This window comes from Apodemus sylvaticus, chromosome 20 (assembly GCF_947179515.1).
Source record: "Apodemus sylvaticus chromosome 20, mApoSyl1.1, whole genome shotgun sequence".
Taxonomy (NCBI): Eukaryota; Metazoa; Chordata; class Mammalia; order Rodentia; family Muridae; genus Apodemus; species Apodemus sylvaticus.
Window position 1 is genome coordinate 50,449,843 of NC_067491.1, and position 260,687 is coordinate 50,710,529.

At 46.6% G+C, this 260,687-nt stretch overlaps 3 protein-coding genes, 3 long non-coding RNA genes and 1 pseudogene across 7 annotated transcripts; 3 read left to right on the forward strand and 4 right to left on the reverse strand.

Moving 5' to 3' along the window:
- The first annotated feature begins 7,680 nt into the window (after positions 1-7,680).
- On the forward strand, positions 7,681-10,610 carry LOC127671029 (uncharacterized). Its single transcript, XR_007974659.1, has 3 exons — positions 7,681-7,967; positions 8,529-8,833; positions 10,211-10,610. It is a non-coding gene; the product is annotated as an uncharacterized LOC127671029 (long non-coding RNA).
- A 9,773-nt stretch (positions 10,611-20,383) lies between these two features.
- Ckap4 (cytoskeleton associated protein 4) lies at positions 20,384-27,977 on the reverse strand. The gene is made up of 2 exons (XM_052165240.1): positions 27,366-27,977; positions 20,384-22,126 (listed from the first exon to the last, which is right to left on the reverse strand). Exons 1-2 carry the CDS (start codon positions 27,786-27,788, stop codon positions 20,810-20,812), a joined length of 1,740 nt encoding a protein of 579 aa, XP_052021200.1. The 5' UTR covers positions 27,789-27,977; the 3' UTR covers positions 20,384-20,809.
- A 42,607-nt stretch (positions 27,978-70,584) lies between these two features.
- On the reverse strand, positions 70,585-73,940 carry LOC127671328 (uncharacterized). Its single transcript, XR_007974715.1, has 3 exons — positions 73,767-73,940; positions 73,221-73,596; positions 70,585-72,728 (listed from the first exon to the last, which is right to left on the reverse strand). It is a non-coding gene; the product is annotated as an uncharacterized LOC127671328 (long non-coding RNA).
- Positions 73,941-74,046: 106 nt separating this feature from the next.
- Tcp11l2 (t-complex 11 like 2) lies at positions 74,047-110,860 on the forward strand. Of its 2 annotated transcripts, none has more exons than XM_052166036.1 (9): positions 74,047-74,145; positions 84,985-85,120; positions 87,672-87,792; positions 88,975-89,195; positions 92,292-92,428; positions 101,020-101,201; positions 101,397-101,578; positions 104,703-104,875; positions 109,945-110,860. In XM_052166036.1, the coding sequence occupies exons 2-9, from the start codon at positions 85,008-85,010 to the stop codon at positions 110,187-110,189; spliced, it is 1,374 nt and encodes a 457-aa protein (XP_052021996.1). In that variant the 5' UTR covers positions 74,047-74,145; positions 84,985-85,007; the 3' UTR covers positions 110,190-110,860. The 2 variants fall into 2 exon arrangements, with proteins under 2 accessions (XP_052021996.1, XP_052021995.1); XM_052166035.1 differs by lacking the exon at positions 74,047-74,145 and adding an exon at positions 82,537-82,916.
- An 8,163-nt stretch (positions 110,861-119,023) lies between these two features.
- On the forward strand, positions 119,024-216,697 carry Polr3b (RNA polymerase III subunit B). The gene is made up of 28 exons (XM_052164780.1): positions 119,024-119,251; positions 124,576-124,608; positions 124,807-124,863; positions 124,951-125,015; positions 128,363-128,438; positions 129,017-129,117; positions 131,175-131,266; positions 133,705-133,822; positions 135,389-135,497; positions 142,328-142,450; positions 147,977-148,096; positions 149,794-149,928; positions 159,171-159,332; positions 162,293-162,493; positions 163,570-163,732; positions 165,918-166,071; positions 169,100-169,174; positions 169,715-169,813; positions 173,267-173,394; positions 181,988-182,197; positions 184,337-184,495; positions 185,642-185,759; positions 188,115-188,257; positions 201,758-201,861; positions 202,340-202,506; positions 206,165-206,278; positions 208,147-208,320; positions 213,298-216,697. Exons 1-28 carry the CDS (start codon positions 119,180-119,182, stop codon positions 213,425-213,427), a joined length of 3,402 nt encoding a protein of 1,133 aa, XP_052020740.1. The 5' UTR covers positions 119,024-119,179; the 3' UTR covers positions 213,428-216,697.
- LOC127670413 (uncharacterized) lies at positions 196,501-196,937 on the reverse strand. The gene is made up of 3 exons (XR_007974570.1): positions 196,862-196,937; positions 196,606-196,669; positions 196,501-196,573 (listed from the first exon to the last, which is right to left on the reverse strand). It is a non-coding gene; the product is annotated as an uncharacterized LOC127670413 (long non-coding RNA).
- On the reverse strand, positions 214,704-241,944 carry LOC127670543 (transforming acidic coiled-coil-containing protein 3-like; annotated as a pseudogene).
- Between the last annotated feature and the right edge of the window lie 18,743 nt (positions 241,945-260,687).

A 260,687-nucleotide genomic window follows, 5' to 3' on the forward strand; every position in this document is an offset into this window, starting at 1 on the left:
TGTAAATTAGGAAAGTCTGAGAGTGACAGCACACCCTTTGCTCACCATTCTGTGCAGGCTCTGGCCATCCAAGGCCCATGTGAGCCCCCCCTTACCTTCCTCAGTATCTCCTCTGCTGTATCTCCATTGCTACCACAGTGACATCCTATTATAATGACCTCACCAGCCCTGTTCTCTCAAAACCACATGGCTTGGCAGATGCTATTCTCCCCACGGTGAGTCCTAGAGAGCCTCTCCTCCATCTTTATCCACCTAGGAAATGCTTGCTCACACAACAAATATTTGTTCAGGTTATGCTATGCACTGGGCCGTGGGAGACATAGTTGTGAATAGTCAGACCAGGATCCTCTGCCCTTGGAGACGATTCCTAGGATCTAGGGGGTAGAAAATAAAAGCAAATGGATAAGACAAATTGTGACTGCAAAGAAACACAAACCACAGTGTTATTGGGCAGAGTAGTTATTACAGATGAGAAGCTCTAGAGGGATTTTGGTTGGGTAGTCAGGGAGACCGCCTAAAATGGTGTGTGGGATGTCTGAACTAAAGGGCAAGAGATAGTCAGCAAGAGGCAGAGAGCACCTTCTAGGCAAGTGTGTAGCGTATGCAAAGGCAGTTGGATAGGAAGCAAGACCAGTACAGACCTAGTTCAAGGAAAGATGTCTCGAAGGCAGGAACCATGTCATCATAGAAAACCTATGGCCATAGGCAGTGTCTTAGTCAGGGTTCTATTCCTGCACAAACATCACGACCAAGAAGCAAGTTGGGGAGGAAAGGGTTTATTCAGCTTACACTTCCACATTGCTGTTCATCACTAAAGGAAGTCAGGACTGGAACTCAAGCAGGTCAGGAAGCAGGAGCTGATGCAGAGGCCATGGAGGGATGTTACTTGCTGGCTTGCTTCCCCTGGCTTGCTCAGCCTGCTCTCTTATAGAACCCAAGAATACCAACACAGGGATGGTACCACCTACAAGGGGCCCTCCCCACTTGATCACTAATTGAGAAAATGCCCCACAGCTGGATCTCATGGAGGCACTTCCCCAACTGAAGCTCCTTTCTCTGTGATGACTCCAGCCTGTGTCAAGTTGACACACAACACCAGCCAGTACAGGCAGGATGCTGGACTTGAACATGCCATCTTCAGTTCATTTGACACCTCTGACCTCTGCATAAGAAAGAGGGTGGTCCCCTAGAATCCTTTTCTTGTCCCAATGGTTGGCTTTCCTTCAGGAGCCCATCTTTGCCCTTGATGCTGTCTGATTCTGTGGCATATCCTCAAGAGTATTATTAACCTCGCAGCTAAACTGAGCAAAACAGCCAAACTTCCTTCTATCAGGGTATATACAGAACATGTACAATTTTTTTCTCTTGTGCCACAATCATGAAGAACACGGGTTTTGAAGTCAGACATTGTGCAACCTGCAGACAACTGTCATGGGTAAACTATTTCCTCTCCCTTAGCCCAGTTCATCTTTGTCCTTACTACACAGGATTCTGGGAATCATTTTGCAAAGGCTTTGATCATTTTCTTTCCACAAAGTAGAGCTTGAATGTATAGCTTCTGCAGGGTTTGAGTCAGTCCTTCTAGCACTCTGTGGGCACAAGCCTGTCTCATTGCTTCCACTATACAAACCCATGATTTACATGACAAGGATCCCAGCCACCCCCCAAAGCTTACCCTCAAATCCTAACACAGCAGGACAGAGGGTCCTAACCCAGAATTGAGATTCCCATCTCATCAGTGACTGTCTTTCCCATTTAAAACAAGTCTCTCCTCTCCTCTTTTCTCCTGGTCTATGGTTTCCAGAACTCCTCAGGGAACAAACTCATATCATTCTTTGGCATTGAGTGTGTGGTAATTAGTAACAACAGCCAAGGAAATTGATTGTTAACCTGCTTTAAATATTTGGTCTGGTCTGGGTATAGTGGTACATGCTGCTCTTGATCATAGCATTTGGGGAGGCAGGCAGAGGGTTCTCTGCGAGTTCAAGGCCAGCTTGGTCAACATATTGAGTTCTAGGACAGCCATGACTGCATAGAAAGATTCTGTCTCTCTCTCTCTCTCTCTCTCTCTCTCTCTATATATATATATATATATATATACATATATGTGTGTGAAAAGTATATTTTCATATATATATGAAAAATATATATAAAATATTCATATTCATATAAATAAAAATATATACAAAGGACCCAAGAGGAGGCTATATAACACCTCTTAACTCCTTCTCTGAGTCAGACTTAATGGTGGGCAGCACCATGGATCTATCAAGAGCATTGCCTGAAGTGTAGGTGGCATGGGCAGTTTCAGGACAGGAAGGTACTGGAAGGCCTTAGGGGTGGAGTCAGGACCTGGGATGTCAACTAGGGTTCAAGTGTGGTAGACAAGTACTGTCTCACCTGATGCCAGTGACCTTGCTGCTGGTGGTAACACGTGGGGTTCTCCAGGTGGATCTGAACCTGTGAGATAAAAGATAAGAGGGAAGGAGACACAAAAGAACTCAGAGGGGATAACTCTGAACCCCAGCCTGACCCTGAAGCCCTAGCTCTGTTGATAGAATACTTGCCTAGCACAGAGGAATCACTGGCTTGGAACACCAGCACCACATAATCCAGGCATGGGTGATGCATGACTATAATCTAAGCATGGGGCAGGTGGATTCAAGGGAATTCCAAGTTCAAGGCCATCCTCGGCTACATAGCTGCTTTTGAGGCCAACCTAGCTAAAATGACTGTCTCAACAACAACAGCAAAAAAACTCACTTGACTCCAAGCCACCCCTACACACATGCATACACCCATGATTGTGTCAGAATAGTGGCTCTCAGCTAGACATGCCACACCAGCGTCAAAGCAGGCCAAAAAGGTTTATTGGAGACAAAGAGGGGAAAGAGAGAAAGACAAAGGGGGAGAGGGTCTAAGGTGGGACAGTCTGTCTTTTATTTAGACTGAGGTAACCTGTTCGCAGGTAAGTGTGGGAAGTGGACTCTGGGAAGGTATGCGGTTGTCATCGCAACAGGTGTCACCTATGTGTGACATTCCTGAGTTTGGAGTCAATCTGCCAAACTGATTCTTAATACCAACACACTGGCACATACACACACAGGTCTTATCGGCCCTGCTAGCGTTTAAGGGCCGGAAGTCCCACGTTCTGAGATTAGAAGGGCTTTGTTACCCTGGAACCAAGGGTCCTAAACCTTCATTAGACTAGAGCCAAATGTCACAGAAGCTGATAGTCACAGCTTCCCCCGGGAGACCCAGAACCTAAAGAAGGTCAAGGAATTCATTATCCTCTGGACAAACAGTATGTTTTCCACCTTAGTAAGAACCAAAAGATTTTGTTCCAACCGAGTACAAAAGAGGCTCATCTGCAGGAATGCAGCATCCTTGGGAATTATCTTGCCTCCGGCATGAAGAATACTAAGGAAAAACACCAAACCAATAACCTCCTCCCATTCATGGCCCGCAACACCTTTCCCCCCTCCCCTGTAATTACCCTGTGTACTACCCCAACCTTCAAGCACTTTGCCTTTGCACTTAGGGATGTCTTTTGAAGCAAGCACAAAAGAAGTAGCTTTGTTGCTTTGCAGAACCCATGCCCACAGTGTCCAGCCCCTGGTCTCCAGCTTTGCACAGAAAAAAAAAAAAAAAAAGCAAATCCCCTAAACACTGTACTGTGCCGGGGTCTCTCCTGGTACTGGGAGGGGTATTCCTGGCAGTCATAGGGAGAGCAGAGGCACACCTGCTAAAGGCAGCCTCTTGTGCCCACCCAGGCTGGTGCCAGGGCAAACATGCAGGCATAAAGGAGAGCCAGGAGGCAGGTCTTAATGAGCCCCACCTGTCGGAAACAAACCAGGCAGCTGGGTTCTTCATAAGACCATGACTGTGTTATTAAAGCACAGACCAAACATGGTGATCATGAAGAAAGGAGGGTCTGGTGTGAGGAGGAGGGAAAAGGGAGGGAAGGGTCTGAAGAACAAAGAGGACAGAGGAAGGAGGGGCCAAGGGGGAACATTCTCCATAAATGGCACTTAAATACTTTCTTTGTTACTTCGTTTTTTTGGTTGGAGAGAGGGGAGGTTTTAGGGCCTTCTTTGAGATATGCTCTTGCTATAGAACCCAGTATGGACTTGACTCAAGATCTTCCTGCCTCAGCCTCCCAAAGGCCAGGATGACAGGTATGTGCTACCACACCCAGTTCCACATTTTGTAAAATTATATTTACTTATGTATTTATTTATTGGTGGGGGCTCAATGGTCATAACTTAAAAAAGTCAGGGGACAAGTTAATGACATTAAGTTCTCATCATCTACCTTGTAGGTTCCAGGGTCAAACACAGGCTATCACGCATGTCAGAAGCGCCCTCTGGGCTGTACTGTTGGCCCTAATATTGCTTTTTGAATGTGTGGCTAAGAAAAAGATATACACATGCAAGTACACACACACACACACACACAAGTACAGATTCATACACACATGCACATGCATGCACACACACACATCCACAGACATACACGCACACCCAAGTATACATGCACAAACACACATATACACACACACACATGCTTGTATGATGACCCAGAATATCTCAAGAGGTCAGTAGTTCAAGGTCATCTCTCTCCGGAGACTCTGGAGACATCACAGAGGAGAAGAAAACAGTCTCCCTGGTTGACGGGAGAAGGTGGAGAGATGTTCCAGTGAGGAGAAGTTCCTTGCATTGTGCATTTCACTCTGCAGGACCTGCCTCGGGCCGGGCTTGGGAAGCAGGCAGTAGAAACACGAAAGGTTGAAGGCTCAGAAGCCCCCGAGGACCATGTTGTACCTCCTGGAACAGGCTCAGGAGACCCCGTGTAGGAAAATCAACACCTAGGGAAAGAGTCCAGGCCTCAGCAACACTTCCGGTGATGGAAAGCCAGGAAGAGATGTGGGGAAGGGCGGAGTCAGAGTAACGACATCCGTGCTGCTCAGTTGAGAGGAAGAAAGAGAGAAAAGGAAGAGTACAGAGAACGCAATGTTCATGGTTTTTTGTAAAGGATTTATCTTATTTAAGTTTCTATTGTGTCTTACTTTGGTTTTTGGATTGGTTTATGTTTCAGTTATGGAAAGTGAAGATAGGGTTTCGAGTGTGTGGGGAAAGCATTTTGCCACTGAGTCACAGCGACTGCCCATAGAGCCCTTCTTACCCCACACTGACAGCCCTCAGAGTCCTTCCTACTCCCTCAGAGTTCTTCTTACCCCTACAGTGACAGACCCTGGAGTCCTTTCTAACCCCAATCCCCTTCTCTCTTAGCTTATTAACTATAATATCACCGTACTGGCTGGTTTTGTGTGTGAACTTGACACAGGGTGGAGTTATCACAGAGAAAGGAGCTTCAATTGGGGAAGTGCCTCCATGAGGTCCAGCTGTGGGGCATTTTCTCAATTAGTGATCAAGGGGGGAGGTCCCCTTGTGGGTGGTACCACCTCTGGGCTGGTGCTCTTGGGTTCTATAAGAGAGCAAGCTGAGCAAGCCAGGGGAGGCAAGCCAGTAAGAAACATCCCTCCATGGCCTCTGCATCAGCTCCTGCTTCCTGATCTGCTTGAGTTCCAGTCCTGACTTCCTTTGGTGATGAACAGCAATGTGGAAGTGTAAGCTGAATAAACCCTTTCCTCCCCAGCTTGCTTCTTGGTCGTGATGTTTGTGCAGGAATAAAAACCCTGACTAAGGCAATCACTTTTTGTTGTTTTGTAACTTTAGTGGACAGTTAGGATTGCTAAGAACCTTTCTCTTCGTCTCTGTCTCTGTCTCTGTCTCTCTCTCTCTCTCTCTCTGTGTGTGTGTGTGTGTGTGTGTGTGTGTGTGTCTTTAGACAGAGCTTTACTATGTAGCCCTTGGGTGGCCTAGAATTCACTGTGTAGACCAGGCTAGCCTCAGAGTCACAGAGACCCACCGGCCTCCTGAGTACCGAGGTTAAAGGTACGTGCTATAGTGCCCACCTACTCGGAAACATTGTCAACGCGCAGGCTCCGTTCCAGCGCGTGAGGCTCCTTCACAGTAGAGTCTCACAGCAGAGTCCTTCCTCCTTTTGGCCTTCCTGGAGATTGTCAGGTACTTCACTCCACGCTGTGAACCCCACGATCCACTGTGGGTTTAAGCAAGGGCCTTGCATGACATAAGATGTGCCTTGTTAAAAGCCACCGTGGCTCTGCGTATATCTCAGGCTGGGGTAAGTGAAACCACCGTTTAGGGGCCAAAAGCCCAGGCAAGACAAGTCGCTCATAGACCAGAGGCAGCTCTCAGGAAACAGTTGCCACTGGGATTTGATCACGGGCTGTAGGCAGTGACAGCGAGGAAGGTTTCAGATGTGGGATGCTGACAGCTAGGAAAGCTATTTGTTCCCACATGGTTTGCTGGGTAAGAAGGCTTTGGCGGGATAAATAATGGGTTCACACGGAGCACGGTGGCTTGCTCCATGCGTCAGTCTTAGTGGCAATCTATACAGAACAGCCAGAGAGTGGAGAGCCAGGTCTGATGGAAGAGGACTCCCGAGGGGGTGTGGCCTAGGAAGTAAGCCAGGTTGGGATGGATGAGAGAGGGGCGTAGGCACCTGGAGCAGAAGAGTAAGAAGGGAGAGGGTGAAGGGGGCGGAGGAGGGGCTGTGGGAAGGGGAGCACTGGGAAAAGGGCGCTAGGAGAGGGAAGAAAAGGGAATGAATGACTGACTGAATGAATGAATGAATGGGTGACTGGATGGAAAACCCAACACAGCTGGCTGGGGAGGAAGTGGGGGTGGGAGAAGTCGGAAGAGTAGGATATGATCAAAGAGCACTCTAGGAAATTCTAAAAGAATTCATAAAAATATTAAAAATAAAGAGAGAGATGAGGATGGGAAGAGCCCAGGCCTTTGGGAATGCTGATTCCTTTGGGAAACCATCTTGGTCACAGAGAAGGGGAGCTGAGAATAGAAGAGTCTGCTGGGTGAACAGGAAACCTGCAGAGGCAACACCTTTGAGGTAGGCACTGGAGGTTCTTTTAAACGCCTGCTTTCCCCCAGCAATGAGAGAGAGGAGGGAGGGAGGGGGAGGGAGGGAAGGAGAGAGGGAGAGCCAGATGTTTGAAGTGGGTAAGACAGAGCCTGGAAGAGGAGGGAGATGTCTCCATCTCCCTAGTGAATGGGGTTATTTCTCAGCAGCACAGTCTTCAGAATAGTACCTCTCACTGTACTCTGAACTCAGGAGACAGCTGGGCAGTGGTGGCGCATGCCTTTAATTCCAGCATTCAGGAAGCAGAGGCTGGGGGCTGATCTCTGAGTTTGATGCCAGCCTGGTCTACAGAGTGAGTTCCAGGACAACCAGAGCTACAGAGAAACCCTGTCTTAGAAAACCAAAATAATAAATAAATAACAAACAAATGAACGAACGAACGAACTCAAGAGACAGGTAGGAGGATGTACCAGAAGGATGTCTAAGATATCAAGATTCTGTCTTAACAAACAGCAACAAAATATAAACAGAGAAAAAGGAGATGTCCAGATCTTTATCTCTAACTTGCTAAGTGACCTTTCTGAGTTACATAAACCTCCCTAAGTCTTGACTTGAATTTCTTTGAAATTCTGTTTCTATTTTGTTTCTGTCAGAATGGCTTAGATCAAAACCTCAAGCTGATGAGGAGGTGAATCAGGGGAACATTGCTGGTGGGAGTGCAAACTTGTACAGCTACTTTGGACATCAGTGTGGTGGTTTCCCAGAAAATTGGGAATAAAATCTACCTCAAGACTCAGCTGTACAACTCCTGGGCAAATACCTCAAAGATGCTCTACCAAACCACAAGGACGCTTGCTCAACTGTGTTCATAGCAGCTTTATTCGTAATAGCCAGAAACTGGAAACAACCCAGATGTCCCTCAGCCCAAGAACGGAAGATGTGGTACAGCTGCACAATGAAATATTACTCCTCTATTAAAAACAATGACAACGTGGAATTTGCAGGTAAATAGATGGAACTAGAAAAGATCATCCTGAGTGAGGGAACCCAGACCCAGAAAGACACACACGATATGTACTCACTCACAAGAGGATATTGGCCATAAAGTACAGGATAACCATGTTACAATCCACAGACCCAAAGGTGCTAAGTAACAAGGAGGGCTCAAAGGGACTCATGAATCTCACTGAGGCGGAGAAATGGATTAGACATCCACCGTGGGTGGATAAGGGGTGGGAGGAAGAGGACTGGGCAGGGAGGGGAGATGTGAACAGGAGGGATCAGGTTGGGGAGGGCAGAGGGAGAAAATACTGGGAGAGACAGAGGGGGTATCTCTGGGATTAGCCATAAACCTAGGGTAATGGGATATCCCAGGAATCATATGGGGGTGACCCTAGCTAAGACTCCTAGCCATGGGGACAGTCACATCCTGATCGGACCATCTCCTGTAACCAGGCAAGCCTTCTTGCTGGAATAGCCAACCAATGCCTGGCCCAGCTTGAGACCCATACCCTAAGAGAGAGTCCACCCCCGACACTATTAATGCTATTCTGCTATCCTTGCAGACACGAGCCTAGCGTAACTATCAACCGAGAGGCTTCACCCAGCAGCTGATGGAAACAGATGCAGAGACCAACAACCAAAGATTTAGCTTGGGGAATCCTGTTTTGGAGGGGAGGGAAGGATTGTAGGAGCCAGAGGGGTCAAAGATACCACAAGAAAACCTATAAAATCAACCAACCTGAGTCCATAGGGACTCATAGAGACTGAATTGCCAACCAGAAAGCATGCAGGGTACGGCCTTACTGGCTTCAGCTAGCTTCCTGCAATAGTCCGCACAAGACCGGGCCTGCTGACAGTCAATCATAAGGTAAGGTCGAGGAGGGAGGAGCGGGGGAGGGGAGGGAAGGACTCAGAGGGCCCTGCTCCTTTCTACTTCGTGGACTATTGTCTACTAAAAGGTTCTGTGGGGAAGAGTGGTGTGGTGGTTTAAATAATAACGGTCCTCATAGAACCATAGATTTGGAAGGCTTGGTCACCAGGGAGTGGTGATATCAGGAAGAGTGGCCTTTTTCGGGTGGGTGTGGCCTTGCTGGGAGTGGGTGTGGTCTTCTTGTGAGTGGGTGTGGCTTTGTTGGGAGTGGGTGTGGCTTTGTTGTGGTGGGCATGGCCTTGTTGAGGTGGGTGTGGCCTTGGTGTAGGAAGTTTATCAGTGGTAGTGGGTTTTGAGACTTCAAATGCTCAAGCCAAGCCCAGTCTCTCTCTGTCTCTCTGTCTCTGTCTCTCTCTCTTTATCCCTCCCTTCCTCTGTCCCTCCCTTCCTCCATCCCTCCTTCCCTCCTTCCTTCCCTCCCCGCTGACTGCTAATCCAGATGCAGAACTCTCAGCTACCTCTCCAGCACATCTGCCCACAGATGTGCTGCCGTCCTTCCCACCATGACCATAACGGACTAAACCTCTGACCCTGTAAACCAGCCCCAAGTTAAATGCTGTCCTTTATACGAGTTGCCATGGTGTCTCTGCACAGCAAAAGAAACCCTAAGACTGGTAGACACCATCTTCAGTTGTGTACCCCCTGATGAGCCCAGGAGGGTTCAGTACAGCCACAGATCACCCTGGTTAAAAGCTCAGCAGGTCACGAAACAAAGCAAAAGGACATGGAGGGAGGAAAGAGACGAGGAAAAGACGAGAGAAAAGGGCAGCAGGCGCGAACGGATTGTACACGTGTATGAAGCTGTCCAAGAACAAGGTTAACGAGGGTTTCCCAAGCAGAGGCAGGCCCGTGCTGGGGCCGGCTAGGCCTAGACTGCTGACTTCACATTCGATCTCTGCCAAGGGACACCCCAAAGCCACCACAGGCTCAGCATCAATCCGCTTCTGGAAGGAATTTCCATCTCCAAAGAAAGCCACCCCTACTATTACAAACTGCAGAGACGGGGAACCACCAGCGTGCAGTGTTGGCATCTTTAACGTTGTCTTTGGGCTTAAGCTTTAACCCCAAGAAAGGCGAGGTCACACCCTTGTGCTGAACTCTCAACAACTTGGGGTGCCTTTGATACCCTCCTAGCTCAAACATGTGATTCTGGGGGAGGCCACTCGAGGGGGTTTTCTCCTTTGTTGGGCTCACTTAAGGAAATTTGAGCCCCCACAAATAAATTTCCTAGCCATGCCTACCTCCTGGCCTTGTTTCTTATTTCCTTGGAACTCTTGACTGACTCCTCTTTGTCCTCTCCTGTCTGGATTACAGAATTCTCCTCTAGAAGAGATCAAGAGAAAATTGGGGCCAAGCTTCATATCTTACAGTTCACAAAGATTTCCCAACAAGATGATCTCGAACTGCCTGACCCCACCCTGAATCTGCACCACACTGCCCTCTCCTGGACACACATGGAAACAGCCACTGGGAGGCTTTTGATTTGTAGGAGTCTTGCCGAGCAAAGGCTTCTGGGGCACTGTGAGAGTTGTCTGCAAGCTGTCTCTCTGCAGACTTCCCTCCCTGTACTTCTTCTTGCTTACTGGAGCCACAGTTTCCCTCTTTGAAGTATGAGAAGAAGATGAAAGATGCTGGAAAATGGTAAGAAAGAACACAGAGGCCAGGTTGGGCTGAGGGAGGACCTGCCCGGTCTTGAACTCTTAGCTAGTAGATGCCAGCCCCTGGGCCCCCGCGCTCCCCCCGCTGCCTGCCCCGACATTGGCAAGAGAAACACACTGGCAAGAGAAACAACATTCATCGCAACAAGAAAACCCAAAGCTCTTTGATGTACCAAGCTGTGACATCACAAGCCTTAAACAAGTCCCACTCAAAGCTTCCATTCCTCAGGGTAACAATTTCCATGTATTCATCTCCGAAACTGCAAGGATTAAAAAAAAAAAAAAACTCCAAGTGCTTTCAGGACCTAAATGGGTTAAGAGGTCGGTGAGAGCGGGTGGGTGGGAGCCATGGGACTCTAGAGGCCTCAAGTGGACAGTTTCAAAACTCTAAACACAATCTTGAGGACCTGTATGAATTTTATGTTCCCAGGTCCCTCCGCCGCGGCGGTTGTTAATCACTATCGACTGAGTCCTTTAGTATGTCCCAAGTGAAGAGATTTAGGAAGTACTTCAAACCTTACACCAGCGCCATGGAGTAAGCGGGTGCTGCAGGCTTCACGTGCATTTGTAACTGGGAAGACCCAGGCGCAGAATACAAGAAGTGTTCCCATTGGCAGACAGATGGGTAGGGGTATGGCTAGCGTTTGAACTGAGAACCCAATATCTTAACTACCAATATGGGGTACACAGGATGAGCCTGCAGGCTTGGATCCTGGGTGCATTTAGGAAACAGATTTTTATCAGAGACAACCCAGTCTCCTGCCCAATCCCCTGAGCTGTGCAACATGTGTCCCACCAGGGTGTGACATTTAACACATTCAGAACTTGGGAGGTTATAACCAAAGACTAATATCCCAATTTGACTTACCTGGTCTAAAAGCCTCTCTGCATGACCTTCTGGATGTAGGAAGAAGAAAGCTCCTTAGAGCCAATGTTCCAAAGAGTTACATGAACAGACCTCGGTATCGTTAGGTTCCCAAGGGGAACTAATGGGGGGGGGGGAGGGTAGGAGTGTATATGTGTTGTAAAGGTGTATATGTCACAGAAAAGTGCACGTATAGGTTTCTTCAAATAGTAGACTTGGGCTGTATGTAATGGTACCCGAGCTGACACCAGAGTTTAAAATCATCATACCATTCAAAAAAAAAAAAAAAAAAAAAAAAAAAAAAAAAAAAATTCATACCATTCCTGTGATCCCAGGATCAGACACTAGATGGCGCCACATTCTCCCCGAAGCTGAACAGGAAAAATTCAAGAACTCCAGTAGCCTTAGATTTTTTTTTCCTGGTGTATCCATACCATCCCAAGGAAAAGAGTCTTCACCCACTCCACCGCAATAAGTAAGAGGTTGCTGTGTTTCTGTCTCCGGTGGGAACGGAACCTTGGTTCAGACAACAGCCACTTAGTCCCCTAGGGATAGGGTCAATCTGTACCCTTCCTCCTCTCCTCCCAGCCCTCCTCCATCCTCCCCAGACCTTCAACCTCTCTTCCCCAACCCTCCTCCATCCTCCCCAAGCTCTCCAGTCCTCCTGATACCCTCACGAAGCTCCCCCAAGAACTAGGACAGGCTACAGAGTCAAGGAGAGTTGGAGCTGAGACTGTGGGGCCCAGAAAGGGGTCGAGCTCCCCAGAGCAGCACGGCCTGGCAGAGCCGCATCCTTATCCAGTGTCCTCCATCCTGACCTTATAATTCTACCTTGGAACTCCCCTCCCCCATGAGAGCCACTCAAGAAAAGGAGAGGCTGGAAAGTTCTTAATGTCGGTGTTTCTAAGACTGACCCCATGAATGCACCTGTCCTAAGACCGGGGAAGCTACAGCCATCAGTTTCCACAGCACATGACCACGTACCCAGCACAGGTGGCTCTGCCCTTGCCACAGGCCCATTGCCCAATGGGTCTTGCCCAGGGTGTCAGGAACCAACATTCTAGTCTTGTGCAGCCTGGAGGAAATGCCACGCCTTTTGCAGCGGCTCTGATATTCCGCTTGTTGCCAGGCGTTTCCAATGGTTACTTAGGCTGGCACGGAGGCCAAGAAAAGTAACCAGGAAGGAACGAGGCTCTAACTCCTGAACCAGTTGGTTTGAGCTGTTTGGGTGAACAACTTCCTCTCTCTGAGGCTATCCCCCAACCTGGAAGAAAGGGGGGGGGGAGTTAAGTTTGAGCCCTTTCAATCTTAACTGTGCAAGGCCTGTGCATTGTCTGTCCCTATCAGAATTATTCAGATTGATTCATCATGATTACAGCCCCTCAGGGACTGGCGTGAGAAGGTTATCAGAGGTTTCTGATCTAGCCTTTAATATATTACGTATGAGTTTTCTCTCTGTGTTTCTTCTCCTTAGGGGGAAAAACGTGACTAGAGAGCCAATTGTCTTGACATGCAGCTGAATCCTAGCACCAGTCTGAGGCAGGAGACAACTGTTAGTTCAAGACCAGCCTGAGGCTACACAGTAAGATCCTGCAACACCCCCCCACACACACACACACACAACCTTTAACTGGGAAATTTCCCTCACATACAAAGGATAGCTCAGCTATTAGGAGCACTTGCTACTTTTACAGAGGACCCAGGTTCCGTTGTCATCACCCACGTAGGGACACAATCACAATCATCCATGACTCCAACCCCAGGGACTCTGACAGCTTATTCCAACCTCTGAAGGCACCTGGACGTGTGTCAGACGCACACAGACACACGTCGAGTTCTAAGTAAATACGAGTGCTCTTTATTTAGCGTGGTCTGGTTGGACATTGATGCGAGCGCTAACCGATGAGTACCTATGAGAGCGAAGTTTTGTTTTCAGGCTTCCGCTTTTGTAATAATACAACATCGAGGGAGGAACCTCGGTTTACCACTTCCTATGACCAGGAAGTGTTTTGAACAAATTACTTAACCTCTTTGGAGCCTTCATCTATCAAAAACGGGGCGGGGTGGGTTACTAAACATAGTGCTTCCCTGTGCGGCTGTTGTAAAGCCTTTAGAAGAGTGACAGTGCACAATCAGTACTCAGGAAGTGTTAGTTACTTGGTACTCCGTCTGCTACCAAGACCTCTGCACACAGAGATGACAGACCCAAACATGGAGGTAGCATTCAGCAAGAAAGCAACCATGCAAGCTATTGTATCACAGAGGGGAGAGGCTTCCTGACCAGCAGCCTGGACTGTGGGATCCTAGGTGGAGCGTTCCAGTCAGCTTAGGGTTCAGGTTCAGAGGTGGAGCAGTCTGACTGGGAAAGGAGGAAGATGTGGGAAACAGCCTCAAGCTGAAATCCCCAGAGCAGGCTGATGGCAGGGGCCTGCTAGGGGGAAACTTGCTTTTAAGCCACACAGGAGTCTGGGTAACGCATGCAGCCAGAGACAGGCATGGAAGATTTAGTGGGGAAAGGACCCAGACAGACAGAAATACACCTGTCCCTGCAGCACAAGCACCTGTCTTCATTTCTATCCAGCCATTTCCTGTCTCCCCACTGGACTAGGATTCCTTCCAGTGAAGGCAGGAATCCATCTGTCTTGCTGTCTGTCTCCCGAGTGTCTCCTTCGTGTGAAGCAGAGTGGTGTTCCCCGGTATCATGAGCCATGAACCAAGTTGCTCGAGGTTAGCCCTCCATCCTCGGTTAAGGGGATAAAGAGGAGGCTGGGAAAAGAGGATGGTGGTGTGTTGGCTCTTTAACCCTAGCAATGCAGAAAGGGAGCGTGTCCTAGTTAGGGTTAGCATTGCTGTGATTAAACACTGTGATCAAAAGCAACATAGGCAGGAAAGGGTTTATTTCACTCACAGTTCCATATCACTGTGCATCTTCAAAAGTCGTGAGGGCAGGAAGTCACACAGGGCAGGAACCTGGAGCAGGGACCGTGGAGGGAGGGGTACTGCTTACTGGCTTGCTCTTTATAGCTCGCTCTGCCTGCTCTTTTGTAGAACCCAGGGCTATTGGGCCAGGAACGATCCCACCCACAAAGAGCTGGTCCTTTCCCCATCCATCACCAAGAAAATGTCCTAAGGATATGCCTAAGGTCTGATCTTGGGGAAGCATTTTCTCAAGTTAGGCTCCCTCCTTTCTGATGACTCTAGCTTGTGTCCAGTTGACATAAAACTACCCAGCCCAGGAAGGAAAGAGGTGGGAATCTTGTACTTCCTAAACTTTGCTTTAAGGGTTGCGAGGATTTAGGCTTCCCCATTTACACGTGGGGGGATGAGAACTTGTATCTGCAAACCAGTGAGATGAATGGAAGGAGGGCCTCTGGGTATGAGTAGAAAGTGAGAGATCAGCCTCGTAGAGATCTGGCCTGCCCAGAGACTTGGGAAGGAAGGCTATGCAGATAGCAAATGGGCAGACACTTATGCATAACACAGGGCTGGAGACACAGCTCAGCAGGGAAGAGCACATTTGCTCGGGCTGAGGATCTTAGGTTCCATTCCCAGCAGGAACACAGCAGCCCACAGTCACCCCTGATTCTGGATCCCGGTTATCCAGAACCTTCTTAATACTTCCGTTGGCACCAGGCACCCGTGTGATCTACATAAATGTATGCAGGCAAATGATTCATAGACGTAAGATTTAAAAGTATAAATAAATCTCTATAAAAAGCAGAAAATGACTTTGCACCAGGTATGTTAGCTTAGTGTATTTGTTCATCATAATTGTTTTTTAAAAAAGATTATATGTATTACTACTACTAATAATAATAAATAATAATAATAAATATTATTTATTTTATGTAAGTACACTGTAGCTGTCTTCATACACTCCAGAAGAAGGCATCAGATCTCTTTACTGATGGTTGTGAGCCACCATGTGGTGACTGGGATTTGAACTCAGGACCTTCGGAAGAGCAGTCAGCTCTTAACTGCTGAGCCATCTCTCTAGCCCCATAATTCTTGTAAAAACAATACTGAGTTTTTACAATTCTGAGTTTTTACAATTTACAAGAATTTCATAATTCTTGTAAAAACAATACTAACTATAAATTTTATGTCCTTTAGCCTATCGCTGCCTCTTTCCATACTTGTTCCCCCATCGGTGGAAATGCATGCCTGGCACCATACGGGTTTAGTTTTGTCCTCAGATTTGCAACTTAGGAATCATCTAGTCCAGTGCTTTTCAAAACAGAGAGCCCCAAGCCGTCGTCAGTAGAACAGATGACAGAGACTGATTAGAAATGGAGGCCTGTGATGCTCACCCCTCTCTACCCCATCACATGCAGACCTATAAGACCAGAATCTCCAAAAGAAGAGTCTAGCAACCAAAATTGGGGGAGGGGGGAAAGGAGTGCGCGTGCACACGCACGCGTGCGCAAGTGTGAATGCACTCACACATATGAACAGAGGCATGTGCACATGTGCTAGAGGCTAGGAGATGATGCCTGGTGTCCTCACTTCCTCCCACTTTATTTTTTTGCGACAGGGTCTCTCGTAAACCTGGAGCTCAAAGATTCAGCTAGTAGTCTGATTGGCTAGTGAGCCTCGGACAGGCACACGCTGCCACGCCCAGCTCCCTTATGCAGGTGCTGGAGATCCAGGTCCTCGTGCATGGGCAGCGAGCTGTTTACCGACTGAGCCATCTCTCCGGCTGTGTCATCTGTGTAAGCATGGTTTCCCGGTGACCCCGATCCACACTCACAATGGGAGAGCCACTGGTCTGCACTGCGTTATCTTTTGCCGATGAAGAAAATGGGATCCAGAGAAAATAAAAGATGGGCTTACCTTAAGGCATCGCTGTCACGGTGTTGTGGCAGCAGGACCAGATCCAGACATCTGAAGGAGATGCTAGGCAGCCGGGACCGAACTGAGACCCCAGCTGCTGTGACCCCAACTGTTTTCCCAGATATCCTCACCATTAACATCCCCAGAGTTACCCTGTTCTTCCGTCTCTGATTTTGCGCATGCCTTTCCTTCACATCTCCTTTACGGTCTCTGACAACGTGTTTCCTTAATTCAATAGTAAATATGGATGAGTCACACAGAAAACAGGCGGCTTGACTGAGCTCCAGACTGGGTGTCTCGGTGTGCCAACCTGAATGCCAGCGGCCGCTCTTATATCCTCTCCTGTTGTCAGAGATGGCTGTTACCTTAAAGCCCCGCCCCTCTTCACTCCCACCCCAACCTACGCCCTCAGCATGCACTGTGAGTTGACTCTGGAACCTCTCCGGGCAACTCTCCTGCTGGCTCCTTGTCTGGACCTTCAGAAGGCCAAGCTGTTTGCTGGATCGCCTTCCACCGCTTCCTGCTTGCCTTGCTCTCCTTCAGTCCTGCAAGGGGGGGGGGGGAGGGGGTGGCTTGAATTCAGTATTGCAACTCCTCGCCCTGCCTGAGTGAGACCCTTCGTTGGTTCCCATCAGTAAGATTCAGATTCACAGAAGAACTTGGTTCCAGACAAAATCCTCCAGCCTCAGCCTCACTCCACAGCGCCTCCTAAAAGCAAGATAGGAGAAAAGCAAGAGGAGAGTGGGTGGTCCTGAGGACCAGTGTCCAGCCTGGTTCTCTGTTCCTGCCACTGCGCTCAACTTCACTGTCTTGGCCACTCTGAAACCCAGGATCTATCGCCTGCTGACTGGCAGAAGGCGCACACCCCTGCCAACGCTGGACTCCATTGCCTCCTTATATAGCTACCCACTTAAATCACACCCCCACAGCCATGCACACACCTGGAAGTGTTTAAATATCATTTTCCCCATTCCCCACCACCAGGATCTCACTCTGTAGCTAGACCGGCTTGGACCTAATGGCCCTCCCCTCTCTGTCTCCAGAGTGTTGGGATCTACAGTCGTGTGCTGCAAGGTCCGTCTTATTTCTATGGTGTTATTTCTGATAGGGTTGTGCATGCATGGGCTCTGGCTTATATGCCAGATGTCATATTAAGCTGTGTCTGCCTAAAATACCACTCAACCCTCACAACCGTCATGAGAGAGAGAGAGAGAGAGAGAGAGAGAGAGAGAGAGAGAGAGAGAGAGAGAGATTCCACCATCAGCCTCTCCATCAGCACCAGGGGGTGGACAGCCTCCTCACTGGCATGCTGAGAGTCCTGCCTCCATCTCACTGTGACCTCTTTTCTATTCTATTCTATTCTTTTCTATTCTATTCTATTCTATTCTATTCTATTCTATTCTATTCTATTCTATTCTATTCTATTCTATTCTATTCTTTCTATTCTATTCTATTCTATTCTTTCTATTCTACTCTACTCTATTCTATTCTACTCTACTCTACTCTACTCTATTCTATTCTATTCTATTCTATTCTATTCTATTCTACTCTACTCTATTCTTCCCTTCCCCTCCCCTCTACTCCACTCCTCTCCTCTCCTCTTGCTGCTTCTGCAGTCTACTCTCCATCTTCAGCATCTGATTGCTATTCTTATCCAAAGAATGAACTAACCTGATATTTCCTGAAGATTCCCACTTCTCCTCACCGGGCTTTGTAAACCTCTTCCAACCATCTCAAGTACAATCCCAGCAGAAATAGTCACTACGCCACCAGCAACACTGTCTTTCCTGGGGATAGCACTTGCAGTTCCTCAGGACAGCAGTTTAGGAGGTAATTACCTCAAATGGGCTGTGGAACCTAGGATCACAGTCCTATCCCAGGCCTTTACCTCACTGATGTTTACCACAATGTCTGATGGTGGGGCCAATAAACATTGAATGAATAATGAATGAATGAATGAATGAATGAATGACTAGCCAGCTAGAAATGCAGGTATGACACATGCACATGCACCAGTAACCTGGCTCCCCCTATTCCATGGGTTGGAGACCCTGCTTCTGAAGGCTCTGGAGCAGACCAGTGGAGACCTGTACTGCCCTGACAGATGGCAGAAAAGGGGGACACACTCAGAGCTGGCAGTGGGTGTTGAGGTTTGGTCTTGTTGTGTATTGCAATGTTAAGTGTGGGTCCCCCAGATTTAGGATTTGCATGTAGATCCTAGTGACCCCATCCCCATGTTATTTTTGATTGGTTGATAAAGATGTCAACAGCGGATAGGTGGGCAGAAGAGACGTAGGTGGGGTTTAGGTTTTGGGGGCTTGGGGTCAGAGGGACCAGGAGGGGAAGAAGGTGAAAGAAAAGAAGCTACCACGGGATAGATGACTCATAAAAACATGGCCCTGAGCTGGGCAGTGGTGGCGCATGCCTTTAATCCCAGCAGTTGGGAGGCAGAGGCAGGCGGATTTCTGAGTTCAAGGTCAGCCTAGTCTGCATAGTGAGTTCCAGGACAGACAGGGTACACAGAGAAACCTTGTCTCGAAAAACCAAAAGGAAAAAAAAAAATCCATGGCCCTGAGGACTGGCCAATTGGAGTTAAAAGAATCCCAGATAAAACATAGTAAATAGAAAGTAGTAACTCAGGCTATCTATAGGAAAATAGATTTAGTAGTAAAGAAGACAGCTATCTGGCCAGCTCTTGTGCTGTTTAAGGTTTATTGTAAATAGAAAGGTTGTGGGTGTCTTTTATCTGGGAACTAAATGGTCAAAGGTGGAGTGGAAACCCCAGGTCAGGATTAAAATTTTCTACGAGTGGCTTCAAGTCTCATCTCATGATCCGCACTTCTTGGGTTGCCGCCCATTTGGAACCGGACATGGTGCTCGCACAGTGCTCCGCCCAGGCCTGTGCACAGGTACAAAGTCAGCAGTACGTGTTTGACTGGGAGGTGATAGGCACCCAGGGAGGTACAGGAAATACCCAAGGGAGACATGGCCAAATCGGAAGTTCTCAAGGCAGCTGTGCACCCTGACCACAAGCTAGAACCAGGTAGGAAGTCTTTCAAAGGCTGATGCCAGCCTCTCAGACCCTCGCCCAAACCCCTGAGGAAGATCCTACTGGGTGGTCAGGCGGAGATCTTAAGGAACTACCAGGAACTGATAACTGTTCCAATAATAAGCCAACAAAAGTGTGTGCCTGCAGGAGTGGAGCCTGAAAACCTGAGTTAGATCCCTGTGCACGCGCATGCATGACCACCCCGCCCCAGAAGAAAAAATCATTTAAAAAAATTGTATGTTGTTAAAAAAAAAAGTCTTGAGATGGAAAAGTTACCAGTTTTCTAATCCCGAACACTTTGTGCTGATAAAATGCACCATCACTAAGCTCTCGGAATCCATTGACTGAGGCTCAGGAAATGACAAAGCTCGAGTGTTTATTAAGAATTAAAAATACTGTAAATAAGCCATACAGTTCATTTCACAGTAAACTAACAAACCTTGTTTTTCTTTTCAGCTTTTTCTGTTTTTTTTTTCCTTTCCTTTTTTTGGGGGGGGGGAGGAGGAGGGGGAGGGGAGGGGGAAGGGCAGGGCAGCGATTAAAGATAACACATCTCAAAGGGCGAGGGTACCGAAGAGAACGATTACAGAAACGCAGCACACGTGATCCTCACTGACAGACTGGGCCAGGCGACGGGAGACCTCTCCAGCGATACTGTGATATAACAAAAAAGACCACCGGGCCTACGTCTTCCAGAGAGATGCCCGAATCCTTTGTGGAAAAGTCAGATTCTCTCACATCAGAGCCCAAAGGACACCCCTCCCAACTTGCCTGGCGACCCCTCCTAGCCTGGACACGCAGGTGGGCACTGGGCCTCAAGGGCGCTGCCTTCAGGATCTACTGAATTTGCATAGTTACCTTAGGACTAGATTAGGGAATAGAGAGAGACCACCACGCCTCTGAAGGTGACCCTCAGGCAGGTTGGGGGCAGAGGTGAGGTCATCTTTCGCCCATTCAGAGCTGACCTCTAGGAGTTTTTATCAGTTCTAAATGGAAGACAAGTAAGAGACAGCTCATAAAAACCCTGGCCAGGAGTATAAAAAAAAAATTCATTTTCCATAAAGATAATTTTTTTTTTTAAAAAAAAGTGCCCCCCACCTGTTCTTTGTTGTTTTTCTATTTTACTATAAATCTGTCAGCCTGACAGGATCTTTCTTTTTAGGTTAATCTGCTTCCTGATAAGCCCCAGTTAAAGCCGCGGTCATCTTTCTAAATAGGAGACACATCCTGTTCTGCACAGGGCTGGCTGGGCCTTCAGGAAGCCAAACCAAGCAGAAAAGGGACTTAAGAAACCAAAGGCCGTGTGGTAATACACTGCAAATAAATTAACTGGGCACAGGACACCAGGGTGGTGTTCAACTGGGGTCTGCTGCTTTTGGTGGGGTGGGGGAGGGGCGAGGTGGCGGTGGGCGGGCACCTGGGAGAAAACAGTGGGAATTTTTTGTTTTTTTTGTTTTTTTTCCTGTTTTGTTTTTGGTGGTAAGAAACTGTGCCCATGGGCAGTTCCCTCAGATCTTTTCGTGGATCTTCTCCACTTTGACAAACAACCTATCCAGATCATTCCGCAGGTCGTCTAGCAAGCCCTTGGCGGACTCTAAGTTATTCTCATTTGTTTCAATCTTGACGGAGTAGGCGACCAGGCTGTCCACGGCAGTCCTGAGCATTCTCAAGTCTGACTCGACTTGGCTCACTGAGGATTTCAGGTTGTCGAGGGAGGAGAGTCTGTCCAGAAAGTCCTGAGAAGGCAAGCCAACGGTGGCGGCGGCCTGGGCGTGGTCCCGACTGAGCAGGGAGAGCACTTGCTCTTGCAGGGAAGCCACGGTACCGGGCAGCTCACCCAGGCTTTGCTTCAGCCCCTCCACGTCGCTGGCCAGCGTCAGCTGGGCCTCCCCCAGGCTCCTCACGGCGCCGGCCAGCTCCGAGGAGGAGCCGGGGTTCTCCAAGTGTCCCTGCAGCATGGCCAGGCGCTGCTCATCCTCCTGGCTCTTGGACAGCAGTGACTCCAGGCTCTCCGTGTGGCGCGCAGAAGCCACCTGCATGGAGTAGACTCCGTCCTCCACATACTGGAGCCTGGCCCCGAGGCCCTCCAGCTGCCGCTGCAGATCCTCGAGGACTTTCGAGTCTTTGAGGACGGCGGCCTCCTCCGAGCCACCGGTCCCCGCCTTCAGCTGCTGCAGCTCTGCCTCCAGCCTCCTGATGTCCTCCGGGAGGCGAGAGGAGGACTCCTCGGACTGCAGGAGCTTCTCGGTGAGGGCCTGCAGAGCCAGGCGCTCCGAGTCGGCCGCCTGCTTGAAGGCCTGCTGCTCCTGCTTGAGGCTCACCAGCTCCCGGACCTCTGTGTAGACATCGGACTCCATGGTCTGAAGGGAACTCTTCAGGGCCTCGATGTCCCTCTCCTTAGACTTCATGGAGGCCTGCACCTCCTTCATGGCGTCCTTCAGGTTCCTCACGTCCTGGCTGCGATCCCCCTTGGCCTCTTCCAGGGAGGCGACCTTCGTCTTGACCTCGTTGATCTCCATCTGGCTCCTCTTCTGCACGTCGGTGAAGATGGCGATGTTGTCATTGATGGACTTGGTGAGCTCCGTCAGGCGCTCCTCCACCGTGTTCTCCAGGGACGTGAAGTCGCGCTCGCGGGCGTCCCTCACCACGTGGATCCCGTCCGACAGGTCCTTGAGAATCTCGTTCTGCAGCTTCTGTAGAACTTCGCTGATACGGTTGAGCTCACTCTCGCCTTCCTTCACGGCTTTCTCGGTGAGATCCTGTTTATGCTGGGAGCTCCTCAGGATAGACTCGAAAGTCCCAAAGGTGGCTTGCAGGGATTGGACCTACGATCAAAATCCAGATGTTAGCCACCGAGAGCAAACAGCTGTGTTCGTTTACGCTACCGCTATTTTCCGCATTGCCTGTCCCAGGAGCCTCCGGATCATCGGAGCTCTCCTTCCAAAGGTGGCCGCGTGCGTGCTGCCTGTGATCACCAGCGGCACTGCAGAGTCGGCTCACTACCCACGCCTGGCCAGTCAGCACGGTCCATACGCCTCTGCTGACCCTTACCTCTCAGCAAACAGACGAGCCATGGACAGCCAAGCGCCGGGCAGGCCAATGGGGTGGCCAACAGCTTTTCCCCCTGAGATTGCTGGCTGCAGGATGAGGGAAGCCTGGGGCAGCACATGACATTCATCAATCGAGACAGCACACGGAAACAGAGTCGCAACAGCAAGATGACATTCTGAAGCCACAACTCAATCCCTCAATACGGCTGCGTCTGAGGGAGGTTACACTTGAACTGTTGGGCCAATCAAAGCAGTCTACACTCTTCCCTCCTTTCCTCCCTCCCGCCCTCTGCTGGCTTTCTAGCGTGTAGAGCTGAGCATCACAAATTTTCTTAGCGAAGAGCCTGAGACACTAGGCACAGAGCTAAGAGATCAAGTCAAGGTCTGTCTGTATGTATCATTTCCACGTGTGTGGCCTCAGGCAAGCCACGGTACGTCCTAGACTTCAGTGTCTCATTTAAAAATCCAAGCAGTGGGCCAGGTGATTTCTTAGGACGCTCTGGCCTTTGAGAACACACCGTGACGTTCTTCGGTGCTCCCCATTCATTTGGCATAAACAGCACTCTTAACTAGGCTTAGCACGACAACTCCAATCAAGCTGGGCTGACCCACTGACGCAGAGGCCCTGCTGCTCAGGAACCTAGGCCTTATCTGGATGTGACACCTGTAACATATGGTGACAAAGCAATAATAATAATAATAATAATAATAAAGGAAAGAAAAAAAGAATCCCAGGGTATAGTAAGTCCCTAGGTTTAACTACGTATTTCTGGAATATGTAAGAGACACCCGCTATGACAACCATGAGGTTGTTACCAGCTAAAGCCAGTGTGGAGAGCTCTGTAGGATAAGTGATGTCATTAAGAGTCAACAATTGAACATATTTCATAAAAGGAGGAAGACCGTCATTCTAGATCAAACTAAGTTTAAGTTTTTCAGGGGGTGGAGAGATGCTTAAGAGGTTAAGAGAACTGACGGCTCTTCCTGAGGTCGTGGTTTCAGCTCCCAGCATCCACATGGCTGCCCGCCTCGTCTGTGGCTCTGGTTCCATAGGACCTAATGACCCCCTTTGGCTTCCTCAGGTACCAAGCACGGATAATACAAACATGTAGGCTCAATGCCCACACACATACAATAAAAATAAATCGGGGTAGGGGAGGCTCTCACTGCTTAAAAAAACAGCACAAGGGGAGAAACAGGCTGCTTGCCTGGCATTCACAAGATCCTAGGTTTGAGCCCAAGCACTTAATACATCGGGTCTTGGCATATTCCTGTAACCTCAACACTTTGGAGGGAGAAGTAGAAAGATCAGAAGTTCAAGGTCATCCTAGGCTACACAGTGAGTCTGAGGCTAGCCTGGACTATCTTACAAAAACAAAAAAACAAACAAACAAACAAACAAAACAGATTAAGCAACAAGGCTCTGAAGCCAGACTGGGTAGGCAAATCTTAGCTCAACACTTCATTGCTGTTTGGTCCTGGACGAGTTACACACTGTCTGTGTCTTGGTTACCTCAGCTACAAGGTGGGACAAAAATAGTACCTGACTCACCGAGAGTCACCAGTCACTGTGAGAACTGAAAGAGTCTAAACAGAGTGCTTAACCGTGCCTCACACTCGATGGCTGCCCAGCTGAGTGTGTCTTCCTCAGGGCTGAGCTCTGTCCTAAGTTCCTCAGAGGCTCGCGGATTCCTGGCAGCATCTTCCACTCAACACGAAGGGAGAAACTGAGAGCGGATTCCGACCGGATACCCTGGCCGCAGCGCGCGCCCACCCACCGACTGCTCTACGAACTCAAAACCATATTTACTTCCCAAGTCCCAGGTTAGTTTAGAATGGGGTTCTCGGGGCCTCCAGAAAGCAGACAATTTCCCTCCCCACGCAAACACAACCTGAGCCATGAAAGAATACTCGGAGAAGGCACTAGAGAGAGGTGACCTCTAAAACTGGGTTAGTAAATCACAAAGCCTTTCTGTTCTAAGTGCAGCACTTAAAATAGAAGCACGCGGGTGAGCCCGGCACCTGCGACAAGGCAGGCTGCCTTCAGCGCTTCCTCAATGGGCTGAAGAATAGAGGAATTTAGAGCAATGCTTGATAAAGCCTGGGTAGGCCGAGCTCCTATTGAGTCCCAGGTTGGCTCTTCACAAATGGTTAGGAAGTGGATCAGACCAGAGACCATTACCAATCCCCAAAGGAGCCCAGTGTCTCCCCCTCGGAGGCCGAGGAAGGTTGTGCGTTTTTATGCATGAAGAGCTCAGAACAATTAATACGCACTGGATGGATGTCTGTCCTTCTGGATGGATGTCTGTCCTTCTGGTATGTGGGGTAAGTCTGCTGTGCGGTACGTGAATGCCACACTGGCATAGTGGCTACCACTCCATCCCTGACCACCTGGAGCCCTGCTGGGGTGAGGATGGACAGACTGGTGCTGCTAATGGCTGCCAGTCAATTGGAGCTCTTGCACAGAGTGGGCGCTGTGGAGCCAGGCATCCCAGAATGCCTCATTTCAGGACCTGAACTCATCTGAAGGCTGCTCAGAGAAGAGGTTGCCAACCACCCAAAGAAAGCCCTGGTTCCTCTTCACAGAACACAGATGAGAGACAAGGCAAGAGAACTAAGACCCTACAAAGAGCTGGTCCTCTCACAAGCTGCCCCTACCAGCCTTGGCTACTTCCTGCTACCGCCTTAAGCAGCCTTGGCATGGACCGTGGCAAGAGGGGCTGACCTAGGGGCCGACAGATGAACTGCCTCCCCGCCCCCATCCGTTAATGAAGCCCTGGACTTGAAAACATCATTAAATCTTTTCGAGGGTGGTCACTATTTCAACAGCTTTAAAGCCATGAGGATTCTTAGAAAACTTGTTCATGTGTGTACACAGTACGTTTGTGTGGAAGTGTTGTGTGGCGGGGAGCCTTGCTGGGGAACATGGACAGGCTGGTGCTAGTACTACTAATGGCTGACAGTCAATGGGGCTCTCACATACATACATGTGAGGGCCAGACATTGACTGTTCTCCTCCTTCATTTAGTTGTTTGTTTGACACAAACAAATCAGCTGGAGCACTCTGATTTGGCTAGACCGGCTGCGTAGATATCTCCTGTCTGTGGTTCCCTAACACTGATATTCCAAGAGTGGACTACCAGGGCCAACTTTTTACACATGCCGGAGAAATCTGAACTCACTCGTGTCCTAATGTCTTCCTAGGAAGCGATCCCCGTCTAGCTCCAATTCTTACAAATCTTGACGGTTCCTTCCTCTAGCCTGGAGAATGGGGAACAGGCTCAAAGAGGAAAGTGATCTGCATACAGCTATGACAGGGAAGGGGTAACACCCAACAGAGAGACAGAAAGGCAACATAGAAAATAACACCCAAGTTCTTCAACCTGGATCCATCTACTTAGGGCCTCAGTTTCCAACTTCCCCTGTATTCTGTCACTGGAAGGCTAGGTACCTTCTGCCCTTCAGGCATGTTCGAGACTGTCCCTTACCTGTATGGGGACCTTCCTTCTCCTGATAGTTCTAATGGCTGGCCCTGTCCTAACTGCCCACATACAGACCCAGGGAGATGTCACAAGTCCTTCCTTCCCCAAGGGTGCGTAAGTTACCCACCACTGAAACCTACTTAGGGGGCTGCTGGCTTCACAATCTTGATCTGTCCCCTTTTTCTCCTCCATATGCTCCACAGGGCCCACGCACAGTCATGCAACTATCAGACTTCAATAAATATTATGACTGATTAGCAAGTGAGTGACTGGGAGAGGGGAAGCAGGCTGGCGATGAGATTGAGGTGGTCTGACAGCTCAGCAGGCAGAGCACACTCGCCTACTTCATTCCCTCGGAGAAGTCACCTCCCTTGGCCTACCCCACTTCACAGGCTGACTCACTCCAGTGGCTCTTCCAGTCTTGAGAGGAAATTCCTAGTGCTGCACACTCAACAAAACGTAGAGACTTGGCAGAGCAAGCGGCATGCTGGGAAAAGGAGGTCGGTCGTGGTTCCGGGCTCAGAAGTGGCGGGATTTTTTGTTTCCGTCCAGCAACTGAGTTTCATTGAGCAAGGATGGGGGTGGAGAGTGGAGAAGGCACCGGGAGGGAAGGGGAGGGAAGGGGGCTACGCTTGGGCTGGAAGGGTGGAAACTGAGCAGTCTGCCTTGAGAGCTGCCTTCCTTCAGTCCTGTCAGTCCTCAAACAGCTCCCTGGGGAATCCTTCCTCATGAATGGCCCACGCTTTCTGATACAGTCTGCAACCCAAGCCAGCTGAGGTCTGCATCAACTCACTCTGTGCCTCTAAACCTCCATATTCTGGTCTGGAAAATGGAGTCAAATTTATCAGCCCTCTCTTCCTCCCTCCAGTGAACTCTTCGGGTTAGGAAATAAAACCCTTGAGTAGTACACTCGCCATCTACACACCACAGAAATGTGACCTAATACTTCTGGCCTGTGTTTCCCCTAAAGCTGGAGTAGGCTACTTTAAAGGCCCACATGGGCTCTTTGACCCAGCTAAGTAAGGACAAGGGACCTAAAGATAGACACCATTTCATCTGAACTTAGCAAATGACTAGCTCTCCACCCGCACCCCACCCCCACCCCCAAAGCTCTGGGTTTATTAAAAATTGGCTCAGATGACTCCTACTGGCATAGCCAAGGTGAAGTCTTGGACAGAGGCTTCCAGGGATGAGCTGATCTCCCTTCCAGTCTCCTTTCAGGGCAACTCTGCCCATTCAGCAGTTCCTAATGCAAAAAGAATGGGCTACGTAGAGCCTGCCCGCTTCCTTACAGGTCACAGCTAATGTCCTGTGACAGGCCCTCGGCCCACCCTCCCCGGATGGTCTGACCATAATCAGAGTCCGCTCCATCCCTCTCTGAGACCATTAACAAAGCAGTCTGGGATCACCCTGGCAGTGACTAGGGAGCTGGCGTCCCAGCTCTCGCCACACAGGGCCTGGGCAGGACCAGGGCCCCTTCGGGGAGGACAGGAGTGGGGTCCCGACCCCACCGCCAAAGCTGGAGTACCCACCTTCTGCTCGACGCCCTGCAAGCCCTGGCCCAGCTCATCCCTCTGCCGGGAGAAGTCCTGGTGGCCACGCCGGACCTGCTGGACCTCCTCCAGGACGTGATGGACATACCAGCCCGAGAAGGCGGCCGCCGCCACCAGGGAGAGGTAGAAGAGAAAGTTGAGCAGCCGGCCGAGCCTGCGCGAGCAGGACGCGGAGGACGCGGCAGCGGCGGCGGCGGCCGAGGACTTGCCGCGGTGGCCGCCCCGATGCGCCTGGTTCTGCGGGTGCTGCGGCGGGTGCGGCGCGGGCGGCTGCGGCTGCTGCGGCGCCGGCGGCGGCTTCTTGGCCACGTCATCCGCGCCGCCCGACGGGTGGGCGCCCTTGTCCGAGGGGCTCGCGGCGCCGTGGCCGCCCTTGGAGCCCCTTTGTTTGGCCGAGGGCATGGCGGCGGCGGCGGCTGCGCGGCGGGATGGGCGAGCGGGGCGCGCGGCCCGGGACGCTGGCTCCGGCTCCCACGGGGGACTGCGCGGGCGGCACGCGGGCGCGGCGTCGGCGTCGGAGCGGCCGGGAACGTGGGGCGCCGAGGAAGGAGGCCGGCCGCGGAAGGAGGAGGGGGCCTGGCTCTGCCGCCGCCGCGGCGCCGACCCCGCCTCCCGGGAAGGGAGGCCGAGCCCAGCCCCAGCGCCTGCCACGCAAGCCGGCCGCCGCCCCTCCTCCCTTCACCGCGACCCCGCGGAGGGAGGGCGGGCGGGGCGAGGCTGGGCGCGGCTGCCCGGATGGCTGAGCCTCCCAGTGCCCGGGCTCCCCTCGAGTGGAGTCGGCGGGGTGGGGTACCCCGAGCCCTGTGCCGAGCGCGATCCACACCTGGGTGGAGGGGGAGTGCTAGGAGTGCGGAGAGCGCGGTTCTGGATGGTGGGGACAAGACCGGAGCCGGACACCCTTCTTGCCCACCGCTATCCCGGGAACACCCCTCCTCTAAGACCGCTCCGCAGCCGGGCCAGGCCTTGTCTCTTCCCGAGGATTTTTGGCCTCAAAGGACTCTGCTCCCAAACACCTTGGGTATGGACTACGACTTGTCCCACGGAGCTGAGTTACTGAGCTACTAAGCAGCCCTCTTTGCCTGGCCAGCAGGCTGTGTGTAATACCCCAAACCCCTTGGTTCTATTTTCTTTTGGGGTATCATACAGTCTCTCCAGCTCCAGTTTCTGGCAGGCTCTGGGTTGAGTGTAGGGAAGCCACCAGCACCCACACTTAGTACACAGGTCGAGGTTGTCACTTCCACATTTGTAAAAAAGAGATATAACAATGCCAGAGCCTGTGCTTATACGGGTGCATGGGCTCTAAAACCCTCACCAAAGCCTTAAAGGTTGGGATTACATTTGCCCTTTCATAGAAAACACACAGGCTGAGCCTCAGCCCCAGCAGAATGCCTCAAGGTCACACACAGCCGTGTTTTGAACCTTCTGAAACACGTGGGTGGGTCTTCACTTATGACTGGGAGAGAAATTAGGACCCACTATCAGCTCAGATCCATTGATAGTGGTGATCTGGGTCTTCCCCATGCACGTGGCTCCTGCAGTCCTAGTGTGTACTTCTGCCTGGCAGAAGTAGGGATGCAATTTTTTTCTGTCTGTAACTTCCTTCCAATCTGCTTAGAAGGGGGAGGGGGGGAATTAGAAACAAAACTGAAATCTTCCCATGTTCAAATACCACCACTGTCATGCTTTGGCTGTTATGTGCCTGGTAACCCTCTTGAGATAAGTATTTGCAAGGAGACACTGTAAGCGCAACTTTACAAGGGCAAAACTTTGCTGAAGGCCCACTGTGTGCCAGAGAGATGTCTGTCCAATGTGCCTGTGCTCATAGCACCTGTGCTATGGGGGAGGGGCCAGGGGTATGTTTTAATATTTAAAAGGCCAACGCCTAAGAACCAAGATGATAAATGTAAAAAGAACTTGGAAAGCAAACCTTGAGCTGTACACTGGGTAGAGAATGAGGAATAATTTGGAGGATGAATTTGCATAGTAGGAGAACAGGAAGGCTATTTCTGAGCAGGAAGTGGGGTAAGGCCAGAACACCTGTCTTGACTGGAAGGGCCTGTGCTGCAAGCATAGAGATGAGCTGGGCAGAAAGGCTGCCGATTGCCCACGGCCACAAAAGAAGGCATCAAAGCAATCAGGAGAGCCACTTCTGTTGTGGGGGAAACACAGAGTAAATTAAATGTGGGCCCGAATGTGCCCTAGTGAAATCATCTGCTCTAGACAGAAGAGAACGCCCCTCCATGGGCTGAATAGCAGGCTCTATAGTAGAAACCTCCTAGTTCAACAAAGCACAGGATTCCTCAGCCGGAAGGACAGAGACAGGTGGTGATTGTCCTAAGATGTCCAGGACTACCTTGCTTAAAAAAGAAAAAAATCTAAGGTCAAGGCGTGATTAAAATTACTGATGGGCAAATAGAGACCTTCTCCTCCATCATCTGTGTTAAAAAGACAGGCAGCAGGCTGGAATCCAGCCAAACTCTGGCCTGGAGGCAGGAGCCCTGTCTCTCCTTTGAGCTATGGCTTTGCAATCAAATTCCGTGACCTTGAGTAGTGGACTTAACCACCATCTCCTCCTCTCTCTGGATTTCATGGCCACCTTCTCTGTAAAGGACAATTCTAAAGCTCCTTTTTATTATGACATTAATCTGTTCCTTAGAGAAAACACTCCTTTTTTAGTGAAATAATCGTTGATGTTTACAGTTTTGTTTTGTTTTTGAGGAGTTACATTTGAGGGCTGAGATGGGAATGGGGGACTTCTCAGCTTTTCTCCTGTCAAGCATTGGGAGAATAGTGAGTAACAGGTTAAAGCAATGGCTCAGGTGATAAAACGCTTGTCTTACAAGCACTCGGACCTGCATTTGATCCCCAGAACCCATGTTCAAGGCCATTCCAAGAGTGGGAAGATGACTTGGTGGGTAAGAGCATTTGTTGCACAAGCATTCGGACTTATGTTCAATTCCCAGGACCAACATCAAGGGCAGGCATGGCTGCAGGAGAGTGTAAGCCCAGGCAGGCCGGGGCAGGGAGGAAGGGAAGGTGGTAAGGAACCCCTCTGATTGCTGGGCCTTGGTGACTTGACTGCCCAGCTCCAGGTTCATTGAGAGATGCTTGCCTCAGGAGATAAGGTGGTGAACAATAAGGCAGGACACCTGAAATCTCCCCTGCCTTCACATGAAAGCACATGAACTTGTGCACTACTATGCACACACGTACATATAACACACACACACACACACACACACACACATGCAGGCATGCACATACACGGAGGTGGAGGAAAACCAGCAGATATAACACAATGGTCAAGACTCTGGAATAAGCTGACCTGGGGGTCACATTTAGTTCTAGAACTGTCGGTTGAACATGATGTCCCTGAATTTCAGTGACTTCATCTATCAACTGGGATGTTGAGAGCTGGTTTCACCACACTGTGGAGACTGCAGGAGAGACACCATGTGACGCTGGTTTCATAGCAAGGCTCTGTGAAGAAAAGGTAGCTAACGCCATTTGCAGAGGCACCGGGGACACGCAGAACTCCATAGAGCTTCACAGAGCTCCTATGTCCACATTTCAAGGATTGCCTTTCACCGTCGTTTCTCGGAGCTCCTCACGCCTTATGTGGCTCCCAGACCGCAGGCTATGATGTGTTTAACTTTAAAAGGCAGTCAGTGTTCTCTGAAGTAAGCTGTTTGGTTACACCCACGGGAGGGGGGAGGACCTGCCCACAGCCAGCATGGAAGTAAACCTTGCAGAAACAGGGATTTCTAGAGATTTCCATCCTGCTGACTTTCTGTATGGGCACAGCATGCACCCAAGGGACATTCCCTCCATCCCTTCTTCCTGCTTTCCACCCTAAAGTGTGCAGAATGGGCGGGGAGTACAAAGAGATGGACACATCTCTCCCAGACGTCTGCAGCCCTTCCAGGATGCCTCCAGACACCCTCCTGTTGCATGGACTAAATTATAAGGTTGAGTTCTGAGAGCCTGTAGTCTTCTTGGCTTCCCACATCCCGGCCAGGATGCCTGAGGAAAGAGCCCCCAGGAATGCCCGTTGCTTCCCTCCTTTTCTGAGACGGTCCCCAGAAGTGAAGCCACAGGCCCCCAGTGCTTTACAGGATCATAATTCTCCTCCACAGACCTAGGAGGTCTCCACCCATCTCCCCAGGCGGTGTATTAGCAAGCCTCTTTCCTTCACAGGGTGCCCAGCATGTCCTGCATCCCCTGAGCTATTGTGGTCGAAGCTGTTTACACCTAGGTAACTGAAATGACTCCCAACCTGGCCTTTCTGTTTAAAGGTGTGACATCCTATTGTCTGCATTCGGGGTGAAAGTCAGCATATCTCCCTTAAAGTACAAGTCACAGGGTGTCACACTTCTGTCCCAGGCCCTCCTAGGACTTCATGCAGCCTCATGGCCTCCTCAGTATGCCAGGTATCAATCCTACCTAGGGACCTTTTGTTTCCTGGTTCCCTTCTTCTTGCCTGGTTAACCTCATCTCCTTGACTGCCTTCTTTGATTTATTTCTTAAGATTTACTTATTTTTATGTGCGTTGGTGTTCTGCCTGCATGTCTGTGTGAGGGCATCAGAGCCTCTGGAACTGGAGCTACAGACAGTGGTGAGCTGCCACGTGGGTGGGTGCTGGGAATTGAACTCAAGTCCTCTGGAAGAGTAGATGGTGCTCATAGCCTCTGAGCTGTCTCTCCAGCCCTGACTGTTTTTATTTTAAAGGTCTCTTTGTTCTATATAAACTCTCTCTCTCTCTCTCTCTCTCTCTCTCTCTCTCTCTCTCTCTCTGTGTGTGTGTGTGTGTGTGTGTGTGTGTGTATCTATATCTCTGTCTCTGTGTCTGTCTCTGTGTCTCTGTGTCTCTCATTTTGTTCTTATCTGTTTCTTCTCACAAATTTAAGCTCTGAGTTCCAGGAGTAAAACTGTGACTTAACTCATTTATGTATCCCCAGTGCCTAGAATGATGCCTGGCATATACTAGATGCTCAATAAACTAATGTGATTATCACATTAGTAAAACTCCTCTCTATAAGAGCCAAAGGATGGGGAGGCTGTGGTAAAAAATGGTATCTGCAGAACATGCCATGTCCTTTGCACTCATGAACCCACAGCAGCTATGGGTGCCCGCACAAGATCAAGCTAGCCCAAATATGGGCAAGGATAGGGGAGGTGCAAGTCCTTGATGAGAAACTATTGGCAGTTGAGAGCTGGTTGGGGATGTTCCCAGGTTCTGGATGGCCCCACCCCTGTGCACATACAGACAACACTTATTTAACTCAGTGGGTTTCTTAAAAAGACATGAAATTTCGATGGGGGGATCTATGGGGAGCTGGAGGGCATAAAATCAAAACACTTTGCATACCTGTATTAAATTCTCAAAGAATAAATAAATATGTTTTCTTAAAGTGCTCCATGAGCACCAAAATTGATTTCTCTCTGTTTTCTGATGGTGGGTACAACGTGGCGAACTGCCAGCATGACTTCTTCAACTATCCAAACCCTTCCGACCTCGGGGTGTCCCTGACAGATATGTGACCTCTGTAACAACACTGACAACAAACCTAATTAAGGCGAAGGGATTCCCCTGGGAAATGCTGGGCTAAATAACTAAACACACGAGGTACAAGATCAATATGTACATATCTGGGGATTGCAGAGATGACTTGGCAGTAAGAGCACGTTCTGCTCTTACCGAGGACCTGAGCTCAGTTCCAGGCACCACGTTGGGTGACTCATAACTGTACCGCCAGCTCCAAGGACAGCCAACTGCCTCTAACCCCAGCGAGCACCTGCGGACATTTGCACACACCTTCGCAGAGATACATATAACTTAAAATAATTTTTTAACAATCTTTAAGGGACTGGCAAGATGGCTCAGTGGTGAGGAGCACTTGTTGCACTTTCAGAGGACCCAGGGTTGGCATCCACGTGAAGCTTTCAACCAGCTGTAACACCGTGGGATCCAACAACCTCTTCTGCCGCTCTTCAGGCACCAGGTACATATATACATCCGCACCTACATGCCAAACACCCAAATACAGACAATAAATAAATCTAAATTTAAAAATAAATTTTTAATCAACCATATTTTTATATATTGGCAGTGAAGAATAACCTTACAAAACAAAATCCATCGAGGGTCTTCCCTTTGAAAATATATGATGTCATGCAAATCCATCTATGTAAGGTCTTTGCCTTCACAGGACAACCACAGGGACAAACAGTGGGCACAAAGAAGCCAGCACAGGCAGCCTCCCAGACCTTCCACGTGATGATGGGGAGACAGGCCAGAGTGCTGGTGGGAGTGGGGCAGGTGTCCGTGGTGCTGATGGGAGTGGGGCCCAGTGGTGCTGGTGGGAGTGGGGCGGGTGACCGTGGTGGGATGGGAGCCGGGTGGGTGACCGTGATGGGTATGAGTATCGGATGAGTCGCTGCTGCTCATGCCAGCCACCATGGCTGTGACAGCGAGCGGTGGAGGGCTAACACCTCAGGGCTGAAAGGAAGCTGTAGTGACTAGCCCGTGCCTTTGTAACCGGTCACGCTTCCTGGTTGCTTACCGCATGACAACCTCCGTGGCAGACACTGGGCCTGCAGAACCTCCTTTTGGACTCAGTGAATCTCCGAGGAAAGTACCACAGTACTGATACAGCTTACGGATGGGTGTGAACAACTCACCCAGGGTGATATAGCATGAGACACCGTGGTGGACAGCTAGAATCCTGGTCACTGAGCCTACAGTTATAATAGCACACGAATGTAGAGACCTGTGTGTTAATAGCTGACCCAAAGACATTTGGCTCTCAGATAAGGTCCTGAGTGCTGCCAAGTGTCTCACCCTGGGAAAGGTAGGGAAGAGAAAGGAAGAGGAGAGGAGGGGAGGGAAGGGAAGGGGAGGGAGAGGGGAAAGGAAGAGAAGGGAGGGGGTAGGAGAGAGGGGAGGGGTGGGATGGGGGAGGGGTGAAGGGAAGGGAGGGGGAGGAGAGGGAGGAGAGAAGGGGTGGGGAAGTGGAGAAGGAAAGAGAGGGGAGGGGAGAAGGAGGGGAAAGGGAAGGAGGAGGAGGAGAGGGGGGAGGGGAGGGGAGAAGGAGGGGAAAGGGAAGGAAGGGGGAGGAGAAGGGGAGGGGAGGGGGAAGGGAGTGGGAGGGGAGGGGGAAGGGGGGAGGGGAGAGGAGGGGAGGGGAGGCCAGTGGTAATTCACTTCTGTTTCTCCTTCTAAGACACTGTAGTGGGTGTGTCATATGCAAAGGTTATTCTGAGAACCACTGGTTGAGGATGGCCCTTCATCCTTCACATCTAATTCCTCCTTTTCTTTCTCAATGTGTTTCTTCTGTTAACCCCTTTCTACCCTTTGTAGAACCAACTATGTTTCCCCAGAGTTGCCCTGCTTTGCCATCCTCTTAGGGATCCAGCTCACTGGTGTTTTTCCTTGCCCCCACTCCCAACCCTATTAAGAGTGTCCCTCAAACCACACTCCAGCTCCCAGGTACGACCTAGCCCTCATCATGGCCTGACACCACTCCTGTTTACTCACTGCTAGTCACTCCAGAATGAGCCTGTGGCCTCTTCTTTTTTTTTTTTTTTTCATCTCCAGAGCAAAGTGGCTGTCTCACATAGGGCTTCTATTGCTGCGACAAAACACTAAGACCAAAAAGGCAAGTTGGAGACAAAGGGTTTATTTGGCTTACACTTCCATATTAATGTTCATCACCAAAGGAAGTCAGGACAGGAACTCAAACACAACAGGAACCTGGAGGCAGGAGCTGATGCAGAGGCCATGGAGGGGGGCTGCTTACTGGCTTACTTCCCTTGGCTTGCTCAGTCTGCCTTCTTATAGAACCCAACCTGCCTGCAATGGGTTGGACCCTTCCTCATCAATCACTAACTAAGAAAATGACCCACAGGCTTGCCTACAGCCTAGTCTTATGGGAATACTTTCTTAATTTAGATTCTCTCCTCTGAGATGACTTTAGCTTGTGTTGACTTGACACAAAACTATCTATCACAGTGGCTCATCTGAATATGAGACACTCAACACAGGGTGGATAGAGGGATGGATGGATAAATGGATGGATGGATAGATAAATGGGTGAATGGATAGATGGATGGATGGATGGATGGATGGATGGGTGGATGGATGGATGGATGGATAAATGGGTAGATGGGTGGATGGGTAGATGGGTGGGTGAATCTATGGATGGATAGATAAATGGGTGAATGGATAGATGGATGGATGGATGGATGGATGGATGGATGGATAAATGGGTAGATGGGTGGATGGGTAGATGGTTGGGTGAATCTATGGATGGATAGATGGATGGATGAATGGATGCATAAATGGGTAGATGGGTGGATGGATGGGTGAATGGATGGTTGGGTGGCTGGCTGGCTGGCTGGCTGGATGGATGGATGGATAAATGGTAGATGGGTGGATGGGTAGATGGGTGAATGGATGGGTGGGTGAATCGATGGATGGATGGATGGATAGATAAATGGGTAGATGGATAAGTGGGTGGATAGGTGGATGGATGGGTGGATGAACCCATATAAGTTTGCCCAAGGCTCAATAAACCACACACCACAGAGTAACTTGAGTGATGAATATTTGTTTTCTCGGGGCTCTGGGGGGCTAGAAATAAAAAATGAAGGCACCAGATGGTTTGCTTTCTTCCGAGGCCCCTTTTCGTGTCAGGTAGATAGTGGCCGTGTCATCTTCTGATCTTTGCTTTGTGCACATTTGTGCCTTCTTTTGATAAGGACATTTGTCAGGTTAAATCATAACATACTCTAACAATCCCATTTTAAGTTAAACAGCCCCTTAAAGACTGTCTCCAATGCAAACACAGTGATGAACACTCTTTGTATAGTCATTAGGTACTAGATATACCAGACGGCTTCAATGTATGAATATAGGAAGACAACTCAGCCCACAACGGAGGGATAAACGGATGTAACAGTAGATGATCTAGAATACTAGCCCTGTTTTCAACATCCTCCATGGTCAGGGATTCCACCCTTTAGATGAAGAGAATATCAGGACTCTGAAAGTCTAGTGGAAGTGGGTATTATAAATAAATGCAATGATTTATAAGAGTTTAAAGCAACACATTTCAAACATGTATTGTTAATTTAATAAAAACCGAATAGAAGGGATACGTGGACCGGGTGGATTCCTAAGAAATTAAGGCAGAGAATTGACTATAAATCCTCCCTAAGCAGGATTTTTATCATGCCCTGCCTTGCTCAAGTACCTCCCACATCTTATTGTACTCAATCCACAATAGCAGGAATGATAGGGTTAGGGTGTGGGAACCTGGCCTCCCCACCCATCTAAGGTTCTAACCAGTCTCCCAGCCCTCCACCTCCAGCCATCTGCAAGCTCTCCTCCTTCAGACCCTTCTTCCCAACCCTCCAGCCTGGAAGTCCCACTGCCTCCTTCTCTGGAAAAATGCGGTCCCAGAATTCCCTTCTCGTTCCCTCCACCCCACCTCCCCAACCACAGGGGCCTGAGCAGAAGTGGTGACTGTGGCTGAGTCTGTCTGATCCTGTCTGGAAGACACTGTGCGCGTGGTTCTGGTTAGTTGTCAAACTTCTCTAAGCCTCAGTTTTCTTCATTTGTAAAGTTGCATGACTGTTTTCCAGGACCTGTGAAAAGTACTGACTATTAAAAAGCCCATTGTGGCCGGGCAGTGTAGACACACACATTATCTCTGTAGGTTCTGGGCTAGCCTGGTCTACAAAATGAGTTCCAGAACAGCCAAGGCCACACAGAGAAACCCTGTCTCAAAAAAACAAAAACAAACAAAAGCCCACACACACACACACACACACACACACTTGTGATATATGTAATATTTCATTGAGGTGTGCCAACTAAGTCCGGGTCTCTAGCATTCAGAAACTGCCTGAATATCTGTGTGTGTGTGTATATGTGTGTGTGTGTGTGTGTGTGTGCGCGCGTAGCCTCCCTACTCTGGGATTCACAGTCCCTTGGGTCTAGGGTCTTAGTGAAGTATTTGTGAAGTGGTCAGCATGCTTTGTTTCAGGGGAATGTGTCTTACCGTTCAGTCAGTCTCTTATCTTATCTCTCCCCCCAGCACAGCCTTCTGGAGCTCCTTGTTTGCAGAGCTATCTTGCCACTTATCACCGGGTACGCATTGGACACACTCAGGAAGCATTTCTTCCATTCAATTCGCATAGAGGCTGAGCAAATCTGGTTGTCTGACCCAGGATTACAAGAGTAAACAAAACAGTCCAAAGTCCCTGCTTTCTGGGGTTCTCGGGCTAGCAACTGAGCCTGAGCTATAGCACAGTCAGGACATAAGGGGTCCCAGGCAGCACCAAGCACTAACGGGGGAGGGGGGAGACCACGTGATGAAGGTGACATCTGAGAAAAAGGGAAAAAAAAGGAAGAAGTATGGGGTTCAGCCAAGAAATTATCAGGGAACTGAGATGCCAAAGCTTTTCTATTCAGACTCCATTTTAGAGAACTTGACCTAAGTCTGAACTCAGGTAGACTAACAGGCTGGTATCTAACAATAGTTTCCAAGTTCCCTCTCAACAAAACCAGAGCCTAGCTCCAGTCTGTAGAATAATTCCCAACAAAACCAGTGTCTCCGTGTTATTCCCCAACAAATCTGAATCCCAGGTTACAAGTCCACCCCTGCCTAACGGCTACCAGTGCAGAGGGGAGCAGAAGTTAAGTTTACGATCTGACTCCCAGCACCAGTCAATTATGTTAAAGGCCACAGGAGCTTTCCAATTAGATGCTTGCACACGTATTCCCTGCTTGCTGCTTACTATAAAGCCTGGCCCCGACAGACATCCGGGGCTCCCCCACCACCAAAACCATTCTGCGTGACAGTGGTGCATTAGGGGGGCCCGAGCCAGCTGGAATAGAATAAAGACCCTGCTGGGAGTTGCATCAGATTGGCTCCTGTGTGTGTTTTTGGGGATCACTAACATATCCCCAGCACAACAGAACAGGGGCTTATGGGTAGATAGGAGCAAATGCAAAGATCATGTGGTCTATCCAGGAAACCAAAAGGAGACCAGTCTAGCCAGTCTGTGTGGGCAATTCACTTCATAAATATTTACTGTTTATCAAATAGAAGGGAGCTGGGCCTGGCACACAGCTACTTGCACGTTGTTATCATTGTCTTTATGAATTACAGCCACCGCCTCTCTCGCAGAGCCACAGTACATTCCCCACAGCAATACTTGTTATTAAGGACAGAACCTGGGGAACTGGATCTCACAGGCTGAGGCCACCGTGCCCAACCACCCATGCCTGTTGCCTTGGAGTTCAGATGCCCTGGAGACTTCTGTGTCCTAACCTAGAAATCCTTAGCTCTTAATCCCAGAACTGTATATCAGTGCCGTATGAGGACCCCTCTGCTGAGTTTCTGTTCTCTCAGACAGGTAGAGGAGGTATAGGATGGAGGCTTCTAAATCCCTTCACAGGCGCATTGCATTCTGTGGCAGCTGTGATGGGCTGCCAGCCAGGAAGAGGAGTCTGCTGTCTGAGACTTGGATCCGCCTTCCAGAAGATTCCTCCATAGAAGGTGATTGACAAGGCAAGGAAACAGATCCCAGAAACTCTAATACGAATTATGGTAACTTGGGGACCTGTCTCCATAGAAGAGATGGAGAGTCACTTAAGGCTCTTGCACACTTGGTGAGTTGGGCTAAACCTCACTCTTTCCTCACAGTGAGGAGCCCACGTGATTAACTTAAGCCTCTTCAACAAGCCCTTATGCTTGCTTCAAAAGCATAGAATATCCTTCATCTTTCCATCTAGTTCTTTCAAAGCCCTGGGAAGGGGTATTAGACAGGAACTCTCGCATATATCCCCTGCAGTTCACGCCCACCCACCGACATCCAGGGATCTCTAAAGCCTCATCTACGGCTTTGGGATGTGACCAGAGTGACAGGCAGGAGGAGGGCACTTCTCCTACTGTCCCAGTGTCATCATCTTCCTAGTTTTCTAGAAGACCTCCCCACAGCAGGTCTCTCCCTTCCCTTCCCCCTGCCTCCTCCCCTCTTCCCTCTGCCTTATTTCTGGCACCTCACCAGCATCTGTCTCTACCCAACCAAAAGAGCTGCTGTCTGAGGAAGAAAACACAATTTAGAGGAAAAGCAGGTTGGGGGCCCACAGCTGGGTTCAATCAGGAGTCAAGGACCACATGTGTGTAATTTCCGGGCCCCTACTCCTCTCTGTCAGCCACAATGCCTCTCGAATGGATGATCTCTGAGGAATCCTGGTCTGCTATTAATCTCAACATCAATATTTGGTGTTAATGTAGAATGCCAAGCAGCAAGAAAAGTCATTTTAAAATTATTATTGTGTAGAGGTGAGTTCTCAAGTCCTTGCCAAACAGAAGGAATGTCGATAAATATTTGTCAAATTTCAGAATGAATATCGATGCCATAAGGTGAAGGCTGGTGGTTCCTGGGAGAAGGTCTTTTCCGTCCTTCAGAAATGAGTCTTGATTCTACAAACAGACTGAAGTGAGGAACTCTCCTCTGTCAGAATGACTTGAGCTGTGTTGCTTTCACAACAGCTGACCTTGGTTCACAGGCCGAGCTGCCTGGGGCTGAGATTATGTCTGCGACTGAGCTGAGGTGCCCTGTCAGAGTGCCAGGTTCAGCCTCAGCCAAGTATGAACCTGTGGAGCTATGAAGTCAAAGACTTATGAAGCTATGAAGCCGTGAAGCTGAGGCCTGCGTGGAGTTCTGATTTCTTTTTGGTTCTCTGAGGCAGAAGTGTATCTTCTCAAAAAGAAAGAGCCTCTGCAAAGGTATCTGAATTCTCTAGAACTACGGGCCTCCTCAAAAAAAGCCTTCTCTTGCTCATCGGAATGTGTGTTAACATGATGTCTTCTCTGGAAATACCTCGAATCTCTTCATCAGGAAGTTAGTAGCCAGGCCAGTCTAGCAAGGGTCAAAGGTCCAGCAGAGAGGAAGAAGAAAGAACGCATACAGCTGTCAAGAGCTTAGCCAGGTGTTTCATCTCTGTGTTCTCACTGACTCATCACAGGCCTGATAGGGAAATACATGTGTTTGTGGAGACAAAGGAAGAGACTGACAGAAAGATTCAGAGAGGGCCAGCAACCCACCGGCTAACAACAGGGCTTTGAGGTGTGAACTTTGGGCCAAGCCGGAGGGCTCTTTGTCTGCAGTCCTCACGCTCTCTCTAATGGTCCTAGACTCCCCTTCCCTTCCCATGTCGGGCAGGCTGTTTGCCTCCTAAATCTGTCCCTAAATTCAGCAATAACCTCAATCCCTCTTGCAACCCGCTGCCTACATGTTTGCCCAGTTTTTTCTCCCATAACTCCCTGTGTCAGTAAACAAGAAAAAAGTAGATGCACCCTATTGTGGTCTGACAACCGCAACGCCAGACCTATGAATGGCAGGGCCCCAGGTATAAGTATTTCTTCAAAGCTCCTTACCTGAAAAATATGTCAATGCTTGGTTATCAGTTACTGAGATACCAGCTCCTTGAAAGGCTGAAGCAGGATTGCAAGTTCAAGGGTACAGAGACAGTCCAAAGTTAGCCTGGTCAACAGGAAGACCCCCATCTTAAAATTTAAAAATAGTTAAGGATACAGCACAATGGTAGATAATTTGACTATAAAATGGAAGGCCCTGAATTCAATTACTGGTACTACAAAGGGAAAAAGGGGAAAAAATATTTACTGTTGGAATGAGAGAGATGTTTAGAAGCACTGGCTGTTCTTCCAGGGATCCTGGGTTTGGTTCTCCATGCCTACATGGTAGCTCAGAACTCTCTATAACTCTGATTCTAGGGCACGTGATGAGCTCTCCTGGCGTCTGTGGGTGCAGTACACACATACGGTACATAAATAGACACAGTCAAAACGTCTATGCACGTAAACCAAAACAACATTTTGTTTTGTTTTGTTTTGTTTTGTTTTGTTTTGTTTTGTTTAAGACAGGGTTTCCCTGTGTAGCCCTGGCTGTCCTGGAACTTACTTTGTAGACCAGGCTGGCCTTGAACTCAGAGATCCATGTGCTTCTGCCTCCTGAGTGCTGGGGTTAAAGGTGTGCACTACCACCACCCACGGACAAGAAAATATTTATAATTTTCCCTTTGTTCCAGATAAAAACCAATCCACACCATTTCCTACACCAAATTTCCTAAGATACACAGTGCCCCAAAAGCTCTACCTCACTGATCCACTGACCAAAATCCTGCCCATTGGCATGTCTATGGAGTGGCGGGGGAGGGAAGACTTTAGGCCGCATTGAATGCTTGATAAAATTGTCAGTTACAATCCTTGCTTCAACCCACACATAGAAAATAGAAATGAATTGGATGGTGAAGTATATAAAAGTGTTACACCTAGGAAAACCAGAAATAAATAAAATGAGTCATCTCTTAAAATTTTGTGTGATACCGAAATGTGTAAGCACGGATGAAATGATTTGGTCAAAACGGCAAATCAGCTCAGATTCCGCTACATAAAATGTAAGGTCAGAGTTTGGAATAAATGGGGAAAAGCATCTTGGAAATTTATATTTTAAATATGACAGCACAGAGGGGGAAATATTTGTTAACATGACATGCCACTAATGTGTTATGGTAAAAGGTTTTCTGGGGGTTAACAGAGATGGTTCAGTGGTTAAGAGGACTTTCTGTGCCTGCAGAGGACTAGAGTTTGGTTTCCAGCACCCACACTGGGTGGCCCATGAAAGCCTGCAACTCTAGTCAAGGAGATCTGATGCCCTCTTCTGGTCTCCTTGGGCACCTGCACTCATGTGCATACACACACACACACACACACACACACACACACACACACACAGATGCACACCCATGCGTATACACAATTGAAACTAAGTAAATCTTTCTTTAGTAAAAAGGGACACTGAAGGTAGGAGCCTCCCTAGTTTGATTGCTCTCTTATTTCTTCTGTCTAAAGATGCTTGACCTAAATAATGCAGATAAGTGTATTTTTATTGAAGAAATTAAAATCTAACTTAAAACTCCAGAAGTGAGCTAAAGCCATGAATGTAATTCACAAAAGATATGATTACTCAACACCTAGTGATCAGCAACCTACTTATGAGAAATGGAAACACTCAATGAAACAGAGGGTTATTAGTTTTGCCTACATAACTAGCTGAGGTAAAAAAAAAAAATCCTAACAATATACGATGTCTGTCTATGTAACAGGAAATGACTCCTTCATGCTGCCCTTGGTTCGAGCACTCTGGAGACAAGAAGAAATGGAAGAAAAGTTTTGGTGGTGTTAAGATGGTCACTAGGCGTGTGCTTTCTGAAAGGTTCCAGGATTGAAGGAGCAGACCCTGTCAAGAGGTGAGCAAGACATGAGGCTCTGACCTAATCAGTGGTTGCGTGGATAGACCAGTCATTGAACAGCACTGGTGGGAGGCGTTAGAAGCACAGAGATGCAGACTACCTGGAGAAGGCGGCCACAGAGAGCATGCTCCTGAGGAACATCCTTTCCTCCAGTCTCCCTGTTTCCTAGCTACCACAGCGACAGCAGCATCCTCTACTTCGTGGTCCAGGTGTCATGATGTTTAGCATCATCCTACACCTAAAAGCAATGGAACTAGCCAACCTTGACCCTCCTCCTTCAAGTCTGGTCTCCGGTGCTTTGTCACAGCGTCCAAAAGCTAACAAAGGGAAGTGCTGACTTTAGTCCTCAGTCTGTGACAAGAGAAGGACTGGTTAACCTTTCCGGGGATGTTTCAAGCCAGGGCTGTGGTTTCTTTGTCTCTAGCTATGACTCAGGGTGGAGGCAACTCCAAAAGCCGCCATGTCTGGACTCTGTGGAGAGTGGATCTGTGGCAACAAGGGGCTGGTTCGCAGAGAGAGACCTACAGGCTGTTCTCTCCTGGGTTCCCAACCTCAGTGAGGTTGTTTCTACTTCCTTCTTCTGCCACACCATGACAAAGTGAGAGAATCAGCCCCTGGTTTGCCGCCTTCACTTGGCTAGGGTGAGCCGCCTCTGCTTTGCAAGAACCTGTGGCTAACCTCTGATCAGGAACTGTGTACACTGTTTGTCCACTGCCTCTGAAATCAGCCTTGGCAGAATCTAAAATAGGAATCTGAAAACATTATAAACCAGATATTTTCTTCTCTCTCTCTCTCTCTCTCTCTCTCTCTCTCTCGGTTTTTAGAGACAAGGTTTCTCTGTGTAGCCCTGGCTGTCCTGGAACTCACTCTGGAGACCAGGCTGGCCTCGAACTCAGAAATCCACCTGCCTCTGCCTCCCAAGTGCTGGGATGAAAGGTGTATGTCACCACCGCCCCTCTCTCTCTCTTTCCTTCCTTTCTTTCTGAATAGTTAATTGTAACATAACCCAATTGTTAAACATCTCCCAACTTGGGGCTGGAGAGATGGCTCAGGACTTAAGAGCAGTCTCTTCCAGAGGTCCTGAGTTCAAATCCCAGCAACTACATGGTGGCTCACAACTATCTGTAATGGGATCCGATGCCCTCTTTTGGTGTGTCTGAGGGTTGGATAGTATACTCACATACATTAAATAATAAGTATATTAAATTTAAAAAACCCCGCAAACATCTCCCAACTTTGCTGAAGGAATCTCGGCCTGGATTTTTGTCTCTCACTGGGGACTTTCACACTGCATCAGCTTACAAATGAAGAGAGCCTCCTTCAGGCAACGTTGGGATTAAAGGGTTTTCAACCTCACTCTTGTTACAAATTCTGAGGCCTACTTGGAGTTGGACACTGTGGGGCAGCCTCCCCTGCAAAGCTCTGTCTGGGAGCCTTTTAGCAGGGAAGGACAGTCGTGTGTGTGTGTGTGTGTGTGTGTGTGTGTGTGTCTGTCTGTCTGTCTGTCTGTCTACACTGGATGAGACGGAGCTCAGCAGAAGGCACACTTGACTCTGACTCCCATCCAGACGTTCAGGTAGAAGCAAGAGGAAGCCCTGCAGAGCACATAGGAGAAGAAAGAGAAAAAGAAGCGCCACCCATGGTTTCCACAGATGTTCACGTTCCTGGCTAGCTCCTCTCTTGGGGTGCATTTGAAACTGGGCAGGAAGAAAGACAACATGGCCAGCTGAGTTCCTGCGCCATGACCCTGCCCACTGGCAGAGGGGACCCATGCGTGCCCAGGCTTCTGCGCCATCCCATCTCTTTTCTTCCTCCTCCTCTTCGGGGGAGACGGATGGGCAGAGTCTGAACACGGACGCCTCTTCAACTATCTTGGGAATTATTTTTTTGTGTCAATCAGGAGCACGAAGGCCATTCTCACTGACTGCGTCCGTGTTTTCATTTCTAAAGAAAAATGAAAGGTTTTCGAGCACACCTGTTTATTGCTGAGCTGTTTAGAATTGGAACAAATAGCTAGAACTCCTACAAAAGTCTAATGTGAAGGCATGGCAGGACAGAGGGGATTTAATTTAAATCGGCAAGTGGATTTAATACACTGCAGTGGTCATAAGACGGAAACCCGCCTACGCTATCCAACAGGAAACCTTAGACGTCAGGGCCTGTGAGATGGCTCGGCAGATAAAGGCCCTCACCACCAAGCCTGGCAATCTCAGTTCTATCCTCAGACTGACAAGGTGGGAGAAAGAAAACTAACAACTCCTGACAGCTGTCCCCTGGCCACCACCGGCACAGCCTGGCACGTGTGCCCCCTGCCTTTCCACCGCACCCCCCCCCCCTCCAGTAAATTGCTAAGTGAGTGAAATGTAATATAATGATGTTAATTTTATAATAAAAATGATGACAGTATAAAAAAGGCTGAAGCAAGCTAAGTCACACCTTGGCTAGAAACTGGAACGATACGCCAAAAGCCCACCGAGGCTTTCTTTGTGCGGTAAAGCTGTTATTGGTTTTACTTCTGTTTTTCTCTGTATTTTTTTCCACATTGTGGTCAATAAACTTAAACAAAAAATGGATATGATCTATTAAGCATTTCTCTATACCGGGCTTGTGTTAGGCACTTTCACAGGTTATTTGAGTTGAATTTCCCAGAACCCTTTAAGATGCATATATCCATATTACATGCTCCAATTTACCCCCATGACACTATACTCAGAGAGCTTATGTCGCCTGCCCAAAGTCACACAGCTGATACATCCAGAGGAGACAAGATTGGAACCCTGGTCTCTCCGATTTTAGAACCAAAGTCCCCTTTCATCCCAATTTTCCCACTAAGAAAGGAAATTAGATAAATCACTTATATAAAATTGTACATATAAAGAATTCCATATTAATAGAGGGGCTGGAGAGATGGCTCAGCGGTTAAGAGCACTGACTGCTCTTCCAGAGGTCCTGAGTTCAAATTCCAGCAACCACATGGTGGCTCACGACCATCTGTAGTAGCATCTGATGCCCTCTTCTGGTGTGTCTGAAGAGAGAGACAGTGCTCACATACATAAAATAAATAAATAAATCTTCAAACATTTACATATTGAAAGAAACAAAGCGTTTGGGTGGTAGACACCCCCCCCCAAGGCCAGCTCAAGGCGTAATTCATTTTCGGGACCGTCGTCACTTGTCTCTGAACCCTGGGCCGTATCTGCTCCATTTGTAGACTTTTATGCCGTTCCGTGTTGTCTACCCTTCCTCTCACATGCAGGGCTCACACGGACATACCTCAGCGGTTACAGACAAAAGCAATAAATTGCCTGTCACACTAAATCAAGAGTTACTGGGTTTGAGGGTCTGGTTCAGTGGTTTAGAGCACTTGTTGCTGAGGACCTGGGTTAAACTCCCAGCACCCACATTGGGATTCACAACATCTGTAACGACAGTTCCAGGAGTCCAACACCCTCTTCTGACATTTATGCACACCAGACACAGACCTGGCTTATGTTATACATGTGGGCTAAACATTCGTATAAAATTTAAAAATAAAAAAAAATCAATGAAGAATTACTACTCGGTCTTCCATGTCCACACAAGTTATGTGTACACCATGATGTAGCCCAGTAAGTGTGTGATCATACAGTGTGTGTACAGTAAGTATATAATCACACAGTGCCTGACAGTTCAAGTGTGCAATCACAGTGTGTGTATAGTAAGTGTGTGATCACACAGTGCCTGACAACCCAAGTGTGCAATCACACAGTGGGTGTACAGTAACTGTGTGATCACACAGTGCCTAACAACCCAAGTGTGCAATCACACAGTGTGTGTATAGTAAGTGTGTAATCGCACAGTGCCTGACAATTCAAGTATGCAATCACACAGTGTATATACAGTAAGTGTGTGATCACACAGTGTGTGTTTAGTGTGTGATCACACAGTGTGTGTTTAGTAAGTGTGTGATCACACAGTGCCTGACTATTCAAGTGTGCAGTCAGACAGTGTGTGTACAGTAAGTGTGTGTTCACACAGTGTCTGACAATTCAAGCAAATAAAATGATCACTATGAGTCACCAGAGCCTTGGTGTGTGCTAATTCTTTTTTGGGGGGGGCGGGGGGATTTGGTTTTTTCGAGACAGGGTTTCTCTGTGTAGCCCTGACTGTCCTGGAACTCACTCTGTAGACCAGGCCGGCCTCAAACTAAGAAATCTGCCTGCCTCTGCCTCCCAGAGTGCTGGGAATACAGGTGTGTGCCTCCACCGCCCGGCTAATTCTTTTTTTTTTAATTAATTAATTTATTTATTTTTATTTATATGAGTACACTGTAGCTGTCTTCAGACACACCCCAGAAGAGGGCATCAGATCCCATTACAGATGGTTGTGAGCCACCATGTGGATCCTGGGATCTGAACTTAAGACCTCTGGAAGACCAGCCGGTGCTCTTACAGGCTGAGCTGTCTCTCCAGCCGGACATGTGCTAATTCCTTGTTGGTGAGGAGCTTGACTTAATGTGGATGGCTAGTGTCTTATCAGGGTGGTGGCTGGCGAAGGCTGAGGTAGCTGTGGTAATTTCTTCAAATAACTTGTCAGTGGGATCCTGTTGCAGTGATAAAATATCTTACGACAGCAGCTTCATGAAGGGAGGGTTCATTTGGGCCAATAGTTTACAGCCAGTACTGTAAAAACGTCACAGCGCTTCTTCCTTTTCACAACAGACATTTCTGCAGCAGGCAATGGTGTTTTGTCGCTGTGAAGAGACACCATGACCAAGGCAACTCTTAAAAAGGCAAACATTTAATTAGGGCTGACTTACAGTTTCAGAGGTTCAGTTCATTATCATCACCGCAGGAAGCATGGCGGAGGTCCAGGCAGACATGGTGCTGGAGGAGACAAGAGTTCTGCATCTTGATCCAAAGGCAGTAACAGGAAACTCTTCCACAGGCAGCCAAGGGGAGGCCCTGATGTCCACACTGGGCGGAGCTTGAGCAAGCCAACCCCAAAGGCCACTCCCCCAATGACGCACTTCCTCCAACAAGGCCACACCTCCTAATAGTGCCCCTCCCTGTAGGCCAAGCATTCAAAGACGTGAGTCTACAGGGGCCAAACCTACTCAACCCACCACAGGGTTAGGGCAGGCTATCTCATAGAGTGTTACCCAGGCTGAAACGGCTTTCAAAATTAGTTCTCTGGGACTCTGTTTTAGCAACTAAGTTTATATGACACTCCACATCCTTTGATACTGACTGTACATCTTCTGAGCTCCTGTCAGTGTTGGTATTTCGACATTCGCAATACTGACTCCAAAGACTCTGATTACAGAGCCCCATAACACGCTAATGTTGATGAAAAAGGTTAAAGCACTGTGGAAACAACCAAAGAGTAACACAAAATAAAATGACTACGTGCCAACGGAAATGGCACTGGTAGACTTGCTTTATGATAATGGCGCTGATAAATCGCCTTACAGGAAATGGCGCTGGTAGGCCTGCCTTGGAAGATGCATGCTACCCAATCCTTTCACTTATAAAGTCATAGTTTTCGACCTGAAATCACATTTTCGACCTGACAACAAAAACCAGGTAACACTATTTCTAAATGTGCAAATTATCTGAACAGATACTTCTCAAAAGAAGAAATAAACATTGAGGACTAATAGAGGGAAAAAATACTTACCATCTCTAGCCATCGGGGAAATGCAAATACAATCCACAATGAAATTCCATTTTGTCTCAGAATGACTACTACCAAAACAAAAAACATAAAGGAGGTAAGTATGTAAAGAAGGAAGGCAAAGAAACCAACTAGAATGAATGTTCATTGCGCTTATTTTTAAAGATTCTTTAAAAATTATTATTTATTTAATCTATATTAGTATGCTGTAGCTGTCTTCAGACACACCAGAAGAGGGCATTGGATCCCACAACAGATGGTTGTGAACCACCATGTGGTTGCTGGGAATTGAACTCAGGACCTCTGGAAGAGCAGTCAGTGCTCTTAACCGCTGAGCCATCTCTCCAGGCCCATGTTGTGGCTTCTTAATATCCCCCCGCCTGATCTCTATATGACCTAGCTCTCCCACTTCTGATTATATATCCAAAGACAACTGAAACAGGGTATCAACAAGATGCCTGCATGCCATGTTTGTCATGACAGTGTTCATAATAGCTAAGACACAAAGTGACCCTAAGGGCCCGTCAATAGGTCAATTAGTAAAGGAAATGTGATCTATGTTCACAATGAAATATTGTCTAGCCATGAAGAAGAATGCCCATGGCAAGATCCTATTGCTGAAAACACCATACCTGGTGGTTGTAGGCATGAAGGAACCAAGCTGGGACTGAGCTGGAATGTCTCTCCTGGCTTGCTAGCTTCTGTAGTGCTAGAGTGTGATACAAACCGTATGACATACCTGTGTACACAATTTGCTATACTATTGATCCGCCAGGCAAGACAGGCCTATGTGGGCAACAGTAGCATGATGCTATGGAGGTAAACAACTGCTCTCTGACTGGACTTGAGGCCTGCACCACAGGAGGAAATTCATGTCTGCTACTGTGAACACGGTCAAGAGCCCGTGGCCTGGGGGGTCATAGGCCCCAGGGGAGAAGCTAAGACTGTTGTAGTAGATGGAACAGCAGTCTTTCTTCTGTCTCTATGGAAACACAGCCATGCTCACTTAGAAGGCAGTCTGAGTGTGTGAATATGGTCAGAGACATCGGAGAACTGAAGAGAAACTCAGACAACTTCAGAGTGAACTTAGACATCCTTGTGAAAATCAAACCAAAGCAAACCCTGGGGCATGGACACTAGGAAATATGTTCTCATTGGCTGTTCTGCTTGGTGGAGTGCCTCCCTGGACCCGCCCACTCCCTCCCCCTCATTGCTTTACACACACTCATGGATGCATGTGTGCAAGAACACCTCTGAGGCCTGTATCCTCGCTACCCTGGAATTCTTCAGCTCACACTGGTCCCAGTCTCCAGACTCAGCTGGTGCCCAGCTGGGCAAAAGGGTCACTCCCTGTGGCAGAGCTGTCTCCTCTTGCTCGGTTTATGGAGAACAAACATTTTTTTGCCTGTTTCTATTCACTAATGAAATACCCACAGCAACCAATTTAATAAAGGGGGGAGTTGTTTGCTTAGTTCATGATTTTGGGAATTTAACTCAAAAACCATTGGCTTGTGCCTCTGGTGAGGGTGCTGGGTAAGTGGCCACACCCCTAAGCCAGGAAGTAGAGAGTGAGAAGGAATGGGGAGGGCCCTCACCATCCCTTTTAACTGCGTATCCCAATGATCTAAAGACCTGCTGCGGGCTGGAGATATGGCTCAGCGGGTAAGAGCAGTGACTGCTCTTCCGAAGGTCCTGAGTTCAAATCCCAGCACCCACATGGTGGTTCACAACCATCTGTAATGAGATCTGATGCCCTCTTCTGGGGCATCTGCAGTGTCTGAAGACAGCTACAGGTACTTAGATATAATAAATAAATAAATCTTTAAAAAAAAAAAAAAAAAAAAAAAAAAGACCTGCTGCTAACTTTTACTAATTTGCACCTTCTGCCCAATAACACCACCCTGGGGACAAAGCCTTTATACATGAACCATTAGTAATTATTTGACATTCAAACTGCAGTACATTGAGAATTTTCTATGATGACAAACAGGAACCTAGACAAAAAAAAAAAAAAAAAAAAAAAAAAAAAAAAAAAAAAAAAAAAAAAAAAAAAGACGAAGTTCAATACCTCAGTCTTTAAGTGCCTTAAAAACTCACAGTATATGGAAGAAATGACCCACACAAAGGTAGAGACAAAAGACAATGAAGACACTAGGATTCAAGAAAATGGAGGAACCTATAGATTTGGGCTTTTTCTAGTGTCTGTGATAAAAAAAAAAAAAATGTTCTAGCCAAAAGGCAAGTGAGGAGAGAAACTCACAATTCCAGCTTGCAATCCATCACAGCGGAGAAGTCAAGGTGGTACAAACTTCAAACAGATTGTCACACAATATCCACAGTCAAGAGCAGAGAGAAATCAGTGCAGGTGTGCACACACACCTGCGTGCCTGCCTGCTGCCTGCTGCCTGCCTGCCTGCTGCCTGCCTGCCTGCTGCCTGCTGCCTGCTGCCTGCCTGCTGCCTGCTGCCTGCTGCCTGCTGCCTGCTGCCTGCTGCCTGCTGCCTGCTGCCTGCTGCCTGCTGCCAGCCTGCCTGCTGCCTGCCTGCTGCCTGCCGCCTGCTGCCTGCCTGCCTGCCTGCCTGCCTGCTGCCTGCTGCTTGCCTGCCTGCCTGCCTGCTGCCTGCTTGCTTGTGTTCAGTTCCATGCCTCTTACAGCTTTATAGCCTCTGCCTAGGGAATGGTGCTGCCCACAGTGGGCAGGATCTTCCCCCGTTTATTGGCTTAACCAAGACAATGCCCCACACACATACCCACTGGCCAACCCATTGTAGACCAGCCCTCATAGAAATCTCTCTCTAGGTGATTCTAGGTTTTTCTCACATTAACATCAGATGTCTCTTCGAAATCCAAAGGCTTGTCGTGCAGACATTAGAGTTATTAAAGCTGTCTGCTTATCTGACACCTCTCATATCTTCCTTCTAAAGCTTCTCCTTGGAGGCAGCTGCCAAGATGATTCTTGTTGCTTTGCATAATATACAGCATTTGTTGACTGGCACGAACCTCAGAACCCTAACTTGGCAGAAACCCCGATTTGAAAGATATAAGATATCACGTCTACGCTAACTCTGTACCAACCTTCAGGGGACCTTGCGTCTGCAAGCCTCAGCGGGTTGAGCAACAGAGGACACTGAGGGCTCTGCAGAGAAAGTGAGTCCGTGCTGAGGTGCAGCAAAGTCCATTTCAGCGCAAGTTTCCTGTTCCTGTTTGTTTTTTCTTCCTTTCAACATCAAATGTGAAGCAGAGTCCTTCTATCAGATTCTTTTAAAAGAAGGATCTGAGGCGGGGCTGCTGACCTCAGTCTTTGCAAAGAATGCTTTCATATCAGTTTCAACATTTTTTTTTATCAGAAGAAACTTGTGGCTCTTCTTGCTTGCTTGACTTAAGCTTGAATTTTGACCATGAAACCATTGGCTGGCAAGACAAACTCCTTCATGGCAGTTCTAATGTCTGTGGAGCACATGGTCCGTGCTAGTTATTGTAGTGACTGCTAAATGGATCTAGTTTGATTTAATGGGGAATGAAATATTATTTTTTTAAGTTTATTTCTAGTCATTGGTGGTTGAGTATTAAAAATAAAATACTTGGGTTGAAGAGATGGCTCAGCAGTTAAGAGCACTGACTGCTCTTCCAGAGGTCCGGAGTTCAAATCCCAGCAACCACATGGTGGCTCACAACCATCCGTAATGAGATCTGACTCCCTCTTCTGGTGTGTCTGAAGACAGCTACAGTGTACTTACATATAATAATAAAAATAAAATACTTCTTCTTTTTAAAAGGATATTATAGGAGTCTGCTTTTACCTTAGTGTAACATACTTATTTAAAGTTTAAAACGTAGTCGTTGTTTTTAAATGAGACTCAGACTACAGTTATTTTATTTGGCTTTGACAATTGCTGGGGGTCACCCCTAATCTGTCCTTCTAACTGCAGGCATGGCTTCCTCCCAGCAGCGTACCCCAGACACTTGCTGTTTCTCCTGTGCTCAGGGTTTCCCTCCCCTTGTGGCGACTCCCCCCCTCCTTCTTCATCTTTCCTTAAAATATAGTTATTATGAAGTCAAGATATTTTAAATCCACGGTTATTAATAACGAGAGATTCTCAGCGCAATGTTTTTAAAACTTGGTGGTAGTCTAAGGGGAACTATGAATGCCAGTGAGTCATGTCATAAACATTTTGCAGGGGATCGTTTCCAGATCTTGGCACATGTCACCCCAGCAAAGGTGCTCATCTTCAGCTACTAAAGAAATAAAAATGTGAGCCCCGTGTGGCTGCTGCTACCAAACTTGGGACCTGTGGAAGAGCAATCTGTGTTCCTAACCATCAACCATCTCTCCAGCTCCCCAAGGTTTTCTCTGTATAAGTGGACCGTCTCAGGATCTGTTACAGCAACGAGAAACAAATATGACGATCTTATTATAGAGGCTCAGACATAGAGCATGCCTCTTCTGCTAGGGACACACACACAGAAGGCATTGCTACAAACCAGAAAACAACCCTCACTGGGCACAAAATCTGCTAGCAGCTTGACTCCCCAAGATTTTGGACTCCCCAGATTCAAGAACTATGAGAAGTGAATTTCTGTTGTTTATAAGCTACCTAGCATCTCAGATGGACGGAAATGCATGTAATACAATCAACAGCCCCCAAGTCCTCCCTTACAGCTCCCATCAAAATATAATGTATCCACCTTTCTGGTCAGTTACACAGTAGGAGTCACAACATACAGATTATTCTACAACTTTCTTTTTCTTTTCTTTTTCTTTTTATTTATTTATTTTATTTATTTTACTTTTTTTTATTTTGTTTTGGTTTTTTGGATTTGGTTTTTTCGAGACAGGGTTTCTCTGTGTAGCCCTGGGTGTCCTAGAACTCACTCTGTAGACCAGGCTGGCCTCGAACTCAGAAATCCGCCTGCCTCTGCCTCCCAGAGTGCTGGGATTACAGGCGTGCGCCACCACGCCCAGCTTCTGTCTTCCTTTTCAACAATGCAGAGGTTATAAACACCTGCCTCTGTGCCCGGTTTTTGACATTCGCATGTCATTGACTGCTGTACCATCTGACACATTCCAGCCTTAGGTTCTGGAATGTTAAAAACCATCCGTTTCTTCCACTGCTTTGAATACCCATCTGTAGAGCTTTAGACTGGTGAAAAATGGTGGCTGGCTAGACTTTCCCCACCCTTTGCTGGCTCTACAAGCAGCCAGCAACCAAGCTGCCTTGGCACACTTGCTCCACCTGGTGGCCACTACGAGGTACTGCCTAGGCTCAGCATTTTCCAAGTAGAGGCCGTCTTGTCTCCATAATCCCTTTTCAACCAGCTGGTGGCATGGTAGAGCTATCAACACATCTCACTCTTGCGAAAACTCATCACTCAAGACAAAAGTGGACCTCTTACCAGACACGATTCTAGCTTCCAGGCTCGTCTTGTTAACTCCCTAACAGTATCTTTGTCTCTGTCACTGAACTGCCCCGTCACTCTAATGGTTCAGGTCAGGGTGAACATCTCAGGATCTGGAATCACCTGAGAGGAGACTGGGTCTGTGGAGGATTGCCTGGATTATGGTCACCGAAGTAGGCCGATTCACCTTTGCTGTGGGCAGGCCCATTCCCTGGCTGAGATCCTGGATCGTATAAAATGGACACAGGGGACTGGGCAGCAGGGTTCATCCAACTTTTAGTTCCTGACTGTGGAAGAGATGTGACCAGTTGCTTCAAGCCTCTTCTGCCTTGACTTCTCCACCATGATGGGATATATCTACCTTGAACCGGGAACCCAAAGAAGCCCTTTCTCCCTTAAGTTGTTCTTGTCAAAGGTGACTCTTTTTTCTTTCTTTTTTTTTAATCACAGCAACAGGAAAAGAAGCTGACATCCAGTGACCCTCCTCACTAAACTGAACAGCAATGTTGTCTTCCCATCATTATTTCTTCCCTGACGTCTTCCACAGGGCCCAGAAGGCCAGAAAACAAGAGCTAATGAGCAGACGTGAGGATACAGTGCCCAAGAAGCAGCCATAACCCCAAAGGGAGGTAGCCACAGGCTTCCTCTTTCTCCAGATAGGAAACAGGCGCCAGTGAGGACTGCTCTTGACTGAGAGTCCAGAGGCTGAAGCTAGTGTGTGGGAACACACAATCCCATGTCCAGCGGATGCACTGCGTGGTTAGGCCGAGGGATCGTTTGAATGTATGAACCTGCTGTTCGTCACTAAACAACAGAGGGACAAAGGATGCTAAGTCTTGGGTTGCAGCTCACAGCCACGCTCCATTGCGAAGGCAACCGTCTCAGCAAACAGAGACACTTCTTGCTTCCTACTTGTAGGGCTGGAAGACGCTACAGCTGGCCTCACTTTGAAAGGAAGATGTTATTGCTTTTAGCAAGTGCTTGCTGAGGAGCTGAGTAGGTCAGAGAGATCTTCTACAACGCTATTCAGTTACACTGTGTGAGCAAGCAGGAGGCCAAGGGACTTCCTGCTCTTTGCTGTGTCAGCTGGGGTAGGTTGGATATCTGTCTCTTGGGCCCAGAGCACCTGACTGCACTGAGGCAGCCATCTTGGCAGCCATCTTGGCACTCCTTCCTTCATCTCCTGGTACACTTGTTGACCTGGCAAGGAGTGGCAGTTCCAAGGATGCCAGCACCTCCAGTTCCATCCAGAGGTCTTCCTGGTGGCCTTTGATGACCCTGAGTTCTCCCTCCTGTACCAGTCAGTTCTGTCTAACCTTTTCAGCATCGAGCGTTGGAGGCAGAAAGTTCATCTGTAAACCGGGACAAAATGCAAAGAGGCAACACACAACTGATATCACAAGCATGCCCTGCCCTAAGGCACAGGGTCAATAGCATTGCCAGCAGCACAGCCCCCTTCACCCACAGCCTAGATGACTGTGACTGACCTTCCTTATTGATGCCTCCCCCGCCCATTGTGAGCCGATCCTCAAATGAGCAAGTTAGTCCTTTGAAATAGATCACCACCATTTGCCTCCCGCCACTATTGTAGTGCGTGATCTGGCCCCTGGTTGGCTCCAGCCTCTTCTTTCCCAGATCTCGTACTGTGTACCGCATGTGTGCTCGTGTGTGTGTGTGTGTGTGTGTGTGTGTGTGTGTCTATGTGTGGTGTGTGTGTATGTGTGTATGGCGTGTGTATGTATGTGATATGTGTGTCTATGTATGGTGTATATTTGTGCATGCAGTGTCTGTGTGTCTATGTAGTGTGTGTGTCTATCTGTGGCGTGTGTGCATGTGCTAGAGGCTGATGTTGGGTATCTTTTTCTCTCACTCCTCACCTTGTTCTTTGAGACAGAGCCTCTCACTAAGTCTGGAGCTCACCATAGGTTAGACTGTGTGCCCAGTGAGGTCCAGGGATCCACCTGTCTCAGTGCCCCTCCCCTTCAATGCTAGAGTTACAGATACACACGGCCCGTGCGCTTGGGTGTTGGGGATGACGTCAGGTCTGTATGCCGGCGTGGTAGTCCCTGGACTAGCTGAGCCATCCTGTTTGTCTCCTAAGCAGGCCAACCCTTCCACTCAAGCTCTTGACACTCGCTATCCTTGCTTACAGCGTGGGCATGATGTGGCTTCTGCTCTGGATTAAGTAATCCCTAAGCCAAGGCCTCACCCGGCCAGGATACCCAGAGAGCCGCCCACTCCCGCCTTCTCTGTGCCCTTGGCTTTTCACTATCGACTTGCTTGATGGACATAGCATCAGGATCTGGTTTGTTGGTCGGTCGGCTGTTCTCTACGCTGTGGACCTCTCCGCCTATCAAGAGCCGAACTTCCGAAGGCCAAGAGTTGGCCTTTCCCGTTCACTGTTGGATTCTCTGGATGCAAACCCCTCAAGATACCGAGCACCTAGGAGGTGTTGAGTAAACACTCTGACTCTCTGTCTCTGTCTCTCTCTGTCTCTCTGTCTCTCTGTCTCTCTCTCTCTCTCTGTGTGTGTGTGTGTGTGTGTGTGTGCATTTTGCTGGGATTGAATCCAGGGTTCTGCTCATGATAGGCCATGCTCTACCACTGAGTCACATCCCTAGGTACAAATGAATTATCAACAATAATTTGAATGATGATGTCTTGCTCCTCGGTCAAAAGAGGCACACACAAATCCCTTCATTTCATTTCTTTTCTTTCTTTTTTTTTTCTTTTGGTTTTTGAATTTGGTTTTTGAGACAGGGTTTCTCTGTCTAGCCCTGGCTGTCCTAGAACTCACCCTGTAGACCAGGCTGGCCTCGAACTCAGAAATCTGCCTGCCTCTGCCTCCCACAGTGCTGGGGTTACAAGCGTGTGCCACCACTGCCTGGCCCCTTCTTCATTTTTAATCCTCCTTTAAGACTCAAAGCATCTTTAGGAAAAACTTGCTTTTCATCTTCTTTTTTCAATTCCTTGAATTAAAAGTGTATATTCTTGTCAAAAAAAAGTGTATATGATTGTCAAAAAAAAGTGTATATGATTGTCTTAGTTGTGGTGGTCAAATCCATGCTTTGAACACACAAGGCGAATATTTGCCATTCCTCCAGTCTGTATATATGTGTGTGTGCCTGTATATGCGTGTATATGTGTATGTATACATGTGCATATGTATGTGTATATGTGTATGTGATTTTTCAAAGTCCTATCTGCTGTGACATAATTAGTATCAATACTACTGGACCAAGCATTGATGGAATTGATAGGTTATTTCTACATTGGTGAAATGAGCAAATTCAAGACAGATTAGATTATATTATTAAGGGCAGGTTTATTGGGAAGCAGCTCTCAGGTGGGTTCACTGGTCCCAAGGATTGAGGCAGGAGAGTTGCCATGGGGGTGAGGGGTGGGGTTGGGAAGAAAGAAAGAGAGAGAGAAGAGACGGAGGAGAGAAAGAGAGACAGATAGGGAGAGACAGACAGACAGTCACACACACAGAGGAGACAGACAGACAGACACACAGACACACAGACTCACACACAGAGAGAGAATGCAAAATGTCTGGATTATATAGGGAGGAGCCTCTGGAGGAAGGGCTAGAAAGTTCAGGGTTGGGGGCAGGGTGTGCCAGGTAGGTACTGAGGGATGCTGGGAGAACCTGGAGGCCAGGTCTGCTTTGGTCTATAAAATATGCACCCTGGTCCCTTGTCCCAGTCCGAAACCATACAGGAATGATGAAATTACCTCCAGGGGGTCCAAGCTGTATTAAAAGTAAGAGAAGAAGACCTCACGAGGCTGTCGCATGGGCTGACAGGAATGGCTGCAAGGCCAGGTTTGACACTTGGCTCCACACAAGACTTCGGGCATCCAGGGACGCTCTGACACAGACGATGACTGTTCTGTGGCTCATAACGGTGGAGGTGTCCCAGCATCTGTGAGCAGTCGCTCTGCACCTGACGAAGCTGTGCAGGGAAGAACAGACAGGCTAATACCAGGCGGTGTTCTGAGGCTAGGAGGCAGGCATGTGAGCTTGGCCATAGAAAGACACACTTGAAAAGGCTGGTTTTCTAAAAGCAGCTAGTAGCCAACCATGTCGGCATTATGATAACCATCTCTGCTTTCCAGTTCACCTGGACTAGAGGTGGTTGGTGTCCAATGTCCTGTTGTTCCAGCAAATTTCATTTCCTCCCTCTCCCTCCAACTCCACTCACTCAGAAAGCCTCTGAGCAGAAAAGGCTTAAAAAAAAAATGTCTGAGAGCTGGATCTTATGGAGACATTTCCTTCCTCTCTGATGACTCTACCTTGTGTCAAGTTGACCTAAAACAAGACAGTATACCTTCCATGTTGGAGAAGCTGTCTCTAACAACTCTATTCATACCAGGCAGGCCTGGGGTCTTACATCTGTAAGGGCAGAACTTGAGAGACTGAGACATGAGGGGGACAGCCATGAATCTGAGGCCAGCCTGGGCTACATAGTGAGTTATGGGCTACCTTAGTCTACAGAACAAGACTAAGACCACAACATAAATTTTTTTTTATAAAAATCATAAGTAAAGCTTATATTTATAGATTTTTGTTGTTGTTATTGTTGTCAATTGTCAGTACTGTATCATACTTTTTCATGACTATTTGGGATTTTAAAGACATTGGTGATTGAGTGGCACTTTAAGAGCCAATTAGGAGGCCTTATTTCCTTCTGTGTGGCCAGGTATGTTGCAAAGAATTCTGAAAAGCCATTTCATTCAAAGCCAGAAACTATTCAGCAGTGGGATGCTATTTTAACTTTTATTTATTTATTTAGTGTGTGTGTGTGCATGTACATACGTGTGGGTATAGTGAGTATGTGTGTGTCCATACCATGCACACCAAAGTCAGATGACAAGCTTTGAGAGTAGGTTCTTGCCTCCCATCTTATTAAAACACAGTCTCTCTTGTTTCTGCTGCACAACACATCCCAGGCTAGTGCCAGGATTACAGATGCAGGCCACCACATCCAGCTTTTCATGTGTCTCTGAGAACCAGACTTTAAAGTGCTTTTAACCCTGCCACACAAGTATTACAGGCATGGCCCTCATAGACATGTGGGTTTGCATCTCTAGCCCATGGGAAGTAGCACTATCAGGAGGTGTGACCTTGTTGGAGGAAGTGTGTCACTGTCGGAGTGGGCTTGGAGGTCTCATATGCTCAAGTTTCCGCCAGTGTAAAATCCAGTCTCCTCTTGACTGTCTTCCAATCAAGATGTAGAACTCTCAGCTCCTAATTCAGAACCGCGTCTGAACCTCTGAAACTGTAAGCCAGCCCCAATTAAATGTTTTCTTTGATAAGAGTTGCCTTGGTCATGGTGTCTCTTCACAGCAATGAAACCCTAACTAAGATACCCATTGAGCTCTCTGCTGGTTCAAACTGCTTTTTGTTGTTGCCAAAGCACTGATATTGACTAGGGTCAGAATGATCTGTGATGATCTGTTTGATGTGTCCTAGAAAGCAGAAGCGTACAGCAGGAAAGGGTGGGCCCAGAAAGGCTGGCGGAAGACTAACTCTTCATAGATATATGCGGACAAAGAACAACAGTCTTTATTCAACAACAACAACAACAACAACAACAACAACAACAACAAGAATAACCAAACCGCTGGCTAGTCAGAAAGTATGTTAGCCACCCTCTCATACCACAATGAAATACCAGAGACCATTAATTCTTAAAACAGAAGGTTTATTTTGATTATTTTGATTCATGATTTACAGGACTCTGCTCAAGGCCTCTGGTGAAGCAGGACTCTACAATAGAAGCTTACAGTAAGTTGAATTGTTCGTGTCATGGGCCAAGAAAGCAAAGAGGATGGGGTGGGGTGCAGAGTTGGCTCAGCAATTAAAGATGCTCGCTGCTCTTGCAGAAGACCTGGGTTCAAATCCCAGCACCCACACCAGGCAGCTCACAACCACCTGTAACTCTAGTTCCAATGTATCTGACACACTCTTCTGGTCTCCTTGAGTATCTGCAGGTGTGTTGTACACATACGACAGACACACACACACACACACAGAGACACACACACACACACAAAGAAAGAAAGAAATATATTTTTAAGAGAGAAAATGGCTTAGGTTTTCAACCAGTAGGTCATGAGACCCTTTTGGGGGTATCAAATGACCCCTTTGCAGAAGTTGCATATCAGATATCCAGCATATAACATATTTACATTATGATTCATAATAGTAGCAAAATAGTTATGAAGTAGCAATAAAAGTAATTTTATGGTTAGTGGGGCCCATTGCAACATGAGGAAATGTATTAAAGGGTTGAAATATTAGAAAAGTTGAGAATTACTGGTCTAAGATCTAGACTCTTCTTTGAGGACATATCTCACCGTGTCCTAAGGACTTTCCTCTAGGTTTCATCTCCTAAAGATTCACCTCCTCCCAACAGCAACCATACTACGGACAGAGCCATCAACACACGAATCTTGGGGAACATCTAACATCTAAACTGTGGCTGGGAACTGGTTAATCTCAAATGGCAACTTGCCTGGATTTGGAATATTATAGAAGATGATTCTAACACATCTGCAAGGGTGGTTTTAGAAAGTTGCAGGTAAAGGTCAGCCACCCAGTGTGGGCAGCACCACCTCACAGGCTGGGACCCTCGGTTGAATAAGCGTCAATATGCATCTCTGTATACTTCCCAACCACCATGCTCATGGTCCGGCTGTGGGAATTCCTCTCCACAACGAACTGTAACCCTTCAAAACCAGGAACAGGAAGAAATAGTCAAGTATTTCATCCCATTGATGCGAAAGGCAGCCAATGCCGATAGCTGACACAGTGACTTCACAGACCTGTGATTCTGACCTACGGCACCCGAGGGCTTAAGAAAGTCTCACATTCTTTCAGAATTTGGGAATTACGGTCCACAAACGTCTTGACCTACATCACATCAAGCATTACCTGATTAATTAAAGAAGCAACAATGTAGCATGTAGCTGTGTGTGTGTATGCTTGCGGGCATGTTGTGTGTATGTGTCTGTCTGTCTGTGTCTGTGTCTGTGTCTGTGTGCATGCACACACACGTATTAGGAAAAGCAGACTTGGTCATTTGACTGAAGTGAGCAGTGATGGAATTAGTAATGATGGACAGTTCAGGCGAGGGTCAGAGGTCAGAGGTCAGAGGTCAGATTTGGTTCCAGCCTTTCAGATGCTCCAAGTCCACCTGAGGAATGAAGACTAAATAGTAGTGAACAGAAATAAATGAACTCACAGAGGGAATTACTAAACAACACAAGGCCACTTCCACACCAGAGATTTTTATTGTTCTGGTCTACTTATCTGTTTGATAAATACACATTCAGGGCAGGAAAATTGAAGGCAGAGGTCTGTGGGGAATACAGAGAAGGGCAGAATTGCTCCTAAATGTGGGTCTCCAGAAGGTTATGGTATGAGCGGTTGTCTGGACTGAACCTTAAATGATGAGCAGAGATCTGGGGCTAGTGTCTGCACGTAGTACATCACAGTAAAGCCACAGTGTACGGCCTTAGAGCATAGCAGCAAAACTGGTGGGGTTACAATAGTTTTAACAGAGGTCTGCGTGTTCTTCAACATTCTTCCCACCCAAGATGGACACACATTCTTCTTGTGGATATGGACCCTAATGAGAGGCTCTAGTTATGAAATATGTTGGAAATAACAGTATGGATCCGGAAGCCAGATGGGAGTGGCAGTAATAATACCACCAGCTGGCTTTCTTTCTCAAGATGGGAATCCGCATGTGGTCAGCTATCCTGAAGCCACGGCTCTGCTGTGCTGCCCAGTCCACAGGCAGGGCCCACTCTCATGAGTGCTACAACCCGAAAGGGGCTGGGCCAGCCCTCCTGCTGTCACATCCTTGGGGCTGTCTCACCTGTGCCTTCGCCATCAGGGCCAGCTCTAATGTTTGGTCCAGGCGAGGTGCAGAGCCTGCTCTCCCAAATGTTGCAGCTAGTGAGGGGCCAGCTCTCCTGATCTCACGACCTTGGGGTCAGCTCTCCTGACTGCCTGGGGGGGGGGGGCAGGGCAAGGGCATTTCCCTCTTGCCCATGTCACTTCACAGCAGGCAAGAGGTGGTGCCAACTCTCCAGAATGCCACAGCCAGTGAGGGGCAGGGCCAGCACCAGCTCTGCACGGCCCTTGGACATCTACATGGTCCCAGATGGAGCTCAGACCAGGGATGTCTGCCCGGTCTTTATTGGTGATATGAGCCATGGACGTTGACACAGACCTAGACATGGTCCTCGGCAGCAGTGTGGGCTTGGACTTCACCATGACCCCAGGTGGCAGGGCTGGCTATGCCCATCAGGCTGTTCCTCCCCACCATCACGTCTCCAGTCCCACCTCTCTTCATACTGCTCAAGCTGTTCTGCCTCTCTTTCTCGCCCACCTGTCCACCACGTACTTACACATCGTAGTGGTTCCTGCTGTGAGCATGCCACGGGGCTGACAGGTTCCTGAGTGTCCTCCTCTGCCTGCAGCCATGTGGCATGGCAACAGGCAGGTCTCTGGGTGCCTTTCATTGCCTGCACTGCATTTTGTGGCTGCCACCAAACTTTTTAAGTCTAGCTTTCTCCCCCTAGGTATGCATGCTATTTCTTCCTCTGAACCTTCTGTCAAGCTGCCTTATTGAGAATGCTCTGATTCCTTCTCTTTTAGAAAATATAGTCCTCAAGGCAGTTTTAGCCACCTCATTCATTCATCCATGTATGGAATATGGATGAAAACTCAAATTGTACCAAATAGACAGCTGTGTAGAGGATGGATAGAAGCAGTCCCTACTGGACAAGTCCCTGGGAGACATGGATGTAACCAGATGTGCAGACAACACAGAAAAGGTATCGATTACATCTGCTGCCCTCAAGAAAGCAGGTAAAAATTGTTCCCAACGTCCGAAATCAGACTGTGTGGATAGACTCTTACGTGAAGTGATCAAAATTCAGGTTTCCCGCCTCTTGGCTCCTCTCCCACTCACAGGGAAAAAGAATTAAATTTGGAGAAGCAACCGCCACCTGGTCAGTGAGGCTTGTCTTTCCTCCTACGCCTTAGCAAAGGAGAAATACAAATAGCTGGGTCTTGGCCTCAGCAACACAGAGCAGAGCTTTGAAAGGTTGGCCAGTGTTACAATTCAATCAATTAACTGCCAGTTGACTGCTGAGAGATCTTCACACAGCCGACCTCTGTCACTGCCCTCCCTCCCTCTTCCCATAGCACCCAGCTGCCACCTAAAGTCATTGCATACATTCATTTATGAGTTTGCCTGTTTTCCCTCCCAGCCTGTCAAACTCCCTGGAGCCAACCTTGACTGTCCTAACCCCAGTGCCCAGGACAGTGCTCTTTGTTCATGGGAATTGTTCAATAAAAACACATTTTAGAGGGACTGGGAAATGCTCAGTGGGTGAAGTGCTTGCAAGCATGTGGACCTGAGTTCCCATCCCCAGCACCCTGAAGCAATCCAGGTATGACAGCATCTGCCTGCAGTCCCAGCACTGGGGAGGCAGATCCAGGAGGGTTCTTGGAACTCACTGGGGTCCAGGTTTCTTCCATCTCATGACCCTTATTCTCTGGGGTCACTATAGCCAGACCGCATGACATCCGAAGGACCAGATAGTGGCACCTGTTACCTCCTTCCCATTCATCTGGCCAGAATCCAGAAGTTCATATAAGTCATTAGCCATGGGGTTGTGTCAAGAGGAAAAAAAGGTAGTGCTTCTGACAACACATGCTCCTATGTGCATCACACACACACACACACACACACACACACACTCACACACGCGATTTAATTCCCAATTAAGCATCTGCCATCCAGCTTTCTAGATAGGTTAACTGACGCTTTGAAAGGTTAAGCAGCTCCCCGAAGCGCTGCCAGGCAGTGAAGTTGCAGTGCCAGCCCAGGTTCCTGTGAACGGATTCTCATTCTCGTTTTCTACTCAATCACACTCGCTCGCTTTCCTCGCTCCCCTGACCACCTCCCGAAGGAAATACTTAGACTGCTATGTGTTGTTACAAATAGTTATAACCATTCGAACGACGGCTTGATCAAGCCTAGGGCTTTGCTAGGTTCTGGGGATTTGTAATGAATCCTTCGTTTATTTCAGTTTGTCTGGCGTGTGTTGCAGCTTAGCCTGGCTCTGTAAGAGCCGTCTAGAGTTCCCTCATAAACCTTTGTTCTAAGCTTCTGGGTAGCCTGGGAATCCTTAAAAACAGTTGAGCAATTCCTCTGCCATTTGAAAAGACATAAAAGAATGAGTCTCCCTCTCCATCCTCGTGGCCAGTATTCTGGTCGCTGTGTGCATCTCCTGTTTTAAGACAAAAAGAAAGAAAGAGAAGGAAAAGAAACCTGGCTTCCCTTAATCCCCTCCCTGCCTATTGGCGCTCTATACTCCCAGCCAGTATTTGTAAGTTTCCCTTTAATTTCTTGTGGTCAGCCATACACTGACCACATAATCATAACATATAATTTGTACACACCCACACAATCCTTTCCTGTCTTAAAAAATCCCCTCTAGAGCACAGCTTCTGAAACTGTGGGCCACCGCCCCATATGGAGTCATATGGATGGGTGCTTGTACACACATGTATGCAGGTAGGTGTAGGTATGTAGGAGTCAAAAGTGGACATGTTGGTTGTCTTCCTCAGACACTGTCCCCTTTTTATTTCTTTAGAGAGAGAATGTCACTCTTACCGCTTCCTCAGTGCTGGGACTATAGGCATGTGCCACTGAGCTCGGCTTTTGCAAGGGTATTGGGGAGCCAAGTCCAGGTCCTCCCTGCTTTTACAGCAAGCCCTTTACCTACCGTGCCATCTCTCCAGCCTTTCATATAGCCTTCTTTAGAGAATGAAACAAAAAACAAAAAAAAAAAAAGAAAACAAACAAACAAAAAACCCTGCATGTGTTAGGCACAGGCATTTTTTTTTTTTAAATATTTTCAATGCCAGACTTTCAGATACCAAGGTTGCATCTACTGTGTCGAGGATTCCGTGTGTAAAGAATTCATTTAAGCGTGAAGATGGGTTGTCTGATAACAGGTTTGAGGCAAAACACCAGCCAACACTGCTTACCAGGCAGTACTACACAGTTGGAAAGAGCCTTGTCTTAGTTAGGGTTTCCATTGCCGTGAAGAGATAGCATGACCAAGGCCACTCTTAGAAAGGGCACCATTGAATTGAGGCTGGCTCACAGGTTCAGAGGTTCAGTCCATTATCATCATGGTGGGAAGCATGGCAGCATCCAGGCAGACATGGTGCTGGAGGAGATGAGAGTTCTAAGTCTTGATCTAAAGGCAACCAGGAGAAGACTGTCTTCCAGGCATTTAGGAGGAGGGTCTCAGAGTCCCGCCCCCACACACAGTGACATACTTCCTCCAACAAAACCATACCTACTCCAACAAGGCCACACCTCCTAATAGTGCCAAGCATATTCAAACCACAACAAGCGCGTATTGGAAGATGGTGGAGAGGGGGCATCTGAAGGAAGGCAAATGTATGGGCATCCAGGCTGTGGTGCAGGAGAACTCTCCCCTCTGGCTATCCCCCTTCAACATAGCAATCATGAGAGCAACTTTTCCTGCAGACCTGTGTACTCAAGTACCAGGCAGTTTTCAAGGAAGAGGCAGCTGTGTAGGGTAAACATGGAATTCTTGGACAACACCTGGAGTTATGAACACTGAAGAGAAGCTAAATTTTGGCGCTGCCCCTCCTGCTAAAGGAGAAGAAACTCTCCAAATCCATCAGCCTGAAGTTAAGCAACCTTATCTGAGACTTGGACCATCAAAGCATCTACCTCCATGGCCCTAGAGATGAATTAGTTCTCAAACCCAACGAACTCACAGCCTAATTGAGTAGCTTCCATGTAATTCCTACACCACAGGGCACGTGTGTTGTGTGCTACATATTTAACATCTGCCTTATTGTTATTGATCACTACAGTGTGCCTAGGACTCTGATCAACTTCTTACAAGCACCCATTTTTTTGAATTCTTTGACAAAATGTAGGCTATTTTTCTAGTCAATGTTTTTAATGCCATTTATAGACGTCTATTCAAATAGGCCAGAAGGATCTTTGTAGCTAACGGAATCGAAATCACCATCTATGTAGCTCACGGACATAGCTGTGTGAAGGTGACACCTTTGGAGCTTGAGGAGGGCAGGCATCACTGAGATCGCTGTGGACGCTATGGCTAGTGCCATCATTTGGGTTCCCTGTCCTTTGCAGACTCTGTGAGACTCATCCCTGCCTTCCTGTGATGGTCCCCACCTAATGGCACCTGCTTAAGAGTTTGTGCCCGTGTTGCAGTGCTCATGATGATTCTAAACCTCATGCGGTTTAGAATCACCATGGAAACAAATCTCTGGGCAAGTTTGTAAAGAGTTTTCTAGGTTATGTTCATTGAAGTGGAGAGATCCACCCTTAACATGAGTAGTACCATTCAGTGGCCTGGGCTGAATATAAAGGAGATCATCATATTCCAGCCAATATACCTTCCCTCTCATGGTAGACTGTATCCCCTAAAATTGTAAGCCAGAATAAATCCTTCATCAAATTACTCTTGTCAGATGTTTCGGCATAACACTGTGTGAAGTAACTATACACTTTGGGAAGATGGATAATTTCTCTGACTTGGATAGGATGTCAGCATATCCCCGAAAGGATAGAAGAGACCATTTTTTTAGATACTGATTTATTAATGTATCTGATGGTTTACTGCTTTGCTGCTCATTTCCAAGCATGACATCACCTGCTGCCTAGAACAGAATGGTCCAAAGAAATACCTGAACCGACAGGTTGTTGTCCTTGACAACCTGACCAGAAGAGCTTATACCTGTCAGCTTTAATCTATGCCTTTTAAAAAAGAAGGCTGGCCACCATATTTTGCTTCTGTAAAAACCTTGCTTTCTTGTCCACCCCACTGTGTAGTTTTAGAGTACAAACAGAATGCTAACTGGACCTGGGACCAATGCCTTTCAGGAGCTGTCCTGGATTCCACTCTCATCTGTTCTGGAATGATTACTTCAGAAAGATTCCGGCCACAACATTTTGTGTATGGGAATGTAATCCCAACTGTGATGCTTAAGATCACAGAAACATAATCAGATCAGGCGTTTAGGGCGCAAGCGTCTTTGGATGTTAATAAAGAGTAAAAGCGCCAGGGTGAAGCCTTTGTGAGTGAATTCATGTGGTAGAAAGACATCAGCGGGAACATTTTGAGTGTTTGACCTTGCCCTTGAAGAAACGTGAACTAAAATAAGCCTCCTTTGTAACCCATCCAGTCTGTGGTGTGATGTTACTGGAAACAGAAAATAGACTAAAGTAGCAAATTGTGCCCTAATGCCACCTGACACCTGTGAAGATAAGGACCCATGCACAGTGCGTGGCGAAACCTGCCTATGAGCTCGGAATGCAAAACCTCACCCTTTCCCTTCATACAGCACTGTCTCCTAAATGGTTTGTTCATTGAGAAAAAAACTGATTGCCTATGCTTATATGTTTTTAAAAAGTCATTCATAAATGTTACATGCATCCTTTCTTCCAGTAAAGAATCAAGCCTAAAGCCTAAAATGTGCTTATAACTGAGCCCCAGCACACAGGTTTATAACCCCATCTGCTCAGAGAAGCTAAGGCTGCAAGCGCCTGTCTGCATTCGTTGTGAAAACACTGACCAAAGCCAACTTGGGAAGACGAGGATTTATCTAGCTTACAAGCTTGGACCACAGTCCACCCTTGAGGGAGGTTAGGGCAGGAACTCAAGGCAGAAACCTGGAGGCAGAAACTGAAGCAGAAACGCACTGAAGAACGTGGTTTACTGTCTTGTTTTCTAGACCACTGTCAGGTACCTTCCTTATACCTCACAGGACACCTATTCAGGGACAGCACTGGCCCGGGCCCTCCCACATCAACCATCAATCAAGAAAATGTGTCCAGCATTTTCTCATGTGAGGTTCCCTCTTCTAAGATAAGTAACTCTATCTAGTCTGTGACTAGCAGACAAAAAGAAGAAGAAGAAGAAGAAGAAGAAGAAGAAGAAGAAGAAGAAGAAGAAGAAGAAGAAGAAGAAGAAGAAGAGGAGGAAGAGAAAAGAAAAGAAAAGAAAAGAAAAGGAAAAAAAAAGAAAAGAAAAGGAAAAAGAAAAAATTCATCTAGCCTGGGCACCAGAATGAGTCCAAAGGCAGTAAAGACAATTTGGTGACACCCTGTCTCAAAGTAGAAAGTGAAAAAGAGAGAGAGAGCTAGGTATTTACAGGTCAGATGTACAGCACAAGCAGATATGACGTCTTGATTCCAATCCCCACTACTGAAGAAAAAAGAAAAAAACAGAAAAACCATTTGTACAACTGTGTTATAGCCTGTTGTATAAAACATGCTAAGGCATAAAATCTTTGTCCAGGGACCATCCGGAAATGCCTGGTATGGTTCTTTAATTTCGAGTTTCTCAAAAGCAAGATTTAGCTCTTTTTCCTTTTTCTATTTCATATGTACACATACATGCATAATACATATGTACATACATATGTGCGTGGGTACATCATGTGTACATGTGTACATGTGAGAGAGTATAGATAGTTTCCTCTTGTGGGATGGCTAAGGGCCTTCCATTCTCCTTGCTTTCTTGGAAGGCATGACCACCAGGTACCAAGTGATGGAATGTGGTCATAAATATTTCAAGTACTTAGTTGGCATGGAGGCTGTGTGCTGTTTTCATGTTACTATGGAAACGTGACGGTCAAGAGGTAAAGCTCTCTGTATGTGACACCGCCCACATGTGTTTACGTGTGTGCGTCTGCGGAGGAGCCATGCGGTGAGTTCTTCTGGTTTCTATTTTTGGTGTGCCGGTTCGGTGAGTCACCACTGAGAATGTTTTTGTTCAGTCATAAGCCCTCACTGTCCTAGTGTGATGGATCCCCTAGGGGGTCAGGAGCTCTGGGAAGAACCGCTGTGAAAGGGGGCCGAAGGGTCAGGGCTCTTCAAAACTGATAGAATTACTGAAGTAGTGTAATAATTGAGCCATCTCTGGAAAACCTGCAATTGTGTTTCAAATGCTTTACACCCTTCTATGGGAAAGGGTACTTATCAAGTCTATCATCAAAGAAAAAGGGCAAAGGCGGCTTGAAATGAAAGAAAACATTATATAGTAAGATAGGCCTTCAAGTCAACATCCTAAAAGAGGATGGGTCAATGACCCCGCCCCCACACGCCTCCACCACGTATAAAGAATTTTTAACATGCCACACAGAGGGACCGTTTGTTATCATGACTTTCAGAAATGGGAAAGCCATCTTTTGTACCCTACGTCTCTAGTCAAGCTGTTTGGGAACTTGCAATGATAAGACTGGTATTGTACTCCTGTGTGAATGAACAGGAGCCCATGGGAAACAACATAAACTGTCTAGATGTGTAGATCAATCTGGAGCGCTCCCCGACCGCCTTGACCAAGGCACCTCCTCGTCCATGTTTCTTCTGGTTCTTTTGGCTGTATTTCAAAAGTTCTTGGGCAGGGTGGACCCGGGAGGAAACCCTCTCCCACTTAAATGGCAACACCTTGCAATTGCTGCTCTGTAACTTGTGTTTGGGAGTTGAATGCTATCTTGAGAGTCGCATTTCTCCATGTTTTCCTTCCGTTTTCCAGGTTTTATGTCTTATTTTTGAAGCTCTTTGGGCGCTGTTGGATATCTGATTTAAAAAGTGAGGGCCTATGTGTTGACTCACAAAAGCATTTAGAAAACAACTAACTACCTGGTGGGCCAGAGGTGTGCCAGAGAGGAATATCCGGGTGAGGAAACCGAGCCAAGCATCTCTCGCCCCTCCTATTGGTTTTCCTTGGCCCCGCCCACTTCCGACGCTGAGGCCCAAGGCTCTCTCTTGGCTTTGCTTCTCATTCTTTTGAGTCCCATAGAAGAGCTGCATTGTCCCGGTAAGTGGAGTGAGGGTGGAGGGGATGAACAACGCTCCGAAGCTGTTGGTGTTCTAAATATCTCTCAGGGTCGGATCGGGCAGTGTCTAAATGTAAGGGAAGATATATCTGAGATGAAGAGTGACTTTATGCACATTCAGTTCAGCGGAATCCAGAGAAAACTAGCTTTGATGAAAACCGATCAAGCTATTCAGTTCATAGTTATGTCTGGTTGGCAACCAATCTTCAAAGCCAAAGGGAACATACCAATATTTTGAGAAATGCACTAATAAGGTGAGGTTAATTATGTTTTTTAATAGACTTTATTTTTTATAGCAGTTTTAGGTTCATAACAAATTTGAGCAGAAGGCTGTGGTTTGAGCACTCAATGCCTTGTTCTCTAGTGTCTGTATAAGTCAGGCTGCCTGCAATAGCTTGTCCCCTCAGTTACTGACTTGTTCCCAGTGCCTTCTCCAGCGCCTTAAGATGGATAAGAAATCTGATTCCATTTAGCTTTTCTTCATCTCTCAATGGAATCATATCTTATATAAGTCTGTAAAAGTGAGGACTTAAGGGCAAGATAATATATTTTTTTCTTGTAAAAAATTTTCTTAGAAATTGCTGAAATGAGCTATTATAAAACCTGAGATGTGAATAGTTGTTGGGGGTTTGTTTATTTCATTTTCCCTCCAGTACTGAAATGGATTTTTTTTTTCAACTGACCACTGGGTGAAAGAATGAGTGAGCAGGTTCAAGGTCTTACTGGACCACAAAGCAGGTTCAAGACCAGCCTGGAAACCCTAGCAAGGCCCTAAATAAATAAGTAAACAAGTAAATGAATAAATAAATAAGAAAGGTCTGGGGTAGAGGTGAGAGGCAGAGTATGTGCCTAGCCTGTATGCAAGACCCTAAACTCAATCTGCAGTCCTGGAAAGCAAAACAAAACCTAGACTCAGATTCTTTGTGGTGAGACCGGGACCAGCTACGTAATTTGTGGGGTTCGGCTCAAAATGAGAATGCAAGAACCCCTTGTTCAGAAAGTATTAAGAAATGCCAAGACAAAAGCAATGGGACATGAAACCAGGCAGGGCTGCTGCTGCTTGTGGTGGTGGTGGCAGTGATCCTGGTATTCTTCAAGAATAGAGCCTTCTGTAAATGCTTAGCTTAGGTAGCAGTCTCAAGGAACTGAGAAAAGGAGTTGCTTTGAAGTCAGATCAACCCAGGAAGAAGAGCTTCCGAGCCCCAGCAGAGAAAGACAGAGGGCTGAATCACTGACAGTGTTTCCTCATTCTTTGGGGCTTCTACCTGCCCCCCCAGTCCCACCCCCACAAGCCGTGTGATACAGCTGTATTGGGGTTCCCTTTAATTAATCCAAGATGCAACTCCATCAGCAAATTGGTTGAGAGAGTTGTAGGTCTATCTATTACAAGGCTGGGTTTTTTGATTTTCTGATTTTTTTTTCCTCCGAGAATTCATTGTAAGTTAGGACTCAGATTCCAGAGGTTCTGGACTTAGTGTTATTCAGGAGCTTCCAGCTCTACCAGCGTTAAAAACAAAACAAAACAAAAAACCAAACTCACAAAGTGGACCCCACCACCACCAAAAAGGGTGTGGGGACCAAAACTTTTCAGAGGTATTAAAAAAAGGAAGTATGTGAATTCATGCAAAAATTTTGACCTTGTCTTAGCTAGTGTTTTGTTTGTTTTGCCAATAATATCAGATAAAATGTGTAATTTCTAAAACAAAGTGTACTTTGAGAGGAAACAAAGCTATGACTACTAGTCTCCCCAATGGTTCAAAGCAGGTAATTTACAAATATTAGGTGCGGAGCTGAGTGTAATGGCACCTGCTTGTAAACACAGAACTCCAGAAGCCCGAGGAAGGAAGATCACAAGTTTGTGGTCAGTCCAGGATACACAGTGAGGCCCCTGCCTCAAACGAATACAACCCCCAAATGCAATAATAAGATTTCTTCAAATAAAATTTTAATCTTACTAAAATGATTTCCTTTTCAGATCTTTGCCTCCTAGAAAGTCATAAACATTGCCTAAGCAGTGAGGACGTTATTTTATGTTTTGATCTGTGTGGTAAGGAGGTGAAACAAAGTGTTTGGGGGATAGGGTAAGAGAACTGCCTTCTATTTTGCAGCACAACCCAGGCAGAGAATAGTTGGTCAGAAATTCTCCAGAGGGATTTTGAATAAGAGGTTATGTAAATGAAAGCACTGGGAGACTTGGTTCCTTATCTTCTGTCTTCATAGTTTGGCTCTCTGAGGTTAGTTTCTGCCCTATTCCATTACACCTGGGGAATCTCACCCAACGAGCTACAAATGGACTCATCTGCTTTGAGGGAAATAGCTCCTTTGTGTTTGCAAGAGTTACATATTTTCTTCTTTTTAAAAGAAGTGTCAAAATGAGTTAGTCACCTATGGTGACTGGACAGCTGTCCTGACTTATGCTCACCTGCTCCTAGTCAATGACACAGCACAACAATACTCAGCAGGTAAACACGAAGCTTCGAGAAGCACATGCTGTTTTCATGTGTCATTGTTACCTGGCTACCAGGAATGTAGAAATATTTTTGATTAATCTCTTTGCTGTGGAAGTTTGTAGGGCTGTTGGGTGGTGGTGGTTATTTGGCAAGCCTTGAGACTGGAGGCTTCTGACATCTGTTTACCCCAAACAAGTGATATAAATAATGGTGGGTTTATGGGAAAGATCCCGGGTGAGGGAAGCACTTTCTCTTTAATCTCTTGACCTGCATCAGGTTGTATATCTTAACATTTTCTTCTAAGATTGATTTTATCATTGATGTATACGTCCCTCTTTGTGGGAGAGTATACACATGCTTATGAGTGTGTGTGCATTGTGTGTGTGGAGGAGTCCAGAAGACAGCATTGTGTCCCGTAGAGCTTGAGTTACAAGTTTTTGTGGGCCACCCAAGGTGGATGCTGAGGTCCAAATTACCTGGGGTCCTCACGATAGAGCAGCAAGGACTCTTAGCAGCCACGGCGCCAGCTTTAGGTTGTGTAATTTCTAGAGACAGACACAAATGGATACAAATGGCTAGGTAGGATTGTTCAGAATAACTTGCCAACTCGTTTCAGTAGCTAACACCGAGCATCAAAAACTGCGTTAGTTCCATTCCTATCTCACTGAACAAGATCTCTGGGTAGGCAAATGCTAGAGTCTAGGTTATAACCTCAGACTAGCCCACGTTGTACAAATATATTTCTAGCTTGCTTTTAACTATTGTCTGCTTTTGGTTTTCTTTTTTTCTAGAATGGTGGTGGACAATTTGCTTCCACAATTCGATATGATTTTAGTCTTAAACAGAAATATTTCAGCTTATATGACATTCACTTGCTTTTTTAGTATGACGCTACCCAGAAGTAAAACCAATTTGCACCTGGCAAAATATTGGATCTGTTTATGCCCAGACTGTTTCTTTATGCCCAGAAGCAAGCTCACAAGAAGTTATGCTTAGTAAGCCTGACCACACAAGCGCCCCTCCCAGCACTTATTTACCTTAACCCTGGTTGAAACCTCTCCTCAAGATAAGCACTGCCAAAGAACCCTCAGAAGAAGTAAAACCCTTTATCGTTGCGCACAGGCGAAGTCTTCAGAGAGCTTGGGTAGGTGTGGCTCCCAGAAGCCAATCATTCAATTCAAGGGGCAAATCAGGACCCGTGTTTACAAGAAAATGTTGACCCGTGTAGATGACGCGGGTTGGACGCCGATGTGCGATGTGCGTGGGACAGCCAGTTTGGAACAGTGTTGGCTCGCTTGGCCCGTGCTGTGTGGCCAGTGTGGGCATCTAGTGTTTTTATATTATTGCCGCGAGCAGGCACCAGAAGTTTGTCCGCTTGGTCCGAAGTGAGTCCTCTTCACCCTAGCTGGTAAACTGAAAGAAACAGGATTGGGGGCGTCACCCGCTGCACTTAGGCCCCGCCCCCGGGCCAGGCCCCGCCCCCGAACGCTTTCTGCCCCACAGCAGCCCAAGCGCTCCGGGCCGTAGGGTGGCCCCAATTCCGTGTTCGCTCCTCTCCCCGCCCCTGGCAGGCCGGACCGTACCACCACTGAGCATGGGGGAGCATATCTTCTCGTGTCCAAATGGCTCTCAGTCTGAGCCTTCTTCAGCCTTCGCGATAGAAGCCTGAGAAGAGACACTCTTTCTGTAGACAGACTCTGCAAGGGTTTACGGATCCCCGTCCTAACTCTGCCCTGGATCCTGGCGCCGCGGAGCCATAGTCCCCCTTCGGTTCCTTCCCGGATGGTCTCGCCCAGGGAGTACCTCTGGGCCCTTTAAATACCGCGTGGGGCTGCCGGAGGGTTCCAAAGTTGACAGTCGGCTGAGTCTCCCAGTGTCTGCGACGCTGGGTGAGGGGGGATACGCAGAGCCCCGTGACCCCGGCCACCTAGCCTTCCTCGAGTCTCTGCGCGGGATCCGGGGGTGCGTACTCATCCCAGGGGAGGGGCCGTGGGAGCTGAGAGGACTGCGACTCCTCAGGGTAGCGGGAGGGCTCCGTGTGCCCTCCGGGGTCCGGACATTTGACCTCCGAGTCAAGGCCTGAAGTGGGGCACGGTGGCGGGGTTAGCCCAGGCTCTGCCGGGGCCACTTGGCTGGGATGACATCCCTTTGGGTGCGTGCCAGCGACTGTGCCCGCCGGTGCGAGGCGCTCTGGGCTCCCCCTGTGGCCGGGTCCCCGATCCCTTGGCTCTGGAGGAGTGGGACTGAGCCGCGGTGGGACCCGGATGGGCCGCGGCCTGTGTTTGGGTTTTGTTGCCGGGTTTCTCGAGAGCTGGGTTCTGTCCCGGCAGTCCCCTCCCCCAAACGTTTGTTTTGACAGGAAACGTGGTGCTGCTGGAGGGAGGGGCGAGCGGAGAACGTGGGCGAGCGGGCGGGACTCCGGCGACTTCCGTTGGACTTGACTGTCAGGGAGGCCAGCTCAGGTCCCATCTGGGTCAGACCCTTGCCTTCTTGTCAAGGATGGCTTTCCGCTCAGGGTGGCGCCACAAAACATAGCAATGAGATTCGGTGGCTCTTGGGTGACACAGTTATGTGTTTACGTTAGTACGGGAGGAAAAAAAAAAAACTTCCATTAAATGAACGATTTCGCAATGTTTCCTTCCAAAATGCGTTTATTAGACTGAGAATGTAGTTTTGTGGTAGAGCACTTTACAGGACTGTAGGTTCTGTCCGCTCCCGACCACAAGAAGCCCAAATCATGTGTTTAAACAGAAGAATCCAGTCAACAAAGGAGCGTTTGTTAAAACTACCGTTACAAGCGGAGTAGAAACACTTGAGAGGTTCCAGGGAGAATGAAGTGAAATGCGCTCTCTTTCACCGTTGTCTTGGTACCTTAACGGTAAAGAAACCAGGAAACTTGGCCCTGCCCCTGGTGGGCTGCTCAGCACTAGGTGGTGTTCAGTTCTCGGATCTTAGTTCCCCCACCTTCCAACTGATAATTCCAACAGATTCCTGGGCTAGGAGCCCCCACCTCCCCCCACCCCACCCCATCTACGCTGCCTTTTTTCCTTCTCTCATAGATTTCATACATTGCTCTACTTGAAGTGACCCAGGGCTGAAGGGCCCCTGAGTGTGCAGGACAGGTTAAACCAGGCAGCAGAGATGCGGCAAACAATGCTTTCCAGGATAAAAAGTGCCTAGAAATCCTTCCCGGTGCTGTCATGGCGCGTGGAGCATGGGCATCTGCCTTTTAGACAGTGGCTGGCTTGTTGGCTTTTGTCTAGCTCTCCGAGGCTGGCAATGACTTGAGGACCAGTATTGTTCTCTCTGTGCTGTCATTTCTTGCTTTACTCTAGGCTGGTGCTAAAGCAGTCTTTGATAGACGATGGAAATTGTCTAGCATCTGCAATTTTTTTTTCCATCAGAGCTCAGTTTTGACTTTGGACCCTCCCCCACTCCCCCACATCCTATGGGTGCCTTATGCCTGGCTTTGGTAAAGTCTTGGAAGGAGGGTACCCACTAAATGCTTCTTGTCATCTCTTTTTCTCCCTCACAACCTAGCCCTAACTTGATAGATTTCATTCCCCGGGGTCCTGTAGGATAACCTAAACTGACAAAAGTTTTGACTTGCTAGCTGTAAGCAGTTAGCCCTTTTGGTAATGCCTGGGTTTTAAGGAGGGATTTTAAAGCATAAGGACTGATAGAGGACTTTGGTCTGGAGAGTGGGCTGGTCGAATGCTCGTTTGTTGAATGATCTCTTTCACTGATGTCCTTCACAGTATAGTGCTTGAACAGCTGTCCCGGGGTAAGGTCATCTTGCTTCCACATGTGCAAGTGTCCATGTGATGATAGACAGATCAGTTTGGCCGAGAGGGAATGGAAACAATGATTAGCAGCACTCTGGTTTCCTCCAGCCATCCTGACTGCACCATGCATGGGCCTCAGGGCTCCAGCCTCCAGCCTCCTGCCTGGCTATGAGGTGTGCCTCTGCTCTTCTGTAAGCCTTTAGAGAGAGTGATGCTGTCTCTCCGATCCCTGGGTTCTTATTGTAAACAAGAATAATACCTACCTGACACAGTTACATTGTAGATTTATTATCTGAAGCACCTACAGAGTGTATTACTGAGACCGTGATAAACACTCCAAAGCGTTTGGTTCTAATTACTATATATATATTTTGTCATTGAGTGTCAGAAGGGTACAGTGGTACAAGGTACAGTGTTCTTTATGTTCCTAGGACTTGAGGCTTTGCTAGCCTTGGAATTGTGTTGAGATAGGCACTGGGGACTGGAGGAGGAATAATTTCTTTCTGTATGTGTTTAAAGTTACAGGGAAGGCAGAGATACAGACAAATTACTATGTTAAGTGCCTGCTTAATGAGCAGTATGATCCAGGCAGAACAGCTTGAAACCTCTAGTTGTTTTATGAGTAGACTCAGGGCCAAATTTGTTCATGTAAGGATATTCACTGGGTTCCTGTATGTCCTGTGCTGTGTGATCTGAACTCTGGGTGGCTAATTTATATGAGGCAAGTGGAGGCTTCAGGCAAAAGTACCTTGAAATGTGACATTACATTCCAAATGTAAATGGCAAGGTGGATTGATTGGCCTGTCTGCCAGTCCTCCGAAAGTCTGCCGTGTGCGAAGCCTGAAAGGTTTTGGTTAGGATAAGAGGAAAAGATAAACTTGGCCCCATACACTTCCATAACTGGCATTGATTGGTTCTTGAGTTTCATGACCTAAACCTTTCACTGACTGATCCTCATCTCTCAATACTGTAAAACTGGAGGTGAAGTTTCTGGGTCCTCTGGAAGAACAGCAAGTGTTTCTAATTGATAAGTGATAAGCCATCTCTGTAGCCCTACCACATTACAGGTAAGATAGGATCTGAGCTTCCAAGGTCTTGGTCTAAAACTATGCACTATGGCTCAGCTAATGTTTTCAAAGACTAGAAGCTTAGACTTTCTTCTTGGGGAATTTTTATGCAGTGAGCTGACTCCATATGACTGGCTCCATAGTTGGCACTGGGTATTGGCTCTTCTAGTGGCTGTATACCTTCTACACCTTTCTGTCTGGATTCCCAGGCCATCCAGTGCAAGACATCAAAGATCACCATGGTCTCACAGATCTTGCATTCTGTGAGATTCTGCAGAATTAACATCATCTGGTCATGGCGAACACTTATAGTTTATATCTGTTGTTTGACAAGACTTTTCCTAGGAAGATCTAACACCCCAGAATAGGAAGCCCATAACAGACCAAAATGTGGACACCATCAAACTCCAGCTTCGTAAACCTTGAGTGTTTTTGATGGTAATTAAAAGCATATGGGTGAGGGGTTACTTTTTTTAAAAAAAAAATTATTTATTTATTGTTATATGTAAGTACACTGTAGCTATTTTCAGACACACCAGAAGAGGGTGTCGGATCTCATTACAGATGGTTGTGAGCCACCATGTGGTTGCGAGGATTTGAATTCAAGACCTTCAGAAGAGCAGTTACTGCTCTTAACCACTGAGCCATCTCTCCGGCCTCAGGTGAGGGGTTACTTACAGGAACAGAGATGACTCAACGGCAGCTGGATCACCAGAACTCACCGCAGCACGGGTGACAGCTCACAAAGTTGGAGTGTGCTGCACAACCTGTAGGCAGCTTTGTGCCCAGACTGTCCCATTCCAGACAAGCAGACAATCTAGAGATGCATTTGGCTCAAGTTCTGTTGTTTTTTTTTTTTTTAAACATTGTATGGACAGGAAGCTACCTATAGGATGCACATCTATCTTATGTTCGCAATAACAGGTGAAGACAGGGACCTTATCAGCTATAGTCAAAAGCTGGTGAATCTTTCTAATCCTCAGCCAGTACAGGGTTATTTATAGAAGGAGTTTTATGTAGAAAGGAAATAAGGCTGTAAAGTCAAATATAAAGAGTCAATAGCAAATTAAAAGCTGATCTCCACGTTCTCTGTGGTGGGTCAGTTGGCTGACTCTTTTAGATTCCTGTATCTTCCTTGTCTCTGAAATGTTAGCAGTAAACTTCCATTATTCATCAGTATTTATTCAACAATACATCTTTACCTGCTGAACTCCAGTTACTACCCTGAGAAGGAATGGCATAATGTCATATGTTGCAAAAGAATGGAACGATGCATAAACGTAATTCCATCTCTTTAAATGATGACCCACTGTAATGATTTCGGAAGCTCTGCTAGGAGGTATCGTCTATTGTTACCTTTGACCAGTGAGTCCTCAGGTTGGATGAAATGTGGTGTTCCTGCAGAATTGCTTGATTTACCTATGTTGCTTTGGTGACCAGTTAAGCAGATCTGTGTTTGTCAGTATGAAATGCATTGTGCTTCTTTAAAATGACTGTGTTATCAGCAGTCCTAATCTAATAGTTGAAGCAGTCCTCAGTGCCTTTTGAGTCAAGTTGATTTGTCCCCAGATGACTCATCTGGAAATTCAAGACTTAAGGAAGGCTGGTGAACACTCCTGCAGAAGACCATTTACACTGGGACAGGCCGCTGGCTTTGGGGTTTCTTATGTCAGACGAGTGTATGAGTTCTGTCCTAGGGTCACTGCCAGCCTTCCTTGTTTTTCTGTAGGGAAACATGATTTTGTTATCTTGAGATAACATTTGTTTTCCTGGTCCAAGGTGATTTGACAAAGGAAAGCACAAAATCACCCATGTCCTGGGTCTCTGTGTCACACACTGTCCCACGCAGCCCTTTAAAAGCCTTCAGTGAGTGAAATCTCACTCCAGCCCCACTGGCAGGCATTCTTGTTATACCTGTAGAAGAAACAGACAATTGCTTAACGAAGTAATGAGTGCCTTGCTTCAGAGGCAAGCCTCTGCTTGGCTGCAGGGAGTCTCGGGTGTGATGTGGATGTCTTTACCAGCTGAAGAGCACCTAAGCCGTGTGGCACTTTTCAGTCGGCTGTTACAGCCTCATGCCTCAGATCCCACCTCCAGTGACATTGACACAAAGTTAATTCTGCACAGTTAAGCGTGTGTACTCTATGTCCGTGCTTTCTCAGAGCACTTTGTGATGTCTCCTGGAAGCCTTGTCTGCCTTGGAAGAGTATCTTAGCAATTTCTGACAGAAAGAATGGGTAATTAATTCACTTCCCTGCCACCCACGCTCTACAGAAAGCAGCTGTGGATGAAGTCACACAGTTAGCTGGTGACATACGGGGCCTCAGACCCTGGCTTGAGCTCTTGACCTAGTATTTATTTTTTAAGTCTTTTGCACTTGGTTTCCTTTCTAAGTAATTAAAAAACCTACCCAATGTACTATCCAGATGGAATATAAAAAGAATACAGCTATTAGCCTGCTTCATAAATCCCCATAGATGAACGCTTTTGCTCATGTTTACATGGAAAGTGCCTGTGGTGTGAGGCCCACTGCAGTAGAGAAGGAGCAGGAACCGGCTCAGGAGTGACAAGGCCTGGGGATTTGGAATTTAAATCAGATAAGCTGGGCATAGATGGTAGTTTCCTCTCTAGGGCTTGCACTTGGCGCAGCGGGATGTAAATATGTAGGGCTGTCAGTTTACAGATGTGCTCACTGAAGCTGTACCAAATGCGATTCAATGACTGTGATTCAGCTGACACCGAGTACTTGTTGCGGACTTGGTGCTGATGCTAGACAAGGCACTGTCTGCCTTATTCAGGAGATTCAGAAATAGTCGCTGGAAGAAGACAGCCGCAAACGCCTTCTCCTGGGTGGGAGCATCTATGTCCACATTGGAGGCCAGCTTTAGCAGGCCCGAGTTCCTTGAGACAGGGTCTCCCACTATACCAGGAGCTAGATTAGAAGCCAGCAAGCCCCAGAAATCTTTCTATCCCTGCCCACAGTTGTGGGATTGCAGGTACATGTAACTGTGCCCAGGTTTTTAATGTTGACTCTGGGGACTTGAATTCAGGTCCTTGTGCTGGGCACAGCAAATATTTGTCCTTGCTGAACCATCTCCTTAGTCTGGTGCAAGTCTTTTGTGGAGATGGGAAAGATGTGCTTCAGGCCTACTAGAGGAATGAGCTGAGGATGGAGGATGGAGGGAGGAGGATGGAGGGAGGAGGATGGAGGAAGGAGGATAGAAGATGCAGGGAGGAAGATGCAGGGAGGAGGATAGAGGATGCAGGGAGGAGGATGGGGAGGAGGGAGGAGGAGGGAGGAGGATGGGGGATAAAGGAGGAGGAAGGCAGATGGAGGGAGGAGGGGGAGGAGGGACGAGGGAGGAAGATGGAGGGAGGAGGATGGGGGAGGAGGATGGGGAGGAGGGAGAAGGATGGGGGAGGAGAGAGGATGGAGGGAGGAGGATGGGGGGAGAAGGGAGGAGGATGGGGAGGAGGGAGGAGGAGGGAGGGAGGAGGATGGAGGTAGGCTTCCTGGGGATGAAGCATTTTCAGGCAATGCCAGCAGTGGGAAGTGGCATTGCTGTGGCTCATTTTCTCCTGTCCGTCCTGCCTTCTCCCAGAACACTGTGGTAAACACTCAGGTCAAAACTAGCTTTCATGTGATAAGAGGAAGCTGTCTTGCTACTGAAGAGTCAAGAGCTCAGGACCGTTTTGTAGCCCGTGTCCATGGTAGTTGGCTTGGCTTTGGGATTGTACGATAGGGTGAGCGCTTCCAAGGGACAGGTCCCTCCTACTCCTTGCCCTTCCGTCTGCAGAAGCAGGTAACAATTCTCTGCTTATTCAGGCGTTGGCCTGGGCAAAGGTGCATCTCTGTGAGTGTCAGGACTGAAGAAAGTTTTGGTTGAGACCATGTGGAAATGTCCCTGGACTGCCACCCTCCCACCCCCTCCCCAGATTTACTCTTCTTCCTATTAGTACCCAAAAGATGCACTTGCCCTATATCTTACTACCCTGCCTGGATCTCCCCATAGGTACCCTTTAGCTCTGATCCCCCTTTTTTTTCTTGTGCTTGTCAGCAATACCTTGTTTCTGCTTCTTACATCGTCTAGCATCTGGTGCACACAGTTTTAAGTAACCAGATTTGAGAGTAGTGTCATGTCTCTTTTGTGCACCTACTTCTCCCAGTGCCTGGTGCACAGTGTACTATGTAAATATTAACAGATTCATTCAAGGAATTGTAGAGGCCTTCTCAGTCATACTCTGCATTGCTAAAGGTATCTCTTCTGGCATTTGTGAAAGTTCCTCATCCCTCAGTGCAGGGAACTGTCTCATTCCTCAATCTCCATCCAGGGTGTGGGAGGTGTCTTCTCCTTTGGGCAAATTTGCCTTTTGTCATCAGCTGATAGCTATGTTCATAGCAAGGCCAATTTCCTCACAGCCCTGGCTGGCTGGCACTCTTGGGCTCAGGACTGGCATTCATGTGCCATGATCTTTTTAGAATGAACCAAGCATGATTTCTTCCCTGGGGTGCTATGTAATGTCCCAGAAAAAGCACTTGGCTTTAAGGGTCCGGGGACCAGTGCCATGGTGAAGTGAGTCTCGTTGTCCTTCGGAGTGTGTGTCAGAACCCTTTGGTCCTAGGTACTCCCCAAGCTATGCTAGGTGCTTCATAAGTTCAAACCAAACAAGTCTTAGTCTTCAGGCTTCCACAGTTCATATGAAAATGGGAGGCGGAACTTGGTAGCCCACAAAGTCTCACCAGTCTTTGCTTCCCCTGACAGGCTCACAGATGCACCAAGAGTTTTTTAGTTTGAACATCCTTAATTTTTTTTTAAAAGTTTCATTCTTTAGATGTGTCCTGTGTACAGATCTGGGCATGCCAGCAGCACTTGGAGGAGGTCAGAGGGCAGTTGTGGAAATTGGTTAACTCCTTTTATCATGGGGGCAGCAGGATGGCATCAGGTCATTGGCTTGGCAGCACGTGCCCTTACCCACTGAGCCGTCTCTCCAGCTGAACTTATTTTATTTCAAACAAAGCAGTACGAACAGTAACTACATTTGATGCTGTGGGAAGGTCAATCCTCTTCAGTCTTTACAAAGCTGTGGAAGTTCAGTCTTTGAGCCCAGTTTCCCCCATGGAGTCAGGCGGTTACGTGACTTCTCCAGAACAGAATAGGGTCTCATTAAGGAGCCCACTAGAGCCTTGTCATAGCAACCCAGGAGAGCCTTGTCATAGCAACCCAGGAGAGCCCATCTGGACCCTGTGCATTTCAGAAGGGTCTTCCATCACCTACATTTCATCTGGGTATGGCCTCAACACCCCTTCTGGGTAAGGCAGTCTGGGTGATTTTGCAACAGTCTTACCCAGGGTCCTAGAGGAAAGGTGAGGTAATCTGTTCGGGACATTTTCCCCCTAGATTGTCACAACTGTGGGTATTATTACTCATGCTGGAAAAAGCATGTTGGAAGCCGGTGGAAGTACCCCAGAATGTTGATTCAGGGTCTCTCTGTCCGTACAGGTTCTCTCTCTCTCTCTCTCTCTCTCTCTCTCTCTCTCTCTCTCTCTCTCTCTCTCTCTCCTCTCTTCTCTCCTCTCTCTCTCTCCTCTCTCTCCTCTCTTCCTGTCTCCTCTCCTCCTCCTCCTCCTTCTTCTTCTTCTTCTTCTTCTTCTTCTTCTCTCTCTCTCTCTCTCTCTCTCTCTCTCTCTCTCTCTCCCCCCCACCACCACCAAGGTAATAAAGGATGCCTTTCAACGGTGAGAAGCAGTGTGTGAGCGAGGACCAGCAGAGTGACTCCGAGTCTTCTCGGTTCTCCGAAAGCACGGCTTCACTCAGTGACTACGAGTGTTCCAGGCAGAGCTTCACCAGCGATTCCTCCAGCAAATCCAGCTCTCCTGCCTGTAAGCAACGGGGCAAGGTGGGATTGGCCGGGTGCTGGCACTCTGTGCAATTGCTTTGAAAACTGAGCAAACCACACACTTCCCTGTTCCTTCTAGATGCACCATAGTAGCTTGTCAGAGGTGCTGTGGTGGTCAGGGTGTGTTCTTCGGAATACATGTGGAACCTGCTCATTTTCATTTGAGCCTTGTCTCTAACACGTTTGGTTTGAGCATGCATCTAAAACCTCCTCCCCTAACCCTGTCTGTCGTGTTTCCTAACTGGTGGAAACACTTCTTGAGATTACTTTGTGCAAGTTAGGATGAAGTCAAATTGGTCTTTCCTGTTTCACATGGAAGGAAATTTGCCTTGCCGGAAGGGTGGGCAGGAAGTGTAATAATTTAAAGAGGGCTTGTCTGCTGATTTCAGTGTTGTGCAAATCCCCCCAGATGAGCCCACTGGGCGAATTTCTCCACTGTGGGTTGTAAGAGAGCTAGCAGAGTGGCCAGCATGAGGAGAGGCGGCCTTTTCTTTTCTTTCTTTCCCTATTTATTTATTGTCTGGACACGGGAGGTGTATCAAGCAGGTGGTTTTTGTTTGGTTGTGTTTTGTATTGTTTTGTTGTTTTGTTTCTCTCCACAAGATTTCACTCTGTAGCCCAGACTGGCTTCAAACCTGTGGCAGGTTTCCTCCTCAGCCCACTGAGGGCTGCAGTTGTAGGTATGAACCACCGTACCTGGCTGTGCCTTCTGTTTGTTTGTTTTTCAAGTTTTGAATAAGCATTTTGTCTTAAATGTACATAACGTCTTCAACCAGCAAAGACAAGTAGAAGAAGCACCTGATGTTTAGTCAGGGAGGATGCCCATGTCAGCCAACTGAGATTCAGTCAGAGCAGATGCCCATGTCAACAGTTTTGTTTGTTTAGATGGTTACGTTTCCATCTTTAAAATTTGGAAAACCTATAGTGTAGAGAAAAGAAGGGATAGCCTGCGGTATTGCTTTGCCAAACCTGCATCCTCCACATTGGACACTTGTCCTTAGCATGTGTAAACACTCACACTAGACTATCTCCTGAGCGCTGTTTGTGTGACCACCTACTACGCTGTGAAGTAAATACTGATTTGTCAGTGGACAGTCAGTCTCCGTCTTGTTTTGCTCGTGTATAGATGGGGTCCTTCTTGGTGCCAAGGCATTTGAAGAAGGATCTGCCATCCCCAGCGTCACCTTCCTTTCTTGTCTTCCTCCCCCTTGGCACTTCCTCTAAGACAAGCAAAGCATTGTGTGGCTGTGCCTTTATCTGAGGTTGTGATGTTTAGTTAACTGAAGCTGAGATTTTTCTAACAGTGGTTTTTTAAACTTGATCAAAACAATCTCCTAGAATGATATCTAGAAAGAACTCAAATTCTTTACTGTTTTCCTACTGAGTAGATAATCCAGCCTCTCAAATATATTTTGTTATGCTTTGATTATGTTCTGAGGTCCTTGAATATTCTTTACGTAAATTACCCAGTGGTGGTGGCACAAATTTTACTGTCTGCACTTGGGTGGCAGAAACAGGTGGATCTCTGAGCTCAAGGCCAATGAGTACCAGGACACCCGGGGATGATCAGAAACATGCTTTCTTGGAAATAAAAATAAAAATAAAATAGTGTTAACGACCTCAGGGCGAGCCTATAAGGGGCTAGTATATGTGTCCGTGAAATCGAGTAAAGTAACAGATGGCAGAAATTGGAATGGAATTCTCAGCTTTATACTGAACTACCTGTGGAGTTAGAAAGACTCCAGCCTTATGTACCAATCTACTGTTTAGAACTGTTTAATGTAGATAAACACATATCAATACACACTGAGAAGTTACAACAGCCTATATTAAGAGTTTGTCTTAGGACCATTTGAAAATTCATTATCAGATGTGATGACTGAGTAGGAAATGCGAAGGAGTGCTGACGTATTTGAAATCATCACCAAGCCCAGTCTTCTTTAGTGTACTTCCTCTGACTTATACAGCCCTGAGATTTACCTGAGTGTGAACCTGACTTGACACTGGGAGGCTTTGGACGACTGCTTTAGCTGATGTCATTTTTTTTCCAGCAACAAGCCCTCCCCAGGCCTTAATGTTTGATGACGTGATGGCTGCAGCAAAGAGCTTGTCAGACATGACTCTCGCCCATGAAATAGCTGTAAATGACAACTTCCAGCTGAAGCAAAATGCCCTCCCAGAGAATAGGTAACCTAGACGCCTGTGGTGTGGATAAATGAGGCTGTAGATTCTCTGTCTCGGGGTGTGTGTGTGTATGTGTGTGTGTGTATCTGTATACCATGTTTCCTGGAAATTCTTGTACAATACCCATAGGGCATACATGTTATTTAACTCTCTTACAAGGTCTTCTACTTGTTGATTAAAAATTTCTCTAGAAACATTTATTTAGAGTCTTTAGAACTCAGTTTGTATGTCACTGCTGAACTTTCTAGACTAGACTGCAATTACCTCCTCACTGTGGTCTTACCAACCCCTTATTGTTAAGAATAATAATACTTTTTTTTTAGTTTTATATATGTGGGTATTTTTGCGTGTGTGTGTGTGTGTGTGTGTGTGTGTGTGTGTGTGTGTATGGGTGTGTGTGTGTGTCTATGTCCTGCATGTGTGCCTGTTGCTCAAAGAGGAAATGTATGTAGGCTCTCCAAACTGGAGTTTTAGACAGTTGAAAGCTTCCCTGTGGGAGCTGGGAATCAGATCTGTTAAGTGCATCCAGTGTTCTTAGCCACAGAGCCATCTCGCCAACATGGAAACGTATGCTTTTGGAAAGTATAGTGGACACATTTTTATTAGAATTGTCTTTAGGGAAAACCTCATGAAATTAGGTTTCTGGCGTAAAGCAGGAGCACTTATAGATGGTCTGATCGATTGCCCTGCCTTGCCACTCTCCTCATATGCTTCTCCAGAAAATCAAGAAAGTAACACATAGACTTCAGCGGCTACGCAAACATAAACGCATGCACTGGTATTCTTAAGGGAGCTATGAGATTGCTTGCCTTGTTTCTTCTTGGCCCATTCCAGTCAGGTAAGTGTGGCCTGTGAGGTCAGGAGCCCAGAGGTGTTTGTCATTGTCCTAAAGTTGTCTGGGAGAATGGTAGGGTTTGAAAAGGGCCTTTCCCTCATGGAAATCTCCCCAGCCACTAGTATAAGTTTGAATGTTTAAGGTGGCTAAGTTGAGTATGGCGGGTGGTTACAGGGACTCATTTCACTCAGACTCCGCAGGAAGCTGATTTTCATCTCTCCTGGTGCTGCTGTATTAGGAGATATGCTAGCTGCTAACTGTTCACTCACTCTGTAGGCATCCATTGATTCCTTACTAAACAGCAGGCATGAACTGGTTATGAGGATGCCTGAGAAAAGTGTTGCTTGTGAGCAAAAGGGGCTCCTCGGTAGTTAGAGTGCAGGAAAATACATGGTTTTTAAGTTTGTTGTCATCTCAGTAAGTTCTGTTGGGGCCAGGGAGGTGTCTCATGTTCTTGCTGCCATGCCAGACAGCCTGAGTTAGCATGAGTTTGGGCCTCAGTCCCTAAATGCTGGAAGGAAGGAAGGAAGGAAGGAAGGAAGGAAGGAAGGAAGGAAGGAAGGAAGGAAGGAAGGAAGGAAGGAAGGAGAGAATCAACTCCTGGGAAATGTTCTCTGACTTCACACAATGCTATGGTCCCCCGCTACCCAGTGCATGTGTTCTCTCTCTCTGTCTCTGTCTCTGTCTCTCTCTCTTTCTGTGTGTGTGTGTGTGTGTGTGTGTGTGTGTGAGTGTGTGATTAAACAGCTCTACGGGAATGCATTGACTTAAAACATTGAGCAAGGCAGTACTTTCTTGTGAGCTCTTCAGGGAAGTCTCATGTCTCAGCATTTAGTCCTGGCTGACTTTAATGGGACTCCTAGTAGAAGATAGCAGCCATTCAAAGGCACTTGGACCACCCTGTCCTGTCCCCTGCCATGAAACTTCAGCTGCTGAAGAAAGAGCAAGGCTGTCATTACCTGATCCTGAAACTAGAGAGCTGTATTAAAGGCCGTCTACTAAATGACAGATCTTCTTAGGACACAAGTTTTTGAAAAATATGCTAAAGAAACATTTTAGAGTTAATGGGAAAACAACATAAATCTGTAAATTAAAGAATGTATTTTTAGCTGGGCAGTGGTGGCACACACCTTTAATCCCAGCACTTGGGAGGCAAAGGCAGGCGGATTTCTGAGTTCGAGGCCAGCCTGGTCTACAGAGTGAGTTCCAGCTGGTCTACAGAGTGAGTTCCAGGACATCCAGGGCTACACAGAGAAACCCTGTCTCGAAGAAAAAAATGTATTTTTATATGGTACAGATTGTGTATTTAAAAAAAAAAAATATATATATATAGTGTGTGTGTGTGTGTGTGTGTGTGTGTGTAGGTATATGTTGAGTGTTTGTATGTATGGAGGCCACCAGAGGGCCTCTGATTCCTTGGAGCTGATTACAGGCATCGTGGAACACCTGTCTTATTAAGAAGGTTCTAGTATCTAGCTTCCGTTCCTCATGATTGCACAAGTGCTGGAAAGCACTAAGTAAGGTCTTCAACCCAGTGATCTTTACTGTGTGAAACCAATGCCCATGCTTTGAACAAGGAAAATATGCTAAAAGATTAATCATGGGCCTAAGGGTAAGATATGTTCTGGGTTTTTTTTAAAAAATGCATTTTCTAAGAAGTATATTGTGAACATGCATCTTGTAATGCTCATTTTAAAATAGTGTATTTCCTTGCTGCAGCCTTGCTGGTCAAGTGAAGCGTGTGGTTCACCAGGCCTTCTGGGATGTCTTGGAAGCAGATCTCAGTGCCGAGCCTCCCCAGTATGAATACGCCATCAAACTGTTTGAAGAAATCAGAGAGGCAAGTCAATGCTTATACCACTCATGCCTTAGCTCACTGGGGTCCGTGTAATGGGTACCAGAAATGGATAGCTTATGAACAGCACAAGTTCCTCACAATCTTAGAGACCGAGATGTCTAAGATCAAGGCATCAGCAGATTTGCGTCTTGTGAAGACCTGTTTCACAGGAGAATCCCTACATGGCAGAAGCAGGCAAAGGAGCCGTTTGCAGTCTCTTCCAGAAAGGCATAATCCCATTCACGATGACTCTACTCTCATGACAGAATTACCTCTCAGAATTGGGTTACAGCATGTGAGTGTGTGAGAGTGTGTGTGTGTGTGTGTGTGTGTGTATGTCTGTGTGTGCCCACAAGTACACTGTAGCAGTTGTGTTTCCCCTCCCAAAGACTTTGATATCTTTTATCATCACTTTTTTTAAAAGACTGAATAGTCAGTTCCCAGTAGATTGCTTTGTGCACTTTCTCTAGTTAGGTAGAATCTAGAAAAACAAAGCATCAGACAGAGCTCAAGGCAGTGCTTTGAGTACAAAATGAGACCTTAGAGTTAGACCTGGGTTAGTAATGGGTTCACCCTCTGAAAGTGTCAGTGTCTTGAATGTTGACAGGATAGTTATAAGAACTAAATGAGATGACGGTGGTTCTTTTCAGTGGCATTACAAGATGCTTGCTCTTTCCCGGGCATTGCAGGATTATTATTATTATGTACATAGTGCTCTGTTACCCAGGTCAGGATTTGAGTTGAAACTGTCAGGTCAGGCTCAGAGCTTTTTGTGTCCTTTAGCCATTACTGTTATGTGAACTTGGAGCCCACCATATTAAGAGTACTCAGCTAATTACTGGCTTGTGTAGTATTTATGCACAAAGTATTCTTCATGGACTTCACGTGGGGGGTTGGGAGGGTCATCTGCTCTTGAGTGTTTTTGGAGCCAGGATGTGCAGCCTCGCTGACGGCTTTTGGAAGTGTCTGATTCTGCTTCCTTGCCAGTTTTCTTCCTGAAATGTCATTCCACTCAGCAGTGGCTTTTGTTTCAGCCAATTGAACTTTCTTCTCAAGGTCAAGACACTGCACCTCTCCGATGTTCTTCCAGGCAGAGGCACAGCTTGTGGCATTGGGGATGGTGCAGTGTGGGCGGGGAGCATCTTCCTCTGTGACAGGGATGCTGACTCTTCTTTCCCTATGCAGATTCTTCTCTCTTTTCTCACTCCTGGTGGGAACAGGCTTCACAGCCAGATCTGTGAAGTTTTGGACATTGACCTCATTAGACAGCAGGCCGAGCACAATGCTGTTGATATCCAAGGTCTGGCCAACTACGTCATCAACACGATGGGGAAGATCTGTGCTCCTGTGAGAGATGAAGACATCAGAGAGCTGAAGGCTACTACCAACATCGTGGAGATGCTGAGGTTAGCCCTTTTGCTGTCTGCATTTTCTTAGTGGCTTCAAATTCTTTCAGGAGACCTGGGAGTAATGGGAAGCATAGATAACCGGCCTTCCAAAGGAGCTTGTGATGCCAAGGGAAAAACAAAAGAGGGAGCCACTCAGTCCTTGACACAGTGTGTAGATTTTTCTAGAAAGGTAGTTGGCTTGTATGCAGTGGACCCTGCTGATACAGTAATAAAAATCAGAATTCATGGCCTTAGAGGATTAGGATGAAAGAGAGAGACAGACCTTGATCAATGAACTGTGCTAATTAACCAGTTGTTTCTGGTGCTGTGGGGTGTCATAGAGACCGGAGCTTCCGGGAAAGGTTTCCTAATGTGCTCAGGGCTAGAGGAGCTGCATTGGTAAGAGCCATGAGCAGCTACTGCATTCTCGGCGACTCGGCCGACACGCGTTGGTTTGTACTGGTGTCCCGCTCTGGGATTATTGGTCATGTGTCTCTCCACTTGCCTTGGGGACCCAAAGCTCCTCTGTCCTCGGCTGCCCTCCCCCTGCTTGTGATATTTTCTCCATGCCCTGACTTTGACTAAGCTACACAGCCCCGCCCAGATTGAAGACCCACCCATAGCCTCGAGTCTGCCAGGGGATGGATTGGTGGTGAGCCATCCAGGTCTGCTATAGCGTCTGAAGTGATGCAAGGCTCGTGTTGATGGATGAGAGGCTTGTCTAGCTGTAGACAGTAACTTCCTTATGATTCCAGAGGACATCCTGTGAACTGCTTATTGCCATTGAGGGGAAAGGTTTTTTTATGAATACAAGTCATATTAAGGATTGAGTTTTATATTTTAGTTTTAGAAAGCACAGGAATGGAAACTGGTCTGTATGCAGAAGGTAATTTTATTTGTAGCCCGTACAAGTTGACAGTTTCTCAAGGTGACACCTCACCTGTCTGTAAAATGGGCTTTATATGTCTGTAGAGTTGTGCTGGGTTCTGGAAGATTGCAGAAGCTCTGCTTCCAGTCACCAATATGACGTCAGATCTCCAGTGTTTATCTCCGTCATGGTGGTCATGGTCACCTACTGGATGCCACATTTTTTTCCCCTCTGAGTTTAAAGTTGCTTGCATAAGCATGGGTGGAGTTTCACCAGAAGCTGTAATCACTGAAGAAAATGTCAGCTCCTCTCTTGGCACCCACTAACTGCTAGTATCCCTGAGAAGGGGTGGGCCTTCAAGGATGCCTTCTCTACCCATTCTGGAATGTTGAAGGGCACAGTCTTGTGCCCTTCACTTGCTGTGTCTGAGAGCAGCACTGATCTATGAACATAACGTAAATATTTAGAAGGAAGCTTGACAATGTGTGTATTTAAACAACAGCAGCCTCCCTCTATGGCCTTTCAAGTCTTTGACTTAGCATATAGTACCAGGTGTGTGTTCCCTCCTGTGAAGAAGCCTCAACTCCAATCAGAAGACAGTTGGTTCCCCAATAACCAGTCACACCACAGTTGCCCAGCAGGGCTGTATTGTAGCACACAGGGTTCATAGCTAGATTAAATCACTGATGAGTGTTTCCCTCAGCAGCGTGGCTAGCATCTTCTGACTCTGTGTGCACTGACAGCCAGGGAGCCGCCATCTTAGTTCCAGCTTGATTTCTCTGTGTCTGACAACCAAAGTATATAGAATCTTTAGCAGTAGAGTCTTATTGTCTAATTCTGGTGGACACCCAAGAGCAGGGTTGTTTTGGAGGAAACTTTGAGCCTCTCTGGGCACCAACTCAGAGGGAGATGGCTCATTGCTGACAGTGGGATTTTAGCTTAAAGACCCATAGCTTCTAGGAGCAGTATTACCCGCTCATGTAGGGTTTCTTTGTTACAAGCTTTTTTATAAAGTGGTGAGTTTTCATATAGATCTTTAATACATCTTTTGTCTCTGTTACACACACATACACACACCACACACACACACACACACACACCACTGGCTCCTTCCCTATTAAAGCTTTCACATATCATAGTTCTTCCTCCTCAACTTTCTTAGTCTACATGTTTTGCCATCTCGCCCTCTTAAGGCTGTCTGTGACCTCCTGGCTTTTTTCATTCTTGTTTACAGACTCCTGTGTAACACAAACACATGAATCTGAAAAAGTCTCAGCTAGGATTATCCCATGAGTGAACTCATGGCGCTTGTCTTTCTGGATCTGCGTCACCTCACTCAGTAGAATGCTCTCTAGTTCCATGCATCGTCCTGTGCATTTCATAACTGCATTTTCAAACCCTTGAATAAAATGCCATAGTGTAAGCCAGCATTTCCCAACCTGTGGGTCACCACCCCTTGGAGGTCAAATGACCCTTTCACAGTGGTCACCTAAGGCCATCAGAAAATATAGATACTTACATTATTATTCCTAACAATGGCAAAATAATAGTTACAAAATAGCAATGGAAATAATCTTATGGTTGGGGGTCACCACAACTGTTTTGAGGAACTGTATTGAAAGGTCTCGGCATTAGGAAGGGTGAGAACTGCTGGTCTGAGTAGACTCCATTTTCTTTATCCACTCATTAGTGGGCAGATCTCCAGGTTGGTTGCATTTCCTGGCTATTATGTATAGAGCAGTGATGAGCATGAATGATCCTAAGCTTCTGTTCTCATTCTCTCCCTACTGTGCCTAACACCCTTCCAAGGGATGTCCTCCTCTTTTGGTCCTGAGAAATGGAGGCACAAAGAGATTGAGGAAGTGTGCATTGGCCATAGTTCTGGTCAGTTGAGAGCTGAATCTGAGCCCAGGACTTCTGGGCCTGAAAAGCAGCTTCCTCACTGAGAAAGAGTCCTGTGCACTGTGTTCAAGCTCCTTAGAAGCACAGCAGATTTTCAGGAGCGGGTGAGCTGCCGGTGTTAGTGATATTTGCCACAGTAGATGCTCTTGCAATGTCTGGAGGAGACATTTGGAACACACATGGATAAACTTACTTGAAAACTGACCCTGGTAAATGACTGTTGATAACTCAGACACCTCAAACATTTTCAAGAGGTTTATCTTATCCAGTCTGTGACACATAGGTAGTTGTCAGTTTCAATGTGACTTCTTAACCACTTCTTTGTTTCAATTCTAAATTTGTAGACAAATCTTCCGTGTCTTGGACCTCATGAGGATGGACATGATGAATTTTGTCATTAGGAATATTAGACCTCACATCCAGCATCATTTGGTGGAATATGAGAGAAACAAATTCCAGGAGGTTTTAGAAGAAACTCCAAGTATGTATGATATGTATAGTGCGTGCTTATATCAAAATTGGTTCAAATTAAGGTGCTGTAACTTTTGCCTGTACATGTTGTGTTACTAAAGAACTTTGGCTCTCCTATTAATGTTAAACATGTCTGAATCCTCTTCCAAGTTGACACTGAAAACTTCTAGTTGTTTATTCTGTCTCGGAAAACTAAGATGTTAATGGGCTTAACATCTTAATTTTCCATTTATTCCAAATATCCATTGAGAACCTGCTGGATCTTTTTGGGAAGGCATGGTGAACAAGCATGAACTGTCAAATGTATTATTGTGGAACAAACAGTAACAGGACAGGACTTGGAGGTGTCCTAGACAGGATGAGGCAAGGCTTTTTTAGTACTCAACATCTGAGCAGCTTTCTAAGGACTGTAGAAGGGGTATGCTCAGGTTTAGGGAAAGGGACATTCTGGCCACAGGGAACTGCATGGGCAGAGACCCTGAAGCAGAGACTTGCTTTTATGTTTGATGTATACAAGGTAGATGTGACCAAAGGAAAAGTGGCAAGGGAACGAAGGATGGGCTATGGGCCTGAGGGGGAAATAAAGGTGATCATATGGTAAGATTCAGAGCATCCATCCCAGTTTCAATAAGAGTCACTCGGAAGTCTTGATCAGGGAAGCAGGATGTGATTTTCACTTTAGAGTGTGTTTCCTGCATGGTAAATAGACTACTTCAGAGCAAGGAGGGCTACAGCTGTCAGCTGGGTAGTCATGGAGCCTGTCACACAAGAATTGGGGGGAGGGGCTTATTTTAGATAGTAGTGATGGAGGAGTAAGGCTGGGTTCTGAGTATGTTCTGAAGAGAGACAACACCTAGCGAAGGTTGGATGAGGGAAAATGGCGGCACTGAGGATGGCTCCGTAAATGTGTTTAGACCAAGCATTGGCTCAGTGATGGGAAGGGGGAAACCTGGGAAAGAAAGGTGGGAGTTTTAGATACGTAAATTTTAAGATACTGTTTGACATTAGTGTAGAGATGCCAGGTCAGCATTTAGCTGTGAGAATACAATGTTGGGAACCATGGACAGACACTGGGGCCCTTCCGTGTATTTCTGCTACATAAAGCTATGGAAGTGGGTAATTGACACTTAAAGTGTTTAGCGCATTCTAACCACTTTGCCTACATTAACTAAATCACTACAAGTACGTGGCGTTGCCACCCACTTTATAAATGGGGACGACGAGGCATAGAGAGATTGAGCGCTTGCTTCTGTATCGCAGCTTAGAACAGATGGAGCTAGACTCGCCCAGGCAGACCACCTAGTCAGTGCACTTGATATTCTTCTACATGAGGTAAGACAGCTTTAGGGAGTGAGGGCAGATCCTGAGGGGCCTGGCCAGGAAGTAGGGGGCGGGAAGTCAGGAGGAGTGACATCCTGCAGGGAACGTAGGGGAAGCTGGAGTGGATGTGACAGGGCCCCCGCAGTAGTCACGAGAGATGAAGGTCAAGATTTGACCACTGGATTTGACCAGTGAGGATTATTGATAACTTTGATGGGAGCACTTTGAGTAAATGTCTGACTGGAAAGGAGGCAGAGAGGGATGGGCTTAGTAAATACTGCCTCCTCTAGTCGAGTCCCCAGTGAGGTCCCTCCTGTTAGCCTTTATGTTCCCACCGAAGAGCTTGAAGGGCGTGGCAGTCCGCTGGCAGCCATGTTGGCTGGCATTTTATTAGCTGAGATCCAAGGCTATTGGGTGGCTATCTTCCCCCAAGACCACCTTCAACAGACTGCGCTTTCCCATCCCAACAATAGCATCGTAGCATTGTGTGAACAGGGCACAATAGGTGCTGCTGTGAAATGGGCTCCTGTAAACTGGAGCACACCCGGGGGAGCACGGAGAGTGTGAGGAATGGTCATACAATTAAGTGTGTTTTTATGCTTGTTACCAAGGTCATAGTAACACATTCCCTTTTGATATCAATTTACAGACCTTTATTAAGCTTTTTAGAGCAAATTAAAATCTTGATGAGGAATTAGTGGATAGGAGGTTTGACCCTCCCAATAATTAATTGGAGCTGTTTAAATTTTGAGATAGGCTTCTCTCTAATTGCTGGTGGTGATGCTATGACCTTCTTTGTCAAACTTATTTTTATTGATTGATTCTTTCATGTCTGTGAGGGGCTGGCGGTGTTCTCACCCTCTATTTATGGTTGAGGAAACTGAGCTTCTATCAGGGAGAGCCTGGATAACTAAGATGTTTCTCTGCCGTAGAGCATGCGCCTTTTTTTTTTTTTAATTTTTTTTAAATTTTTTTATTTTTTTGGTTTCTCTGTGTAGCCCTAGCCCTAGTCCCTGGGACTCAGAGATCTGCCTGCCTCTGCCTCTCAAGAGCTGGGATTAGAGCTGTGTACTTTTTAGCAAATGTCTGCCTTTCTTGGAACAAGGCACTGTCAGTGGGGCATATTGCAGAGGGGTCTCTGGTATCAGCTAATGAATGAGACTAGATGATCACTAAAGTCTTCAGTAATAAAAGCCCTGTGACTTCAAGGACTCTTCTTTTAGCTCCATTGGGAAAGGGATTGTAATTAAAAAATGAAAAACCAATGCCTGAACTTGCCTCTGTCCTCAGCCTTAGCTTCCTGAGGCTCAGTGGTAGCATCACCTGTGCCGGTGTGTCCCATTCAGTCATGCCTTCGATCCAGACAGGTGTAAGTCATGTGCAAACTACTTAATACTGGCTGACGCTAGCTTCGTTTATCTCAATTTATTTGTGTCTTCTTAAAATTGAGGTGACCTTATTTTCACCTCTCACGTTGTTGTGCCTCTTCACCACAGATTTGGAAATACAGCAAGGCCAGTTGTGCTTTGCTTAGCTAGAGAAAGCAGGAGAGCAAGAAGCTGATCGTGTGTCAGCTGTTAATTATATCCCAAGTCTCTCTGATGGTCCTGACTCTAATATCAAAATAAGAGTCTCACAAGAAGTATTAACACAGAAAGACACAAGTCTTACTGGAGTTTTTGGTGCGTGCGTGCGTGCGTGCGTGCGTGCGTGCGTGTGTGTGTGTGTGTGTGTGTGTGTGTGTGTACATGTATATGTATACATAGCACATACAATCTCTCTTCCTAAGAGAGATTCTAATCCTGCTGATCAGGATGTAGAACTCCCAACTACCTTTCCAGCAACACGTCTACCTGTGTGTTGCCTTACTTTTTGCCATTATGATAAAGTGGCTGGCCCCCAATTAAATGTTTTTCTTTATAAGAGTTGCCATGGTCATGCTGTCTCTTCACAGCAATAGAATCTCTAAGCCAGATATTATCATGCATGCCTGTAATCCCAGAACCCAGGAGACCGAGGCAGGAGGATTGCTGTAAGTTTGAGCATCACTTTAATTATGCACTTGAGTATTAAAGAGCTTGGGTTATATAACAGGATCCCCATCTCAAAACAAAGCAAAACAAAACAAAACAAAAAAAAAAAGGGTTGAAGAGATGGCTCAGAGGTCAAGAGCACTGACTGCTCTTTCAGAGGTCCTAAGTTCGATTCCCAGCAACCACATGGTGGTTCACAACCATCTGTCGTGGGATCTGATGCCCTCTTCTGGTGTGTCTGAAGAGAGCAACATAAAATAAATACATAAAATAAATAAATCTAAAACAATAGCAAACCCAAAATAACAAAACAAACAAACAAAAAAAAAAAAAAAACAAAAGTAGTCAAAGCAGCGACATGGAAGGAGAATGCCCTGATGCCGGGCAGTGACCTCGAGAATTGTGCCCCAAGTACGGAGCGAGCTGGTGGAAGTTGGGTCTTCCAAGTCCAACTCCAAACTAACCTGTGACTTTCATCCCTTTCTTTGGATTTTTTCCCTTTTGTATTGTATAAGTTGGGTTGTGTTCCAGGCAACGGAAACCAGCTCTAGCTAGCATAGCCAAAAAACAAAAAATGCCTGAGCCACTCCAGGACAAATCAAGGAAAGCCAGACTGTTAGGAGATGGGTCAAGATAGTTTCAGCCAAGGACTATCCTTGAACACTCTGATAACAGTGAGTCCCCCCAAAGAGCCCAATAGGGCTGGGGCGGGGGTTAGCTGGGCTAACCTCTCGTTAGGAAGACTAGGCCTCTTAATTGATAATCTGAAAAGAAAAAGAAAGAAGCACAGCAGAAAAGGGCAGAAGAATAAAGAATAGATGTCATGGACAACTGACAGTTGGAGAGCTTATCTAGATGTCCCTGCCACGGCCCTACACGGTCTGGGTTTCTTCTTCCTGCTGCACTGGAAATGCCTCCAGAGCCTGGGCTGTGTTCATTCATCTCTGAATGTCCAGTCCTTGGTGCAGTAATCATCACATAGGAGGTCCTCAGTAGTACCATTGCACAGAGGAGCAAACGGGGAAGCTCTTAGTAGTCCACACAAGACTTAGGGAGGGTACAAGATTCCTCCCCCATGGACCTTACATCTGAGGTTACAGGGAACAGTCCGTGTACCAGCTTTCGGGAGTGAGATCTCCACATCCATCTGAGAGAAATGCAGGTGTGCCTCCTGTTTTTCTGATCCTGTGCAGTTCTGACTGTGTGTTAGCTTGACCTGGGCCATTTAAACACTCGTGCCCAAGCCCGACCGTAGACTGATCAAGTCACAAACTCCAGGAGCTGGGAGCTGTGCCCAGGATGGTTGTTTTCCCTTTTTAAATACCTCCGGGTGAGTCTAAAGGCAGCCAGAATTGGGATCTACCAAGGCACACTGATTTAGTTGGATGGAGATAACGAACTAGACATGTACTATGTCTGCTGTGAGTGATTAAACAATGCTGATTAACCACCATACTGTATATCTCCCTGGCTTCCACTGGTTTCTCTGATGGCTATCTTCTACATAAAAGGCCTTTTCTATCTTTATAAGCAGAGCTGGCAAACCAAGAAAAGTCTTTGCCACCAGGAAGAACCTGGAGTACTATGACTACCGCATAGAGACAGCACCAGTCATAAATTACCCTGCTGAGTTACTGGACTCCGAGGAAGAATTTCAATGTGGTCTTTATTTTCTCTCTTGTTGTTGTTTTTTAATCTGCATCTGTATTTAGTCTGATCTCTCAGCAGCTGCTGCCTTATAACCTCTATCAAGTGGGTGCTTTTATGAAAGCTGAGATAGGAGAAGCCATTTGCTTCCCGTGGGAAGTCTTAGAAGTGGGTCTAATGTAAAAGTGAATTTTGCCCTAAGGCTGTCACAGCCCAGTAGAAAAAATTGCCTGTAAACCTAGAAAGCCTTCTAGATGAGTCTTCACTGTGATTTCATTTGGTTCATGATATAAGAGATGGGGAATTTCAAGTGGGTGGAAATTCCTGTGAGCAAAACGTAAATAGATGCTAATTCATCTCAGTAAGGGCTCTTCATGGGACTCTCTGCCTCCTATCCCCACCCACTGAACCATGTCTAGACACGTTTGGCTGCTCTATTCTGATAGTAGGAGTCCTGGTATTCTATTGGCAGGAGTAGGGGTCAGGAGTGCCACTGCACATCCCAGAATGGTCAGGACAGTATCCCACAGCAAAGGGTTATCCAACTAAAATGCCAGTGTCTGCTGAGGCTGAGGTACCCCATCCTAAGTCAAGAGTTGAAATGAATCCATTTCATGGTGACCTAATGAGATTGCTTTGTGCTTTAGGACAGCTGGGTCTTCTGTAAACAAGAAGATCTAGTGGCAGCTGAAGTCCCTTGGGATAGTTTTTGTTTTTATTTTTGTTTTGTCATCTTGTTTCACTTAGTAAGGGTGGGTGGCGAATGCCTCGCTCTCCCCCTCCCCCTCAACCATCTACTGTCTGGAATAGGCAGCTCCACAGAAGTGTGGTGCTTGCTGCAGCACTTTGGACAGTTCAGTCAAATTACCTGTGAGATGTAGCCTCACTGTCAGTCTTCCTTCCTTACTACTTCCCTCATCCTCCCTTCTGGAACAGTCCTCACAGGGCACTAAGAACTGTGCTGGGTAACTGGATTTTCTGCTTGGTCAGACTTCTTACATAGTATTCCTGTGGAGATTTGAATTTTCTTTAAGGGGATCTGCTGACATTACATTTTTGAAGCAAAAGCCCTAATTGGTACCAAAACCAAATCCCCATTCTTTGTCTTTGAGAACATGCTGTCCGAGGTAACTGCAGCATTGATTCACACAGCCGATCTGTGTCAGAGAGCCTGATTCAGACGCCCTGTGCTTCAAATACCAAATCCTGTTCAGGTGGAGACAAGTCATGCCCTTCCCTGAGGTGTCTGGGGAGGCAGATAAGGGAACATCACAGTGCTAACCCTTATTAGACATTTCTTATTTGCCAGAGCGTTGCATGTATTCATCTCTTGAATTCCTACCACAGCTGCAGGAAGGGACTATTGTTCTCTGGGTCCAGTTTACAGATGTGGGAGTGGAACCACCATTGTATGAAGGAAGTTAGCCAAGGCACAGCGCTAACAGGTGACAGCACGCCGACTCGAGTGAGGCCATGCTTCCAACAGACTCCCTCAGGGGAGAGTGTGCTACTGTTCTGAGTCATGCCTGGATGGCTTTGGTGGCAGGCTGCCCTTGCTGATCAGCAGTGCAGATGTGACTGCAGTCACGTGCTTCGCTCTGCCCCCTGTGGCTCTCTGAGCTCCATGGGAGAGGCTGTTGCTGTGCAGCCTCTCTGCTGGAAGTGACTTTCGTTCTCACCAAATCAGTTGCAAGGAACCAGGCGGCTCTCCGGCTCTCCACTAGCTTCGGTCCTGTTTGGGATTTTAGAAACAGGCAGTAGTGGGTGTGGGTGGCGCCCAGTAGGGAGCCATTTGACATTGGCTAGGGATGCAGCTGCTACCACTGTGCCCTGTCTCTTGAGAACTTTCTTCTTAGCTTTCAGAGACTCATCTTCTTTTAAAAAATAACATTTTTATTTTATGCATATGGGTGTTTTGCCTACATATATGTCTGTGTACCACATGCTCGCCTGGTTCCCATGAAGACCAGAAAAGAGTGTCAGATGCCCCTGGAACTGGAGTTAGAGGTAGTTGTGAGCTGTTGCCTGGGTGCTGGGAATCATACCCAGGTCCTCCAGAAGAGCAGCCAGTGCTCTTTTAACTGCCTGCCACCTCTCCAGCCCCTCAGATACCCTTCTTGCTTTTCACTTGCCTGTGTTTGAGGGTCTACATGAGGAAGGAGAGTGAGCTGACTTGGGTCCCCGAGAGAGGCGTGGCACTCCCTGTCCGAGTACTCTACCCTCGTGCTCTCATCCAAGTTGAATTAACTTCCTAGAGGCTTCGCCTCCAAATGACATTTGGAGGAGAATGGAGACTCAGACATTCAGCCTGTCATCGTGACTTGATGCCTGATCCACTTGGTCCATGGTTGCCAGAGAGGAGGCCTAGAGTGAGAGGGCAGCTTGTAAGAGGCAACATGAGGGAGCAGGATGCTTCCCTTGAGGCAGGGCAGGGAGGGAGGGAGGGAGGGAGGGAGGGGAGATAAAGGGAGGGAGGGAGGATGGAGAGAGGGAGGGAAGGAGGGAGCTCAAGAACCAGAGGATGGGAAATCACAGAAATGAAGAAGAGAGAGTTCCAGGAGGTGCATCCACCGATGAGAAGCTGGCAGAGTGGCTAAAGGAAGATGAATTAAACATGTTAGTAGATTTGACATCTGGAAGATAACTGGGAGCTTTCAAAAATGTGTGTGAAGACTGAATGTCATTATCCTCGGACCTATACTTTGTTATCTCAGGAAACGACACAACATTCAGTCCTTCAAGACTTTCATAGTTTCTGCATTTGAACAGTCCTCAAGACACGAACACTATCCCTAAATAATAATCCTCCTCCTTCGCCATGTTCTCCTCCTTCAGCGCCCTGGTCCACTCACTCTCTTCACTGGCCTCCAGCTGCCTGCCAGCCTCCCGTTTACCCAGCCTTGCTCTCAGTTATCTAACAGATCTATCTGATTATATCACCTCCATGTTGGAAAGCCTTGTGTGAGGAGTCCTTCTTTCCCATAGCCGATGTTTGTAACATAAATCCAATAAGAATGAACATATGGGATATGAGAACACGAGCACGCACATGGATGTCGGGAAAAGTATAGCCCTACTTAGACACTCAGATAGGTTTAGCACCCAAAGGGCTTTAGTGCATTGAGTCCAGACTCAAGGTCCTCTGTGAGTGGGTTTGGGGTAAACTGGTCTCTGACTGCCAAACCCATACCATTAGGTGTTGTTCTCATTTATCCCTGGGACCTGTGGACCAGCAGTACAGATACAATGGACGACTTACAACCTGTACCATCTGTGGTCCTGTTTAAGTCTTTGTGTGGATGTCCTCATTGCTAGCATGCCTTCCAGCCTTTCGCCTCTGCCTTCAGGTGTCACTCTGAAGTTCTTTCTCGTGAGCACTCCTGAGTAACCCTTCTCTCCTGTTCCTCTAGAATCCGCTGTATTTTGTTACAAGCAGTTGTTATTTATAGGTCTGTCTCTCCTTAGGGACTTAGGGCCATGGCTGTGTCTTTTCATTCATCCCTGGGACCTTCACAGAAATCTGCCGTGTAGAATGTATGAACAAAAGGACTGATCTGATGACAAGCAACTCTATGTCTTTTTTTTTTTTTTTTGTCCTTAGATGCCCTCAGTCAAACTACAGAATGGCTAAAGGAGTCCATAGATAACGAATTGCTTTCTGAGACTGATGTAGCTCCTGGAGCTGAACCTGGTTCCTTGCCAAGTGTAAGCCCTCTGATGGTGCTTAATAATTGTTACTTGAAACTCCTCCAGTGGGATTATCAGAAAAGAGTCCTACCAGAGGTGAGTGGCTTTGTCGTTCCCCGGAATGTCCAGTGTTGGGATTCTGGGGTTTGACTTTGAATCAGATGGTCTGTGTGTCGCATATGTGCATTAACTAAACTCAGATCCAAATGAGAATGTGGAGAAGACATTGCCTGTTACATGTTTTCATGGCATCGGCCTTCCCTTTCTGTTTTTACCTTTTAAATATGCTAGACACTCCTGACAGATGGACCACGGCTTCAGGAACTGACAGAGAAGCTCAATCAATTGAAAATGATTGCCTGCGTGTCCCTCATTACCAACAACATGGTGGGTGCTGTGACTGAGGGCCTGCCTGAGCTTGCTAGCAGGTTAAAAAGGATTTCAGCTGTTCTGCTCGAAGGCATGAATAAAGAGTAAGTTCTTCCTGTGTGGATCTGCTCCCTCACATGTGAACATTCTGTGTGTGTTTCCCAAGACAGGCAATGGCTTCGGCCATGCTGACAGAACAGTCACCGCTGGGTTTAGTTTCTCACACTTTTCTACAGTGTCTTTCCGCTTCTTGAAAGTTCTAGATGTTCTTTCCTAGGAAGGCAGAGGTGTGTCCCTTGACACATGCCAGGATAAGTATTGTGTTTCCCCTTTTGGGTGGTGTACACAAGAGCTTTTCTGTGACAGTGCTGTGGAAAAGCAGAACTAGAAATCCACAGAGCCATGTGCAGAACTCCTTTGTCAGAGAGGGCTTTCCAGATGCGATGGGTCTGCCCTGCCCTTTCTCTCTGATGACTTCAGTGGATCCCATGTGTGGAGGTTTTAAAACAGACACGTGTGTCTAACATGAGCCAGATGAGAGTTTGGCTTTGGCCTCCGCCTCCAGGACTGTTCTTTCACTGGATGCCAGGTCCCCCTGGGATTTTACTTCCATCCCATGAGACACTGTCCACGTCACAAGACAGGCCTTGTCAGCAATCCCGTGGCTCGCATATGGGTCAGCTCTCCCTGCTGCTTTGCCTTTTGGGTGTTTTTGTGGCTTTGTCCTCTGTTCCCACCACCAAGGTGAGCTGCACCTGTCCTCCCATCTGTTAGAAAGACTGTGAGCTCCGTGCTAACCCCTGCAGCAGGAACCCTAGTGGCTCAGGAGCTGATCTCAAAGGGGAGGGTTTGTCCTGGGCTGTGTGGGTGGAGACAGGCAATCCAGGCCTCTGCTGCTCTAACTGTCCAAGGCCCTACCCACCCTGTCTACTGGCACTGGTACTGACCAGAATTGTACCTCGGTTCCTATTTCAGGGCCCAGGACCCACCAGAAACAAGAACTTTCTCTGTCCTTGCAGATGGTCTATCTCTGCATCTCCTCACAGTGGGAACCATTGCTTTCCTGAAGTTTTTTTTGTTAAGTGTTTGCTGGGCACCCAGTGCTGCCAAGGGTTAATATGAAGAATGTAGAAATGAAATGTAGAAACTAAAGAGGACAGGCTTTGAGGTCCGGTGACCAGGCCACACTCTCCTCTGTAACTGTTATGAGTTTTATTTCTGTAACTGTTATGAGTTTTATTTCTCACGTGGAAGGAGAATAATAGGCTGGGGAGATGGGGGCGGGGCTGGGGAGATGGGGGCGGGGCTGAGGAGATGGGGGGGCAGGGGAGTAGGGAGGGGGAGGGCCCAGTGCTTACTTTACAGGCATGAGCTGAGTTTGGATCCTGCAGCAAGTCAGGTGTGGAGGAGTCTGTCAGTAGCCCCGGTGCGGGACAGGTGGGCAGAGGGAGAGACACGGTCCTGATGGTTGCCGGCCAGCCCGTCTGTAAGCATAGCTAGCCCCACAGTCAATGAAAGCCCTATGTCGAGAAGTAAGGTGGGGAGTCGTAGCGGAAGGAAGTTTTATGTCTGGCCTTGACATGAGCATATACCCCACCCCACGTGCACATAAAAGGGAGAGTAACTGTAAGAATGAAAGGTGACTAGTGTGAGACTCTTAGCGTAGCTGTCGGGCATCAGTGTGGACTCGATGATTGTTCATTATTAATAACTATTGAGGTATTCATTCACCCCCCCCCATAGTATTATTTCACTGTTTACTGGATGTTTCATACAACATGGAACCATTCCTTTATAGGAAGTAAACACATTCACTGCCCAGGTCCTCACCTTATGATATAGATGGCATAGCAGCATTCAGAATACAAACGAGTAGATGACCTCACATCGCCTATAGGCCCAGATGCCATTTGCATGTGGCTTGGTGATACGTCACAGAGACAAGCAAGGTTTGCTTTTATTATGAGTGGGAGGCCTTGGCTTATATGGAAATCTAATTTTTCCTATAGCCTAAGAACTTGATGACTGAAAGCAGGAGAAAGCATTGCTCTACAATGGATTAAAACATCAAAGGAAAAAATTTACCCAAATGGTCCACCTTTGGGCTGTAGAGTGTCAGAGGCAGGTCCAGTGTGAGTGTGCACACAGACTTCGGGTGTGGCAGAGCACCAGCGATGCTGCACCACGCCCATGCCTTCCTTACTCAGCATTTCCAATGTACTAGCTGTCCTGCTAAGAGCGGACACTGGCAAATAGCAAGTTCTCTGGAGGAGCCTGGATCTGAACCACAGTCTTCACAGTGCCACCCGGTTTATTCAGTTAAGCGACCCTGCTCTCTCCAGGTCATCTCAGTCTTTGACTCACGGGTGTGACAGTGACACCTAAGAGCCCTTTCTATAGTGAGATGAGATTTCAGTCATTCTTTAGTAGTGCAGAGCTAACAAACACCCTTACCGATTCTCTCTTCCCTTATTGGTTAAGTGGCCTGCTCTTTAGTCGCAGTGTCTGACGTCTAGACTGTGTATTTGGGATTATTTGTCACTCACTGGAAAGTAGTAATGGGAGTTTGATGCCTTCGGCCCCATCAGGCTAGTATTTCAGGTAATTTGGCCTCTCGGGGTCTCTGTTGTTTTTGATTGGTGTTAAAGATTTACTGCTATAGGCACAGAAAAATTAATTTTTCTACTCAACTTTATAAGGTCATTTAAAATATCTATGAAACGGCTAAACACACTGGCTGCTCTTGCGGACGGCCCAGGTTCAGTTCCCAGCACGCACGTGGCCGTGCACAAGTCTCTATGACTGCAGCTCCAGAGGATCTGATGGCCTCTTCGGGTCTCCACAGGCACCAGGCATGCACATGGTGCACATACGTATATGCAAGCAAAACACTCTTATATCTAAGATAAATCTTCAAAAAACACATATGAATGAATCAGACTAGTAGTGGGTTTAAAAAGCAAATGGGTATTTTGTGTCCCTTTTGTCAAACCTATAAAAATGGGTTGCATTGGGTGCACATCTCGAGGTTCTCGGCACTCGAATTCTATTAAGTGAGAGCATTGGCAGTTGGAAGAGGCATTATTCTCTGTTTGCTCCCATAAAAATAATTATTATTGCTTCTAAGAGAGCATTGGCAAAGATCTGCAATAAGTTAGTATATAACAATACAAAAAGATGCCTGGTGGCCCGGGCGTGGCCTGACACAGCTTGCTCTATGTTCTCTAGGACCTTTAATTTGAAGGAAGCCCTGAATTCTATTGGCGTTCAGACTTGTGCTGAAGTTAACAAGGCCCTGAAAGAGAGAGGCTCGCCCCCTTTAAATGCCACAGTTCAAGCTAACCTTGTCGGTCAGTTCTCAAGCCTTGAAGAGAAGGACAATCCTGTTTGTGCCTTGATGGGTAAGTTCTCTTTATTTTTAAAGCAGTTTCTGTTTCAGTTTCAGTTTGCTTTAACTTGCTGTATTCGACAATGTCTAAGTGTCAGTCATACTTTAGTATTAAACACTGTACTAAAAGCAATCGGATTTTGGATTATCAGATTTGGGATTTCCAAGTCCACTCTAGATTCTGTAATAAAAACAAAACAAAAAACCCAGAAAAATCTAAAATGCCTGTGATACACTTTGCATTTTGGGCATAAGATCCTGTTTGACTACTGCTGTGATGAAACACAGTGACTAAAAGCAGGTTGAGGAGGAAAGGAGGAAACTCACGCTTCCATATCACAGTTGATCATCAAAAGCAGTGTGGGTAGAAAACACAAGGCAGGAACCTGGAGGCAGGAGCTGATGCAGAGGCCATGGAGGGATGTTTCTTACTGGCTTGCTTCCCCTGGCTTGCTCAGCCTGCTTTCTTACAGAACCAAGGACCACCAGCCCAGGCATGGCACCACTCAATGGTCTAGGCTCTTCCCTGTGAATCGCTAATTAAGAAAATGCCACACAGGCTTGCCCACAGCCCCAGCTTACAGAGAAGCCATTTTTCCTGCAGCTGACCCTAGCTTGTGTCAGGTTGACAAGTAGCCAGCACAGGTGGTTAGCTTTTCCTTTTGGATGACAAATAATGAAAGTATAAAGAAATGCTGATGTCTCATAGGTCTTTGTTCATACGACCTGGGGATGGTACTTCCTAGACCGTTGCAGCTATCCAGCTGTGGACGTTGTGAAGGCAGTACAGGGTGATGTGGAAATCCTGGGGGAATGCAGCTCAAACCCATTCTCAGCACACTCCCAGAATAGGTCCTCTAGGTCAGGGTTAAATAGACAGAGAGTGAAAGGCTGGAACTGGGAGGCATCATGGGTAGACAGGTAGACAGCCGTCCCAGTGCCAGGCTAGGTTAGAGAGTTGGCAGTATGGAGACTGTCTCAGGACTCTTGTTGTTATTCCCTGTGACTGGTAGAAAGGGCAGTTGGTGTCTCCTACAGCTGCGAGGACGGGGTGGGACTGGCTGCTGACAGTGTCATTGGAGATTCTGGTTTCCCACTGTCATCTCAGCACCGTCTTCCTCTGGGCTGGGCACCCACACAGTAAGGTGGAGTGCTCTACCATCCTCCCCCCATGTTTAAGTCAAACAGGAGTCTTACCTCTCTGCTCACCGGTGACCCAGCATGGAGTCCTGTTGGCTGCGGGTGGCCTCGATGTACAGGTTCTATCTTTGAATTGGTCATGGTGATCAGTGGCAAAAGAACTTGAACTTAAACTGTGCACTCACTTCCTGGTCAGTCTGCAGACCCAGAGTATTAGCGAGAGGAAGGGAGACCTGATTCCCTTACCCCAGATCAGGGTGTCGTTACAGTTAAGAAGGACAGAAGCATCTGTCTTTAAAATGGACTTCGTTACTGCAGACACTGAGAAATAGTCTGGGAGGAGGAGAGAGGATGGAATTAGAACGGACTAATATCCCGGGGTTTATCTATAAACTTACCAAGTGCGGTGTCGGTGTCCTAACAGCACGGGCACACTTTATTGTGGGTTGAGGGGCTCTGCAATGGTTTTCTTTATTCTCATCGCTGGGAACATAGGGTTCTATGAGTTCAGGCTACTTCGGTGGCCCAGAGCCTCACCTTAACCCCAGAAAGGACCAGTGCCAGGGTACAGCTTTGTAGACAGCAGCTGATCGCGTCTGCCACCTAGAGGAGACAGTTAGTCATGGCAGTCTGCACAGTAACTTGTCACAACTCTTAGCTAAGGCTCACTTCTGACAGGGCTCTGCCCTCGTGGTCTCTGGAGGAACAGTTGTTATCTGAGAGACTGCTTCTGACAGAAGAAACACACATGTTGGTGGCTTCCCACTAGTATGTCAACCTCATAAGCACAGGCGTGTCTGCGGTGTGCTCTTCCTCTACATGGTGTTGAGTGTGTCGATGACATCTTACGCATGCCATACAGTGCCCATGGCTGAATAACTAACGAGCAGCCTCGGGACTCCTGCCTGCCACTGCGGTTCCAGGCCTTGTTTTCCTGACTGTTGTACTTAAGGCAGAGCGGGAGCCCTGAGTGGCCTGAACTCTCGGTGTGTCTGTGCCTTGGATATCGACTGGGAAGCGGGATGGGCAGGAGATGCCTCTTAAAATCTGGCAAAGCAGCTTTTTTCTTCCAGCTCTGCCCAGGGCAGCTTTGACCTGTTGACTCTGGGGGCCAAGGACAGACCCTTGGCTGGGACTCCACTTGGCTACTTCATAATGAGCAAATATGTCTGTAGTGTTCGTCTGAAAAATTTGTCCAAAGAGGAGGCAGAGCCACTTGATGACATAATAACCGTTTTGAAAGGATTTCAATTTCAGGCTTTCTTGTGGTAAAGTGTTTACATTGTGTCTGTGATGAGGTTAGCCCTGGTCTGAAAGACAGCCAGTCCTGAGGGAAAGGTCTCTAGGTTTCTTGAATGACTCGAAACCAGCATAAACCGAGCACTTGGATCCTGTGCCAGCAGTGCCAGGGCTCTGCCTGTGCATGGCACCCATGCTCTGCCATCGTTCCGTGATGGGAGTGCGCTTGCCGAGGGCGGGGCACTTCACACCTTGCCATAACCTTCAGGAAAGGGAATTATAATGGGAATTTTCTTTCAAATCAAACCCTTTCCATGTGTGCATGTGTGTATGTATGTGCATGTATGTGTGTGTGTATATATATACACACACACACATATATTTTTATGGAAATGTATATATCACTATATATATATATATATATCACTATACATATATATATATGTAACTAGTAAAAACTATCTATGCATTATATGCCGTGTCTATGCATGCTCATAGCCATTCACATTTTTGAGTGGTAATTTTTTCAGTAGCCTAAGCGATACATGTGACATGTCAATACTTTCTCCTTGCTCAAGCACATAGGTGACATGCCTGCCTTCCCTAGGCTCAATCCCCGGGCTTCCATTGTTTTCAGCTTGGTATTTACACCCTCTTTAATTCTCCTCTCATCTTAATTTAGTCAGGGTCACTGTAGCATGTAACAGGCCAGGAATGCAAAGATAAAAAGACACAGCCCCTCCCCCCCACCTCCAGCCAGAGCTTACTCTAAGATGGGAGACACACATTCACACCGAGAATAAGTCTGTAACCGATGGTCAGGGTGGCCTCAGAGAGAAGCTACTTAGAACCCACATTGAAAGAGATCTGGGGGGCTGGAGGGGTGGCTCAGCAGTTAAGACTACTGACTGCTCTTCCAGAGGTCCTGAGTTCAAATCCCAGCAACCACATGGTGGCTCACAACCATCTGCAATGAGATCTGATGCCCTCTTCTGGTGTGTCTGAAAACAGCAACAGTGTACTCACATATAATAAATAAATAAACAAATAAATAAACCTTAAAAAGAAAGGAGGGAAGAGAGAGAGACAGACAGACAGACTCTGGACAGAGTGAAACAGGATGGGATTAGTAAGAGGAAAACCCTGACTAAGCGTGGATATTGGAAACTTTGAAGTTCTGGGCTTAGTTCTGCTAAAGTGTAATTAGTGGGAAAGATGTTTGAAAATCAGGGTTTTCGCCAGGTGGTGGTGGTACACACCTTTAATCCCAGCACTTGGGAGGCAAAGGCAGGCGGATTTCTGAGTTCGAGGCCAGCCTGGTCTACAAAGTGAGTTCCAGGACAGCCAGGGATACACAGAGAAACCCTGTCTCAAAAAAACAAACAAACAAACAAAAAAGAAAATAAAAAGAAAATCAGGGTTACTGTCCCAAGCCAGGCATTCTGACACATGCCTGTAACCCCAGCACCTGAGACGTGGAGGCAGGAGGACCCACAGTTCAGCCACGTGGCATGTTCAAGGTCACCCAGGGCTTCAAGACCTTTTCCCTGAAGGAAGAAATGAAAGGTTTCATTTAACACCCACTGCCTGTGCTCAGTGGGCTGGTTATAGTAAACATTCTCATTTATGAGGGTTTCCTTTCCAAAGCCAGAGAGAGCCCTTGGAGCTGCACAGGTTGCAGTGGACCAGTTGACACTACTTTATCTGATGTGACTGTAGCCAAATCTACGCATGCATTGGCTTGTAGACTGTAGTCACAAGTAGATGCAGTGAGACAGCAGGGACAGTGACTGGGGCAGCACTGTTGGGGCAGCCCTTCCTCCGTGCCTCTTGGGCAGAGTGGCTAGGTAATTACCCAGCCAGGGTGCTTCAGAGAGTATTGGTTTTAGCTATATCAGAGGAATAGGCATGAACTTGAGCTGTCTCTGGAAACCTGGATGTGCAGCCAAACACCCTGTGTATTATGTTGAAATCCCAAGTGCAATGGGTTTCTAGATTTTTTTTTCTTTCTTGTCAAACCAAAAATTTGAATTTCAGTATGAAATCCCTGATTTTAAATGGCTTTTATAGAAACAAAACAAAACCGCAAAGAAACAGGATCTTGGTTAAATTGGCAGTGCTAGCTTCAGTAATGATTGTGGGTGTTGGGCATTGACTTTGGTAAAAGATTGTAGCTCAGAAAAGCACTGTTGTTTTTTCTAACCAGCCATTCTCACTGTATAAGTTACCACTCTGCAGCCTGAGCTCTATCTTTCTAACAGTCTGTAGGGCAGCTGAGAAGGTCTGGGCCTTGTCAGACCCATGGTTAGCAGTGGCTTATGTTGGTGGCCCCGTGGATCTTGGCTGGGATCTCTCGGGAGCTTGGGAGGTGGCTCATCTCCAAGGCTCTCCTTAGAGCCGGGAGAGCTGGCTTTCTCCCTCTGCTCGCATTCTCCAGCAGTTTCAGCCATATTTGCATGGGTGATGGTAGGCAAAGTGGATCAGTCATGCATCCTGAGGCTTAGGCATGCATCCCGACATCCTGGCATTTCCATGCAAAGCCAGTTCAGATGTGACAGATGAGAATGTACTCTTAATCCTTAATGGGAGGAACTGTAATGGCACTTGAACACAGGCAGGGGTAAATGGAAACCTTACTGCTGATTTTTAAAGGTTATATACTTCAGTAATGGAACAGGTAAAGATATCACTTTTCCTCCTTAGATAAACGGATCCAGTTGTACATGAAAAGCCTGCTCTGTCTTCCAAGCACTCAGAAGAACATGCCTCCTGTGCCAGGTGGCCTTGATGGCATCCAGCAGGAGCTGGAAGTGCTTGGCTGCCAGTACGCAAACATTGTGAATCTCAACAAACAGGTGTATGGACCATTTTATGCAAATATATTCCGAAAGCTGCTCTTCCGCGATGAAGCCATGGGGAAGATAGATGCCTCACTTCCAGCTAACTAAGGAGAAGCTGGCGCTGGAGAAGGGGTGGGGATCAGCACTTGGCACATGGTCCATTTCCACCGGTGGCATCAGAGATGCCGCATATTCTCAGCACTGTCCCTAGAGCAGTGTTAGACTGAATCTGTGTAATCTGGTAATACTAGCACCACAGAAGGACCACATATCCCTTTTGTGTTTAAAGCAGATAGTTTTAATGAAGAAAAGTAATTTGTAATGAATTTTATTACCTATAAAATACTGGTGTTTTCTCAAACATTTATATTGAGAATTTTTTCTTTTTGGGTTTTTTTTTTTTTTTTTTTTGAGACAGCGTGTCTGTGTAACAGCCCTGGCTGTCCTGGAATATATTGCACATTTCTATGTGACTTGTTCATTCAACCTGAAAGGAGTTGATTTTTGTTTATATACTTGATTATACTGCAGTTGCCTGCAGGAATACAATGTGCAAACATTTAAAAATACATGGAAAATGAAGGGCATTCTGCTTCATTTTTTGTTAAGTGGCAAAGTAAATTTGTGTCGTGGGTCTGGATTTTAGCCAAGTACATTTCTTAGGATTTTTTAGAATCATAGCTCTTGGCATGTTTATTTAGTTTTTACTTAAATGTTTACTCCTACTTTTGTGGCTTTCCTAACATGGTTGTTTTATAATAAAAACTTTATTAAACAGAGGACATGGTAATCTTTTCATTCTTTTATTGTTAAAATGTGTTGTTTATACTAAGTGCATCTTAAAAAATATTTCAGCATAATCAGTGCTTCTGTTTTCTAACTCATCTTGGCATCTCAGTGTGGAATATTGGGCATTTTTTTCTTTTTCTTGCTTGTTTGTTTGTTTGTTTGAGACAGAGTCTTACTCTGTAGCCTTGGCGGGCCTGGGATTTGATATGTATACCTGACTGGCCTTGAACTCAGAGATCTACCTGCCCCTGCTTCCTGAGTGCTGGGATTAAGATGCCCTAGGCCTTTATTATTATTTGTTCTGGGATTGATTCTGTGCCGTTGCTCAGAGCAGTCATTACTGTTCATTCCGTTAACAAGCACCTTCGGGGCACCCACCGTGTGCTGAGGAGGTAGTGCTCCCTTTGGCAGTAGAGGTACTAGAATTGAACCAAAGATTAGCATAGTCCCTACACAAGGAGGATGTGAAAATTCCTGAGACCATCTGTATTTTAAAACAAAATAAGCCATATCTGGAACATACCGTGTTTCTCTCTTTCTCATGCAGAACCTGTGTATACACTGAAGACATGAAAGGAGGAGGACTATTTAATGAAATTAAAGAGGACGGGAGTCGTGGGACATGGGGAGGAGGGTGAGAGAGTAATGGGAGCATTGATGTGATCAAAGTATATTATATACGTGGATGGAAATGTTATCATGAGCCAGGCATGTAGCCAGTGCTACAATCTGTGTAGTACAAGAATCCAGCAGGCTGAGGTAGAAGGATCCCAAAAATCAAGGCTAGTCTAAGCTACAGAGACTCTGTCTAAAAAAAAAAAAAAGAAAAGAAAAAGAAAAAAGAAAAGAAAAATTCATAATGAAACCTATTATTTATTATAATTAATCTATGTTTAAAAACAATTTTATTTTGTGACAAGTTTCTCTGTGTAGCCCTAGATGTCCTGAAATTCCCTTTGTAGACCAGGCTGGCTTTGAACTCAAGAAATCCACCTGTGTGTGCCTCCTGAGCACTGGGATTAAAGGCATTTACCAGCACCACCTAACTAAATAAAAAAAAAATTGTTAAATACTCCAATAGAAAGAAAGTTATGAAAGTTAATAAGGGCTATAAAATAGATTTGATTCATGCTGGTAAAATTCACTGAACTCTTCCCATGCAGAGGATAATTCTTGGGCTAAAACCTGCAGGACACACAGGAATGGGCCCGGGCCCAGCAGAGCTGGGAGTGGACCCAGAAAAGTCGGGCTGCACAGAGCACACAATGGTGAGGAGCAGCAGTGAATGCAGACAATAGCAGCTAAGAATGATGTGATGAAAACAAGGCAAAGGGAAAACGTTTCCTGGGCGCCATACTCCAGGTGTTTTGTTTGTTGAATTTTTTTTTTTTTTTTTTTTTTTTTTTTTTTTTGTCCTGAAAGTTTTGGAAATCACTGAATGTTTGCAACATGAGAAAGCAACAAACTTAACTGTTGGGAAGTGTCTTAGTCAGGGTTTGTATTCCTGCACAAAACATCATGACCAAGAAGCAAGTTGGGAAGAAAAGAGTTCAGCTTGCACTTTCCACATTGCTATTCATCACCAAAGGAAGTCAGGACAGGAACTCACACAGGGCAGGAACTTGGAGACAGGGGATGATAGAGACCATGGAGGGGTGCTGTTTACTGGATCGCTTCCCCTGCCTTGCTCAGCCTGATTTCTTATAGAACCCAGGACCACCAGCCCAGGGACAGCATCACCCACAGTGGGCTGGGCCCTCCCCACTTGATCACTAATTGAGAAAATGCCTTACAGCTGGATCTCATGGAGGCATTTCCTCAACTGAAGCTCCTTTGTGATTACTCCAGCTTGTGTTAAGTTGACACATAAAACCAACCAGTACAGGAAGCTAATTCTTGGGGGTGGGGTGTGTGTGTGGGGGGGGACACGACTCTTGGTGCTAATATCAGAGTCTTTTGTGTGTGTGTGTGTGTGTGTGTGTGTGTGTGTGTGTGTGTGTGTGAATGTACGTGCTCACAGGAACACATGGTATAAAGAGTAACCCCCCCCCCCAAAAAAAAAACCAGTGGTGAAGGAATTTATGATATCAAGTACCTCACAGAATCAGTCTTGGGAAAGAGATGGGATCTAAAGCCTTGTAATTTGCCAAGCATCCAGCCACACTGATGGTCTCTGAACTCCTCTTACTGCTTCGTTTCACTGAAGTGAAAAGCTCAAGTCCCACATTCCAACATTCTCTTGAGTGAGTCTGGACCAAGTCCCCAGCCCCTAAGTGGTAAGGCTAAAGGAGGAAGTGGTTGATCCCATTCCTGGGGCCCCACGGAAGTAATGCCCTTGTGTAGAGAAATGGCATGAGGTGAATGCTCCCAGCCTGCTAGCTTCGAGGTGACTGAAGGATATCTGGGGATCCCAGCATCCTGGGACAGAGTGAGCATACTTTCTCTTCCGAGAATCCCAATGAGCTGCATGTCTGAGGAAGTGGCCTTCATGTTCCTTTTCTCATGAGAAAGTAACTTTGTTTTTCACTATAAGAAGCAACACATCGAGGAGTTGGACTGCTAGCAGATTTCTCAGTCTGAAAGGGTATCTGGGCCACTTTGAACCCAGATAATCTGTTGCTAGGGAAACAGTACCTGGTGAGAACTAGACACTGGGAAATCTTTATTCTGCTTTTGCCTTTAAAGGAAGCTGAAACTTTGAATAAACTGTGCATTGACTGTGTATTCCTGTGTCCTGATTAATGCGGCTCCGCCCTTGGGACGCCCATGCATTAGACATTGACACTCTTGTTCTATTCAGCAAAGGTAGTGTAGGTCTGAGACCCCAAAATCCAAGTCTGAATCCACCCCAGCAATCCCATAGCTATATGAGTTCAAGCCATCTTTTTACCTTCATGGACCAGTTTTCTATCCTGCTTTCCACCAGACCTACTTATCTACCTCACAGGATGAGGCTCGAGGGAGATGTGTTTGAATGGTGTCTTGGCTATTCCTGATTGCCAGCTTAACTCCATCTAGAATGAGCTACAATCTAGAAATGGAGGGCACATCTATGATCCAGACCTGGATCTTGACATGGAGATCTTAAAGCCACGGGGCCATGAAAAGCTTAGGCCCAGATAAGGTAGTACACACCTTTAATCTCAAGAGATTGAGGCAAGGAGGTCTCAGAGTTCAAAGTCAGCCTGGGACAGAACAAGTTGTAGGTCCAGGCTTGGTGGTACACACCGTTAATCTGAGCCACACCTCCTGCTGGAGGCATACAGAAGGTCATTGGAAGAAGGAAGACTCACTTCTTCACATACTCCACAGCACATCTGTTGGAACCAATTCTACAGAAGACCAGCTTAACTAACTAGCCTCGTGAGACTGAGCAACTACTAGGACTTCTTGAACTTCCCATTCACAGCTGCCCATTGTTGGGTTAGTTGGACTACAGACTGTAAGTCATTACAATGAATTCCCTTAGTATAGAGAGACATTCCGTAAGTTCTGGGACTCTAATACAAATGGTCTGCCTAGTACAGCACAATATAGCCAGCATACATTACTAGTAACTATAATTTATGAGTCCTAAATCTTTTTCAAGCTTCAAGGGGTTTTAGTGTTTTGAGAAATGATGGCTAAGTGCTTAACTGCATACGAACAAAATTTGTCATATCAGAACCATGGCTCATTAGGTCCAATATTGTCATTGGCAGCAAACCTCAAGGGTATAGAGAAGGCTGTGGTGGTTGTCCTTGATGTCAACTTCAAAGTCTGGTGACAAAACAACATGCACTTGATTGATTTAGCAATCATTTAGTTTATCCCATTAGTTTTAACCTTTCCAAAAAAAAAAAAAAAAGCCTAACAAACACCTTTTCTTTAATGATAAGCTTTCTCCAAAGCTGTCTCCTTTGGTTCCTCTGCAGTAAAGCCTCATTTTCATTTTTAAGCCTAAAATGTGAGCCTCTTGAATATTTCAAAGGACTCAGCACATGACCTTATGAAGAAAGAATACCTGGGGCCTACTCTTGCAGGTCCAGCTGGGTATAGTTTTTGGTCTTTCAGAACATGATAAAATAATGACCAGTGTATTTATCATTTGGCAGGGTCTACCCTGAGCACTCGATATAAGGTGTAGCTGCACATTTATCATTTACATATGTGTGAAGGATGATGAACTTGGTCATGGAACTGCTAAGCGGATCTGAACCCAAACAGAGAGTCTCATCCTGGATTGTGAGCTGTTAGCTACTTGGTCATAGGGCTCTTTAATTCTTCCAACTGAAAGCATTTCCACGGTTGTGATACTAACAAATGCTAACTCAGCATTCACCTCTCCTCGGGGTCTTTCTTCCCACTTGACCCGTCTTAAAGTCCTAAGAAAGAGTGGGATAGAATTTGTCCCCACCCTCCACCCCACCCCCACCCCCTATCCCCGCCCCGTCTGGATACATCTCTTGCACCAGGTAATGGTTCTGGTAAGCTAGTTTCAATTTCTCCCTCATGCCCAGCCTAGATGACTGTTTTTGTGGAAAACCTGGTCTTCTGGGTAGGGAGAATGATGTGCTGTGATACAAACCAGGGCTTTTCAGAGCATGAGGTAAGTGAAGATCCCTTTAATTCTTCAGTGTTGCCCAACACCCAGACTCCTCTCGGTGTGCAGAACATCACTCGTGGAAAGATGGACTTTAAGGGATATCCCTCTGCCTTTTCGGGCAGAAGGATCCTCCTTTCCCCAGCACAACTTCTGGCCTCCTGGTTCTTTGTGAATGTATCCGTGGACAGAAACAGTACTGGAGACATTTTCTTCTGCCTGGAATGTACTGATAGGATATATTCTATCATTTTCTTCCAAAGCCTCAGAAACCAGATGTAAGTTCTTTAACATGAGACCAAGGCTGTGAAGTGCCCAGCTCTGTTGCCCCTCCAGTGCCACCAAACAAACTTGTCCTTGGCAAGCCCTGCATGAGCACCACATTCAGTTGCCAGCATAGAGAGATAAACTCTTTCAGCTCTGTTAAAATGTCTCTGCCTGCCTGTGCTTTTGGTATGGTGTTAGTAGTGAGTGGTTTACAAAGTATTAGGTCTTAAAGAAACCTGAGTTTGAGACCTAACAGCAAGCATGGGACCCAGGCTCAGATAATTAGGAATTTAAATCCTAACTCCATTTGACAAATTGCTTTTCCTTTTCCTTTTCCTTTTCCTTTTTTTTTTTTTTTTTTTTTTTTTTTAAATCTGAGACAGAGTTTCTTTGTGTAGCCCTGGCTGTCTTCGAACTCACTTTGTAGGCCAGGCTAGCCTTGAACTCAGATTTACCTGCCTCTCTGCTTCCTAAGTGCCAAGATTAAAGGTGTGAGCTAAATTTCTTAACCACTGCATTAGTTTATCAAATGAAGATCTCTACTTAGCACCAAGGGTGGATAATTAGAGAATCCATCTAAAGATAGTATTCAAATACCTGATAAGGAGAAATGTTCACATGAATGTACACTTTTCCTAGTAACCCAGAATCCTAAACATCTCTCCCATTACCAGTGTCTCTTAATCAGCCATTCTTGCCCTCCTGGCCTTGGATAACCTTTCATCTGGCGTTACCTCATTGACCTTGTTAAAGGATGGGTCAGTTGGCACAATGCCCAGAACTTGTCCTCTGGGATCTCCCACACCTTTAATGCGAGCCATTAGGCATTTGTATTAATACCTCAGTAAAAGGGAATGGTAGCCTAAAACTCAGGAAGCACAAAACTATCCCTGGCTTTTTTTCCACCTTGTTTCAAAAGTCTAGCCTTTTAGAGATCAAAAAAGAAGTCATGGGTTTCATCTGGACTACATGTGTAATGCATAAAGTCTTACAAGGGACTGTGGGCTAATAGTCAATGTCATCACTGTCGACCAGTTGCTGTAGAAGATTAGGGACTACATCCTCCAAAGAGCCCTTCGTTTCAGAAGAAACTTAAAAAGTCAGGGTGAAAATCAGGAATACGATGTTAAATTTATTATTACCTACTGCAATTCTATTTTCAAATTATGAATTCAACACAAACAACGCACGAGCACCTAGAAAGCAAGGTGATTCTCGTTCCAGAGTTCACAGCCTGAAGAACTAGCCAAGTACAGAGGTTATGGTTTTAGGTCACAGCAGCAGAGAGCTTGCTAGAGACACAGATTTACAGCTCCAGCCTGCCAATCAGAAAGCTGAGGTTTTTAGCTCTCCAGGTGACCGAGATGGTGACAGTAGAACCATCTTCATAGTGGGAAGACAGGCAACATGCACGAGCCAAACTTGATAGCCTGCCATCTCCAGATCACTTTCACAATCCCTTCCAGACTACACTCTAAGTAGGGAGCTCTCTGGTAACGTAACTCACAGGGATAATTCAAATATAGTCTCTGAGTAAATCTTAAGGCGTTAAGGGGAGGGGCTAATCATGCTTCGTTTGACAGTGTGGGTCTTGGGGGTGGAGACCCGGTTTGCCAAGTGTTGTGGTAGGTGCCTTAACCCACTGAGCCATCTTGGTGACCTGTAAGTTTTTCTTTCCTTTCCTCATCTAGTTTCAGAAGTCTATCAGCACAACATTTAGATACAAGCACTGAAATTTAACTAGCTAACTCTGTAAGCAGATTACCTTGGGCCAGGTTAAAAGAAAAATAAAGAGAAAGTTTATATTAGAAGATGGTGCTAATTATATGTGAACTATTAAATAGTTCAACTACTAAATGGTCCGCAGCATTGGACACACTCATGTGACACCATCTCCACAACTTTTGTATTTTTCCAAACTGAAACTCATTAAACAACTGCTGGCATCCTTTACCTCCACTTCCTACAGGATTTTTCTTAACAGTGGACTTTCATGAACTCATTTCCAATTTCAGTGACAAATCCTTTTGCCTTCTACTGACTCTTTACTATTCATAGAGATTTTTAGCTGTGTATTCTAAAATTTTTTTTTTTCCGAAATAGGGTTTCTCTCTGTAGCCCTGGCTGTCCTGGAACTCACTCTGTAGACCAGGCTGGCCTTGAACTCAGAAATCCACTTGCCTCTGTCTCCTGAGTGCTGGGATTAAAGGTATGAGCTACCACTTCTTGGCTCTAAGTTTTTTAAAAATTAATGGAATACAACTTTAAAATTCTATTAGCAATTCTTATGCTTTCTCCGTTGCTGTCCTTGAAATCCTTCACCAAGTCAATGTTATTAATATATTATCTTTTCTTTGGAGACAGGGTTTCATGTTGCCCAGGCTAGCCTCAAACTTGCTAGGTAGCCAAGGATGCTCTTGAGTTTCTGGATGCCCTCCTACCTCTAGCTTCTAAATAAGGGGATTACAGGTGTATGCCACCATGGGAGGATCATGTGCACTCCCTGGTTTATTCGGTATGGTGGGTAACACACCCATGCCCACAACAAACACCCTGCCTTACATTTTCGTCTAGTGTTTTGTTAACATATATTTCTATATTTAAAAGACATAGCATTTAGATTTATTTTTCTCCCAAACTGTTCCTTCCCGCCCCCCATAAGACAGGGCTTCTCTGTGTAGCCCTGGCTGCCCTGGAACGCACTCTGTTGACCAGGCTGGCCTCGAACTCAGAAACCCGCCTGCCTCTGCCTCCCAGGTGCTAGGATTAAAGGCGTGCGCCACCAGTACCCGGCTCCCAAACTGTTTATTAGCTATTCTAATATCATTTATTGGGTTTTTGCTACCCATTTAATCTTGTGAGGGTACTTTACTTCAAGATCACGCATCTGCGAGTTTAACACTTATTTTGTTAGATTTTATTGACACAGCATTTCTCTCCACCCTATTACGGTCATTTCTCTGGCAGTTGATGGCACACCATTACACGCGGGTACCACCAATTATTTAAGCAACCACTTTCTTGCTCTTTTTTACTATGCAACATACATGCAATTTAGGCTGAGTTAATTGAAATCTCTGCTTTAGAAGTTCATGCTGTGACTCGTGTATTATCGAGCCATTTCCGGATTAGTTATACAGTTAGAACTACTATATTTTGCCGTCTTCAATCCTTCTGGGGATCCTGGAACTAAACCTGTCTATCAGGTGTATAGGGTTAGCCGGAGCGACCTCGGAAGCACACCAGAGGGTGCAGTTTTTTTCCACATCCGGCTCGGTCACTTCCGGGTTCTTTCGCAGGTTAGGCACTGACCAGGCGGAACCTTTTGAAACGCCTCCCGTAAACAAGCGCAGCGGGGGACACTGGAGGAGGACGCACACCGCTCTCCGCGTGCTGTTTGCCTGGAGCCGCACGGGCGGATGTGAACATTCTCCCGATTTCTTCCTCTACCGCGAATGGAATGGACGTGCTAGCTGAGGAGTTTGGGAGCCTGACTCCGGAGCAGCTGGCTGCCCCGATCCCGACTGTGGAGGTAAGCGCCGTGCACGCAGGCGGCGGAAGAGGTAGAAGAGGACTAAGGAGGCGTTACCGGGGGAGTTTTCGGGAGGATGAGGGCGGTCCGTAGGGTTCTGCGCATGCTCAGGACTTCTGCACATGCTCAGAGTTCCGCATGTGTGAGCCTTCACAAGGTCTGGATCCTGAGCGTTTGTAGCAGCGTGAACAGAAGATCGCTTAGTAGCGTCCTCCATTTAGAAATTTAGCGACTGGCTCTCGGGTGAAACTTTTCTAGATTAAGTGTGCACTGGCAAGAATTGGCCCTTGCGTGGTCTTCTCCCAGGAACCAGTATCTTCTTGCCGATCTTCCCTGGAAGGGCACAGACTTCCCGAGAGCTTAGTCAGTTCTTGCGGTCCCGTAGCCGGCTTTGGTGCTAAGACTAAATACGAATCTCACCCTGGTCATCATTTTCCTTTTATTCCAGAGTTTCTGTGGATTGCAGGTTTAGTTTAAGTACCTTGAACAGTCCCTATAGCTTTCATCAGGTTCTTAAAAGTTAGGTATAAATTGCTTCACGGTGAACTGCCTCATGAAATGAAGTTATTGACAAATGATTTTGTTTCCTGAGAAGGTATATAAATTCTCACTGAGCCTTGACATCTTTGGCACAGAATAGGGACATCTCAGACTGAAGATGGTCGAGGAAGAAATTCAGGCAGAGGGACAGGCTGTATGTGACTCTCAGCCACACCATCAGTTGTTTCAGAAGAACAGAAATAAATCCAGTGGTGCTGGGGAGAGGAAGGCAGTAAAAGATGCGTTCCTGATTCTGGAATGTATTAACTCAGAGGTGTTTGACTTTCTCCCTGGGAATAATAAAGTACCATTGAATGATTTAAATCATTAAAGGGACAACACAATCAGTGACTGTTGTGAATGTTAAAACCTTCCTTAGGGCCCAGAGGTGGCTTGGAGATTGAGGCTCTTCCAGAGTATCAGTTTGATTCCTACAGTTCAATAGGGTGGAGTGGGTGGGGGTGGGTGGGGGGTGGGCACGGCTTTAATCCCAGCGTTTCGCATGTGGAGGTAGGAGGATCACAGCCTCACTGTCTCAGAGGGAGTTTGAAGAATGAGTTCCAAGATTCTCTTAGGGAAAATACACAGTATTTTTCATTGTGTTTGGCTTATTTCACAGGGCAGCATCAGTTGGGACTCTCAGTGTCTTCCAAATGGGCCACTACAGTGCTTTCTGGTCCTTCTGTCTGTTTCCCACCCCTAACTCAGCGTTTGAGCTACAGTGCACTGGCTTACTGGAACCTGCTATCACTTCTCTACCCTAAGCCTCTTCAGTGTACCAACCTTCCTTTCCTCACCATGTCTAACCCATAGCAGGCATAGGTATCCACAGAGTTCTCGATCCTGCCTGCTCCTTCAACCCTGTGCGCTTGTGCACAGTTGCTCCTGTTATTTGGAATGCCTCCTTTATACACCCACCGTGCTCAGGCATAGCAGTGTACCTAGAATCGATAATAATTAACTCACTGAACGTGTCTATTACAGCACCTACCAAGTGTCGTCCCATTTGCTAACATGTCGCCCCTGTGACTAATGGCTTCGGAAGTCAGGAGGCATGTCTGTTTACTTGTTTAAGTTGCGAAGATACTACCACATAAGTATTCAGTAAGATCAATTAGTATTTGTTCACCTTATCAATGAGTTGAATAATAACCAGCCTCAAAGCTTGAATAACGTTTCCTACCATGGTATAATGTGAAAGAAAAATATACTAGAAATGATTAGTTCAAATATAACAGAGCTCCCATCTAGAAAGTTATAGAGAAAATACAAGTTGGGGAATTAAATAGCAAATAGGCTCTGTTAAAAGGAAATGTCATTTGCTTATTTAACTCAGTGTACAAAACTGTCGCTCTCGAAAGTACTGTTCGGATTACTGTTCATTAGCCCACTAACATAAACCAGAGTGATCAGGATAAGTAAATGCAATGTCCATTTCTGAGTCTCTAGTGCCATTCTAGGCTCGTCGTTGGCAAAGGCAGTAAGTAACATTATTCATTATGTTTATTCATTCAGATAAAAAAAAAAAAGCCAGGACCTGAGGACCCCACTCCAGAGAATAAGACTGGGGAAAAGGGCTAGCAGCGTTAGATACACATGAAGGTCTGTGGCAGACACTGTGGCAGGAAGGACTCAGTGCCTCCCAAGGGAAGACATAATTGACACACAAAATTTAATCTACAAATTAGAGTTGAAAGTTAAATGAGGGGAAAAAAAACCCACACCAAAGCCAGTATAAGTATACAAGAGGGGTCAAAACAAAACAAAACGAAAACTTACACAAAAAGACCCATCCCTACAGAGCAAGTCCACTAAGCAGTGGTGGGAAAGAGGTAGAGAAGTCCATACCGACCAGACTTGGTAAAACACAAACATGGCGATGACTTTAGATTTTCTCCTATGTCTCAGTCAGTGTTCTGTGAAGAGACACCATGGCCAAGGCAACTCTTTTGATAGAAAGCTTTTAATTGGGGACTGCCTACAGTTTCAGAGGCCAGTCCATTATCACAGCATCTCAGGGATGGCGTGCTTGGTGCTGGAGAAGTGGTTGAGAGCGTTATGTCTTGGTCTGTATGCAGGGAGGGACTGGGAAAGAGAGAGACAGAGATGAGACTGGACCTGACCTGGGCTTCTGAAACTTCAGAGCCCACCCACAGTGACACATTTCCTTCAACAAGGCCACACTTCTAAATTCTAATCCTTTCAGAGAATTTCACTCCCTGGTGACTGAGCATTCAAATTCATGAGCTTCTGGGTCCATTCTTGTTTGTTTGTTTGTTTGTTCCACCTCCCCCCCCCCCCCCAGACAGGTTTTTTTTCTGTGTAGCCCTGGCTGTCCCGGAACTCACTCTGTAACTAGGCTGGCCTCGAACTCAGAAATCCACCTGCCTCTGCCTCCTAAATGCTGGGATTACAGGCGACCACACCCTAAGTGCAATGGACAGTATATTCCTAAACTTAAACTATTTCATAGAGTGCTGATAATGTTTAGCATTCTGTTGCCAAGTCTTAGGCTTTTTCTCTGTTGCCATCTTTGCAATCCTTCACCAACCTTATGTTATTTGTGCATTTTGTCATCTCATGGAGACAGTGTGTTTGTAGCCCAGGCTAGATTTGAATTGCTATAGCTGAGGCTGATTCTAAACTGATTCTGCTACTACCTCTTAATTGCTAGGGTTGTAGGCCTGGGTCACCACAGCTGGCTCAAAGGTTGAGTAGTTTTGTGAGAACAAACCACAGAGAAGGTTGCTGAGTACACATCCAGGAGTTGGGGTGATTACGTCGGGGGGGGGGGGGGTGTCTCCTGGTTTTCTACTGGAGATTAAAAAGTCTGCCTTTGTGGCAGACAGTGGGTTCTCTACAAGGACTGTATACTTACTGTCTTTGAGATAGGAAGAATTTCATTGTACACAGAGGGGAAATTTTGAAGTATGGGAGCAAGAAATTAAAAAGCTAGATTAGTATGTCCGATGGCTGTAAGAAAGTACCACAGCTTGATAGTATAAAAAAAACCAAATGTTTAGTTTCCTATATTTCTGAAGGTTGGAAATCCAAGAAGAAGCTTACAGAAGAGCCTGGGAAAGCTTTCAGTGCGTGCCTCCTCCCTAGTGTCTGCTGGTTTACTGACAGTCTTTGATATATCATTGGCTTACAGAAGCATCACGCTGACATCTGTCCCCATATTTACCCAACAGTGTCCATAATGTATCTGTTCAGATTCCCCTTTATTATATGGGCATCAAGCATGTTGAATTAGAATTTACCTATTGACATCTTCTATAGACCTCGAGGCCAGGCTACATAGAAGCCAGTGTAGATATTTAATTCAGCTTATAATTTTGGTCTTCCTCCTCATTCTCTGCTTAACAGGATATAATTGAATATAGTATTGCCTTCCTAGTGTCTCTTGCTTTGGCTTTGATACTTGCAGATACCCAAACAACTGTTACCCAAAGTATGCTCTAGAACATTTCCATTACCCCAAAAAGTTTTCCTACAACCTTTTCAAACCCCCCCCAACCCCCCCAGAAAACACTCTTGCTTTCTAGTATCAGAGACTGGCTTGCCTGTTTTCTGCCCCCTCCCCCCCACATCCTCATTTCTAGATGTCAGAAAGCCTCAGACTAAACATGGACTAACCAAACTCCTAACACCCCAACCCCGGAAAGCCTGCTGCTCCTACACATGGCCCTGTCCTCTCATTTCTGTCAGTGTTGGTTCTGTGCCTCTGCCTCCTCAGACCAGAAACCTTGGTGTTGATTTTAACTTCACTTTTCTCTAGGGAGCCATCAGTTTTACTGGCTTTGCTTAAGCTTCTGTCTGCTAGCTACACAATGTCTCACTTCTCCCTGTCCTGTTTCCAGCCTTGCCCCTTCCCACCCAGCGTCCAGAGCAATCCAGTTAACAGGCGCGGATGTAGTATGTCACCCTGCACGCAGAACTTTCTAGTGCTTCTCAGGTCCTACAAGTTAAAACTAGTTCTTGTTTTGTTTTGTTTATTGATTTTATATATGTGAGTAATCTACCTGCATATACAACTGCATGTCAGAAGAGCACATCAGAAGGTGATTGTGAGCCACCATGCGATTGCTAGGAATTGAATTCAGGACCTCTGGAAGAGCAGTTAGTGCTTTAACCACTGAGTCATCTCTCCAGCCCCTAAAGCCATTTTTTTTTTTTTTTTTTTTTTTTTTTTTTTTTTATGTTTGCCACAAAGCTGTGGGCTGTCCATAGATCTTAGGAACCGAGTATTCTGATTTTAGACTCAGCTGTCTCTAGCTATCAGGGCTCCCTTAGCAGATGGGGAAAGTGAAAAGAGGCTGTCCTCAGATGCGGTGCTCTACAAGGCAAGTCCGAAAACTTAAGAGGCGTGGCAGTTAGCAGTCGGTCATTGGAGGAACACACCCATGTGTGCTGCCCCCAGAAGCCTCATGGTAGCCCGAGGCTCTGGTTTAGAAAGAACTCTGCTTCTCCCACCAGACTCAAGACTGTCTCTTTTCAAGCTGTGAGCCTCACTTAGGATGTGACATGAGAATAAATGTAAAAAGTATTTGTAATCTTGTCATCCAAAAGAGGTTTATTATATTTAGGGAAACCTGTGATATATGTGTATGTGTTTGTGTAGATGTGCACCATAGAAACATCGTGCTTACAATGGCAATTATAACATTTTTCCCTGTTTGGCTTACTACTTTCTGTACACTGTGATAAACTTGGTACAGCACAGTAATTGTGTTTTCTGGTTACTGACACATGTTCTTATGTTCTTATTGTTTGGTCCACAGGAAAAATGGAGGCTGCTTCCAGCATTTTTAAAGGTAATCATTTGCTATTTAATAATTGGTCATTTTTCACATGATAAGTCATTAGATGGTCCTTTAAATTTTTTATTAACTAATTGATGATTAATCTTGCCCTCGCTTATGTATGAGGAACACGGTTGGTTACCTGTGCCAGTGACCTCAGGTAACCTGTTACTTTGTTGCCATCTTGTTTGTTTTTTTTTCTCTGCTTAGGTCAAAGGCCTGGTGAAACAGCACATAGACTCCTTTAACTACTTCATTAATGTAGAGGTAAGCATCCAGGATTCAGACCAGATGCAAATGGAGGACCAGTTGGAGGCAAGAGCTCTCTTCCTAATTCTGCACTTTCTCCTGCAGATAAAGAAGATAATGAAAGCCAATGAAAAGGTTACAAGCGATGCTGACCCTATGTGGTACTTAAAGTAAGACACCAACTGCTTGTTGAGAATGTTACGTACAGAATAATATTCTCATTGTGTTTTAAATACTGCAGTAAATATACTTGCTGTCAAATCTTTTGTAATACCACTATCTTATCTATTTAGTAAACTAATTATAAAGTGCACATAGTTAACTTTTAATTGTAAATTATCGTAAGAGTTTTAATTGAGAACTTACTAAAACTGTTGTTTTAATTCTTTTAAGTAAGCCTTTCTGTTGAGTTTTATATAAATTAATAATGATAAAATCAGTCAGGATTTTTTTACACACATATGTTACTACATTGTATATGACCAGAGGCAATTGTCAGAACCAGAAGGTTGCATTGGTGGAGTGCTGCCGGCTGAAAGGAGACCTGACGTGACGTTTCTTCCCATTGATGTCCTGTTTCTTGTACCAGAATCAGTCCCTGGCCCATGTTAGGCTGACTTTCTAGTGTCACTTCCACCAAATAGGAGTAAAGACCATTACCCAAATTCTATGCTCAAAGTATGCAAACTTGTCTTTCTGAAGTGGGGTTTGAGAAAATAGCATCAGACATAGGAGACAGTGGGCTTTTTATATAGCCCCCAAACCCACACGACTAGGAGGTTTTCAAGGGTTGGGGATTTCCAGAGAAATGTTGGTTATGTAGGAACTTGGCTGAATATTTCAAAATGATTTGGCAGGACATCTTCTCAGGGTGGAGGTTGTGGAACATGTCAAATTCCAGAAGGTGGGCCAAGACTTAGTCAAATTCAAGTTTTACATAAAGCAGGAATGCATTTATTCTGACCTTGTAATAAGATGGCTTCTAATCTTAAGATGGTCCATCGCTCTGTATATGTGTGTCTGTGAGTATGTCCATCTGAGTGCCATTCTCCATGGATGTCAGAAGAGGGCATCAGATCTGGAGCTGCCATGGTCTTAAAGTCCAGAAGCATCTCCCCAGCCCTGAGGTGGTCTGGTTTCTTCATCTTCTGGCTCTGTCAGTTCACAGTCTTCCCTGGAGTTTCATAGCCATGACTTTCGAATGCATTGGTCAGGTTTGCAGAGGGTCCTGCAGAGAGTCTGAGTGTCTGGATACTTGTTTGTGATTAGGTTAAGTCACACATCTTAGCGAGAACACCTCAGCAATCTTTTGTGCCATTTTTACTGATTCATGTCAGAGGGTACCAATGTCAGTATCTTTTTAACACTGTTTCCTTGATTAACGTAGTGTCTGCCTTTCACAATTCTCCATTGTAAGGATGTGATTTTTTTTTCTTTTTATAACAAGCATCTATGGGGAGATCTTTTAGGCAATGCAACTGTCAATATTTTCATCACTAATTTTGTTTAATTAAAAAAAGCTGCTGAGCAGTGGTGGCGCATGCCTTTAGTCCCAGCACTGGGGAGGCAGAGGCAGGAGGATTTCTGAGTTCAAGGCCAACCTGGGCTACACAGAGAAACCCTGTCTCGAAAAACCAAAAAAATAAATAAATAAATAAAACAAAACCCAAACTCCTGTGCCTGGGTTTGTATCTGTGGGACAAGTGCTCTACAGAGCTGCATTCATGAGCCCTCCCACCAACTCTAACGTGCATCGATGATTCTCGTCCAGAGTAGCTGCTGCTGTGAGGGAAGTCTCCCATCATGCCTGCTGCTTTTTCTATTCCCACGTCCTCATTGTGCCTTTCTGAATATTGTTTTATATCGGTTTATGGTCATGATTATTTAGTTTTTTTTTCTGTTGTTTGTAGTCCAGTATTGTTTTTTTCTTGCTCGGATTACCTTAGCTTTGCCATAGGGGACTCCTTCGACTTGACACTATGTCCGTTCAAATCTGCAGAGGCAGAGGCAGGAGGATTTCACGGTGTTTCACCTACTTCTTTACTTTCTGGAACTTTGGAATACAACATATATTTAGGTTTTTTTTTTTTTTTTTTTTTTTTTTTTTTTTTTTTCCCTGTCCCCATTTGGGAAGCAACCACTTCTCCACTGTGCTTTGGTTACTTTTATTGGAAGGTAGTACTTTTAGGTGAACATACAGGCACTATGGACTTAGCAGACAACATCAACAAATACGTGTATATCTACTGACACATTCATGCCCATATCTGTATTCCTATGTCCCATCCATTTGGTTTATAGTAGAGACTTTAGACTGATGATGTCTAGTCTCAGCCAGCAGTACCGACTCATTCGAACCAACTTCCTTTCCTTTCTTGTGACTTTACTCCTGACAGTGAGAAGTTTGGCGCTTGTTATCTATAATTAATTTTAAAGTTTCAGCCATATATTGTATACAGAGTAAGTAAGCTCAGGATTACTGATACATCTGCAAGAGTAATGTTTGCTAACTAGAGGACAGATGTATGCAACCCTTTCCGTCTTTGGCTTTTTGGGACACGGGACTCAATCAAGCTGCTTCATCAGAAGACTTTGATTAGAGGCGTTAGACCCGTGTACACAGTATCTTCAAAAACTGCTGCTTCCCTCCCAGTTCTTTGTTGTTGTTGTTGTTGTTGTTGTTGATGATGGCTGCGTGGATAAAGTGCTGAGTTTGGACCCCACGCCTTCATGTAAAAGCTGGGTGTGACATCCAGCCTCAGCACGGGGCATGAAGACAGGCAGACCCCAGAGCTCAGGTTAGCCAACCCAGTTGGTGGATTTTCTGTTCAGTGAGAGAACCTGTCTCAAAAAAATAAGGTGAGGGGGCTTAGGAGTTAAGAGCACTGGCCCTGTATTATTGCTGGCAACCCTCTGTAACTCCAGTGCCTGGGGACCCAGTGCCCCCTTCTGGTCTGCAGGTGTCATGCATGCACACGGTATATTTACATGCAGGCAGAACACCTGAACATATACAATAAAAATAATCTTTAAAAATACATAAGGTGACTGGGCGGTGGTGGTGCACGCCTGTGATCCCAGCACTCTAGGAGGCAGAGGCGGGCAGATTTCTGAATTTGAGGCCAGCCTGGTCTACAGAGTGAGTTCCAGGACAGCCAGGGCTACACAGAGAAACTCTGTCTCGGAAAAAAAAAAAAAAAAACAAATTAAAAAAAAATACATAAGGTGGAAAGTAGTAGGGGAAGAAGCCCTGCATTAACATCTGCAGGTGCACCTGTGCACACACACCTGTGCACACAAGTGCGTATTCGTACAGTGCACACGAGTGCACACATACTACACAGAAATATTTTGATAGCACCTTGCCTCATTTGTAGGGTTCTGTGAGCTGTCAGTTCAAGAAGGTATGTAATTGTCACTTTTGTTTGTCATCCTCAGCAAGGTGGGCGCTTGTCAAAGGCTGAGGGATCGCACGTCTGAGAAGGTGTAATGGATAATGAAATAATTTGCTTTTCAGATACCTTAATATCTATGTTGGACTTCCTGATGTGGAAGAAAGCTTCAATGTAACCCGACCCGTGTCCCCTCATGAGGTACCGTGCTTCCGCTTGTTTGGTTTGACCCAGAGTCTGCTCTTACTGTGCACCCTTAAGCATTTTTCTCGTTGAACTTGGATCCTCTGGAAGGGCAGCCTGTACTCTTCACCCCTGAGCCATTCCTTAGCTCTACATAAGCAATTTTTACTGATCAGTTTAAGAAATTTTAAACTTTGAAATCTCAGACACCGTCGTAAAAGTTAAAAGAGGTCTAAACCTAACTTCTAGTAGAAGCCACAGTGGGATTTAACATGAAGAAGTACATGCTTAATTTCAGAGAAATTCCCTTTCGAAGCTCTAAACCACTACACAACTGGCAGTGTCATATGTTGAAGTCACTGGGGAGTCTGCATTTGGTTTCCTGTCTCTTGTGGATCCGTGGTCCCACGCCTTCATGTGAAAGCTGGGTATAGCAGTGTGGAAAGGATGAAGATGCCCTTTAACTCGTTCCCATGCCAAGCTAGCACATGTTCTAAACACAGCTGTGACCCCCATGCCGAGGCAAGGCGTCAGCAGCTCAGTCCTGGTGGGATTGCTGACGGGCAAGGGTCAGTAACTGTGTGACTCTGTTCCAGTGCCGTCTGAGGGACATGACATACTCCGCCCCAATCACGGTGGACATTGAGTACACCCGAGGCAGCCAGAGGATAATCCGCAACGCCTTACCCATTGGCAGGTGAGACCCGGCCCGTGATGTGACCCTTGAGCCAATTAATCAGCCCTCTTTGCATCACTCCCTCCTCTGAAGGGTGTGGAAACAGTACCTAGCTTCCAGACTTACTTTGTGGATCCTTAGGTAAGGACCAGACAGAGCATTCTCTAAAGGTAAGCAAATGCTTTTCTTTCTTCTCCTGACACCAGCAGTGAGCGCATAGTAGGTCAGTTAGGAGTTCACTGAATCCTTCACAGTTTTCCTAGACACTTATCTGTGTGCAGCAACGGTTAAGAATAAGTTACTGTCTCCTTGAACAAGTTGAAAACAATGGATAGTATCAGCTAGTAACTTTGGAACCTAGTTTCTCTGATTAAGGACAGATGTTGAGCCTTTGGTAGAAATAGCTATGAATTTAAAATGGTTTTGGTTTCTTGAGGCAAACCATGTGTACATAGACTTTCTTTTTAATTTGTTGGAGAATGTAACTTATTTACATCTATTACACACACACACACACACACACACCATTTATGTGCATAGAAGTCTATATGTCTTAGTTTGGGTTTCATTGCTATGAAGAGACACCATGACCAAGGCAGCTCTTATAAAGGACAGCATTTCATTGGGGCTGGCTCACAGGTTCTGAGATTCATTCCATTATCATCATGGTGGGAAGCATGGCAGTGTCCAGGCAGGCATGATACTGGAGAAGGAGCTGAGAGTCCTGCATCTCAATCAGAAGGCAGCCAGGAGAAGACCATATCCTCAGGCAGTTAGGACAGTCTCAAAGCCCAACCCCCTCCTTCCCCAGTGACACACTTCCTCCAACAAGGCCACACCTACTCAGCCAAGGCCATGCCTCCTAATAGTGCCACTCCCTGGGCCAAACGTAATTCAAGCCACCATATATGTATTTACATATATTTCTGTCAGTGTGTTCTGCACTTGAAAATCTTTCCAAGTCTTTATTTTTATTTTTTTCTCCTTCACTCCATTTAAATGGAACTATTTTCTTCTCTCTTCTACCTGTTCTGAAAGGCATGTGTTTCATTTCTGATTATGTTACTTTAGAATTAAACTGCATTAATTAACAAAGTTTGAGTATATCTTTATTCTCCTAGGAAGAGTAAGACTGTAGAAAGCTTTGACAGGTCAAATCTGTCCTTAAATTCAAAATCTTTGTTGTTTTATAAAGTTAACATTTATTTGCATTTCTGTGTATTTGTTTCCTTGGGTGTTTTGTCTGCATGTATGTCTATGTACTTGATGTGTGCTTGGTTTCAAAGGATGGCCAAAGCCAGCATCAGATCCCCTAGAATGGAGTCAGAGATTGCGGTGAGCTGCTATGTGGGTGCTGGGAACTGAAGATGAGTCCTTTGGAAGAACAGCCAGTGCTCTTAACCATGTCATCAGTCCAGTGTCTTGTTTGGGATTTCTTTGTGCCACATACATCTTTCCATGTCAGACTTTGATTTGGTGTTTATTTTCCATCTTCTGAAGATGAAAAGGTTCTTCCCTAGCTGATTCCCATGCAGGCCGTCCTCTTGGTCCGCAGCGCTGTCAGTCTGCGAAGTTTCCCTTTGGTCACCTGCCTTGGCTCTTGTGTCAAGCCTTCGCTTCATGCGTGCTGTGTTTACCATCATCTGTTTATGTGTTGTGTATAGATAGTACTGTGGAGGCTTTCAGACATGTTTAGGATCTGTAGCCTTTCCCCTGAGTAAGTGGTCCTGAGTCTGAATAGGTTCAGATTGCTCTTACAGGGCTGTTCCTAGAGCACTCCTCTTCAGAGTCCATCTCTTGGTCTCCCTGATGTAACATCCCTTGATACCTTTTCCTGTTTAGTAATTCTCTTCCCAGATGTGCCACCAGTGTTGTCCAGTGTCCTGCACAGCTGTAGATCCTTCTCATCTGTGCCGGAAGAAATGTCTGGGGAAATCTTGGTTTTCCCTTGGCTCTCTCGTGGAATATGCCTCTTCCAAGCAGTTACACGGAGATGCAGGCCCCTCTGCCATGTGTTCACAGCACAGTTTGTCTGTCAGTCTGTGCATGATAAATGCCTTTTGTTTTACTTTAAACAGAATGCCCATCATGCTCCGAAGTTCAAACTGTGTTCTGACCGGGAAAACTCCAGCAGAGTTTGCCAAATTGAACGAGTGTCCATTAGACCCAGGTATGTGGGTGACTCAGGTGTTTCCCCCCCCCACTCCGGGTATGTGGGTGACTCTGGCATCTCCCCCCCTACTCCAGATATGTAGGTGAGTCAGGTGTCCCTCCCCCAAACCCTTGTATATGGGCAACTCAGGTGTCCCCCCACTCTGGTATGTGGGTGAGTCAGGTGTCCCCCCCCAACCCCTGGTATATGGGCAACTCAGGTGTCCCCCCACCCTGGTATGTGGGTGAGTCAGGTGTCCCCCCCCAACCCCTGGTATATGGGCAACTCAGGTGTTCCCCCACCCTGGTATGTGGGTGAGTCAGGTGTCCCCCCCCAACCCCTGGTATATGGGCAACTCAGGTGTTCCCCCACCCTGGTATGTGGGTGACTCATACCTCCCCTGCCTTGCTCTATTCCTTTTCCTGGGGCTCTGCTGTAGACTTCCTGCCTTCTGATGACTTGTTGGACAAACTGCGTAAACCTTCTGAAGATTTCACAGCAGCTTGTTCCAATTTCTAAACACACACCTACTCTTCTTTTGTTGACTTAAAAGTGTTAGCACCCGACTTCTGGCTCCCTGGCATGGCCTGTTCTTTCCTTTCCCTCTGTGCAGTAGTTTCTTTTGAGGTACTTGGTATTTGAGATGCTCCCAAAGTTGCTGTAAACTGTTCTAAGAAAACCCAGGTTGCTCAGGACAGCCTGTTAAATATAGGAAAGAGAGACAAACGAAAACTTGTTTGCTATTGTTTAAGCTCTTAAAATTCATATTTTTGTGCTTATTTCTAGACTGTTTTTGGTAAAACTTCAAACAACACAACACAGTTTCTCCTAATGCCTTTACCTATGATTTAAATTGGCCTATAATGGCTTTAGTTGAACCCCTTGCATCAAGGAGGATCTTGGTGGTGATTTTTTTGTTTATTTGTTTTTTGTTTTTTGCTTATTTGGTGTTTTTTCAGGAGACAGGGACTCATTTAGTACTGGCTGGTCTCCAACACTGTACAGCAAGGCTGGCCTTGGTCACCTGATCCTTTGATCACCTGATCCTCTTCCCTCTATGTCCCAAGTGCCCAGCTTACAGGCATGTGCTACCCGCCTTGGTTGCATTTAGGAAGAGTTTAGTAAGAAACTGACTTTCTAGACTCTAACCAAGTTTTTCATAAGTTAAATGTACTACCTTGGTTTTACTTTTATTTATAAATAGAACAAAATCTCACTCTATTCTCAAATTATGTAGAAAAATAATAGTAAATGGCATGTGACTTTTATTCAGTATAAAAATAGCATTATTCTGTGAATTCAGTTGTCAGCTATTGTTTCAGATTTGTTAGAAAAGTTGGAGCAAGTATCAGTTTCCATTAATGATCCCAGTTATCCCTGTGCTTAAGAGATGGACAGAGTCACCTGTTTAGTGTATTTCCTTTCCTGTCACCCTGGTATACATGTGGATAGTATAGACTGTTTTTCTGTTACCGTGATACAGTGATCCAAAGCTACTTGGCGTGGAAAGGGTTTACTTGGCTTACACTTCCAGGTCGCCCTCTCTCACTGAGGGTAGCTCAAGGAGAAACCATGAAAGAGTGGTGTTCTCCGGCTTGCTCCCAGCTGTGCTCCTCTGCTTTTCCTGTGTAGCCCAGGCCCACCTGCCTAAGGAAGGTCCTGCCCACGCGGCTGGGCCCGCCCCATCAGTTAGCAACCAGGAAAGCCAGTAGACGTGCTGCAGGGAGATCTGCGGAGGCTGTGCCTCTGTGGAGGCTTCTTTTCCCGTATGCCGACAGCAGTGGTGACTAGTGCACTCCATCCTCTCTCTTCTCAGCTTGACATGCAAACACATCACGGTTACACCAGGACCTAAAGCACCCTGAAGAGACAGGATTCGGTTAGCTTACTCTTCCCAGTCACAATCCCTCGGTGAGGGGAACTAGGTAGGACCGGAAGCCGGAACCATGAGGAGCCTTGAGGGCACACCGCTGTCTGGCTTCTTGCCCCCAGGCTTCTGTTTATCTCTGTGGCTCAGGCCCACAGGTCTAGGGAACAGGGGGCTAAGCCCTCTTACACCTGTTGGCAATCAAGAGAATGCCCGTAGGCGTGCCCACCAGGCTGGTGTGATGGATCAGTTCACCAGCTGAGGGTCCTCTTCCCAGTGTGCCAGCCTGCCACCAAAACTAGCCAGGTAGTAGCCCAGTCATAGACTCTGCCTTAAAGTTCTGTTTGTAAAACTGTCTGATGCTGTCCTCAGTTCATGGGGCAATGTCGGCAGCACCGTCAGATTAATGATTGGTGGCGCCTGACGAGGATCATGGGCACTTAGCTGTAGTCTGAGGATTTGGGAGGTGGGAGGGCCAGCTCAGGGCAGTCCATACCGGTACTCCACAGACCACCTCAGGAGCTCCTTGCCCTCACCTACTTACATGGGTATGGAAGAGGTGGTGAGCTTTTCTTGTTCCCCTGGGCAGGTGGCTACTTCATTGTGAAAGGAGTGGAAAAAGTCATTCTTATCCAAGAGCAGCTGTCCAAGAACAGGATCATCGTAGAGGCCGACAGGAAAGGGGCCGTTGGAGCGTCAGTTACCAGGTATGGGAAACAGACAGTGTTTTTCCAAATAGTCATTTTAGCAATAGCGGGCGGTTCCCTTCTCGTGTGGAGGGAGCCGTATTTCTCTCCATAGTAGGCAGTGTATGTAACATTCGTTGTATTGTGCATCTATAAACACAATATTGGTTTTAAGGTTTCAGCAATGGAAAGAAATGTGAGACAGTGTTTAGAAGGGCACTAGATAATTTGTGTTCTTTATTAATTTATAGCAGTAAGGAAACTTTAAAGACAAAAGATGAAGCACTTTTCAGAGTTTCCACACTCCTCCTCAGGTTTTCGTAAGCACGGACTGTTCGTGTATAACACTGGATGAGCTGTACCGTGGACTTAGCATGCTGTTGTTAGTGTCCGGACTGGCTTCTTCCCAGTGTGCCCATGAGCTAAGCAGCTGCCTGTAGGCCTCTCATAACTTCTGTTCTCATGTGATTTGAAACCTGAGGGCTGTGAGGACAGGAAGACTGCAGCATGGTTGAGCCCTCGCGTGCAGTAGTTGGTCTTGTGGTGCCTGCAATGAACCTGTTACCAGAGTTCTGAAGGCTTCCTTTCAATGGAGAGGCAGCTTTATAAAGACTGAGTAGAAACCAGTCCGTTTCTTTGGCACATTGTGGTTTGGCTTGTTTGTTGGGATTTTTGGGACAGGGTTTCACTATGTAACAGCCTTGGCTAGCCTGGAACTCGCTTTTAGGCCAGACTGACCTCAGACTCCCAATCTGTCTGCCTCTGAGACTCTGGAGTAGGTAGTTAACTTCTCTAGGTGTAGCCTTCATCATACATGCGTCACAGGGGCCCTCGGTAAGTGCTGCCACGTGGAGACTAGAACTCATGGGGGCTGCGTGGCAGCGGTGGAGTAGGCTCTGTTGTAGGAGCCACTGTTGTGGTTGAATGGAGCTTTTGAAGTACCTTGTAGTCAGTTCAGAATCTCACAAAAAAAAAAACCCTATAGGACGAGCTAAATTAGGATAATTTCACGTTTCATTCTTTGCCAATACTGTGGATAACTTTTTTGGATTACTGATTGTAAAACTTTCTTCTTAGAAAGTGGCTGGGCCATCTTGAGATTTTTCTTTTCAAAAGGAAAGATCAGTCATGAATCTAAGTAACCATGATTCTAAGTCATCCAGGTGTAATAAATGCAAGATGGATGCACGTGGCTGTGATCCTAGCACGAGCACTTAGGAGGGAGGAGGAGGAGGAGCAGGAGGTGAAGGCGCTCAAGGTCATCCTTCCCAGGACGCAAGTTCAAGGCCAGCCAGCAGACCAGGCACACTAAGGAAACGGAAGGGAAAGTAGGTCAAAGGGTGAAAGTTTCTCATTCATCCACAAAATTCCCACCAAAATCTTGAAGATGACGAAACAGTTGTAGTGTTTGCAAGTGTTCTCAGGTGGAAGGCAGGCAGCAGGCAGCAGGCAGCAGGCAGGCAGCAGGCAGCAGGCAGCAGGCAGCAGGCAGGCAGCAGGCAGGCAGGCAGCAGGCAACAGGCAGGCAGCAGGCAGGCAGGAAGCTGTTGAAGGGGCGCAACCTAACTGGAGTCTGTTTACTTACAGCTCCACCCATGAGAAGAAAAGTAGAACCAACATGGCGGTGAAGCAGGGGCGATTCTACCTGAGGCACAACACGCTGTCTGAAGATATACCCATTGTCATCATATTTAAGGTAAAACTGGACTCTTCCTGAAAACTGCACAGAATGTCTCTGGTTTGTTTTTCATGTTAGTTAAACATTTTGTAACATTGTATTTTTTTGTGAATGCATGTAAGTGGTGATATGTATGTACTCGTGAATTACCTGCCACAGTATATGAGTAGAAGACGGTTCTCTCCTCCCGCCCTGTGGAGTCCAGATGAACTCGGCTGGTCAGACTTGACAGCAGAACCTTCCCCCATGAGCCGTCTCACCAGGCCTAGTGTTTTTTCATATAGAATTAGCATTTTTGTCAGGTAGTGATGAATAAGCCTTTCTCCACCCTCTTCCTAACCAGACAGTGCTACCAAACACTACCATGTTCCAGACTCCCATGAGTCTTTCAGGATCGAGTTTGCATATTCATGACCAGGAATAGATCTGTTTTGTTGATACGTTCAGCGCACATTATTTTACACTTTGCTCTTTTTCAGTTTTGTAACTCACATCTTGGACGTGCATGATAGTTGGACATGCATGATAGTTAGACATGCAGAATTGACCCCAACACAGGGAGATGGTCACTGCATGGATGGTCACTTTGTACCAACGGTCGGGGACAGGGAGGGCAGATGTGCCTGCTCATCTCACGTCCTCCTTTTCATGAAGTCCTCTGGGACCACAGCCTGGGAATGATCCCACCTAGAGTGGCCGAGTCCTCTCACCCCAATAATCTAGTCAAGACGGTTCCCCAGCATGTCCAGAAGCTGTTTCTGGGTGCTTCTCAGTCTCATCAGGTGGACTACTGGGATTAGCCATCACATAGACCTATTATATTTTGACAGACTGTTGTACTTCATTTAACCATTTCCCAGTTCATGGGCATAATAGCCCTTGATATTATAAAATATGCTGTGATATGTCACGAGAGCAAGGACCTTTGTAGGCTCTATCCAGGAAATTCTAGGTCTGTTCATTTTTATAGACGTCTAGATTCTGTTGTCTCTAAATAAACTGGTGGCTTTACTCTACAACTGGATGCTTAAAAGTTTGTTTGAAGTGTTGGCTTAGACCCCAAGAAGCAATTTCCTGTGGAAATGCTTAATTGGTGCTCTTCTCGGAAGGCTCTTATGGCCTGTTTACCATGTTTTGAGGTGTGGTGTATGCGATGTGCATCTTGATGACTTGCTTGACTGCCAGAGAGCCCAGATGGTCTCGGGAGGCTCAGCACAACATGCCAAACGATCCCAGAGATAGCACTGCTCCGTGGCCACCCTCCAGAGTCACTTTAGGACTCAGAGTTGCTGTGTCATACTTGCTTCATAGTAGAAATACCTTCTGTCGGCAGGCAGACATCCTCCACAGTGGCAGGAACTAAGCTGAGTAAAACAGAAAACCGTTTGGAATAATAGGAGACCTATCCTCTACTCCTAAAGGAAGACGTTCCCGGAGAGCATGGGAGTTGGCCAGGGAATCGGGCTTCAAGCCTGGTTTGTGCTGTGGTGGGCTGTGGCCCTGGTCATTCACAGGAATTGACCGGATGCTGACCGGACAGGTTCTTTAACTTGAGAAATGTGAGATGAAGTCATATGAAGGTGATTCTGTGGAATATTTTTTATGTTTAGCTTAATATGCTTCTGAGTTTTATAAAGGATAGAGCATTAATTTTCTTAGCCAGATGACGGTCACAGGGCCATTTCAGCAGTCCAGGGATTCTCGCAAATCTGCTGTCACACTTCCTTTCTTTGAAATTTGGATGTTCAAGCACAGAAGGAATTGTGTGTGTGTGTGTGTGTGTGTGTGTGTGTGTTTTAATATAATAAGTCTGTGTGATGGCTTTTCTTACAGGAACCCTACAGCTCCCAAAGTGTCTCATGTACACACACAGTGATGGGGAATGTTATTTACCAACTTGGAATTATCTCTTCAGCAGAGGGCAGTATGTCTCCATGTATCCACAGGACTCTTTTTATCCCCTAAAGTTTTGAATGTGAATAGCATTTGTTTTTAAACTAGGAGTGTTAATTAATCAGAAAGCCTATGATCTTTTTATCATGTCTAATGAGATGTGTGCATGGATTAAAAATCTGAAAAGCCTTTAACATTCATTTTTTCTAGCTACATGGCCAAGGTTTAATAAAATAATTTCTTCTGTTACAGATTTGTTTAATATTTATGTTGAAAGCATAAACAGCTGTAGCTGACCTAAATTCTATCTAGAACAAAAAGGCTATGAATTAACAATCTGCCATTTTTATTATGTAGCCAGTTGAAAGATGAAGGGAAGCTCCAAAAGGCTTCTCATGCCTCCATACTACGCCTCCATACTGCGCCTCCATAGTGTATCTCCATAGTGTGTCTCCATACTGTGCCTCCACACTGTGCCTCCATACTGTGCAGGTCTGTTGCTCAGGACGTGTAACATGCAGAACAACTTATTCTGTGGTTTACTTAGAGTAGACGATGGCGTCTGTCTGAACCTTCGTCATTAGTCATTTTTATCTGTATAATTTATTTTTCAGTTTCCGAGAATAGGATCTTTTTCTTTCCTTTTTTTCCAACTTGGATGTTTTCAGTCTTATATACATGCTGAGACCTTGAAATGTGGTCTGCATTGTGTGTGCTTTTCTAGGAATGTGTTTATTATTGATACGACAGGCAGTGATGTTTAAGATAAGCATTTAAACCCCCTCCCCCCTTTTTTTTTTGATCACATACAGTTGTCACTCTGGTCCTCCCTTTCAGGGGTGTTTAGTCCACTGCTGAGAGCCTGTGTGCTTATCACCTCTCACATTTCTACCTGGGCGACAGAGCAGGGTCCTGGAGATCTTACAGACACACAGAGTTAGCCTAAATTTCTTTCTCCACTTAGTAGCTGTGTGACCTTGTGCAAAATTCCTAACCTCTCTGAGTCCTGAATAACTCATCTATCAAGAGAAAATTCACCTCTGCAGCACAGATGGAATCGTGTGCTCCCAGGATAGAGTGGCTCTCTTTGCTCAGCCTTCCCTACCCACTTCTCTCAGAAGCTGAGGAAAATAAACTGGGACTCTAGAAGAGGCACATGATTCCTCCTCATGTGTGGTATGGTGTGGCCCCACCCAGACGTTGACAGTCATCAGGACATGGTGGTTGTCGATTGTAACTGACATCAGCTGAAAGCACTGAGAGTGGCCGGGTATCCAGATGCCGGGCAAGTCTGAGTGTGAGGCCTGGAGCAGCAGTGTTTATGGGCCTGGGCCTGGATCGCCACAGAGGCTCTCCTGCCCAGGAATCTTCCCCTTCCCATTTTGTGTCACGTTTCAGCACTTGGGTGGTATCTGTAGCCCAAAAGGATCTTGGGAGCTGGGCTTTGTTTCTAGGACACCAACTTCTTGGGTGTTTTTATCTTTAAAGAGGAAACAGCTTCAGATTTAAAGAAGTTATCCTTGTTCCCTTATCTACCAGGGTTACTGCTAGCAATAAATAGTTTCAGCTTCTTTACAGAAAACTAGAGCTTTCTGAACCTTGGCTGTATTTCAGTGTCTCTCCACAGGTGCAATCATTCTCTTGTACTCACTAGTATTTCTTTTTCCCACTTTAAAAGTTGTACTTTGTCGAAGTTTGAGGACAGTTTCATGCCACTTTCTAAAGAGTGCCTCTCCTGGGTTTTGTGCGTGGTTACTGATCATGTGACTTTCAGACAAACATTATCTCAGCCATTTTTTCTTAAGATCATTGAATATGGTTTTCTCTTGACTTATGAATAGGAAGGAGTGATGAGGTTTCAGGAGTACAAAGAATTCCACATAATGCTACTTTTCGGGTTCTAAATTATGTCTGTAAAGCAAAATGGGTGGGCGAGTTGTTTGTTTCCATGGCGACACCGTCATCTGTTTGTAGCCATGACTGCTGAAGGCTGAATAGTGCTGGAGTTGATCCCGTCTCTGGAGCTGAAGGTCCTTGGATGATACTTGTCTGCGTTGTGGCCCCTGTGTTTCAGTGACAGTAGGAGGAGCTTAAACTTTGGCTGGAAAGCTCCGGCAGTGCGCATGCTTGCTGCTTTCACTGTTGCTTGGCATGGTTTCTCTCACAGCTTAGGCGTGTGTGGAGGGGCCACATGTTCTCTTTAGATTTGTTCTAAATCATTCAAAAGTGATAAACAATTTTAAAACTACTGCGTACATTCCACACCAGGACACCTTAAGTGGCTGACCAAATGGTGGTCAAGAAAGGATTTGTTTTTATTAAATTTGTTACTTTTAAACACTAAAGCAGGTGATCAAGTTTGTAGTCTCTTTGTACTTAGAGATTACTGACGTCAAAATTACTAAGATAAGCCTAGTGGCCTCCAATGTAATGGTTCAGATGTTAGTTAGCATTCGTAGTTTTTGTTCCTTTCTTTAAAAAGTTAAAACTGCTTACTTTTTGAGCTGTTAACCTTTTAATAATAAGACTATTTTAATGAATTTACATGATTTTAAAATAGTGGCATTTCTCTTTAGCAGCTACTTAAATAAATGCTTTCTATAAAGTTAAAGATAGAAGGTGTACAAAAACTAACAAAAATGTGATCTGCGTCTTGGAAATCTATTTATAAAGGAAAGTGAAGCCACTTGTGGGTGTGCGTGCCTGTTACCTCAGAAGCTTGCTTTCAGGCACTCAGAGAGCTGAGGCAGGAGGATTAAGAGTCCAAGGCTAGTTTGTGTCAAAATCCTATGTTCAAATAGTGGATTTAATTACTCCCATTTTTATTTACATTTGCTATCTGAGCGGTGTATGAGTTATCTCCTTGCCCTGTGCCTCTCTTCCTGGGAGACACAAACAGACGTGTTTTCACCTCAGATGGTAACATCTGACCGACGACATGGTTCCATCTTAGTTTAGCATGGTGAACCAGCGACCCTCTTTGGGTTCCTTGCAGGAGCATGCGTGACTCAGGCGGCTGCATAGCCTTAGAGCTGTGCCAGCCTGGGGACAGCTCATGAGAGCCGCGCTCTCCTCTCGGAGCTCCCGAGCCAGGTGACAGGAGCGCTCCCCCAGCAGTTTGTTCAGAGTTAGGTGACTCTGGAGAAAGGCCTCCTGAGTTTTTAAATTTTCTTTTGTTTTGCTTTATTTTGTTTTTTAGACAAAGTCTCACTATCTAGCCCTGGCTGGTCTAGAACTCACTGGGTAGATCAGGCTATCCTGAACCTTAAGAGATCCACCAAGCTCTGAACTGCCTGTCTGTACTGGAATTAAAGTCCTGTGCCACCACACACCTGGCTAAGTCCTCAAAGTTTCTGAGTCTTGTGAGGGTCATCAGCTTCCTGAGCCCGATTTTCTTCAGTTTCCTGAGTTTTGTCAGCTTCTCTCTCTGTTTTAGGAGGGGTATGTCAACTCAAAAATAGCTACAAAGCACATCCTTGTTTTGTTGGTCAGAAATGTGGGGGTTACTTGGCTGCGTGGTTCTGGCACACTGTCTTTCTCTTATCAGTCTGTCTGTCTGCCTATTGTCCTCTTGCTGAGTGAGAGCTGGACAGCAGCCAGCCGACAACAAGAACCCGGGAAGAGGGTTTTTTACTTTATTTTTCCTAACCTCTGAACCTTCTCACGTTCTTCATGTGCGCCCTCGTGATTTGGCAGCTGGAACAAGCAGGAAACTGCAGAGCCTGTAAAACCAAAGCCGAGTCACTTCTCCCCACAGAGGGGAGTCGCCAAATAAACTCTGTGCTCAGAGGAGTTGGTGCTAGGGGACTTGGGGACATTTTCACACTCCCCTCAGTTGGTATGAAAGGAACATAACAGCTTAGTTAGCGTCACCCCCCCAGGTCTTCAGAATTTTCAAGGTCAAATGCGTGATCATAGAACTTGGAGCTGGAAGGGCGCCATTGCTGCTGCCTCTGTCCCTGAGATAGAAGGAAGTATATGATGGTGCTAGAGTTGGCACAGTCTGTCTCAGGGAGAGCGCTAAGGAGTCACAGCTCCACATAGATGCCCACCTCTCAGTGGTTATCAGACAGTGTCCTTTGAGGTCTTCTTTGGAACTGGGGACCCAGTTTCCTTTTCTTTTGTGTGGAAGAGAACTGAGAGGAACACAGGCGACAAGTTTGACTGGACAGTTAGCCCCTTTTTGGTCTTCTCTCAAAGCTGAAGGAAGACATTTTGATGCACACATGACTTTCCCCTGACTTGTAAGAAACAGGTCATTACTACGTGCAGAGGTCAGTGGCCTTATGCTATGTCACCACGTGGCAGCCTTCCTGACAAGCATCTGAAGAAGTGAGGTGGGCCTAGGACCCCGGGGACCAACTGGCGTGTAGCCACTGCCACCTAGGGACACTGAAGAGGATTCCCTAGGCCGGCTAAGTATGGTCTAGGTTTTAAATATCTCTCTTAAAGTTTACATAGTTTATGGTGTCTCTAGAATATGAAACTAAAAACATCCTTTAGGAAAATCCTTTTTGTGTAAATATGAATGATTTGATGTTTTCAGAAAAAGATGATCTTGTGGCAGAACTAGTCAGGGTCACCCTCAGGTTCAGCAGTGTTCTTTGCTGACTCGCTACCTTGGGGGGTCTTGCCAGGCCTCTCCACCAGACTCCCCAGCCTGATTTCTTCATGGTGAAACTCTGAGAATATTTCAAAAAAAAAAAAAAAATTGAGAGGGCTATACACACGCAGAAAAATGCTTGAGGATGTTTGATTTCCTCTTCCGAGTGACAATTTCTGTTTCAGGTTCTCGTGCAGCCTGGGCCAAGGCTGCTGATGCCAGATGGCACCGTTTCTGGAGAAGAGCTGGCTTCTGCTCGGAAGTAATACCCACAGACAATGGCAGATTAGCATAGGCAAATGTCAGTGAGGAAACACAGCCAACGCTCCGCCATCTTTTCTTCCCCTCCTAGGCCATGGGTGTTGAGAGTGACCAGGAAATCGTGCAGATGATTGGAACAGAGGAGCACGTGATGGCCGCGTTTGGGCCCAGTTTGGAGGAGTGCCAGAAAGCCCAGATCTTCACCCAGATGCAGGTATGTCCTTTCAGGACGGCCCTGGCTGCGGATTGAGACGGCCTCGGCACTGCCCATCATCTCCGCCAGCCACCGCTACAGTCGCTTTGGGAGTGTGGGTTTGGGACAGCTGCCGTGGACAGGAGCAGCACGGGAGTTCTTGTGACTCACTTCTGTAAACTGCAGGAATGAGTTTGCCCACATTGCACATCGTCGGCCTGCGTGGGCAGGAGGCTTCTTGTGTGCTTTAGTATAAAGCATTCATTCATAGGAATGATGCACTTTTAAAACTCTGGCAGTGCTGATCTGAGATTTGCCTGTTTCATTTTCTCTTTACTGTCCCTTTGATGGTGGTGTTGGGGTGTGTTGATTAAACCCCATGTCCCAAAGGAACAGAAGGACGATTTTTTCCTGGAGGTTGGTGCTCCAGAGCCGTCGAGTCTGTGACGGTGAAGGCGTGGAGCTGGAGGCAGGAGCAGGAAGCCGGCAGGTCACATTCCTGTCCACACAGGAAGTGGCAAGAGAACAGGAATGGGGCAAGGCTACCGTCACATCCTCCCCTCCCTCCCAGTGACTCATCCTCAAGGCCGCGGTCACATCCTCTCCTCCCACTTCCTCTGACATAGCTGAACCTCTTGAAGGTAGCCACCACCTGGGGACCAAGTGTTGAGATACATGAGGGAGACGTGTCTCCTGTAATGCGACAGGGACCAAAGCCGGGCACTTTGCCAGTGAGCTGTGTCCTTAGTCTTAATATCCATTTTGTTTCCAACTTGCAATTGTATCTGTTCGGTCTTCATCCTATGAGTTCCTAATTACTGTAAGATGAAGAAAGTTTCAAGAATAGTTTTTTGGGTTGTTTGTTTTTTTTTTCTTTTTTATTACCTCAGGGTCTTCACTGACCTCAGGTACCCCCGGTGAGACCCTTGGTATCTGAGGACAAGACTCTAAGATGATGTTAGGGAAATCAATGTGTATAACATTAAAAAAATTATACTTCTTACAAAATTACACTTCTTTTTTCATGTGTGAGAGTCCCAGTACGTGGGGTTTTTTTATAATGTGCTGGCCTATACTAAGCCCATGGTTCCTGTGGTACTCCTGTGCACTCGCAGCTGAGGATGGTCCTCTGTAGTACTAGAACAGGTGGTTTGAATTTGTCCATGTGCACATTGTCTAGCGTGTGAGATACAGGAAAATACAAATCCTGGGTTCTTTTTTTTGCCTCTCCTGGATGAATGGAGAGAGACCGTTCCCACTTAATGTCTGTCTGTCTGTTTTGAAGTCAAGTCAGTCTTGCTGGTTTTTAGATTAAGTCACACTCTTAGGAAGCTTGTATCGTACTTAAGTCTGCCTCATGCCAGAGCATAGTTCACCGTGGACTGTTCTTTGCTGCTTCCCTCTCACTCTATGCTTAATGGATAATTGACTCAGATAATTGACAAAGCAACATCAGGAAGCATTATTTGGCCGAGGGGTACTATTTCTGGCCTTTCTCAAAGGTGAAATATTTGATAGGCAGGAATCTTCATTAACAAGTTAAGGAATCATGTCCAGGATCTAATATCATGGTCAGGAAACATTAAGAAATGTGCAGGAGGTATAAACTGAACACCAGGCCTTTGAATAGGAACGGCTTTGGGAGGCATGCTGCTCTGTCTGCGACAGGAGAGTGCCCCGTTGATGGCAGAGGCTCCGCCCAGCTCCTTACAGTTAGCCATGGTTGACCAGATAACCCTCAGCATTACAGAACTGAAGCAAGCGCTCCACAGTGCCTCGGAAACTCACACTCACATCCATCAGCAGACACTGGGGGAAACTTTCCAGCTAACTCAGATTGGGTCAGAGGAAAGAGGGAAGGAAGGCATAATCAGTTAACCTAAGAAAGACAAGTGCTTTGTTTCCCTGAACGGAAAGTGTGAATTTGCAAGTGTTCACAGTCTGCATGCTGGGTTAATACTAACGCATATACACTGAACCCGTAGCATCGATATGACAGCACAGCATTGCGGAGTGGTGGTGTGTGACACAATGTCTCCTGGGAGACATAACACAGGTCTGCTCGCCCCAGACAAGGATCTCACAACAGGCCAAAGGATAGGTGGCACCAAAGTCAAACTTGGTGAGCCAGTGAATTTGATTGGAAGAGTATGGATAAGAGGGTTGCTTATAGGAGCAAAACTGACTCAGAGACAGCTGCCTCACCCAAACCCACCCCAGTGTAGTGGGCGAGTCTCAGCAAAGCTGGGGAGCTGGCGTGCACCGCACAGCTTGCTAGAAGCTCAGCAGGTCGGAGAGTGTCTCTTCCAGGCAGCTCAGCTGGTTTTTAGAGTCTTCTTTGGTTTACATAAGAGATGAACTCTCAGCTTTAATTGGTTCATCTGGCAGAGAGAGGCCTTGTGCATCTGGTGGGTTTTAGGAACTTCCTGAAGCTATCTTGAGTTGTTTATCTTCCTGCTTAAGGAGCTTCCCTGCAGGATGGAATGTCTCCATCTTGGAGAACACCGTTATACCATAATCAGCCCTTTGGAAGGTGTGCTGCTCCTGTGGGTTGCTTAAAACAGGGGAGGGGGGTATTTTGTTGTTTTCATGCCTGTCTTTAGCCTGCACCATTTGGCTGTTCTGAAGCCTTAGCTCTATGATACTTACATGTTTTTCATCATTGTCCAGGGGGAGAGTACTTTGGTCTACCTGAGAATGTGGGCCCTTTCTGCAGCCCTCACTGTGAACAAATGACATGTCTGGGTACCCAGGAAATTGGTGGCATATAAGCTATATCAGGAGGGATTCCCCTTTCCTTTGTGTCTCTCTTGTTCTTTCCCCTCAATGAAGGGCGGACCCGTGTGCCCTTTCCCAAGAGGAAAAGCTTGATGAGGACTTGCCTGTTGAGAGGTCACCAAGCTGCCTCTGTACCTCAGTTCTTTGTTGCTTCCTAAGAAGGCCCCAGGAAGTGCTTCCTGCCGGGCTGCCTCTATCTAGGATGCAACTAATTGTAACTGTAACTTTCAGAAGTGTACAGTACCTCCCCCACCATCGCACGAGTCTCCTTGTGTTCGCCCCCCACCCTCTGAGCCTCCCCCCCCCCCAGCATTATAATGGCTTTACCTTATCTTGTTGTTCCAGAACTTTATGTAGAGTCAAGTTGTATATATGTATCTGGTGTTTGCTGAGCACGCTGTGTGAACTTCTCCCAAGGGTTGTAGGTTGTGGTTTGCTGTCCTTTTCATGTTGTTTGTCCAAGTATGCTGTCCCTTTCCTATGTAATAATATTCCTTCAGATGACTGTAGCAGATTTTCCCTTTCTGTGTCGATACTTATTTGGATCTTTTTGCTTTTGTTTTTATGGACAGTGCTACTATTAGCAAATCTTTGTATAGATAAGTTTTTGTTTCTTTTGTGTAAATACTTACTAGGCCTGAGAACAGTGTGTGAAGTCAAAACTATCAAACTTTTCCAATTCACAGATGACCATTCCATTTTGTGTTACTGGCTGCAGTGTTCAAGTCTGGTTGCTTCTTGTTCTCACGGTGTTTGGTGTTGTCGCTTTTTAATTTTAGATGTTTTAGCAGGGACACACAATTACCTCTTCTCGGCCTTAATAATTTCTCTGACGGCAAACTGTGTAGAGCACTTTTCCTGTGTAACTCGGTCCTGGAGCCTGTCTGAGATTGATTTGTTCGCTGCCTTCATTAAGCTGTTGATCTTTGTACTAATGAATTTCAGGGATCTTTAAAAATGAAGTCTGAGCCAGGCAGTGGTGGCACAGTCTTTAATCACAGCCCTCTGTAGGCAGAGGCAGGTGGATTTCTGAGTTTGAGGCTAGCCTGGTCTACAGAGTGAGTTCCAAAACAACCTGGGCTACCAAGTCTTGAAACAAAAATAAAATACAACAAAAAAGATTTCAGTCCTAACATGGAAACTAAAACATATGGCTTCTAGAAAGACACAGGCAACATACTAATGTAGAGTAGGCAAGTATATCCTTAAACGGGATACAAAGTAATACTTGTAAAGACAGGTAGAAAGGTTTTTGATTATTTGGAGTTTATTTTTGTTGTTTTTGTTTTTCTAAGAGTTAAACAACACTGAGAGAAAAAGAGCAGAAAAGCAATGAAATAAGTGAGTGTTCACCATGTAATAAGTGAGTGTTCACCATGTAATAAGTGAGTGTTCACCATGTAATAAGTGAGTGTTCACCATGTAATAAGTGGGTGTTCACCATGTAATAAGTGAGTGTTCACCATGTAATAAGTGGGTGTTCACCATGTAATAAGTGAGTGTTCACCATGTAAAAGCTGGACACGGATTCCTAGCCAGACCTTGGTTGTTGTTGTTGCTGTTGTTTTTATCTTTTTTTGGTTTTTCAAGACAGGGTTTTTCTGTAGACCAGGCTGGCCTCGAACTCAGAGATCTTCATGCACCACTACCTCCAAACAGTTCTAAAGTCTTATCTCAGATTACTTCTTGCTTTCAGTGTGAGGCAGAAGCCAGGCTCCTTGTCCGAGTTTGGTACTGGTAGTGTCTCACCACCAGCTTTGGAAACAGTTTCTTTCTCGTTTTTGTGGCTTTTGTCAAGAGTCAGCCGACCTTACGTAAGTTCTTTTTGGATTTGTGGTTTGTTTCAGTTTTTCACTCTCTACAACATCATTCACCATTTTCATCACTGAGGGGAGGGGGTTTTGTCTCTATGTAGCCCAAGCTGGCCTTGAACTCACAGAGCTCCACCTGCCTCTGCCTCCCAAGGATTGAGATGAAAAGACTGATTTCAGCCCCCAGCTACCCTAGGCTTGTAGTTGAGATCTGGGTTGTCTTCTATCCAAGTCCTTTCCATAGCTATGTAAATTATAGAACCTAGGACTTTAGAATCACCTTGTTTGGGGCTTTTTAAAACCTGCTAGGAATAAAATGATCTATTATGAATTTATTGCTTATTTGAGAAAGACTTTAAACTGTAAGTCATGTTTACACATTATCAAACCATCTAGGGCAGTGTCTTTTTTTTTAATTTATGATATATTTATTTACATTTCAAATGATTTCCCCTTTTCTGGACCCCCACTCCCCGAAAGTCCCATCAGTCCCCTTCCCTCCCCCTGTTTTCCCACCCAACCCTTCCCACTTCCCTGTTCTGATTTTGTAGGACAGTGTCTTAATCCTGGATTTATTTAGGTTTTGTTTTCTCTGTAGCTCTTATCAAAGCAATCTTCACATGGTTTGGTTTCTCTATGGGAAACTACAGTGACATTCTGAGTGGGGAGTTGATGGCTGCTAGACACTACACACAAACACATCTGTGGTTTCTGAATTCCCTACAAACAATTATGTATCAATTTTATAGGAACAAGACAATTTAGAAATCAAAAGTGAACCGTGCATTAGGTAGGCAGTGGGTGCTATTGTTTTGTTATTGGTTCCTGATGTGAGTCTTTGTTCCCAATGCAGCAGTCTGTGTAACCGGGGTTCTTGCTTGTTTTGCTTGTAACAGCAGGTCACCACTGACAAGTGATCTCCAGTCATTTAATTCAAGCACTACTTTGTTTTTTATAGGCGTTGAAGTATATAGGGAATAAAGTAAGAAGACAAAGAATGTGGGGAGGTGGACCAAAGAAAACCAAAATAGAAGAAGCAAGAGAACTCCTGGCTTCTACCATTCTGACCCATGTACCAGTGAGTAATGCTAGCTATGAATAGCATTTGTGAGACTCATTAATTCCTTCTAAAGACTCTTGAGTAATGATTTATGCTGTTTGAAGTTTATTCTAAAGGGGACTGGACTGTCCCACTGGAACCTAGCCCCCATCAACAGCGGGTTGCAGTCAGTATTGGCTGCATCCCTTTTTAAAATGCTCCTTGGCTGAGATCATCCCCAACAGCTCAAATTCCAGCGTTCCCTGCTCTTGGTCATCTACGAGTCACGTCAGCCATTAGAGTTGAGTGTTCTTCCTTCCCATGTGATCCTTTATAAGATTATCCCTGTGCTCAGAAGGTGTACTGGCTGGGTTTGTGTGTCAACTTGACACAGGCTGGGGTTATCACAGAGAAAGGAGCTTCAGTTGGGGAAGTGCCTCCATGAGATCCAGCTGTGGGGCATTTTCTCAATTAGTGATCAAGGGGGGAGGGCCCCTTGTGGGTGGTGCCACCTTTGGGCTGGTGCTCTTGGGTTCTATAAGAGAGCAGGCTGAGCAAGCCAGGGGAAGCAAGCCAGTAAGAAACATCCCTCCATGGCTTCTGCATCAGCTCCTGCTTCCTGACCTGCATGAGTTCCAGTCTGACTTCCTTTAGTGATGAACTGCACTGCAGAAGTGTAAGCTCAATAAACCCTTTCCTCCCCAACTTGCTTCTTGGTCATGATGTTTTTGCAGGAATAGAGACCCTGACTAAGACAGAAGGGATTTCAGTTTAGGTCTAGGGTTGGGTTTCTAGCAAGTGGTAGTTAAAGGGGAGGAGGGTAAAGTGAGTGTCCTAGTACGGCAGGAATGGCCGCTATGAATGTTTATGTTTACTTTTGCCTCTCCGTCCACGCGTATTTATGTATGTGAAGGCGAATGTGAACTGGGCTTTGTTGAAGATTAAAAATGTGATTAATAAAATCTTTATTTTTCTCATTGACAAACAAAACATTATCAATTATTAAACAGCCAGAAGAGTTAAATGATCAATGCAGCATATACAACATTAAGATCAGGAAAATAAAATGCAGCAGAGTTTTGTAAATACTGAGAATATAAATTATTTATTATCACTGTATAACACAGAGCTTCAAACCTCAGTGCCCGACCGTGACTGTGTGGTATCATTGGCCTCTGTTCACTGCCCTTCTCCCAAAGCTAGAGAGGGATTTTTGTTGTGGGCCTGTCATGAAGTTGCAAGTGGAAGCAGAAAGTAGAGTTAAGTGAGGGGTTTCCTGAGCTTGGTGTCCCCCATGCATCCTCACTCACAGCAAGACGTGCTGCTTTTCCCACAGTGTCCTGGGCTGGCCCTCTGGGGACTCAGGGCTCGAGACAGGGAGAGAAAACACAGTGTACATAGACCTGGTGTGGCATCATTTCTGCTATATATCCAGTCAGACTCAGCACAGGCCGGTCCACAGCGGGCAGTGGCTGAGAGAGCGGCAAGGAGGACATGGGAAATAAAGCAGTTACTGTAGTCCTCTCTGAAGGAAGACCAGCTCAGGCAGTAAATTCAGAGATGGAAAGCCCGTGTACCTCTTGGGAAGTTTAAGCTAGCCGGATTTTCCAAAGTAGTGAGCATTATAACAGATTGCTCTTTCTTATTGGCAATATACCAACATTGACTCCTTTCTTGGGGGAACCTTAGTTTAAGATACACCATCTCAAAATGTTTCTCTGATATCTAACTTGTAGGTGAAGGAATTCAATTTCCGAGCTAAGTGTATCTACACTGCAGTGATGGTGCGAAGGGTGATCCTGGCCCAAGGAGACAATAAAGTCGATGACAGAGACTATTACGGCAACAAGCGACTGGAATTGGCAGGACAGGTGCTTTAATGATTTTCATGAAGAATTTTATTTTCGTTGATAAAATTAATTTTGTTTTCATTTTAGATATGAACACATCCCAATCTAATAGAACCTGATTGTAGTTTGAAGTATAATTTTTCACTTGAATTACTTAGATTTTTTTTCTTACTGTGGAAAGTCTGTGTTCTAAATATTCCTGTAATGTGTTTATATCTTTTGTGGAGATGTTTACCCTTGTTCCCTGTAATGTTTGACGTGGCTTTAAGTGATATAATTTACTCTATTAACATATGTTTCTTAGACACCTCTATGTTCTAGGCTTACTCCTAGGTGCTGAGGGGTGTGTGTATGTGTGTGTGTGTGTATGTGTGTGTGTGTGAGCGAGAGAGAGAGAGAGAGAGAGAGAGAGAGAGAGAGAGAGAGAGAGCGAGCGCGTCTGCCCACACTCGTGTGTATGTTCAAGTACCCACTGAGGCACAAAGCTTCGGGTCCTCTGGAGTCAGGTGGTTGTGAGCCACCTGATGTGCGTGCTGGGAATTCACCTGTCCTCTGCAAGAGCAGCAAAGTCTCTCAACCTTTGAGTTAGCTCTCCAGCCCCAGCTTATTTTTTAAACCAATATGAGCTGCTCAGCTAGGCAGAGATGGGATTTCTAGAATCCACACGTTTGAATTTCATTTTACATGTAGTGGATGTCATTGCTTTGGATTTTGTTTTACATGTGATAGGAGCTGGATTTTCGATCGCAGAGAACAGGTTTGGAGATAAACAGACCAAGAATGGGCTGGCCAGGGAGGTGATAGCAATGCTCCAGGTGATGGACGGCCAGTTGGGAGGAAAAGACATTCCACAACTAAGATTAATTTTTATTACATTGAGGGTGTGTGTGTGTGTGTGTGTGTGTGTGTGTGTGTGTCATGGAAGTCTGAGGATAACTTGCAGAATGGTTTCCCCCTTCCACCATATGGGTCCTGGGAATTGATCAGGCTTGGCAGCAAGAGCCTTTACCCACAAAGCCATCCTTCTAGCCTCACAACTACATCTGAAATTTAGAATTCAGGAGTTAGAACAGTTTGGGGCTTGGGAAGAGTCGGGAATTGGGGAAGCTGTCTGGTTAACGGTGAGCACATTCAGAGCCGCTGCTCACTCTGAAAGGATCCATGCTATTCCTGCTACTAATCCTCATCTCCACCATTTTTCTATTAAAAAAAATTGCTGTTCAGTGAGTCCTTAAAAACTGGGTTGTTTCGAGGAATACAGAGGGGAGTCAGGAGGCTGGAGAAGATGTCCTGTCGCTTAAGAAATTAGAATGAAGAAGAGGCCTCCCACGAGCAAGAAAACATAGCTTAGTGAACAGTGTAAGCACAGAGAAGGTATTGTGTTGGCAAGAGTGTGTAAAGACAATAGCTGCTGGCCCCACCCACCCGTGGGATGAGTGGGATGAGGCTGGGCGGTGGGCTTCAGTTCTAGATAACAGAGTTGTCTCCGCCGGCCCAGTGAGCGCTTCCCTCTGGCTGACTGTCACCAGAGGGTTGCCAGGCCGGCTGCCAGTAGGTGTTAGCAAAACCTACTGATCTCAGGCTTAATCTTTGCGCCTACCTTTTCTTTCTCAGTAATGTGTTCATTATTTGCTGTGCATTACTCTGTTCTTTGTCTGTGAATTTTTTGTTTCTAATGCAGCTTGCTTTGTATGGGAGAGATATGGAATAGCACCAAAATCCAGCACCCTGGGAAGCCAGGGATTTCCATCCAGGGACAAAAGAATGCCGTCCTGACTTCAGAGATTGCCTAATCCCAGCTGTTCTGATAATGTAATTAAGGCTGCCTAATGTCTTTAATTTTGCAACCAGTTTGTGTGAAAAGGAGAATTTGGCACTCTGAAGGCTTAAACACTAAATAGCAATCTCAAGGCGCCTAATTAGAATTCTCTGACATTAAGCTAATTGGTGAAACTGTATTTCAACGGCTTAACTTCTTTATTAATTTTTTTTAGCATTTTCATTGAAAATCAATTGACGAGCTGTCAGCAGTTTTCCCTTAAATATGATTTTCTCAATGGTGTGTTTGTCTTCAGCAGGAGGAAAGGCCTCACAGCCGCAGGAAGAAGTGTTGACTGTTAGCTCAGCTCCTTACCCTTGTGCTCATTTTACTTCCGACCCAGATATTGTGGTTCATTGTACGGCTTAGCCTCACAGCCTCTCCTTGCTCTGGTAACTGGACAGCATTATTTCTCTCGAGTTGAAACTTCAGGGGAGGAGAAATGTATTCCTGTAACAGTTTTGTCGACTGTAGGTTCCTATTCATTAGTGTTTAGCACTGGGGACATTTTCTTGTGTTTGAATCAGGAGGCCACAAAAGATTCAGCTGGGATCCCAAAACACTTTTTCATAATTTGAGACAAAAGCAGCTGAGTGTGAGGGTCTAATTAAAAGGAGCGCTGGGCCCTGTGGTCTGGTGAAGGGCCCTTGATTCTGTTCAGGATGCTTATGCAGGTTCCGTTGCGCTGCCCACAGGAAGTGGCTGGAGCCGCTTCTCTAGCCCCTCACCCCTGCACCTGCTTCCACTCCCACGTTCTTTCTTCCCATGAGGGGAGCTGCTGGGCCTGACTGTAAGAAAGGATTAGCGCTCGGGGAGGAAGTTTTCTTTTAGAACACTTTTGTAAATGCGAGTCCAGGACCCCTGGCTTCCTGATCTGCATGCTTGGCTTTAGGAGAAAAGTAGATGGATGTGTCCAACTCAAGCGGGATGGCATTTAAAAATGGTCCAACTCAGGAAAGTCTTGCAGTTTAGGGAGACTTGGTTGTTTTGAGTAATTCTTCATTCAGAGCCACCAGTCTGCCTGCCCATTATAAACACTCAGACGTGCAGTCGGGGTGGGATTCGGAGAAACTTCCGCTTCAATGTTTTTAGTGAATCTCAGAATGCCTCTTTCAAGTGAGCCATCGAAATGTTTTGCTAATTTACTTAAGTCACAAACAGATATGGTGAGCTTTTTTTTTCTTCTGTTAATGAAAGGAAAGCTTCCGTGGGAAGTGTGAATATAATTGTGAATGGAGATTGGAGTTTGTAATATCTACCGTATTTATTATTGAACAAGTATGCCAGCTCCCTTTTCTGGAATACCTAATAGCTACTTAGCCTTTTCTCTCTGTGAACTTCCAAGTCCGACATTTTGGTTCTCGGTTGCTCGCCCTAAGCAGCGGCTTGGTTTTCTTGGACCTGGCAGTTTGGTTGTGCGTCGGGCATTCAGGAGGAACTGGGCTTTATGCCCGTGCCGTGTGCTGCTGGTGCAGGACAGCCACTGATCATCTAGTCGATGACTAGACGGTAGGCTGAAGGGTGAGACCCAGGGGGGATGTCACCTCTCAAGGCTGTGACTTTCTGGTGGCTCCACACTCTAAGAGTCCATGTTCTCAGGGGCAAGACCGAACCTCTATGACTTAAGATCTAGATGTACGAGACACACTGTATCAAAATGGTCACAAGCCCTGTCCATATTCAGGTGCTAGGGGTACATGCCCTATGCCACATACAGTTTTTATAGTTGAGGGGCTACCCAGAGGTTGGGCAAACCGTCTTTCTACAATTTGGAGTTGCTCCTTGTTGATGCTCTTGTTTTTTTGTTTGATTTTTGAGACAGGGTTTCTCTGTGTAGCCTTAGCTGTCCTGAAACTCACTCTGTAGACCAGGCAGGACTCAAACTTAGAACTCAGAGATCTGCCTGCCTTCCCCTAGTGAAGCCTGCATGTATTTTTTTTTTTTATTTTAGCTTCCTGATATCTTTTGGCACGTACAAAATTGTGGTCAGCCTTGCTCACTCTGCTTTTTAGTAATTTGTGGCTTTTGTTTGTAAAATACACATCTTTGGCATTTATTCTTCACACAATTTTGTATGGTGAAAAGAACTCCATTTCAGGGCTGGGAATTTATCTTAGCTGGTAGACTGTCTGCCTATCATACCCGTAGTCCTAGGTTCAGTCCCCGTCCCCGGGACCACATAAACACAGTGTGGTGGTGCATTGCCTATGATCTTGAGAGGTAGAGACAAAGTCAGAAATCCAATGTCAGGGGCTGGAGAGGTGGTTCAGAGGTTAAGAGCATTACCTGCTCGTCCAGAGAACCGAGATTTGATCCCCAGATCCCATGACGGGACCCACAACTGTCTATAAATCCAGTCCCAGGGTTTCTAACACATTCTTCTGGCTTCGATGGGTACCGGATACTCATGTAGTACATAGACAAACATGCAGACAAAATAAAAAGAGAATAAACTTTTTTAGAGTTCAAGTCATAGATACTACATATAGAGCAAGATTTGAAGCCAGCCAGGTGTGTGACACCCTGCTTCAAAAAGAAGAGAGGAGGAAGAGATGGAGGAGGAGCAGGAGGAGGAGGAGGATTGTCTTAGTTAGGGTTTTACTGCTGTGAACGAACACCATGACCATGACAAGTCTTGTAAGGACAACATTTAATTGGGGCTGGCTTACAGGGTCAGAGGTTCAGTCCATTGTCATCGAGACAGGTGCATGATAGCATCCAGGCAGCCATGGTGCAGGAGGAGCTGAGAGCTCTACATCTTCATCTGGAGCTGCTAGCAGAGTACTGACTTCCAGGCAGCTAGGATGAGAGTTTTAAAGCCCACACCCACAGTGACACACCTACTCCAACAAGGCCACACCTTCTAAAAGTGCCTCTCTGTTATGGGCCAAGCACATACCAACCATCATGAAGATGGAGATGATGTGCTCAGGACCCATTTGTCACGTGTTGTAAATGTGTGCAGTGGCTATCTCAGGCTGTGTGTTGTGATGTGTGCAGTGGCTGTCTCAGGCTGTGTGTTGTGATGTGTGCAGTGAGTGTCTCAGGCTGTGTGTTGTGATGTGTGCAGTGGCTGTCTCAGGCTGTGTGTTGTGATGTGTGCAGTGAGTGTCTCAGGCTATGTGTTGTGATGTGTGCAGTGAGTGTCTCAGGCTGTGTGTTGTGATGTGTGCAGTGAGTGTCTCAGGCTGTGTGTTGTGATGTGTGCAGTGGCTGTCTCAGGCTGTGTGTTGTGATGTGTGCAGTGAGTGTCTCAGGCTGTGTGTTGTGATGTGTGCAGTGAGTGTCTCAGGCTGTGTGTTGTGATGTGTGCAGTGAGTGTCTCAGGCTGTGTTCTAGGCCTTTACTATGTTGTCCTGTGCATCTTTCACTTTTCCACAAGGCATGGACTATTTTATGGTCTTGGATTTTTCTTATAAATGTTAGAACTACTCTGCTAACTTTTATTTTTCAAAATTTTCTCTGGATTTTTCATTAGACAAAATTTTGAGAAAGCTAGTAAACTTAAAATATTAGTCCTTTTATTCATAAATCTTATTTAGGCTTCCTCCTTCCATTAAAGATTTCTAATTTTCTTTAGGGAACTCTTATACCCTCTTTAAAACACAACAAAACCACTACCACAACAAACCCTTTTATTTCTGAAGGTAGAGAGAGGACTTGGCAGCGAAGGGCGTTTGCTGTCCTTCCAGAGGATCAGAGTTTGGTTTCCAGCATCTCAGGACCACCTGTAACTCCAGGTGTCAAGGGTCCGTGTCTCTGCTGGCCTCCCCTGGTCATGTGTGCTTGCATATAAGGTAAAATAAGATTTTCAAAAGATTTATTTCTAAGTATCTTTGAGAAGTTTTGTTTTGTTTTGGTTTTTGTTTTTTGGATTTGGTTTTTTCGAGACAGGGTTTCTCTGTATAGCCCTGGCTGTCCTGGAACTCACTCTGTAGACCAGGCTGGCCTCGAACTCAGAAACCCACCTGCCTCTGCCTCTCAAGTGCTGGGATTACAGGCGTGCGCCACCACCACCCGGCTTAGAACTGGTTTTTTAAAGTATCATTTTCAGACCTAGGCTTTTGAAAGAGTAATTTCTTACTATCATTAGGATCCGTAAGTTATTTATTATGTCTCACACGTTGCAGTTGGTTGATTTGTATATTAGATTCCTTTTGATCAACTGTGTGTGTGTGTGTGTGTGTATGTGTGTGTATATGTGTGTGTGTTTCAAAAAAGTGAATATTTTGTTCTAAGGAATTTCCTACATTCTAGGTTTGGATACTAGCTCTGAAGAGAAATAGAACCAGTAAGGGGGAGGGAGGAAATAATTAATTGAGTAAATAATTAATCATAGCAATCGCTGATTAAGTAATTCATCATAGCAATAGCTGATGTAGTTACAAAGACACTGAAATTCTATGATATTCGGTATTCAAGCTGGAAAACCAGAGAAGTCACTGTGTAGTCTGTCTCATATCCAATGAACTGAACACAGCCAAACCAGTGCTACATATCAAAGCCTAAAGCCAAAGGCCTGAGAACCTAGGGCCCATTGCTGCAAATCCAGGAGCCAACGCTGGGGAACCAGAGCCCTGCATGTAGCACAGGAATGGGAACACAGAGGAGAGGAAATGTGCCTTTCTGTTCTATTCCTGCCCTCCATGTTAGATAATGCCTACCCACATGAAATACGGATGAAGGTCAACCTTCTTCATTCAGTTTACTGATTCAGTGCCAGTCTCTTCCAGAAATGCTTTGAGAGAATTGACACTTAAAATTAGCCCTTACTTATTCTTCCTATGTCTTCATTGTAGTGGGGAGAGAATCCAAACACTAAGCCACTGAGCTACTTGCTTAGACCTGTTTGGTGTGGTTTGTGGGACACAGCAGGATCTCATTGTGACCAGACTGGCGTTGAACTCACTGTGTGTCCTAGGTGAGCTAGCCTCCTGCCTCTTTTTTTCCCAGGTGCTGGGAGTGCAAAAGTGCCACAACACCCAACTTCCTGGTGATGTTTTCCCATGTATGAACATGCCTAACTGGGGGATGGTAGAGACTACATAGATGCTCTTGACATGCCATGTGTCTTGTATGAACATGCATAACTGGGGTTTGTAGAGACTACATAGATGCTCTTGGATATTTCGTTTTCTGGCCGGGCTACTTGATGGGTGATGGTCTGCGTCCTGTAAGGATGTCTGGAAGCGTCTTCCTTGTATGCTGTCCAGACTGATGCCGGGTTCAGGTGCTGGAGTCCTGGTTCTTCTGTACTAAAATGGACCAGCTTTTCTCCTGATGGCTCTCTCGGTTGATGAGGATCACTTCCATTTTTCACTCTTTTCTTTATGCTGTGGAAAGTTATGTATCCAATATTCTTATTCTAATATATTCATTACCTAGAATTTTAAAAACAATACATTTTTCATCATTTCTCTGATTCCATTGAGACATAATTTAAGTGTGAAAGGTAAGAAAAAAATGCTAGCAAAGATTATTAAAAAAAAAAAAAAGAAAGAAAGAAAACATTCTCACTATAGTCCAATTTGGCAAAGAACTCTCAGAGATCTGCCTGCCCCTTCCTCCCCAGTGCTAGGATTAAACATGTATGCCAACACATGTGGCCTCTAAAATGCTTTTCTAAAAAGAGGAGTTTGTAGAAGAATAATTTAGTTCTCCAGTTTGTTGCAGAGACAGGGAAATGTATGTTAGTTTCTATTTTTTACTTAAGTTTGACATTGCTGTCTCCATTTTTCTTAACATACAAGTAATCAGATAAGTGACTGACAGCTTTTTACCGAGACTGCATTTGAGTCTGTAGGACAGCATAGGGAGAACTAACTTCTAAATAGTCATTTACTTGGTGACTGGGGACATTTCTCCTATTGAGAGGTCCAATCATTTCTTTTGGCAATATTTAAAATACACTTGCTTTCTGTTTCTTGGATTTGGATCTTGCCAGCTTGCTAAGTTCACATCTTCTCGTAATGTAGTTTCTTGTAGAGTCCCTGTGATCGCCTCCGTCCATGATGTGTTGTCCTCAAGTGAAGAGAGCTTTATGGCTTCCTTCCCATTATTGATAGCCCCTCTTTGCCCCTTTGAACTGCATGCCTCCTCGACTGCTAGGCTGAGTAGGAATATGGAGATAGCTATTCTTCCTTCTTCCCAGGTTTGTAACCCTTCCCGATGGCTAGGCCCCTACTGTGTAGCTGTGCAGTGATCCTTGGCCTGAGCAGGTTCCCTGCTCCTCCCCTAAGGAAGCTGGGTTTGGGATCCCCCTCATCCCTCTGTCATCACACCTTTTCCTTGACATTAGTGACCAGAACATTGCTGGTCTTCCTCCAGGGTTAGCCTGCTGTTCCTTGTTTCAAGGTACAAGGCTTGAGGATAGCAAAGGAGGGTCCCTCCTCCCCTTGGCTCTGCCCTTCTCTGACTGCAGGTTGCTCTTGCCTCCTGGACATTCTAGGCAGGAGGTTTCCTGTCTCTTCCCCAGCTGCTTGCATAGTACTCCACATACAAGAGCATGCAGGGGGCTAGAGAGTTCAGTCGCCTTTGTTCCAACAAAGATGCTTTTCTCATGGGTTCTCTTACTGTTTTATGAGCAGTCCACTGGGGAAAGAAATAAAACTTGTGAGTGTTAAAGACTGAAGAATTCTAAACTCCCAAGATAATCCCCGTTGGCCTTAAAGTGTCTGTAGGGTTTGGGCCGTGTCTTTCACAGTCCCCTGTTCTTGTACTCCCTGCCTGTGCCTTCAGACAGTGGAGGTTCTGGAGTTGGAGCCTCATTTAAGAGGAAATACAGACAAGACTTTGTGTACGATTTCTTTCCTTGTGTGTTTTGTTTTTCAGGTCTTGCCATGTTGTACTAATTTTTTTGGTTTTTTGTTCATTTTCATTGGTTGCTAATGTACTCATATAAGGATATCTCAACTTATCTAAATATTACTTGTATAGGTTAGAATTTATAGCTGGTAACAGTGGTACTGTCTACAGCTAAATGTAGATTTCAGTAAAAAACTGATCATCCCCCCCGCCCCCAACACACACACTTCATTTTTGTTTCTGAGACAGGGTTTCTCTGTATAGCCCTGGCTGTTCTGGAACTCACTCCGTAGACCAGGCTGGCCTGACTCCTGGAGGACGGTGCTGGAGAGCAGAGCTGTGCAGTCTGCTTCCTACCAGTAGTAAGGAGAGGCTCAGCCAGCATCCTGTTGTCAGTGCTCCCAGATCTGTAGTCTCAGTGCCTCCCTCTGTAAATTAGAAGTCGGCCATTTGTCGGTGAGCATCACGTCTGCTCTCACTCAGCATTCCTGCAGTGTTTGACACAGATGCCTCAAAACTTTGTACATATGCATTAAATTGAATTTTTACAAAAATATATTGTTTTTTCAGTTTTAAAATTTGTCTTTTTTTTTAAAAAAAAAAAAAGTTCTTGATTAATCATTGTGTATTTTTCCTCTAGCTCTTATCTCTTCTTTTTGAAGATTTATTTAAAAAGTTTAATTCAGAAATGAAGAAGATTGCAGACCAAGTGATTCCTAAACAAAGAGCAGCCCAGTTTGACGTCGTGAAACACATGCGCCAAGACCAGATCACCAATGGCATGGTCAATGCCATCTCCACGGTGAGTCTCCAGCCTGCCTTGCGTGGGTGACTTCAGTAAGTGGACTAGAAAAGGAAAAGGCTCTGGGAACCATGTGACAGAGGGAGAGATCATAAACGATACATTTACATCCAAGGCACATGAGAAGATGGAAGAGTCTATGAAATTAGTGTAAAGGTTAAGGGTTCTCAGTAGGAATGCAGTCAGTAGTCTTCTTTCAAGACTACTACTGTCTGAAAACACTAAGTGAAATTTCAAAAGTAACGTAAGTTTAAGTAACTTCTATTCTTTACTCTTTTCCTTTAATTTTTGCTATTATTACTTGTAGTGTTTTCCTATTTTACCTATGGTTTTCTTTCTTTCTTTCTTTTTTGTTTTTTTTTTGTTTGTTTTTTTGTTTTGTTTTGTTTTGTTTTTTTCCAAGACAGGGTTTCTCTGTGTAGCCTTGGCTGGCCTAGAACTCACTCTGAAGACCAGGCCGGCCTCAAACTCTGAAATCTCCTCCTCTGCCTCCCAAGTGCTGGGATTAAAGGTCTGTGCCACCACCACCCGGCTACCTATGGTTTTCTTATATTTATTAACCATTAAGTTCCTACTGTGCTTAATTCACAAACTATCATGGGTGTGTAGAAAAACAGCATAGGATTACATACCCTGGGGCCTTGGATCAGCTCCCCAGGGATTAGGAAGGTCTACCATACAACTTCCCTGCTAAATTATAGGTCCTGCTGTGTGGCAATATGAAAAGTTCCCTTACAGGACAGGAGCAGTCTCTTGGTTTAACTATTAGCAGTCACTCCGCTCGTGGCTTCTCCATTTTCTCCCATCATGAAATTGATGTGTTTCAGACAGATTTCTTAGTTGGCTGCTTTTGTCCAAAGCCATAGGCCTCTTCTTTCAGAATAGCATTTATACCATCTTGGCACTGAACCTGGTTCCCTGCAGCTGCTCTTCGGGGTCTGCCCGGCTGTTCCCAAAAGGTTATTGAATAGGTATCTGTTCCCTGTTAAAACGTATAGCAGTTATAGGTCTATCTGATCAAGTCCGCCTCCTGTTTGATATACCAGACACACAGCTTTATGGATGGGATCTTGCCCCAACAAAGAACAATGTAGCCCTGAACATTGACTCCCATAACCATGAAACAATAGTGTGACCTTCCCTCAGTGCTCAGCTCCAGAAGTTAATGGGTCTGTGTAGGCAACAGAGTTAGGCGCACCCCTCTCTGTGTGCTTGACCTGTCAGCCTCCTGTGGCCCAGGCCCTCGGGGTGGAAGAGCCTGCGGGTTGAGCATGCAGCTTGCCTTTGGTTCCTCCCGACTGTGTTCTTCGGGCCTCGAGAACACGGCACTGTTCTGTCAGTGTGACCCTGATGTGTATTTGAAAGCATTAGGCCTGTGGCAGGCACATCCTGATCTGAAGGGACCCAGGAGTGTACACCCAAAAGAACACCCTCAGTAAATGAGCTTCAGGGTGGAGCAGTTTCAGGCTCTGTCTCGTCCTCTGGTTTGTTCCTTTGCTACCTTCTGGTAGGGATGAAGCTGAGAGAATTTGTTCTGTTCTGCAGCAGGCTGCCTTATGTTAGCTCTGGGCCTAGTGTTTACCTGACTTTCTCTTACCCTCTGGGCGTAGGCCTCATCCCCAGGATAAAAGGAGCCTGCAGCAGTCAGTCATCAGTCCCTGAGAAGCCTGCTTGCTTGCTCTTGGCTTTAAGGTTTGGCGTTTTATGCCTGGAATTTACCACTTTACCACACTGTCAAAAAATCAAAGGTTGCTAATAAATAGATTCTGAGTTGAACAAAGTCAAACTTTGACTCATGAGGGACATGTGCCGATGCTATTTTCTAATATTAAACCTTTATTGGATCTCACAAAAATTAAAAATCACACCAGTTTTCCTGCTTTGAGGATACTAAAGCTAGTATCCATAAGTGCTCTCTTGACATTGAATTGAAAAGTTTGTGTTATTTGCCCTCCGTATGTGTTCCAAGAAAATAGTCACAACTTTCACCCGGTTCTTGCCAAGGACGCACCCAGCAGACACAGATTTCCTCCATGAAGTAAGGAGGATAATTGGGTCAAGAGGTTTTTTTTCTTTGCTTTTTCAATATATACTATTTTCTGTAGTTATTTCACACTGATATGTGTTCATATTTTGGGGGAATATTATTTAATGTGTTCAATTAATATAACCAAAAAACTACAGTCAATGTAATCTGATATGTTCAGTATATAGGAAATTAACATTCAAAGTTTACTCACGAAGTCCATTTTATTAATATTTTATGTTAGCATTCAGAGTCATAGAGTTCACTGTTATTTATCCTTACACTAACAACATAAATCTAACTTAATATTGATATGACGACAGAGTTGTTTCTTGATTTGACAACATATGAATAAAGTATAGTTTTAAGGCTGAGATGTAACTCAGGGTGGAGTGCCTCCTTAGCATTTGCAAGCCCTGGGTTTGATCCCCAACATTGGAAAAAAGAATAAACAAAAAAGCCAGGAGAGTTTAAAACATGCAGTTTTATTCCTTGGGCCTACATTAAGAAAGTACAGATGATTATCTCTAATTTATATCAGAGCCATTTTCTCTGTGTTTATATTTTTCTTAACATATCTTTGGAAGGCACCTAAATAGCAATCTAATGTGGGATTCCCTTTTGAGTTTTAGTCTGGTTTTGCCTGAAGAATGTGGGAACCTCAGTGTCTGGCTGAGCTAGCATGGGCCATGGACCCTGCGTCCCCAAGAAGATAACTCTTCTGGGATGAGCATTTGGTGCTTGTCGCTTGCCACGGTGTGTCTTCATTCTGTGCCTTAAAACCCCCAGCAAGTCATCTGGCTGAGTTTTAACTTTAGTCGTATCATTTTGATTTCTGTAGTTAGATTATGGCCGTATGTGCATTAGCATGCCGTTGCTGTGACAAACTCCCCAGTTTATAGAAAGGTGTATTTGATGTATTTCATCTCTACAGGGAAATTGGTCTCTGAAGAGATTTAAGATGGACCGGCAGGGCGTGACCCAGGTGCTGTCTCGCCTGTCGTACATCTCCGCACTCGGCATGATGACAAGAATCTCTTCCCAGTTTGAAAAGACAAGAAAAGTGAGCGGCCCTCGCTCTCTGCAGCCGTCTCAATGGGGAATGCTCTGTCCCTCCGACACACCTGAAGGAGAGGTGAGTACCATGAGCCTCTCTGTGGGCTCACAGGTATGAGGTCATACCTGTTGGGGTGGAGGTCTGGGGTTCCTTTCTTTCTTTTTATGAACTGCTTATTTGTGAGGAAATACTGATCCAGCCTGTCAAGGCTACAGCGTTGTTTGGAAGCCAACCGGCTTTGGTTCCATGTCAGTGCTGTCAGCAAAGCAAAGGTTTCACTTTATTGGCCTTTAATTCAACATAGCAAACACCCTTGATAGAGTCTTTAAGGGGCTCTCGGACTTCCTCTGAAACCTCATAAACCAGGCCTCCATTATCTCCACTGATCTCAGCATCCTTGCCTTCCACGCCTCCACAGAACAGCAAATCTGAGCAGTCAATAGCTTCCCACCCCAAAGTCCAAATGCTGCCGTAACCCTCCAGACGCACCAGTCAGAGGGTTTCTGTTGCTGTGGTAAATGCCATGACTCTAAGCAGCTTAGGAAGAAAAAGCTTATTTAGCTTACACTTCCAGGTCTCACTCCATCCCTGGGAAGTCAGGGTGGGAACCTGAAAGTAGGACTTGAAGCAGCCGCCATGGAGGAATGCTGCTTCCTGCCTTGCTCCTCCAGGCCTGCTTTCTCACACATCCCAGGGTCAGCAGCCTCGGTGGGTGGGGCCCTCCCACATGGATTAGTAATTAAGAAATCTACCACAGACCTGCCGACAAGCCGGTGCTATGGAGGCATTTTTTTTCAACTGTGGTTCTCAGATAACTCTAGCTTGCGTTGACAATGAACTAGCCAGGACAGTGTCCTTTCTTGTTGTTTGAGGATAAATTCCTCAGGTTAAAGAGTATATACATTTTAAAGGTGAGGTTTGTTTGAGGTTTTGTTTGTGTGTGTGTGTGTGTGTGTGTGTGTGTGTGTGTGTGTGTGAGAGAGAGAGAGAGAGAGAGAGAGAGAGAGAGAGAGAGAGAGAGAGAGAGAATTTCACGTGTCCCTTTCAAGGCTACACTCTCATGTTGCCAACAACAAGGTGGTGAACATTTTCAGATGTAAGCTATATGTCATAGCCTACTGTTTATTCTTAGAAGTGACTGTCGGTTTTTGTAGGCCTGTGGTTTGGTTAAGAACTTGGCCCTCATGACACATATTACAACTGACATGGAAGACGGACCCATTATTAAGTTAGCTGGGAACTTGGGAGTAGAAGATGTGAATTTATTATGTGGAGAAGAGCTCTCTTACCCAAATGTGTTTCTTGTCTTCCTGAATGGTAAGTATGCTACAGAGATGTGTTCATCCTAAGCCAGTGTTTCTCAACCTGTGGGTCATATATCAGCCATCCTGCATGTCAGATACTCACATTACAGTTTATAACAGTAGCAAAATTACAGTTATGAAGTGACAACAAAACTCATTTTATAGTTGGGAGTCACCATAACATGAGGGTCTGCATTAAAGGGTTGCAGCATTAGGAAGACTGAGAACCGCAGTCCAAATCTTTTTTTTTTTTATGTAAAGCATAAACGTACTTTAATTCTGGCCCTAGATAGACCTTGATTTAATTTTTATTTGTTTTTATTGAAAATAAATACTTTTTATTCAAAATATTCTGGTTATGGGTTCCCTCCCCTTCCTTGTCTCCTCCAAGGTCCCTCCATCTTCTTGCCTTACAAGTCTGTGACTTCTTTTTTATCTGTTTAGAAAACAAAATAGGCAAAACAAAACGAAACAAAAGCCCAAACTAGAATAATGCAAAAACAAAGAAGGAACAGAAGAAACAGTACACAGGCGTATATGTGTATATGTATGTGTGTGTGTGCACATGCACACACACACACCATCAAAACCCATTAAAAGCAAAAGACGAGTATGGTAAGAAAAAAATACCACTGAGTTCTTTTTATCTTGATATCTGCTGCCAGGCATGGGGGCCACCCTTAAAGTGGTTAGTATACCCAGAGAGGCTCCCCTGGAGAAAGTAATTTTTCTTTATGGGTAGTTGTCAACTGCAGAGAGCTTCCAAGGGTCCAAGCCAGAAGGGGTCTCAGGGCTGAGAGGGAGAGTAGATACAAGGTTGCATCCCTGACCAGGAAGCTATCTCCAGCAGACCTTGGTGTAAAGGAGGAAAAGTGATAACAGAAACAGCTTGTCTTTTGGCTGTGGTACACAAGTATCCTCGTTTTATTGGTTTCAATGCTTTGAAGAGACAACCTGAACACAGCAACTCTAATAAAGGAAAACAGTAATCTGGGCTGGCTTACAGTTTCAGAGCTCAGTCCATTCTCATTGCTGGAGGCTTGGCAGGGTCCAGGCAGACATGATGCTGTAGGAGCTGAGAACTCTGGTCCTTGATCTGAAGACAGCCAAGAGGAAACTGTCTTCTGCAGGCAGCTAGGAGGAGGCTCTGTCACACTGCCCAGACTTGAGCACACATAAAGTTAAGATCTCAAAGCTCCACCTCACAGTAACACACTTCCCCCAACACGACCACCCCACCACCCCATGGTCCAAACGTATTCAAACCACCACGCCAAGTCTCTGAGGACACAGACCACCACCAAGGTCCATTTGCTGCTTTCTGTCTATTTGCAGAAAATGTCCATAGTCAGACAAGCGCTGTGTAGTTGTTAGTGGCTAGTTAAATATGCACACAGTTCTGCAGAAACGATCAGATGAACTCACTTCATACTGTCGAGCCTTTCAGTCACTGACAGCTCAGCAGCTATGGCAAAGGAGATGCTCTACTTGGGTTCGTGTCTGTTTCTTCCTTCATGTGTACTCTGCTCTCTTCAGAACCCCCAGAGGCTGGCGGCAGTGTGCTCTCCCTTCTCCTTTTAACTTGGTAGCTGTGTCCTGTCCGATGTGTTCATCTCCGGCCATCCCTTTCCCTCTTCAGAGAGTTCTATCCCTCTCTAGAATAAAGACTGGAGAGGAAGGGTCAGGACCTCAGCAAAGCAGTCGGCTCTCTGCCTCCTCAGTGTTCCCCAAGGGATTGACGGGGGACTGGCTCATAGTCTGCATGCCGTCCTGTCCCTCTCTGAATCCCGGTGGTAACCTTGGAAGGTAAAACCTGGCATCTTGGTTTTACGGCAGGTCCGAGGCAGAGGTCTCAGCACTCTCCCTCTATACAGCACCTATAGAATTAATAGGCCAGGCTTCACACCTGACTGTTCTGGTGTGAGGCTCATGTCCCCGTCACCATGCCGACGGCTGAGGACAGTCAAGGGAACCCTTGATGAACTCCTCAGTCAGTGTCCAGTGTAATGGCCAAAGGCTTTAAAGCCCTCAGACTACCTTTGAGGATATTCTTGTGCTGCTTCCTAGAGCCCATGGATGAGTTCTGGTATTAATAACTTTTTTTGAATGACTGCTCTCTTCTCAGTGTTATTATTGGATAGATAACTTAAGGCGGATTGTTTTCTGCATCTGACTCACCTATTTCCTCTCTCTGTTAGGTAACATCCTAGGTGTCATCCGAGACCATAAAAAGCTCGTCAGCACATTCCGGCTGATGCGAAGAGCAGGATATATCAATGAATTCGTTTCCATCTCCACAAACCTTACGGATCGCTGTGTTTACATTTCCTCTGATGGCGGGCGCCTGTGCAGGTGTGTTGCTGCAGAGACCTGGACACTCTTTACGTGCACTTTGGAAAAAATGGCCTTGTCTCTAGTTTTCAAGCTTGCTTTAGGCTCTTTTTTATTGTGAAGATAAATTTAATTCAGTTATCCCACAATTTAGAGAAAAATGGGAGGTTCGAAAACCAATGGGAGATATCTTCTGTTCTCAGAGAGTTCAGTCTGCCAGGAGAGGCAGAGACCATGACAAGTGACAGTGGCTGTGCTGGGAATGGATGCAGTTGCTGTCTGGTACTGGGTATGCTACGAGTGTGAGACCATCATCTGAGTTGTCTTCATTTTCTTTTTCTTTCTTTCTTTTTTTTAAATCTTTTTTTGTTTAGTTTTTGTTTTTGTTTTTTGGATTTGGTTTTTTTCGAGACAGGGTTTCTCTGTGTAGCCCTGGCTGTCCTGGAACTCACTCTGTAGACCAGGCTGGCCTCGAACTCAGAAATCCGCCTGCCTCTGCCTCCCAGAGTGCTGGGATTACAGGCGTGCGCCACCACCGCCTGGCGTTGTCTTCATTTTCATGAGGAACTCAGCAGTCTGTGAGGCTGAGCCGCATGCCCAGAGCTAGAACACAGTAGAGTTGGGCTTTTCCTGGTGGTCTTTAAATTTCTCACTCGACTCCACAGATCATGTCACTCAACTCCACCGATCACGTCTTTCTGTATTCTGCCTAGCTTTAAAGTCTTGGCATCCTGACCCTCTGGTTCCTACAGTCCTTCCTCCCGCTCTTCCATAGGATTCTCCGAGCTCTGCCTGGTGTTTGGCTGTGGGTCTTTGCACCTCTTTCCATCCAGAGAGATTTGCTGGATGAAATCTCTCTGATGCCTGGTCCAACCTGACACCCGTGCCACAAGAGGGAGCTTACCACTGGCACTGCCTCGAGGACCAGAGGCTGGGTAGTTCAGAGACGTGGGATAGATCCACACAGGCCTGGCAGTTCATAAATTAATAAATAAATAAATAAATACGTAAGTAAATAAATAAATGAGAGAGAGAGACAGAGAGAGAAGAAATAGAAGAAAGAAGGAAGGAAGAAGGAAGGAAGGAAGGAAGAGAGAGAGAAAGAAAGAAAGAAAGAAAGAAAGAAAGAAAGAAAGAAAGAAAGAAATCAATGAAACCATCCCTAATAATATTATTCTGTTATAGTCATAGACAGAAGCCTAGGAAACTCAGCCTGCTGGCAAATTCTTAATACTTCTAGTAAAGTAATTTTTTTCTTAACTTGATTAGAATTTGTTTCTCTTACGATTCCTGAAAATAAGCTACCAACACTTGAGTCCCCGCTGGCCACTTAGTGACTGTGTGAGTCTGAGCATTCCTAAGTGGTGTCGCCTCCCTAGGACTCTGCTAAAAAATAACAAGTAGGCTGTGGTACGTGCTTATGTAGAGCTGCTTCAGCAAATAGCCCAGGCCAGGTGTGGTGGCCTTCATCCTAGCATTATCAGGCAGAGGCAAGTGGTGGCCTGTGAATTACTGGTCTCTGGTGAGATCCTGTCTTAGTAGAGGAAGGACGTGGGGGTGAGCCATCCTGGCCTTCTAGGGGCAGGAGTAGTGCTGGCATGCTGTAAGCTGTTCCTGTTCAGAATGGTTTCATTTAACTTTATCCATATAATAAAACATGTTCTTTAAAAAGTTAGTTGGTTTTTTAGAAATAGATTTATAATAGCAGACCAGAGAGCTGCCCAGAATGGTATTTATTGCACAAAGCGGCCCCGCAGGTTCCTGCTCTTGATTGGGACCTTAATGTCCATGTAAGCTTGGGAGCCGTCTGAGCTCCAGAGGGCTGGTCCTGTTGACTTCCTGAAGCTCTCTCAGCTCCTGTCAGCAGCTCACGTCCCTTTCCTGAGTGTTTAGCTCCTCAAAGTGCTCGTTCGTCTTCATGTCGTTCTTTGGGCTTCAGGATAGATACACACGTGTGTGCTGTCTCCTTGCTCCCCTCCGTCGGAGCTGCGTATACAAACAGCAGCAGCCCTTGACGTTCCCCTGCTGCGCACCATCCTTTCTGTGGCAAAGCCCTCAGCGGCAAGTCCTCACTGACAGTTACAGGTTACTCTGCCAGGGTACTCCCTCCTCCTCAGCCCATCAGCATTACAAGTCACCAGTGAGGAGAGGAAGCTGCGTTCTGTTCTCTATGAACATACAGCGGAAGCCACCTGTCAGTCTGTCTCCGTGATGTTAGTGACGTATGAAACCACCCCAAGCACCTCCTTTCCACTAACTCGCAAAATAGATGCTGTCACTGTCCTCTGTGACCGGGCTTCGCCTGCCTGCTCCATAGCTATTACAGCAGGTCTCCTGTGAGTGGCATACGTGCCGGGGTCCCCAGTGCATGTCTAAAGCTGCCAATAGTGCTCTGTCTTGAATGTACCATTCTTTTAATCAGAAAATTGAGACTGCTACTAAGTGACTGGCGGGCAGGCATCCTGTCAGTGCTGTGTAGTGTGGATACACTGAAGAAAAAGGGGATCCCCTTCACAGGTAGAACGGAGTAGTGTGGAGTAGGGTTTCACCACCCGCCCAGGTGCGTACTTGATTTAAAACCGTTTAGACCACAGTTGGCCCCAAGGAACAGAAATCAGCAAAGTGCCAAAACCCTGAAGCATGGGTGAAGGGAACCTGCTCGGAAGCACGTCTTCCCAGTAGGCAAGGAAGAGAAGCTGCTGGGTCATAGTTTACACAGTTGGCAAAATATGGCATGAAGGTTTTGTACCCTGTGTAGACTCTACTGACTGTCATCTTTGTGTTGCTTTTTTATTTAAATCCAAATGATTCTTAGGGTAATTGGAGGAATTTCTGTGTAGTATATACATATTCACATCAATATAGGATTCTGTGTGTGTCAGCCTGGTGGCCAGAGAAAAACCCTACATGTTCCTACAGAAAAAAATACTCTGTGTCATCAAAAAACCAGAGCAACTGTATGTCTGCCCTGTGTGTCTCGTGCCGGCCGGGGTGGTAGATAGATCTGGCTGGCTCCGTTCTCCCATGAGTTACTCTCGTCCCTTTCCAGGCCTTACATAATTGTCAAGAAACAGAAGCCAGCAGTCACCAATAAGCATATGGAGGAGTTGGCTCAAGGCTACAGGTACGGGACAGAAGGGGAAGTGCTCATTCTTTGACTCCGAGCTTGCATGCTTTAGGCAGCCATAGCAGTCTTTGACACGTGTGGCTAGGAAAGTGCATTTTAATCTCCAGTCCCTTCATTCCTCCCTACCAAGCTTTCCAGCAGCCAGTTGTAAGCCATTGCCCTGCCGGCGCCTGCACACAATGAAGTACTCACCAAGTCTAGTCGTGAGGCTATAGAGCCTTGGTGTAATTACTGTACACTAGATGCCCCCACCAAGAAAAGCCTGTAGACTATTGTTAACGTGCACTGCATCCCTGGTTCCACAGTTTCTAAAGTCAGTATTTTTAGAAGTGGGACCCAGACTGGCAAAAATCACCCTTTAGTGCTTTATCTTAGCCACTTGTGAGCCACGAGCAGTGTGTTCAGACTGAAGATGTGCATTGATGCTCTCTGGGAGAGGATGGGATCTGGGGAATAACTGAAAACCGGGCTTCTCCGTTGTCTATGCAGTACTGCAGTCAGCTTGCCTCCCTGTCTCGTTTACCAATATTTTTCCAGGAATTTTGAAGATTTCTTACATGAGAGTCTAGTTGAATACTTAGATGTGAATGAGGAAAATGACTGTAACATCGCTCTCTACGAACACACAATTAATAAGTAAGTAACAGTCAGAACAATCACAACCAAGGTCCATTTGTCCATGTACTTTAGTGCTGTCTCTCTCACTGTCTCGTTCAGACCTTCTGTGGGGGGGATGTTCTGTAAGAAAGTACCCCTGCGATTTGTCCCAGTGAAGTGCCCCCAAATCACCAGTGAGTCATCTTTAGATTTAATCACCCCTTCAGCCGTGTGACGCTCAGTGTACACATTCAGAAGGGTCTCTGATTTTTAGTCCCCGGTACATTTACAATGTACTGTAAACATTGAGCTAGAGTCAGGATGCATACAGTGTGTTTGTCTCTCCGAGATAGAAGTTTGTCTGTGGACATCTGAAATCTCATTGTTAGAGGAGGAATTCACACACCGTATGGCATAAAAATATCTCTGCACATATGTGCAGTGTAAACTCTGGATGCCAATGTGTTCATAATATTTCTTGTACCACAGTGGTACTTGAGAAGCATCTGGGTTCCGTTTGGGAGACATTAGAGGACATCTGCACAGCTTGCTCTGTGGCGCATGTCATTAATGTCCCACTTGCCCGAAACTGGAACTTTTGCAGATATGTTTTTAAAAGGGAGTTTAATAGTCATACTTGATAACTATTTATATCTTCAATCCCAAGCAAGTAAATTTTTTCTTTCTGCTACCAAATGAAATATATATTCGTATTATGATTTAATAATTTTTTTTAGCCAGAATTTTTATCCCTTCAGATGGTGAGCTTTTCAAACTACTTTTATATTCCACATTTCAAGAACTATTTTAACAGTTCTTGAACTTTTTTTTAGGGTCTCATTATGTAGCCCTTAATGATCTGGGACTTAATGTGTAGCCCAGGCTGGCCTGTTTCTCCTTCTGACCTGCTCTGTGGTATCACGTTGTTGGGAGCCTCTGAATAACTGCTTTAAAAACAAACGCCCATATTTCTTCTCCCCACTTTATTGCTAGTACTTACTTCCATAGAATAAAAAATCTAGGTTTTACTGACATACTTGCATACTGTGTATCTTCTTGCAGTAGGGCATTATGAAGCAGAGGTTTTCCCAGTCACCAAGATCCTGTATTGATCAAATTCATTTTATTTTAAAATATGATAATTCAAGTATTTTATTCATGGGATGTGTTTTTAAATGTAGATGTCCATAAAATTAAAAAGTGAACTTAAGCTGGGGATGTCACCCAGTCAGTAGAGTGCTTGCCTGTCATGCACAAAGTGCCCCATAAACCCAGCTTCAAATAAAGCCAGATACAATATCAGGGGTGGCAGCCCAAGCCTGTAATCGAGCACTCAGGAGGCAGAGGTAGGCCGAGCTCTGAATTTGAAGTGATCCTATCAACATAGTGAGTTCTAAGATAGCCAGAGCTACAAAGTAAAATCCTGTCTTAATAAAATAAAATAAAACCTGGTTTAGTACTGCGCTTCTGTAGTCCTATGACTCAAGACACGGAGGCAGTAGGATCAGGAATTGAAGGGCATCCTTAGCCCTGTAATGACTTCCACCCTGTCCAGTGCTCTGAGACCCTGCCGCAGTGAAGAGCCTGAGTCTGCATTCTTTCCCATCCCCCAACCCCACAGGCCACAGCACCCTATTTTAGCTGCTTACAGCAAGCTTTCTAATTACTACACAGGAACATCTATGGTCCTACAAGGTGTGTGATCAGGACCCTAGGAACGTGTTTACACTTTTTAATCGACTGTCCTGTGAACACCTTCTTGCTGGTGTTGACACATTATTCGCCTACATATATAGTTTATTTAACCTGTTCCCTGCTGGAATTTAGTGGTTTTGTTCCAATATCAAGTAAATCTACATGTGTCACATACAGTGAAATCCCTCAGTTCCTATTCGGGGATAAATACACAGTGGTTGTGATCCTAAAGGAAATTATTTTTCTTTTTCATAAAACTAAAACTTAGAGTGTTTAGATATTCACTATTTATGAACAAATATTTAGTCCTTAAAACCATCACTGTTCTGTGACGAAAGAGAAGTGCTGTGCTTCACCTGGCTATAACACGTGCGTGCTCAATAGGCTGGTCTCTGGTCTCTGATCCACACCCCCGGCCGAACTGAAAGACCTATGCTGATGCTTCTTAAACTAACAGTCCCGTCTAGATCCTTTCCCAGCCTGCAGACTAGGGATCAGTTCTGCCTGGCCCTGGAAAGCACTGCCCTTCCAGCTTACAGAGACACGCACACCCCACACCATATCTCCATTCAGCACAGCCTCCGGCTTGTTAGAGAAACAGATGAGGAAGCAGGAGATCTTTTTCCAGGTCCTATAACTAACTTCCACTGTGGGTAGGACCCGCTTTCCTACATCCTGAGTTAGGAACACAGGATCACTGCATAGTGTTTATACTAAAGGTGACCTGTGCTCCTTTGAGTTAAAGCCCTTACAGTCTCTGGCTGCTCTTTCCTAAAACCGTCTGAGCTCCATCCTGAATTTTCTGCAGAAATGCATTATGGAGTAACTAAGGTTCTGACAACCACTACTCAGATATCTATGGCAAGCCTGTCCCATAGGAATATATATAGTGCTAGGCACTGATACATGCGAATCTGACTTAGTGCTGTAATTAGTGAGTAATGAATTAGTATTTAAGGGGAAGGGATACTCAAGATTGAATCTCGGGCACCATACATGCTTTACCACCTAAGTATAACCTCAGCCTTTAAATATTTTTATTATGCTACTGTGTCCAGAATATTATATCATCATGTAATGAATATTTTTTAAGTGAGATTTTTACATTTTTCCCATTTCAGGTCTTTTAAATCATATATATATATTTAATAGCTAAATTTCATTAGAAATATTAAATCTGATAGAGCTTTTACAGTTGAATAGGTAGATTCACAAATTTAAGTTGTCTGAAATAAAATGCCAGTTTAGAATTTAAAAAGCTGAGTTCTTTACATTTAAACTTGAGTTTTAAATTTTAAATCCCTTAAAATTGGGTAAAATCTAAAGCTCATCTCCTGTTTGAGCCTACTGTTTGAACTCCTCGGTGGCCATGATCAGCTAGTGACTGTGGTCTGCATAGGTTTGTAACTACTCATCTTCAGAGAGAGTTGTTCCTTTCTCCACACGTGATGCAGACTTCTCAGTGACAGGCAGACTGCTTGCCTGTGTGGAAGTTACTGAGACCATACTTCTGTTTGTTACGTCATTGGGAGTATATATGATGATAATCCTTTGTTTCTGTATGAACACTTCTATGCTGTCTCCTTTCTCTCTCATTTCTATCACTGATAAGAATTTTTATCACAAAACAGTTCAAACTCTCTCATGCTTTATTTCAGCATGTTTTTGTCTTACCAGTTTCCCTAGCAACAAAGCGTATTATAAATCCAAAGGGGAAGCAGGAAATAGTATCTGTACGCTTGGATGCTGACTTAGTGCTTGCTGTCTGAACTGCTTAAATCCTCGTTAACTTTCCAGAGACACCACCCACTTGGAGATCGAACCCTTCACTCTGCTCGGGGTCTGCGCTGGCCTGATCCCATACCCTCATCACAACCAGTCCCCACGGAACACCTACCAGTGTGCCATGGGCAAGCAAGCCATGGGTAAGAGTGCCCTGTTAAACCTGCTTCGAAACTGCCCGGAGAAAGACTTTAATCTTTATTCTCACTACTGTGTGTCTGGGCAGTTCAGTGCTCGTGACGCCTGGGACTGGGGGTGGGGTTGCTAAGCTCAAAAGAACCGAAAACTCACAGATCGCAACTGGTTTCTTTAGCCAACATAGTTGCACATAATAAATTTCCCGTAATTGTAAGAGTGACTACGAACATCAAAGCGCTGAGAAGTGTGAGCCAACCAGGAGACACGTGTGAAAGAGCAGAGCAACGGCAGGCGAAGGGGGAGCCGCTTAAGACAGCCAGGAGGTGTGCTGAGGGGCGTGTGCTCCTAGCTTGTCTGTGTGACAGTCGGGAACCTGTGTGCCTAAGTTGTCTGCCCGATACTCATGAACCTGTCCTGTCCTTACAGGCGCTCGTGTGTCTCCTAAAACCAGTTCCCAAGTCCATTTCTTTCCCCTTCCGTATCTCCATACATCTGAACATCATACATCCATCGGGCAAGACCTGGCAGTCAGGTGGGGGTGCGGGGGAAGGAGCCTGAAAACAGATGTCAGTCAGAGCTCTGCTGACTGGGCTTCAGTGCAGCGGGAGAGTCTGCCAGATTAGACCAGTAGCCAGGATCTGGGCAGAGGGAGGGGGACAGAGAGGGAGAGGAGAGGAGGGGAGAGGAGGGGAGGGGAGAGGAGGAGGGGGAACTGCACTAAGTCTCAAAAGGGAAGCAGCTTTCCTAGAGGAAATAGGAGCTAGCATCTCGCAGAGCCTGCTGGGTCTGTCTCTGAGGTAAGAAGGCGTAGCCGTGTGTACGTGGGGCCAGATGTGATGGAGGCAGCTGAGTCAGGACCCACTCCATAAACAAGTCTTACTTACAGACTTGTTGAAAGTTTGGTTCAAATCCTAGTGAACTTAATGAACCTCATTCCCCATGAGACATGTCATGTGTAATCTCAAGGGCTCCAGGAGCTGCATTCTCAAGCATTGTGAACAGTAGAGGGGACGGGTCTGTCCCTCTGCGCGCTGCAGCTGGCCACTAAGAAGTCCTGCTGCCTCACTCCAGGCAGGAAGTACAGATGTTTCTTCCTGAGCTTCCCGTGCGCTTTGACTGGCTGTGGAGACACAGAAAGCGTATTGTCCTGCCACGGTTTACCTGAATGGTGTAACGCCCCTGCGGTTGGGAATCGTTCCCAGTGGGAAAAGCTGACCAGTACCCGTCAATTTGGCTTGCTGTTCATCCTCAGCAGTGTGACACGGCCGGTGTCCTCCCTGGGCTCCTGACTAAGTAACAAGTTGAAATATATAGTGCTGAGCCCCATGTGCCGTGAAAGGGCTATCGCTTCCTTTGGGTTTACCAAACCATTTTGTTTGATGATGTGAATCCCCACTGAAACAATGCACCTTTTGTGTGCCGCCTTCAGCAGGTGGACAGGGCCAGTCACTGCATGACTAACACCACTCGTTTTGTTTGAAAATACAAACAGAAAGGAAGAAAAAATATTTTTATCACAACCCTTCCAATCCCCCCAAAATAAAAACCCAACCTTTATTTTTGTGGCCCCACGTCTGAAGCTGGTTGGGCTAGTTACCACACACAGTTAAGCAGGATCAGTGTGCACAGAAAGCCAATTCAGTGTCTGTAGAGTTCTTTTGTAGTCTTCTGTGTGAAGGTTTTTTCCTCGTTTTGTTGTGAGTGTCATTTGCAATTCATTGTCTGTGTTTTCTGAGGTTGGTGTATTCAGCTGCTCTGACCCTGGGTCCCGCACATTTAGCTCCCTGGATACAATCCTCTGACGTTACTGCTGACGCTGGCAAGACAAAAGCCACTGAATATCTTAAGTCATAAAAAAAAGCCTTTGTTACTGTTTGTTATTGTAAAGCACACCTGACTAGGAAAGGAAGCGGAGAGAGAGCAGTCATTTACAGTTGGCACATGGCGTGGGTGCATTTCCCTTTGGACACTAAAATAGCCACAGGAGTACCGCGGAAGATCTCTCTGAAAGACACCAGAGCAAAGACCCAGGTCTGAGGCAAGCCCCGCCCTCGGAGCAGACTGCTCTGGGTCCTTTGAGTTTGAGTCCTGGCAGCGGGGAACTAAAAGCCGCTCTAAAGAGGATGCATTGCCTCCCTCGATTCTTAATCTCAGAGGCCATGTGGATTTTCCGAAGTCATGGTGTATCTGTTTGTCTGTCTGTCGGTGCAGAAAGTGAAGGAAGTGGCTCTATTACTCCAGCCAGCCTGGAAGAGGTTCTGTGTCCTTTCCCCTCTGATACCAGCCCCTTCCTTGTCTCCCTCAGAGCGAAGCAGCTCCTTTTCTGTTTGCACAAAGAACTTCACTAAGACCAGTGTGGACCACAGGAACTCAAAGCCTCGCGTCACACATCAGAGAGCTAATCCAACAAGCTGCCTGCAGAGGTGCTTCTTAAATCACAGACACTTTAGGTTATGGATAAAGTTCAAGGCCCCCTGCATCTCTCACTTCTGCCTGTGCTGTAGGTGTGACTTGACTGAGAATAGTAGGTCAGGTAGCCGGTTGGCACCACTCATTCTGCAGGCCGGGAGCACTGGCCGTGTGTTGGGGCTGCAGTGTGCCTGCAGGGCTGAGCTCAGTCTCACTGGCATCCTGTCTGTCTCACTAGCTGGCTGTCCTCCCTCCAGGAGCACTTTCTCCTCTAAAGGATCCCTTGGTGCTATCAACAAGTTAATGAATATGCATCACGGACCTCCTCCAGCCCTCCCCACTTCAGCCTCACTCCTGAAAAAGAAAACATCTTAGGAGCTGGGACAGCTCCTGGCTCTGTCTTCCTTCACCAGAGTGTTTGTAAGCAGACCATCTCTTCCTGCATTTAAACTGGAGTAGGATGTCCTGGAATTGACGTATTTAAACACATAATGTTCAAGACTCCCCATAAAGTTTTGTTAAGTCCAGGCCTCTGCCCTACTGTTTGTTTTGCAGATCTATTCTTTGTTTAGGAATTTTTAAAAGGGGGGAGGAGACTTAGCCAATTCTTCATGAGAATTTTTTTTAATCTATTGATTTAAATTTGGTTTGTTTGTCTTAATTACTGTAGCCATTGTAGGTGCGAGTGTGCGTGTTAGTTCTTGAGACTGATATGTATTTAAGGTCTCCGCAAGTTTCAAGCCCACTCAGGTGGATGAAGTTGCTGTGTGTTCAGCTTCTGCGGTTACTGCTCCAGTCTGTGGTTTAGTCTGTGGGCAACAGCCTGAGTTGCTGTACTGCACAGTGACACCTGACTGCCAGTGTTGTTGATGCTGGTCATTGTGATGGGTGCTACTTCCCGAGTGCCCACAGAGGAAGGATGGTGCCGGGCATTAGCCCCCAGGGCTTCATTTGGTGCCCTACACGCTCTCCTGCCGGCCTGTTCCCCAGCCTCCCAGGTTTCACACGCATTTATTTCTTTGAGCATGATGGCAATCCTGTAAGCCTTGTGCTTTTCCTCCTGAGTGGCTGAGTAGCTTAGGCCGTGGCACATCGTGTTGCCTACTGACCCTTGTGTAAGACTTCCTAAAGTTGTTCGCCACTAAGGCCTCACTTCCTGCCCAGGCCTACTGAGCGTTTGTGGACTGCAGTCAGGCTAGCTTCTCTGCTTCATTATGTAGAGTATACGCTCATTGGAGAGGGGAGCGCTTTCTGTAGTGCTGTATCCGTGTGCCTAGCTAGCTTAGATGTGCTATGATAAATACTTAGTAATGGTTTCTGAAGGAATGAATAACTGGGTGAATGAGTGTCTCTCTAGTCTCAAAACAAACAGAGTGGAGGATTATTGAGGAAAAAAAATCAGCATCGCCCTCTGGCTTCCATACACACACATATGCATGTACAACTACGTACAAAATGCACACACACACACACACACACAGTGAGAGTTTTCACTAAAGAAAAGTAAACTGGTGAAATAATACAACCTGATTCTGATTTATTGTAAAACTACAATAATAAAGAAAACGTAATATTGATTCAAGGGCAGACACATGAGAGAATGAAACAGAATTAGCAGTTGGGAAAGAGATGCATGCATTTATAGGCAGTTGATTCTGTCTTTGTCCCTGTGTGTGTGTGTGTGTGTGTGTGTGTGTGTGTGTGTGTGTGTGTTTCCCCACCCATCCCCCAAGTCCTGTTGTCCCATACCCTCAATCCCATCTTTATTTAGACAGGGTCTCACTATATAGATATAGGCTGGCTGGTCTGGAACTCATTTAACAAGGCTGGCCTCAGACTCAGAGATTTGCCTACCTCCACCTCCCACACATCAGAATCAAAGGTGTGTGCTAACACACCCAGCTGTGGTCTGAACTTTTTTACAATCATTATTCTCCATCTTGAAAGATTGTTATCTTCATAACTAATGTTTGGCTTCTTAAAGAATTTGTTAAAATGTGTATCTGATGTGGGAGGAAGGAGAGTGTATGCATGTGTGTGCTGGTATGTAGATATGTGTGCTGGTGTGTGCATGTGAGTGCTGGTGTGTGCATGTGAATGCTGGTGTGTGCATGTGAATGCTGGTGTGTGCATGTGAGTGCTGGTGTGTGCATGTGAGTGCTGGTGTGCACATGTGTGTGCTGCTGTGTGCATGTGAGTGCTGGTGTGTGCATGTGAGTGCTGGTGTGTGCATGTGAGTGCTGGTGTGTACATGTGTGTGTTGGTGTGTGCATGTGAGTGCTGGTGTGTGCATGTGTGTGCTGGTGTGTGCATGTGAGTGCTGGTGTGTGCATGTGAGTGCTGGTGTGTGCATGTGAGTGCTGGTGTGTGCATGTGTGTGCTGGTGGGTGCATGTGAGTGCTGGTGGGTGCATGTGAGTGCTGGTGTGTGCATGTGAGTGTTGGTGTGTGCATGTGAGTGCTGGTGTGTGCATGTGAGTGCTGGTGTGTGCATGTGTGTGCTGGTGTGAGCATGTGTGTGCTGGTGTGTGCATGTGAGTGCTGGTGTGTGCATGTGAGTGCTGGTGTGTGCATGTGAGTGCTGGTGTGTGCATGTGAGTGCTGGTGTGTGCATGTGAGTGCTGGTGTGTACATGTGAGTGCATGTGAATGCTGGTGCCTGCATGTGTGTGCTGGTGTGTGCATGTGTGTGCTGGTGTGTGCATGCGAGTGCTGGTGCCCTCAGAAGTCAGAGGGGTGAGAACCTTGGGGCTAGAGTTACTGTTGTTGTGAACTGCCTCGTGTAGGTCCTCAGAACTAAACTCAGTCTTCTGAAAGAACAGCAAGTGCTCTTAACTGCCGAACCGGCTCTCCATCTGGCAAATGATTTTTAATGAAACTGATATAAGAATTTATGGGGAAAGGAGAATTCTCAACTAAGCATTTTATTTTGTATATCTGTGTATAAAAAAGTGAATGTCAATTCCTACCTGATACCATAAAAAAATTAACACAAAATGAATTGTAGTCCTAAACATAAAAGCTAAAAAGGATTTCTAACATATAATACAAAGGGTATAAACCATAAAAAGAAAAAGCATATAAATTGAATTTCTCAAAATTAAATTTTTTTTCTCTTGAAAAACATCTGGACATATGAAAATGCAGGCCACAGAGTAGGAGGAGCCTCTCTTCACAGAGACACCTAGTTTATATAAAGAAATCTGTAATTAGACAACCCAGTTAAAAGATGGGCAAGGAAAACCCAAAGCGAGACTCCACAGAGTGCGCAGAGTGGCCCGTCTGCCTGTCAGCCTGCTCAGCAGTGCACTTGTCTCATCAGTACAAAGTAGAGCCACCGTGGGCTTCTACACATGCCCTACAACAGTGAACTCCAAGGCTGTCCTCCTCGGCAGGTGCAGAGCAGCAAAAGGCTCCGGCGTCGCCGTGGAGATGGAGGAAGCTGCAGTCATTCTAGCCAGTTCTTTGGCAGTATCTGCAAGCTAAGCCTACCACTCCCGTCACCCTTTTTGTATTTGATAGTGATTGAGATCGAAGGCAAAGAATGAAAAGAAAAATTAAATGCACACAACTTCATTTTCTATAAGTACTACTTTATTACACATTTAGGATATTTTCATCTCACCTTAAATTAAAGCACCTTTTCCCTATTTTAATTTACATTTGTATACTTTGCTGTATCTCCTGATGACTTAAAGTTATCCAGAAAATGTGGTTTAGTAAGAGAAAGCATGTCCTGGTAGTAATGAAAGGAAATTACGAGGGACGATGGTTACAGCAAAACGGGGCAGTGGGCGCAGACTGCAGCTCTGGGGCGTCTGTTCCCGGCAGGTGCCACTTCCCCAGTGTCTTTTGTGGTGTGCCGTGTGCGTGGTGAATTAGCACTGCTATTGAGTGAGGCCGGTCTGCTTGTTATGGAACCTGAACAGCAGGAAGGACGTTAGCTTTCAGAGCGTGGGCTTGCACGGACAAGCCTGTTGGTTTGATCTCTCTAGATATTTAATAATTATTCATCATTTTTAGAAAAAAATTATAGGACTCGGTGGCATTGTAAGATTTGGGGGTATAGAAATCTTAGTTTATATGTAATGTTTTCATAGACACATCCATTGAGCGTCTAAAAACAATGTGTTATAGGACACAGGGTTTTTTGTTTCTGTTTTTAAAGAAATGTTTCCAATGAGTCGTAACCCCAGATGTGCTAAGTGAGTTTGCTGTCCCTCCACTTAGTGGTCAGTAGTAATGCTCGAGAATTCTGTTCTGGTCTTGAGGGCCCCAGTTTACAGCCGGGTCAGTCTCCAGGGCCGTTACTGAGTGAGGCTGTTTGTCTCCCTGCGGCCTGATAGCGCTTGTCTCAGTTTCAGAAGACATGTCTTGGCAGCCTGGTGGGACATTGCCTGAATCCCCTGCTCAAGCTGCGTCAACTGCACAGTTGGAGCTGAAGTCACAATGTAAATTTTAAATGGTTCCATAGGGAGACATAAATGTATTGTCCGTGAGCTGTGTCATGTCCCCAGCAGCAGTCTTAGGCTACAGCAGTGAGTGAGTGGCTACCCTCAGGTATCCTGTCCGCTCTATTAGTTGTCACTGAAATGGCACAAATTGCGCCTCCTAGTGCAGACTCAACAAAGGGTCCATGAGGTTCAACTTGACTGTTGGTTTTCAGCTGACTTTGGTAAGTTTTGTGAAGATTTAAGCACAGCTGTATACGTGCTCTGGTAAGGAGCATGAGTTCTTCACTTTAATTCACCTGACATTTCCTGAGCGACCGTAATGAGCTCCTCACACCGCGGTGTGCCGTCTGCGCCGCTCTTGTTGCCATTGGTGGTGATTGTCAAGAGTGGCAATTTTTGTTTCTGCTCAAGTAGTTGCTTTCAGTCCTGATGTGAGATTGCTATTGATTTTTTTTGGGGGGGGGCGGGGGAACAGGCCGGGGAGGTGGCATCTGGGATAGTGCTAGGGATGGAACGCAGGTGAGCCGGTCACACAGATGCAGAAGCTGAAGGAAATAAAGTACCGTCTGTGTGTCCACTCACACTGCCACCAGCTCCACAAAGTGGTACCTAGGGCTGCTGGGAATGTGTGTGTGTGTCACCATAGAGGCCCGTGTGTAAAGTGGGCCAGGCGTCCCCTGATGCTAACCCCTCACCACAGTCCTTCAGGAGTGAAGACTAGCTCCGAAGTGAAGGACATTCTGTAGCCCCATGAGATCTTACAGCGGGCCAGGTCTCCTTCTACTTTAAAGCCTCTGTTTTAGGGTCAACTGTGTATCCATGTGCCCAAAGGATGGAAAAACTCTTCTTCAGGACTGGTTAAAGTTCAGATTTCACTTGTAGTTAACAGTAACCCAATAACACAACCTTCTAGGACTGTCAAGGGAAGAGCCTAATTGTTAAGGAGGAAAGAGCTCACCTAGCCAGGCTGAGTCCTCCCTCCCTCCTCCCCCGAGCCAGTCTGTGTCCTCCTCCCTCCTCCCCCTGAGTCCTCCCTCCCTCCTCCCCCAGCCAGGCTGTGCCCTGGCTCCTCACTCATTTTCACGTCCTTAAGAGAGGGGACCTGGCCGGTTCCCAGGTGTGCCCAGAGTTTGGCACAGGTGGATGGTCTTTGGGGTTTTGTTTGTCGTTTGTTTGCTGCTCCATAAATAACAAACTAGCAGCCCACGCTCTGCGTCTTCAGGTGAGATCTCCGTTCCTGACTTTATTCGCACTTTCTTAGGCATTTAAATCTTTTGCTGTCATTCGTTTGTGCATTCCTGTTGTGTTGTGAAAGCTCTTACATGTGAAAACCCAGTGTTGCTCACACCATCCTAACAGAGCCAAGTGCAGGCTGTGGAGGCAACTTGTGAAATTAACTGGTAACAACGAAAATTATGCAGATAGGATTGATTATGCTTTTTACATCCAAAAAAGTTGAAATTGTTTAGATTGTTATTACTCTGACTATATATTTTCTAGGATTTCAAATGTTAGTAACTTTTCTCACTAATATTTAAAATCCCAGAAAAAAAAATATAATCAGAGTAATAAATGTGCTTTAGAAATCAATAGCTACCATGTAAGTATTATTTTCAAATGTTTAGCCTGAGTTTCTCATTTCCGCTAAGCAAGGTTAATGTGTTTAAACTCATTGTTACCTGATTATTATTCTACAGGATATAATGATTGGTTTTGTTTTCTCCAATATCAATAAAGGTACCATTGGATACAATCAGCGGAACAGAATTGATACACTTATGTATCTCCTAGCATATCCACAGAAACCCATGGTTAAAACCAAAACAATCGAGTTGATAGATTTTGAGAAGTTGCCAGCAGGCCAGAACGCAACTGTGGCCGTGATGAGTTACAGCGGCTATGACATTGAAGACGCTCTGGTTTTGAACAAGGCCTCTCTGGACAGAGGTAAGTGAATTCTTAGAGTGTCAACACCACAAGTACTCTTTTGCAGAATTAGATATAGTAACCGATGATGATAAACATTACTGGAAGTCAGAATGCCGTGCAGGTTTAGAATGACTGAACTTTATACACAAACCGGAGTTGTTGTATATTTTTTATTTAAACTGAGAATTTCATGTATGAGTATTGTATTTATATCTTTCCCACCCATCTGCCTCCCTCCTTCATCACCCTATCCAGATTCTTAAAAGTGTTGCTTGCACATACATGTGTTTAGGGCCGACCACTTGGGATCGACTGCCTAGCAGGGAGCCTGTTCTGTAAGAAGACTGATTCTCCCTCCCGGCAGCCACCGACTGCCTGTAGCTCTTAATCTAGATGTAAGAGTTTGAACGTTTCCCCGCCCACCTTGTCATATCAGCTGGTGTTGTCACTGTGCAGGTCTTGTCTAGGCAGCCATTTCTTCTAGGTCTCCTGGGTGTAGAGCACTGACATGTCTAGAAAATCAAAACCTGCTACACTTTTATGTTGCTTTTGTTTGCATCCTTTGTTCTTAATGACTGACTTTGAAACAATGTATTAAATGTTTAACTTCAGGATCTTTATTTCTTTATTTTACTAGTAACTTGAACATTTCCCATAGAGAAAAGTAAATGAGCAGGCGTTTTTTCCAAGCAGGAATTAGATAGTATGTGAAAGGTTCATTTTGTGTGTGTGTTGGGGGGAGGAATGGGGGGGTGTTTTTAATAAATGTGGTAATACATGCAGCAATAAACATGTTGAGAGGGCAGGTGGGAAAGGCTGTTACTATACAGCTTAAGTGCACAGTCCGTGATCCATTTGTTAGCCACATGTCAAAAGGCAGGGATGTCCAGAGACGAACCTTATCTTGTTGTTTCTGGGCTTTGCTCCGCTCCCCTCTCCACACTCTCCATCCACAGGTCAGCATGCGTGACCCAGCCAGCACCACCTGGTCTGCAGGGGGACTTCTCCATTCAGCCTCCAGCTCCTTCCCTCTCTGGCAGACCCACCGTGCCTCCCCTTCCCGCTCCCTGGTTGCTAGGCAGCCATAATAGTACTCCCAGACATGTGTCACTGGCATTAATGTTGGCTGCACTGAATTTATGCCCCTTTTTTTCTCAAGTGACAACAGCCATGCTTTGAAACTAGATATTTTCCTTTCTGATTAACTGGTAACGTTGGTATAGAAATCTGAAGACTTTGTGATGTCTATGAGAAATACAATTTAGTGACCAGAGTTTCCCTCTGTTAGCTTTTAAGCTCCTACCTATAAATAAAATGTCCATTTATGCTTAGAAGAAGCCCGGGGATGATTCCGTGCCACTTGGACTCCTATGCACTGCAGCGTGCTGTTATGGCTGTGGTATCGCAGCTTCAGATCATGGACTATTAGAGCAGCTGGCCCTCCAAGCTGAGTTTTCCACGTTACGCACAGGTCACCGGGAGCTGGGAGGATAAGCAGTGCCCGAGACTGGCAGATGACTCTTTCTGTCTGACATTTTGTTGGTCCTACAGTCACTCTCACTTTAAAAAGGGAGGCGGCAGGGAGCACCGTGTGTGTCCTGTCCCGGGCAAGTAAACATTGTTTTGCTTGCTTGTTTAGCTCTAACCATAAATGCCAGAATCAAAGAAAGGAAAACCTTTCAGGGAGGCTTGGTGGAAATTATAACACAGAGAGTTCGTGTGCTGTGCAGCCTGGCCTGAGACTTGCTGGGGTTGGTCAGGTGCTACCAACTTCCTGGGAGACGGCCGTTTAGTTCTCTGGCCCTGACACAGAATGCCTGTAAAAGAAAGGGGTGGCAGAGGTGGCTTCTAAGGCCCCTTGCTGCTGTGGGAGTTTGTGCTTTGTGTCACCTTCCTCCAGCATGACAGTCAGATGGCATGCTGGGCGGTGGGTGTGGGAATCAGTGTTACATAGACAGTTGGCAGAAAGGCACAAGCCATCCTTATTGTTACTGGGGTCTTGCCAGTTCCAGGTTTACCGATGGTAAAGTAGTCTGAGGTTTGTTTTTCATTTTGTTTTTAGAAATGTGTGGTGAAGTGGTTTATTGAATACCACAAATCCATGTCTTGTCTTAGTTTCATACCAGGGATTCTGACCCATTTGGGATGTCATTTCAGGTTTTGGGCGTTGTCTTGTATATAAAAATGCTAAGTGCACCTTGAAACGATACACCAATCAGACCTTTGATAAGGTGATGGGTCCCATGTTGGATGCTGCTACCAGAAAACCCATCTGGCGACATGAAATTTTAGATGCAGATGGCATTTGTTCTCCAGGTAAAAATCCTTAAAAAATAATGCATTTTACTGTATACTTTTTGAAATTGTGAGAATTATTTAGCAGTGTTTCTGAATTTTTGATAAATAGGGCAGAAAGTAATCTGTACTATAATACCCCCATCTAGATTCAGCCAGGATTGTCATCCTCACTGAGTTTTCTTCCTGTGCTTTTCTATACATTAAATGTGTTTTCCCATAGCAAGAATGTTGAAACCATGTTTTGAATATGGTCTTGACTCTGCATCTGTGCTGGTTATTTCTTAATTCACACATTTTACCTTTGGTCTGACTTAGGACTTACTTTCCCCTAAAAGGAAGGATTTTACTATGATTACAAACGTGTGATGAATTTGTATACACAACAGACAGCCCTTGCCTCGGGTCCTGCAGGCTCGTTTAGATCACACACAAGCACGTCAGGTTACATCAGAGTAAGGGATCATAGGGAGAACTGAGACCATTGTGTGGCGAGAGGATTTTCCCCGGTGGGGAAGATCTGCACTGCCTGTTAGGAAGCGTGCTGACATCTGCAGATGGGTAAGAGATGTCTGCTGAAGAATCAGAAAAACACAGTGAAAATCCATGTGAGTGTCCCAGAGTTTGAGAGCTGGGGCTATCTGAAAGGAAGACTGCACATTAGGGCTGTGGGGAACCCAGGGACCGGTCACCTCTGTATGCTCAGCTCTGCGTGGGCGTGCTCTAGGGACCGTTAGTCTGCCGAGCCACAGCGTGAGTCCACTCTGCTCTGTCTACCTTTGTTTCTCTGGGGATGGTGTGAAGCTTTAGCACTGGCCACCATGGCTTTGGCAATAAGTATGAGAGCGATTATCTGAGTAGCTGGCGCTGAAACTGAAGTAGCAGCGAAACCAGAGATTTCTTTTTCCTTCCCAAGGTAAGCTGGTGGTGATTTGGTACTGGTTGAAATGTCTATAAACAAGTAGTGCTCCTAACCTACCCTGATACCCTAAGAGGTAGATGCGTGAACTCCGTTGACTGGGGTGATGTCCGCCTGGCTGTGGTCTCCTGCTCTAGTTGGTCGGGTTGGGGTTTCCCTTGGCGTGTAGTCCTCAGTCAGTTTCTGATTCATCACATGAGAAAGCGCGGGTGATGGCGATGGGTTTAATACTCTTCTCTTTTCTGTAGGTGAGAAAGTGGAAAACAAACAGGTGCTTGTAAACAAGTCCATGCCCACCGTGACTCAGATTCCCTTGGAGGGGAGCAGCGTGCCACAGCAACCACAGTATAAAGATGTGCCCATCACGTGCGTGGTGATCAGACATAGAGCTGCTTGGGAAAAGGGCGGGTGGGGAACTGTATGTTAGATATAAGTATGTGCCAGGTAGTTATACCATTTTGAGTTCTATGATAAGCTTAGATAAAATGTATCATATAGTTATACAGTCTTTATATGTTGAAGAACTAGAGCAATTTTGGATACCTTTTCTTAGGTATCCAAAACATGGAAACAGTATGGGGTCATATAAATGGTGAGAGGAATGGGCCAAATGGACAGGAGTTCTGTGTAGAAGGAACAGCAAGTCCCTGGGCATAAAGGGCCCGGGTTTGGAGGACCAGCATCACTTGCTACTGTTAACACATGGGAGGATTTGGAATTCATTGTGCAGAGAGTAAAACAATCAGATTTGTGTTACAGAAAAAAATACACATGGCCACATCACCACTGCTCTAGGCTGGAGCTGTTTCTGGATTAGTTGTAATTGTGTTACCTCACCCGGGTAGAGCATCTAAATCCCTTGTTCTCTCTGTCTAACGAAAGAGTCAAATTTATTAACCTTGAAATTTCTTCTCGGCTCTAAAATATGATGGAATATGAAACATTGAGATGAGCCAGTAGTAGTCACCGAGTATGATAAAGAACCATCTAGGGAAGATGGCTATTGTGCCTTAGACAAGCTGGCCTCGGCTAAGGAGAGGGGTGGGAAGAGGTGGCATAGAATAAGGGAGACGCTCCCACGAGAGAAGTGCATTTGCTGTCATCAAGATAGCCACCTATTGTACTGGTCAGTCTTCTGGGCATCCTGTGTGTGAGAGCTTTGTCAGCCCTGTCACCCCATGAGCCACGTTCTCTTAGAAAATCATGACTCTAATGACGTGGGAACAGAGGCGAGGAAAGCATGGGTGGCACCCTGGGGTCACCTGGGTGTGCTGGGCGGAGGCAGGACTTGAGTGCAGTTTGGCATCAGAACCCTCTAGAAGGCTATACTAAATGCAGGGGCATGAGAGAAGGCTGTGAACTTGTTTGTGGGGGAGGAGAGCCCGCGGCTCACTTGGGAATGATCCATGTGCCAAGTCCTGTCAACAGAGCTCCTGTGCAGTTACGGTGTGGGATGCTGTCTCCTGCCCTACCTGATGGAGGCGGGTGCTCAGGCCCTACTACTGCTAGCACTTCCTCTTTCTTCAAGAAACCTCACTCGCCATTTGTCTCATTTCCAAACCATCCACCTGTTTCAAAATCCCTTCCTTTCCCTCAGTAGAAAATGTGCTGGAATATATTTATCATCTTAGAAGAAAAATGGATTCTGGGTTCATTCCTCGCTAGTTCCCCTTCTGTTTCTCTCTTTCGGGGGTCTCCCCATTGCCGCTTTTCCACCTCTCTCCCAAATTCTCAACTGTCCATCCCACTGAGAGAGCTACAGTGCAGGTGGCCAGCGACAGCCTGTGTTCTTTTCAGTTGAGTTTCAGTTGTGTTTGTTGTTTTGTTTGGCTGCCCCAGGAGGTATGCTAGTTACAGAAGAGAGCAGTGAGCCAGCCAGTGCCCTCTGCCCTGTGGTGCTCACAGCCTGGTCCAGGAAGAGACAACAAACAGATGAGGGAACCCAGAGTTGGGCAGATTGGCCAAAGTCGGTGACGCCTCCTGTTCTGTCCTATGGATAAGTGTCTCTCTCATCCATGTGGTACCTCTCGTGTGTACATTTGACACCACAGACACACCCTTCCCTTGATTTTACTATTCGCACTGTTTCACCCCGCCCTCCTCCAGTCTCGTTTCCCACAGTCTCCTCCCTTGTGAGGCCCGGTGGCAGCCTTGTCCTGTTCAGGGATGCTTGTCCGTCTTCTGGATATGCTTCCTTGCTTGGAGACACTTAACCCTCACTGTGCCCAGGACACCTGCCTGTGGCTGGCTCCATGCAGCGCCTGAGCCCAACCTCTAACTCTTGGTAAACTCCTCAGAGTATCTGTTGTATAAAAAACAAATAAGGCGAGATATGTTGGGGAAAGCAGTGATGTCCCCTTCGACAGTAGGTCGAAGGACTATTGGAAAAGTGGTTAGGCACTCCAAGCTGAGCTTGATCAACTCTCAAACTCAGCTCTGCTCCGTGAGACAGGTATTCTCACACAAACTAAAGCATCTGTCAATGTGTCTATAGTCTAGCAATACCTATGACTGTTATGCTATGTCTGCCTAATAAAAAATGTATGACCGTAGAAGGGAAATTGTAAAATTTAAATTTAATGTTGGAAATGAGTAATTTTTCAGAGCTTGAGAGGAGAAAATGAGAATATTTTGTGGTAGGATTGAAGAGAGCATGCCATACAGTGAGAGACTGTCAAAGGGCAGTCAGCGGCTACTTGAAGGGCTTTGTCTTCCCATCAGGTACAAAGGTGCAACAGACTCCTACATCGAGAAAGTGATGATCTCCTCCAACGCAGAAGACGCCTTCCTCATCAAGATGCTCCTGAGACAGACGCGGCGTCCGGAGATCGGAGACAAATTCAGCAGTCGCCATGGACAAAAGGGTAAGCAGATCCCCAAGTGTTGTGTGCTGGTTCTCACATTCTCCTGTTCATATTAGTGATGGGGTCATCGTGGTAGGCGTGTTATAAATCTAAGCATTGACCCGGCGAAGCACATGCGACATGAATAGTGATTCTTCTTCGGAAAGACACATGCTTGAACCATTCTGTGTTCTTCTGTTGGGTCATAGACTCTCAGCTGTAGGAGGTGCCTCTGAATTAAATGTCCCTTGTTTGTCAGACTTGGTACCCTCATTCACTTGACTTATTATCTAGACAGAACAGAACTTGACATGCTAGAAAATGTCAGTGTTCCTTACAAGAGTTCACACTGTAAGAGAATGTCCCATTCTATACCAACCTACACATGTCACATTGCTGTCCTGGGTAGTCCTATGTCTATACAAGCGGCAGTCATCTGAGAGGAGAGGTCCTCAATCAAGGAAGTGCCTCCATAAGACCCAGCAGTAAGGTATTTTCTTAATTCGTGATTGAGATGTGAGTTTCCCTCTGCCCACTGTGGGCGGTGCCATCCCTGGGCTGGTGGTCCTGGGCTGTGGAAGAGAGCAGGAGAAACAAGCTGTGAGCAGAGAGCCAGTAGCAGCACCCTCCCGGCCTCTGCACCAGCTCCCGCCTCCAGGTTCCTGCCTTGTTCCGTCAGTGCTGAGCAGTGATATGAAGTGTCAGCTACATAAACCCTTGCCTCCCCACTTGCTTTTTCGGTTGTGATGTTCATCACAGCACTAGAAGCCCAGCTGAGACATGGCCCTGTGCCCATTGGCAATTGTGTGTAGCCCTGGAGACTGGTACGCGTGAGAATTTATCTACTAGGTTCAGTCCCACAGAAGTCACAGAAACATGCCTTCCAGTCTTGACGCGTAGTGAGGCCTTTCTGGAGCAGTGCTGAGTCAGGAGGCGATAGGAATGTCTGAGTAACCAGGTGAGAGTTGAGGCTTCCTGCAGGTCTCGCTGGGCGGCTGCCCCTGGATTTATCTGGAACACCTCAGTCCGCACACAGCACGGTAGAGCCCTGCTGTCCATGTGAACCCTCATCAGGAAGCACCATTAAACATGGCCCCTGACTGAAATGTCAGGAAGGCTTTGTGCTGCAGCATTTCCCAAACTGTCAGTAGGCCAGGGATCAGGCTCCCTGACAGAAGCGCCTGTGGCTCAGTTGTGTGCACAGTGGCCTCAGAGATCCGGTGGGTCTCAGGGCCCCTGACATACGCGCCATCTCTGAAAGCGGCAGGCCTTCCTCCCCAGGCGGCTGACCTTTACTTCAGTGAGGACTTTGTCTTCCTGGTTTTCCTTTTCCAGATGCCTTTTAATCCAAGGTTAAAACCTTCTGATTAGGCCCCACTCCCTTGATAGTCCCGTCTTACAGTCTTGTCAGATTTATTGGAAAGCCAGGAGGCGGAAAGGGAAGCAGCCAAACAGAAAAATAGGTGGCAAAGACTTGAAGAGAGTACTGAAAGACTAGGGCCCTTAGGTGAATGTAACTTGGACCACGCTTCTCCACCTAGGTCTCCCAGAAGCAATCTCATCCCATTCTTGCCTTCACATGTCTAAGTATTCTTAGACATCCACATTCGTTTTACATGTTACTGATTCACTCGTAGATGGATGGGTGGGTCGAGGAACGTCCACCCCTCCTCACACCCTCCCCTCGGCACCTAAATAGGACTGTTGTAATCCTAGGGCATTTACCTGCATACACAGCATTTAATACAAAGTAAGTAGTCACTGAGTGTAGCTCTGCTGCAGCATAGTGTCCTTCTGAAGTAATAGTTTCCTCTCATTTCTTTATTTGCTATCCTGGGCATTACCTATTTGCCTTTACTGTTCTTGCGTACCATCAACAGACCCCTTGTCCAGCTTTCGTCATGGTCAGCGCTCTGTGTGGGGATACACATCTCCCTCGTGAGCCTCCCGTCCTCCTTCTCCTGACTGTGACCTCACTTATCCTCGGAAGCACAGCTTCCTAGCAGTGTTGAGAGCTCAGCGTCTGGTTAGGGAGATCACTCCACTCGTAAGGTACCTGCCATTCAGACAGGGACCTGAGGCCAAATCCCCAAAATCCATGGGGAAAACCAAACAGGAGGATCAGTGTGCATCTTAATCTCTGCACTGAGGGTGGGGGAGGACAAGAAGATCCCTGGGACTTGCATCAGCCAGTTTGACTGAATCATGGTCCTACCCTTAGTGAGAGACTCTGACTCAGAAAATACGATAGAGATCAAAATGAAGACAGCCAGTGCTAAACACGCACTCTGGGGAGGTGGGGCTTTAAAATAATGCTCATGACCCAGCCGTTCCCCAGAGCCAGAAGCTGTCTTACACCAGGTGCTTATTGCTTGAGCACTGAGCAGCTGCTTTACAAGAAGGCTGGGCGCACACTGTAGGAGTATATGAAGCTGCTACGGCAAGTACCACAGGTCCAGGAGGCTCACAGCAGCAGTAGATTGTCTTACTATCTTGAGGCTGGCATCCAAAGGCAAGGTGCTAGCAGATACAGGTTCTTCTGAGGCCTTGCTCCATGGCTTGCAAACTGTCACCTCCCTGTGTCCTCAAATGGCGTTCCCCCCTCTTCACATGCATCCCTAGTGTTTGTCTTGTAAATACACCAGGCATATTGGATTAGGGTGCATCTCTGATTTCATTCAACTGTAACTACCTCTTTTGTTGTTGTTGTTTAGGGGAGGGGTTTGAAGGTTTTGTTTGTTTGCTTTTGAGACAATCTTATTATATAGCCCTGGCTCAATATGTAGACCAGGTTGGCCTCAAACTCAGAGATCCACCTGATTGCCTCCTGATGCGGGGAATAAAGGTATGTGATCACTAAATACAACTTCCAACCTATTCTTGTTTGATAGTTGTTTTTTAATTATTGAGGAAGGGATCATAGGAAATAAATCTTCTGAGGTCATGTATATATAAACATGTCCTAACCTCTGTCATTCTCTCTATTGGTCTGTGAATCTTTGGCCATATTCTAGCATGAAAATTGTTTCCCTGCAGATTTTGACAGCATTACTATGTAGTAGATCCAGTATTACTCATTCATATAGCCTGACATCACAGGACTCATTGTGCTGTTCCTCCCCCCCTCTGTGTGTGTGTGTGTGTGTGTGTGTGTGTGTGTACATGCATTCATGTAGGTGCCACATGCATCTGAGCACACGTGTGTGAAGGTTCCAGGTTGGCATCTGGTGTGATTCCTTGTTCATACTCCACCTTTTTTCTTTTCTTTTCTTTTCTTTTTTGTTTTGAAACCGGTTTCTCAGTGACCCTGGACTCATTGATTAGACTAGACTGGCTGACCTTTAGTGACCTTTAGGGACCTCTCTCTTTTAACTTGTAAGTACTTAGTACAAGTTAGTTACTTAGAATAGTAACTTGTAAGTACAGAGGTTTATTTCTTACAGAAAACTCAAGGCCAAGGGTCTCCATCTGTTGAAGGGTGTTTAATTACATCATCTCTTGGTAGACAGTGAAAGGGTAAAAGAGTACCCTGGGGGTGAGGGGAGAGAGCGTGCGCACAGGTGCAGTCTGCAGCCTCAGATGCTTCTGTGCTCAGCTCTCATCTGTTCACAAGGGAGCACCCGCCGGCCCTAAGCACCTCCCAGCAGTCCCACCCACCCACATGTATGTTTAGGGAAATAAATCCAAACCACAGGATGTCTGTGACCTGAGCAAGCAGCTTGCTCTTCAGTGAAAGGGGCAAGAATGGGATAGGAGCCATGATCTGGAGTTAGGCATAGCGCCCCATAAGAGTCTGAGCCTCCGGTTTGCCATGTCTGGTAGACTCTTAAGTAAAGGTGAGTGGGTATGAGACTGGAGCCAACAAGGGGTAGTGCTAGGGAGAAGACTGGGAACCATTGTGCTGTTTGTCCCCGTTACTGTGGCACTTTTGGTGTGCTATGATTTACTAACATTTTATGTGTAGTCTGTCTATCTGTAGAGCTCTAGTCAGTGCTGAGACTCCTGCCACACAAAATGAGGCCTTTGACCCTCACAGAGGATGCTTAATGTTTGCAGAACTAGATTTGAATCCAAAATTTTCTGAGTGTATTGCCTCTTCCATTAAACTGTCTGAAGGCGGTTCTTTTTTATTCTGATGACTCCATTGTCATCACCTCTGGAATTGCCACCATCCCAGAAGGTTCTCTCTAGAAAAGACTGCATCTTTATGTTTCTTCCAAGTCTTTTCTGTGGCTTCCTGAGAGGAATTCTCAGGAATTCTCATTTTTCCTAGAAGAAAACCCACAGGTTTATTTTGATGTAACAAGTATTTATGCCCCGCCTTCAAAGCATGGAGTTAAGGTCTTGGTGCTCAGGGAGTAATAGGGTCCTGTAGGCAGCCCGGTTGGGTTTATTAGCTGCTTTTGGTTTGGGTTTTTTTGTTGGTGTTTGTTTGTTTGTCTGCTTGTTCGTTTGTTTTTAAGGTGCTGTTAGGGATTCATTTAGTACACGTACAATACACAGATTAGATTACATTTCTACACTAATGCCTCTTAAAATAGCCTCTCCAGCAGTTCGTGTCAAATTGGAAATTTTAGTTTCACAGATCATGAGCATTGATCTCAATCATAATTAGTCACTTCAGGGTAACAGGATAATAAGTAGCTAAATGAAGTCACTGGGGACAGGAAGTTGAGCTTGGTAGCTCTATGTTGTGTGCAATCAAAGAGCTGGTGAACACTGAAGCGGATGGACGGGTGGGTAAGGTAGAACAAGAGAATCACCACAGCGGTGCCCAGCGGTGAGCAAAGAGCAGGACTGGCCATAGGAGGGCTGACTACGGTAAAAAGCAGAAGAGTTTTCCCAGGCCCCGCAGCATTCCCCTCTGCACCCTCCAAAACAGATGTTAAGCTGGGTGTGGAGCCACAAGCCCTTAATTCTAGCACTGCAAGGCAGAGGCAAGATGATCTCTGGGATTTCAAGGCCAATATGGTCTATGGAGCAAGTTCCAGGACAGCCTGGAACCCTGTGTCAAGCAAACAAAATAAAAACACAAAATACAAAACATCAACAATACCAGAAACCAGGACTAAACTGGCAAAGCCAGTGTTGCAAAAGGGAAAAGTCTTGGAAGAAGATCAAAAGGAGGCACTCTCAACACCTGCTGCAGCATTTTGCAGTAAAGAAATTTCAGTCCATTCCCTCCAACAGGATCTTCATACAGACCTGTTTGGGGTCTTTGCCTGATCCCTTGTGAATGCCATGGGCCAAAGAGCTTTCCACGGAGAATCCCCGGGAGAGCAGGCTGCTCAGTGAGGGAGGGCCTCCCCGCCACAAAGGGCACCGTGCCTCGGGTGTGTTTACAGGGGAGGCAGAGTCTGTGTTGGTTTTGAGTTCTTTGGGGAGTTTTGAGGTTTTCCATGTTTGGGGGTTTCACTTTTGCTTCCTTGTTCTATGTGGTGCCTCCCAAAGGGGCTGGTAGGGGCGTGCGTCTGCAAATCTGTGTGCTTTCATTTCCTGTCGTTATCAGCTTTGTAGGTAAAGATACAAAGAGATGGTCACGTGATGCCATTGGCCCATTCTGGAGATGGACTTCCTTTCTGAAACAGAAACAAGTGCATTAGACCCTTTGGCTTTTTATAAATTTTACATAGACAAAACTCAAGCACTTTTTTTAAAGTCAGTGCCAAATAATATTTTCATATTAAGACTTTTCCTTCTGATAATGCCTTTATTAGATTTCATTCTTGGTCTTTTTAATTCTTTAGGAAAAGATTACATTAGTCTAAGGAGTTAAGTTTCATCTCCGTGTCCAGGCAAAGTGAATTATTATATTTCTGGATATCCGCTTTCTGTTGCAGTCATTCACAATAAGCAAGGACAGAGTAGACCCCTTTGATGTGGAGAGAGGGAAAAGCAATCTATCACCCTTCTGAAAGAGCATTTCTCAGTCTCTCATGTGAAAAAGGATTAGCACCTCCAACAAAGGTCCTGCAGATCACAGAACCCAGCGATGCCAAGCAGTGTTTCTAAGGAAAAACTGTATTTGAGCAAGAGTGTTTGTCCTGGCAAACAGAAGCTTTTTAATAACTGCAAATCTGAGATAATGACATCCATTCCTTCGTGCCCCTCCCTCCTCTGAGACCAGATAGCCAGTTAAAATGCTCGGAAGTCAACTTTGTTTTGAAGTAAAAGCTTGGGCATATCAAAATACAGTCTTCACTTAGCTCTTCAGCTTATTCAGTTATTGTTGGCTTAGAGAGGATAGTATATTTATGGACAGAATTTTCTCTTTGACTCTTGCTCAAAGCAAGTCCCATTAAAAGACTGCCTCAAAAAATTATTCAGTAATCTGCTAAGGTAATTTATTAATATTTTGATGAAGTATATCTTTAAAAAAATTCTGGCCTTCCTCTCGAGAACATTTAACATCCTCTGCAGTGCTGCAGACAGGCTGAGAGAGTTAAGACTCGTTCATTCGTGACACCTGAGAGCGAAGTCTGTTCATTAAACAAGTAACAAGCCAGTTTGCCCAGAACTTCATTCATTTTGTTTTTTCTCTGGTGCTTTCTAAACTGGGTGCTCAAAAAGAGCTCAGCCTGGGGTAATAGTGACCAGGCTGGCCCCTAGTCCCCACACAGCTAAGTCCTCAGGGTGTTAAAATCCACTGTCAGGCCACCTTCAAACACACTGAGGCCTTTGGCTCCCCAGCTGCCTGATCCTGCTTGAATATCTAAGTGGGAGGGAGACGGGTGACTGCCTGAAGTACTGGCAGGAGCCTAGAGTTGAGGTGCATTCTGCCCAACAGCCCTGACGTCAGGGTCCAAACGGAAATTCCAACAACTCACTAATGCTAGAAGCTGGGATTCCACCCACATAGACACCTCATTGAAGAAGACTTGACTTAACTTGTTTTCTAAGAACAAGTGTGGGTCTTCAGTGGCTCACTGTGGCCCTCTGCCCGTTCAGTAAATACCCAGCTAAAGCTCTGAAATAGGGTGTTTAGTGTTTTATGGCCTAGAATAAAAAGCTCCCAGTTCTGTTTCCAAATAGTGTAGGCTCAACACATTTCATTAAGTTCTTGACACATTCAGCCATGTGTATTTTGTAAAGTTCCTATGGTTATTGTTTTTACAATAGCTGCTTCTAGAAGCACTGTGAGGGTTTCAATTAATCAGCCCTTTGTGTGCCTCAGACTATGCAAATTTATCACATCAAACCATTCAGCTGCTCATGGGAAAGCCGTGTAAAAACGCTATTGTCTTCTAGCGCCTCCTCTCATTTAGAGTGATGTTTTAATAAGAAAGCTAATCAAGTTTTCTTATGCATTATTTATCTGTTAACATGTAAGCAAGAGAAGAGCTGCAGTTAGATCAGCCAGGATGTGCAAACGATGCGCTAGATCTGGAGGTGATAGGACGCTTTTTGTCTTTCCTCTCCCCCTCGGTTGATTTAAGGTAGTGATGAGAAAAAAAGGTTAGCTCGATAACTGGAAGAAAGGGAAGAAAGGAGGCCACCTGTGGTAGCCTTCACGTTTTGATTCAGAGATCTGCACCTCTGAGGACACTAATTTATTAGAAGCGCTTCTTACTTGATAGAACAGTCAAACTTGAGAGCATGTGGCTGCTGCTTTAGCCCCATGTATGTAGTGTCGTGCTCATCAGTAGGAAGCAGTTCCCACTAGACACGCATGCATGTTAGAAGGCAGCTTCTTGGTGTGTGGAATGGACAGAACAGGCTAAGGAGTGCAGGCTCCACAGCCAGTCAGGGCAGCTGCTTCTGGCTGGCCAGTCGTTAAGTTGATCTCCTCTGTAGTACTTCCTGCTGAGAGCAATTAGGTTCCTTATGTCATAATAATCCCTTGCATTTAGATTTTTGTCTAAGGACCATAAAGTTGCTCTTAGATATTAGCCCATTGGTTCTTCTAACACAGTTAGTTGCTTAATGATGGAGATGCTGATTATTCCCAGTATAAAGACTAAACCACTACAGCTTTATCACTTCTCCATCCATTCCATTCAAACACCGACTGCTCATACAGTGTCTGTTAAACAGGACAGCATCAGATTAAGGTCACCTGGCTCTTTGTTATCCTCCCTCCACCGGGCTGAGATCCAGGGAGATATGAACTCTACAGATACCATCTCACCATGTCCATGAACATGGTACCAATTGTGTTTGCTCCAGACTCCAAACTCCTGGTGCCATGTAACTGTGGGGAAAGGCTCACCTCCTACAGTGTAACTGTGGGGAAAGGCTCACTTCCTACAGTGTAACTGTGGGGAAAGGCTCACCTCCTACAGTGTAACTGTGGGGAAAGGCTCACCTCCTACAGTGTAACCCTGGGGAAAGGCTCACCTCCTACAGTGTAACTGTGGGGAAAGGCTCACCTCCTACAGTGTAACCCTGGGGAAAGGCTCACCTCCTACAGTGTAACCCTGGGGAAAGGCTCACCTCCTACAGTGTAACTGTGGGGAAAGGCTCACTTCCTACAGTGTAACTGTGGGGAAAGGCTCACCTCCTACAGTGTAACCGTGGGGAAAGGCTCACCTCCTACAGTGTAACCGTGGGGAAAGGCTCACTTCCTACAGTGTAACCGTGGGGAAAGGCTCACTTCCTACAGTGTAACCCTGGGGAAAGGCTCACCTCCTACAGTGTAACCCTGGGGAAAGGCTCACCTCCTACAGTGTAACCCTGGGGAAAGGCTCACCTCCTACAGTGTAACCGTGGGGAAAGGCTCACCTCCTACAGTGTAACCGTGGGGAAAGGCTCACCTCCTACAGTGTAACCGTGGGGAAAGGCTCACCTCCTACAGTGTAACCATGGGGAAAGGCTCACCTCCTACAGTGTAACCGTGGGGAAAGGCTCACCTCCTACAGTGTAACCGTGGGGAAAGGCTCACCTCCTACAGTGTAACTGTGGGGAAAGGCTCACCTCCTACAGTGTAACTGTGGGGAAAGGCTCACCTCCTACAGTGTAACTGTGGGGAAAGGCTCACCTTCTACAGTGTAACCCTGGGGAAAGGCTCACCTCCTACAGTGTAACTGTGGGGAAAGGCTCACCTCCTACAGTGTAACTGTGGGGAAAGGCTCACCTCCTACAGTGTAACTGTGGGGAAAGGCTCACCTCCTACAGTGTAACTGTGGGGAAAGGCTCACCTCCTACAGTGTAACTGTAGGCTGAAGGATAACTTACAGTCCTCCCACGCAGTGTGTGGCTGGAGTACACAGCCTTCTAATGGTGAAGTATCCTGATGAGTCAGGCTCTAATCAGTGTGGTTTCAGTAGCCTTTCTGTGATGTGTCTTGCGTCACCCAGCACGTTCAGCTGCAGCAAGTGCAATTACACATCCGCTTGGATTGATCTGTGTTGGCTGCATCTGCCTGCCTATAGCTGAGTCCTCACCTCCTTAAAGTGTGTGTCACACAGTATAGCTTAGAAATACTGTGTGACAGCCAATAGAAAATCACATGCTAGTCAGCCCTCAGTGGAGAAGTCACCTCAGAAATATCTCTTGCATTAAATATATCACTGCAGTTGTCTTCATGAGGCTCTAGCATGGTAATTTTTTTCCTTTTCTTTTTTTTGGGGGGGGGTTCATTTGTTTGTTTGTTTGTTTTTGTTTTTCAGACAGGGTCTTGCTGAGCAGCCCAGGCTGGCCTTGAATTCAGAACTCTTCTGCTGTTCCAATACTTGCATTACTGACATGAGCTATGATACTCTGGGTTTTTTTTTTTTTTCTGATATATTAACTTGTCTATTTAAAGTATTCTAGCACACAGACCTAACCCAATAAAACTAATAAATAGGTCAGTTGCCATTAATATTAGTTCTAAGAAAGCAAAATAATTCAAAATGCTGACTGTATTTTCTCTGGACAAACCTGTTCCTACATGATTTCTGGGTTGCTCTCTGAAGCTGTGGAAATAAAGATAGCATTTTGATGTAGGAGCCTGCAGTGCCTGGGTCCTCTGAGTGGGCTAGCACCCACTTGTAGCTTTCCTGGGCTCCATGAGGTCTCCTTCTCTGCCCTGGGTCAGTGTTAGTGCTGATGGAGTAGTGCTCTCCTGGCAGGGTGTCTGCTGCTGCTAACTTTCCCAGCTTCTACTTTTCTTCATTGATTTGTGTTTGTTAAGAGTCCCGTGATACAGTCTGTGGCTTAATTCCCAGATGCCCCCAGTGAGTACATCAAAGTTCCTGAGCAAAATGTATTTGCATTTTGCTACCAGGAGGCTGTGCTATAAACAATGGAGTTGAGACATCAGCATGAGCCAGGGGATGAAATTTTATTTTCAAATCTGAAGTGCTGTGTAAGCATTTAAGGTGTGAATCAGTAATCATTTCCCAACAGCCCCCGTCAGGCAAGCTTTCTCTGGAGCCTGTCCTCTTTCCTGGGGTGCAGCGGCAGGGGTTAACACAGTGGAGTGCATGGCAAAGCATTTGCATTTAAGCCAGCATTCAGGGGAAGCCACACAGCGTTGAAAAGTCCTTAGTGCTGGAACGAACTTTATGCCTCTGCTCTTTGATGAAACACAGTTTTAATTTTTCATTGTAAGAAAAGAGAAGAAACCTTCCCAGTGTGGTGAAGATTGAAATACTTCTGAACCAGAGAAATGTGGAAGGAAAGAAAAATATGGGGGAAAAGTGTGTTTCTGAGGTTAAGAACATTCTTTATCCCTGATGGATTCAGTAAAATGCAGACCTAAAAAATCATCTGTCTAATTTGAGATTCAAGATCATCAAATTCTGTCTAAATATTTTGTTTTAACTTCTAAGCTCATTATGGCCTCTTTGTGTTAACTTGTATTAAACTCTGTCAGCTATGACTGGTCTCATAAGCACAGTCAGTGGGGCAGAATAAGTTAATTATTTACTTGTGTCACTAGTGCTCTTCATTTAATGAAATGCACAGCTGTGTTGGATCTGCAGTTGGATGTGTGGCTTCCATTGTTCAGCGAGTCAGCAGAGGGGAGAAGCCGCGGTGATGGAGAGCCCTCGCCTCTCTCTGCTGTTCTGGCTTTCTGTGTCGATTTCATGGGTCTTTTATCACTCGCTTTCTCACAAAACAAACAACACAGGGCTGTCTGCTATGGGAACCATCTTGGCATATAAAAGGGCTTCAGAGGCGCAAGTAAGTCTAAGTTAGCGAAGATTTAATTTTTGGCTTACAGGTGCCCTTGGTTCAAATATAACCAAAGCAATTCTATTATAGGGCAGATTGGAAAAAAGGGCCTTGTGTATGGGTTTTTTGGTTTTGTTTTTTTATTTCTCCCCCACACACACAAGTGTCAGGAAAAGGCAGAAGAGAAAAAAAAAAAAAACTTCCCAAAAGGAAACTGTGTAGTAAAGATTAATCAGGCCTGGAGGAAAATTACTGGATTCTGATTTTAGGAATGGGCATGTCATCTTAAAAGCAGGATGAGGTTAGAGTGGCTCAATTAAACATTTGAACTAAAACCAGGACCCCAAGTGCCAGCCTGCCTGTCTCTCTGCCTCACTCTGTTTTGGGACCCCCTGTTCCCAGCTCCCACCTTCTCCTGGTGGCGCAGAGGGTGGACCACAGCCTCTCCGAGGCCGACACCAGCGTCCCCGCGAGTCCTGTCCCCTTTGGTTTAGTGTTTAAGGCTTTCTCTGGGCCCTGGCTCTCACCAGCATCCACGGGCCCTGGCCCTTCCTTGTAGGGATGCCAGTTCCCACATTTTGTTCTTTGCTGTACAGTGGCGGCCTCAGGATACCCAGATTTCCAATTCCATCTCTTTCAGAGTAGACTTCCAGTAACTTTTGCACTCTTTCAGATAATTTCAGTATGGACAAGATATGGTTTTGGAGGGAAGGGACACGTCACATACTCTGCTTGATATCAATTTTGGCGCACAGCTGGATTTGAACTGCATATCAAGTGACCGTTTATGTTAGTCATACAGAAAACATAAATATCCTGAAATGATTACCAAAAAAAAAATTTTCAACCAAAATAAGTATCAAAGAAATTGTGTGTATGCTCTGGAGTTGTACCCTATGAGCCCTGACTGCAGTCCTGTCAGCAGCCCCCTAGAAAGCAGAGCGTTAACACAGTTGTAACCTCTGCTCTTCAGCTCTTCACAATATGCAGATCATAAAGGTTTCATTTTAAAGAAGTTTGGGGGTTCTTGGGGTGCTTGCTTATCATAGCTTAGGCTTTCACGCCAACACTGCAATAATAATAAATTAGTTAGTTTAAAAAACCTCTCATGGCTTGAGTCATGTAGAGGACAAACAGGAATGAAGATCTTGGGTTTTTCAGTAGGTCCTGAAATTGGTCGGCTCACACACAGGGAAAGGCGTTTTCTTTATTACTGTTTCTATCCTTAAGCTACAGCCTGCGTGGGGGCATCTGTCTCCTTACTCTGTGCTGCTCCAGACAAGCCTCCCAGCTCTTACTTACGTTGTAACAAACTCTGTCCCACCCATCGTCCCAGGAAAAACAAATGGGAAGAATTACAAACTGTTTGGCAGCAAACTCTCTGAGAGCTTACAACATTGTTCTGGCCCGCTCTGGTCAGCCGCCTTAGAGAATGTGGTGGAGAGCCAGAGAGCCGAGCTGGAGGGCAGGCGGCTCTGGAGGGCAGGCGGCTCTGGCCTCCGCGCGGTCGATCGTAGAATCGCGTGTCTAATTCTGGCCTTTTGCTCTAAGAATGAATTGGCTCTTACTTTTTTTTTTTTTTTGGTCTTTACAAGTTCAATCAAAGATCACATTTCTAATGTGCCTTAAACTATAAGAACTAAAGTTCCTCTGAGCAGGTTGAGCTCAGCTGAGGGAGCCCTGGTCGGTGGCCAGCCCTGCAGCAGAGTGCACACCTGTTCGCATTGCAGCCATGCACAGCCTTCCTTTTCTTCTCCTTTTTAATGATTTTTTTTTTATTTTTATTTTATGTGCATTGGTGTTTTGCCTGCATCTGTGGGTGGGCGTTGGATTCCCCTGGAATTGGAGTTACAGACAGTTGTGAGCTGCCGTGTGGGTGCCGGGAACCGAACTCAGGTCCTTCAGAAGAGTAGCTGGTGTTGTGAACCACTAAACTATCTCTCCAGCCCCACACTAGGGTTTTTAAAACCACATTTTACATATCTAGTCATCTTCAATCCTTCTTTGTTTGGTGGGCAGAAGATTTGCATTCCTGTGGTTTGAGCACATGACCCAGCAGACCACACCCTAGCTGACTAGGAGCAGAAACTGGGTTGAAAAGCTTCCCAGCCGAGCCACCCCGAGACTGCCCTTTGGTCTTCCTGGTGCTCTGGGAAGGTGGGCAGGCAGCCTGACAGCACCATTGTGTGGCGGGCCAGCATGGCTGTCCTCTGCCTACAATGCTTTTCTGCAAGGAGAATCATTTTTGAACGGCTTGGCTAGCAGGGTTGTTGGAAATTGCTTTTGCTGCTCTTGATGGAGACTGTGGGGAGGGTTTTAGAATGCTGGGAATAGAGATAGCAGCAGGGAAATCCCAATTACTGCTGTACTCTTCCCTCCTGCCCGTTTGCTTTACTTGCCGTGAAATCTCCTCTCCCCCAGGTGTTTGTGGCCTGATCGTCCCCCAGGAAGACATGCCATTCTGTGACTCTGGCATCTGTCCCGACATCATAATGAACCCACACGGCTTCCCGTCGAGAATGACGGTCAGTTCCCTTTGGGCTTTTCAGAGGTGCTACTCTAAAGGAAAGAAGCGGGCAGTTAGTTTAGTTACAGTGAGTGGCCCCCTGATGGATAAATGGACTCACTGTCCCTGTCACTCTCCTGTGCAGTGAATGGCAAGTGCTTTTGCACTTTGTGAGTGGCAGTTGTCACCCTCAGCTAGAGAGTCCTGTGTGCTGAGCCTGGTCTGTGTCTCTTTCGGCGGTCACTTCCTGTAATCTGCAAGCCTGTCGCCTGCGGCCTTGGCCACAGTGCTTGGCTCTGTACTTGAGTTTTGATATCTGAAAACTAGGGAGTTGAGTCAGGGAAGTTAGTCACATGGGCCCAGGTTCTTTAGCAAGATTCAGCCCGTGCCTGCGGTGGTAGGGAGTCACTTGTGGCAGTGGTTGCAGCTACGTTTTTGGAACATAAGCCAAAAGGCGAGCAGGCCCTCACCTTGCCTGTTCCCATCCCCTCCCACAGGTTGGAAAGTTAATCGAGTTGCTGGCTGGCAAGGCGGGCGTGCTAGACGGCAGGTTCCACTATGGCACGGCCTTTGGGGGGAGTAAGGTGAAGGACGTGTGTGAGGACCTCGTTCGCCATGGTTACAACTACCTGGGGAAGGACTACGTCACCTCAGGCATCACCGGGTGAGTGTGCTGCTGACACTAGAGGCCGAAAGGAGGCGAGGGCCCTGAAGGAGGAGAGCTGTAAGGTGTAAAATCCCAAGGTGTAAAATCCCAAGGCCTTAGTCGGAGGGAGTGAGGGTTCCTGCGTTGCTTTTGTGGAGTACATTAGCTGCATCTGACCAGAATGGAGCGCTTTGTCTCATAGCTGGGCGCCCAGCGTTCGTGCCTGTGTGTGCTAGGCAGTGACGGGGTGGCAGTAAATAAAACCGCAGAGCCGGTCACTTAGATTTGTCATTAAACTTGAACAGTAGCAAACACAGGTAATTCCCAGCCGGCCCTCAGTGACTGCCTGCCAAGCAGGTTGTCTGGTTTGGTTTGACTTTGAGGTTTTTGTTTCTGTTCCGTGTTGCCAATTGATTCCAGTGCTTCCTGCATACTTAGAAAGCACGCCATGACTGAGCCTCGCCCTCTGCCCACTTACTCTGATCCAGTTACTCTGACCTAGTGTGCCCACCCCTGCTCGGTGCTCTCCATAGCTGTCGTCCGTCCCTCGGATGTACACCGATGCTGCTGTCTGTTCCCAGCTGGGACACAGCCTCTGTGAGAGCTGCTGCGCCGGCTCTACTGCTGGGTCCCCAGAGCCTCCCACAGGCCTCCCAGCACAGGTGCTTCAGCAATGCCTGATGGGTAAATCTGAGAACTAGCTCTCAGCACATGAAACAGGGAAAGGAGAGAGTGTGTAGGGCTGGAGGGACAGAAGCTGTCATTCAGTGTTGTTCAGAGCACTGTGCACTTACTGAGCCAATCCAAGAACTGGGGGATGCCCGCCCAACTGGTACTCCATGAGGAGGTAGCTTCCAGCCCGAAGTGAGGTTGGACAAGAGTGGGTGAAGGGTGTGGCTGCCATCTTAGACAGACACAAGTGCATGCAATTATTCTGAATGATGAGGTCTTGAAACTCAGCTCACTTCGCATGTATGATCACATCGGCCGCTTCCATACCCTGTGGCAAAAAGTACCCAGGGGGCAGAGACAGAGCTTCACAGTTAAAAACTCTGGCTGCTCCTCCACAGGACCCAAGTTTGGGATCCAATACCTTCTGGCCTCCAAGGGCTTCTAAACTGATGCACATGTACCCCGTGTAGGTGCGCGCGCGCACACACACACACACACACACACACACACACGCATGCACACACACACACACACACACACACACACACACACACACACACACACACGCATGCACATGCACACAGTGAGTGAGCGAGTGAGCTGAGACCTCGGGGTCGTGCTCCTTAAGCTGCCCTAGGACTGTGAGCCACCCAAGCAGAGCAGAGAAGGTGCAGGTCGGCTAAGGCGTGGGCGAGGACAGGGTGCTTAACTGTGGTGCTACAAAGAAATGCTCCAGGAGGGGCAGCGCCACCTGGAATCCATTTCTGCTGAAAATATGGATCCAGTGCTTTGTGCAGCGACTTGCCCAGATGCCAGCAATACGGGTTTCCTTAAGTAAATCATTCTTGGGACTTTTTTTAGAAAAAGAAAAATTCATTTTATGAAAACTAATGCTTTCCTCCATTTAAGTATAGTTCAGTTAACTAGGTAGGATCCATTTCAGAAACACAAAGTCATCGCCGAACCTAGGGCCTTCATCTCTACTCAGAAATAATGTTGTCCAAAGAGTGTGCACCACCATAGGACCCATTCCTTGCAGCTTCCACCATGTCAGTGCACTGAACGATTAGGCTGGGCTGCGTCCCGTGTGCTGCAGACAGCCGTGGGGACAGTGGAGGTCTGCGCCTATTCCCCTGACTCCCACATGGGGTGTGCTGTGTGCTGCAGACAGCTGTGTAGACTGCTGTGGGCTACACTGCTTCCCCTAGGCACCCACATAGGGTGGGCTTCATACTGTATGCTGTGGACGACAGTGTGGATAGCTGTAGTCTACACTACTTCCCCTAGGCACCCACATGGGGTGGGCTGCATGCTGTGTGCTGTGGACAGCTGTGTGGACGGCTGTGTGGACAGCTGTGGGCTCCACCGCTCCCGTGGTGCCCACATGGGTTTCCATCCCTTTGCCATTCACCTCCATGCCAAGGCTTGAACAGCACTCCTGAGCCTGCTCAGATCTCCCCCAGGCCTGCGTGTGTCCTCACATGCCCTCCCCGCTCCTGAGCTTGGCTAGAAGCAGCAATCACATGTGGCTTTGCTCGGCTGTTGACGAAGTAGCATTGGGGGACAAAGGTCCATGAATTCTACCGTGAGTCCCCATCCCACAGCTGGGAAGACCCTTAGCTGACCACCTTGATACACAGTCAAGACAACTGAACTGGGGACGTCATGCAGTGTCCCTGGCAGACCAGGACAAGAGCAGGGTCTCTCAAGGCCCTTGCCACCGTGACTTCCGGGGTCCCATTGTGCTGAACTCCATGGGGTAGCTCAGTAATGGAGCAGCCTCGCTCCTATACTGGTGCACTGGTGCTGGGCAGACAGGCTGGGCCAAAGCCTGCGGCTGCCCTCCTGCACGCTGTGCCTTGCTCTGCCTTCCGACTGTGGCAGCAGAGAGCAGTGCTTCTGAGCCCCGTCACCCCACTCACTGGCTCTCACCTGACCTCCTAGGCTCACTGCGCCTGTCACTACACCATCAAAAGTAGAGGCTCAGTACGCCTGGGTTACATAGCACTGGCTAGCTAGCACTGCCTTCCCTTCCAGGAAGGACACTTGGAGCAAATGAAAAGATTTCTGAAGGTGTCCATTCCTTAGGTTTTTTTTTTTTTTTTTTTTTTTTGGTCATAGCACTGCCATACTCACTTTTGAGATTCTTACTCTGTTCATTAGTGGAATAGTTGTGTAACAAACATTTATTTAGCACTAGTTGTATGCCCAGCAGGATCCTAGATGCTGGAACCACTGTGGCAAAGGAGACAACTGACTCCTCACAGGAAGGCAGACAATAATTATACACAAAGGTGCTGAGAGCTATAGGGTAGAGTGAGGGAAGGGGTGCTGGAGAGTAAGGTGGGGGGCTCTTTAAAAAAGGCTCCCAGCTGTAGTCCTCGCACATAGGAGGCGGAGGTAAAAAAAAAAAGAGTTTGACCCCAGCCCAGAGTGTATGGAAGCTCCAGGCCAGCGTAGGCTGTGGTCAAGGATTGACAGGGCCATGCACGTCCCTGAGAGAGAGCATGTCAGCACAGGTCAGTCAGGAGATGTCCGGAAGTAGAAGTTGTAGTGCGCTGGCGTGATAGCCATGTATGATTGGGCTACAGAGAATATCAGAAGAAGCCACTGGGGATTTTATAATCTGCTCTGGCTTCCGGTTGGGAGGAACCTTTCTGGATTGGTAGGGTAGATCAGATTGTCTAGTGCTGAGTGTAGACGTAAGATCACTCTGGAAATAACAAATCAAGAGAAGCCATTGGTCTGGTGATGCAGTGGCTGTGAAGAGGGTCTTCCTGCTGGTAGTGTGTTTCTGTGAACGTGGCATCACCTCATACAGTCGTGTGCTTCTGTGGCGTCAGTCTCGCCTTTTCACCAGCTGCAGGCTGGAGATTATCCTCACCCAGTCGCCATAAGTCTCTGAGGAGACCAGGAAAACCTCCAGGTGATGAGGCCTAGTGAAGGCTGTCTGTCCAGTTACCCAAACTCTGTTGCTTAAACTCAGCATTGGCTTCTCTTTCAGTGAGCCCTTAGAAGCATACATCTATTTTGGACCCGTGTACTATCAGAAACTGAAACACATGGTGCTGGATAAAATGCATGCGCGGGCCAGAGGACCACGAGCTGTCCTCACCAGGTACGAGAAGCACTGGGTAGGGTGGGGTAGGGGAGCTATTGCTGCCATCAAGCCTCACTCACTTCTCTGTGGAGATAAACAGTCCCAGCAGAGTTTCTGTTTCCCTTAAGATACCAAAATGTGTGTGTGTTAAACACTGTCTTGGTTACTTTCTATTGTTGTGGTTAAAAAAAGAAAAAGGCTGTAACCAAAAGCAACTTGAGAGGAAAGAATGTGATTAAATCTTTCAACTCTCAGGTGACACTCCATCACAGAGAGAAACAGGACAGGAAGTCAGGGCAGGACCTGGGGGGCGGGGCATAGAGCTCCTCACTGGCCTGCTCATCCTGCTCTCTCAGAGCCAGGACCACCAGCCACCTGGGTAGGAATAGCACCACCCACAGTGGGCAGTTCCTGCCCACATCACTCAAGAATTGATCCAGAAAATATACCACAAGCTGGCCTACAGGCAATCTTAGGAAGCATTTTCTCAATTGGGTTCCTTCCTCTCAGAAGACTCTAGCATATGTCAAGTTGGAGGAAAAAAAACAACAAACAGCAAACAAAAAACTAGTCAGCACAGCTGAACTCAACACAGCAGTATCCAACTGTAACTTTTCCTTTCTTGTTTGTCCTCAAAATGTCATATTAATATTAATATCATAATATAAAAAAATCCCAACTTTTAAAAGTTTCATGGTCTTTAAAAAAATTCAGACATTTTAAAAGTCCAAAGTTTGTCTAAAATTCTAAATCCCCCTTGCTGTAAGCGCCTGTAAAACCTGAAAACAAGTTAGGTGTTTTCTTGCTTCAAGAGGGAAGAATCAGGTAGAGCCACAGTCGAATCAGCTTCAGGCATGTTGTCAGGGTTGTGAACGGGGAGTGTGTAAGACAAGGGCTTAGACCTGCAGTCGACCTCCTGTAGCTGCGCGTCTGTCTTCGAGTGAAGAGAAGAGGTATTGGGAAAATAAGATTGCGTCTCAGGCCTGTTAGATGGCTCCACGGGTAAGGGCGCCTTAGTGCCCACTTCACAGAGTGCTAGTGGATAAGGACCAGGCACAGGCACAGACAGGTCTTCAGTAAGTGTCTGCTCCCTCACCTTCACTGAGCACGTCTGGAGGGATGGCTCAGGGGTTAAGAGCACTTGTTCTTGCCGAGGACTTGGGAAGGAAAGGTTATTTAGCTTATAGTTTGCATGCAGTCTGTCACCAAGGGAAGCCAGGGCAGGGACAGAAGCAGAGGCCATGGAGAAATGCTGCTTCTCGGCTGCACCCCCTCTGCCCCCGGGTTACGCTGCTTCAATTCTTAGACAGTTAAGACCCTTCTGCCCTGGACTGGCATCGTCCACATTGGTCATCAACTAAAAAAGAAAAGAAAAAGGAAAAAAAAAAAAAGGCCCCCCAGCCATGCCCTCAGGCCAGTCATGGAGGCCTTTCTTCAGGTGGCACGCCCTGTTCCCAGGTGTGGCTAGGTTCTCAGCGAGTAGACAGAGACTAACAGCACCGAGCCCTTGAAGAACTGCTGGAGACCCGACCCAAGTTTCTTCCAGTCTCTTTCTCCTCTAAAAATACTCAGAGGCCTTGCTCTCTGATTTGAAGACGATAATGGCCCAATAGCAATAGTCGTGATGTGAGAGTAATGGATGCTAACACTAGTATTTGGGGGATTGTATAAATGATATAATATCCTTATGTCATATGATAAAGAGTGTACAATTACGATTTTTTTTCACAGTGATAGTCCCTAGTGCACTCCTCAAGTAATTCAAGGTCACTGTCTGAGGGTGTGTTGTCTGGCGGGAAAGCCTGCTCCAAAGCCGTGCTTTTGGTCCACATGTGATGCTGCCTTCCTTTTCTGTACCTAATATAGTCTGGTCATTAACTTCACAGGCAGCCCACTGAAGGGCGATCCCGCGATGGCGGCTTGCGTCTTGGAGAGATGGAGCGAGACTGTCTTATTGGCTATGGAGCGAGCATGCTTTTGCTAGAGAGGCTAATGATCTCCAGCGATGCCTTCGAGGTTGACGTCTGCGGGCAGTGTGGACTCCTGGGATATTCTGGCTGGTAAGTGGGCGCCACGTGTCTCTCAGACCACATCCCTTGGCCTAGGAATGGCGTAAGGATTGCTCTGGACCACACTCAGCGACTGTGCAGCCTTTGCCTGTGATCACTTGGGTGTGTGCCACCACGCTGTGTGCCACCATGCTGTGTGCCACCACGCTGTGTGCCACCATGCTGTGTGTCCATGATGTGTGCTACCATGCTGTGTGTCACCATGCTGTGTGTCACCATGCTGTGTGTCCATGCTGTGTGTCACCATGCTGTGTGTCCATGATGTGTGCTACCATTGCTTCCCATGAGTCTACACTTGTATGTTGATTCTTTAGTGCTGCATTTATACTGCTGTAGTTGAAGCTCCTAAATAGTACAGACTCTAATTTTGATAGTGTCTCAGGCTGGAAAGATGGCTTGTTACTCCAGGACCTGGGTTCAGGGCCCAGCACCTACATGGTAGCTCACAACCATCCATAACAAGCTTTACCACCTTTAAAAAAATATGCTCCTTAGGGACAGTTGTGTCAAGAGCCCTTGTTGGTAACCTCAGACCCCCATGTCTTACCCTACAGCGACAAAGCTAGGACTAAGACCTGGTGTGTACTGTACGCCCCGTCCACATGGCAAATACATTGAGTGTCTGCTGGGTCAGATGCAGTCCCAAGTCCAGGAGTACGGTAGTGCAGAGCCGTTCCATCCCACCGGATGCTGCCTCAGTCTCCACTCTACAGCTGGTAGATGCTTAGTGCAAAACATAACTGCTGAGCATTACCTCGCGCTGTGGGATTTCTAGTATGTTCGTCATACAGTTTACAAACCTGTTTTAATTTCGATGAGAAGTCTGGTGTCTAAAGGCTGTCTTAATGGCTAGTGCTCCCTGGGTCAGGTATCTGCTGTATAGTTAGTTGTTTATGGTCACTACTCTGACAGAGACCAGGAATATCTGCTTAGGGCTTGTCAGAGTCTGGAGCCCTGCAGTCCCCATGTAGCTGACACAACCTGTCTTCCCAGTTCCTCCTCACTGATGATCACAGCATCTAAGGCAGCCATTCCGGGGATGGAGAGGAGCTCAGCGGCCTCCGCAGAGCCCCTCTCTCAGACAGAGACCACCTGAGAGGACCGTGTGAGGCTGAGTGAGCACAGCTGGGATTGGGGAGCACATGGTCACCTTGTCCCACAGACTCTCCCCAGAATGTCTTTACACACCACTTCTTGGTTAGATCAGTCGGGTCAGGGATCGGCAGAGGGCCAGTCCTGAGAGATAGCTTAGAAAGGAAAGACGCCCACAGGCTGACAGCCTGGGTGTATACATACATACATACATACATACATACATATATACATACATACACACATACACATACGTACATACATACATACATACATATGAGCCTAGATAAATAGAATATGTGGTTTGGTTTGGTTTGGTTTTTTAAGAGCAAGGGGCCTTCTTAGAACACAGCGTATCCTCGCTAGCTCCACGACAAACCTTTAGCAGATTGTCCTATGATTGTCGTGTAGATGAATTGATGACTGCTTATGAAGGTAATTTGGACACTAATGGAAGAGGTGGCCACATTCCGGTTCATTCTTTCTTTAAGGTCACAGAGGTGGTCACATTCTTATGAGAATAAGCTGAGCCCTTTCTTCTGTCGGTGAGATGGGGTTCAGTCCTAGGATGTCTGTTTGTCTTTGAAATGCACATTGAGCATAGAGGGCTGTGTAACCAAGGGGGTGGGGGCACAGCATAACATGGTGGAGCTGGGGCCTACTTCCCCATGCCTAGACCTGTAGATCTGGCACAGGGACTTCTAAGGAATTGCTTTGAAAGAATGGAATAGTCATTTCAGTAAACAGGAACCATGAGACTCCAAAACGAGTTCTTGTTTCCCTTCCGGTATCTCCCCCTCCCCACTCCTCTGACAGGAACAGAGGCCGTGAAGCAGGCCCCCACGGCCCCCACGGCTCACACCGCTGTATCAGTGTGGGATGATTGAGTACACCTGCCAGAAGCAGGAAGCCTGCACAAGCCGTGCCATCGAGTTAACCTCTGCCTCTGCTGCCCTGTCCCTCTAGTGTCTAGCTCCCCTGACCGCAGCCCTGATCCTGGGTTCAGCATGCTAGCCTTTGAAAGGGCTTGATCAGGTGACATCATCTGATCCGTCTTTATGTAGCCGCATAGACTTGATATGTCTGATTTGAGTGCCCTACTTATACCCTGTTGCCAACAGGAAAAAATCCTAACGCATTCTGTGGTCTGGCTGCCTCCTCAAGCACCGCTCTGGCGGAGCAGCAAGACGACGCTGTCCTTTTCCAATCATTACCTGGTCTTGCGTGCCCAGCTCGTGGGAGGGAGCGAGCGCAGCTAGTTGCCCTTTAATAAGCCTCACAATGGAGGCTGGGTAATTAGAGCTGTCGGAACCTGGAGCGGCTGTGGGTGACTTGCACATTAGCAGGACATTGCTATGGGGAGGGTTACAGCGAGGCTGTTGTTCCTCAGGGACCCAGAAGTCACCAAGGAGCCCTTAAGGTAATTAGCTCACGGAGGACGCTGTGCTGGGCATGGTCCTCACAGGCAGCCACAGCTCCTCGCTGGCCTCTTCCTAGACATCTGTTTCCTTTCTTGTTCTTGGTCAAGTTTCTGCCTTTGCAGATCGTTCAGACATAGAGGAAGGAGCTTGGGGTGTGGGGGTATGTTACAGCAGAATGTTTTGAATCAATACATTAAGAAGATTATTCTTATAATAATCAGTTATATTGAATGTGTTATTCAGACTGTGAATCAGCACATATGGAAATTTTAACTAAATTAACTGAAGTTGGAGTTACCATGTGCTATATAGGACAGGAAAACCAGGAAGAAATCACTGCATTTCAGTGGCTTCCCCAACTTAATTACAGCGATATAGCAGCGTGATTCCTGACCCACCCAGGCACATTAAAAACATGTCTCGATTCTAATGCATTAAAGAAGTCTTTGATCAGTCTTTTAAGAGCTTTTCTATTGCTAAGGTTTATATCATTAGCGTGTCTGCTGTCGGCATGGGTGATGGCCCTTTGCCCACCTGAGCTCACAGGAAGCTGTCCCTGCAGTCACCATCACATCAGCTCTCAGCCTTGGCACTTACTCTCCTTTCTAGAGTGTAACGGTAAAGAATGTGCAGACGCACACCTTCCTCAGCACCTGGCAGTGGCAAGGGCATCGCGGCACACTCGGAGCCAGCCTGGTCTCCTCAGCAGGCTCTAGGGCACACCAAGGTCCAAGACCCGGGAGCAAGCCCCTGTTGAATACGTCATACACACAAAAGCAAGGAAGCGGCAACATTGTGTTGTCTGTAGAAATAGCCTTTCCCAAAGCTCCAAGTTAGAAACACAGGCCTCCCCACCCCGAGAGATGGCTGCTTGTCACAGCTGAGTGGCTGTCCTTGGCCCGTTACCTTTAAAATCATAAACCCTGCCAAGATTCTGAGAAAAGATCATTCAAACATGAACCTTAAAAAAAAAAATCCTCATGCATGCTACAGTGTCCTTGACTTACGACCCTCTTGCCTCCGTCTCCCGGGTGCTGAACTTATAGGCATCCACCCACATATACATACTTTTTCCTTTTTATATTTGTTCATAGTTTTTGTATATGTGTATTAACATGCAAATGCCAGAGGGTCCTTAGGTCAGAGGATAATTTAGACCTGATTCTCTCCATCCTCCAGGGAGGACCCAGGAATAAACTCACCTGGCTTGTTGACACACCCACTGAGCCTGCTCTTCTGCCCGTTTCTTTCTTTCTCTTTTTAATGTGTATGGATATCCTGCCTGCGTATGTGCCTGTGCATGTATGTGCATGCCTGGGGCCTGTGGAGGCAGAAGAGGATGTCAGATTCCATGGAAACGGAGTTACAATGGTTGTGAGCCACCGTGAGGGTGCTGGGAGTCAAGCTCCGGTCCCTGGAAGGGCAGCCAGTGCTGTCAGCCAAGGAGCCAGCTCTCCAGCCCCTCTGTACTCTCGCATTTTCAGAAGGCTTCAAACTTCGATGTGTTTCAGGGCTTGGAGATCCATCTGAGGGTTCCCCGGGTGTTGTTGAGCTGACTGGATTGTTTCCTTCCGTTGTGTCCTGAACATCTCCCGTTTCTGTGACTGAGTCTGTGCTGTTAGGTTGGATGACTGTAACTCTCTTCTGTATGAGCGTCCTGGGTGACGGCCAGCTGCCCAGCGAGCATTGGAGGAGTCTCCCACTTTGTCATCTCCTTAGTAGCCTTGCTGTGGATGTGTTTCTAAATGAGATGTTCTTACTGTAAACCCTGGGAAAATGGTTCACTCTCTCCACAAGGGACCTCTGTAGCCATAGATTAGGACTGAGAACAGTTTGTGGCCCCTCTGGAAAGAAAGAAAGAATCTGCCGTGTGTAGCTAGACTAGCACTCTGGTCGGGACGCAGGTGTTACCCGGATTGAGTGGGAATGTTAATGTGTATGGGCATGTGTTGTGTATTTCTCAGGTTTTTACAGAGTTAACACCGATAGACTGGTCCTGAGGGACTGCTCCTGACAGACTGCTGCTCTTATTCGAAAGGCTTCATTTCCATCAGACTTCAAGTGCCTCAGTGGTAGGAACTAAGTGTTTTTGTTGGTCATGTTGCAGAGAATACCATAATACAGAGATGCCCCAAACATACGGGGGCTGGCGGGAAACTCATCCCGCAGTGAGACATCCCAGTTTCCAATGATTCAGATTTCTAGGATTTTGTTCAAAACAGTGTATAAGCACATGTTTTCTTTTATGAAGAGAACATTCTAGAAATATAGTCCATGAACTCCAGTTGCATAAACTATAAGCAGTGCTTTGCATCATTCTTGGTTTCACTCCAACCCATGTTCCTTCAGTTTCCTGAGCCACTAGTTCATGCCTGACAGCGATGGGGGCGGAGCATAGCCACTGTGTGCCCGCCTTCCATCCCGCCCCACTGATGTGTGCTGACTTGGGTTTCAGGTGCCACTTCTGCAAGTCTTCGTGCCACGTGTCCTCCCTCCGCATCCCGTACGCCTGTAAGCTGCTCTTCCAGGAGCTGCAGTCCATGAACATCATCCCCAGGTTGAAACTGGCCAAGTACAATGAGTAAGGTTGTGCAGTGCTCACGAGGAGAGGGGCGGCCAGCCGGCGGCCTGTGCAGCCCAAGGCAGGGGCTCTCTGTGACGTCTGTGCTCATTCTGCTTCACGGAGAACTGTGAGGAGGAGGAGAGGCGGCAGCAGCAGCTCCCTGAGTTCCAGAGGTTGGCATGACACCCGTGACCTGGAGCCTCGAGCCGCAGGAGGTGCTGGGCCCCACACACACAGCCCTGTGTGGAATCACACAGACGGACACGAGCTAGAGAGAGTACCAGTGCCTGTTAATTTTGTTGTTTGTTCGTCTGTCTGTCTATGTTGAGTTGGAGTCTCACTCTGTATCCCAGGCTGGATTTGAACTTACTTCAACCCTCCCTGCCTTCGTCTCCCACAAGTACTGGATCATGGCTATGAGCCAGCATATCTGGTTTATGATACTGTGTTTTTAAATGTTCTTATTAGAAAATCTTTCCTCCTTAAAATTCCCTCTGACATCTTCTGGTTAACAGAACCCTGGTTCTCGTCAGATGTGGAGGAGGTAAAGAATCGTTTGAGTTGGGACTAAGAAGTTAGCACTGTCAGTCAAATGCCTGTTACATATGTATGACCTGACTTAACCCCCAGCAACCCATGTAAGCCCATGCGTGGCACCTAGCACCCGTGTAAAAGTTCGATACTGTGGGGTGGGGTGGGGTGGGGAGCAGACAGGCAGACCCCTGCAGCTTTGTGACCAGCAGTGGAGCTGTGTACTTCAGGGTCAGGGAGAGACCCTGTGTCAGAGGTTGAAGTGGACAGTGACTGAGGAGGACCCCAGTGTCCCTCTGGCTTCCACACACACATACAAAGAATGGCTAGATTTGTGGGTACAAGTTTTGCTGAGATGAGAAGAAATTAACTCTCAGGGGCAACAAGTGACAAATGTGACTGTGGAAGGCCAGCGGTCACAGCACTGTCACGCACTGAGAGAGACTTCGGGTTGATGGAATGAAATGAGCACAGCCTGCTTCTTTCTTGATCCACCTTCTTTTGAGCCTCCAGAATTCCTGGGTCTAATCCAGACTCCTGGTCATTTCCTCAGATCTTGCCCGTTCCATTGCTACCAGGAAGTTAGTTGTCTGTCCATTCTCTTGGTTTATTCTTTTTTTTTTTTTTGAGTTTAAAATTAAACTTTAATCTTTTCAAAGTAAATGAATAGAGGTTAGAAATTAATAGAGGTTAAATAAACCAGACAGAGAAATCAGACAAGGAAATGGGCAGACAGACAGAAGAGGGCTGGTGATAGTTGGCTGTGGTCAGATCTCCGTCTTAGAGATGAGGTCATCACAGATCCTGGTCAGCTCATTATCTTCTTTAGTCTTCTGCTCCACAGTCTTCTCCCGTGAGTGGCTCTGCGTTTGTGCCTTCCTCGGGCGTGCCTGGAAAGCCAGGCCTCTGGCTCTCCTCCTTGGGCGCTCTCCTCCTCTGCCAGCCCGAGCGTTCCTTCTGCCTGGGCCTGCAGCGCCAGCCGGGTACCTCTGGCCTTCCTTTCCAGTCTTCGCTCTGGATTCAACACACTTCTTCAGGGACTCTTCGTTCTTCTGGTCGCCTTCAGTCTCTTCCTTCTGCTTCTCAAACTGCTTGAAACGCTCAGAGAAGGACTTCTCCCTGGAGTTCAGGTCTGCATTAAGTTGGTCTCTCTTTTAAAAGCGTTTAGATTTTGTCTTTGGCTAGTTCTGTTTCACAGCCTCCTCTACTGATTTGTACGCATCTTCTCAAACTCATCCATGATCTTCGCCACCTCCAAATACTTCATATTGAGGTCCTCACGCTTGCTTTTCAACTCCGAGTTCTCTTGCTGCATCGCATTCACCACTGCATCCGGGTCTCTCTGTCTGCGTCTCAGCACATGCACAGTAGGTGCAGCAGGAAGGGCACACGGGTGGGGCTGATACAGGAGCATCCAGACAGACCTCCCAAGAAATCGAAGTCGACAAGCTTGCCTTCAGCCGGATTTCCAGACCCACAGATACGCAAGACCGACATTCTCTTCTAGAAGGGGGTCAGAGTTCCAGTCAAAGGCTGCTTCCTCCAGGCTCGACTCCTTCAAGGAGGAAGTTGCAGCGTGCTCCAGATCGTCCACCTGAGCACCAGTTCCTAGAGCAACAGTCACCTGTTGCCCTCAGTGAGAGCTCTCCTGTCATCTTCTGAAGGACTTTGAAGGTCACATCCCAGGCTTGATTCTCCCCATAACATCTCAGAAGTAAGTCGGCAAGATCTTCCCAAGATGCTTCCTTCACTTCAGTCCAAGAAATGTTTCCGTTTCAGAATCTCCTGTATGAGAAAGTCCTTAAACTTCATGAATCCCTTCTTGTTTAGTTCTCTCAAGTACTACATAAGGCCAAAATCCGAAATGAAAGATGCCATCTTGTCTTCAGGAAGACAGACACAGTATTTCAAAGTCAGAAAAAGCCAGATAACAGTCGGAAGGATTGTCTGTGGATTCTGCCGGAGTGAGTCCTCTGTGGGAGGAATCAGACAAGTAATGATACTTTTCCTGGTTCTGGTGGGCCTAGATGTCCTCTTGGGTTAGTCTTCACTGTTGTACCCTGATGCCAGATAAATATTTATACTAAGAATTGCTTATGGAGAGAGAGAGAGAGAGAGAGAGAGAGAGAGAGAGAGAGAGAGAGAGAGAGAGAGAGAGAGAGAGAGACCACCCCCAGACACGCTTAGACCACATTCTCAGACCACATTCTCAGACCACATCACAAATGCTCCTCAGAATACTGACAGGTTATGCAAAACTTCCTTTTTATATTTCGATAAGAATGCCATATAGCCTTTTCTGAAACAGAATGTCTGGGGAGATAGAAAACAGAAGTATTTGTCTATCTATAACTGATACTAGGTCCCAGTAGTGTAAAAAAATAGGAGCAAAATTTTTGCATAAAATTCAAATTTGTACATGAACTTGTAAAGTTACTATAGAGCTGCTTAAGCAACATGTGAGCCATGTGTTACCATATATTAATAATTGATTTTTAAGTATACTTATGAATATAAAATTAAACAAAATACAAACGATAAAAATAGACAAACATCTTGTGTTGATAAGTACTGTTATGGCTTAAAAATAACTATGATGTGAAAACTTGAAAACCCCATTTATTCCTTGTTCAATAAACTTAAAAAAAAGATTCCTGACAGGGGTCAGACTCAAGTGTGCGGACGAGGCTGAGGAGTGGGAGGACACTGGAGATCTACGCACCCCAGACCCATCAGGATGAGTCACCAGCCTGAAGACTCAGCCCTGTTTGTTTTCTTCACAATAAAGATGTGGCAGTGAGGAGGATGCTCAGTCCAAGAGGTGGCTGTGAGTGGGCTGCCTTCAGTGCTTCTTCAGATTCATGGGTATTGTGAGTCAGAGGAGGTGTCCCCATCCTCCCTGCAGAGTCCTCCCTGCAGAGACATCCCTTACCAGATCTGCCACCCCCTCTCCTTACTGATGACCCTCCGGATTACTAAGGTGTGTGTGTCCTGGTGCCGTGTGCTTGTTGGGCCATCAGAAGGACCTTTCTCTTGGGTAATCTTGCCCAATTCTCCCAAATCCATCAAGGGTTGATAACCCTGCAGTACCGGGCCCATCCCATCACGGAAGGAGCCAGGCAGTGTTGTAGGTACTGGCACCAGGACACTCGATAGGATGCACTATGCTGGGGGGTACCAGGAGCAGGATGTGTATCTTCTTGATGGCACACACAATCCAGGAGAGGTGGTCCTAGCCTGTGATCAGACCACAGTTAACCACTCAAGATCTCCACTTTTCCGGGTGATTAGCCCATTACAGCTCAAGAAACTTAGGCACAGTAGCCAAGTCCCATCCCCCCACCTCACCCTGCACCACACTACCACAGGGGAATGGCAAGAGCTACAAACCCTCAGGCCTATGTGGCTTAATCCATGGTTCGATGAAAGTGATCTTTTTTAGGAATTCAGACACCATAGTGTTGTGTTTCCTGTAGATGAGCATTATAGCCATCCCAGGCAGCTGTGATCATCAGGAGAGTCGGCACCTGTCTGATGAGGAATTCACAGTTCTTCACATGCGCACCGCTTAGGAGCCATTGGATCCAAGCCAAGATGTCGGGGAAGGGAGCAGTTGGGTGGTTTTGAAACTAGCAGAGACCACACTTGAATAGCTGTTTGTCCCAGAGCTTTAGTGAGAGGACACTGAGCTGGGGCGACCACCTGCCTAGCACCCCAGTTCTGTGCCCCAGAACTTACATCAAAGGGGCCACAGTTCCCTAGTCTGTGGCAGGTGTATTTTTAAAAAGTTATTCTAAGTCTGTGCTTTAAAAGCTACCGATTAGATCCTGTTTATAGTAAGGGCGGGTAATTCCGACAGGCAGTCTATGACCTTTTTCCCTGAAGGATCGGGAGTGACATGGGTGAAGTGGAAGTCTCACCTCAACACCCTCCCTGTGCCCTCTTCGGCACAGTCAACAAACAGGCTGCAAACACAATGTCAGCTGTTGTCAAGGCACCCGAATGGACAGACTGACATGCCACACAGGAAGACAGCTTGCCGAGTAACCGGGGTTTCCACTGTCCCCTGGATGGGGCAGCTCAGGCTGCTCTGTAGCAGAATACCACAGGAGCGTGGTTTAGATGGCAGATTTGTTTTCTTAGTTACAAAGGTTCAGAGTCCACCCCAGACTGCAGGATGCTGTGAGCCAACCCCCTGCCACGAACAGTAGTATAAGGGACAGTATGCTCCCGAGATGGAATACTATGTGGTGAAGAAAAGGAATCGCTACTGTATGTAATATTATCAATCAGTTATCTCCAAATTAGTCACTGGGAGAGGCCCCAAAGATTACCTATTTCATTGGTTCTTTGTGGCCTTTGGTGATGCTGGGAGAACAGATCTCTCGCAGTCCAGTCAGGCCTCAAACTCTATGTAGCCATGAGTGATCTTGACGTGGGGTCCTCCAACCCTCACCTCTTCAGTGCTGAGATTGCAGTACACCCCAATGCCTGGTTTATGTGGTGCTGAGAATCCAACCGGGGTTCATTGCACCCTAGGCAAGCACTCACCCTCGGAGGCACCCTCTGGGGCTCTTTCTCTTTAGTTAGGCAGAATTCATCTATAACAGGAAGCCATCATGGCCGTTCCGTGGGCAGTGGGTGGTTGAGTGGAAGGTGCTTCTAAGGTCCTGTTGGCAATGTGCCTTGTTTGTTCATTTGTCAGTTCCTTAAGTTTTATATGCAGGGACTGCCTCTCCCTGTCTGCTTCTGCTCCCTGGGCCCCTCGTAAACCCGGCTGAGCTGGAGGGAGGCAGGCTTGGCCGGGACTTTGGTCCACAGTGAGTGCTTAGGCAAAGAACATACACACCGGGAACAGCTTTGGAGACCTGGTCCAGTTTATTGGGGGAGAAAATGGGTGGGTATTTATGCCTGTGGGGAAGTAGCCAGGGTCTCCGGAGCAAGGTTTGTGTGACTGTGTACAATTGGCCGGGATAAGGGTGTTAGAAGATACCTAATCTACATACTCAGGTCAAGGTAATAATTCTTTCTAGGGTTGACCACAGGGCAGCCATCTTTCAGGTGCCTGGTTGGGACAGGGAAGGGAGCCAATGCCTGCCTTCCTTATATGAGGCATGAAGCGCTCCTCAACCGTTCCCCTGTTTATCCATTAAGGTCCCACAAGGGACCAGAGAAGTGGTTCAGCTGTCAAGATTCCCATCACATTGGGAGGCTCACAACAACCTGTAACTCTGGCTCCAAATGATCCAGCACCCCTCTTCTGGCCACTGTGGGCACTGCATTCGTGTGCACATTAACAAGCACCAAAAAAGTAATAATCTTCTTAAGAGGTGTCACATAATTTTTGCATTGGGTTTATGCTATTCTTTAACATATTTTGAAATCTACCAGGTAATCGCGCTCTTAAGGTTACATGCTCAGCCTCATGGTTATGTTCTCTCAAATTTTCTTTGCTCCTTGAGTTTTCCCGTCTTCAAAATAGAGATAATTTTGTACCACCCTGGGGCTCTTTTAAAGATTATGACTGTGTGCCTGGTCCAAACCAGAGGCTGACACGTCTTTTGTGTTCCTTTGGAACAGCAAGCTTTTTGTCACATGCTCACCGGGACATTCTGGCCCAGAGAACTTCATCAGGCCAGAACCAGTCAGACCCCACATAGATAGGAAGCTCACTGGGTGACTGGTCCCCTCTAGCCCGAGGGTTCGTCAGTTCAGGGAGCAGCAGCAGAGCAGCACGGAGAAGCCCTGCCTCCTTTGAAGGGGGAGTTTGGGCTAAGTGCAGAAGCTGTGGTGCTTTCCAAAGCAGTATTTGGACAAGCTGCCCTGCTTCCCAGCCACCACGAGGAGTGACAGCCAGTGAGTTAGAGAAGGTGCTGGCTTGGAATCGCCGGTTACCACTGACATCAAAGTGGGCAGTCTCCCAAAGCCCACAGAACACTTCCATGTGGGGAGTCAGCACCGTCTCTAACAAGCCCCTGATTGGGTGCTACCTAATGGGCCCCATTTGGCCAACACCTTTATTTGCAGTAATGAGTCACACAAGACTTGAACACTTCAGGCTTGTGGCTGGGCCCCTCCACGTGGGCTCAGCCCATTCTGCCGTGAAACGGATGACCAGGAAAACAACTGTAAAAATCACACCTCTTCCCCCCCACTCTGGATTGACTCCATGTGTGTCGTACAAAAATGTGTAGTTCATTTGTCGACTGCGAGTTGTTGGACTTTTATGACACCAGACCACAGGGCCAAGATGGGTGGGAAATTGAAGTCACGCTCCTTTGAAGAGCGTGTTTTGAAGTTTTACATGGTGGGGAAGAAGTGGCCGTCGAGAGTATATTGTTTGTTACCAAAACCAAGCTACCAATTGGATTTGAGACTCCAGAAGCAGTTAACAGACTAGCTTCAGGAAATAACTTGGGCTAGCACAGTAGAAAAGAACCAGAACAACACAAAACTCACCTTTTCACTCCCAAGTCTAAGTTGTGAAGTTGAAACCTCTTTAAATCTGTGTAACAGCTGCCGTTCCACGCCTAATAAATTCTAAGTCGGGGTTGCTCCCACCCGTCCACGTTAGTGGAGGCTAGGAAGGGTGGGGGGAATTAAGACACAGTGATCGATGCAGAATCCGTTGAGACCGTTTTCAGACATCAGCTCCTGCATTCCCTTCCATTATCCACCTGAGCTGCCAGCCCTTCCAGAGACTTACTGAGTGTTCCTGGGTCTATCCCAGCTGCTCCCTTCAGTCCCAGCTGCTCCCTTCAGTCCCAGCTGCTCCCTTCAGTCCCATCCCTGTCCCTGCAGGACTAGCAATGCCACCTCTCTAAGTCTGTGCAAATGTGGCCTCCTGAGACAGTAGGGAGGACTTGAGGCTCGGGTTTCTCAGCTCTTGCGGATGGGTGAACTGACAAGAGCTTGGAGCTTTCCAAAGAGCTATTTTCCAAAATGAATGGGGAACATGGCTGCCAGCTTGCGTGAGGGTAGAGGCCCTGGGAGAACCCCAAGTTGTCTTTTAGTAAGCTGAGCCTCAGATTGCTCATATGTTCAAGAGAATCTGCAGATGGTATAGGACCTTTTATATGAAGTCAAGAATAATGAGTACACACACACACACACACACACACACACACACACACAGGAGTGCGCTTCTGTTTCCTTCTTGGGTTGACTTGAAAGCTGTCACTAAGCCATCCCTTAGTAAGCCTGCCTTCATCCTGGCTTGACAGAAGACCGCTATCTGGGAGACCAGAGCATGCTGTGGTCACAAGCAGGAACTCAGCCATTTTCAAGTCCTGGTGCCACCACCTCCTGCCTTCTATGATCTTGGCCAAATTAGTTTGCCTGGGTCTCCTTCCTCATCTGTGAAAGCGAGGCAATAACAAGACGACTCGGGGCCAGGCAGCGAGTCTGCTGGAGCTACGAAGTAAGTATCCAATAAATATCAGGTGCTGTGATTCCTTGGAAGTGGACTCCGTCCAGAACCTATTTGCCAGCCTCCAGATGGACTCTTCAGTAATGTCTCACTTCAGGGGAACAGCCTGGTGTGTGGATACCAGAGCTGTATCCACACTGGTTACAGTGACGAGTTGACATTTTTGTTCAGATGTCACCAAGTAGGTCTGTGGGAATGACTCAGTCAGAAAAGCATGATATCCCGAATTTGATTCCCCAGAACACGTGTAAAACTGCTGTGCATGGGGGCTAGAGAGAGACTATGCAAGCATATAGACCAGGGTTCGGCTCCCCACGATTTACATAAGTGGTGGGCAGACATGGCAGCCCTCCTTGCTGTAATTCCAGCCAGCCTATCTCAGTGATCTCCAGGTTTGACTGAGAGATCGATCAGTGATCCTGGTAGCAGCCTCAGATCTCACATGAATGTTCACGCAAGCACACATGCAGGTGCACACCCACACGCACATGTACATGCACACATGTGGCCCAAAATGAAAACTGGAGGGAAAAACCCACAAGGCATAGTGATATGCTCTCATAATCTCAACACTGGGGAAGTATAAACAAATGGATCCCTGGGGTTCACTGACAAGTTAGCCCAGGCTAACTGATGGACTCCAAAATGCAGAACTGGGTGATATGTCTGAGGATAACACTCAAGGTTGTCCTCTGCCCTCGGCATGCACACACATGAACACACACACACACACACTCAGAATAAAGAATATCTTCCCAAATAACCTTTGGTTACAGTGGAGACAGAGTCAAAAGATGTGGCTGACTGAAAAAAAAGCCCTCAACTGGCAGGAGCAAGCAGCTCGAAGTGTTTCCCCGATGCTGAGCCTCCTGGGCATCTTCATAAGTGCAGGAATTTCAAGATGTGAATCCAGCCTTGCAGGGCTTCCCACCCGGCATCCCTACTGCCCCGTGTGTGACCAGATCATAGAAATGTTTGTGTGTGCAAATGCCCGGCTCTGTGCGGATAACTCGGCATTCATGTCTCCTGCACAAGAATCCAGTGACCTGCATGAGAAAGAATGTGTGCCTGAAGGAATCTTTGGCTTATGTGTAAAGGAAAAAGTCTCCCCTGGAAAAATGCAGGCCTTACACATTTAGCAGACCCTTGTGTCCACAGAAACAGTCATCGCCAATTAGGCAACTGCTGGCAGATCAGAAGCAAAAGGCCGCACATGAAACGCAGGGTGCGGGGAGATTGCCGCCTCTATCTCTGAGTTATGGGCGGCCAAGCTTGCCTCCCCCTGTGTCCAATCTGCTCTGAGCTTTTCCGGCTGTGGACCAGAGGCCCCAGGGACTTTTACACACCCCAGTTTTCACGCAGCTTACTGATTCCTTTCTCACATGAATGAAAAACGCCTTTGATTTTGAAGACTCACGTCTGTTTTGTGTAACACTTAACCGATGTGCCAGAGTCATCCTGTACCTTAAAGGGGGCCTTGCACTGGGTTATTAAAATCAGTCCTTCTGGGAAGAGTCACTTTGCTCACTTAAAGGATAACCATCGACCTCTTCTGAGGGCCTTCATCTCATTAAACCTGGATTAAGGAGCCAACGAGAGGCTGACCAGCAGCTGGAATCCAGTCAGAGCTCGTGGATGAGCTTGGGCAAACCACAAGAGGGCCTTCAAACAAACAGTAGGTTTGACTGATCTGGAGCCCTCAAGCCTCCCAGCCCTCTCTTCTGTGGAACCTTCACTTCAAAGTAGTAGTCATTCTAGTCAGACCATGCCAAGCCAAGAGAGACCTGGAACCAGGGCATGTGTCTGGTATCTACAGTCGGTCGGTTGTTTCATTGTGGAGTTCCCTGACTCTGGAAAAGGCTAAGGAGAAATTAAACCACTCATCTGCTGCATCAGACGACTTTCTGCTTTCTAAATACCAGACTGTCTACTGGGTCCTGGGACTGCAAGAGTGAGCTAGATGATCCACTCGCTCTCAGGGCATGCGACAGGGACAAGGACACAGAAAAGCTTAGGGTGGAGGCCTGGGGTTCACGTGCATAACATTGGCAAGTCAACTACATCCTGTGCATATAGGATGCAGTGGAAACAATGCAACTCACCCCGGGTCTCTGTGGTAAAGTCTCCTCTCCCCTCTGCTCCTGAGTGAGTCACTAAAAAGGGCTTGTGGGTGGATTCTGAAGTGTGACTGTGTGTGTCCACCTGCCAGTCTGTCCTTCTGTCTGTTCGTCCATCTGTCTGCCTGTCATCCTGTAAACCCACACTCTAAGGCGCTGTTCCATTGGATGCTCGGCCAAAGAAGTAACTGACTCTTCCAGTACTTTATCTGCTTGCATCGTCTCTGGGGTTGGCTGATGCCATGGGCTGCCCACTCCCAATGCGGGCTCTAGGACTGGGCTGTGAGACTACATTCTCCTACCCGGCATCCAGGGGACATCCCAGAGAGGATGCTCTTGAACACTCTGGATACATTTCCGGGAGGAGGTTACCGTCCCCGTGGATTTCAGATGCAGAGGACATTAACTAATGGCACGATGAGCTGAAGTGGGGTTCTATGCGGCAAGCAAGGAAGTGGACTCTTACGGGAATAAAGAGAGAGAAGCAAGGGAGTGCTTTCTAACTTGTACAGAGAAGCCAATGCTGAACCTCCAAGGCAAGGAGAGACTGGCCGGGAGCTATTGTTGGGGCTGGGTGGTGCTGGAGACAGCAGACGGGGATAGATGAGGCATGGGGCTGTGGACAGATAGGTAGTTCCCAGTGATTGAGAAGAAGGAAGTGGCTCTCTCCCTCTTCCCCTGCCTCTCCCCTCTCCCTCCCTTCTTCTCCCTCTCTCCTTCCCCTCTCCCACCCCTCCTCCACCTCTCTCTCTCTCTCTCTGTTGAATAAGTTCCATTGCACATTTATAACTTGTTTTCAATATTTGTTCACCCATCAATAGCTAGCTATGTTGGCCCTGCGCTACTTACTGTAGACAGCATTGTAGTAAATACGTGTGCAATGTCCCTCCGCCATACTCACTTCGTCTGTGTTGGGTATATCCCAGTGGTGGGATTGCTAGGTCACATGACAGTTGTGGTTCTACTTTTGAGATGCCTCCATTCTGTTTTCCACAATGGCTGTACTAATTTATATTCCCATCAACAGTGTAGGAGAATTCCCATTTTCCACATCCTTGCCAATATTTTTTTGTCTTTTTGATAATAGCTATTCTAACTGGGGTGGTGTGATGTATCCCCTGCTTTTGATTGCCATGTCACCCACGGATTAGAGGTGTAGAGCCATTGCATATACATGGTCGCCATTTGAGAACTGTCTGTCCCTATTGTTGACCCATTTTTTCCAATCATATCATTTGCTTTGAGTATTTTGTTTTGTTTTGTCTTACCTTGTGTTCTGTTTTTGTTGGGTGGTTGGGTTGGGTAGACTAACCATGGTTGAATGAAATATTGTGACATTTCTCCCTTTTGTAGGTGGCATCTTCCTTCTACTGATTGTCTCTTTTGCTCTGCAAAAGCTTTTTAGATTAGGTATAATAGCACTTGTTAATTTTTGCCTTTGTTGTTTGTGCCTTGGGGAAAACTTACAGACCAATGCCCCCTGAAGCACTCTCTATATTTTCTTCCAATAGTTTCATGATTTGTAGTTCATCCCTCTGTCTGTGATGTCAGCTACCCTGCATAGATAACACCTAGATCATCTGAGACTGTAAAATACAACCCAGGCCCCATCACTCCTCCTTCATGGAAGAGCAAGGACACGCTTTTTAATAGATAAGTCTCCTCATCAACTGTGGAAGTTCAGAGATAAATTTCATACAATAAAGGTCAACTATTTGATACTCCCCCATACAGGTTGTCAAAACATGAATTAGTTTCCTACCACCCTTCAGTGGCAGTCAGCAGGTGTGGAGTTTGTTGTTGTGCACTTATGGATTACAGATAGTCTGTGGTTAGAATTCTCTTTCTGATGCTCACACTGGCCCGTCGATGTCCAGAAGCTGTCCACACTGGCTCCCGCGTCTACACAAGCTCAGTTGAACTTGAATACCCTTGCCTTGTGGTATGCCAGGATTCTTTAGTCCCTTATGACACATTTCCTGTCTCAGGCCTGGGCTCAACCATTTCTCTTCCGGCCAATTTTCATTTTGTGGGAAATATTTCAAGATATAAATCTAGGTGGTAGGGCTGTTCACTACAGTTGAATCTGTACTTGTTTCTATGCTTTTTTGATGGCTAGAGATAAGAGATGATAGAGATAGATAGATAGATGATAGATAGATGATAGATAGATAGATAGATAGATAGACAAATAAATAGATAATGCTGGATTATAGAGAGAAAGACAGATGATAGATATGATAGATGATATATGGACAGATGATAGATTGGTAGATGGATAGATAGGTAATAAATATGATAGATAGATAATGGATAGGTATGATAGATAGATAGATAGATAGATATGATAGATGATAGATGGACAGATGATAGATTGATAGATAGATGAATAGATAGATAATAGATAAGTATGATAGATAGATACATAGATATGGTAGATAGGAACATGATAGATTGATAGATATGGACAGATGATAGATATGATGAATAGATAGATAGATAGATATGACAGATATGATTGATAAATATAGACATGATAGATGATTGATAATAGAAGATAGATATAGGTAGTACATAGGTAACTGAGAGATGGATAGATAGATAGATATAAATAGATAGACGTATATACATACACACACATACATATGTAACAAATCATCACAAGCTATGGTTTGAATGTGCTTGTTCAAATTTGGGTGTTGTCAATATGAAAATATAGAGGTGATTAGATCATTGAAGTTCTCTCCTACCCCACATGTCAGTGAAGGAAGATTCCTGCAGCTTTTGGTGAGTTTGTAAACCCTTAAACATTAGCCGAGCCTGGTGGTGGTGGCACACACCTTTGATCCCAGCACTTGGGAGGCAGAGGCAGGCAGATTTCTTAGTTCGAGGCCAGCCTGGTCTACAGAGTGAGTTTCAGGACAGCCGGAGCTACACAGAGAAACCCTGTCTCGAAAAACCAAAAAAAAACAAAAAAAACAAAAAACAAAAAACAAAAAACAAAACATTATCCGAAAGAAAGCTATAAGCTGTATTGGTTTAGACAGAGAAGACCGTAATGAATTGCTAGGAAGCATTATATAATGATAAAGGAACTAAGGCTCCAGAACAACAGCAAAGAAATCCAGCCTTTAATGCACCTGCAGCTGGAATAAAGCACCAACATCTATGAAGGGCAAGGCAATGGAAGAAAAGCAGACAAACCTACCCTGGTGTTCTCTGTCAGCAGCTGACAGGTCAAGAGTCAGGAGCAATGTGGTCGACAGGAACTGCAGCCCCTGCCACATGGCTAGGACGCCCCACTCCACAGCAGCGGTCCTTAAGGTCACGCGGCCATTTATCAGGACCAGCATGTGCACCCACAGAAGCTGCACGAAGAGACTGCGACAGTGCGCAGATGTACACCACGGAGGCCGAGCGAAGGAGAGCTGTCCGACCAACGGATGCTCACGGACTGGAAGACTCCAGTGTCAAGATGTCGAGTTTTCCAACCTAGCATCTTACATAGATGCATTCCAAATCAAAACCTTAGCAAGGTAGGTTGTGGGAAATGACAAAAGGATTGAAGTTGACAAGGTAAAGCCAAAGGCTAAACCAAGTAAAACAACTCCTACAAAGTACAAAGGAGAGGATGCACACTGTGTGATTTTAACACTTAACATGAAGTAATAGTCAAGACACTGTGGTATTGGCAAATGATTCAGTGTACAGATCAGCAGTGTCATACAGTGAAGGCACAGACTTACACAAAAGTAGAAAGGCATGTCAGTGGAGAAGGGATGCTTTATCCAAAAATGACGCTGGAATAAATAAAAATGTAATAATGATGATGATGATGATGATGATGATGATAATTAAACTAGAAATGAACCTGGATGCAGGCCTTACATCTTTCACAAATAGATCCTAGACCTAAATATGAAATTCAAAGTAACAAAATAAATCAATTGGAAAACTTTGAATTCAGAAAAGAGATTGTTTGTTTAGCTGGGTGTTTTGTTTTGTTTTGTTTTATTGAGACAGGATTTCTCTGTGTAGCCTTGGCTGTCCCGGACTCCCTTATATAGACAAGGCTGATCGCAATCTCACAGAGATCTGCCTGCCTCTGCCTCCTGAGTGCTTGGATCAAAGGCGTGCAGTGCCACACACAGCCAATAAAGAGGGGGTTTGTTTGGTTGTTTTGTTTTGTTTGGTTGTTTTAATTAACAACAGAATTATGGGGGGAGGGGGAAGACAAGATAGGAAGGGTCTGGAAAAAGGAGAAAAGGAAAGGGTGGGGACCGAAGTCCATACTCCAGACAACAAACAGCACTCACTGAGTCTCCTTAGCTGCTGCTTTGCAAGAGGTATCCAATCATTTCTATTTTTAAGAAAAAAGAGAATTGATTATATAAAATCAAACTATTAAAAAAAGGCTTTAATACACTAAATCACTACAGAAAAAGCTAATTTTTTTTTTTCTAAGTCGTCAGAAAAGGAGTACATAATGGAATCTGGAAACCACAATTGCACAATAGGAAGACTTTTTTTAAAGAATAAAATATGGATTATATAATGGCTAATCTGATTACCAATTTGACAGGATTTACAATCACCCTGAAAGAGAAACTTCTGGGACTCTCTGTAAGGATGTTTCCAGAAAAGTTCAACTAAGGGGATGTAGGGGTGGTTCTGTGCTAAGGTCCTGTTCCCCAATTGGATCTTGATCTGTCAATAAAGATGCTAGTGGCCAATGAGCAGGGTGGAATAGGCAGGACTTCTAGGTCTGCTGCAGGCAAGCTAGCAGAGGTGGGAGCGCAGAGGTGGGAGAAAGTTTCACCTTGCCTCAGAGGGAGTCTAGCCACGTGAGATCTCTGGCAGAACGGCCTGCTTCTTCCGACAGGAGGTTAGGGTGCTGAGCTGGGACTGAAGATGACTGAGCAACTGAAGCCAGAGCAGGTTGAGAGGTGATGAGCTGAGAGTGCCGAGGAGGGCGCACTAACCGCGGGCGATTGATTAATAGTTCCCAGCTATTGACCAAATAAGGCAGGTTGAAATTGAGCAACGTGTGTGTGTGTGTGTGTCTTTGTCTGTGTCTGTGTTTTTCATCTATGGATCCGAGGGAATCGGGGTGGAGGCTGGTAACAAGGCCTGCTCCCAGAGTTTAAATCTGAGTAGCAAGAGCTACATGCTACAAGGAACGATGACCCTGCCCTGAGTGTGCATTCATCCCCTGGGCTGGGGCTCCAGACTCACTAAAAAGGAGGGAGTGAACTGAGCAGCAGTGTCTGTGTCTCTCTGCTTCCTGTTGCTGCGGTAAGACCAGCTGCCCCAGGGTCCTGCCATCAGGCCTTCTCCATCATGAGAAACTGAGCCCTCAGACCATACGCCAAAATAATTACCCTCCCTTTAGCTGCCTCTTAAGAAGAGTTTGCTTTCTTATTATCTTATGTGTATGAGTGTTTTACTTGCGCGCACACACTCCTGGTGCCCTCAGAGGCTTGAAAAGGATGTGTGATCTCCTGTTATAAACAGCTACGAGCCACCACCTGAGTGCTGGGAACCAGACCTGGGTCCTCTGGATGAGCTGCCGATGCTCCTAACCACTGAGCCATCGCTCCAGCCACACTGAAAGTGGCTTCTGTCACGGATTTTGTCACAGCAAAGAGAAAAGTGACCAATCAAGTCTATAACACAATGTATACAAAATGGACATCAAGTTTGTCTGCTACTCTTTGGAAGATCAAATGCATAAAGTTTTTTAAAGGAAGGTGTTCAAACTGAATCACAAATTAGGCTCAGTCCTTAGCAACCCCGAGATAACCCCAACATGGAAGCCTGGAAAATTTGAGGTGGAGATATAGGTTGACATTCTGGGGAATATAAACAGGAAGAAAACAAAGAAAAATGTCTGTCTCTTAATGGAGTTAAAGGCAAAAGAAAGCTTTACCCTGGGTAAGTAAAGGCAATTTATAATATAAACTGATCTTAAGACTTGATTTTTACATTTATTCATATTTCAAATGCAATAGCATCCAAATTCCTAAGTGTGTGTCAGAGCTGTGTGTGTGTGTGTGTGTGTGTGTGTGTGTGTGTGTGTGTAGCTAAGAAGTTGAATTAGCTGCCGGAGACATCATCTTTCTATGCAGATATAGTTTATGAAATAATAAGGATCCCAGCACTCTGGGAGGCAGAGGCAGGCAGATTTCTGAGTTCGAGGCCAGCCTGGTCTACAGAGTGAGTTCCAGGATAGCCAGGGCTACACAGAGAAACCCTGTCTCAAAAAACCAAAAATCCAAAAAAAACAAAAAAACAAAAAACAAAAACAACAAAAGAAATAATAAGGAAACTGATAAAAAAAAAAAAAAACCTAATTAAAATACTTCAGGCAAATGCAAGGGATTGCCTTCCCAAAGCCGAAAGCATGCTTAATTGTGTAAGTCACAGCACAAACCAAGACAAGAAGCTCCCTAAGTCAGTGATAGAAGTCAAGACAATGCCCACCACCATTGTTCAACTGGAAGGTGTGCAAAACAAATTCTATACTATTTAGACAATGACCATAAAGAAAATGTTCACATGTAAGATTTAAGAGGTAACAAAGTAGCATGGAAAAAAAATAAAACCTAAAACATTAGCATTTATCAATAGTATAGAATGAAGATAAATTAATTCATAATCTTGCTCAAGGAATTAGAGCAACAAGACAGAAGTGAACAAGGAGGGCTGAAGGAAAAGGCAAATTTACTGTATTAGAGCACTGAGGAGCTCTAGAAACAAGAGTTACTATATTAGAACACCAAGGAGCTTTAGAAACAAGAGTTACTGTATTAGAACACAGAGGAGCTCTAGAAACAAGAGTTACTGTATGAGAGCATGGAGGAGTTCTAGAAACAAGAGTTACTGTATTAGAACACCAAGGAACTCTAGAAACAAGAGTTACTGTATTAGAGCACCAAGGAGCTCTAGAAACAAGAGTTACTGTATGAGAGCATGGAGGAGCTCTAGAAACAAGAGTTACTGTATTAGAACACCAAGGAGCTCTAGAAACAAGAGTTACTGTATTAGAACACCAAGGAGCTCTAGAAACAAGAGTTACTATATAAGAGCATGGAGGAGTTCTAGAAACAAGAGTTACTGTATTAGAACACAAAGGAGCTCTAGAAACAAGAGTTACTGCATTAGAGCACCGAGGAGCTCTATGAACCAAGAGTTTACTGTATTAGAGCATGGAGGAGCTCTAGAAACAAGAGTTACTGTATTAGCACCAAGGAGCTCTACAAACCAAGAGTTACTGAATTAGAGCATGGAGGAGCTCTAGAAATACAAGTTATTGTATTAGAGCACAGAGGAGCTCTAGAAACAAGAGTTACTGTATTAGAGCATGGAGAAGCTCTACAAATAAGAATTACTGTATTAGATAGAGCATGGAGGAGCTCTACAAACAAGAGTTACTGTATTAGCACCAAGGAGCTCTATGAACCAAGAGTTACTGAATTAGAGAATGGAGGAGTTCTAGAAACAAGAATTACTGCATTAGAGCATGGAGGAGCTCTAGAAACAAGAGTTACTGTATTAGAACACAGAGGAGCTCTAGATACAAGAGTTACTGGGCTGGAGAGATGGCTCAGTGGTTAAGAGCACTGACTGCTCTTCTGGAGGTCCTGAGTTCAATTCCCAGCAACCACATGGTGGCTCACAACCATCTGTGATGGGATCCAAAGCTCTCTTCTGGTGTGTTTGAAGACAGTGACAGTGTACTCATATACATAAAATATTAAAAAAGAGTTACTGTATTAGAACACTAAGGAGCTCTAGAAACAAGAGTTACTGAATTAGAGCATGGAGGAGCTCTAGAAACAAGAGTTACTGTATTAGAGCATGGAGGAACTCTAGAAACAAGAGCTACTGTATTAGCACCAAGGAGCTCTATGAACCAAGAGTTACTGAATTAGAGCATGGAGGAGCTCTAGAAACACAAGTTACTGTATTAGAGCACAGAGGAGCTCTAGAACCAAGAATTACTGTATTAGAGCACCGAGGAGCTCTAGAAATAAGAGTTACTGTATTAGAGCATGGAGGAGTTCTAGAAACAAGAGTTACTGTATTATAACACAGAGGAGCTCTAGAACCAAGAATTACTCTATTAGAGCACTGAGGAGCTCTAGAAACAAGTTACTGTATTAGAGCATGGAGGAGCTCTACAAACCAAGAGTGTAATCAGGAAAAATGGAGACAGGAGAAATAAGGAATGAAAAAATGTCTGAGCAAATTAAAACAGTTGTCAGTCTTTTGTGACAATAGAAATATAAGATATTTATTAATCCACTTACAAAGCAGGTGCCTTAATGCAAATTTACTGACATCTTCACATATGATCCATGGGAACATGCCTTCCACATACAGACAGGGGTATTACTGACTGAATGCATTTGCAATCTTGGGCATATAGGCATATTTAAACAAATAAAATTAGGCTATCCTGTATATGAAAGTATCTTGATAATATGCATCCTGAAGTGGATTAAAACTTTCTCCAAAGGAGAAATGTTAGTATATTAACTTTCACTCTATATTATGTTGTAAATCTTAGCTATAGAAATTAAAAATTTTAAGTCAGTGATCAGCTCTTGGTAATGTCTGAAGTGGGCGTCTATAACCACAGCAACAGTAGCTCGACAATATGATCCGTGCCTCACAATATCTTCAGATTTATTGTGTTTAAGTTTAGAGAGAAATAAGAGACATGTAGATTCAGCTGACTTTATTTAAACTATAAAAAATATCCCTTAAACGTGATCCTGGAACCCTTGGAAGTTCTGCAAATGCATAGATACCTGCCTATGACTGAATCCTAAATTCTGACTGAATGACTTTATAGAATTAATGTAAGCAAATATCTTATTTGTGCTTAGCAGAAGACCTAACAAAATTCTACATGTCTTTTTCAATTTCCCTATTTTTTAAATCTGCAAGTATATACAATCCAGCTATCTCAAATTAATAATTAATATTTGTCCACACTGTTTCACAGCAGCAAAATCTGGGTTAGGGAATAAAGTTCCAAATGGCAGAGAGAAAGATAAATGTGGTCCGAACCACAGTCTAAACATACGGCATCAACAGCAACACTATCTTGCACTGTGCTGGAAGAAAGAATACACCAAGAAAATTCCTATTGGTCACCCTGGTCATGTGAGTACCACCTGCCTCTGACTGACGTGGGTTACATTCTGTTCCCAGTATTAAGGGCAGTACTTAACTCAGACCTCCATATTGCAAATATACAGCAGCCATTTTGTCCTAATTTAATTAAGTTATATCTTAATACACAATATTATCATTTCCTAGAGGATCTTTATACATTAAACCAAGAACATGATTGTTTAAATTAAAGGTTAGTAATGGATAAAAAAATCATAATTTTCAAGGTACTATTTAAAAAAAAAAGACCACAAAATACTATTCACTAAAACAGCTAATCTTGTCTGAAAATTTAGGGCCACGGGCCCATAATATGTGGAAAGAAATGCAATACAAGGAATCATGCAAAAATACAGTAAAATGATCCTGGAAGTAATGTCAAATCTAGAAAAAAAACCACATTTTTATAAATACATCAAAATCAACTGTGTGCATACGTTGCAGGTCTGTCTGGCGGTTAGCTACGGCATGGAGCAGTCGGCACTCCAAGTTCAAGGCTTCCAGATCTGCACGGGGAAGCCCTGCCATCTTTGGTTGACTGCAGTACCAGGAAGGATGGGAATGAGAGGGACAGCAAGGGTTCTGAAACACAGCCTCAGCTTTCCCTCGGCAGCGGGCCTCGAGGTCCACTCTGCATGCGGAGCTCTTATTGGTGATCAACCACTGGTCAACACACACTTGGTGGGAAAGGTACATCTTCACCTTCCTCTAAAACAGACAAACATTTTCCTTCTGTGTCTTCCTCAGTCCCTTCATCCCCATCCTGTTTGCAGTGCAGCTTCCTCTGTGAGAACCTATCAGTTGTTACCCTGTTAATATTTATGTGGATATTTGCATCTTTCAGTTATTCCTTGGGGAACTCAATTGCCATCTCCTAATCTTCCTTCCAGATGAATCAATTCCTCAAAATTGCCCCTGAAAGGACCCCTGAATGATGGTCCATCCAGTCCTGAAGAAATGGAACAGATGTGAGGACAGCCTGCCATTCACGAACGGGTCTGAGGGTCAGTCCAGCATCATCAAGGTGGGAGCACGGCAGCGTCCGGGCAGGCGTGGTGCAGGGGGAGCTGAGAGTTCTACATCTTCATCTCCAGTTGTCAGTCTTAACTATTTGATTTTGACAAGGATTAAGATGACTTTTCCAAGAAAATATAAATGCCTAATATTCATCTTAGAAAGAAAGAGGCTTCTGAATAGGCTAATATATACAATAAATACCTTTAAATGCATAGCAAGCAATTTCTCATGGAAAACGGTCCAGCAGTGTCCCAGGAATTTTAGGTTTTAATGGGTGTTTTTCTCCGGTGTATTAAAAAATACACCTATGAGAAAGTTCATGCCTCCAAGTTCCACTGTTTCTCATACAGGCAGCAATAATGAATCAATACACGGACAGAAAAATCAAACAAACAGCTAGGCTCAAAAAAAAAAAAACAAAAACAAAAACAAATTGAGCACCTCAGGGAACAGGTGGCCAGGCAAGAAACAAAGTAGAACACAGACAAGTAAGGACACAGACAAGCTGGGCTTGCGGCCACCCATGGCCCAGAAACCTGACTTAGGCTGGGTGACAGGACCTAACATTTCTGTGCAGCTGGGGCTATCACCAGAAAGGAGGGTCTGCAGGGGGCTCCACACCCTGGAAGGATGAAGCATCACCGCCTGGGGCTGCACGGAGCAAGATTCCAGGGAAACTGTAGTCCTAGGCAAGAACAAACAGCATCGTTATGACCAGAAACTAAACTGTGCTGTCCACACGGGATGCGCCCAGAGGCTGGGGGGACAGCTTTCAGGGGTCAGTCCTCTTCTTCCACCCACAGATTCCATCGATGGAACTCAAATCAATCAGCCTTGGCAACAAGTGCCTTTATACACAGAGCCTTCTCTCCAGACCCTGATCGTTTTAACTGACAGCCTCCCCTCCCCCACCCAACTGAGGTCCTTAAGATCCAAAACCTCTTCCATTGTGACTATGTGAGTGGTTATCTAACAGCAATAATGGGAAGACAGAGTGGTGTGGTGCACTGTGTGTGAAGTATGCGTGTGCACGTGCGTGTGCGTGCGTGCGTGCGTGCGTGCGTGTGTGTGTGTGTGTGTGTGTGTGTGTATGTGTGTGTGTGTGAGTACGCACATGTATGTATCTCTTTGTGTGTGTGTGTGTGAGTGTGAGTACGCACGTGTATGTATCTCTTTGTGTGTGTGTGTGTGTGTGTGTGTGTGTATTTCTGTGTTTTAAGAAATGGTTCCTATAAGGAAGGAGAATATAGGATATTTGGGACAAGAATTAAAATACTAAATATTTCATAGTAGACAGTTTTACATATTTGGTTCTGTTAGCGCGTAACCTGAAAAGAAAACCTGTTTAGAATAAGAGAACCAACTTGGAATGTCTGAGTTCAGGAACAATCATTCCCATACTTATGATCAGAGGAAACTGACAAACTGAACAGCAAGGAGTGTTCGGACCCCTTGGAGGATGACCTTGTGGGGCCAAGTGCCCTCCGAAAGATGCAGGAGGAGGAGGCCCCAGAGAGGCCAGGAACCAAGAGCTCTCCCGGCCATGGCAGATGGGGCAGGAGCCCTGTGAACTGACAGGAAAACATGAATGGTGGTTTTCATGAATCGCCGGGGTTCGGAACAAACAGTGCGAACCACTGCAGGAGGGAAAAGCTCTCAGGAACCCCAGTCTTCAGCACTGCCCTGCCTGTAACCCCACCAGGTTTCTCACGGCTAAGATCTAAGAACAACCCCTTTATGGCTCTAACAGAGAAGACTCATAGTTATAAAATATGTCCAGAGCTGTTTCCATAACAAAAGCCCACACTCCAGGATGGGGACTTCCCCAGAGGCTCGCCCCAGAGCCCTGTGGAGGTAATGTTACTCCTGTCCCAGCCCTCCTTCCGTCTGCGTCTCACTCAGGGGGGAAAGATGCCACAGAGAAGAAATGTGTATAAATAGTCACCCACCGGCACTGACCCACTAGAAGGCTGAACTGGAATCGGGTGGGAAGGCCCTTCTTCTCCCCCACCTCACCAGCAATTGGTGAAGAATGTTTCAACAAGTGTGAGTCAGAATTGACTTCCGTCCCAGCTAACTTTTTTTTTGTTGTTGTTTTGTTTTTGGTTTTTTGGTTTTTTGAATTTGGTTTTTTCCAGACAGGGTTTCTCTGTATAGCCCTGGCTGTCCTGGAACTCACTCTGTAGACCAGGCTGGCCTTGAACTCAGAAATCTGCCTGCCTCTGCCTCCCAGAGTGCTGGGATTACAGGCGTGCACCACCACCGCCCAGCCCCAGATAACTTTAATCTTCACAATAAACGCTAGGTTTTAGCTGTCTACAACAAAAAATTACAAGGGGGGTGGGGGGAGGGTGCTGGGAGGTGGCTGGCTCCGTGGGTGAAGCACTGAACTCAGTTGAAGGAACTGAGTTCAGATCCTCCAGAGCCTCCATAAAGTTGGATACGGAATCTGGAATCCCAATGGTCTTGTGCTAAGATGCGGGGCGGAGACAGGACCTTCAGGCTTCCAAGACAGCAAGCCTGGCTCGCACAGAAGACCTTGTTATGGAAGACAGTTTCAAACAAGGTGGCAGGAAATGTCTGGCCCCCAGATCTCCCTGTGACTCCTTACATGTCCACCATCCCTAGGGGACTATCTCAAGGCGGTGAAATGGTACACAGAAACAATTTTTAGAGACTCTAGAGGAGACAAGCAGCCAGGATTTTGATGTGACCGTTTTACAGTCATTAGAAAAAAAAAATAAACTCAGTCTCGGTGATGAGGGCCAGCTAATATTAAAATCACAAAGGAAGCAGCAGCCAGGACCAGCTGATCCAGCAGGTAATACCTGAACCCTGGAATCTCTTTAGTAGCAGGGCTATCTGTGAACTATGCAGTTACAGAAAGCGTACGCCACACTAAAGCTGTGATCCTTTAGACCCAACTGCAATTCCAAACTCTGCATCTCCATGTTTGATGGCAAAGCAGTCTTCAGATCTCCAACTCCTTTTTTCATCTTTGTTGACTGTAGCAAACGTCTTTCTCCTGGGCTGGTTCCACTCCCTGTTGGCAGCTTTCCTCAGCAGACAGCCCATGGCTCTGGCATCTTGAATATCTCTGGATCTCCAAGGCAGCTTCAATGCTACAGCTTTTTGTTCCAGTGTCTGGGATCCACACATGATGATCTGGGCTCCTCCAAAGGGCTGGCGTCACTTCTCCAGCTCTGCCCTCTATGGCACTCTAAGCTCAGGTTGATCCACTCCACTGCTGCTGCTATTCTTGGTGATCATCCCATGACATTGGCATCTCCAATACACGGGGTTTTCTGAAGCAACTAGGCTTCACCAATAGCCTCTCATAGGCTCTCTTCATGGTGCCAAGCCTCAAATCCTTTGTGTGACCCCTTCAGTCCTGGGCCATTAACTGCACTGAGGCTGCACCTCCACCAATGGCCTTCTATGGCCTCTCACAGCGCCAAGCTTAACTGCTCATGACCCCTTATCTTCAAAACCAGTATCACCAAGATGACTCTTAAAGCCCACATGCGACACCCTACTCCAATAGGGCCACACCTTCTAATAGTGCCACTCCCTGGGCTGAGCATATAGAAAGCATCACACTTTGCTTAGCTAGCTTTCTTATATACCCCAGGAATGCCCGTCTAAGGGCAGTACTGCTCACAGTGGGCTGGGCCCTCCAACATCAATTAGCACTCAAGAAAATACCCATGTCATGTCTACAAGACCGTCTTCCCAGTTTGCTCAAAGGGCCCATGTGATTGGCTAAATTAAGCATCAGTCTTTTAGGATACCTTTCAAATGAAAATAACCAAGACATGCAGTGTTCTGGAAAAATAAATATGCCAAACACTGATGATACAAGGTTACTCTTTCCTGCTTCTTTTCTTTCTCTTCTTCCTGTCTGTAAGATGAATGCGTCACTTGGATCTTCGTGTGACTGTATGCTACAAACCCGAAGACCATGAGTCACCTGCACTCTAAAGAAAGCCAGAGTAGAGAGCTAGAAAGAGTTGGTGTTCCGGTGTCATAGCTGAGCTTGGTACCAGCCTGGGGGACCTGCAGATGGACAAATCCCATCCTGGACTACTTCTCTGTTGTAACCAGTGTGCTAAGCATGTCAGCTAAGAGAGCTGATCTCATGACAAGAATGAAGGCTGCCTAGAACAGGTGTGGACAGGGGTACTATGGCTGGAACTGATGGTTTCAGGGATGGTTTGCCCACAGCATCTGGTGGCCAAGATCCCATGGAGACATTTGTCACTGCAACTGAGGAGGTTGACATTGGCAGAATCATTCTAATGGATGTCAGCGCTGCCAAAACAGGTACAAGAGAAGGAGACCAGGTGACACTGAGCCAGTTCTTCCCCAGGGGCCAGTGACAGGGCGGATGATGGCAGATGGAGCTACACCAATGATTCTCAACCAGTGGATTACGACCCTTTGAAGACTTGCAGTGACTTTTCCACAGGGGTCCCATATCAGAAACCCTGCCCACCATATATTTACATTTTGACTCATAACAGTAGCAAAATGACAGTTACTAAGTAGCAACAAAAGTGATTTCATGGTTGGGGTCACCACAACATGAGGACCATACTGAAAGGTCCCAGCATTAGGAAGGCTGAGAGTCATGGACTATGGGGAGGGAGGTTGAGTATAGTTGAGCACAGGGGACACATTTCAAAGGAACTTAGAGTTGTTCACGGTTCTCTTCCTTTCATATTTTATTATTTTGAAATATGTATTATTTACTTGCAATGCTGGAACTTGGACCTACGTTGACCTTCCTAATGCTTCAGCCCTTCGATACAAGTTCCTCACGTTGTGATGACCACCCCAGGCATAAAATTATTTCATTGCCGTTTCAAGACTGTAATTTTGCTACTGTTAGGAATTCTAATGGAAATACCTGTGCTTTTCGATGATCTGAGGTGAACCTTTGCAGGAGGATGGTTTAACCTCCAAAGGGGTTGGCATCCCCAGGTTGAGAACCGATGGGCTAGCGTGCACTACAAGGGCTCTACCACAGAGCTGCCACCACAGCTCTCCCCTCAAGGTTTTTGCCTTGAGACAGGCTCACACAGTTGCCTTAGCCAACATCAGCCAAGCAGCTGACATGACAGGTTTATACAGCACTGAGGAAGGACAGGTTCCTGACCTCAAGACTCTGGGGTCTGAGGGATGAGGAGGGAAAAAATTCTTCTGGAGGCCATGGGCTCGGAGGCATCCTCAGGGAACAGCCAGGTCTCCTGTGAGAAGGGAGGTGGGAGAGATTTCGAGAGAAGTCTGCTGGGGACAGATGGAGCTCCAGAACCCCAGCGAGGGACTTGGAGGGATGAGATCAGCTTCACAGCAGCCTGAGGAGAAGTTCGTGTGGGCGAGGTAGCCAGGATGTCTGGAAAGGCCTGGCTTCTGGTGGTTCTGGGGCGGCAGGTGCCATCCATCTCTGGGTTGAGGCTCTGGATCGAGGACTGGTCTCAGCTGGGTTGTATGCAGAGACGGTGCAGATCTCCCAGGAGCTCAGTGTCTTAGGCACTTCATAGCAGAGAAGTTATCTCAGAGGACAAGTCTCATGGGACTTCTTTTATATTGGCTTATTTTCTTGAGACAAGTTACTTGGATTTAAGGGGTTTCGTGCTGTGCAATCTTAGGCAAGTTACCCTCTGTGCCTCATGTGTAATGCTGGTATAAATATGGTGCCTGTTTCCCAGGATTATTCTGATAATTAAATATAATTCATTTAAACACTTTAACCCATGGCATATTCATAGTGATGCTCAATAAACCTTAGCCCATCATTAGTGTTACTTTTATTCCCTTAAACAAGGCAGAATAATAAATAGATCAATTGTTATCCGTCTTTCCCTTTCTGACGATAAGACTATGCCTTCAAAGCTTATAACGACAGATGGTAATTTTTAACTCAGGTCTCTAGATTCCCTGGGGAATCATGAGTTCTCCAGGCTGCCCAGTACAACCCAGTCAGCTACATCTATCACTTACTGTGGGACCACTAGTTGAGATTACTCGCAAGGCAAGTCAGGAGCCCACAAATCCAGCACTAGGGAGTACGCATGCATACAGGTGAGGCAAGCCTCTGGCTGTCCCGCTGTCCGGCTGTCCGGCTGTCCGGCTATCCGGCTGTCCGGGCCCTGTGTCATACCGTGCCTACCTTCTTCTGACGGAGGTAAATCAGTCACCATACCCCAGAGTCCAAGTAGGGCCAGAAGCCAGGGTGTCGGAATGGAAGGAGGTTAGAAACTGTGTGAATCACTACCACCCGTTGATATCACGCCTGTAATGATATGGACAGGGCAGGGTTGGTAAGCGCAGGGCTGCTGGGACCAAAGCATCGGAGCAGAGACCACCAGAGGACCCCACACACATCTTTGCTTCCATGCCGCACAGTAAACCTCCCCAGAGGCCTCAGTAGCCGCCAGTGCTACACAAAATCTGTCCATTTGTGTCTTCTTGGGAGCTAATGTCAACCATCCCTTTCCTTTAGCCACGGCATCCCCCTCTCTGGCAACCGGCTCCTCTCTTCCTGCCGCCACTGTGTGGTCATCGTGATCCCAAAATGCACTGCGAGCCCCGGATGCTCGAAACGTCTGCAAGATCCGTTTCTTTGCACAGCCTTCAAAAGAAAGCATCTCCCATCACCCCTTCCTGGGTTCCCATGGGCCTTTGCCTCTGTCCCAGGCCTGGTTCACTCAGCTTCCGGTGTGGTCCTCATTTTCTCCAGGTTTATCCCTCCACAGTCTCTTAGCTTCTATTCCTTCTCCCTCCACCGCCTTTCTGTGCTGTGCTCCAGAGGATAGGACGGGAGTCATCATAGCCATTCCGACTGCCCAGGCTGGGCGTACTGATTGCCAATTGCCCTCTCTAAGGAGGGGACAGCAAGGCGCGCTCTCTGGTGTAGTGGGGGTTAAATGAGGTAGTGCTGCTGAGGTCTGTGGCAGTGGTGCCTATCAGTACTCAAAGGAGCTGTTTTATTAAAGGATAGCAAACTTTCAGGAAGCCACGCAAGCTGCGGCTCTGTTTCCTATATATATGTACCAGGTCAGCCCCTGGATAGCAACCTTTACATGTTTGTTGTTGTTGTTTTGTTTTGTTGTTGTTTTTATCTGACTTGCACTGAAGATAATACCATTTTTAAGCTCCGGTGTCACCTCCTGAGTGATAGTCTTTGATGTTTGTTCATTCCGTCATATATCAGGCATGCCTCACAACCCAATCAGCAATCCACCCTTCGCTCCGATGTAAGCTCAGAGAACCTCTCTCCTCTCAGGCTAAGCAGGGCAGGAATGAGGAGGAGGGGCCCTGTTGCCAGCCTCAGTCCCGTTTGTCAGACACCAGCAGGGAAGCGGCTCACTGCTCCTCTATCTCCTGGTCCTTCGCTCTCACCCTTGCTTTGTGAGGGCAGCCCCTTCTAACACACACACACACACACACACACACACACACACACACACACACACACACCTAATGAGTATAATGCTAGCAACTTCTGCATAACATTCTCACCTGCTTCTACAGATCACCCCTGTCCCACAGGTTCGGTGGTCAAGAACTCCCCAGGGAACCCCAAGCACTCTGGGTGGTAGCCACTCTCCTCCGAGGAGACAGGATCCTCACTGTCACCTGATGCACCCCGCGGAGCTCTGTTTTCCGTGCACTCTGGCATTTAGTCCACGGGCCAGTGAGGCTTCCGGAAAAAGACTCAGCCATTGATTTCTCGCTTCGAACTCACGGGAGTTTGAGGAGATATTATTCATCCCCTTCGGCTGCTACAGCTTTCATCCACAGTCAGAGGGAGGCTGGTGGCGGAGGGCTCCCGGGCATGAGATAGTGGTGTGCGAGACCCACTAGACACACCAGGGTTGGAACTCAACAGCAGTTTGAGCAAGAAGGAGCAATTACACACAGAGGCCTGGCAGGGCCTGGGGAGAGCAACGGGGAGAAACGTCGTTACCCCCATTTCACAGATGACGCCCAAAAAAGATGAAGGAATCTGCAGAGCCGGGATTCGAACCCAGTTCAATCTTCTGCCCGACACTGGAGCGCTGCCCCTTCCCCGAGTCTCGTGACCTTAACTCGGCACGTGCTGGCCCCTTACCCCCTCCCACCATTGTCCCACTCGGCGCGGCTCGGGGGGCTATCCCGGAGGTGGGCAGGCCTGGGGTCGCAGGCCAGAGCGCACCCGGCTCGGCGGGAGGGACCGGGGCGATCCGCCCCTGCGCCGCTGGCGCTGCCTCTGTCCATGGTCAAAGCAGCGGGGTAATCCGCCTTTCTCTTCCGCCCGCCGAGCCCATTCATATTCTAATCACAGCGCGGCCGGCCCGCGAGCGGCCACTTTCCCGGGGCCACGGGAGCCCCCCCTCCAACCCCACTTTCCACTTACGGTCCACAGGCCCCGGCCCCCTCCCCCTCCCGCACTTTCAACCGCGCCGGGGAGGGGTCCCTGGGAAAGCCGCGTCCCCAGCTCGGACGCTGGGGCTTCTCACCAACTCCGCGGCTGGGTGTGGGGGACCGAGAGGGTGGCGGAGTGGGGGGGGGGGGGAGCGAGCCGGAGGACATGGGAAGAGAGGGAGGGGCCCGGACGCAGACAGACTGACATACAGGGTTATGGGAAGAGGCGCGGGGGTGGGGGGTGAGGGTCCCAGAGACCCAGGGGGACACAGAACTCGGGAGAGACAAAGAGAGTCGCAGCCAAGGGAGAAACGGAGAGCGGGCCACGCAGACTTGGAGAGACCCGTAGGGCGAGAGGCAAGGAGTCCAAAGTTCTGGAGGGCGCAAGTCAGCCCCACAACCCCTCGCTGCCAAGAGTCCTTCTTGTCCCTCACACTGGCGATGGGAACCCAAGGCTTCAGTTTCCCCTTCCTCAACGTCTACTCCCACGCACGTCCGCGGATCTGCGTGGAAGAAACTCAAGACATAACCCCCCTCTGCATTGCTCCCAGGCCCCTACTCGAAATCTAACTCAAGGCGAAAACGGGTCGTGTCTCCAGGGGAGAGAAATAAAGGAGTCCGGCCCACTCGTGGCCTCACAGGAGACTCCGAGGGCCCGGGTACCCCTGCACCCCCCCTTCATGGCTGCACCGCGCGGGGCCCGGGCGCGGGAGGACTGGAGGGGGGGGGCAGATCTAAGCCAATTTTGATTTCGCCTATAATGAGTGCCGGGCTAAGGCTGGAGAAGGCCTCTGGAACTTTAAATAAGAAAAACGTTGCTAATGCTATAATAGAAGGGGGAAGTCGGAGGGCTGGGATTGCGTCGCTCGGAGCCCCCCTTTTCGGAGGCGGCTTTTCTTATTCAAAACAGGCCCACAATGGGCTTCACAGTGCGCCTCGCCACGGCCCCATCTGACGAGCGGCCATTCATCAGGCCCGCTGGCCTATCAATGACATTGCTCCCATCGGGGCTCCTATAAAATGATGGTTTTTCCCATGAAACATCCGCAAACATTTTGACGGGTTTGGCTTTGCCCGACTGGATTACTGAGTGTCCCCTCGCTCGCTCGCTCGCTCGCTCGCTCCCTCTGCTTCCTTTCCTCGCTTCTTCGCCTCTTTTCTTTCCTCTGGTTCTTTCTTTTCCCCTTTTATCCTTTTGCCCTCTCACCCACCGTCTCCCCCCGCCCCCCGCTATCCCTCCCTTTCTTGCTCTTTCCTTCCCTTCCTCCCTGGGCATCTCTAGCACAGGGGATCCCCAAATATCAGGACTTTTGGGGGGCGTCTGTGCTGTCCATGGGAAGAGCATGCATTGTGGGTTACTGGAGGAACCCGACATGGATTCCACAGGTTAGTTCTGGTGGGACTTGGGGGGAGACATTGGGGAGGGAAGGAGAAGGGACAGGGCGTGCGCGGGGGTTGGGGGGGGTGCGCACTTCAGAAAGAGTTGCAAAGAGTTCAGGCGGGGCAGCCTGACAGTGGGATCCCAGGAGAGGAGGAGAGCGTGCAGAAGTTTTCGGGTCCAGCGCTAAGTGTGTAAGTGGATGCATGGATGTGTGAGTGTAAATGCGTGTGTGCGCGTGCGCGCACGCTGAGGAGCGCGCTTTCACTTGGACATAAAGTTGCATAAAGATGCTCGCTGGCTCGCGGCGAGCTCGAGGTGTTTATGCTACTTGCAAGAGCTTTGCGAGCCAGCCGCCCCCCCACCCCCGCCCGGGCCCCGCGGCGGCTCCTGGCTTTGGGCAGGGTAGTGGCATGCTTAGGATCTGGGGTGAGGGCCCCGGAACGCTCCAAAGGCAGGGGAGGGCGACTGCGGACCGCGTCTCACCGCGCCCTGGAGGCTCTTGCTACTGGAATCGCGCTGCAGGGAGGGAGGGAGTGGCGGCGGCGAACCCGGTGGTCCTGGGGCATTCGTAGCTTCGGGCTATGAGAGATGGGCGCCCAGGATTGTAAGCCTCCCGGCCGTGAAGACACAACCCGCTAGCCTCTCCATAGCGAGGCTGTAACCTTGCAAACGGTGGGGGGAGCAGAATGCAGAACATCAGAAGAGGCCTGGCGTTGAGTTTGTGAACCGGCCTGCACTTTGAGGGCTGCGTGGTGGACGTCAGGCATTAGGGTCGCCAGGGTTCACAACATAAACGGGGAAGACACGGAATCTCTTTCAACGAAAATTCTCAGCATCTTCTCCAGGCCACCCATCCGTCAACTTCTACGGCTAGCATCTTTGAAAACCCGCCGCACTTGAAATTCTGTTACTTTTCCTATGTCCTTTCCAGGTAGAGGTTCTCAAAAAAAAAAAAAAACTTTACCCCTCCCTTAGACCCAGTCTCTCCACCAGGGCGCTCCCATCCCTGCTGGGCCGCAGCCTTGGCGTTTGGGGCGGCGGTATGAGGACGGCCTGGGTGTAGGAAGAACAGCTTGACTGAAATCTGAGAGAATGTGAGGGCATTGCAGCCCGAGCAACAAGTGCTGCGGGCCTCAGCTGTGCCCTGACACACATTAACTTACTTGCAAATAACATCACAGACAGCTCTGCCCCCACTCCACCCACCCCTAGGCATGTCCTAAAAAAGATTAAGCTATCTAGATATCTTCCCAGACATCGTTCTTCCGTACTGGGAGGAAGGTTCCAGGCCTCTTTTGGCCTGCATAGCAGACCTGGTGGCGGAGACCTCCGGCCCATGAGTATCTGCCGCATTCTAGGGTACTTTTTTTTTCCTGTCTCCGGTATAGTCAAGACCTCACGCTTTCCCGGGTGTCTGTGAACCCCCTGAGCTAATGGAAGCCTGAGCTTCTAAAGTCCTGCTTAGTTAGCAAGCGGGGCGAGCACCCGCGGAGGCTGGAGTCTTCTCTGGAGAGCGGCATCCGGCTCAGGCCCCGTTGGGGTCTTCTCCAGACACTAACAATCCTGACTCTGAAGAGCGAAGGGCCTTTGCTTCAATATTCTTTTAACTCAAGGAAACCCTCCTTAGAGTCACGGCTCTAAAAGTGAATGGATTTAACCAGATTAAGCCCATTTGTACAGAATTAGTGGTCGAGTATTTTTTCAAGGGGTCGGTCTGTACACGGTATCGGGGGGGCCTTGCTCAGACCCCAAAGCTGGCATGTCCTAGATGAGATATTATTAGGTGCTAGAGTCCTTTGGGTGTTTGGTGGGGGTTCCTTAGAATTGTGGGCACTTTCTATTTTTAATCGCGGTTTATCTGGTGGTTGTGTGAGCCCGGGCCACTTTCCATTCCAACTGCAAACACCCCAAATGGGTTATGGAACCCCAGCGGTTCCCTTGGCTGCTCTCTCATACCTAAGATACAGATTCCTAGATCACACTCCTGAACTCAAAATCAAAAGTTTTGGTTTAACGGCACCAATTGAGAAGTCACTCCAGGCGCACCAGGTGACATTTCACATGCAAAACTCCGGACAAGCGAAGTGCCTAGGTCCGATCCAGGAGCCTCCCTTCCAGAGAATTAATCCAATTAGTCTTTCTTCTGGGTTTCCCTTGTTATGTAAAAGGTTCACCCCCCACCCCCAAGCCTGCAGAGCCCAGCGCTCCACTGGGCAGTTCGATTTTATTCCCTTGGCGTAAGGTTGCGCTCGAGTAGAAACGCGAAATCAGTGATTTCATTCTTAACCGGCTCAAACAACGGACTCACAGCAGTGGCTGAAGCGAAGTCCCGGGCATCCACGTTCAGAGGGACCGGGAAGTCAGAGCAACAGTGTCTGTCTCTTACAAGAAGAAAAAAAAAATCCCCGCAAAGTGCCTCCGGCATGGGAGAAGGGTTTTGCTGGGGCCCGTTGCTCTAGTGGCCTGCTTTGGGCTCACTTCAGCGTGACCTGCTGAAACTCACCCTTTGTTCCGCGCATCGAGCTGGTAATATATTCCTTGAGTTTTTCCAAAATACACTACAAGTGTGGGGTCCAGACAATGGCCCCGTCGGGGGAGGCCCAGGAGCCGGCGCGCGCCTCCTGGGTCCTCGGCTCTCTGGTTTCTCAACGCGACAAAGCAAAGCCCCTCGAAGATGGGACTCCGGCGGCTTCGCCGAGCTCCGCCGGGCTGCAAAGGCAGCGGGCGCGCTCAGGAGCCATCGACGTGCGGGTCCCCCCCACCCCGGGACTGAGCTTAACAGTCGGCGACAACACCCACGACCCACCCTGCCCCAAAGTGGGTGCTCAGACCCGTTTGGCTCTCCCTCTCTACGAGGGCCGCTGGCCGGTGGCTACCTGTTTGTGTCCATCCGATTCTAATTCCGTCTCCTCTACTCAGAGCAGCGCTGTTCAGGCGCTCTTTAATCTATTTTGAGAATGAGCGAGGAAAAGTGGACAGAGTTTTTGATTACCGGGAAGTTGTGTAAAGTTAGGCTGAGACGCGTCCGAGGACCATTTCTTGTTAAACGGGATAGCTCCTTAGAGAGGTGCATTGTGGCGCTCCAACTGGAAGTTTCTAACTCTATCCCAGTTTTCACCCTGCCACCCCCCACCCCATCCCATCTCCAGAGCTCACAGCTGAGGCATCAAAGATTCTCCAATCGGATCTGAAGCCGGGGGTTTGGGGGGGGGGGAGCACTGGTAAGAGGAGACGTTGCTCTGCGGGCAAGAGTGACCTGGCATTAGGTCCAGACCAGTTTCATGGGCCCTAAGGTGAGACGTCCTGGGGCCTTAGGTTTCTGCTCACGGGGTAGAGAGGCCCCAGAGGGGAACAGGCCTGGAACCTCCTGTCTCTTCCCCAAGGCTGCGAAAATAGAAGTAGGCTCCTCCTGCAGCCCTGAGAGTTAGTCTGTGGATTAGAGCAGGAAGCAGCAAGAGACGAGAGCCTTTAGCCTACTCTGAACCGGCCTTACACAATCAGTCGTTCCTGATTGTGTGTGTGTGTGTGGGGGGGGGCAGAGAGGTGGACATGCGTGGTACTGCCCTTGCCACCTGCTAAGTATCTGAGCTTGGCTGCAGGGTCAAGCGAGTGTCGCGTGCTCTCCTGGTTCCAGAGACCCGGGATGGCAGTCTTGGGCCACGCGGCCCCCAGTCCACGGGCCTGACTCCACCAGGCTGCGGGCTCGCGATTCTGCAAGGCGGGCCCCGGAGAGCGCACTTTTCCCTGTGAGGTACCCAGACACCCGGAAAAGTTAGCACGCCGGCGGTTCAGGCTGGAGATCTGAACAGCCGCCGCCCCCACCCCACCCCCTAGCCCCAGCGCGTCGCCATGGAGACTGCTGGAAGTTGGTGGTGGAAAACAGACGCGGCGCAAAGCAAAATATTATGAGTGCAGTTGGGGTGACTTCAGGGGGCGGGGGACCCGAGGGCATGAGCGGGAGCCAGGGGCGGACAACAAAGAGCCGAGAGCAAGGAGGGAGAGGAGTTTGTTTGGGGCCTCCCCGGCAGGCAGGCAGGCGCTGTGTGAGTGCTGGACCGTCCTGCTTCCCAGAGCGGCCAAGATCTCTAATTTCTTTCCAGTAGCTACACCTTCTCTCATCCGGCGGCTTGTGCACCCTTGCCCCCACCCTGCCTCTCCGGGTTCTCTTCCAGCGTCCCTTCTGGTCCTGAGTGAGGCGCCAGCTGTACGGCTGCCTCCCCAAGAGCCACAAGCTAGTCAGCGTGAAAGGTTCTAGCTTTTCTTCCCCACGACCCTGTGGGTCGCCCAGGAGGAATTTTCTCACCCCTCTCCTCAAATGGGATCTGGAAAAGTGGCCGGTTAGGTGCTTGACCAGACATCTTTCTGGTGGAGAGGGTATCATGTCTGACAGCCCTCATGGGGCTCAACCACTTGTAACTCAAACTTTAAGTCGACCAAGCCCTTCCCAGACTGTGTGCCGCTGCCTGTGAAAAGACGGGTGGACAGGTTAGACTGAAATTTTCCAACAAGTTAGACTGGGCCCTCTTCCGGGTTTGGCTTTACTGGGGGGTCCACGAAGCAATATGCAAGACTGTTTTGTTAGCAATGTCTGAACTCTGTCATACGGTGACTGTCTCCCCAAACCAGTAATATTCTAAAACACATGGGGGGGGGTCACTTGAGAATTTAATAGTGAAGCACCTTGAATAACCCGTTTTTAAAAGATCCTGAATTTCCTTTCTCAATGTCAGTCTAAGGTGCATTCTTACCTCTTCCCCCTAATGCTCTTCCTCCTAAAAGGGTTTACAGAAGGCTACTAGATTTTATGGGAGCAGTGTTCATTGTCAATTGAGGCTTCTAGATGCTGACTGCAGTATCAGAGGGCCTGGCATATGCTGGCGAGTAACACGTCAGTGTTCCAAAACGCACCATCAAAGGACAACTTATAATTCCTTTCTTGCATCTCACAATTCCATGACACTTTGGGCAAGATAGCCCTTCCCATTTGTTTGAGACTGTTGACTCATCCGTAAGGATGAAGCAGATATTTTAAAAAGTCTGCATTTGAGTCTGGCACACATGTGTATTTCCAGCACTCTGGAGGCACAGACAAGAGGATGGTCATGAGTTTGAGGCCAGCCTGCCTGGGCTAAATAGCAATGACTCAGTCACCTGGGGATGCTTACAAGAACCGTCTCAAAAGAGAAACGGAATGGCGGTGTTCTAGGCTGATATTGTCCGGCACGGCAGCATACCTGTGTCCAGTGTCTGATGGCACACACAGCACGTGATGCCTGCCAGGTTCCTTTGTAGAGTAGCTTCAGGGACCTAAGTCCTCACAAGTTCTGACTGTAGGAGGCGGGGAAACCTGGCCGTCCTTTCTGTTCCCTGCGCTGGAAGGCTGTGGTTCTAGGATAAGCTAATGTGTTGGCCAGGCTGTTACTGACAAAGCTGAGATCCAAGTGATGACATCACAAACCAGAATTCTGGGAAGGCAGAGCTTCAGTTCCCCAGGTCCCTGACTACTGCCCACCCCTACATGTTCTACCGATCTCTTGGGACTCTCTTCGGCTGCCCCTCTAGGGGTCCCGAAACACTTCAGGATGGAAAAGGTGAGAGAACCCCCCCATCCCCCCATCCTTGGAGACCTGCAGTTTGGTGAGGGTTTCTGTGAGAGAATAAACTCAAAGACTATTATTGGGAGGTATAAGGTATAAGGTAAAGGAATCCTTTGGGTTTCATTCCATCTCACTCAGTGGGGTGTCGGACCTCCCGGGGACATCAGAGCCACAACCCAGCTGTCAAGGATCTCAGAGTGTAAGTTTCAAGAGAAAACGTCAATGCATTGAGACTTGCAAGCCCTACAACGCACTGTAAGGGTTCCCTTAGAACTCAGAAGCCAGGGTGATATGTCAAATGGCAGTGGTGTCAACCCTATAACAGGTGTGTCACCATTAGCTATTAAAACCTTACTCTGCGAAGTCCCCCTGTGGGATGACACAGGGTTTGAGCTCGCCTGAGGTGAGATTACTGCTGTTGGTAGCAGTAATAGGAAGGTCGGAAGTAAGGGAACATTGCTCCTCTGCTAGACCGCCATCTTGGTCAGCCTCTAATATAGTTCTACACCAGAACGACAGGCTAAGATCTGGCTTTTAGGTGGATCTGACGCACTTTTGGTGGGAGAAAAGTGGGTGTCTGAGCATGGAGAATTACGGGCTGCTCTGTAGAAGTGTGTGGTCTGCGTGGAAGAGGAGTTTAGATAGTAACAATGGCTGTACGATGGTGGTGGAACTTTGACCCCAAACCTAAGACAATCTTGCGTTCACTCATTAATTCATTCAAGAAAATGAATTCACTTCTATACCTTTAATGTGACCTAAAAACAGTCACTTTGTGGGTTGTGCTGTGATTTTTACCCTTGCCTTCCTCAGTCTCTAAAGGAGGTGGAAAAAAATACATCATTGTAGAGGAAACAGCTGATGCCAGGAATTCAGGTCCTGAGAGATCTGAGGATGATTAGAGAAGTGTTCTGTACACCCTGCTGAGAGCCCACCAGAATTTTCTGGTTCTGGTTCTGGGAGTGAGCCACCCCTGCACCCCTGCTCCTCACATCTCGGTTTTCCTCTACAGTCTGCTCCACACTTGTTTAAAGACTAAACCATTTTATTCTTGGCCTCCTGGAGGCAGTGAGTCTAGTCTTTCTCTCAAAGTGCTTTCACCACATGAAGAAAAGATTGTGTTCTTTTGCCCTTCCTGCAGTATTTGTGTGCGTGTGAAGCGTCACCAAGTGTGTGTGTGTATGTGTGTGTGTGTATGTGTGTGTGTGTGTGTGTGTGTGTCTATGTGTGTGTGTGTACCAGTGCAAGGGAGGCCTGGAAGAGGGCTTCAAGTGTACTGGTCTGTCACCAGCGTACTTCCTGGAGACTGGACCTCTCACTGAATCTCCATCCAGGCTAGCAGCTCACAAGCTCTGGGGCCCTCCTGTCTCCACCTTGTACAGCATTGGGGTGACAAACTCATGGGTGGCCGCAGCTGTCTTTTTTTGTTGTTGTTGTAAGTATAAAATAGAGTTTGTTAAGGGCATGGGGAGAGGAGTTGAGAGGGTAGTAGAGGCATAGAAAGGCAGATATATATATATATATATATATATATATAGAGAGAGAGAGAGAGAGAGAGAGAGCGGCCATGAGCACATGGGGGGAGGGGCAGGGGTGCGGGGCGGGGCAGAAGGGAATGGAGGAGGGGAGAGCAAGAGAGCAAAAGAGGAGCAAGAGAGCCACCGCTCTTTTTGCATAAACTTTGGGGATTTGAACTCAGGTCCTCGTACTTACACAGTAAACACCTTCTGAGCCATCTTCCCACCTTACACACAGAGAGATCATAAAAAGCAGAAAAGAATGAAGTGAAACCTTTTGCTTTCACCCGAATTTGGCCCAAATTTAGGCGACTAGATCGCATCAGCCTGTGCTAGCAAATCAGGTATTTGCGTCATGTGTGTGCCTGGTGCCTGTGAGGTCAGAAGATTCTGTCAGATCTCTGAAAGCGGACTTAGAGGCAGTTGTGAGCCACTGTATGGGTGCAGGGAATCGAACCTGGGTCCTCTGTGAGAGCAGCCAGTGCTCTTAACTGAGGAGCTGTTTCTCCAGACACAAGAGCATGAGTTCTTTAAGCTGAGTGCCTGGGCTCTAATTCTGTGGTTACTTAATCCTCAACAAAACCCAAAACCGTAATCTGCCTGTGTATACAACCAATATTCATTGAGCAAAGAATCTAGGGACATTGGTTTGTATTGTGCTTGTTTTAATTTAAAGAGACAAGGACGTAGTGTTTTCGGTTCCTGTCTTCTAACCACCCAGTTGTGCTAATGTTCGGCATTGTTTAGATGTAGCCAGAGACTGCTGAATATAGCAGATATTTACTGAAAATGAATAAAGAATTACCACTGCATAAGCACAGAGACCCTCAAGTGGGAAGCATGCAGCATCTGTCCATACAAGTGGCTGGCTCTTTGAGCTGACTTTGGACAAGGTTATTCAAATGAGGATTAATTAGTAACTACTAATTACATCTCCAAGCCCGGGTCTGATTTTGAGGCACAAATGCCATCTTGTTGAGAAAATTATGTCAATGAATTTGTTTTTGAGTTTTGCAGATGCTTCTGTAAAGTCATTGTGTGTCACATTAGGAAGAAGAAGTGTTTTTTTTGGATGCGACATGTATAGAATTTATAATTTTAAAAGCCATCATGGGTGACTCTTTTGAGTTCCATGTTGTCAGGACAATTAGTCTTAATGTAGGGTGTCCATGCACTCAGCCTATCCTCAGCTAATGTGCTAATCTAAATGTTCAGGAGGAACAGAGTTCCCTTTGCAGCACTTAGGATTTTATAGTCTTTCCAGAACTGGACACATGTTATGAATTCACACTTAACTAATGATGGAGTCGAGTGATTAAACACTTCCCCAGGCTTACAATGCAGTGTTCAGTTCTTCGGGCAATAGTCTAAGTTAGTGGGCCCTCAATGTGATCCTTTTGTGAGGCAAATGACCCTTTGACAGGGGTCACCAAAGACCATCAGGAAACATAGATATTTACACTACAATTTATAACAGTAGCAAAATCACAGCCATGAAGTAGCAATAAAATAATTTTATGGTTGGGATTACTATAACATGAGGAGCTGTATTAAAGGGTCGAAACATTAGGAAGGCTGAAAACTACTAGAATGTTTACATAAAGTTCTCTGTTTCACACAAAACAACAACAACAAAAAAACCCCAACAAGATCATTTTGTGTTGTCCTTAGGCGATGAGTAAGTATTTGGGGTAATATTTGTTTCTAAGAATTTTGCCGCCTTACTTGCTGAGTCTTTTGTCAAAATACAAAAACCCATTTCTCTGTGAGGCATGATTTGGCGTCATAGAACATACATACACCTGTCTGGGAAAGCCCCGGGAGTCTTCAGGAAGGACTGTGGAGGGCTTGGAGCCCATAGTTGAAACACCAAACCCTGGAGAACCTCAAGGATGTTTCTAGAGGGCCAAGGGGCTGCTGTGGGAGGGACCCTCATGTTCCTGAACTTTCGTTTTCAACACCTAGGGCAGAATTGTGGAGTTGCTTGTTGTTTGGGTAGGGGGAATTCGTACAAATGCCAGGCTTTTAGATTAAAGAAGAAGAAAGGAGGAGAAAGAAGAGTAGGAAAGGAAGGAAGGAAGAAAGGAAGGAAGGGAGAGAGGGAGGGGGGGAGGGACGGACGGACGGAGGGAGGGAAGGAAAGCTTTCCTCTAATCAAGGTTCCATTTTAAGTCTGAAAACTTTGCTGCGAATGGATAACGGTTGTTGTTCTTCACTGGGCCCCTCAGGTCCCAGGCTGCAGGGCTGTCCCATCCCCGATGCCCCCTCCCCCCGCGGGCACAGGTGAGGGATATTGTGCACGAGGAGAGCTCCTGTGTGCATCTAGGAAGCCCAGGCAGCATGTGCTACACTTGCAGGGGAGAGCTCAGACCAGGCAGGACCCTTGGTTTGAAGCAGCCTGTGGGGTCTGGGGTCTATTCAGTGTTCCTGGTACTGAGATTCCTAAAAAGAAAGGAAGGCTCTGTGTGAGGAAGGATGGGTGAAAGGAAGAAGGGAAATGGAGGGGGAGGGAATCAGGGAGGGAGGGAGCTTGAGAGGCAGGAAGGCAACTAGATGATTGCAAGGTGACTAGTTATTTTCACAATGGTCAGTTTCCTCTTATTCAGGTGAGCCTTTTTTTTTTTTTTCAAATTAGACGGTGGGTCAAAAAAATTTTTTTCCCAACAGTATGGAAAGTACTTATGCATGGTACCTCATTTAGTGATCATACGGATCGCGTGGCATTGTGCATCCCCATTTCACAGACGCGGAAGCTGAGGATCAGAGGATCTGGGTAGCACACTTAGTCCTAATCACCACTCTCCAGACAGTATCTGAACACGACTTTCCTGATTCCAGAGGTGGGCTGCCTCCTTTACCTACCAAAACCTATGAACGGAAGGAAGGAAGATGCCAATGGGCACATTCTTGCGCCGCACACCCCTCAATAAAGAGCCTTTGGAAATCAAGTCTGCCCAAGTCCTGGTGGGAGAAGGTAGTTCAGGCTGCAGTTCTTTGGGGTGCACTGTGGTGGATACGGTGACCTGGTGCTGGCAGCGAGCAGCTGGCTGGGGGTGCTCTCACGTGGTCCCTCCTGCAGGGACAACCTAGCACACAGTGCACCTTGTATCTCAGATCATTCTGGGAGCATCTGAGTTTAAGTCAGCACTCACCGCTGGGTGGGTAGCGACCTGTCTGCCAGTTGCCTTGGTGAATCTGACATCTTACATAGGCCATCCAGAGCACCACCCTTCTTCATGCTGTGGAAGAGGTTCAGTATAAAAACCTTGCTGTTAAAATACCGGTTAAGTGTGCAATCCCAGAACAGGCATCAGCTTTTCATACCTTAGAGGGTGACATCTAGTTTCATGGGCAGAGGCTGGGCGGGGCTGCTAAAGTGCCCATTCCCCAGGAGATTGTCAGAAAAACTGAAGGAGCCCACAAAGGACCCTCACAGAACTTGGCACACCGTCATAACAAATCAACAGGGTCACTTACCATTTCCTGGTAGTCTTGTGATGATTTCCAAGACACTCCCTCCCCCCAACCCCCAGGGCTGTACAGAAGCAAACAGAAGTTTTAGAATCTATTTTTGTTGTTGTTATTGTGGTTTTGTTTTCCTCCTGTGGATCTGTCTGTAATCTGTCTATGTGTGTTCTGGGTCCTGGACTCTGGGTTTTTTTGGGGAAGCGCAGCTAGTGTTTCATTTGAATCAGACTACCTGAATACCAGTTAAAACACCTGTCAGCAGGAGAGGGGCTGCTGGTTGCCCAGCGTCCTCGTTCTGTCCCATGGTCCTTCAGCCACACACTAGTCTGAAGAGAAGTTACTGCCTTGTGGGCCTTGACTTGTAGCATTATCTCTTGATCTGCATGCTTTCTCCAGGGCTTACTGTTACCTGTGCTGAGCACAGGAATGGCCCCTGCTGGAGTGTTTGGCACACAGTCAGAGCCAACAGGCATTTACTTGACACAGATATCTGCCCTCAATATCTCAAGGTCAGGGCATTTCCGCTTTCATTCTGAGAAGCTTGACTTGAGTCCTCATGGAAACAAGTTCCAGAGACATAAACAGCAGATGAACCCCTACTTTCTTGAGCACCTACTATGTGCCAGGCAGGCTGCTGAGGCTAATTCATTTCTTCCTTTCCCTTCCTGGTCTTCTTGTGGGTCTCCTATCCTGTTCAGGGAGGGCATGATCATTTCTTAAGGAGCCCAGAAGATTTTCTTCTAGCCCTTGTAATAACCTCAGCGCAGATGGTTTTCACAGGAGGGAGACTGAGGTCTAGGAAATTCAGTAGATACCTGTAGACACAGAGTTTACCTCATCAACTGTAAGGGAGGGCTTAGAAATGGTGTTTTCCTGGTTTTGAAGGCCCTGTCCTTTTCAGAATCTCCAGTGATCTAGTGTCAAGGACCCAACAAAGGGTTAGTTCATCTGGGCATGCCTGAAGATCACGGTAGAGAAACACTTTCTATGCCTGGTTTACCTAATTCTCCCTCACGCACACCTCAGAAGGGTTTTGGTATATCATGCCCATTTTGCAGATGAAGAAACTAAGTTTCAAGGATGTTGTTTGGTGGTCTACCTAGGGTCACAGAGTAAGAAAGTCTGACTTGAACTTAGGAGTTTGGTTCCATGGTCCATGATCTTAACTGCTACATTGTCACTATACTGGCTGGTTTTGTGTATCAACTTGACACAAGCTAGAGTCATCAGAGAGGAAGGAGCCCAGACAGAGGAAATGCTTCCATGAGACCCAGCTATAAGGCATTTTCTCAGTTAGTGATCAAGGAGGGAGGGCCCAGTCCATTGTGGGTGGGGCAGTCCCTGGGCTGGGTTCTATAAGAGAGCAGGCTGAGCAAGCCAGAGGGAGCAAGCCAGTAAGCAGCATCCCTCCATGGCCTCTACATCAGCTCCTCCCTCCAGGTTCCTGCCCTGCTAGAGTTCCTGCCCTGACTTCCTCCAACAAGGAATGGGTGATGTGGAAGTGTGAGTCAAATAAGCCCTTTCCTTCCCAACTCGTTTTTTGGTCAGGGTATTTTGTCACAGTAATAAGAACAGAGAGAGAGAGAGAGAGAGAGAGAGAGAGAGAGAGAGAAGGAAATGGGGAAGAGAGGGAAGAAGGAAGGAAGAAGGAGAAGAAGAGGAAGGTAGACAGAATGAGTACTGTCTAAAATACTGGAAATTGTTACAGCAATTCCGTTGTTTTGTTCTAGAACTTGTGCAGAGCCAGCGCTGTCCAAAGCTCTTGCATTTGTTCTTTTAATCCATATGATATAGGCAGAGCAGTGTTTTCCTCGAGGGGACACCGAGGTAAGTTCATTTGCCTCCAGTTCTTCAACCAGGCAGGAAGCTTAGAATTCCTCTGTAGCCCTCTCCTGGGCATAGGAGGTGTCTTCAAAAATGACACTGTAGAAAGAAGAGCGTTAGGCACTCACGCCGGGCATGAACTTTGAATGGAAAATGGTGACCCAGGGATGGAGCTGGGGACCAGAGCTACAGGGGAGAGGGTGCTCCACCATGCTGGAATGTACAGAGGGAGGAGAAAGGACAGCTTCCCTGGGGACACAAATCCCATCCGTGCACACACGGATGGAGTCTGGGTAATAAGGAAGATACTCTACTGGTAGTTTCTAGAAAGGACGATACTGTGGGCAGGTAGGGTTCTCTTTCTAGCATTAAAAAGAAACATGGCTTCAGGCAGGGGGTGGCAGCACACGCTTTAAAACTCAGCACCTGGGAGGCAGAGGCAGGCAGATCTCTCTGAATTCAAGGCCAACCTGATCTATAGAGTGAGTTCCTGGACAGCCAGGGCTACACAGAGGAACCTGGTCTCTAAAAAACAAACAAACTAACTAACAAACAAACAACAACAGCAACAACAACAAAAAAAAAACCCCAAGCAACAAAAACAAGACATCTATGGTAGATGAGCAGGTAGGAAGGAATCATTTCCTACAGAGAATCTGTTTGTTGGTAGACTGTCTCCAGGCATCTTTGCCAGTTGGTAACTGAATAATCACCACTTGGACATTGTGGGAAAGGAAGAGGTTTCCTTATGAATCCTTGCACTCAATTACTGAATTGATGAATCTCTCTGGAATTTCCAGAATTGTTCTGGAAATTTCCTGAAATGGAAGCAAGCAGAGTGCATGACTGTTGTTTGGTTACCAAGAGCCAGGCTCAGATCTGGCCCAGGGCCATGCTGGTCACATGACAAGGTCACATGACTACGGGCAGGCCAATGATGGAATGACTATGTTGATAAGGCGTTACATCCAGAGTTCACGTCCTGGTAGACTGTTCTCCCTTCCACTTGGGGTTCCCCGCATCTGGCAGGGAGCATGAATTAGTGGCAGATACGGACCCCAATCCCAGACTTAAAACAAACATTTTTTAAAAACAGGTTCTTTTCTTGTCTTACCCAGCCCTTCCTGCCTTTCTTACCACATCTGTCCTGGAGCAGCTGCCTGTGGACTTCTTACGGCAGAGGGTGGTGAAGAATGATCTAGCACAGAATTGTACACTTAAAACGTTATGAGGGCTTTTTATTTTCAGTTTTATTTGGGAGGGGTAGTTAAAAAACGACTGCACAGTTGTTGAGAGTAAAACGTAGATGACATCCTGTCTTAACATCAAAAGGTTGGACATGCCTGACTGACTAGCGGGGCTGGCTTCCTGCATGGGCTCTGTGAAGTCTCAGTTTGCCTTAAAGCTTCTCACTACTGAAAGTGTCCAGTGTAGACACAGTGCCTGTTACAGAAATCCTTCTCTACAACGCCTCTTTCTGCTAGTCTCCCTTCTAGGGTGGTGCTTAAGGCAGCACCAGATAGAGATGCCCACAGGTGCTTTGCCTGTCTCCCACTCCATTGAAAAGCACTCAAAAGTTTCCCAACCAGCTACTGAGCAAAAGCCAGACTCCTTAGCCAGCACTGGTTCCACAGTCAGGCTTGGATGTGTGCACTAGGATTGGATGTGTGCACCAGGCTTGGATATGTGCACCAGGCTTGGATGTGTGCACCAGGCTTGGATGTGTGCACCAGGCTTGGATGTGTGCACCAGGCTTGGATGTGTGCACCAGGCTTGGATGTGTGCACCAGGCTTGGATGTGTGTGTCAGGCTTGGATGTGTGCACCAGGCTTGGATGTGTGTGTCAGGCTTGGATGTGTGCACCAGGCTTGGATGTGTGCATCAGGCTTGTTTGTGTATGCCAGGCTTGGATGTGTGCACCAGGCTTGGATGTGTGCACCAGGCTTGGATGTGTGTACCAGGCTTGGATGTGTGCACCAGGCTTGGATGTGTGCACCAGGCTTGGATGTGTGCACCAGGCTTGGATGTGTGCACCAGGCTTGGATGTGTGCACCAGGCTTGGATGTGTGCACCAGGCTTGGATGTGTGCAGGCCCCACAGCATCCTAGAGTGCCTGAGAGGGCAGGCACTGTACCTAGGGGCAGAAAGGCTGCCAAGGGGCCTGTTAATTTTTCAAACTACATTTTATTTAGTGTGTGTGTGTGTGTGTGTGTGTGTGTGTGAGCGCACAGGCACATGTGTGTTTGGACACGTGTCAAGTTCAGATGTCTAAAGAGGACCACTTTCCCTCTCTTTGTTTTCTCTTACAGAAAATAGATTCCTTTCTCACATAACATAGTCTAATTACAGTTTTCTCTCCCTCTATTCCTCCCAGTCCCTCCCCCACCTCCCTCCTCTCCCATCCAGATCCACTTCCTTTCTACCTCTCATCAGAAAAGAACAGGCTTCTGAGAGATAATAAAAGATAGCAAGTGAAAACAGAAACTGTTGCATTGAGTTGGACCAAACTAACAGAAAGAAAAGAGCCCAAGAGAAGGCAGAAGCATCCAAGACCCACTTGATCCCCCACACTCAGGAATCCCATAAAAGCACTAACCTGGAGGCCATACTGCATACCCAGAGGACCTGGTGCAGACCCGTGCAGGCCCTGTGCTTCCTGCTTCAGTCTCTGCGAAGCCCTAGGAGCTTGCTCATGTTGACATAGAGGGTCTCTTTCTCTTGGTGTGTCCTCCATCCCCTCTATCTCTTACACTTTTCCTGCCTCCTCTTCCGTGGGTTCCCTGATCTCTAAGGGGAGGGATTTGATGGTGGCATCCCACTTAAGGACTGAGTGTTCCAAGGTCTCTTATTCTCTGCATCACGTCTGGCTGTGGCTCTCTGTATTTCTTACCAAGGGCTGCAGGAAGGAACATCTCTGATGACGGCTGAGCCGGGCACAGCTGACCTACAATTATAGCAGAATGTCACCAGGAGTAATTTTATTTTATATATATATATATATATATATATATATATATATATATATATATATATATATATATATATATTTAAGACCAGTACTATTTGGTTTTTACCCTAGGTTCCCAGACTATCTAGTCTTTGGTCATTGATCACCCGTGCGGTCTTGGATAGGGGTTCTGTCTCGTGGCATGGGCCTTAAGTACGATCAGATCTTGGTTGGTTGCTCCCCAGCGTTGTATCTCCACTGCACTAGCGTATCTTGCAGGACAGATTGTAGACCAAAGGTTTGATGGCTTGGCCGGTGTGTTTACATTTCTCTTTCGGTAGCGTGCAAAGTGCCTTTCCATATCAGAGATGCTACAGTGGAGGGGTGGAGGCCCTATGTCCACGTCAGCTTGGCTTCTCCGTGTTCAATGAGTTGTGTAGGTGTTGCCTTCAGCCTTGAGGCTTTGCCGTCTATTTGGGGAAAGTAACCTATTTTCTAGCCCACAGCCTAGATTATCTGGGGATTCACATGGAACCCCCTTAGCTCACAACTCAATTAGGTGTAACACAATCCCAGTGTTGGAAGCTTTAGTGACAAGAATTGGCCAGTTAGGACTCAGCCTCCTCCACATTTTGGTGATTTCATTTAGATCACCTTTATATGTCCATATATCTTAGGAAGTTTCTACTACTCTATTAGATTTTCAAACTATCCTTCAAATGCCCCTCAGTTCTAGCTGTATCTCTCTGGATTCCCTCCCTTAAACCTCTGTCTACCCCCTACTTAAGACCCCCCATTTCCGCCCTGCCAATCCATTCATAATTACCTATTCCATTTCCATTTCTATCCGTCCCTTCTTTCCTCTGTGCCTAACCTCTGTGGTCTATAGCTGTCACTGGATCATCACTGACTTCAAGGCTAATATCCACATAATAAGCAAGTGCATACTGTATTTGTCTTTCTGACTCTGTGACACCTTACTCAAGATGATTTTTCTAATCTCATGCATTGCCTGCAAATTTTATGATGCCATTTTATTTAACAGTGGAGTAATGTTGTATTGTGTGAGTCTACCATGTTTTCTTTATCCATTCTTCTATGGAGGGGCATCTAGGTTGTTTCCTGCTTCTATTGTGAATAGAGCAGCAATAAACATGGTAGGGCGGCGTCTCTGTGGCAGTATGAAGCATCCTTTGGGTACATGCCCAGGAGTGGTATAGCTGCTTGGCGAGGTGGATCAATTCCCAAATTCTTGAGGAGCCGCCACGCTGTCTTCCACAGTGGTTGGACACATTTACATTTCCACCAGCAATGGATGAGTGTTTCCCTAACTCCACATCAGAGGACACATTTCAAGAGTTAGTTTTGTCTGCCATGTTTGTCTTGGGGACTGAACAGGGGTCCTCTGTCCTTATCTATGTCCATGGCCTAACCTGTCAGTTTCTGAAGTGTTACTCTTCCCTGCCTCAGGGACTGTGTACATTTCGTTCCTCCTGCCAGGGACCCATGCCTTCTTCCCTCTTTGCCGTGTTCACACCTGTCAACTCCTTAGCTGTCACTTTCATATCACTTCCTCTTAAGATTCTTGACTCCCAAAAGAAGCCAGTTTTTTTTCTTCCCCCGTAGCACATTTTATTGTGTGATTATACATAACTGAGCTAAAAACTCCAGCCTTCCACGAAGATATTGTGTCTAGTCTATGGCTGTCACCAGGCACATGATACTTTACAAAGAGCTGGCAGGTAAATAACGGGGTGAATGAATTGTGAGTCCCTTCACAGGCTCTGCTTTGTGGAACCCCTGTGTGGTTCAAGTCATCCGTAGAAAGCCACAGAGAGCACTTAGATGTCTCCGTAGAACAT

Coding starts and splice junctions, on each gene's coding strand:
- Tcp11l2 (XM_052166035.1), top strand. CDS start 82,760: ATGCCTTTCAACGGTGAGAAGCAGTGTGTGAGCGAGGACCAGCAGAGT. Junction 92,429..101,019: donor GGTTTTAGAAGAAACTCCAA/GTATGTATGATA, acceptor TTTTGTCCTTAG/ATGCCCTCAGTCAAACTACA. Junction 104,876..109,944: donor TCCTGTTTGTGCCTTGATGG/GTAAGTTCTCTT, acceptor TTTCCTCCTTAG/ATAAACGGATCCAGTTGTAC.
- Polr3b (XM_052164780.1), top strand. CDS start 119,180: ATGGACGTGCTAGCTGAGGAGTTTGGGAGCCTGACTCCGGAGCAGCTG. Junction 169,175..169,714: donor GAGTTGGCTCAAGGCTACAG/GTACGGGACAGA, acceptor ATATTTTTCCAG/GAATTTTGAAGATTTCTTAC. Junction 184,496..185,641: donor AGATGGCATTTGTTCTCCAG/GTAAAAATCCTT, acceptor TCTTTTCTGTAG/GTGAGAAAGTGGAAAACAAA.
- Ckap4 (XM_052165240.1), bottom strand. CDS start 27,788: ATGCCCTCGGCCAAACAAAGGGGCTCCAAGGGCGGCCACGGCGCCGCG. Junction 22,127..27,365: donor TGCAGGGCGTCGAGCAGAAG/GTGGGTACTCCA, acceptor TTTTGATCGTAG/GTCCAATCCCTGCAAGCCAC.